We start from the raw sequence: 288,358 nt of genomic DNA, 5'->3' as shown, positions 1-288,358 counted from the left end.
ATCAATTTAAGAAACTTTTAGATCTCTATCTTGAATTTTGCAAAATAATAAAAAAAAAAAAAATTAATAATCTCCTAATTTTCCACAAAGAACAAGATTCATGCAGGTATGTCCCCAGGAGAAAATAAATGTTTAGAAAGTTTTCTCTTACTTTAATTGGTAAATGAAAGTATTAAAATTGCCCGGACTTTGAGGGGTTTAGGAGACACAATAGTGGCTAATAATTGTGACTTGCTGTTGAATGGTTGCATTTTTCCCTTATTGGATATTTAGTGTGGGTCTACTCACAGCTTAACCAAAAGAAATATAAAAGATCTATTTTCCAATACGTATTTATTTTTTTCCACTATTTTCCAGGAGGATTTGCAAAAAGAGACGCTACACCAGCAGTTTGTCCTGGTGAAGCAGCACACGAACACCAGCCACGTCATGCAGTACGGGAACCGGGTGAGTGACAGAAAACCTTCCCCAATAGGTGGGCGTCCAAAATATTTTATGCAACTTTTAAAAAAAAAAAAAAAAAAAAAGTTTCTAACAAGGCCGAGTGACTGCCAAGATGGGCGCCAGGTGTAACTTTGCAGGGATGATTACCCACTATTTTCAGGTCTTGGTATGTCAGCACATTTTCTGCTTTGGACTTGAATGGGCTGTCTGTACACTGCATCACCTGTTCATAAGATAAATGCCTGATCACTGGGTGTTCCACTCATAAGACCACCACCATTCATGAGAAATGGAGTCCTATTTTTCTTTTGTTTGAAATGGTCGCCACTATGATTGGTGAAGAGAGCATTTGTTCATTGCCGCTCCATTTGCATGGGACTTCTGGTGACTGGAGGGGGTCCCAGCAGTTGGACCCTCACTGATTATTATCCTCTGGACAGGTGACACATTTTGGACACAGGACAAGCCTTTAAGAAAAGCATCAAATCTGTTGGAGAAAACTGGGCTGACCTTTCCCCAAATAGATTGAAGTCCACAATTCAGACTCTGCAGAAGAGCTTGCAATCTCCACTCTGTGTTCTGACCTTTTTCCTCTTGTTTTACTCTTATGTTCAGACAATCGCTCACATGAAGGTGAAGCAATTTCAAGGCAGCGGTAAATCCGTGGCCCCTCGTCTCCGCTTACAGCCTGTGAAACAGATGGATCTTACCCCCAGTCCTGACGTTCCCATGGCCATCCTGAAAAGAAAATTTATGGCCACTAACGACCTGACAGCGGCTCGGGATATAGTGGCGAGAATCCAGTCTCTCCAGGAGGTAAGTGACAGCGGCACAAAGTCTGGCGCTCATTGAGTTTGACGTTCTCGCAACGGTTGACGTTGGGAGCATCTTATCTGATCTATAATTTTTTAAATTGCGTAATGAGCAAAAATAAAAAAACATATACATTGTATAGGTTTTTGCTCATTACTCTCAATTTGCGTAATTAACCCCTTTCCGACATGTGCCGTACATGTACAGCACATGTCGGGTCTCTCCTTTTGGCATGGGCAATGAGCCCGCACCTTTCCGTGGACATGACAGCTGATCTGTACAGCTAACAGCCGCGGATGGAATTATGATCCACCCGCGGCTGTCAACATTGTAAATGCCATTGTCCATCTCGGACAGCGGCATTTTAACATGGCTGCTCCGGAAGAACGTAATAAGTCCCGCCTATCGGCGCCCATGTCACATGACCGCGGGTCGCTGATGGGTTTGCATGACAACCTGGGGTCTTCAGGAGACCCCTGTGGTTGACAATGCCGGGATGCTATGAGCCCTGCCAAGCGGTTGGCGCTCATAGCAAGTGAGCATTTCTGCTGCTACACACAGGTGATCTGATCATCGCAGCATCTAGTCTCCCGTAGAGACTATTAAAGCATGTGAAAAGTAGAAAGAGAAGGGGGGAAAAAAATAAATAAAATAAATTAGTTTAAATCTTGCCTTTTCGTTCCCTTTTGCCCCATTCAAAGTAAAGTCATAACAAAAAATCAAATGGACACATTTGATATCGCCACGTTCAGAATCACCCGATCTTTCAATATATAAAAAGAATTAATCTGATCTGTAAATGGCGTAACGAGAAAAAAAGAAATCAAACTGCCAGAATTGCATTTTTTTTTTTTTTTTGGTCGCTGCAACATTTCAATAAAATGCCATAACGGGCGATCAAAACATTGTATGTACCACAAAATGGTATCAATAAAAACGTCAGCTCGGCGCGCAAAAAATAAGCCCTCATCCGGCCCCAGATCCTGAAAAATTGAGATGTTGCTCGTCTCAGAAAATGGCGGTTATTTATTTATTTTATTTTTTTTTTTAACTTTGGAATTTTTGTTTTCATCACTTCAAAAAAGAACCTATACATATTTGGTATCTACGGACTTGTAATGACCTGGAGAATCATAATCGCAGGTCAGTTTTACCATATTGTGAACGTGGTTAAAAAACAACAACTGGAATTGCACTTTTTTTGCAATTTCATTGCACTTAGGATTTTTTCCCCCATTTTCCAGTACACGATATGGTAAAAGCAATGGTGTCGTTCAAAAGTACAACTCGTCCCGCAAAGAAAAAACAGCCTTCACACGGCCATATTGACTGAAAAATAAAAAAGTTATGGGTCTGGGAAGAAGGGAAGCAAAAAAAAGTATCCAAAAAATTATGCTTAAAGGAAAGATGTCAACTTGCCGTCGTTGATATGGTGGAGGGGAGTGGATTTTTGATACTTGCTGTAAAATCCCTTTCTCGTAACCTTTATTGGGGGGACACAGCTAAACCATGGGTATATGCTGCTGCTATGGTTTCCTGCGTCCCAGCCCCCCAATGAAGCAACCGAGAAATAGGAGTAGGGTTCTTGGATGACTGAGAGGAGGGGGGGAATGTATATAACTTTTTAATTTTGCCTGGTCATTGGTTAGTCTCATCCCGAGTAGATCTGGTCTATGGTCCGGTGTCTTCTCTCAAAGCGTCATCATTGCTAAAGCTTCTGCAGAGTATTTTGCAATTATTAAAGGGAACCTGCCATATCCTATCTACTATGTAAACTGCCCCATTGCGCTGTTAGTGATGCAATGTGCATCACTAACAAGTTTTTTTTCATTTAAAATTGGTGCAAATATAAAGAGTATATAACAATTTATATACTTATACCCTACCTGCTCGTTCAGTCATAGAGGTGTGATCCTTGCATTCAGTCAGTGCTGGCGCCGACCGCGTATTTGAGTTTTGCTCCCGGCGAGCGCTGAAGTCAGTATGGGGCACCTGCACAGTATGACCTGTCCAGGCAGTAAAGCGTTCAGCGCTGAGAGCAGTGACTAGCGGCTCCCCGCGCATGCGCAGTGTAGTTCCCAGCTTCACAATGTGCTGCCGGCGCCGCTCGTCTCAGCGCTGAACGCTTTACTGCCTTGCCAGGTCATACTGTGCAGGCGCCCCATACTGACTTCAGCGCTCGCCGGGAGCAAAATTTAAATACGCGGGGGGCGGCGCCAGCCCTGACCGAACGCAAGGATCACACCCCTATGACTAAACGAGCAGGTAGTATATAAAATGTTATATACTCATTATATTTGCCAATTTTAATGAAAAAAGCGTGTTAGTGATGCAAACAGCGCTATGGGGGCAGTTTACATAATAGATAAGACATGACAGGTTCCCTTTTAATATTGCTTTTTCTTGTCCCTCGATTTTATATAAAAAAGGTGTCTCTGGGCGGAGAAGGGGGTCCATCGCATATAGAGGTGCTTAATAATAGTTTGAGTCTGTATTTCTCTAATAATCCTGCTGAGCGGGTTCTTCTGTGCACACGTCCCACCTGAGTCATTGTATGGTCTTTTGTGAGTTCCTCATTCTCTTGAATCCATATGAGGATGACGGAGATATAAATGCTGAGCCGGGGAAATCCACATCTGTGCCGAAGCGTCACATGAGAACCACATGGACCTTGTCACTTCTCTGCGGGTTGCACAATACCTACATAGAGGAAGAACTGTAGCTGGCGCTTTGGCGTGTGGTTCAGCAGCGGACGGTGAAGGGTCAGGGGGGGCTCTAGTTTATTATTGAGGTTCTAAAATGAGGGTAGAAAAGTGCACGGCCATCCAGCAAATATTGTCTGTGTTTAGCACACAGAGTTCCTGAACGGTGCCCGGTGTCTACACTGGTGGTCTTGGGTGACACTTCTTCTAACATTTTACTTGTTCTTTTTTTTTCACAGGCAAAATCATTGATCCAAGAATCAGTGAAGAAGATCATTTTACTGGTGACTGAATCAGACGAGCTGGCGACTGAAATCTTCAGTGATCAAATGATCATCAACGATATGTCCTGTTACCGCTCAGCGGCTGAAAACTTCAAGACGCGCTGCTTCAACTGGCACTTCCCACTGGTGAGACATTGAGGGGGGGGGGTCCGCGGCCATTGAGGGGGGTCCGCGGCAGCCCACCGGTCTGTACTGTGTATTAGTCGTTTGTTTCCCTTCCACCACGTGGCATCAGCCAAGCAGACGCGTCCCATATTAGTGAGCAGCCGAGTGCTGCTTTACATTCCACAGTCTGCTGCTCATCACTGGTTGTATCATTAGATTGATGTGGCCGATAGCTAGATAATATATTATAGAATTTTATTTTATTTTTTTTACTTAATTTTTTTGACGTCTTGTATTGGAAGCTGCCGTGATGTGAATGATATTAATACCTGCTGGTCCCAGTAATGTGTAAGCTTGTGCAGTAATATTTTTTCCTTTTTGTTCTTGCAGTATGAATATGCAATGAGGCAGCTGTACACGCTGGTGAATCTCTGTGAGGCCGGGTACCCCCTAGACAGGTAACACTGTGGATATTACATTCTGACTGTACAGAGAAGTGATCTTGGCCAACAGCCTGTTCCCTACTGGTCCGCCCAGTGCTCCTCAGCCAATTGTTTGGCCTCCCGACTTTATACACACATTATATATTTATTAGATATGTTAGGTCCACAAATATTTGGTCAGTGACACAAGTTTTGGCATTTTAGCTGCTAAGCAAAATCATAGCTCCCAATCATTCTGTATTTGGTGGCTCTGGCCCGCGCCTTTCGCGGCTCTGGCCCGCGCCTTTCGCGGCTCTGGCCCGCGCCTTTCGCGGCTCTGGCCCGCGCCTTTCGCGGCTCTGGCCCGCGCCTTTCGCGGCTCTGGCCCGCGCCTTACATTTATTCACCTCACTCTCTATCTGGTCTCCCGGGACTCAAACTCGTTCACAGGTGCGATCTCTTCCTTCTCAGGCAGCAGCTCTAGCAATGAGCCATAGCTCATAATGGGAGACATACAGGTGCATCTCACTAAATTAGAATATCATCAAAAAGTATATTTATTTCAGTTCTTCAATACAAAAAGTGAAACTCCTATATTATATAGTCATTACAGTGATCTATTTCAAGAGTTTATTTCTGTTAATGTTGCTGATTATGGCTTACAGCCAATGAAAACACAAGTTATTATCTCAGTAAATTAAAATAACAAAAAACACCTGCAAAGGCTTCCTAATTTTTTAAAAAGGTCCCTTAGTCTGTTTCAGTAGGCTCCACAATCATGGGGAAGACTGCTGACTTTACAGATGTCCAGAAGGCAGTCACTGACACACTCCACAAGGTCCCAGAGTCTGGAGGAAGAGTGGAGAGGCCACAATCCAAGCTGCTGGAGGTCTAGTGTGAAGTCTCCACAATCAGTGATGGTTTGTCATCTGCTGGTGGAGGTCCACTGTGTTTTATCAAGACCAAGGTCAGCGTCGCCGTCTACCAGGACATTTTACAGCCCTTCATGCTTCCCTCTACTGACGAGCTTTATGGAGATGGAAAGGTCATTCTCCAGCAGGACTTGGCCCCTGTCCACATGGCCAAAAGTACCAATACCTGGTTTACACACAACAGGATCACTGTGCTTGATTGGCAGCAAACTCGCCTGACCTTAACCCCATCGAGAATCTATTATAGAGAATCTATGGGGTATTGTCAGGAGGAAGATGAGAGACCCCAGACCCCACAATGCAGACGAGCTGAAGGCTGCTATCAAAGCCACCTGGGCTTCCATAACCCCTCAGCAGCCACAGGCTGATCCCTCCATGCCACAGGCTGATCGCCTCCATGCCACATTGCCGCATTGATGCAGTAATTGATGCACAAGGAGCCCGACCAAGTATTGAGGCATTTACTGAACAGACATTTCAGATTTTTAAAAAACAGTTTTCAAGCTGTTATAAAGTATTCTAATTTACTGAGATAATGACTTGTGTTTTCTCTAATAACCCCCCACGACAGCACACGGGAGGATGTAACCCCACCCTAATAGGGACAGGAAATACGAAGAGGTTTAAATAGCCCCTCCCACTTCCTCCCTTTAGTGTTATTTCCTGTCCCTATCAGGGATGAAGAGGTCATCCCCGGTGTGGTGGGCCGGTGATAGGCACTGGGGGAAAGCTACTAGCCAGGCAGCGGCGGATGGAGCGGTCTTTACCTCTTCTCCTCTGGGCGCTGCTCCTGTCTCCTCCAGATTCGGGACCCCCTCCTGCAGTCCGCACTCTCGGGCTAGGTCTGCAGCAGGATCTTCTGACCGGAGACCTCTCTAAGCTCTCCGGTCCATCTCCTCCTCCTCTCCCCCTCTGGATGTGTGGGCGATGCCGGCTCCCGGATGTGGAGTGCATTCCGCGGCGCTGGAAGTGACGCCGGGCGATGACGCCACTTCAGGCAGTTGCGTTCCACTGTGAACCGCATCAAAAAACTATGGGGGAAGAAGAGCGGAATGCTGCCGGTGATCAGAAATCTTCACCTGGACTCCGGGGGAGGAGCCCTCTAAACAGAGGGAGGCGCTGGTCCGGTCGCCCATAAAAGGAGCCCTGGACAGGAAGACATCTACAGGGAGGACAAAACCATGTCTGTTGCAGCGTCTCGCTCTGTATCTGTAGAGCCCAGCGCCGGTCCGGTCCCAGTAAGTATGGCACTGGTAGTCCATCTCCCAGATGCAGGAAATAGTGATTCTAGCTCTTCTCCCCTTCTCCCCTTGTAGGGGGACAAGGAACCTACATCTGGAGAAAAAGTTAAACCGTCACGCAGATGTCCCATCTGTACAAAAAAAACTATCGTCCTCCCATAGAAAGCCTCTATGCAAGGACTGTACGGAGAAGATTATCAGGCAGGAACAACCTTCCTTAATGGAGGAGATAAAGGGGATTGTACGTCTGGAGATCAAATCTTCCTTAGCCTCGGTCACTCTCCCTACCCCTCACCTAGTCAGGGTTCTACATCTACTCCCTCAGCAGCCAAAAAGAGGAAGATTAGCCCGCCAGAGGGAGGGGAGGAAGACTCCCAAGAGGAGATGTATATCTCAGTTCACCTTCCTCTGGAAGATCTTCCAAGTCCAACCCCTGATAACTCCCAATGAGAGAGATATTATTTTTCATCAGATAATTTGGAGGAACTCCTCCATGGCAGTAAGGAGAACTGTGGAGGTCGAGGAAGAAAAAGTGCCCCAAACAGTACAGGATCAGATGTTTGGGGGGCTACGTTTCAGGAAAAAAATTGGTGTTCCCTATACACCAGAGTATTAGGGACTTAGTCTTAGAGGAGTGGGAATCTCCAGAAAAGAGATTAAATACCCCTACAGAGTTAAGGGATAGATTTCCTGTGGACAATGAGACGGCAGAATGCTGGTCTGAAGTCCCAAGAGTGGATATCCAAATTGCACGAGTAGCAAAGAAAACCACACTGCCCTTTGAAGATTCCGCTCAATTAAAAGACCCCTTGGAACGCAAAATGGAGGGACTACTCAGGAAATCCTGGGAGACCTCGGCAACACTAAGCACCAACGCAGTCTCTACGGGCGTAGCTCGATCAATGGCTCGTTGGCTAGATCAACTGGAGGAACACCTAGTTTCAGGCACCCCCAGAGAAGACATCTTTGCATCCCTACCACTTCTACAGAAAGCTCCAGGGTTTTAAGCAGACGCCTCTGCAGAATCTGTGAGAGTGGTGGCAAGAGCATCTGGGCTATCAAACTCTGTAAGAAGGGCCCTATGGTTGAAATCCTGGAACGGCGACGTGGCATCAAAAATGAAGTTGTGTTCCATCCCCTTTAAGGGGAAATACATGTTCGGGCCATCCCTAGATGATCTTCTAGAGAAGGCCTCAGACAAGAAGTCCCTCCTGGAACCTATGAATGTGAGGAAGAGGCCTTTTCGTCCCTCCCAAGAGCAGACCCCCTCAATATAGGGGTAAAGGCAAAACCGGACGATGGAGCTACCCAAAAGGTAGAGGAGGCAAAAATCTCTTTCTCTCCCAAAACCAACGTCCGTACAGACCAAGACGTCAGGACAGTCGGGGGGCCGCATCTCTAATTTTCTCCCTCAGTGGAAAGAAATCTGCTCAGACCCATGGGTCCTGAGGGTTGTTGAGTTCGGAGTAAAAATAAAGTTCTCCTACTATCCTCCAGAGAGGATAAGGTTAACACCGCTCTCCTCTCAGTCATCTGGCCACCCTAATATCCGGTCTTACAGACCTATTTCCCTGGTTCCTACAAGAGAGATAGGCACAGGACATTATTCCAGACTCTTCCTAATAAAAAAATGTCTCCCACAGAGTTATCAGTCTAAGGCCACTGAATCCGTATATCTACTACCAACGATTCAAAATGGAATCCATAAGGTCGACTGTCCCCCTGATAGGACAGGACCATGTCATGGCCACAATCTACCTCCAGGATGCATATTACCACATCCCCATACATCCACTTCACAGGAGGTTCCCAAGATTCGCAGTGGCTCAAGGGGATCGAATAGTCCACTATCAATTCAATGTTCTCCCATTTGGAATTTCATCAGCCCTGCGAATATTTACAAAAGTCATGGCTTATATCGGGGGTCAGAACATTTCAATAGTACCATACCTCGACGACCTGTTATTAATCGGGCCCTCAGTACCTGTACTCCGAGAACATCTACAGTTGACCACTCAGATCCTATCGTCTCTGGGCTGGTTAGTGAACCAGGAAAAATCAGAGATGGTTCCCTCCATGACAAAAACATTTCTAGGAGTACTATTGGATTCCCACAGCCAGATGTCATTCCTGCCCAAACAAAAACGGGTCATGATAAAAGCAAAAATCAATGTCCTGAGGAGCAGAAGATCAGTATCATTAAGAAACGCCATGTCGGTCCTCGGGTCTATGACTTCCTGTATCCAGATGGTGGCCTGGGCTCAGTTGCACACCTGAACATTACAGACCCACATCCTTACGAATTGGGACGGATCTCCACGGTCTCTGAACAGGAGAATCCCTATACAATCACGAGTAAGGACCTCTCTATTCTGGTGGCTGAATGGAAAAAAACTGAACAGAGGAGGAGTACCATGGATCCAGAATCCGCTGGTAACCATAAAGGTGGATGCCGGCAAAAAGGGATGGGGAGCCATGGTCTCCCAAGAGCTATTCCAGGGTATATGGACCAAAGAGGTGAGCCAACGCTCATCTAATTTCAGAGAACTAAAGGCCGTAGAGGAAGTCCTCAGAGCAGCAGAGCCGCTGGTCCAGAAGTCTCACATTCAGATATTTTCAGAAAATATATCACCACGGTAGCCCACCTTTGTCATCAAGGGGGCACAAGATACGAAAGCTTAAAAGCAATCTCAGCAAGAATATTCTCCTGGGCCGAAGAACCTCTTCTATCCTTGTCGGCTCTTCGTATCAAAGGTTCAGTCAATATCCAGGCCGACTTCTTAAGCAGAAAAAAGATTCATCCAGGAGAGTGGAGCCTAAACCCAGACGTCTTCCAGATGTTAGTCGAGAGATGGGGCTATCCAGAGGTAGATCTCTTCGCCGGACACCAGAACGCGAAAGTACCTCAATATTTCACCCTGGATCCAAACGGCCCTTGCCTGGGCATGGACGCATTCGCTTACAAACAGGAATTCAAACTAGCGTATGCCTTTCCCCCACTACCTATCCGTTCAAAAACCTTACAGAAGATAAGGACCGAAGGGACCAGGGTAATCCTAGTGGCCCCTCGCTGGCCAAAAAGAAGTTGGTTCGGAACGTTAACCAGTCTGAGTGTGGAGAGCCCTCTAATCCTTCCTCTCATCAAGGATCTCCTTCTCCAGGGACCGATTCACCATCCGGATCTCGAGAGACTACACCTAACTGCCTGGCTTCTGAATTCCTGATATTAAAAACAAGAGGCCTCTCAGAGAAAGTCAACAAAACTCTCCAGAAGAGCAGGAAACCTGTAACAAACGCCATTTACCATAAGATCTGGAAAAGCTTCTTAAGGTGGTGTGCACCCACTCGCCCAGACCCTCATAGGGCTGATGTGGCTCAGATTCTAGACTTTTTACAAGAAGGCCTGGACAAAGGTTTCAGACCTAGTACTCTTAAGGTCCAGGTAGCAGCATTATGTTCTTACTTCGATCAAAGACTAGCGGAACATCAGTGGGTGAGAAGATTTAAGACAGCAGCCACCCGCATCCACCCTAGAGCAATAGACCTGGTTTCCCCCTGGGACCTTAACATTGTTCTGAAAGGGTTAACCCTTCCACCCTTTGAGCCCTTATCAACCATAAGACTGGACAGGCTGACCTGGAAAACTGCTTTCCTGGTGGCAATAACTACAGCCAGAAGAGTGTGTGAACTACAGGCCCTTTCGATCAACGAACCCTACCCGAGAATCCTGGAAGATCGTCTAATTTTTCAACTTGACCCTTCTTTTCTACCTAAGGTGGTCTCAAGTTTCCACAGATCTCAGGAGATAATCCTTCCATCTTTTTGTGACAACCCAAAAGACAAAGAGATGGAATTCCACACTCTGGACGGTCGTAGAATAGTACTACACTATCTTCAGGAAACAGAAGAAGGAAGGAAAGACAAGAACCTATTTGTCCATACACAAGGTCCAAACAGAGGAAAGAAAGCAGCAAGATCCACAGTAGCCAACTGGATTAAGAGGGCGATTACGGAGGCTTACCAGATCCAGGATCTACCTCCTCCAGCAAAGCTCAAGGCCCATTCTACGAGGGCGATATCTGTCTCCTGGGCTGAAAAAGCCAGCGCATCCATCGAACAGATTTGCAGAGCTGCCACATGGTCCTCAATTCATACTTTCTCCAAACATTACAGACTAGACCTAATGTCTGTTGGAGATTTAGCCTTTGGAAGGAAGGTCCTTCAGGCTATTGTCCCTCCCTAGTATATCTTTGGTATACCTCCTGTGTGCTGTCGTGGGGGGTTATTAGAGAAAATAGAATTAGACTTACCGGTTATTACCATGACAGCATGGGTAATTCCCACCCCATGTGACTTTGCACCACGGACTGTCCAGGAGTTGGCGGATGCTTTAGTCCAGGTTTGGGAGGAGATCCCACAGGAGACCATCCGCAGTCTCATCAGGAGCATGCCCAGGCGTTGTAGGGAGGTCATACAGGCACGTGGAGGCCACACACAATACTCAGCCTCATCAGGAGCATGCCCAGGCGTTGTAGGGAGGTCATACAGGCACGTGGAGGCCACACACAATACTCAGCCTCATCAGGAGCATGCCCAGGCATTGTAGGGAGGTCATACAGGCACGTGGAGGCCACACACAATACTCAGCCTCATCAGGAGCATGCCCAGGCGTTGTAGGGAGGTCATACAGGCACGTGGAGGCCACACACAATACTCAGCCTCATTGTGACTTGTTTTAAGGACATTACATCAAAGTTGGATCAGCCTGTAGTGGGTTTCCACTTTAATTTTGGGGGTGACTCCAAATCCAGGCCTCCATTGGTTAATAAATGTGATTTCCATTGATGATTTTTGTGTGATTTTGTTGTCGGCACATTCAGCTTTGTACAGAACAAAGTATTCAATGAGAAGATTTCATTCATTCAGATCTAGGATGGGTTATTTCACTGTTCCCTTTATTTTTTTGGGCAGTGTACTTGGGTACATCATTAGAATTCCTATGAGGAGTACTTATTGTGCCTCGAAAATGTCTGTTCTCCACCAATTGTCCAAATTTGGTTCCTTATGGCTTTAAACTCCATTGCGTTTGTTTCCTAACAGCAATATTAAATGTGATATGGAAACCGAATCTACTATTTGAGGGCAAGGGATCATCTGGGTTGCATCATTGGGGGAGGGAGGACATGGTGTCTGCCTCATGGCAGCAGCATCCATCCGATTCCTAAGACTTACGAGCTGAACAAAGCTGTCTCTACCCACCTACTGGCACATAGCTCCCCAGTTTAGCTTAGTGTCATGTAGGAGGCAGACGGGGGTCTGGAGCTTCAGGCTGATTATCTAAACAAGAAAAAAAAAACACCATAGGCAGAAAGAGGGGATAGGAAATTTTTAGTCCGGACTACATAGATGCCTGTGTTTGTTGGCTGTCCATCTTTTGAGAGGGGTAGAGTTCTGGCAGGGGTCGGGCCGTGTCTGCTGTTCCCTGAATGTGTCAGAAGTTCTGCCAATGAGCGTTCAGGTACTGGTGTGGAGGAACCTTGCTGTTGGTCTCCTGGCCCCCCATCTGCCAGAGCTTGGCACATTGCTTATCATTGAGGGTTTAGTTTGGTGTTCCAGCTCTTCAGAGAGGCAGCATCGTCCTCCCCCGCTTCATGTGTCCTCACTCGTAACCTTCATTGGGAGGGTTTATAGGACCTCCTGTAAAATCACTTTATCACACGGGAACGAAATGTTTAGAAAAGTGAAGAGACTTAAGAGCACCAGCAGAATTTGCTTATATACACAGGTCATAGAAGTGTTAATTTATAATACTTCGATGGTATTATGCTCCAGCACTACACTTAGAAGTCTGACTTTACATCCTATGTAATACTGATGAGAATGTGGCTTTTTTTTTTCCCCTGCAGAATCCTCCAGGCTATGGAGAACGTTTGCCAAGATCTGCACTGATGACGGCAATTCACACTGGCAGCTTCTATAGGGAAACTGATCACTGCCCTCCAGCTGCTCGGCCCCCCGTCCTGGTGTAGCAGACCCCCAGGATGGCTGCTCACACTAAAACCAAACTGGACAGTCCTGGGTTAATGATTAAGAATATAAGCGAGATGGTTTCCTGCGACCCTCAGTGATTGGGATGAGACTGCACCTGACAAGAGAAACCGGAGGTGACTGTCAGATTTGGTCACGTTCCCACCACCAGCTGGTGCCATGTGGAGACTTGGCAATGTCATAGTTACTACTTTTACCGCTCTTGATGTTAGGAGGTAAAATCATTTACTGCTGCTTGATTTTTGATCACTGCCTTTTAATGCAAAATTTAGAGTCTGCTTTTAAATGGCCTTCAAGAAAATTCATGTGTTTCACTGCTGGTAATTCTGCAGGACCTCACATCTTGCTGGTAAATATCTCCAGTGTCATACATTTATCAGAGACCAATGACCTACCGATAACAAAGTTCTTACAATATACAATAAAATGTGTAGCTCCAGAGCTGCACTCACAAATCTGCTGGTCATTATGCAGCCACTAAAGTATTTAGACAAATATGAAACCTTGTGTGTAAATTTTCAAGAGGACCAAAGTTAATCTGACTGCTCCTCTTTCCTGGTGCACCAAGTCATGGACCCTTTTGTTCTAGTGGTGGGTTGCTCTGTTAGCTTTCTATCTGCTGATGGAACCGGACTGATTTGAGTGGAAATTACAGCATATTTGTTTTTATCCATATAATGACTGTAAAAGAGGTTACAAATTCTGATTTTTTTTTTTTTTCCATGTTTGATACTTTAAATTAAAGTGTCACCCAATGCAGTCCTCTCTCGTCCATCATTGATGCTCAGTAATAATATCGGCAACGTGCTGATCTCTAGTGAATGTTGTTATAAGACGGTCACACACAAACCTGCACAAATGTGATCCGCATTTTCCTGCTGAAGTTAAGTCTGAAAAGTCACAAAATAGCATTAGCTTGCAATGCACATAGGACATCTGTGATATTAATTAGGATTTGGTATTTAATTACACATGGAGTCGCTATTCTCCACCATAGAACAGCTGTACAGGCAAATGTGGCCACATTACATTGCTCCTGGGGCCTTCTGCCAAACAGAAACCACAAATGCAAAAATGATAAATCAGTTAGATAACTAGCCAAAATCCTTACCTCATATTCAACAATTGTCAAGGTAATTTACCATATTTTTTAGACTATAAGACGCACTTTTTTTCCCCTCAAATTGTGGAGGGTGCGTCTTATAGTCCGAATTCTATATACCTGGCAATGCGTAGTGGTGGGTGCGGGGGATCAGCGTAGCACATGAGGCAGCAGCTTATGCTGTGCTCGCTACTAAAGAAAATGAATATTCCCTGCTCCCATGGGCATGAAGAGCAATAAACATTCATTTTTCTTAATAGCCAGCACACTGGAGCCGCAGAATGGCTTCTGCTGCGGTCTGTGTGCCCACTGTTAAAGCTCATGAATATTCACTACAACCTACTCCCATGGGTTGTAGTGAATATCCATGGTCTTTAACAGCAGGCACACTGACTGCAGAGTGGCAGCAGGAGCCGCGCTGCGGTACAGTGTGCCGGCTATTGAACAGACTGAATGGTCACTGCTTCCCACGCACAGAGTCCCAGCGTGGGGAGCAAAGACTATTTCAGCACAGCATCTCACACTGTGTGAGGGCGCACAGCAGGGATGCCATGCGCGACGTGCACACAGTGAGTGTCAGCAGCAGAGCGGGACAGCACTGGAGGAGAGAAGAGGTGAGTATGACTGTTTGTTATTTTTGTAGGCAGCTTGATGGGGGTTCAGAGGGGTGCCATGCATACCAGGATGGAGGATATTAACAGAGTTGTGGGACATTACTCCAATACCAGTGTCAGTACCCCCATAACAGGGCATCATGACCACATTTTTTGCTTAAGTTTTTTTTTTTCCCCCCCATTTTCCTCCTCTAAAACCTAGGTGCGTGTTATGGTCCGGTGCGTCTTATAGTCCGAAAAATACGGTAATCCATTGTGTGTTTGCAAATGTAGACATTTAGTTTATTTGACCAAGTATAATGGGGTGTGGGTGCACTGACCCAAAGTAAGAGGTCCTATATGTGGTGCGGTTGTGTTGCTGTAATTATCCAGCAGCAGGGGCTCTGGGTTGGTCCAGCCACCCCCCCCCTCCCCCACGGAATAGTCTTGCAGAATAAAGCTGTGACTCTGGCACTAGAGGAGGTTGACCTCGCCGAGCACCGCGTCCCGCCCTCTCCCAGAGGAGGTTGACCTCGCCGAGCACCGCGTCCCGCCCTCTCCCAGAGAAGTTTGAGCTCGCCGAGCACAGCGTCCCGTCCTCTCCCAGAGGAGGTTGAGCTCGCCGAGCACCGCGTCCCGCCCTCTCCCAGAGGAGGTTGAGCTCGCCGAGCACCGCGTCCCGCCCTCTCCCAGAGGAGGTTGAGCTCGCCGAGCACCGCGTCCCGCCCTCTCCCAGAGGAGGTTGAGCTCGCCGAGCACCACGTCCCGCCCTCTCCCAGAGAAGGTTGAGCTCGCCGAGCACCGCGTCCCGCCCTCTTCTAGAGGAGGTTGACCTCGCTGAGCACAGTGTCCTGCGTGCTCCGCTGTCTGTACACAAAGTGGAAGTCCGGCTTCTGCTCGTGCTTCAGCAGCTGGGATTTCACTTGCTGAGGGAAGGCGTCTTCGGACAGCCGGATGCAGCGCTCGTTCATCTGCACAAAGAGTCCATAATTCTCTGCTCTGGACACCTCAAACTTCTCGGCGCACTGTTTGGCCACCTCCGCCACGCTCATGTCTGGTTTTGTGGCCAAAGTTCTGGTTTGAGAGTTGAATTCCTCAAATGCGATGGTGATGAAATCCTGTGATGAGAAAGTGGGAAATGATTGAATGCTTCAGAGCTGGGGCCAAATATCCCCTCAAGAATAATGGAGGCAGATTCAGCATCACACAGCAGGAGGTAAGAAGAGCCTTCCTGAGGAGCTGGATTGCAGTAGCCTCCACCATAGGTGTGAATTGTCACCTTCATCTTGTCACACAAACCAGTTTCCAGCAATAGACAAATTTCCCATAGGAAGCATCTAATGACATTCACTACTTGGACACTTGTGGGGTCGTCCCATGAACAAGCTTGATCATTTCCACAATAGGTTGAGTATTTTTTTTAGGTGCCCCTGCTGTGTAAATAAGGTTTCTTTTCCCACCATGAACAAATTTTGGAATCTTTATCAATTTTAAACGCCTCTATAAGTTGATTTTACCGCTGCAGCTTAACCAGCATTTAATAAACTTACAGCCAGGGGGTCTTGGCTGTTTATTGGTTAACACACTGAGCGCCGGCTACACCAGGAGTGGCCATACTGACCACGGCAAGCAACCTGCTCCTGCCATCATCAGAGAAATACACTGGCTGTATTATTTTTGGGATTATGAAGTTCCATAGAGAAATATATCCATTGTTTTTAAAATTATTAAAATCATACAAAAAGGTGAATTCCAAGTTTACTCAGGACACACAAGTCTCTAAAACTCCCTTTACTGTTGGGGTAGAAACACCCTAAAAACCACTCAGGTCCCTCATGTGTTGATGGAAATCTATGGGGGTCCACAGTGCTGGCAGCATAAAGGCTCTGGAAAAGAGACCCAGCTCCCACAAACTAATCCCGCTCATTCTGCTCTCCAATATGGCGCGTCTTCCCTTCTGAGCTTTGCACGGTGCTCAAAAATAAGGAATTTGGTGTTGAATGCACCTGTGCCTACGTTTCCTAAGTGTACGGGCCTTTTTCTGCTGAAAGGAACATTCCTAACAAAGGGACGTTCCTAACAAAATGAAGCACCCAAGTGGAACCCAAAACTACCTGTTTTTTTTTTTTTTTTAGGAGGGGGGTGACCCAAAGTGGCAGGATCACAGAATAAGAGGAATTCACCAAAGTAGGATGCCAACAAATGTACCCCATAGTGGATACCACAGGCACACCCTCATCTCCCCAAAGTATAGTGGCCCCAACACAGCCCTCCCTGCAGTATGGGGCCATTATACAGCATGGTGAGGGGTGCGCCCATTACAGATAGAGACTAATGCACACAGTCCACCACTGCTTTGGGGCATATCACATACTCACACAGCTCTGCTGCCATAGTATACCACCTTCTGAAGGAGGCGTAGCATTACATAATGTCAGTGATCAGGGCACAGCATGGCGCTAATTACTCTGCTCTGAACACTGCAGTAATCAGCAGCCTGGATAAGTACTACTAATCCCAGGCTGCTGGTCACCCATTGCTACAGAGACTCACCCCGGACCTCCGCTCCCTGGCAGCTCCTGTCACCACACACTGAGCAGTGTAGGAAACTGAAACTCACAGTTTATCTGCGGGCTACAACAAAATGGCTGCCATCTCCTCCCACACCTGTGACATGGACAGGCCAAGGGGCGAGCACAGATCACAGCAGGAGGCAGCCACAGTGTTAGAGATGTGTCCAACCACAGACACGGGCTGTTGTATTTGAGGTGAGCAAATGAAAATGGCAGCCCCAGTGACTAAACTAAGGGAAAGTTGGGCTTTTTAATTTAGTTTTTTGTTTCAAAGTTTTAGGCCCTATAATTAATAATAATGGTTTGGTTTAATTCTATTATAAGCTCCACTGCCACCCCAAGATCATGATTGTGTGGTCCTGATGGTTGCTAATCTAGTGGTCTAGCGTGGGGGTCCCTCTTTAGTGTTCAGACTCTGTATAACACCCTAGATGCTGATGTCAAGTGACTACGGCATTTTGGTGGTTAACCGCCATGATCACTGCCAACACCAGTTGTGCCTAATGCAGCAGGTGTCTGCCATTGTGGACAGCCGACTGCTGCTGCATTGTCAGCGGAGTATTCACGTATTTTTATGACCTCTCAGTGACCACCAAAACATCTAAAGGGTTAATCTGTAGGCCCCACATTCTGCCCCTGGTTACCTGGATAGAGGAGCGAGACACCTTGGCTTTGTTGAGCGTTCGCCTCCGCTCCCAGCGGTGGATGGAGTCCTGAACCTCCAGACTCAGGTGCCTGGTGACCGTGATTTTATCATAGTTCTTGATATGTTCCAGCGCCCCGTACGTCGTGGTTAGATAATAGGAGCCTGGAGAACAATCAACAGAAACAATATGATTGATAGAAAACAACATCACACATGAGGATTTACATCAGCTGTGTGCAGTACTGCAGTGTGCCACAAGGGGACAGTAAAGAGCTGCAGATAACAGAAGAAGGTGACTGGTCCTGACTCTGGTCCTTGTACAACCCCTGGCAAAAATTTATGGAATCACCGGGCTCAGAGGATGTTCATTCAGTTATTTAAAAAAAGCAGATCACAGACATGGCACAAAACTAAAGTCATTTCAAATGGCAACTTTAGGGCTTTACGAAACACTAGAAGAAATCAAGATAAAAAATGTGGCACTCAGGGTAGTTTTTTTTTCAGACCAAGCAGAGGGAAAAAATTATGGAATCATGAAAAACAAACACACAAAAGAACACTCCAATACATCACTAGTATTTTGTTGCACCACCTCAGGCTTTAATAACAGCTTGCAGTCTCTGAGGCATGGACTTAATGAGTGATAAACAGTACTCTTCATCAATCTGACTCCAACTTTCTCTGATTGCTGTTGCCAGATCAGCTTTGCAGGTTGGAGCTTTGTCATGGACCATTTTCTTCAACTTCCACCAAAGATTTTCAATTGGATCGAGATCCGGACTATTTGCAGGCCATGACATTGACCTTATGTGTCTTCTTCCAAGGAACGTTTTCACAGTTTTTGCTCTATGGCAGGATGCATTATCATCTTGAAACATGATGTCATCATCCCCAAACATCCTTTCAATTGATGGGATAAGAAGACTGTCCAAAATATCAGTGTAAACTTGGGCATTTATTGAAGATGTAATGACAGCCATCTCCCCAGTGCCTTTACCTGACATGCAGCCCCATATCATCTATGACTGTGGAAATTTGCATGTTCTCTTCATGCAGTCATCTTTATAAATCTCATTGGAACGGCATCAAACAAAAGTTCCAACATCATCACCTTGCCCAATGCAGATTCACGATTCATCACTGAATATGACTTTCATCCAGTCATCCACAGTCCACGATTGCTTTTCCTTAGCCCATTGTCACCTTGTTTTTTTCTGTTTAGGTGTTAATGATGGCTTATGTTTAGCTTTTCTGTATGTAAATCCCATTTCCTTTAGGCGGTTTCTTACAGTTCGGTCACAGACATTGACTCCAGTTTCCTCCCATTCGTTCCTCATTTGTTTGTTCCTTGTTTTGGAGACATATTGCTTTAAGTTTCCGGTCTTGACGCTTTGATGTCTTCCTTGGTCTACCAGTATGTTTGCCTTTAACAACCTTCCCATGTTTGTATTTGGTTCAGATTTTAGACACAGCTGACTGTGAACAACCAACATCTTTTGCAACATTGCGTGATGATTTACCTTCTTTTAAGAGTTTGATAATCCTCTCCTTTGTTTCAATTGACATCTCTCGTGTTGGAGCCATGATTCATGTTAGTCCACTTGGTGCAACAGCTCTCCAAGGTGTGATAACTCCTTTTTAGATGCAGACTAATGAGCAGATCTAATTTGATGCAGGCGTTCGTTTTGGAAATGAAAATTTACAGGGTGATTCCATAATTTTTTTTCCTCAGAATTGAGTGATTCCATAATTTTTTCCCTCTGTTTGGTCTGAAAAAAAAATTACCCTTACTGAGTACCACATTTTTAATCTTGATTTTTTTTAGTGTTTCTTAAAGCCCTAAAGTTGCCATTTGAAATGACTTTAATTTTGTTGAAAAAAAGCCGATCACAGACATGGCACAAAACTAAACTGAATGAACATCCTCCGAGCCCGGTGATTCCATAATTTTTGCCAGGGGTTGTAGTTCAGACCTGACACCCTCCCCTGGTCCGCTCCATAGACCTGTAGAGTTGGGGGAGGGGGGACAGCCTGCAGCGTTGTACAGCTGTGGCGTCTTGATTAATACACCAGTTATCAGACGTTACCTTCTCCAAGCTGCAAAGCCGGATCCATCAGCTCCATCATGTACTCCACATCCAGGAGGAGAGACACAAGGTCACACTGCGCCAGAACGTACATGAGGACCGGCAGGAAGTCGTCCGCTCCATGGTGCTTCCCTACAAAAAAAAAAAAAAAAAATGGCTATTAACTTTTGGGGTGACATTTTTACATTTTTAGCCAAGTCATGAGAAGAACAAAATTACATAGGACTGCCAGTGACATGTGATGGGAACCAAGCACAGAACATAGTGCTATAACATAGGACTCCAGACTACTGCCATAATCCCGCTGCTATAACACATACACAAGTTGTCACCTCCCCCACACCAGGTACAGTTATGGCCTGGGGCATGGGGGGGGGGTATTATACGGTTATACAGACCTCAGGCCATATCTTTAAGCAGCTGATGTAGCCGGCACACATGTACTATTTAACGACTAGCGCAGCCCCTCATCACAGCCCCACTAGGGGAGCTCGCACAGGTGGGGGAGCGCACAGGTGGGGGGAGCGCACAGGTGGGGGTGCTACGGCTTCTACCTGGTGGAGAGGAGCCGTCAGTAAGTGGGAGCTCCGGCTAGAGATGGGGCTGGAGACCTCTTTGCACTGGAGCCGATGTGCTGTCAGATCTGCAGCAAGAGCCCCCCCTCTACCAGAGCGTGACCACAGACTATAGATCCTGCACCAGACTGGGCAACCCCAAGCCTGGTTACAGGACAGTATATATATCCAGGAGCCGGGTGTGATCAGTCCAATGCAGCTAACATAGTATTAATTTACACTGTACATGTACAGATATACAATTCCAGACACAGTGATACAGATATCAAATGTTATACAGTGTAAAAAATACTATTGGTGTGTGTCAGATATTATACAGTAGACACTCTCTACGTTCACCATCACAGATCTCTCCTGATAGGGAATGGATTCAGAGCCCAGATCAGCAGGTCAGTAATCTGTGGCCACTGAACAAATCCCGAAAACCACGACCCAACTGCATTCCCTCTTGTGATCTGCGCTCCTGCCACTTCAGCGTGACACATACATCACACTGGGTTACGAGCCAAAAGGGCCACCGACTACGTCGGCTTGTTGGAGGCTGTTCCCGGGGTCCCATCCAGCAGCTACAACTACTGACCTGCCGGCCGGACCAGGGTCCTGGGAATTAACTTGCTCATCTCTATATACTGATAGAGTATTATCCTGTATATGCCACAATGTTGGTGCACACAGTATACAGCTACGTAGTCTCCTGTATGTGTATATACTCTCACCTTTCATTGTGGGCAGTTCAGTTGGACATTGTCAAGATTCCTCTCTCCAGAAAGGTACCAATGTACAATAATGGTAGAGAAAATCGCTGCACTGCTGAACACTGGTGCTCGAGTAGGGGCCGAACCCTTAGGTTACTCTATAGCATAGGACGGGTTCAAGGTTACTCTATAGCAATGTACAATAATGCACAGACATGATTCCCCTGGATCCCCAGAGCGAGCGGTTGGCCAAATAATCACAATGCAATTCGCAGGCACATCCCAACTAGAGTCTTTCGCTTCTCTCAGTAGTACCTTCATAAAAGCAGATGAAAGTCTAGTTGGCATGTGACCACAACTCTGCTCATTACATACTTGTGGATCATGTCACCACCTGCTTGTGCTGGGAATACAGGAGAATTGTGACACAGATTCATTGGTAGTGTGCAAAAAACCCTTTAACCTTGTGTCTGGTACCATATTTGTGTAGTAGTCCTGCTTCTATGTAGCTAGCTCAGTTTTAGATGACCAGTCTTACTACACAGATACAGTACCAAAACCAAGATTCAATACATACTGCATATATATATGGTGCCAAGTCAGATGGGTTAAGTCCCTCAATGGTGGACAACTACTAAATTTCCATGTGGGATGCTGATGTTCCATAAAGGTTATTATATCATTGAATATTGCAAACCAGTCACCAAATTTCCCCAACATTAACTGGTCAATTACCACAGTCCATCAACCTGTATATGAGCCCACGACATAACTGTTATAAGTCCCCCACGTCCTCTTCTAATTGGCACGGTCCAGTCTGATGGGTGTCAGTGGTTTGGGACCTGCGCCTCCTGTCAGCAGAATCGCCATCCTCCAGCCCTGACAGCTTGCGTCATCCACATCAATGTCTTTCCCCGATCACTGTAGATCGTGCACCTTCTTCAATCCTACTAAGGACAGCACCGGCACATTATAGGACTTTGCGCTGACTTTTTTTTTTGGGGGGGGGGGATGTAGAGGGGGAGCAGGGGGCTTATATACAGGTTGATGGACTGCAGTAATAAAACAGTTACCAGGTTTTGCTAATAGAAACCACCTTTAAAGCCTCGTTCCCTTCATGAAGAAACTAGAAAGAAACACCGAGGCCCAGATTCATTCAAGTGTTTTCTGGCGTTAAACGCCTTCAAACGTCCTCAAATTATTGCTCAACTCTGAAGTCGAGTGAAAGTTGTGACTTGGTATTTTCACGCCGATCCCAGACAACTCCGCCAATATGGGCAGGATGGGACACGGTCAAGCCTGCCCGTCTGCTATACAAGTTGGCATAAATTTTCACAAGAAATGAACGTCGCTACCTCACCATCATACAATCCTGGTGGAGAGACCGCACTCCTAAGATGTGCCCAATTCATTAAGTGATGTGCACCTCTTACTCCAACACGCCAGTCATGGGCCACCGCTTTGTGCTTACCCCCAGGCCAACATTTGCCAGCCAGCCCCTGGGTTTGCTGTATCAGTAGTTACCTGGATTTCCTGCCGCCATGGAGTCATAGATCAGCTTGCACGCCTTCAGCAGGTAGGTGATCTTCTTCTCCGGGGAGTAAGTCTTGTGCATGGTGTCAAACTTGTGCAGGATTTTCTCCATGACGCTGCTGTCCGGCACGCTGGTGGTGACGCCCAGCTCGGTGGTGGTCGTCTCCTGGATGACCTGTTGGTTCTCCGTGAGCAGCCGCAGCGAGCCGTCCTTGTTATGGATCTCACGCAAATAACATTCAATGGGCGATTTCAGGGGCTTCAGGACGCACTTACACAGGGCGGCCTCCACTATGGCATCTGCCCAGGAAGGAAGAGGGGGGTTATAGTAAATAATAATAAGTTTGATGTGTCACATGACCCTCTTCCCATTGAAAAAAATAAAGTTGGATCCAAAATGGCTGCCATGGTCATCACCCATCTGGAAAAGATTTCCCCCTCCCATATACTAATGTGCCACAAACAGGAAGTGGATATCACCAACCATTCCCATTTAATTTAGGTGTATCCATATAAATGGCCCACCCTGTATAATATATATCCATATCCGGGTCTCATGGGATCACCCAAAGGACATCACTACAGACTCTCCACCTATTAGGGTGGGGTGGAGGCAAGGACCCCCAACAAGTACAAGTGCAGATACAACAACCACACTCCAGTTAGGACCACAGCCAACTAATCCGCCATTTGTCAGGAGATGAAGATCTGCCATGCGGTCGATGGTGAAGTCACACAAGATTATCTGCAGATGTGACTAATAAGCTGACGGCCAGGAATCTGCTGCTATCACATGACTATGGCCACCATTACACACGAGACATCACCACGGGACGTACGTGGTGGGCTTCTCTCTACAATGACATCCTGACCATGTTTGATTGCTAATTACTCATCAATATCCACTTATATAAAGAATTATGGCACTATCAAATCGAAACAACAAACTCGGACTAGATTAGAGTCAGCGTGCAGAGGAGATCCAGGATATAAAGACAATGTGTATTGAAATAATTAAAACAATGTCAGACAGGGGACGCTGGTGTGACCCATAGGCAAGTAATCTGTGCAAATCATGCTAAATAAATTATGCCAACTCCCCTAGTGAGATGAATAAATCAGGTGCTAGGACGCCCTATCCATGGAACAAGATATAGCCATAATTCACCAAAACATGTGGAGTTGGAGATGGTGTATAAACCAGAAATACAGTTTTAAGTACAAAAAAAAAATGTATAAAACCCACAGAGGTTATAGGTTACAGTAAAAAGTCCTTAAACTTGTAACAGGAAGATAGTGCTATTTGCATGTGCAATTGGTAGCAATAGACGATCATGGTAACAGGTATTTATATGCTCTGATACTCACTATCTTCCTGTTACAAGTTTAAGGACTTTTTACTGTAACCTATAACCTCTGTGGGTTTGATCAAATTTGTTTCATACTTAAACTCTTTGTTTTTATATCATGATCTCTTCTGCACTGACTCTAATCTAGTCCGAGTTTGTTGTTTCAATGTTTGCTTGCTGCAGATCTCATCACACGGTAGTCTTACCTATCTTGTCATCGGTGTGGAGGGTATAATCCACCATGGACTTCAGCTCGGTGCTCTGCACCAGGTAGCTCTTCAGTTGGGTCATCATGAGCCGGATCTCCTGGAGCATCTCGGTGCTGGAGCTCTGTTTGGCCATCATCTCCAGGCTGTAAGTTTTATAGTCCTGGACCAAGTTCCCGAAGTAGGAGGCTTTATCATGCGCCAATTCCGTGATCTTCTTCTGCAGCTTACGGTCTGCCGACAAGAAGGCAGAGAAGACATGGGTAATGGCCACAATGGACAGCCGGTTCTTGGCCCTGTCCAGCATGAAGGAATGTGACTTCTTGACTGAGGCGCCAGCAGGTGGCTCAGAGTCGTCATCCGCGCTGCTGGTAGAATAAGAGTCGGCCTCTGGGTTTGGCAATGACTGATCTGAGCCATGTGAAGGCAGAGGTGGATTGGAGGTCCTGGGCATCGGGGAGGACAACCTCTTATTCCGGGACATTTTGCCTTTAATCGCACTGAATTTGCTTTCAGAAGTTTTGGAAACTTTTTCCATCTCCAATACACTTTTACCATCAGCTTTGCCTTTATCTGGTGGCACCGAGGAGGACCTGCCGCTAAGTTTCTTCTTTCTTGGTGGTGGGACCGGACGAGTCTTCTTTCCATTTTCCACTAGAGCACTCGACTGCTCCGCCAATGTCCCAGATTTGCTTCCAAGAGTTGCAGATTTTGGAGTAACCAGCATTGGCCTTAGTCTTTCCTCAACTTCATCCTTTACTGCATTAATACTGGCCACATTCTCAAGAACCTTACTAGATTGCCGCCTTCTTGGCACCGCTGGGGGAACACGAACCGGAGACAACGTTTGGGGTCCTTGTTGTTGAGGGGAGTTATCAAACACGTTGATTTTCATGTTTTTCAAAGGTTCCTTAAGAAGGTCCACGTCAACAGAAGGAACTGGAGATTCCTTAATCTGGGGGACTTCTTTGTCTGTGGTCTGGGAAGTAAATGAGAGCAGGGTAGATTCTGACTGTGACGGAAGAGGAGACAAATCCAGGCTGGAATCAGTCAGAGAAAGAAGATCTGGTGAAGGTAACGGAGGAGGATCTGATGGAGGAGATCTAGTGGGTTGGCCAACGAGAGAAGAGCAGTCTAGTAGATCCACAAGGTTGGGTATGGAAGTCGTAGGTGGTGAACATAAGCTTCCAGATGGAGAAGGCTCAGGTGGGCAACCTGAAGCAGAGGTCTCAGGGGCAGCAGGCACAATAGGGGTCTCTGATAGAGGAGACTCAGCAAGGGTCCCAGTTGGAGACTTTCTTTCAGAGGTTGATGGTCTTGACCACGTCGGAGAGTTAAATGCATGTGAGGCAGAGTCTGGACAGATATAATTTGAGGGAGGAGCAGATGGAGGAACAGAGGGCAGCGGAGGCTTATGTAACGCAGGGGGAGGAGGAGGCGGTGGTGGCCTCCGATGCATGACTTTGGGCCGCTGAATTTCAGGCTTGGCAGTACAGTTAGCAAGAGGAAGTTTCTCAAAGGAGTTTGTGTTGCAACATTCTTCTATAAATATCGGACTGACAAACCACAGACGGTCGTTTCCTACAGAAATCTCAATCTCACACGTACAGTCACTAAATTCGCCTGAACCCTCTCGCAAACGCCCGATGTTGTTACTCCGGAGATTCCCAGGAGCTGTGGATTTCGCAGACTGAGAGGAGCTAGAAAGTCTGTCTCTTAGGGCAGAACTCCAGAATCCTGTGCAAGGAAAGAAAAATAAATAAAAAATATAATATATACACATATACAGTACAGACGAAAAGTTTGGACACACCTTCTCATTTAAAGATTTTTCTGTATTTTCCTGACTATGAAAATTGTACATTCACACTGAAGGCATCAAAACTATGAATTACCACATGTGGAATTATATACTTAACAAAAAAGTGTGAAACAACTGAAAATATGTCTTATATTCTAGGTTCTTCAAAGTAGCCACCTTTTGCTTTGATGACTGCTTTGCACACTCATGGCATTCTCTTGATGAGCTTCAAGAGGTAGTCACCGGAAATGGTCTTCACTTCACAGGTGTGCCCTGTCAGGTTTAATAAGTGGGATTTCTTGCCTTATAAATGGGGTTGGGACCATCAGTTGTGTTGTGCAGAAGTCTGGTGGATACACAGCTGATAGTCCTACTGAATAGACTGTTAGAATTTGTATTATGGCACGAAAAAAGCAGCTAAGTAAAGAAAAACGAGTGGCCATCATTACTTTAAGAAATGAAGGTCAGTCAGTCCAAAAAATTGGGCAAACTTTGAAAGTGTCCCCAAGTGCAGTTGCAAAAACCATCAAGCGCTACAAAGAAACTGGCTCCCATGAGGACCGCCCCAGGAAAGGAAGACCAAGAGTCACCTCTGCTTCTGAGGATAAGTTTATCCGAGTCACCAGCCTCAGAAATCGCAGGTTAACAGCAGCTCAGATTAGAGACCAGGTCAATGCCACACAGAGTTCTAGCAGCAGACACATCTCTACAACAACTGTTAAGAGGAGACTTTGTGCAGCAGGCCTTCATGGTAAAATAGCTGCTAGGAAACCACTGCTAAGGACAGGTAACAAGCAGAAGAGACTTGTTTGGGCTAAAGAACACAAGGAATGGACATTAGACCAGTGGAAATCTGTGCTTTGGTCTGATGAGTCCAAATTTGAGATCTTTGGTTCCAACCACCGTGTCTTTGTGCGACGCAGAAAAGGTGAACGGATGGACTCTACATGCCTGGTTCCCACCGTGAAGCATGGAGGAGGAGGTGTGATGGTGTGGGGGGGGCTTTGCTGGTGACACTGTTGGGGAATTATTTATTTTTCAACAGGACAATGACCCCAAACACACCTCCAGGCTGTGTAAGGGCTATTTGACCAATGAGGAGAGTGATGGGGGGCTACGCCAGATGACCTGGCCTCCACAGTCACCAGACCTGAACCCAATCCAGATGGTTTGGGGTGAGCTGGACCGCAGAGTGAAGGTAAAAGGGCCAACAAGTGCTAAGCATCTCTGGGAACTCCTTCAAGATTGTTGGAAGACCATTTCCGGTGACTACCTCTTGAAGCTCATCAAGAGAATGCCAAGAGTGTGCAAAGCAGTCATCAAAGCAAAAGGTGGCTACTGTGAAGAACCTAGAATATAAGACATATTTTCAGTTGTTTCTCACTTTTTTGTTAAGTATATAATTCCACATGTGGTAATTCATAGTTTTGATGCCTTCAGTGTGAATGTACAATTTTCATAGTCATGAAAATACAGAAAAATCTTTAAATGAGAAGCTGTGTCCAAACTTTTCGTCTGTACTGTATATATGCACATACACAGTATATTACACATACACGCACTTGACAAATATTAGATCAAGTGATGTAATAGCGTGGAGCAGATAGAAGTGCGCAGGCTGCCGGCGTCATTTCACACAAAGCTCCCTGATCGCATCAACGCTGCAGCTGTCCTGCGTAATCAGGAGCCGCACCGCGGATGGAGGACACGGCTATGGGGCTGCGCTAATGGCGGAAACCAGGGACAGGGGTGACCAGAGTCATCTCAGACTGCAGCGGATGTGCTTGGTGCATGCACAGCACAGGTCATGTACTGCACACGTGGCGCCCTCATATCCAGTACAACCCAAAGAGGCAGCAAGGGAATACAAACAGCAAGTGACTGACATAACAGTGATTAACGTATTAGGATGACATCCAAAAGCTACTTAATGGCTGTTATTCCTGTTCCTCAGCTAGTTTATTGCCAAATAAAATAAAAAAACAAACAAACACCACACTGCACCTTCATCACCCTCCCTGGGTCCAGCAGCGAGTCTCCATCACTGCTCCCAGTGTCTGTTATTGTCTGCAGACTATAACAAATAGCTCCTTGTGCGCAGGCGAGTCACTTTGCCTTCCTGGCGCCTGCGCACAACTCTCCTGCTGCAAAGACGGCCGGGATTACTGCGCGGGATCCGGCAGGGCCTGTGACATGCGGGGGGGTGGGGTGGGGGGGATATGGAAATTAAGTTAACAGGCAGGGATTTCTTTGTGTCCCCTGGACGCAAAGCTTGTCAATACTAATTTAATAAAAAGCAAGTAGACCTCTAATATGGAACATACAGGTAGGTATATTCACATTTCTATCACATGTATGCCCATATTAGAGGTCTGAAAAGTCCCAGGGGGGTAACAGATTCCCTTTAATGCCTGCAGTCACCACTAGGGGGAGCTCCCAGTATACAGAGATACATAAGATTCTGTCCGCAGCCTCCACTAGGGGGAGCTCCCTGTATACAGAGCTACATGATAAGATTCTGTCTGTATACAGAGAGCTCCCCCTAGTGGTAAAGGATTAAATATAGTGGATTCCTTGAAAGAAAAAGAAAAAAAAAAAAACACTTAAGTGCCTTAAATGTATGATTTTTTTAGAGGAAGGGTAAAGCAGCAGCTGTATATTAAGTAATGCTACTTTAAAAATGTAAATAAACCCTCCCCATCACGTGTCCTCGCCCTTTATTTGCACTCAAGTTTCCGGACTCCGGAGAGGATTGTACAATTCTCATATTTCAGGAAACTTCTGTGTAATTTGACTCAGCGACCGGCAGATTTTCTCAAGAAGTTTACAGGTCATTACTGGGAGCTTTGTGTTCAGCTGATGTTGGGAAATAACTCGCCGTTTTGGGTTTATGCTTAAAATTTGACAATGCATAAAAATGTGCAGTACTACAACTCCCAGCGTACCCTGAGGACATGCTGGGAATTATAGTATCACAGCAGGGGTGGGAGAAGAATACAGCGTCGTCACTCACCTGAGCCAAGGTTGGAAATCTCTTCCAGGTCTCGCAGGCTCTGGGCGCCGGATATCGCAGGCGGCAACTTCAGGACAGACGGTAAAATATCCCTGAGAAAGAGAACGGAGGATGATGGTAACGTCTGCAGAACGCCAAGTGCTTCACTCATCACCGAGTACAGAGGAAGTGTCCCAATTACAGGAAGAGCTGAAATCTCCAGGCCTCAGCTGATTGCAACGCAGGAGACCAGGGTCAGTGCCGCCACCCGAGCCGGGAGACCGGAGGCTTTACTAAGTGAACTTCATACTGCAAGATGGTGATTGGTAATCTCAAGGTCTGGGAGCTGCCGCACAAGTCGTCTGCCCTGCACTGGGGATGTGGTAGAGGGGGGCAGGACGACTGTGCAAACACGAGAGAAGCGATCATCACACCCAGGACTGAATTTATTTGCCCAAACATCTGCAAGGGGGGAGCAGGAGGCCATGATCAGATCCAATATGGAGATCATGGTCAAAAGTACTGATGCTCCTTAAGTATTATACTCCAGAGCTGCACTCACTATTCTGCTGGTGCAGTCACTGTGTACATACATTACATTACTGATCCTGAGTTACATCCTGTATTATACCCCAGAGCTGCACTCACTATTCTGCTGGTGCAGTCACTGTGTACATACATTACATTACTGATCCCGAGTTACATCCTGTATTATATTCCAGAGCTGCACTCACTATTCTGCTGGTGGAGTCACTGTGTACATACATTACATTACTGATCCTGAGTTACATCCTGTATTATACTCCAGAGCTGCACTCACTATTCTGCTGGTGCAGTCACTGTGTACATACATTACATTACTGATCCTGAGTTACATCCTGTATTATACTCCAGAGCTGCACTCACTATTCTGCTGGTGCAGTCACTGTGTACATACATTACATTACTGATCCTGAGTTACATCCTGTATTATACTCCAGAGCTGCACTCACTATTCTGCTGGTGCAGTCACTGTGTACATACATTACATTACTGATCCTGAGTTACATCCTGTATTATACTCCAGAGCTGCACTCACTATTCTGCTGGTGCAGTCACTGTGTACATACATTACATTACTGATCCTGAGTTACATCCTGTATTATACTCCAGAGCTGCACTCACTATTCTGCTGGTGCAGTCACTGTGTACATACATTACTGATCCTGAGTTACATCCTGTATTATCCTCCAGAGCTGCACTCACTATTCTGCTGTTTGAGGGGCATCTGAAAATGAGAATTTTTGGTACTCACCGGTAAATCTAATTAGCGCAGCCTTTATTGGAGGGCAGAGGAACCATGGGATATATGCTGCCATCTGGAGGCAGACACCAGGAATACATCTTAGAGAAAGTCGGCTCCTACCAAAATCAGTAGGAGGTGCAAAACCCAGGCTCCCACCAAACAAGGGTCCAGTGTCCCCCAATTAAGGTTATGGGAGATTTTATGCAGAGTATCAAAAATCCTCTTTTCTCAAATGCTTCATTGGGGCACACAAAAGCCATGGTACATTGTAGATCCATCCCTGTGGGGCTAAAAACTGATACAAGTATTGTCGGAGGAAGAATAGAAATTCCTCCGGTTACTGCCTGAGCAACTGGCACAACTTGCATCCATCGACACAAAGCCGAGAGCTCCGCACAGATGAGGCACCAAGCTAAACAGCAAAATAGATTTTTATGATGTATTCTGAGTGTCAGCCTCTAGAGGGCAGCATATACCCAATGGTTTCTGCGTCCCCCCCAAATGAATGTGAAGAGAAAGTTCCCATTAATAGGTCTGTTGAGTTTTCAACATGCGCTGATCGCATCCGCAGTGTGAACAGTGACGAGGCGCTCGTGGTGGAGATAAGTCGCTGTGCAGACACCACATTACGCAAGTTCCTTACCTGCTCACGCAGTAGAACGCCACCAGCTTAAAGATGTCCTGAAACACCAGCATGGAGCCGTCCAGGTACAACCCTGGGGGGAGACGAGAGAGACGTGACGTACAATGCACCGAGCAGCGACACAGTGCAGCAGCGTGACGCGGAGCATTTCATGACGAGAGTGCACTGCACACCAGGCTACTGAAATTACTGCTGGTGGTGCACTACAAGTCCCAGCATGCACTGTTACATCATATATGTGTTACATTGGACTGCAGGTAACGCAGCAATCTCATCATACACGGTGCCAAGTTACAACTTCAGCTCTGCTATACCTGCACGCACTTCCCTTACTGAGTAATAATCCGCGACCGCGCAGCGGGGCACCGCCGCTTCCGTATTCCCATATCCCTCCCCGAGCAGCGCACAAATCTACCAGTACAACCATGGATTTATCACCGGGGGCAGAGTCTCCAGGACCCTCCGGGGGGGGGCAGAGTCTCCAGGACCCTCCGGGGGGGGGGCAGAGTCTCCAGGACCCTCCAGGACCCTCCGGGGGGGGGGCAGAGTCTCCAGGACCCTCCGGGGGGGGGGGGGGGGGGCAGAGTCTCCAGGACCCTCCGGGGGGGGGGGGGGGGGGGGGGCAGAGTCTCCAGGACCCTCCGGGGGGGGGGGGGGGGGGGGGGCAGAGTCTCCAGGACCCTCCGGGGGGGGCAGAGTCTCCAGGACCCTCCGGGGGGGGCAGAGTCTCCAGGACCCTCCGGGGGGGGCAGAGTCTCCAGGACCCTCCGGGGGGGGCAGAGTCTCCAGGACCCTCCGGGGGGGGCAGAGTCTCCAGGACCCTCCGGGGGGGGCAGAGTCTCCAGGACCCTCCGGGGGGGGCAGAGTCCCAGTGTATAAAGTAATCATCATTTTCACCATCTCGTCTTGTCCAGACCTCACTCAGCTGAGACATTGTAACAAGATCAGGAAAGTGGAAGCGCAGTGTTACACTGTATCACCGTTGGATGGCACCAGACAGCAGCACAGAGTATTTAATGACTTACTGGTTTTCTCCTCTCTGATGTTGTAATGGAGAAGATCAGCGGCTTCTGAGGAGCGAACCCAGAGCACCATACAGCCGACGTCCACGTCCCGGGTCACCACGAAGACCTGCGACACCAAGACACCAGAGTCAACGCACAATCCCAGCTGTGTACCTAAGCCTGTGTGATACTGTATCTAATCCCATCACGTGTGATACAGGCAGCACTACTACCCCCACCATGTACCATTACAGTCTCCCCCGGGGACGCTGCGGTTATTACACACCCCGGTCCAGATGTGAAGAATAAAACTCCAGAAATATGACACAGAGACGTCTGCGGACCCCCACAGCGACTATTAAAGGGGAAGTTCCCCTATTGTGCTGCAGCCGACCTGGGTGTTAAAGAAATTGTGGGTGGGGGAGGGGGATCTATATAGAGAACATGTGCTGGCATGTCAAGCGTTAAACGGTCGGGTCAACAACTGGTTTGCACTTGCAACTGCATCACCTGCGTACACAGTGTGGCCACCAGGTGGCGCTGTATTTTTGGGAAACAGAAATCCTAGCCAGAACATTACCCATAATTCTCATATCCTACACCATACCGCAGCGCCTGACCCACACACCAGGGCAATGCTCTGCCCATATAATAGCGCTACAATCTGTAACCAACACTTATTTTGTGCCACCTAGTGATTAAATCCACCCAATTAAATAGGGACTTCAGCGATGTTCACACGTTGCATTTTTGCAGCTTTTTTTTTAACCCCCTTTAGGCAAAACCTACTTTTTTGGCAGTAATGAAGCGGCTTATAAATCTCAGCTTTGGCTGCGGATTAGGTGTCGTCATTGGTCTACATATTTAATAAGTCAATTCTATATTCAGCTGCCGCGCTCATTGCTTCTATGGGTGAAAAAATGCTGCAAAAAACCTGAAATAATGGACATTTGGCAGATTTTATAAAATGCTGCAGTTTTCCAGTTCAGTCAAGAAAAATAAACCCTTGAGAGATTACGGAGCTTGTTGCCTTTTCTTGTTCGGGAAAAAAAAAAGCAGCTTTTTAAAATTTCCATAATTGGCGCAGGAAAAAAAAAAAAAAAGTAATGTGTGAACATCGCCTTATAGTGGAAGAGCCTTTAATAAATGGTGTAAAATGACGTGAAGCCGAGTAGAAGGTTTCCATTTGCTGACAAGAAGCAAAAATTTCTAGTCTATATATAAGAATCTTTACAGACCGAACACTTCTCACAGCTGAGGGTTTGTTACAATAAGTCAGTGCAGACAACATGTGAGCTAAGCACATCAGCAGCACAAGTCTCGACTGAGATCCTGCACTGACACACTGTAACAAACCGCAGATGAACAGCTGTCCACATCAGGAGCCGACAAAAAAAAAAGAAAATAATGCAGAGATTTTGGGAGACTCACCCCTGCGGCCTCTCTGCAGAGCATCTCCACCACCTGCTGCGCTCCCATGCATAGCTGCAGCCAGACTGGGCAGGTTTTGATGAGTCGGTCCAATATGCTGATACCAGATAGTAATGGCTGACCGTTCTGTAATGGCTCGGGGATACGTGGCGCCTCCATGACTCTGGGATCTGTTGGACTTAAAGAAAATTATCTGTTATTACCGGGATCTGACATTGCCTTTAATTTGCAGCTCCTTTGTCTGATGTCATTGGACCTGGCACAATGTAACGCTGCTGCAGCTCTTCCACATCCCATCGATGCACCAGGGATTCCACAGATGTCTCATCCTAAAATAATCCCATTTACACAGAGCCAGAAAATGTGACAATAAAATGAAGCAGACGCCAAAATTTGGAACCAAAAGTGTGGAATTCATTACCCAGGAACGGAAAAGGGAAGGAAACGGCGCAAACGTCACAATTTCCAGCCGCTGCGATCCAGCGACGAGAGCAAGTGATGTCCTCAAAGGACTATGGAGGGCTCCACTCACTGTACTCAGTGACTGTACCAGCAGAATAGTGAGTGCAGCTCTGGAGTATAATACAGGATGTAACTCAGGATCAGTAATGTAATGTATGTACACAGTGACTGCACCAGCAGAATAGCGAGTGCAGCTCTGGAGTATAATACAGGATGTAACTCAGGGTCAGTAATGTAATGTATGTACACAGTGACTGCACCAGCAGAATAGTGAGTGCAGCTCTGGAGTATAATACAGGATGTAACTCAGGATCAGTAATGTAATGTATGTACACAGTGACTGCACTAGCAGAATAGTGAGTGCAGCTCTGGAGTATAATACAGGATGTAACTCAGGATCAGTAATGTAATGTATGTACACAGTGACTGCACCAGCAGAATAGTGAGTGCAGCTCTGGAGTATAGTACAGGATGTAACTCAGGATCAGTAATGTAATGTATGTACACAGTGACTGCACTAGCAGAATAGTGAGTGCAGCTCTGGAGTATAATACAGGATGTAACTCAGGGTCAGTAATGTAATGTATGTACACAGTGACTGCACCAGCAGAATAGTGAGTGCAGCTCTGGAGTATAATACAGGATGTAACTCAGGATCAGTAATGTAATGTATGTACACAGTGACTGCACTAGCAGAATAGTGAGTGCAGCTCTGGAGTATAATACAGGATGTAACTCAGGATCAGTAATGTAATGTATGTACACAGTGACTGCACCAGCAGAATAGTGAGTGCAGCTCTGGAGTATAGTACAGGATGTAACTCAGGATCAGTAATGTAATGTATGTACACAGTGACTGCACTAGCAGAATAGTGAGTGCAGCTCTGGAGTATAATGCAGGATGTAACTCAGGATCAGTAATGTAATGTATGTACACAGTGACTGCACCAGCAGAATAGTGAGTGCAGCTCTGGAGTATAATACAGGATGTAACTCAGGATCAGTAATGTAATGTAATGTATGTACACAGTGACTGCACCAGCAGAATAGTGAGTGCAGCTCTGGAGTATAGTACAGGATGTAACTCAGGATCAGTAATGTAATGTATGTACACAGTGACTGCACCAGCAGAATAGTGAGTGCAGCTCTGGGGTATAATGCAGGATGTAACTCAGGATCAGTAATGTAATGTATGTATACAGTGACTGCACCAGCAGAATAGTGAGTGCAGCTCTGGAGTATAATACAGGATGTAACTCAGGATCAGTAATGTAATGTATGTACACAGTGACTGCACCAGCAGAATAGTGAGTGCAGCTCTGGAGTATAATACAGGATGTAACTCAGGATCAGTAATGTAATGTATGTACACTGTGACTGCACCAGCAGAATAGCGAGTGCAGCTCTGGAGTAAAATACAGGATGTAACTCAGGATCAGTAATGTAATGTAATGTATGTACACAGTGACTGCACCAGCAGAATAGTGAGTGCAGCTCTGGAGTATAATGCAGGATGTAACTCAGGATCAGTAATGTAATGTATGTACACTGTGACTGCACCAGCAGAATAGTGAGTGCAGCTCTGGAGTATAATACAGGATGTAACTCAGGATCAGTAATGTAATGTATGTACACAGTGACTGCACCAGCAGAATAGTGAGTGCAGCTCTGGAGTATAATGCAGGATGTAATGTATGTACACAGTGACTGCACCAGCAGAATAGTGAGTGCAGCTCTGCCTTTTGTTGGACGGAAATGTTATAGGGTTGCTGAATGTCATTACTATCATGGTCGGCAGGGCTGTGGAGTCTTGAGTTCATATAAAATGGAACAACTCAGGCTCTAAAAATATACAGGGAGGTCCAAAAGTAGGTGGACAGAAAGTCTAACAAGGTTATGAAGGGGGAGATTTAACAAACATGGTGTAAAGTGAAAATGGCTCAGTTGCCCTCAGCAACCAATCAGATTCCACTTTTCATTCCTCACAGACTCTTTGAAAAGTGAAAGGTGGAATCTGATTGGTTGCTAAGGGCAACTGAGCCAGTTTCACAGATCTAGTTTTCACAGATGGATCTCCCCCAAATCTGTTCTCTTTTCAGATCATTCAGATAACACATAATGGCAAATAATTTAAACACAGATCAAAGAAAATGGATTTTAACAGAGTATTGGAAATCTCACAATGCTGAAACCGTTGGAGCGAAAAGAGGCGACTTCAAAGCTGTGCAAATTGTAATGGAAAACAGTGTGAGCCCCTGCGCTGATAACACTTAAGGGCTTTTGTATTATTGTTCAGAATAAAATGTAATTGTCAATGTTGTGCTTGTGTTAGTAAATATAATTTTATATATATAAATCAAAATAAATATTAATTTTCTGGCCACCTACTTTTGGACCACCCTGTATATTAAATTGAGTACAGTAGTTCAATGCAGGATGTGCTGTAAATGTTTTCATAAGAATTTAGGAAAGTTATGAAATGTTCTATAAATGTCTGTTCTGTTCCTGATCTAAGGGTCTCGGCTGCACTTTATGCTCAGTAGTGATCAGTGCGGTGGAGTCGGACGTCAGGGAAATGGAGGAGTCGGTGGTTTGGCGTACTGACTCCACAGCCCTGGTGGTCGGTGTAACGTGGGGTGACAGCATTATTCCGCGCTCTCATTCTGGTCCGTCACATCTGATCCAGTTTCCCTCATCTCACAATACGTTGTTTGGCTGGATTTCCGTTTCTACATCAGAAAACAGACAAAACTCCACGTTCTTGTTCTTATCTGTGTCCGGCCGGAGTCCCACCAGTACGCAGGGAATGTTGGAGCCTTTCCTGTACTGTACACAGCCCCTTCCGTTACAATGTGTCAGCCCTCGGGACAATCACCAGATAGGAGAGGTCACATCCACACATTAGTACAAGAATTAAAGAAATCCAAAAAAAGTTCTGAAACTTTCCATTTACTGATCTTCACAATTTGTTTTGACACTGAATATTTGATTTTGCACACTGAGTACATCAGACCCAATACTTTTGACAGCTGAAGATTTGTTACAATAGTATCCAGTTACACAAGTCACCTATAGGACAGATAGTCAACACCAGATATTCTGCACAGCAAGTTATAGTATCAGGATCCTGTGCAGGATGGAGCTTCGTCCTCCCTCCGGAGCAGCATTCAGGGGGTCAGGGTGGGGGAGGTGTATGGGGCCACTGTACTATATGGTATAACGGTACATTACACTACAGGGAGGTACGCAGCTCTCCTGCACAGCAAAGTGAGAAGACGACATTTTGCATATTGGGGGGGGGGGGGAATACTCATGTTAATTGAAATAAAAAAGGCAGGGGTCCACAAAATCCCCAAAAGACAAAAAGAAAGGAAGAAGGGAGGAGCGCCTTCCACTACAGACATTAGACAGAAGGGTCCCCCCACCCACATTACACAGAGGGGGGGTGCTTGTGTAGACCTTACAATGCTTTGCTCTCAGACACATTCATTCATTTCCTCTGGTTGGTACTAATAAACTACAAGCATCAGATGAAAATGTTCTCAGCTCGGAGGCGAGAAGTGATCTGACCAGAAATCAGCCCACACCGGGCCAGCTGGACCAATGCCTCATCCTGTGGTGCAGGAGCAGATACTGAGAAGAGGCCCCTATGTAAGAACGGTATATGGGCCCTCTGCAGCCCAAAGGCTCATAGTAACGCACCCCTCCATGCTTTGGAGGTAGATGTGGCCTCCTGACCTTTAGGGCCCCTGTGCGCCTACATGGGTTGCACCAATAGCAGGTCCTCCCCTGTCTGAGGTCATGAACAGTCCAACACAACCAGGACCATCACTGCACACAGCAGGGGTCCTATCCAGCTGCAGCAGCTGACAGAGCATGCTGGGAGTTGTAGTTTTGCAATAGCCGACAGGGCTGAAGAAACAAAATTCCCTAAAGCAGCCTGTACTCCTCTATGGCAGGTTTAATACTTCAGAGCTGCATTTATAATTCTGCTGATTGTGGTTGGATACAGTCAGCAAGTGGGATAGCAGATAGCGCCCCAATACAGAGGTGCACAACCTTTGTTTGGTCCAAGAGGAACATTGTTATAATGAAACAATCGGGTGGGGGGGTCGCACTAAGAATGAAAAGGATATTACCTTGGAGACATTAGTAGCATGGCGCGGGGCGGTAGTTGTGGGCGAGGTACTCGTCTCTTGTGCCGCGGCCCGTTACATGAAGGTGGTGGTCCCGGCTAGGTGTGTGGACTTGTGTTATGCGGGCGCTACACCCTTGTATGTAACCAGTGACAGTGATTGGCCAGGAGCAGATGTTACACAGGCCAATGAGCGAGGCCGCCAAAGAGCGAGGCCGCCAAAGAGCGAGGCCGCCAGTACAAAATACATTTTTTACTTGACGATCACTGGGAAGGATTATATACAGTAGATAGCGGGTATACAGCTTGATTAACATTTCCTCTACAATACGGAGCATTTTCCACACAGCATCAATTCCCTCCTCCCCTCCTCTTTTTTTCTCTTATCCTCCATCTTTAAAAACTTTCCTCTTTTCTTCACCACAGCCCAGCTCAGTATTACACCCAGTTGTATTCTCAATCCCCGATTCCACGTCCTTATCCCATTAGGGAAGCTACTTTACCAGTATGGCCGGTACTTTTCTCTTCTGTCTCCGACGCTCTAGTACTCCCGCCCGGGGCACCTTACATACTCTGAGTTATAATCTCGGGGCTGTACTGATAATTGGAGACGTGTCCAAGGTCAGTACTCCTATTGCTCACTTGTCTCTTACTCTCCACTAGGATCTCGCTATCCTCTGTCGGTCTCCTCAGGGACACGCATCATGCGGCAATGCTCACATCAGACCTTAGGTCTTTATCCGATGCACTCTGGGCCCTTTCTGACAGGAACGGTCTCTGTCTCTTCAGCCTCACCCCTCCCACTAGTCCCAACCATTAACTCTGCTTTACCTATGAACTACCTGTTGCTGGGCAGAATGCAAAAAACACATTGCACAGTTCACAAAAAGATTACAGAAAAATCAGTATCAAAAACTCACCAAATCCTCACGGTGGTAATGTCGCCACATGGTTTGTTCACGTGAATTTAGAGCATTCGATTCTGCTTCTAAATCCACATAAAAAGCAGCGTCCAAATCTCTAAATACGTTTCTGATCAGTTTTGATGGGAAAAGCTCCTGTCCTGCGCGAAAGGCTTTTTTTTTTTTTTTTTTTTCACATTCTGAACAATTTTCAGTAAAACTAACAAGAAGCTTATTCAGAGTATTAAAAGACGTCCTGATAGGGAATGTAGATGGGGACAGCGCCGATGAGGTCTGTAAATTGTCTGAATTGTAAAGCGCTGCGGAATATGTTGGCGCTATATAAATAAAAAGATTATTAAGATTTCTTACGTTTATTTGCAGTAAAATCCTCGGAAAAACTGAACGGGCCATAAAGAGGAAGAGGTGATTGGATGCCCCCGGCTCTACAATAGATCATGGGGGGGGTTTCTACGCACGGCCCAATGGTGCAGAATGCAAACATGGATGCGGAGGTCTCCCGTGTAATTCACATACTACTTTCTGCAGCCAAACGGGTTCCAAGACCCCCCATATCCTGATGCATGAGGCATCCAGGGATGTCCGCCGGGCACCATCACCACCTGCCAGTCCGGCTCCTCAGGTGCTGCCACTATTCTGTCTGTGGCTGCCCACATATAGTTAACCTGTCAGATAAGCATATGGTGGGGGCCGCACAGAATGGCATCACAGACCACATATTGCCCCCCCTGGCCGCAGGTTGTGCACCCCTGCCCCAATACATAATAGGACCATAATGTAACATGGCGTTCACATCATCCTGGTCTGGGTCCTTCTCCCCAAGGGGCCCCACTGTGCAAATGGTCCCTCATAGCGTGACTCCATGTCATCTGCACTTTATAGAGGAGACCCTCATTAATGCCAGTGGGGGTGTCTGCATACCTCAGTGTAGCAGCACCCCTAGTGGCCAGGGACCATGATGATGATGTGATATTTCTGTATACATTATCTTATTACTCTGCTGCCATATTCTTCAGTTCCATCAATCCCTGGGCCAGGGTGAAGTCTGTAGTTATTGTGCCCTGACATTTGTATGCACCCCCACCCTCATGTCCTCTGTCAAAAATCAGCATTTAAACTAAAGAAAACCTGGAAACCGTTCACTTACAGGAAACGCAGAGCTGACAGTGTACAGTGCACCAACGGCGGAAGCTGCTGACCCAGGAAACCTGCAGGCCGAGGTGAAGCCGCACGGCCGTATTTATAGCTCCTGCAGAAGGTGCAGCAATGAATAAAGCAACGGTGCGCAGCTCAGTGATGGGATTTCCCATTACATGCACCATCAGTGGGGTCTACCGGCTAGGACCCCACTAATCCGAGACGACACCGCATCTTGTTGGAGAACACAGCCCACATTCTAGTTAATCTAGGGGGGGGGGGGGGGGGGGGACGACGACACGACGACAAGAGTGAATTTACCATTGCAGAACAAAAAGGAGCAGACATTTTCCATTCCTCTCCATTATCAAGATCTCTGCTTGCTTTATGTGAATAAAAGCAGAAATCCAGAAGCCGATTCATGATGCCCAAACCACAGGCAGGATGAGGACCGGCCTCTTGGACTCAGACACACAAGCCCAGAGTCATCATTCGCTGTTCTTGCTTTATGGTTATGCTTTTGGGATTTTTTTTTTTGCACTAAATTCTTCAAAAATGCCCCACATTGAGTGATCCACAAAAGAAAAAAAACTCCCTCTATTTTTGTGACATTCTAGAATTAACGAGAATTTTTTTTTTTTTTTTTAAATGTTCCATCATTTGAAGAAATTTCAGACATCAATCTAATCACTGCAGAAAGACTGGAGAACATTTGCAACTTTTGCACCACACTCAGACAAACACATGAAATGGACTTGATGGTGCAAATAAGACCAGCACCTACGAACAGAATAAAGCAAGTGTGAACAGGTGCAAACTGTTGTGACTGCATCATATTCTAACAGCGTAGAGCAGCGATGAGACGTCGGCAAACATCGAATATATGAAATCTGAACTGCGTCACCGCAATATAGAATATACTTATAAAAAGGAAAGGACGTGGTGCACAAAGTCACCAGTTCATGAGAGCCACCAGGTGTAACTTTATTTGATGAGGTCATGACCAAATATTTATCAGACATTTCTCTCCTAATTTAAAGGGCAGGTAGGATCCAGCACTAAAAAATAAAAATGGTCAGCATTTTTTGCATTAGCATTTGTATGCCACAACCAGGAGTGGAAATTACAGACACAAACTATAATTGAAAGATTGACACCTGTCTGAGTTTTGGAGACACTCCTGGTTTTAGCATCCAAGTACTGCTGAAAATTATGAGGCCTTAGGGCAGTTTCACATGTCTGGATATTTCCAGTACCGGAGATATCTGTGTCCGTGTGTGCCTATGTGACACGCGTGTGCCACGTCAGGTTCACACGTGCTGGCGCCTGGGAATCAGCGGTACAGTTAGCGCTGTTCCCAAGCACCAGATGCTGAACGCTGCCCTCATCATCGTCCCCTGCTTGCGCTGCGATCAGCACCAGCAGGGGACAATGTTGAGAGTAGTATTCTGCTCCCACTGTCTCCAACTGTAAAAAGAATAAAATAAAAAAATTCTTTATACTCACCTGTCCCAAATGTCCCCCGCTGTAATCCATCTGACCGCTCAGCAGAGGAGCCGGGGAGAGTGACTTTCTGCAGCGAGCGGGGCCAGAGCTGTGCTCAGTGAGTGACACACGGTCCGTGGAAACACACTGACATGTGCACAGACCCATTCATTTGAATGTCTCTGCGTGTGTCAGTGTCTCCGGTACGTGTGGAAACTGTCACCACACCTACCGGACACACGGACGTGTAAAAGAGCCCTTAGACTGATCAGCCAAATAAGGAGGCAGCGAAAACCTCCATTAGAGGTGGTGACTGCCTCCATATTTGCTCATCTTACACCCCCCGCATCAGAAAAGACTAGCTTTGTTTTTTTTAATTAGTGCTTGATTCTACCGCCCTTTCAATTTGTTGACTTTTAGCCCAGAAGAGAAATGTCTGATAAATATTAGGTCAGGGTCCCATCAGATAAAGGTCACTTTGGCCAATTCATGAGAGCCCATTAGCCACGACAATTTGTGCCCCATATTATCAGTACGTTCTATACAGCAGTAATGCCATCCAAATGTCATATTTGGGCAGCTGTACCCTCACCCATCCCTTGTAGACTGAGCCCTCATGGGCAGGGTCCTCTCCTCCTGTACCAGTCACCATTGCGTTTTTTGTTCAAGATTATTGTACTTGTTTGCTATGTATACCGCCCCCCCACCTCCCCATGTAACACGCCATGGAACAAATGGCATAATAATAATATATTCAATGTTTTGCATTCATCTCAGCACTTAGAAGGCAGCTGAATTATTTTGTTTGCAAGTTAAAAAAAATAAGCCAAAACAAAAAATTTAGACAAAAAAAAAAGCCACAAATGCAAGAGTTAATTGGGACCATGATCAGTGTCTCAAAGTATATTTTAATCAAAACCCAGCAGCATCTCAGAGTAAGGCCTCATTCAGATGTCAGTTTTTACGTACGGTAAAAACAGACTAAGGTCTCTTTCACACGTCCGTGTTTCCACATGTACTGGAGACGCAGACACATTCAAATCTATGGGTCTGCGCACATGTCAGTGTGTCTCCAGCGTGTCTGTGTCCCGTGTGCTCCACGTGCTGACATGTCCGTTTTTTGGTGGATGCACGGTCCGCAAAAGTGTCTCATGCTGAACACACGTGGATGTCATCCGTGTGTCATCAGTGTGACATGTACCAGCGTTTGGGAATCAGTGGTACAGTTAGTGCTGTTCCCAAGCACTGAACACTGCCCTCCTCATGGTTCCTGCCAGTGTTGCGATCAGCACCAGCAGGGACAATGATGAGGGTAGTGGTGTCTGCTCCCGCAGTATCCCTGTGTAAAAATAAGATTAAAATAATAAAATCCTTATACTCACCTAAGTGTCCCCCGCTGTAATCCTCTGATCTCTGATGCTGAGGAGCCAGGGAGAAGGAGCCGCTGCAGCGAGAGAGCCCCAGAGCTGCGCTGAGCTCAGGAGCGGTGTTGTCACTCACTGAGCGCAGCTCCGAGCGGTTCATTCTCCCCGGTGTGAGCGGTCTCATGGATTACAGTGGGGGACATCTCCGGACAGGGAGTATAAGGATGTCATTATTTTACCTTCCCCCCCCCCCCACCCCACACGGACACTGCGGGAGCAGAAAACTACTACCCTCATCATTGTCCCTTCTGGTGCCGATCGCAGCGCCGACAGGAACCATGATGAGGGCAGCATTCAGCACCCGGTGCTTGGGAACAGCGCTAACTGTACACTGAAGAGTTGAAAAAAATAATAAAATCACATATTTGGTATCGCCGCGTTCAGAATCGCCCGATTTAAAAAAAAAAAAAAAGACTTAATTTGATCAGTAAACGGCGTAACGAAAAAAATAATAATTCAAAAATGCAATAATTACGTTTTTTTGATTGCCACTACATTGCAATAATGAGCGATCAAAACATTGGATCTACCCCAAAACAATATGAAAGAAAAAGTCAGCTCGGTGCGAAAAAAATAAGCCCTCACCCATCCCCAGATCCGGAAAAAAACGGAGATGCTACGGGTCTCGGAAAATAAAACCATTTTTATTTATTTTATTTTTTTTCACAAACTTTGGATATTTTTCACCGCTTAAATAAAAAATAACCTAGAAAATGTTTGGAATCTATGAACTCGTAATGACCTGGAGAATCATAATGGCTGGTCAGTTTTAGCATTTAGTGAACGTGGTTAAAAAAAAGACTGTGGAGTTGCACTTTTTTTTGCAATTTCACTGCACTTGGAACTTTTTTCTGTTTTCCAGTACACAAAATGGTAAACCCAATGGTGTAGGTCAACAGTACAGCTTGTCCCACAAAAGATAAGCCTTCACACGGCCATATTGACTGAAAAAAAAGTTATGGCTCTGGGAAGAAGGGAAGCAAAAAACCAAGACGTAAAAACGGAAAACGGCCGGATCATTAAGGGGTTAATAAACATTTAATGGTTTTACATTGGTTCAATATACATAATTTTTTTCCTTTTTGTCCTGGACACTGACCGAATTAAAAATCTTAATACTGAAAGGTCATTTTCAGGACGACAAAAATCTAGGAATGATGAGAATATTCAAGTCTTTGACAATAGGAATCAAAGTAACACCTGGATTTATGACTCCCTCCACCAGACTGACTCCCTCCACCAGACTGACTCCCTCCACCAGACTGACTCCCTCCACCAGACTGACTCCCTCCACCAGACTGACTCCCTCCACCAGACACTCCCACTCCATTTGTAACATTTTCCTTTGATTTCCTTGGCTGATCTCTAGGAGTCATCACCTGCGGCACAAGTGTCCTGCTGTAACATCTCCTCAACGTTGCGCTCTTGTTTCAGTCATTTATTTGTAAACCTGCCTGACGGTGCTCTGAAAGCTGCAAATATTTTTCTGTTAAGCCAATAAAAGAATATTTTTATCTATTTTGGGCATAGAAGTATTTACATTGAGTTTTGAGAATAAAAGATCAAGCTGGGAGGATTTACTTTTATGACTTTTTTTTGCGTTTGCGCCATTCTCGTTGTGTCAGATTCTCGCTGCCTGCCTTACGTGACATTTTTAGCGACTGAAGTCGTTACATTATTGCACGGCGCCAAAGATTAGAAAGCAAAATCTTATAGGGATTGTGCGCAATAACTAATTCAGTTTTTTTTTTTTTTTATGCGCATGGCAGAAATGGTTCTGTATGTCGGGCAATTATAATAATTCATAACGCAGCCTGATGGCTTTAGGGCATAAAACTAATGCAAAGAAAGAAAAGAAAGAAGTATCAGAAAGTTGCTGAAACTTCAAGGAGGCATTGTGCCTTGTTGCAGCAGAGAAGCGGCTTTACTGTATGTAGCATTGTGGTTACTTTACCTCCTCACGCCCCTGGCGGCTGCCCCAGACCCCCGGCGGCCCACGCCTGCCCTCCGGGCCCGTCCTGGGGGGCCCTTGTCCCTTTTCAGCCTCTCGCTCTCCATATAGCAGCAGGTTCCTGGGTTTGTCAGAGCTGCAGGACAAGCTGAGATGTGTTCAGGGTGGAGCGGGTGTGACCTGCAGAAGAACATTCCTCCTCCACCAGCAGAAAATTCCACATTTATCTCAAAGAACCCACTCCACACACAAAAATATGAGGGATTTCCAGGAAATTTCTGCGCCCCCACTTGACTATACAAACCAGCTTGTCAGTCTGAGGGCACTACAACTCCCAGCATTCTCAGACAGCCATTAAACTGGTTTCCAGCCTAGATCATACATATCTTTGTTCAACATTTTCAAGATCTCTGCTTGCTGTCAGGATTATGAACATTTTTTTTTTTTTTTTACCCAGAAGAGAATCTATACATAACCTGTATATAAAGATTAATCATTGCACAATGGAAAGTTTTACTGTTTCTAACAAACTTTGTTTCCACTCGTAAGATCTATGCTTGTTGTCAGTGAGCGAAACATCCACATGCTGAAGAATGATACAGTCCTAAATCTCACAAGTTAAAGGCCTTGCTCAGAAGTATCCAGTCCAAGCAAACCCCTGCGAGCCTAGAATCCAGACGGATCCATTGTAAGGTATGATCAGGACAGCGGGTTAAAGGCCATGGCCACACGGAGATAATCGGATCCATGATGCAAATGACGCCATCATCAGATTTTCTTGGATGACACATTATATCAGTGTGCGGAAATAAGATCGCACTCAGTTGTCATCAGAGTGCAGCCCGATGATTTCCAAGCACACATTGACTTACTTGTATAGCCAAGTGTGATCCGATAATCTGATCAAACTAGGACATGCTGCAATTTTTTCCTCAGACCGGCCAGAAGGATAAATAATAAATAAATAAACACACAGACCTGTGCACGGCCTATAGAATAACACTGTTGGAGTAGGATGCGAGCCCTGAGGATTATCTGCACTGGATACAATATAGCAAGGCCTTTATATGCCAGGATCATTAGCTCTGTATGACTGAAGCATCTGCAGGTTGTATCCCTTCACTGACAGCAAGCAGAGACCTTATAGTGAGAAAACAGACTGAAGGGAATAAAGAATCCAAGAGGCTTTAAAGTCACAGACCGAAGAGTTTACACATCTAAAAACCTTGTTAAATTGTATCCAGACCAGACAATCCTGTGTGAGGTAAAGCAAATCAGCAGCAGAAATCCCCCCTGCCCGAGGTTTGGTACAATGTCTGGACTGGATACAATTGTAACGAGCAGTTTATAGATCATTCCCTTTAGGCTATGTGCCCACAATGCAGAAAATTTCTGCAGCTTTTCTGCATGGTCTTGGCAGTCAAAAACGCTTGCGGATTTTACACGCGTTTTTTGCATGCAGATTTGACTTGCGTTTTTCAAGTCCATTGGGACCTCAAATCCGCATGCAGAAACGCACAGATAATGGACATGCTGCAGATTTTTCCGCAAGGAAAATCCGCTGCAGAAAAATCCACAGCATGGGCACAGAACATTCAGATTTTCATTGGGGATCATGGGGCAGGGATTACCAAGCATTTTTAAAGCGTTTCTGCTACGGAAATTCTGCATCAAAAACGCATAGTGGGAACACAGACTTACAGCCTGACGCTTTCTTGGGGTCTTTCCATCCAGTGCTGTGAAAATGACCCCTTAGTTTGTTACAATGTGTCAGTGCAGCTATCAGAGGATCGTCTGGACTGGATATAACCGACAAACCCTCAGCTGGGAAGATTCATATTTGTGAACAGATATGTAACATAAACAAAATGGAACAATTCACCGATCGCAATCAGAGATCATGAGAAGGTGGAAGAATTCAAAGAAAACATTAGAAATTGCTAATTTTTTCGATGATTTAGTAACGTTATTAGATGCACGGGCTACAGAGTTTAGGATTTGGCAGAGATCTCTGGGCCCCTCCGGGCACCGGGGCCCGTGTGCGCCTGCCGCCTCCGCCCGCCCTCCATGTCCACGATTTCTTGTGTGCACATACAAGGACAGGCAGCGCAGAATGAACAATCTTTGGCCTCCGGCCCCACAAGTTTTAGCGACATAAGAAAACTTTACGGCTGCCTGAGTTTCATCAACGGATGTGAGATCATCCAAACACAGGAGCGACCGCAGAGCTGCAGATCCGTAACAGTGTGTCGAAGCCAAATGGAAGGAAGAGGCCAGCTGAACCCAAACAGCAAACTACAGAAGAATGGGTGGAATTCACAAGGGGAAAAAAAAAGATCCACCATAGCTGTCAGTCCTATGTAAATCATGCTCAGAAGCTTTGTATTTCTGCCATAGGTACATTCTTGTTTACATCCAGAAGCTGAAAACCGGTCCTGACCACACAGCTGAGGGTTTGTTACACTGTACATGGAAACAATCCTCTGGGCAGCAGCAAAATGCCCAATATGATGGCTTGTTACAATGTGTCGGTGCAGGTAAGCACCATCAGATGCGTGAACAGGACCAGAGGAGGACAGCTGCTCAGCCTCACAATGTAAGCAAGGAAGGACGTACTAGTGATATTTATATGTTGTCCATCCAGGCAGTAATTTTCATAGATCCTTTAACTTACATGGGTTCTTCATTTAGCAATACGTGTCTCTTTTTGTCTTTTATGGCCATATTCACATATATACAAGACACATATTTGTCTGTTTCATTAATATTACATTTAATTGTATCCTGACCCATTCACCTTGGGATTGATTCACTGATTTGAACATGTACCCATTATATCTTTTTGTGAAAAACCATTACATGAATTTTCGATTGGAAATCGTAATTTTTGTATCTAAATAAATCGTTAGCGATACAGACTCTAGTCCTCCCCATTTCTCATACTGTGATGAGTCCCTAGTATATGGGTACAATATAAAACGTGGAAATGGCTCCTTTGTAAAATTACCTTCTACAAAGTTGCAGCATAGCCATCATCTTGTCTAGGTTATAACATCCACCGAGGATGCATCTATTGCTCCCTGTTGTCAGCCATTGAGTGACTGGCATCAGCCGCTTCTCTAACGCTCCTGTATTAGAAGCTGCACATTCTTGTAATCATTTAGAAACAAAAAACAAGACCCAGAATATAAAGAGAAAAAAAAAACAGGTAAATTTCTGCAGGAAGTGACAAGATGAGAATATCCCCTCAAAATAAAGACCCTCACCAAGAGCAGCCACACTGCAGCAAGCAAAGTGAATCTGAGCTATTACTCTCTGTTATCAGCCATTACTGTGGAGAGGTGACTATAATCTATTTCTCCCCTAGAGCTGTAGCTGGACGAAACATTTCCAATGACAGGAGTTACATGACTTCTATAAACCTCCCTGTACCCCATGATTGATACTTTGTATCACATAACTGCAGTGCTGTAATCCAGAGTCAGAATGGGGTCAGGGGCCCCCAGTAACATTCATTCAGGGGTCCACTCCACAGGGGAGGTGGCTGCATTTGCTGCGGTTTGACCACAAAATGTTGCAGGTTTCAGAGTCATTTTCCTGCACAAGGACTTCTCCACCTTTAGGAACAACACTTTTTTTTTCTACTTGTATTTAGGGCTAAATAAATAAAAAAAATAATAATAATTTTTGCTTTTGGATTTCATTACAAATTATGCTCAATTTTGCTTTTACAGCCTTTTTGTTTTGCTACACATTCAACTTTGATGTGGTCTTTGGCCACAAGTCTATTTATAGGAGTTCAGAAAAAGACAGATAAACGTTACAAAATACTCAATCATTAATATTTAATCTGAATAAGCTCACTGATGGATTCTCAGTTCACTCATTGTGCAACTAGCAGCTGAGTCTAACACAAAAGGTTACAGAAGGTAAGTTGGGCAACATTTTTAATTAAACCCAATTAAAAAAAAAAAAAAAAAAAAAAAGATTTGCGCTACCAAATGCATGCATTTAAAGGAAAAAATACTCTTAAGTGGAAAACCCATTTAACAATCAATTTGGGAACTGGCATTGTGCGGTAACAGTGCACATCAATGTGGTTTTTGTCCTTTGTAGAATGCAATCTGTCAAGTAAACTACAACTACCAACAGGATTGGATGTCTGCATCTGTCAGGGCATGCTGGGAGTTATAGTTCCGAATGAAGGGAAGAATGAGACCACCATTAAGCAGACTTCACTCGTCTACATTTCACTGTGTATTGACCCCCATTTTCCAGACCTCATATACGAGGGACCATTCTAGGTTTATGAGCCAAGGAGAGATTCCACATAGTCACTAGTTTAACAAACTGTCCAGTTTTTTTTTTTATTATTATTTGCCTTCTCTTTACGCAGTGCATAAAGTGTAGGGGGTCCCACACTGTCACAGGGGCCACGAAAGACTCTCTTTGGGCCAGTCTGAGCCTGGAGACAGATTCCATATAGTGCTCCAGCACGGTTATAAGCTGCAGATATTGCAGTACCGGCCCTTTAATAATGAGTTTTAGGCTATGTGCCCACGATGCAGAAATGCTTAGGATTTTTTCCATAAGGAATATGAAGGAAACAGCCGATCTTGGAGGAGGAGAAGTCAGAGGCCGCACATAGGTGTCCCCGACAACCGCAGACCTGACTCAGAAGTCTAGAACTTGGTATCTGAGGAGGCGGCTCCAGCACACGAGCAGTTAATGGGCGCACATATAAGCCCCTTGTTCTTCTGCGCCATTCTCCCCGGAGAGGAAAAAGCCTTTCATGTTATTTTTACAGAGTAATTCTGCAAAGAGATGAAAGAAGAAGAAAAAATCCCGAAAACGTCAACCAAATAACATAGATTAAAGGACCAGGAGAAACCAAGAGGGAGGCCGACCTCACCCAAACCTCCACGGAGGACAAGCGCTGCAGCTTCCTATGACTATGTTCCCACAGTGCAAACACTGCAGGTTTTGTTTTCTTTTATGGAGGGCAAAGAAAATCTGCTAAGAAAAGTGGATGCGATTTCATGAAAACTCCTGCCCCCCGTGCGTTTGATGAGCGTGTGATTTTTCTCTATAGGCCTCTATCTGGAGCCAGAAAAAAAGTCCATGAAAAAAACAAAAAAACAAAAACACATGCTTTTAAACGTGTGTGCATGAGGCTTCAGAAATCTCAGCTTTTGTTGATCATGAAAAACAGCTTATTTGCATAAAAAATGGTGTGAACAGTGCCCAAGAAACGCTGCTTCAAATCTGCACCAAAAAACAACAGTATTTTGGTGCAGAAAACATAAAGTAGTAGAAAAGATGCAGCATTTACACAAAGTACTCTGTGCAAAAGGGCAGCACGGTGGCTCAGGGGTTAGCACTGCAGCGCTGGGGTCCTGGGTTCAAATCCCATCAAGGACAACATCTGCAAGGAGTTTGTATGTTCTCCCCATGTTTCGTGGGTTTCCTCCGTGTTCTCCAGTTTCCTCCCACACTCCAAAGACATACTGGTAGGGAATGTAGATTGTGAGCCCCAGTGGGGACAGTGACAATAATGTCTGTAAATTGTGTGAATTCTAAAGCGCTGCGGAATATGTTGGCGCTATATATAAATAAAACTATTATTATTTATATTTATTAATTACTATTATATACGTCTCCTGAAACACTCTGTCCTGCTGTGACCACTGCTCCTCCCTTTTCTGCTACCATCACTCCCCCAATACCAGTCCATTTCTCCTCTCAACACGCTGTGAAAAAGGTTAAAGTCCTTTCAACATACAAATACCCAGTCTTGTCCTCCCCCATTAGTGCATTCTGTCCTGAAATACTCTGTGCTGCTGGAACTTTAAAAAAAAAAAAAAAAAAAAGCTGCACTTCTCCATTTATGTCAAATAGTTCAGTTTTATAAACAAATTATGAGATTGTTAACACAAAAAGCAGCAAATGAAACATTGTAAGAATAAACTCTTAGGAAAACATCCTGTATGTTACAGGCAGCAGCACTTAGCCATCCTGGCCAGAAACCTGTGCAGCCGCCCAGGAGCCAGATTCCAGCCTGTAATCACTGTCTGCACAGGCTGCTCTGCAATATACACACTGGACATAGGAATCGCTGATAGATTGTCAGCTCCGCTGCACAAATCACAGACACCCCCGACTTACAACCTGGACACCTGGCATGAGAACACTTTGAAGACATACTGATAGATAATGTAGATTGTGAGCCCCAATGGGGACAGTGCCCATAATGTCAGTAAATGGTCTGAATTGTAAAGCGCTGCAGAATATGTTGACACTATATAAATAGATAATATTATTGTAGACTGCTGGGACTTGTAGTCATATAATCACTGAGCCGACACCATTAAAAACATCCACAATTTACCACCCGGGCTACATCCAACTCTTGTTGGGGGGGGGGTTGTAATTCTGCCACAACTAGAATTAGAGAGTCACCCCACACAGCCCATAAAACACCAGAAGGTCAGAAAAGAGGAGGGTGGAGAGCTGGTACTTGTAGTTCTACAGCATTGACAGTTCTATATACAAAGGTTTAATCATAATTCAACCAGAATTTTACCCTTGACACAAGCAGTTTACAATCTACAGCAGCCCCTCGCCTCCCATACACACCCATGGGCAGTAAGGGTACTGAGGATTAAACAGTTAGAGGAGCCTGTAGCTGGAGATCTCCCCTGCTGGGGCCGCTGGGTTGTCCAATGCCCCTTTTTGGGAGTAGAGGGAACACAGAAGTGTCATTGTTCTTACCCTGAGTCTTGTGCTGATCCCTCCATCCCTCCTGCAGCAGCCTCTGAGCCAGGGAAGTTCACCAGGGGCCCCCAGCCATTCTGGCTGCTCCTGGAGCTTCTTGCACAAAGTTGCACATTCACAAGAGCAGAACTTCCTGTGTTGTGTTGTGTTGGGGGGATTCAGGAAGGGGCAGGACTATGGTCAGGTTATTAGTAGCTGCTGCTGGAGGAGGCAGGGGAAGCCCTTTAACCCTTTCAGTGCACCCTAAGGTATGTGCCACATCAATGCCCTAGCCTTCAGCAGTACATGCTGTAGAGCTGACAACAGGGGGCGCCACCTACATAAAGAGAAACACAATTCTTACACAATTCTGTGCCACAAAGTGTTAATCATAAATGAGGCTACTTATATCTGCCCTAAATCGCTGGTGGGCGCTGGGGATGCCGGTAGCTCACAAGGCTGGACAGTGGCCGCCGGATTGGGGTCCTGTAAATTGATTCACTCATCTCATATATATATATATATATATATATATATATATATATATATATATATATATATATATATATATATATATATACTTAAATTTGTGGTTAAAAATAAAAGTGAAGAAAAGTTTCAGAGCAGAGGCAGCAGGCTGTGCTGAGACTTGTAGTACAACCGTGGATCTCCCTTGCGCCCCCCCCATTGTATCAGGGGTATAGAGCAGAGTTTCCCGTATTCAGTCCTCGCGGCCCCCCGCAGACCCTACTTGCAGAATTTCCTTAGTATCGTAATAATTACTGAGGCATCAGAGATGGCCGTAGGTTTTCTTCCCAGCGCTATACCGAGGAAATCCTGAAAACAGGATCTGCCGGGGCCAAGAGGCCGGGATATGGGACACACTGGTGTAGAGGAGTGGGGGGCGCTGAAGAATTAACCCCCCACCTACCCAGCGTCTATGCGCCTAATCTTCTCATACTAATGTCTCCGGTCTCTGGAAACGCTCGGCCTCTCTGATTGCACAATCTGTCACATTTACCATCTTGTATCATTCAGGAAATGTAACGAGAACAGGATAAAGAATTGTGAAATAATGAAATTTATTAGATGACGCTCCACGTTGGGGACCTTAATGTAAGGTGAGCGGGTATTTGGGCTCCATACACACAGAGCGCTCCTATCCATGGCCTCATAGTCTGCGGCTGTTGGAGGTTTGGCTCGGCTCCGAGGCGCTTGGGCAAGTAACCGCTACATGGACTCTAGTAGTCAAGGGTGCAGGCGAGAAGAACAGCGGCACGAGGCCCATGTTCATCCATAGCGAGCAGAGACATTTCCAGCACCTCTAGATGATGATGATGATGATGATGATGATGTCTCTGCCCCATGAGGGACACAGTAACTGACAGGTTATGGTCACAGTGGAGCAGGTGCTCTATGCCCCAACTGTAATAAACAGAGCCAGAAAGTGTCAAAATTATGTTATATAGTGCTTAAATTATATAACCACATGTTCTTATACAACAGAACGATACAGTGTGTAAATAATCCCGCCACCTAGTATCCATATAACAGAGCTACAGTGTGTAAATCATACCGTCCCCTAGTATCCATATAACAGAGCTACAGTGTGTAAATAATACCGCCACCTAGTATCCATATAATAGTACTATGTGTGTAAATAATCCCGCCACCTAGTATCCATATAATAGTACTATGTGTGTAAATAATCCCGCCACCTAGTATCCATATAATAGTACTATGTGTGTAAATAATCCTGCCACCTAGTATCCATATAATAGTACTGTGTGTAAATAATACCACCACCTAGTATCCATATAATAGTACTATGTGTGTAAATAATACCACCACCTAGTATCCATATAATAGAACTATGTATGTAAATAATCCCGCCACCTAGTATCCATATAACAGAGCTACAGAATGTAAATAATACCACCACCTAGTATCCATATAATAGAACTATGTATGTAAATAATCCCGCCACCTAGCATCCATATAACAGAGCTACAGAATGTAAATAATACCGCCACTTAGTTTTCATATAACAGTGCTACACAGTGTGTAAATCATACCGTCACCTAGTATCCATATAATAGTACTATGTGTGTAAATCATACCGTCACCTAGTATCCATATAATAGTACTAGGTGTGTAAATAATACAGTCTCCTAGTATCGATATAATAGTACTGTGTGTAAATAATACCGCCAACTAGTATCCATATAATAGTACTATGTATGTAAATAATCCCGCCACCTAGTATCCATATAACAGAGCTACAGTGTGTAAATCATACCGTCACCTAGTATCCATATAAGAGTGCTGTACAGAGTGTAATCATACCGTCATCTAATATCCATATATCAGTGCTACACAGTGTGTAAATAATCCCGCCACCTAGTATCCATATAACAGAGCTACAGTGTGTAAATCATACCGTCCCCTAGTATCCATATAACAGAGCTACAGTGTGTAAATAATCCCACCACCTAGTATCCATATAACAGAGCTACAGAATGTAAATAATACCGCCACTTAGTTTTCATATAACAGTGCTACACAGTGTGTAAATCATACCGTCACCTAGTATCCATATAATAGTACTATGTGTGTAAATCATACCGTCACCTAGTATCCATATAATAGTACTAGGTGTGTAAATAATACAGTCTCCTAGTATCGATATAATAGTACTGTGTGTAAATAATACCGCCAACTAGTATCCATATAATAATACTATGTATGTAAATAATCCCGCCACCTAGTATCCATATAACAGAGCTACAGTGTGTAAATCATACCGTCACCTAGTATCCATATAAGAGTGCTGTACAGAGTGTAAATCATACCGTCATCTAATATCCATATATCAGTGCTACACAGTGTGTAAATAATACCGCCACCTAGTATCCATATAATAGTACTATGTGTGTAAATAATACCGCCACCTAGTATCCATATAATAGTACTATGTGTGTAAATAATACCGCCACCTAGTATCCATATAATAGTACTGTGTGTAAATAATACCAACTAGTATCCATATAATAGTACTATGTGTGTAAATAATACCGCCACCTAGTATCCATATAATAGAACTATGTATGTAAATAATCCCGCCACCTAGTATCCATATAATAGAACTATGTATGTAAATAATCCCGCCACCTAGTATCCATATAATAGTACTATGTGTGTAAATAATCCCGCCACCTAGTATCCATATAACAGAGCTACAGTGTGTAAATAATACCGCCACCTAGTATCCATATAATAGTACTATGTGTGTAAATAATACCGCCACCTAGTATCCATATAATAGTACTATGTGTGTAAATAATACCGCCACCTAGTATCCATATAATAGTACTGTGTGTAAATAATACCAACTAGTATCCATATAATAGTACTATGTGTGTAAATAATACCGCCACCTAGTATCCATATAATAGAACTATGTATGTAAATAATCCCGCCACCTAGTATCCATATAATAGAACTATGTATGTAAATAATCCCGCCACCTAGTATCCATATAATAGTACTATGTGTGTAAATAATCCCGCCACCTAGTATCCATATATCAGAGCTACAGTGTGTAAATCATACCGTCCCCTAGTATCCATATAACAGAGCTACAGTGTGTAAATCATACTGTCCCCTAGTATCCATATAAGAGTGCTGTACAGAGTGTAAATCATACCGTCACCTAATATCCATATATCAGTGCTACACAGTGTGTAAATAATACCGCCACCTAGTATCCATATAATAGTACTATGTGTGTAAATAATACCGCCACCTAGTATCCATATAATAGTACTATGTGTGTAAATAATACCGCCACCTAGTATCCATATAATAGTACTGTGTGTAAATAATACCAACTAGTATCCATATAATAGTACTATGTGTGTAAATAATACCGCCACCTAGTATCCATATAATAGAACTATGTATGTAAATAATCCCGCCACCTAGTATCCATATAATAGAACTATGTATGTAAATAATCCCGCCACCTAGTATCCATATAATAGTACTATGTGTGTAAATAATCCCGCCACCTAGTATCCATATAATAGTACTATGTGTGTAAATAATACCGCCAGCTAGTATCCATATAATAGTACTGTGTGTAAATAATACCACCACCTAGTATCCATATAATAGAACTATGTATGTAAATAATCCCGCCACCTAGCGTCCATATAACAGAGCTACAGAATGTAAATAATACCGCCACTTAGTTTTCATATAACAGTGCTACACAGTGTGTAAATCATACCGTCACCTAGTATCCATATAATAGTACTATGTGTGTAAATCATACCATCACCTAGTATCCATATAATAGTACTAGGTGTGTAAATAATACAGTCTCCTAGTATCGATATAATAGTACTGTGTGTAAATAATACCGCCAACTAGTATCCATATAATAGTACTATGTGTGTAAATAATACCGCCACCTAGTATCCATATAATAGTACTATGTATGTAAATAATCCCGCCACCTAGTATCCATATAACAGAGCTACAGTGTGTAAATAATACTGCCACTTAGTTTTCATATAACAGTGCTACACAGTGTCTAAATCATACCGTCAGCTAGTATCCATATAATAGTACTATGTGTGTAAATCCTGGTGCCGTGGATGGATTGTCTCTACTCCCACCTAGTCACCATTTCACAGTACTATAAAGTATGTACATACTAGTGCAACACAATAAGCACATGATACCACCATATAGTAACCAAATAGCACAACTACCACCTAGTCGTCATATAACAGTACTATACAGTGTCTAAATACTGGTATTATACAGTGACTAAGTAGCATTCCTATCACTTAGTCGCCATATAAGGAAACTACACAAAGGATAAATACAAGTGCAGCACAGTGGCCAAATAATCCCACAATATAGTGACTAAACGGCACTACTACTACCAGCAGGTGCAGGATGTTCTATATAGTGTCTAAATGTGATTGCTATTCAATGGCCAAATAATACTGCCATATAGTAACTAAGTGGCACTACTATCACTTAGCCTAATAGTGTCTACATAGTAGTGGAATACAGTGCAAATGAAATAAATATACAGTGCCTACAAGTAGTATTCAACCCCCTGCAGATTTAGCTGGTTTGATAAGATGCAAATAAGTTAGAGCCTTCAAACTGCAAACGAGAGTAGGTTTTATGAACAGAAGCATAAATCTTACAAACCAAAAAGTTATGTTGCTCAGTTGAATTTTATTAAATTTTAAACATAAAAGTGTGGGTCAATTATTATACAACCCCTATGTTTAATATTTTGTGGAATAACCCTTGTTTGCAATTACAGCTAATAATCGTCTTTTATAAGACCTGATCAGGCCGGCACAGGTCTGAGGAGTTATCTTGGCCCACTCCTCCATGCAGATCTTCTCCAAGTTATCTAGGTTCTTTGGGTGTCTCATGTGGACTTTATTCTTGAGCTCCTTCCACAAGTTTTCAATTGGGTTAAGGTCAGGAGACTGACTAGGCCACTCCAACACATTGACTTTTTCCCTCTTGAACCAGGCCTTGGTTTTCTTGGCTGTGTGCTTTGGGTCGTTGTCTTGTTGGAAGATGAAATTACGACCCATCTTAAGATCCTTGATGGAGGAGCGGAGGTTCTTGGCCAAAATCTCCAGGTAGGCCGTGCTATCCATCTTCCCATGGATGCGGACCAGATGGCCAGGCCCCTTGGCAGAGAAACAGCCCCACAGCATGATGCTGCCACCACCATGCTTGACTGTAGGGATGGTATTCTTGGGGTCGTATGCAGTGCCATCCAGTCTCCAAACGTCACGTGTGTGGTTGGCACCAAAGATCTCGATCTTGGTCTCATCAGACCATAGAACCTTGAACCAGTCTGTCTCAGAGTCCTCCAAGTGATCATGAGCAAACTGTAGACGAGCCTTGACATGACGCTTTGATAGTAAAGGTACCTTACGGGCTCGTCTGGAACGGAGACCATTGCGGTGGAGTACGTTACTTATGGTATTGACTGAAACCAATGTCCCCACTGCCATGAGATCTTCCCGGAGCTCCTTCCTTGTTGTCCTTGGGTTAGCCTTGACTCTTCGGACAAGCCTGGCCTCGGCACGGGAAGACACTTTCAAAGGCTGTCCTGGCCGTGGAAGGCTAACAGTAGTTCCATAAGCCTTCCACTTACGGATGATGCTCCCAACAGTGGAGACAGGTAGGCCCAACTCCTTGGAAAGGGTTTTGTACCCCTTGCCAGCCTTGTGATCATCCACGATCTTGTCTCTGATGGCCTTGGAATGCTCCTTTGTCTTTCCCATGTTGACCATGTCTGAGTGCTGTTCACAAGTTTGAGGAGGGTCTTAAATAGTCAGAAAAGGCTGGCAAAAGAGATCTTTAATCCACACATGTGAAGCTCATTATTCTTGGTGCCTGAACTACTTCTTAATACTTTAGGGGGACCAAACAAAATTCTTGTGGTTTGAGGGGTTGAATAATAAATGACTGAATTAACTTTTAACGTTTTTAAAAAAAAAAAAAAAATTTGCTGCAGTGCATTTCCCACTTCCAGGCTGATCTACAGTACAAATGTCACAATGCCAAGTTAATTCCGCATGTGTCAACCAGCTAAATCTGCAGGGGGTTGAATACTACTTGTAGGCACTGTATAGTGCTTAAATAATACCACCACATGAGCCATTATAGCACTACTATCACTTAGTAACCAGAGAACAGTACTATACAGTAATGCTAGCATTATATTGTTGCCCAATAATATATATAATACAGCGGCACAAAGGCGCTTCTATTAGCTGGTATCTATCTACTACTATACTGTTTGTAAATAGCAGAATGTAAATTCTAGAGCTATCCACTGACTGAATAGCACTACTGTACTGTGTCTATATAATACCACCATCTGGTACCCATATAACAGTACTATACAGTGCCTATGTAACTACGCCATGCAGTGGCCTAATACCAGTTCTTCACATTGCTACTTTCCTATTAGTCCTTTTCAATTCTTGAATAGTCCTAGATAATATCCATGAAATACCGCTATAAACAGCAAAAATAAACCCTCCATATAGTGCATGGCATGTATGGTGCGCAGGGTTATTGTGTTATTCCTAGGATGGATCCTCCTTATCTGTCGTGTGTCACAATGATGGATGAGCAGTAACCCGGCATATTGTGGCCACTGACTGGTATACGGCACATGGGTGCGACTACGGGGCGGGCGGACGATGCTAATTAGGAACCTCTCATTACATCCTTAGTCAGGGATTTCTTTTTCATCTCTTACGGAGCTAAAAATAATTGACTTTCCTTAGTAAAATAATAAATCAGACACTCCGCGTCCTCGTCCAAGTTATGGGCGGCTGAAATCCTGAGCGCAGAGGATCCTGTGATTGCGTTAATAAGGCGCCAGGAAGGCGTTATGTGGCAGTATTATTATTATTTGGGCGATGGTGCTGCTATAAGGGCACGTGTTTGTGGAGTATTGTATGGCTCTGATATTTGGCCACTATATATTGAGAATATGTAGACACTGTATAGTAGAGTTATGTGTACACTGTATGGCAGTATTATATAGGTAATCAGTGGCACTGTTATTTACATGTATAGAGCACAGTATAGCAGGGTTATACAGGTACTATATGCTTATACTATTCAGTAGTGTCATTTGTACACTATATGGCAGCATTACATGGATAATAATCATCTCTTTTCACAATGTCTTGAGCACAGTATAGCAGTTATTTGAGCACTATATGGTAACACTACTTAACCACTGGTTATAGAGCCATTAGCCCCCTATTTGGTCAGAATTAATAGTCAGCAGTAGCAATCACACTGCGGCGCTCCTACCTGAGGGGATACAAAGACCCTTGCGCCCCCTAACACGACCCCAGTGAGAGGTGGGGACCGAAGCCCCAATATGTCTTCACTCGTCGTCATACAGAGGAGAAATCTGCACGTGACACGGCCGCCCCAACACGTCCTGTGCAGGCAGCGCTGCCTTTAGGTTTAATAGTCAGTGAGGTTTATGGGTCACAGGTAAAATTTCCAGGAACGGCTCCTCGAATTATCTACAGCAAATATGTATAATCAGTGCTAAACATTCCAGCAAAACGCCGACCGAGGAGACGGCAGCGAAGGCAAGAAACCCTCCCCACCCAGAACCACCGGCAATCTATTACTCCCTGTTATCAGCCATCACTGGGGGAGGTGACTGTAGGACAGGAGACTACTGTACAAGCTATTACTCCCTGTTATCAGCCATTACTGGGGGAGGCGACTGTAGGACAGGAGACTACAAGCTATACTCCCTGTTATCAGCCATTACTGGGGGAGGAGACTGTAGTACAGGTGCCCACAATCAGTTTCTCCCTGCTGAGAGTAGCACCTGCCTCGTGAGCTCCAGGACTTCCAGGAGGAGGGTCGTCGTCTGCCTCTCTTCTCCCCAGGGAGAGGCAGGCTTACTGGGAGGCCGGCATGGCTTCCCAGCCTCCTATCCCCCGGTCTATGCCGGCGGGGGACAAGGAGCCACAACAACCGGCCCAGGAGGGAGTGAGGAGATCGGGTAGGGTGAAGAAAAACATACCCACCTACTCCAACCCCGAAACGATTCATCGCTCGTCCAGAGAGGGAGACCGGGGCAACCCAGGCCCCAGGAACAAGAGTCCAGCAAGATCCTGGGGGGAGATGAGCTCCAGCGAGTCCACAAGTTCCTTCTCCTCCCGAGTGGTCGCCATGCTACGAGAATACGAGGACGCCGGCAAAGCACTAACCCAGCTGAAAGAGGAGCTGCGGGAGGCCCGGATCCTGAACACCCGGGCGTCCAACAAGGAGAGACCCGCGACCTCCCAGAGGTTTAAAGCCCTCAGAGACGAGGTGGTCAGGTTAGTGCTCCTCCGGGAGGGGAATGAGAAAAGCGCAGGTTCCTTCCTGGAGAGGTTTAAGAACCAACGGCGGTTCTCCGAAATTAAGGGGTTAAACACCTCAGGAGAACCGCCAGCCGGCGTCCTTAGTGAAGAGGAGGAGGAGGATGAAGAGGTGACTGGAGTTCCAGGTGCTGGAGCCAGTGAGGGGCAGAGCCGGAGTTCCAGTGGTCTCCCTGCAGGGCAGAGGACTCCCAGAGCAGAGGCTGGAGTGTCGGTGGAGGAAGAGGAAGGAGGACTGCTGAGGGAAATCCGACTGCTGGAGTCTCCAGTGGACCTGACGCGGTTTTCCTTCGGGGAGGACGATCCAGTGGAGGAGAAAAAAAAGAGGAGAAAGAAGACCGGGGGAGCCGCACAGGAGGTGGTGAGTTACAAGTATGTACCAATGTCTGATGTTGCGCCTGCCACCTCCTGTGTAAACCCCACCAAACCTAAAGGCACGGGCTCTGCAGTGGGCTCGAGCCAGAGGCAAGGTGGGGAGAGGAGGAGGACGTCCGGCGATGCTGCCATCTGTGCGGGGAACAGTGCAGGGGGTGAGGCTGTGGAGGTACTCACAGCGCCGGACATAGGGAGTTCTGTGGAGTTTCCCTCCCTGCCCTCTGCGGCTAAGCCGGTTATCACCGGGGCCGGGAAGGCCGGGAGGGATGTGAAAAAAACATCCGCCAAGAATACTGGGCGCACTGCTGCGACAGGGGGCAGTGTGCCCCAGCGCCCAAAAAGGACAGTAAGGCCCCAAAATCTGTGGGTGCAGGGCGGGCAGCGGTGCCCAACAAACAGTCTGCCCAGCACAAGGAACAAAATGCTGCAGTAGGGGGGCGGAGCGCTCCAGGAGACGACCTGCAGAAAGCCAGCAGCAACCAAAAGAAAACGGGTGTGGTGCTGCAGGGAAAGGAGTCTCTGGGAGTGCTCCCCTCCCCCGGCCCAGCAGGTGTGAGTGCAGAGACACCAGACACAAGGGAGGAAGGAATGGAGGTGACTGTGGAAGGTGCAGAGAACAGCCGAGGTAATGGGGTGACAAGTAAAGGGAATGGAAGTAGTGGTGCAGTGAATGATGGGAGTAATGGTGCAGTGAATGATGGGAGTAATGGTGGAGCAGAGGGTGGGAGTAATGGTGGAGCAGATGGTGAGAGTAGTAGGAATGGTGGAAGTAGTGGTGCAGTGAATGATGATGCAGCAAATGGTGGGGGTAGTGGTGGTATGAATGGTGGGAGTAGTGGTGTAGCAAATGGTGGGGGTAGTGGTGGAATGAATGGTGGGAGTAATGGTGTAGCAAATGGTGGGAGAAGTAGTGGAGTGAATGATGGGAGTGGTGGTCCTGCGAATGGTGGCAGTAGTAGTGGAGTGAATGGTGGGAGCAGCATTGGTGTTGGTGGGGGGGAAGTAGACGATGGTCCCGCTGCCCCCCCAGCATTGGCTGGGGCTTCAGCCCAAAGCTATTCAGGAGCTGTCAGTGCTGGGGGCAGTAGTGCTGTTCTAGGTGTCCGAGAGGCCGTGGAGCAAGGCAGGGCAGGCCTTTGGAAGGGTTTCTTGCTGACCCCGGATCAGGCAAAAGCCTTTGATCGGGTTAACCACGAGTACCTCTGGTCCACTCTTTTGAGGTATGGTCTGCCTGGAGGGTTTGTGGACTGGCTTAAGACCTTGTATGCAGGGGCTGAGACTTTCCCTCTGGTGAATGGGTGGATTGGACGACCTTTCGGGGTAGGGTCCGGTGTCCGTCAGGGCTGTCCTCTTAGCCCTTTGCTTTACGCGTTTGCGATCGATCCCTTCCTCAGAAGGATCGATTGTGGACCGTTGGCGGGGGTGCGGATGGGCGGGGCGGCGCGGGAGGCTATCCTGAGGGTGGTGGCCTACGCGGACGATGTCACCATCTTTGTTTCTTCGCAAGAGGAGGCAGCGGCGGTGATGTCAGAAGTGGAGCGCTACTCGGAGGTATCCGGGTCCAAGGTCAACCAGGATAAGTGTGAGAGTCTCTGGCTGGGAGGCGGAGATCCCGGTTTTGATCTTCCGGACACCCTCCCCGAACCCCAAGAACATGCCAAAGTCCTGGGCATCGAATTCGGCCAGGGTGATTACCCCACGAAAAACTGGGAAGGCAGAATCAAAGGTGTCGCCCAAAGAGTGGACCAATGGAGGGGTTGGTCTTTGACCCTGAGGGAAAGGGTTGGCCTGTGCAAAGCTTTCCTGCTCCCCTTGCTAATCTACCTGGGCAGCGTCTGTGTCTTGCCAGAGCCTCTCTGGACACGGGTCTACAGTCTGTTCTTCCAGATGTTATGGGGGAACAGACTGAACCTAGTCAAGCGGGAGGTCACTTACCGCACGAGGAGACTAGGGGGTTTGAATATGGTGAACCCCGTGGTGTTCCTAGTGAACACCTTCTTGAAAGTGAACGTGGCAAACCTCTGGAAAGAGAGGGCTCCTCCGTGGGTATTCTCCTGCAAGGGATGGTTTCAGCCTTTCTTCCAGGAATGGGAGACAGGGGGAAGAGTGAAGGATCTTCGCACACCACACGGGCATCTCCCGGCTTACGTTACCCCGGTTCTGAAAATGATCCGCCGGTGGGGTCTGGGAATGTGGGAGGTGAGGTCCCTCCCGAGGAAACTCCTCGATATGAGGGTCTTGCTTTCTCATTTTCAGAGTCCATTGGCCCTCAAAGACTGCCCAAGTCGGGATCTGGAGGTTGGGTTGAGTTTGTTAAATTCTAGCAGGATCCCCAAGAAGTACTGGGACTTGACTTGGCGCTGCTTCCATGGTAAGCTGTATGTGAGGAACAATTTGAAGTACAGGAGCTCCGAGGACAGGAATTGCCCCCGTGAGGCTTGTGCTAACGTGCTGGAAAGCATGGAGCACTTCCTGCTTCATTGTCCCTTTAATACAGAGGTGTACAACAGGGTGGGGGCTTCCATTGGTTGGCCGCGGCTGGCTACTCTGCCCTACGCCGGGTGGGCCTATGGAGCGTTCGGAGACCTTGGGAGAAGGGACCGAGACACTTTATTCATAGTCAGCGCAGTGGTCAGGTATTTCACGTGGAACGCACGAGTTTTAGTTTCGACGCAGAGTAAAATCCTCCATGTAGATGAAGTCTGTAGGAACATCCTAGGTGACCTGGTGAAGGTACGTTCTCTGGAGTATGAAGGACTGGGTGCCCGGAGGGCGGCCCGTCTCTGGAGGGGCTTTTCCTTCAGGGTGCCTTAGTCCGGTAGTACTCCTATATCCTGGTGGTGGGCTGATGTCTTTCCACCCTAGATTTTTGTTTTGTATTTCTGTCTCCTGGATAGAAGGTTTGCCGGCATCGAACTTGAGCCTTGGATGGTGAGTGTGTAGGTTGTGTTCTGTATATATTGTATATAATGTATAATAGGGGTTTTTAGTTAGGTTGGGTGGGGGATTTGGGGGAGTTCTTCATCAGCGGTGATAAGAGGACTGATCTGGCCTGGTCCAGGACCCGCCTGGGGAAAAACTTTGGGGCCTGATCCTAGCTCGGAGTAATCCTGAACTTTGTGGCCAGAGCTGGATCAGGGGTGGCGGGATAGTTAGTATAGGTCTGTGTTTTATATATGTATTAAAAATTACAAAAAAAAAATATATAAAATATAAAAAAAAAAAAAAAAAAAAAATGGTTTAAAATTGTTCATGTCACTATTGTATATATTGTTATTTTTGGTTTTCTGTGGTGTGAATGAGGTGCGGTAAGGGGGTGACTGTAAGGTCAGGCAGTGGGACCAGTAGGTTAGTGTTAGTGTCCGGTTGTATATACGTTATATTAGGTTTAGTGTTTTATTGTATATAATCTTGTATATAGGACGGTGTTTTATGTGTATATAGGACGGTGTGAGCGTTGTGTGGGATTGTATATAGTAGTATGAATGAAGCTGGGCCGGAGGTTTTATAGGTTTTATAATAGTTATTTCTTCTCTATGTATATATTCCTGGGGTGATGGGGATTTTGTTCTTTCTCTGTAGGTCGGATCTTCTATTTTCTGTGATTTGTGTCGGGTGGTTTTTGTCGTCTTGTTCTGCAGTTTTGTTCTTATGTTTTGTGTCCTGTAATGTTTTCTTCTATAAATAAAAAAGACCTACCGTCTATTGCTCCCTGTTATCAGCCATTACTGGGCGAGGCGACTGTAGGACAGGAGACTGCAGTACAAGCTATTACTCCCTGTTATCAGCCATTAATGGAGGAGGAGACTGTAGGACAGGTGCCCACAATCAGTTTCTCCCTGCTGAGAGTAGCCCCTGCTTCGTGAGCTCCAGGACTTCCAGGAGGAGGGTCGTCGTCTGCCTCTCTTCTCCCCAGGGAGAGGCAGGCTTACTGGGAGGCCGGCATGGCTTCCCAGCCTCCTATCCCCCGGTCTATGCCGGCGGGGGACAAGGAGCCACAACAACCGGCCCAGGAGGGAGTGAGGAGATCGGGTAGGGTGAAGAAAAACATACCCACCTACTCCAACCCCAAGACGATTCATCGCTCGCCCAGAGAGGGAGACCGGGGCACCCCAGGCCCCAAGAACAAGAGTCCAGCAAGATCCTGGGGGGAGATGAGCTCCAGCGAGTCCACAAGTTCCTTCTCCTCCCGAGTGGTCGCCATGCTACGAGAATACGAGGACGCCGGCAAAGCACTAACCCAGCTGAAAGAGGAGCTGCGGGAGGCCCGGATCCTGAACACCCGGGCGTCCAACAAGGAGAGACCTGCGACCTCCCAGAGGTTTAAAGCCCTCAGAGACGAGGTGGTCAGGTCAGTGCTCCTCCGGGAGGGGATTGAGAAAAGCGCAGGTCCCTTCCTGGAGAGGTTTAAGAACCAGCGGCGGTTCTCAGAAATGAAGGGGTTAAACACCTCAGGAGAACCGCCAGCCGGCGTCCTTAGTGAAGAGGAGGGGGAAGATGAAGAGGTGACTGGAGTTCCAGGTGCTGGAGCAAGTGAGGGGCAGAGCCGGAGTTCCAGTGGTCTCCCTGCAGGGCAGAGGACTCCCACAGCAGAGGCTGGAGTGTCGGGGGAAGAGGAAGGAGGACTGCTGAGGGAAATCCGACTGCTGGAGTCTCCAGTGGACCTGACGCGGTTTTCCTTCGGGGAGGACGATCCAGTGGAGGAGAAAAAAAAGAGGAGGAAGAAGACCGGAGGAGCTGCACAGGAGGTGGTGAGTTACAAGTATGTACCAATGTCTGATGTTGCGCCTGCCACCTCCTGTGTAAACCCCACCAAACCTAAAGGCACGGGCTCTGCAGTGGGCTCGAGCCAGAGGCAAGGTGGGGAGAGGAGAAGGACGTCCAGCGATGCTGCCATCAGTGCGGGGAACAGTGCAGGGGGCGAGGCTGTGGAGGTACTCACAGCGCCGGACATAGGGAGTTCTGTGGAGTTTCCCTCCCAGCCCTCTGCGGCTAAGCCGGTTATCACCGGGGCCGGGGAGGCCGGGAGGGATGTGAAAAAAACATCCGCCAAGAATACTGGGCACACTGCTGCGACAGGGGGGCAGTGTGCCCCAGCGCCCAAAAAGGACAGTAAGGCCCCAAAATCTGTGGGTGCAGGGCGGGCAGCGGTGCCCAACAAACAGTCTGCCCAGCACAAGGAACAAAATGCTGCAGTAGGGGGGCGGAGCGCTCCAGGAGACGACCTGCAGAAAGCCAGCAGCAACCAAAAGAAAACGGGTGTGGTGCTGCAGGGAAATGAGTCTCTGGGAGTGCTCCCCTCCCCCGGCCCAGCAGGTGTGAGTGCAGAGACACCAGACACAAGGGAGGAAGGAATGGAGGTGACTGTGGAAGGTGCAGAGAACAGCCGAGGTAATGGGGTGACAAGTAAAGGGAATGGAAGTAGTGGTGCAGTGAATGATGGGAGTAATGGTGGAGCAGATGGCGGGAGTAATGGTGGAGCAGATGGTGAGAGTAGTAGGAATGGTGGAAGTAGTGGTGCAGTGAATGATGATGCAGCAAATGGTGGGGGTAGTGGTGCAGTGAATGATGATGCAGCAAATGGTGGGGGTAGTGGTGGAATGAATGGTGGGAGTAGTGGTGTAGCAAATGGTGGGGGTAGTGGTGGAATGAATGGCGGGAGTAATGGTTTAGCAAATGGTGGGAGAAGTAGTGGAGTGAATGATGGGAGTGGTGGTCCTGCGAATGGTGGCAGTAGTAGTGGAGTGAATGGTGGGAGCAGCATTGGTGTTGGTGGGGGGGAAGTAGGCGATGGTCCCGCTGCCCCCCCAGCATTGGCTGGGGCTTCAGCCCAAAGCTATTCAGGAGCTGTCAGTGCTGGGGGTAGTAGTGCGCCCTCGTCTGGTGGCCCTGGGGATGGTGACTTGCAACAGCAGCTCCTGGACGCCCTGAGGAGAGGGGAGAGCTCCATCACTGTAGAGGGGAGGGAGGTTGATCTGTCTTTCTGGATAGAGAGACATGGTCTTTCAGCCTTCCGAGATAGAGGGGCAGAGACTGTCTGGTCTCTGCCGACAACGGGGCAGAGGAGTAACCGTAGGAACGTGGTCCGTCTCCAGTGGGTAAGCAAGGATGCCTGTCCTGATAGGTCGAAGGTGGTTGAGCTCCTGCTGGGGATGGGCTTTGCGGCATATGACATCTTTGCCTTGATCCATCCCTACGGGACCTCCTACTTCGATGTCAGCTTCGTGAGACCGGAGGGCCTTGAGCTTTTCTGGTCTCGCCATGAGCTGGCTCGGAGTCGCCCCGAATGGCATGGTCTCTTTCCCCTGGCAATAACCCGCCAAGATTCAGTCAGGAAAGTGACCGTTTTGACTAGTAACGAGTCACTTTCCTGTATGGACATTACCACCTGGGTGAGTCGATACGGAGAGGTCACCAATATTCCCGAAAAGAATCTGGATGACCATGGTATCTTGTCAGGGGCCTGGACCTTCATGGTGAAATTGAAGGTTTCGGGAAACACTGTTACCCATATCCCCTCCTCAACCTTTTTGGGGAGGGATAGGATCTTGATTTTCTACCGGGGGCAGCCTAAGGTCTGTCACAGGTGCGGTAGCCCCACACACTTCAGTGCGCAGTGTACCACCCAGAAATGCGCACTGTGTGGGGACCTCGGTCATCTTGCTGCTGCCTGTCGCAGGATTAGGTGTAACTTGTGTGGTGACCTCGGTCACCCGTTCAGTCGCTGTCCGCGTTCCTTCGCCAATGCGGTCCTGAAAGCGGCGAGTGCGGGACAGGCGAAAGCCGGGACTAATCTTGCCGGTGAAGGGACCAGCAGAGGCGGGGGAGGCAGGGATCCGGTGAGGAGCAAGTTGCCGCCATCCAACATCAGGCGGCAGGAGCAGCGCCGTGGGGACAGGGGGCAGGGAGTAATGTCCCTAAACTCTGACCCAGGTACTTCACTTGCAGCTGAGGATCCTAAAGACAGCGAATTGAGCGAGGAGGTCAAGAGACTTGAAAGGGAAGAGCGAGAGGACACCACGTCTTCCCAGGAATCTTCATCCAGTGACAGTCTAGATGAGGGAGAGGGGGAGTGGTCACAGAAAAAGAAAAAGGGTAACAGGAAAACGGCCAGAGGTAGGAGGGGGACCAGGTCTCGAGCTGCCTCTTTGGAGCGCGACCCCTCTGACTCTCTGGCCGTGATCCAGGCGCCATTGGAGGGTTCAGCCGCCCCCCCTCTGGTGGATCTCTCCAACCGGTTCGGGGCCCTCCAGGACCTCCCTCTGGAGGGGGGAAATGGGGACCCGGGGCCGGAGGTTGCGGACAAGGTGGTTGGTGTAACGGGTCTGGGAGGCGGAACCTCTGAGCAACTATACAAGGGGGCGGTCCTTGTAAGGAAGTGGGTGGCTCCCAGGGAAGACGGGCAGGTAATCACGGCAAGTGACAGGGACAGTCTCTGGGTAGAAGGGCAGGTAGTCACGGCAAGTGACATGGACAGTCTCTGGGTAGAAGGGCAGGTAGTCACGGCAAGTGACAGGGACAGTCTCTGGGTAGAAGGGCAGGTAGTCACGGCAAGTGACAGGGACAGTCTCTGGGTAGAAGGACGGGTACTCACGGCAAGTGACAGGGACAGTCTCTGGACAGGCAGGTGGTCACGGCTAGTGACGGCAGAGCCTCCAGGTAGGCTAGCAAGCAGGTAGCAGGTGAGCGCTCCTAGGTGAGCAGGCGAGAGTCTCTGGACAGGCAGGTGGTCACGGCAAGTGACGGCGGAGCCTCCAGGTAGGCTAGCAGGCAGGTAGCAGATGAGCGCTCCCAGGTGAGCAGACACGAGTCTCTGGACAGGCAGGTGGTCACGGCAAGTGACGGCGGAGCCTCCAGGTAGGCTAGCAGGCAGGTAGCAGATGAGCGCTCCCAGGTGAGCAGACAGGAGTCTCTGGACAGGCAGGTGGTCACGGCAAGTGACGGCGGAGCCTCCAGGTAGGCTAGCAGGCAGGTAAACGGATATCTGGCAGGTATCAAGCAGGAATCTGGCAGGTGACTGGCAGGTAACAGGCAGGAATCTGGCAGGTGACTGGCAGGTAACAGGCAGGAATCTGTCAGGTGACTGGCAGGTAACAGGCAGGTGACTGGCAGGTAACAGGCAGGAATCTGGCAGGTGACTGGCAGGTAACTGGAAACAGGACCTGAGGGCTGAAGCAGAGTGAAGGCTTTGCAACAACATTGCTCGGGCACCTCCATTTTGGAGGAGGTGCCTTATATATGGTGAAGTCCTCCGGCCATTGGCCGGGGACTCCTTAGGACGGCGCGCGCGGCCCCTTTAAGAGAGGGGGAGCGCGCGCCCTAAGCACCGTGGCCGGGAAGCAGCGCGCGCTGCCAGCAGAGCGGGAGGAAGAAGCCGGGCACAGAGCGGAGAGGTGAGGGGAACAGCGTCCCTGCCTAGCAGGAGGCAGGGACGCCGACGCTACAGTACACCCCCCTTTAGGCCCCCCCTTTTTTAGGCCAGAGAGAAATTTATCAAGGATGAGAGGGGCATGGATGTTCTCCCGGGGCTCCCACGTTCTCTCCTCAGGACCAAACCCCCTCCAATCTACCAGAAAAAAGGTTTTTCCTCTTACCCTTTTGGTGGCCAGAATGTTCTCTACCTCAAACTCGTTCTCAGCGGAAACCGGAGCAGGAGGCGTACCTGTAGACTTGGAAAAAGAGTTAAGTACCACGGGTTTGAGGAGAGATACATGGAAGGAGTTAGGGATCCGTAAGTTGGCCGGGAGTTTTAATTTATAGGCCACCGGGTTGATCTGTTTGATAACTTCCAGTGGGCCGATGAACCGAGGCCCTAACTTGTAGGAGGGAATCTTGAGCCGGACATATTTGGGACTTTATCTCCAGGACGGAATTGTGGAGGATCCAGGCGTTTCTTGTCAGCGTGTTTTTTCATCCGTTCGGACGACTGAAGGAGTGCGGATCGGGTACTCTCCCAAATGGAGGAGAATTCGCGAACGAGAGATTCCGCAGCCGGATTGTCCACCGAGGTGGAGACGGGAAATGGGATCTGAGGATGCTGACCGAAGACTACAAAAAACGGGGATTTGGAGGAAGATTCGCTCTCGTGATTATTGTAAGAGAACTCGACCCATGGTAGGAGATCCACCCAGTCCGAATGGTGGGCATTAACGAAGTGCCGGAGGTAACTGGTCAGGTTCTGATTGATCCGCTCCACTTGACCATAGGACTGTGGATGGTAAGCGGAGGAGAAGTCCAGAGTGACGTAAAGCAGCTTACATGTGGCTCTCCAGAAGCGTGAGGTGAACTGAACCCCACGATCTGACACGATGTGGAGGGGCAGGCCATGGAGACGGAAGATGTGGCGGATAAAGTCTTTAGCCAGTTCGGGTGCAGACGGGAGACCCGGCAGGGGAATGAAGTGCGCCATCTTGGAGAAGCGATCAGCGACCACCCAAATGACCGTACAACCGGCAGAGACAGGAAGATCCGTTATAAAGTCCATAGCAATATGCTGCCACGGGGCAGCAGGTACTGGAAGAGGAAGAAGGCGACCGGCTGGCAGGTGTCTCGGAACTTTGTTGCGGGCGCAGGACACACAGGCAGAAACAAAGTCTATTACATCCTTGTTCAGGGTAGGCCACCAGTAATGCCGGGTAATGAGCTGAAGGGTCTTTTTCTGACCGGCGTGGCCAGCTAGCTTAGACGAATGACCCCAGTGTAGGACCTTCTTCCGATTAGGTACAGTTACAAACGTCTTACCGGGAGGGAGACGATTTAGATTCACGGGAGCCACTTGCATTACTCTGGCGGGATCAATGATGTGCTTAAGTTCCTCCTCTAGATCAGACACCAGGAAGGATCGGGACAAGGCGTCAGCTTTGATGTTTTTGTCTGCCGGGCAAAAATAAAGAACAAAATCAAAGCGGGCAAAAAACAAAGACCACCGGGCTTGGCGCGGGTTAAGTCTCTGGGCGCTCTGAAGGTAAGCCAAGTTCTTGTGGTCCGTGTAAATTATTAGCGGGTGAAGAGCCCCCTCGAGCAGGTAACGCCACTCCTCCAGTGCCAGCTTAATGGCTAACAATTCACGGTCTCCAATAGAATAGTTGCGCTCAGAAGAGGAGAAGAGTTTGGAGAAAAAACCGCAGGTTACCATTCTCCCGGAAGATGACTTTTGGGTAAGTACCGCCCCGGCTCCGGAGGAGGAAGCGTCAACTTCTAGGAAGAATTGTTTGTTGCCGTCCGGACGATGCAGCACCGGGGCGGAGGAGAAGGCCTGTTTTAAGGAAAGAAAGGCCTCCTCAGCTTCGGGCGGCCATCTTCTGGGATTAGTACCCTTACGGGTGAGCGCAGAGATAGGGGCAGTCCGGGAAGAGAAGTGCGGTATGAAGAGGCGGTAATAGTTGGCGAAGCCCAGGAACCGCTGAATAGCCTTCAACCCCTCTGGTCGGGGCCATTTCTGGATGGCAGACAGTTTCTCAGGATCCATTTGTAGGCCGGTCTGAGAGATTATGTAGCCAAGAAATGGAAGAGAGGTCTGCTCAAAGATGCACTTCTCATATTTAGCGTAGAGGTGGTTCTGCCTGAGCCTGAGCAGAACCTGACGAACATCCCTCCGGTGAGTAGGAAGGTCCGGAGAGAAGACCAAGATGTCGTCCAGGTACACCACCACGCAGGAGTAGAGAAGGTCACGGAAGATGTCATTGACCAACTCTTGAAAGACGGCAGGAGCGTTACAGAGACCGAAGGGCATTACAAGGTACTCATAGTGGCCGTCCCGGGTGTTGAATGCCGTCTTCCACTCATCCCCCTGAGGGATACGGACCAGGTTATACGCCCCACGGAGTTCCAGTTTGGTGAAGATTCTAGCCCCCCTCAGGCGGTCAAATAATTCAGGAATGAGCGGGAGGGGGTATTTATTCTTCACTGTAATCTGGTTAAAGCCTCTATAATCTATACATGGACGGAGTGAGCCGTCCTTCTTTTTGACGAAGAAGAAGCCTGCTCCCGCCGGTGTGGTAGATTTCCGGATAAATCCCCGGGCCAGATTCTCCTCAATATATTCTGACATGGACCGGGTCTCCGCTGCGGACAAAGGGTAGATACGCCCACGGGGAGGAGTAGAGCCGGGAATCAGGTCGATTGGACAATCGTATGGTCTATGAGGGGGTAATGTCTCTGCTTCTTTTTTATTGAAGACATCCACATAAGACCAATAGGGAACCGGTAGACTGACTGGGGTAGGAGAAGGACGAGCAGGATGAACGGGAACTAGACAAGTCCTATGGCAGTCCTGTCCCCAGCGAAGGACTTCTCCGGTCTGCCAGTCAAACACGGGTGCATGTTTCTGGAGCCAAGGTAGGCCTAACAAGAGTGCGTGAGAGAGTCCAGGCAGAACATGAAAGGAGATGCTCTCAGAATGCAGCATTCCCACCTGCAGAGTTATGGATTCGGTATTGAGTTGGATGGGATGTGGTAAGAGGCCCCCATCCACGGCGGCGACAGATAAAGGTACGGTCAGAGGTTTGGTGGGAATGCGGTATTTCTCTACCAGAGACTGAGAAATGAGATTTCCAGCAGCTCCGGAGTCAAGTTGAGCCAGTTCGAAATAGCGGTTCTCTCCGCAGGTGATAGAGACTGACAGCATCAGAGATGGAGAGGGTTTACTTTTGTCTAGGGCGACCTCTCTGAGCGATCCTAGACACAGGCGTTTCCCGACCTCTCTGGGCAGGAACGGATCCGGTGCTCCTTACTGCCACAGTAGAAGCAGCTCCCCTCGGCACGGCGTAAGTCTTGACGGGTTTTGACCATCTTGGCCTGGTCGACCTGCATAGGCTCAGGTGAGTGTGCCTGGGGAGTAACGGGGGGAGTGACGGGTTTCTGGAAGGTGGGGGCTAGACGTGGAAACCTCCTCTCACGGGTGACCTCTTTGGCGCGCTCCTGGAATCGGATGTCAATACAGGTGGCAAGTGTTATTAAGTCGTCGAGAGTGGTAGGAATGTCCCGACCGGCGAGTTCATCTTTAATACGGCCGGACAGACCCTCCCAGAAGACAGACACCAGAGCGTCGTTATCCCAGGCCAGCTCCGAAGCAAGGGTACGGAACCGTATGGCATATTAGCCCACGGTGAGATCTCCTTGACGGAGGCGTAGCAGAGACGATGCGGATGAGGTCTTCCGTCCGGGTTCGTCGAAGACTTTCCGGAAAGCCGTGAGAAAGGCAGGCAAGTCGGACACCAGGGGATCTCCTCTCTCCCACAGAGGATTTAGCCAAGCCAGAGCCTCCCCGTGAGGTGGGACATGATAAAGGCTACTTTGGACCGGTCGGAGATAAACTGGTGGGACAAGAGTTCAAAGTGCAGGGTGCACTGGTTTATGAAGCCCTGAGCTTGAGCGGAGTCACCTCCGAAACGAGGAAGTGCAGAAAACCAGGGTCGGGGACAGGATACCATGGTATTGGTGGGCAGCGGCGCTGCCGGGTTGCGAGTCATGACACTAGCGGTGGTTGCAGGTGGAGCAGACAGAGTGTCCAGGCGAGAGTTGACACTCCGCAGGTGACTCAGGATGGACTCCTGTTGGGACCTCTGACGGGACAGTTCATGACATAGGTCCGAGAGCGAGGGAGCTTGGGTGCCACCGGATTCCATGGCCCGAGCAAACTGTAACGGGTCTGGGAGGCGGAACCTCTGAGCAACTATACAAGGGGGCGGTCCTTGTAAGGAAGCGGGTGGCTCCCAGGGAAGACGGGCAGGTAATCACGGCAAGTGACAGGGACAGTCTCTGGGTAGAAGGGCAGGTAGTCACGGCAAGTGACAGGGACAGTCTCTGGGTAGAAGGGCAGGTAGTCACGGCAAGTGACAGGGACAGTCTCTGGGTAGAAGGGCAGGTAGTCACGGCAAGTGACAGGGACAGTCTCTGGACAGGCAGGTGGTCACGGCTAGTGACGGCGGAGCCTCCAGGTAGGCTAGCAGGCAGGTAGCAGATGAGCGCTCCCAGGTGAGCAGACAGGAGTCTCTGGACAGGCAGGTGGTCACGGCAAGTGACGGCGGAGCCTCCAGGTAGGCTAGCAGGCAGGTAGCAGATGAGCGCTCCCAGGTGAGCAGACAGGAGTCTCTGGACAGGCAGGTGGTCACGGCAAGTGACGGTGGAGCCTCCAGGTAGGCTAGCAGGCAGGTAAACGGATATCTGGCAGGTATCAAGCAGGAATCTGGCAGGTAACAGGCAGGAATCTGGCAGGTGACTGGCAGGTAACAGGCAGGAATCTGGCAGGTGACTGGCAGGTAACAGGCAGGAATCTGGCAGGTGACTGGCAGGTAACTGGAAACTGGACCTGAGGGCTGAAGCAGAGTGAAGGCTTTGCAACAACATTGCTCGGGCACCTCCATTTTGGAGGAGGTGCCTTATATATGGTGAAGTCCTCCGGCCATTGGCCGGGGACTCCTTAGGACGGCGCGCGCGGCCCCTTTAAGAGAGGGGGAGCGCGCGCGCGCCCTAAGCACCGTGGCCAGGAAGCAGCGAGCGCTGCCAGCAGAGCGGGAGGAAGACGCCGGGCACAGAGCGGAGAGGTGAGGGGAACAGCGTCCCTGCCTAGCAGGAGGCAGGGACGCCGACGCTACAGTTGGGGCTCAGGAGATGGCTGGGTCTTCCTCTCAGGGGGCAAATACAAAGCCCTCTGGGGGGACGACTAACCCAGGACCACCAGACAAGGGCAAGAATGTATGTAAGGAGAGAATGGACGAGTCTGTTTGTCTTAAGCGCACTAAAAACCCATCGTTATCGGAGGAATATGTTGGGACTGTCAGTGGTGGGAAGAAAAAGGCTATCTAATTCAATCAATCATGATGGCGGCACCCACCCCATTGACGCTGGCAACTATTAACGTTTGCAGCATAAAGTCAGATGCAGCAAGGTACACGGCCTTTCATTTTCTCGGCCAACTTGACGCCGACATTTTGTTTTTGCAGGAGACCAGGTTGACCGATATATCAACCTTGCATAAAGCAAGGCGGGAGTGGAGGCATGGACCCTCCTACTGGTCTCTTGCGGCCGAGCCGTATAGCGGGGTGGCGGTCCTTTTTAAGACCGCAGCGGTTGAATGCAGACGAGTGATCGAATTAGAAATGGGGAGATGCTTGATCCTAGATGTCTCCATGGGGGTACAAGAGCTTCGGCTCATTAACATCTACGGTCCCCAGTCCAAGTGGGACCGCAAATGTCTCTTCCTGAAGATCAAACCTTTTTTATTTTCGAGTCGGCAGGTGGTCTTCGGAGGGGATTTCAACAACGTCACGAGATCCTGTGATAGAGGAGGTTCCGGAGACCGGCTGGCTTATGACTGCGTCGCGTTAAACAGGATAGTGAGTGAGGCTCGCCTGGTGGATGTCCACATCCGGCACAACCCGGGCGACACGGGATTCACCTTTTTTAGAGGTAGTCAGTGCAGGTCTAGGCTAGACAGGTTTTATTTGAAGGAGGAGGCCGTCTCTTCACCGTTGTCGGTTGTGGAGGTGGAGTTCTCCGATCACTGTTTGATTATGTTTTCTCTGAACGTTACAGAGACTCCTCGGATGGGAAGAGGTTATTGGAAGCTGAATTCGTCACTCCTTGAGGAAGAAGCTGTAAGACGGTCTTTTGAGGAATTCCTTCAGAGCCAGGTACCATTGCTGGGCCTAAGTAACACTAAGTCGGAGTGGTGGGAGATGTTCAAACATCGGGTGGCGAGATTCTCCCGGCAGCTCTCGAACCTCAGAAGCCTGAACAGGGATCGCCTGTATCAGAGCCTGAGGAGGAAACTCGAGCATCTTGTCTCGACTGGAGGTAGCCGTGAGGAGATCTCCAGAGTGAAGTCCTTGCTGAAGAGGTGTCAGTATGATAGGCACGCATCTTTGGTTTTCGAGAGGGACTACGGGAAGTACTGCTCGCCCGACCCTTACAGAAACTGTAAGATGTCAGTGAATAGTAAGATAGTGACGGGGCTGGTGGACAGTACGGGGTCCCTGAGAAGGTCCAGATCAGGGATCTTGGAGGTCGTCAGTTCCTACTACTCACACCTCTTGGGAAGGAGGGAGCTGGATCGTGACGGGATGTCGGCTTTCCTGACTGAATCTGTTCCTGAGCCAGGGGCTGACCTCTCGCTGGGCGGTTTGGCAGAAGCGATCAAAGAAGAGGAAGTGAGACTGGCTATCGATGGGCTTAGGCCCAAAAAGTCGCCAGGTCCGGATGGCTTAACATCCGAGTTCTTTAGGACCTTTAGTGACTCTTTGGTCCCCCTCTTGACTCAGGTGTTTAACGAGTGTCTCTCCTCGGGCACTCTGCCGAGATCATTAAGGAGGTCAGCTTTGATCATTTTGTCAAAGGGTAAGGATCCGTCACGCATTGAGAACTGGCGTCCCATAACACTTCTCAATGTGGACAGGAAGATTTTGGCTAAGATACTTTTCAACAGGCTGGTGAAGTTTGCACCCCGGCTCCTTTCGGAGGTTCAGCACTGTTGCATTCCTGGCCGTAGCACTTTTAGTGCTGTTCTAGGTGTCCGAGAGGCCGTGGAGCAAGGCAGGGCGGGCCTTTGGAAGGGGTTCTTGCTGACCCTGGATCAGGCAAAAGCCTTTGATCGGGTTAACCACGAGTACCTCTGGTCCACTCTTTTGAGGTATGGTCTGCCTGGAGGGTTTGTGGACTGGCTTAAGACCTTGTATACAGGGGCTGAGACTTTCCCTCTGGTGAATGGGTGGATTAGACGACCTTTCGGGGTAGGGTCCGGTGTCCGTCAGGGCTGTCCTCTTAGCCCTTTGCTTTACGCGTTTGCGATCGATCCCTTCCTCAGAAGGATCGATTGTGGACCGTTGGCGGGGGTGCGGATGGGCGGGGTGGCGCGGGAGGCTATCCTGAGGGTGGTGGCCTACGCGGACGATGTCACCGTCTTTGTTTCTTCGCAAGAGGAGGCAGCGGCGGTGATGTAAGAAGTGGAGCGCTACTCGGAGGCATCCGGGTCCAAGGTCAACCAGGATAAGTGTGAGAGTCTCTGGCTGGGAGGCGGAGATCCCGGGTTTGATCTTCCGGACACCCTCCCCGAACCCCAAGAACATGCCAAAGTCCTGGGCATCGAATTCGGCCAGGGTGATTACCCCACGAAAAACTGGGAAGGCAGAATCAAAGGTGTCGCCCAAAGAGTGGACCAATGGAGGGGTTGGTCTTTGACCCTGAGGGAAAGGGTTGGCCTGTGCAAAGCTTTCCTGCTCCCCTTGCTAATCTACCTGGGCAGCGTCTGTGTCTTGCCAGAGCCTCTCTGGACACGGGTCTACAGTCTGTTCTTCCAGATGTTATGGGGGAACAGACTGAACCTAGTCAAGCGGGAGGTCACTTACCGCACGAGGAGACTAGGGGGTTTGAATATGGTGAACCCCGTGGTGTTCCTAGTGAACACCTTCTTGAAAGTGAACGTGGCAAACCTCTGGAAAGAGAGGGCTCCTCCGTGGGTATTCTCCTGCAAGGGATGGTTTCAGCCTTTCTTCCAGGAATGGGAGACAGGGGGAAGAGTGAAGGATCTCCGCACACCAGACGGGCATCTCCCGGCTTACGTTACCCCGGTTCTGAAAATGATCCGCCGGTGGGGTCTGGGAATGTGGGAGGTGAGGTCCCTCCCGAGGAAACTCCTCGATATGAGGGTCTTGCTTTCTCATTTTCAGAGTCCATTGGTCCTCAAAGACTGCCCAAGTCGGGATCTGGAGGTTGGGTTGAGTTTGTTAAATTCTAGCAGGATCCCCAAGAAGTACTGGGACTTGACTTGGCGCTGCTTCCATGGTAAGCTGTATGTGAGGGACAATTTGAAGTACAGGAGCTCCGAGGACAGGAATTGCCCCCGTGAGGCTTGTGCTAACGTGCTGGAAAGCATGGAGCACTTCCTGCTTCATTGTCCCTTTAATACAGAGGTGTACAACAGGGTGGGGGCTTCCATTGGTTGGCTGCGGCTGGCTACTCTGTCCTACGCCGGGTGGGCCTATGGAGCGTTCGGAGACCTTGGGAGAAGGGACCGAGACACTTTATTCATAGTCAGCGCAGTGGTCAGGTATTTCACGTGGAACGCACGAGTTTTAGTCTCGACGCAGAGTAAAATCCTCCATGTAGATGAAGTCTGTAGGAACATCCTAGGTGACCTGGTGAAGGTACTTTCTCTGGAGTATGAAAGACTGGGTGCCCGGAGGGCGGCCCGTCTCTGGAGGGGCTTTTCCTTCAGGGTGCCTTAGTCCGGTAGTACTCCTATATCCTGGTGGTGGGCTGATGTCTTTCCACCCTAGATTTTTGTTTTGTATTTCTGTCTCCTGGATAGAAGGTTTGCCGGCATCGAACTTGAGCCTTGGATGGTGAGTATGTAGGTTGTGTTCTGTATATATTGTATATAATGTATAATAGGGGGTTTTAGTTAGGTTGGGTGGGGGATTTGGGGGTTTTCATCAGCGCCGATAAGAGGACTGATCTGGCCTGGTCCTGGGGAAAAACTTTGGGGCCTGATCCTATCACGGAGTAATCCTGAACTTTGTGGCCAGAGCTGGATCAGGGGTGGCGGGATAGTTAGTACAGGTGTGTGTTTTTTGTATATATATTAAAAAATTACAAAAAAATATATATATAAAATATAAAAAAAAAAAAAAATTTGTTCATGTCACTATTGTATATATTGTTATTTTTGGTTTTCTGTGGTGTGAATGAGGAGCGGTAAGGGTGTGACTGTAAGGTCAGGCAGTGGGACCAGTAGGTAAGTGTTAGTGTCCGGTTGTATATACGTTATATTAGGTTTAGTGTTTTATTGTATATAATCTTGTATATAGGACGGTGTTTTATGTGTATATAGGACGGTGTGAGCGTTGTGTGGGGTTGTATATAGTAGTATGAATGAAGCTGGGCCGGAGGTTTTATAATAGTTATTTCTTCTCTATGTATATATTCCTGGGGGGATGGTGATTTTGTTCTTTCTCTGTAGGTCGGATCTTCTATTTTTTGTGATTTGTGTCGGGTTTTTTCGTCTTGTTCTGCAGTTTTGTTCTTATGTTTTGTGTCCTGTAATGTTTTCTTCTATAAATAAAAAAGACCTATAATCTATTACTCCCTGTTATCAGCCATTACTGGGGGAGGCGACTGGAGGACATAAGAATATTATCTATTACTCTCTGTTATCAGCTATTGCAGGCCGGTGAGAGGTGACTGTAGCGCTCAGTCACCATTGGGATGAGTCACATCTGTACGTATATATATATAACTAGCTCAGTCTCTACAAAAAAACAAGTTATGAACTCCTCATATCGAGGAGGAGTTTACCAGAGAAGTTTAACAAGCGCCTCAGGCCCGGGCAGAACTGTCACAGCTTCTGATTCTCACCAGCATTATACTGACTGCACCACAGTGCGAGGCACAGAATGGATTTTGGACGGTGACTCCTGAACCTCTGCCTCTGCTCAGACATAGCGAGATCGCTGCGGAGTCACAAGTTTTGTGACGCAGCAGCGACCTCAGCAGCGATCTCGCTATGTTTGGCACGTAGCAGCGACCAGGCCCCTGCTGTGAGATCGCTGGTCGTTTTGGAATGGTCTAGACATTTCTTTGATCGTTGGCATCCCGCTGGGTGGCATGCATCGGTGTGTTTGACACCTTACCAACGACCTCGTTGGCGACTCTGAGAACTGAGACACATAGGCGTGCATTTGCGTTGCATCGTTATACAGATCGTTACGGGTCGCCGCATCATTGCTGCGTCGTTGCGAAGATCTGACTGTTTGACATCTCACCAGCGACCACACAGCGACGATCCCTGCCAGGTCGTATCATTGTCGGGATCGCTGTAGCGTCGCCAAGTGTGACGGTACTTTTAAGGCCACATTAAAGCCTCTTCTCTTCTTATCTCCAAGCTCCATCTCTGCTTATATCAAGCTCTGCCTTTGCTAATCTACAAGCTCTGACTATTTTCGCCTCCAAACTCCATTTCTGTTTTATCTTCACGTTTCTGCTTTGCGCATCTCCGGTTCCCCCCCTGCTTATTTGAGGCTCCACCGATGTTCATCTACAAGCCCTCTTCTACGTATCTCCATGCTCCACCTCTGCTGACATTCAAGTTCTGACTCTGTTCATCTCCAAACTTTGTCTCTGTTTATTTCCAAGCTTCCCCTCTGTGCATCTCAAGCTTCACCCATGCTCACTTTCATCTCATGCCTCACCTCTGCTCATCTTAAGCCTTGCTTCAGTTCAGTCCAACCCTCACTCATGCTCATACTATGTCAGCGCTCTCCCCACCCCTGCTCACCTGAAGTTCGGCCTCTGCTCAGGTCTAAGCTCGGTCTATCTGAACCTTTCCACATCTCCAAGCTCATCCTACCTTGCTCGTCCCCACACATCGCTGCCGCTCCAGAGATGCAGAACATTCTGAAATAACCACAGATATTATATTTGGTATTTGTGCATATAAATAAACATTCCATTTTATAGACATATTTCCTTATCAAATATTGAGCACAATTACAAAGAAGTTCTCGGAAACATTCGTTAAAGTCTCCAAATGTGCATTTATGAAGTTTCCATTAACTTCCAGTCCAATTATAAAAAGAAAAAAGATAAAGAAAAAATAAATGTGCTTTCTCCTTGTGGACGGTTGTGACACTTCCGGTGAATTCACCGTATTACCGGATAACTGTGATTTCGTGTGAGCTCGCAGAAGTCATGGAGGTCCATTGGGTTTGCAATTGTGTAGAAAGTATCACATAAGAAAAAGATAATTCTGCATGCAATCCACCATGGCGCCGCCAGATACTTATCGGTAATAATACAGCATGGGCAAAGAGCGCGCCAATCATTGGAGGGAGAATCCGGTCTCGTCGTCTTCAAGCCGACCAGAAGGAAATGTCCTATTGACTTTTATAACATAGAAATCAGCAGCAATATACACTTCTTCGGAAGACGCAATCTCAGTCGGACACTTCGCAGCCGCCTATCTCAGCGCTGGGTAACTTCATCTTCCGGAACATTCTAGGAATCGCCTTTTCCTGGCCTCCGCGGCCTGGATAGGAATTTAGGTTTTTCCGTAGAAGAATCTCGGTCGTAAGGTCAGAAAGGAAGTCTTGTGATCTTTGGCCATCAGAAGTCATCCTGGCACATTGGCAAGTTGACGAAGGTGAAGACGTTGAATTCTATGAGTACTGAGAAACAGAGGAAGATGGCGTACAGGCAGAGGACGTAGTACCCAAGCTTCTTGTCAAGCTTCCAGTTATTCACATGTACTCCAATGACCTGCAACAGGACAAGGTCAGATCATCGCTCGTCACTGCTGGAGCCTTCCTGACCCCTACAATCCCAAGAGCACATTAAATAATGCCAAAAGGGGGCCTCTGAGACCGACAGAGAAGATAGGGATCTACCAATGACATCTCCCCAAAGAGGGCGGCGTACCCCAAATTCAGATCTCCCCTCTCACATTCCTGCTCTTGTACAATCACCAATAATAATTATTGACAAGTTTGGATCAGGTATGAATGCTGCAGTTTTAACATTGACCACTAGAGGCCATCACAGAGGGCTTCAATCAATGAAAAGATCTCATTTTACAGCCTACAGTAAAACTTTCTAATGATGGTCCCAATAACGGTAATAACACTCACAGTGAGGGCCACAGATCCCAGCAGCAGGATGACGGAGTAGACCAATCCTTTACTGCTAATTTTCACCTATAATAGAACAGACAGATGAATGATTGGCCTTCAGTGTCTCCAGCCAGTGTCAGATCCGTCCAGAACTGATGGACCCCCACATTGGTGTGGTGAACAGGGGGCACTATCTGACTACTTACTGTCGATCCGTAGTGAATGACCATTGTTTGCAGCCCCCAGGGCACCCCGAGTCCAACCAGGATGTCAAAGACATTGCTTCCTATGGTATTGGATACGGCCATATCTCCGAGACCTACAAAAGAAAAAAGTCAGACCCCCTAATAAACGGCCCGCACTCAGGATCCTCAGTATTCCTGATGCCCACAGTAGCTGAACCCCCTGTAATGAAGGGAGATAGAGGGGGCTGCGTACCTTGTCTGGCTACGATCAGGCTGGCCATACAGTCTGGTACGCTGGTGCCGGCTGCCAGGAAGGTTATGCCCATGATGACGTCGGGTATCCCCAGGGTGTATCCGATAACCGTCACCTGTGCAGATCAGGGGAGACGTAAACAATTTGGAATCCCCCCTATTGTATCCCTGCACGTGGTACCCACCATCCAAACCATGACGTAGGAGAAAATGGCGATCCAGACGGTGGAGAGGATGAAGGTCAGCATGAAGAAGTTCTCCCAGCGCGGCTTGCTGCAGTTCGGGACGGTGAAGTACAGCACAAGGATTAACGGCCAGGAAAACGCCCATTTAAACTGGTTGGTGCAGCCACCTGACGGGGAGAGTGCAAGCTCTTCAGTACACACATGGTCCAATCACAGTACGTCACCTACTAGTGCAGCACTTTATGCTCCAGAGCTGCTCTTCCTACTGAGTTACAACCAATATCAGCCATTCTGGAGGTCAGGGAAAGCCATCTGTACCATTATTCTAGGCCTTCCTACCTCCTACCCTCTACATGCTACCTCCATAGCCAAGGCTTACTCTTAATGGGGTCTTCTCTTAAAGGGCTACTCCCAGAATTGAAAGTTATTCCTTAAAGGATAGAGCACAACTTACTGATTGCTGGGACCATGAGAAGGACCTAAATATTACAGAAGACACTAGTCTATGGAGGTAGGAACGTCCACATGACAGTCCCCAAATGCATCTTACAGACACCGTTCATTTTACTTGGAAGGTGCAGTTATAGTAATGATGTAGGACATGATGAGAAGTGATTGGTAAAGCGTGGCTGAGCTCACTGGGTATGGAGAAGGGCACCAGATAAGTGGTGGCATCGTTGTCTTCTTGGTAATCGTCCTTGTCGCCATGTACGAGGCCGTTCTCCAGCAGCTGCTGCTTCCCGTCCAGCGTCAGCGAGCTCATCCCGTTAGCGGACTGCAGGAGTCGCTGCCTCTGAGGGAATATAAGGGGGTCACAAACTTACCAGCGGGAGTTGCCACAAGTTACTATACCACCTATACGTGTGAGAGGGTTTCCTTCTCAAAGCCTTCTGACCTCTGCTGAGCATCATGAGAGGACACTATATAGCAATTCAGGACAGAAGAAGCTTATATGGGGCTCTCCTTAAAGGGGGTGTCCACTTTTACAACCCCCACTAGTCTGGAGGAGCTGCTCCCCAGCCTTGATAACCGTGATCACCACCTACAGGCCAGACACAGTATGACGGTCTTTCAGGTTGTTGCAATGTTTGATACAATGTTTCCAACTAATTCCCTCAACGTTCTGTAGAAAAGTTACAAAGTTGTGGAACATTAAAGCAGAAATGAAACCATTTGATTCGGGGGGGATTTTATTTGTAAACCTGAATCTGTGATTATATAACCTGGTCACATACAGTGTATATAAAGGGAAAGTGAATCTTCTTGTAGTTATTGAGCAGACTGAAAGAGGAAGGGAAGTGAACGCTCGGGATTTTACAGTTTCTCCTGCTAATGAGGAAATTCCATCCAAAAAAATCTGGTCCCTGATCTTAAGGTCCCATCCAGAAACACATTCTTCCTGCACCCTCTGATCTTGTATCACCTTCCGGGAATAGAAGGGGCAGAGGAAGGGATGGATATTAGAAATGGCATTTGGTAAATGGGGGTCCTGTGAAATGTGCGGGGACTGGGAGGGACGGCCGGGAATAAATCTGTACAGTGATATAATAGAGAGATTATTACAGCTCTGATACAACCTGGTAAGGAAAACAATGCAGGACACTAAGAGTTAATAGCAGACAACGCTTCACACGTCTACACTACTACCCCATCATCTCCAAAGCTCAGGTATAAACTACGCACGGATACCTCATTAATTATGAGCCTGCTTGCCATCCGTAGTCTGGTCCTCGGCGGGAACTTGTTGGTGATCATGATGCGTAATCCGGCCTCCGGAAAGCGATACTTGGGGGGACTGGAGCAGATGATCTCGTCCACCATCACCACCGAATTCCTGCTGTGATACGGCTGCTCCACCCTCACTGTAAACGACAATGGCAGGGTTAAAGGGGTATTTCTTATCCGCTTACTGATCGGATGGCCGGCGATCCCAGGAACGTCCTGTCTAAATGATGCAGTGCCCCTCCGCTCCAGTCAGTCAGGGCTCTTCGGGCAGACCCCCAGTGATCACTAAATCACTCCTGCCTTATGGATAGAAAATCATTTTGAACTATAGGAGTACCCCTTTAAACTCTGTAAAAGTATCCTAGTTGGCAGAAGAGCTTGCAATCAATCATTGTTCCATATTTCAGGCACCTTTCATTTATTCTGGGTTTTCTGTACCTGACTGCAACATAACTGAGTATTGGCCATAAATGACAGGAGGAGATCACTGGGGTCTATCTAATAAAAGCTGCATGAGGGGTAAAATACAGCATGTCAATCTTCATGCTGCGGCTGCACAGATCAGCGATGGACGGCAGCCGCAGCTTCACACGGACCATGAATTTCATTTTCATGTTGTCAGATTGCAGAAGAGAACAAAGTTGTCAGATAATTGTGTGATTCTGTTATCTAACGGCTTAAAATACATAAAGAGCGTGTAGACGCCACCTTAAAGGGGAAAATCAATGATGCAGTTAGTGCGCCGGACATACAACGTGACACGGAGTAAAGAGCTCACCGGAGGAATAAGCAGACAGGAGACACCGTGCGACGGAGAGGATGGGGTTAGTGAAGACTTAAAGGGGAACACAAGTGCAAGAGAATTCCCACTTCGTTAGTTGTAATATTAATTAAATAAGAAAGTTCACATATAACGTCAAGGGTTAAATAGAAGACTCAGGTTAATAAGACACCTCAGTGTGGAGAGAGAGCAATGATAGAATTGAAGGGGGTTGTCCAATAAATATCATCTATCACTGTCTATCATATATATGATGAATGAATGAATGATCAATCCGGCTGCTGAAAAGATCCGTACAATGGGGGGTCATAGTCCCGTGTGCGAGTGGAATGGTAAGGAGCATGCTCGATTGCTGCTACATCCACAAGCCTTTCCATCAGCCCCATAGAAGTGAATGGAGTGCTGCTCGAGCAGGCTCACTACCACTCCAATACTGACACAGGGTCCCCCAGTCTTGTGATCAGCGAGGGTCTCGGCAGTCAGACTCCCTCCAATCATATACTGTGGAATGATGATTAAGGTTTATTGTCCCTTTAAATAGCAGCATGCTAGCTCATGTATATGACAGTCTAGCGCCCCCTGGTGTACATCACATGAACTGCATAGACGTTTCCCTAATTGGCGCTCACAGCGGATCCACTCGCACAGACCACCAGTGGAGATGCTGTACAGAAGGGGCTGCGGACGCCCACGCTCTACTGCAGCCGACATCAATGCGGACGTCTCCTCAAAGCCGGAGCTTCTAACTTTGTCCTCATTACTCACCGCCGTGTGACAGATCCACGCAAGTTCAGTTCCTTTTTCTTTCTATTTTTATGCCCGTTTCTGGGTGTTGGGAAATCAGACAGAACTTGCTGGATGTTAGTGGGAATGATGGGGACATGGTGTTAACCCCGTCAGTTTCACACCATCACAGTGACGTGCGGCGGAGGGCTTTCACAAGTAGGCATTGCCTCTCTTCTGTCCCATTTTCTCTTGTACATGGACAACCCCTTTTAAACAGATGTTTGTATCTGCTTTTAGCCATCACTAGGGGGCGCTCTCTACATACTGCGTCATTATTGGAGTCGACATCTTTTCGTTTCTCCGGTCTGCTTACCCTTACCTTTCCACAACAGGGGGACTGTGGGGTCATCACACAGCGGCTCACAATACACATTACCGTCTTGCAGTTCGCTCCCAATGGTGCAGCCGTTCCCTACGTTCTTGCGTTTCATGGTGAATAAGCGCTGCATTTTCATATTGTATCTGGCACAAAAAAAAAAAAGAAAGTTACCATCCCCGTACTGGAAACGGCCCCAGAACGACCTGGATATTACGCATCGTGAGGACTGATGGCCACTATCCATAGTGCGGTGTTACTTATCTACATACAAGATACATATCAGATGTCAGAGCTGCACTCACTATTCTGCTGATTAGCAATGGAACATTGGAGACAGTCAGCAAGCTGGTGGATAGAGAATAGCTGAGCTCCTGGAGGGGAAACATGAGACAACTGTACAGAGCCGGGGGGCAAATGTGACACTGGCCGGAATGGAAACCATAGATGGATAATTCTGCAGGACGGAGACTTTAGATTATATTACCTGAATGATCTTAATCTGTTACTCCTTGAATACAAAGTGTCTAATCTTCAGTAATAACCATGTGATCCCAAACGCAGGATTCTGATTGGCCGGCACGGATTATCAGTGATTATCCCCTCACACTTTCAGCATCCTCTCCTAATCAGCTGCTATTAACTCCTTCCTTGCCACTATAGTGCATGGCCCCGGAGCCCTGGGGGCCAGGAGTCTAGTGACCATGGTTAGTAGGGGCCACAGCCCTTTAGTCTGATGTGCATAATATGATACCCCGGCTCCATGACAAGGATTAAGGGGCCGTGACTATTACTGCCCACTGTACCCCCCCCCCCCCGTGAGCAGAACGGATACATTGTGATGTCCCTTTCACTCTGGGTCACACTGGAAAGCTGCTATTAACGGGTTATAGTGGGATCACAATGGCTTCACCATGTGTATCAATGCTATACAAAAGTTACAGTCCATGTTCTGGTACAGGATAATGAAGACCCCAAAAAAATGACGCTGCCCCTCGAAGGCGCCACATTGGATAAATTAAAGCTACAGACCTTCAAAAATTAGGGCATGTGAAAGATCAAAAATAGTGTTGACCAATGGGGTCACTTTATCTCCATATAGAAAGGTTCTCAGCCCTGAGGATGAGATATAAGGTAGTGACCATGGGGGCAGCGAGGTATCTAGACTTTATGTGTAGTGGCCCTTTAAATAGTAGATGAACTGCAGTGTATTGCTGGAGCAGCTCCCCCTGCTGTAGACACCGAGCATTACTGTGACCCTGAAAATCAGTGGTTGTATGGATGAGGTACCAACAATGGTCTCCCTGCTGCAATGTACCAGCCCTTGCAAAACTACAACTCCCAACGTGCTTAGATACCAGAGACGTCAAATATAGTGAAGAAAACGAGGCACTTACTTCATAATGAGAATGTAGATCATATACATGATGATGAGAATCAGACTCTCCCACCTGCAAAGCACAAAAGACAATTCATTACAAAATGTAATCAACTCATAGGGACTCAACGACACTGCTGGGACTGGTAGTGCTACACATCAGAAGGGGTTGCTTTTCTATAGCTGTGGTGTGCAACCGGTAGGACTTAAGCTGTTGAGAAACTTCAACTCCCAGCATGCTTTGGCAGCCACTAGGTATCAGAGCATGCTGGGAGTTATAGTTTCACAACAGCTGGAAAGAGAGTTGGAGACAAAATGTTTAAAGTCTGTAAGGTTTAGCACTTAAAAGGTTAAAAGGTAAATAAGACTATAGGGTTAAAATAAACTGAATGGTCCCACCTATCCCACCGTCCCCCAAAAAACAACAACCTGCGAAACCAAGTTTCCAAAGCTGCAGCAGAATGATAGCGTTGTTTTATATTTAGGTGGGTGGCGATATTTAATTGCAGATACAAGAACGCAAGGAGACGCTCCACCTAGAAGCATTTATATTAATGGGCAAATGTGTCAAATCTGGAACCTGTGAAATCTACGGGATTTTCTAACTTATAATTTATCAATTTATTTTTTATTGTAGAAAAACATTAACAAATAGCTCAATGTGTGTCTCTATTTAGTGCATAATACTGCAAAGATGAATAACTCCTGTGTCCTGTACTGATCCTGAGTTACATCCTGTATTATACTCCAGAGCTGCACTCACTATTCTGCTGGTGCAGTCACTGTGTACATTACTGATCCTGAGTTACATCCTGTATTATACTCCAGAGCTGCACTCACTATTCTGCTGGTGCAGTCACTGTGTACATACATTACATTACTGATCCTGAGTTACCTCCTGTATTATACTCCAGAGCTGCACTCACTATTCTGCTGGTGCAGTCACTGTGTACATACATTACATTACTGATCCTGAGTTACATCCTGTATTATACTCCAGAGCTGCACTCACTATTCTGCTGGTGCAGTCACTGTGTACACACATTACATTACTGATCCTGAGTTACCTCCTGTATTATACTCCAGAGCTGCACTCACTATTCTGCTGGTGCAGTCACTGTGTACATACATTACATTACTGATCCTGAGTTACCTCCTGTATTATACTCCAGAGCTGCACTCACTATTCTGCTGGTGCAGTCACTGTGTACAAACATTACATTACTGATCCTGAGTTACATCCTGTATTATACCCCAGAGCTGCACTCACTATTCTGCTGGTGCAGTTACTGTGTACATACATTACATTACTGATCCTGAGTTACATCCTGTATTATACTCCAGAGCTGCACTCACTATTCTGCTGGTGCAGTCACTGTGTACATACATTACACTACTGATCCTGAGTTACATCCTGTATTATACTCCAGAGCTGCACTCACTATTCTGCTGGTGCAGTCACTGTGTACATACATTACATCACTGATCCTGAGTTACATCCTGTATTATACTCCATAGCTGCACTCACTATTCTGCTGGTGCAGTCACTGTGTACATACATTACATTACTGATCCTGAGTTACATCCTGTATTATACTCCATAGCTGCACTCACTATTCTGCTGGTGCAGTCACTGTGTACACACATTACAGTACTGATCCTGTACTGATCCTGAGTTACATCCTGTATTATACTCCAGAGCTGCACTCACTATTCTGCTGGTGCAGTCACTGTGTACATACATTACACTACTGATCCTGAGTTACATCCTGTATTATACTCCAGAGCTGCACTCACTATTCTGCTGGTGCAGTCACTGTGTACATACATTACATTACTGATCCTGAGTTACATCCTGTATTATACTCCAGAGCTGCACTCACTATTCTGCTGGTGCAGTCACTGTGTACATACATTACATTACTGATCCTGAGTTACATCCTGTATTATGCTCCATAGCTGCACTCACTATTCTGCTGGTGCAGTCACTGTGTACACACATTACAGTACTGATCCTGTACTGATCCTGAGTTACATCCTGTATTATACTCCAGAGCTGCACTCACTATTCTGCTGGTGCAGTCACTGTGTACATACATTACATTACTGATCCTGAGTTACATCCTGTATTATACTCCAGAGCTGCACTCACTATTCTGCTGGTGCAGTCACTGTATACATACATTACATTACTGATCCTGAGTTACATCCTGTATTATACTCCAGAGCTGCACTCACTATTCTGCTGGTGCAGTCACTGTGTACATACATTACATTACTGATCCTGAGTTACATCCTGTATTATACTCCAGAGCTGCACTCACTATTCTGCTGGTGCAGTCACTGTGTACATACATTACATTACTGATCTTGAGTGCTATCCAGTATTATACCCCAGAGCTGCACTCACTATTCTGCTGGTGCAGTCACTGTGTACATACATTACATTACTGATCCTGAGTGCTATCCTGTATTATACCCCAGAGCTGCACTCACTATTCTGCTGGTGCAGTCACTGTGTACATACATTACATTACTGATCCTGAGTTACATCCTGTATTATACTCCAGAGCTGCACTCACTATTCTGCTGGTGCAGTCACCGTGTACATACATTACATTACTGATCCTGAGTTACATCCTGTATTATACTCCAGAGCTGCACTCACTATTCTGCTGGTGCAGTCACTGTGTACATACATTACATTACTGATCCTGAGTTACATCCTGTATTATACTCCAGTGCTGCACTCACTATTCTGCTGGTGCAGTCACCGTGTACATACATTACATTAATGATCCTGAGTTACATCCTGTATTATACTCCAGAGCTGCACTCACTATTCTGCTGGTGCAGTCACTGTGTACATACATTACATTACTGATCCTGAGTTACATCCTGTATTATACTCCAGAGCTGCACTCACTATTCTGCTGGTGCAGTCACTGTGTACATACATTACATTACTGATCCTGAGTGCTATCTTGTATTATACCCCAGAGCTGCACTCACTATTCTGCTGGTGTAGTCACTGTGTACATACATTACATTACTGATCCTGAGTTACATCCTGTATTATACTCCAGAGCTGCACTCACTATTCTGCTGGTGCAGTCACAGTGTACATACATTACATTACTGATCCTGAGTTACATCCTGTATTATACTCCAGAGCTGCACTCACTATTCTGCTGGTGCAGTCACTGTGTACATACATTACATTACTGATCCTGAGTTACATCCTGTATTATACTCCAGAGCTGCACTCACTATTCTGCTGGTGCAGTCACTGTGTACATACATTACATTACTGATCCTGAGTTACATCCTGTATTATACTCCAGAGCTGCACTCACTATTCTGCTGGTGCAGTCACTGTGTACATACATTACATTACTGATCCTGAGTAACATCCTGTATTATACTCCAGAGCTGCACTCACTATTCTGCTGGTGCAGTCACTGTGTACATACATTACATTACTGATCCTGAGTTACATCCTGTATTATACTCCAGAGCTGCACTCACTATTCTGCTGGTGCAGTCACAGTGTACATACATTACATTACTGATCCTGAGTTACATCCTGTATTATACTCCAGAGCTGCACTCACTATTCTGCTGGTGCAGTCACTGTGTACATACATTACATTACTGATCCTGAGTAACATCCTGTATTACACTCCAGAGCTGCACTCACTATTCTGCTGGTGCAGTCACTATGTACATACATTACATTACTGATCCTGAGTTACATCCTGTATTATACTCCAGAGCTGCACTCACTATTCTGCTGGTGCAGTCACTGTCTACATACATTACATTACTGATCCTGAGTTACATCCTGTATTATACTCCAGAGCTGCACTCACTATTCTGCTGGTGCAGTCACTGTGTACATACATTACATTACTGATCCTGAGTTACATCATGTATTATACTGCAGAGCTGCACTCACTATTCTGCTGGTGCAGTCACTGTGTACATACATTACATCACTGATCCTGTACTGATCCTGAGTTACATCCTGTATTATACTCCAGAGCTGCACTCACTATTCTGCTGGTGCAGTCACTGTGTACATACATTACATTACTGATCCTGAGTTACATCCTGTATTATACTCCAGAGCTGCACTCACTATTCTGCTGGTGCAGTCACTGTGTACATACATTACATTACTGATCCTGAGTTACATCCTGTATTACACTCCAGAGCTGCACTCACTATTCTGCTGGTGCAGACACTGTGTACATACATTACATTACTGATCCTGAGTTACATCCTGTATTATACTCCAGAGCTGCACTCACTATTCTGCTGGTGCAGTCACTGTGTATATACATTACATTACTGATCCTGAGTTACCTCCTGTATTATACTCCAGAGCTGCACTCACTATTCTGCTGGTGCAGTCACTGTGTACATACATTACATTACTGATCCTGAGTTACATCCTGTATTACACTCCAGAGCTGCACTCACTATTCTGCTGGTGCAGACACTGTGTACATACATTACATTACTGATCCTGAGTTACATCCTGTATTATACTCCAGAGCTGCACTCACTATTCTGCTGGTGCAGTCACTGTGTACATACATTACATTACTGATCCTGAGTTACATCCTGTATTATAATCCAGAGCTGCACTCACTATTCTGCTGGTGCAGTCACTGTGTACATACATTACATTACTGATCCTGAGTTACATCCTGTATTATACTCCAGAGCTGCACTCACTATTCTGCTGGTGCAGTCACTATGTACATACATTACATTACTGATCCTGAGTTACATCCTGTATTATACTCCAGAGCTGCACTCACTATTCTGCTGGTGCAGTCACTGTGTACATACATTACATTACTGATCCTGAGTTACATCCTGTATTATACTCCAGAGCTGCACTCACTATTCTGCTGGTGCAGTCACTGTGTACATACATTACATTACTGATCCTGAGTTACATCATGTATTATACTGCAGAGCTGCACTCACTATTCTGCTGGTGCAGTCACTGTGTACATACATTACATCACTGATCCTGTACTGATCCTGAGTTACATCCTGTATTATACTCCAGAGCTGTGCTCATTATTCTGCTGGTGCAGTCACTGTGTACATACATTACAGTACTGATCCTGTACTGATCCTGAGTTACATCCTGTATTATACTCCAGAGCTGCACTTACTATTCTGCTGGTGCAGTCACTGTGTACATACATTACATTACTGATCCTGAGTTACATCCTGTATTATACTCCAGAGCTGCACTCACTATTCTGCTGGTGCAGTCACTGTGTACATACATTACATTACTGATCCTGAGTTACATCCTGTATTATACTCCAGAGCTGCACTCATTATTCTGCTGGTGCAGACACTGTGTACATACATTACATTACTGATCCTGAGTTACATCCTGTATTATACTCCAGAGCTGCACTCACTATTCTGCTGGTGCAGTCACTGTGTACATACATTACATTACTGATCTTGAGTGCTATCCAGTATTATACCCCAGAGCTGCACTCACTATTCTGCTGGTGCAGTCACTGTGTACATACATCACATAACTGATCCTGAGTGCTATCCAGTATTATACCCCAGAGCTGCACTCACTATTCTGCTGGTGTAGTCACTGTGTACATACATTACATTACTGATCCTGAGTTACATCCTGTATTATACTCCAGAGCTGCACTCACTATTCTGCTGGTGCAGTCACTGTGTACATACATTACATTACTGATCCTGAGTTACATCCTGTATTATACTCCAGAGCTGCACTCACTATTCTGCTGGTGCAGTCACTATGTACATACATTACATTACTGATCCTGAGTTACATCCTGTATTATACTCCAGAGCTGCACTCACTATTCTGCTGGTGCAGTCACTGTGTACATACATTACATTACTGATCCTGAGTTACATCCTGTATTATACTCCAGAGCTGCACTCACTATTCTGCTGGTGCAGTCACTGTGTACATACATTACATTACTGATCCTGAGTTACATCATGTATTATACTGCAGAGCTGCACTCACTATTCTGCTGGTGCAGTCACTGTGTACATACATTACATCACTGATCCTGTACTGATCCTGAGTTACATCCTGTATTATACTCCAGAGCTGTGCTCATTATTCTGCTGGTGCAGTCACTGTGTACATACATTACAGTACTGATCCTGTACTGATCCTGAGTTACATCCTGTATTATACTCCAGAGCTGCACTTACTATTCTGCTGGTGCAGTCACTGTGTACATACATTACATTACTGATCCTGAGTTACATCCTGTATTATACTCCAGAGCTGCACTCACTATTCTGCTGGTGCAGTCACTGTGTACATACATTACATTACTGATCCTGAGTTACATCCTGTATTATACTCCAGAGCTGCACTCATTATTCTGCTGGTGCAGACACTGTGTACATACATTACATTACTGATCCTGAGTTACATCCTGTATTATACTCCAGAGCTGCACTCACTATTCTGCTGGTGCAGTCACTGTGTACATACATTACATTACTGATCTTGAGTGCTATCCAGTATTATACCCCAGAGCTGCACTCACTATTCTGCTGGTGCAGTCACTGTGTACATACATTACATAACTGATCCTGAGTGCTATCCAGTATTATACCCCAGAGCTGCACTCACTATTCTGCTGGTGTAGTCACTGTGTACATACATTACATTACTGATCCTGAGTTACATCCTGTATTATACTCCAGAGCTGCACTCACTATTCTGCTGGTGCAGTCACTGTGTACATACATTACATTACTGATCCTGAGTTACATCCTATATTATACCCCAGAGCTGCACTCACTATTCTGCTTGTGCAGTCACTGTGTACATACATTACATTGCTGATCCTGAGTGCTATCCTGTATTATACCCCAGAGCTGCACTCACTATTCTGCTTGTGCAGTCACTGTGTACATACATTACATTACTGATCCTGAGTTACATCCTATATTATACTCCAGAGCTGCACTCACTATTCTGCTGGTGCAGTCACTATGTACATACATTACATTACTGATCCTGAGTTACATCCTGTATTATACTCCAGAGCTGCACTCACTATTCTGCTGGTGCAGTCACTGTGTACATACATTACATTACTGATCCTGAGTTACATCCTGTATTATACTCCAGAGCTGCACTCACTATTCTGCTGGTGCAGTCACTGTGTACATACATTACATTACTGATCCTGAGTGCTATCCTGTATTATACCCCAGAGCTGCACTCACTATTCTGCTGGTGTAGTCACTGTGTACATACATTACATTACTGATCCTGAGTTACATCCTGTATTATACACCAGAGCTGCACTCACTATTCTGCTGGTGCAGTCACTGTGTACATACATTACATTACTGATCCCGAGTAACATCCTGTATTATACTCCAGAGCTGCACTCACTATTCAGCTGGTGCAGTCACTGTGTACATACATTACATTACTGATCCTGAGTTACCTCCTGTATTATACTCCAGAGCTGCGCTCACTAATCTGCTGGTGCAGTCACTGTGTACATACATTACATTACTGATCCTGAGTTACATCCTGTATTATACTCCAGAGCTGCACTCACTATTCTGCTGGTGCAGTCACTGTGTATATACATTACATTACTGATCCTGAGTTACCTCCTGTATTATACTCCAGAGCTGCACTCACTATTCTGCTGGTGCAGTCACTGTGTACATACATTACATTACTGATCCTGAGTTACATCCTGTATTACACTCCAGAGCTGCACTCACTATTCTGCTGGTGCAGACACTGTGTACATACATTACATTACTGATCCTGAGTTACATCCTGTATTATACTCCAGAGCTGCACTCACTATTCTGCTGGTGCAGTCACTGTGTACATACATTACATTACTGATCCTGAGTTACATCCTGTATTATACTCCAGAGCTGCACTCACTATTCTGCTGGTGCAGTCACTGTGTACATACATTACATTACTGATCCTGAGTTACATCATGTATTATACTGCAGAGCTGCACTCACTATTCTGCTGGTGCAGTCACTGTGTACATACATTACATCACTGATCCTGTACTGATCCTGATTTACATCCTGTATTATACTCCAGAGCTGCACTCACTATTCTGCTGGTGCAGTCACTGTGTACATACATTACATTACTGATCCTGAGTTACATCCTGTATTATACTCCAGAGCTGCACTCACTATTCTGCTGGTGCAGTCACTGTGTACATACATTACATTACTGATCCTGAGTTACATCCTGTATTACACTCCAGAGCTGCACTCACTATTCTGCTGGTGCAGACACTGTGTACATACATTACATTACTGATCCTGAGTTACATCCTGTATTATACTCCAGAGCTGCACTCACTATTCTGCTGGTGCAGTCACTGTGTATATACATTACATTACTGATCCTGAGTTACCTCCTGTATTATACTCCAGAGCTGCACTCACTATTCTGCTGGTGCAGTCACTGTGTACATACATTACATTACTGATCCTGAGTTACATCCTGTATTACACTCCAGAGCTGCACTCACTATTCTGCTGGTGCAGACACTGTGTACATACATTACATTACTGATCCTGAGTTACATCCTGTATTATACTCCAGAGCTGCACTCACTATTCTGCTGGTGCAGTCACTGTGTACATACATTACATTACTGATCCTGAGTTACATCCTGTATTATACTCCAGAGCTGCACTCACTATTCTGCTGGTGCAGTCACTGTGTACATACATTACATTACTGATCTTGAGTGCTATCCAGTATTATACCCCAGAGCTGCACTCACTATTCTGCTGGTGCAGTCACTGTGTACATACATTACATTACTGATCCTGAGTGCTATCCTGTATTATACCCCAGTGCTGCACTCACTATTCTGCTGGTGCAGTCACTGTGTACATACATTACATTACTGATCCTGAGTTACATCCTGTATTATAATCCAGAGCTGCACTCACTATTCTGCTGGTGCAGTCACTGTGTACATACATTACATTAATGATCCTGAGTTACATCCTGTATTATACTCCAGAGCTGCACTCACTATTCTGCTGGTGCAGTCACCGTGTACATACATTACATTAATGATCCTGAGTTACATCCTGTATTATACTCCAGAGCTGCACTCACTATTCTGCTGGTGCAGTCACTGTGTACATACATTACGTTACTGATCCTGAGTTACATCCTGTATTATAATCCAGAGCTGCACTCACTATTCTGCTGGTGCAGTCACTGTGTACATACATTACATTACTGATCCTGAGTTACATCCTGTATTATACTCCAGAGCTGCACTCACTATTCTGCTGGTGCAGTCACTATGTACATACATTACATTACTGATCCTGAGTTACATCCTGTATTATACTCCAGAGCTGCACTCACTATTCTGCTGGTGCAGTCACTGTGTACATACATTACATTACTGATCCTGAGTTACATCATGTATTATACTGCAGAGCTGCACTCACTATTCTGCTGGTGCAGTCACTGTGTACATACATTACATCACTGATCCTGTACTGATCCTGAGTTACATCCTGCATTATACTCCAGAGCTGTGCTCATTATTCTGCTGGTGCAGTCACTGTGTACATACATTACAGTACTGATCCTGTACTGATCCTGAGTTACATCCTGTATTATACTCCAGAGCTGCACTTACTATTCTGCTGGTGCAGTCACTGTGTACATACATTACATTACTGATCCTGAGTTACATCCTGTATTATACTCCAGAGCTGCACTCACTATTCTGCTGGTGCAGTCACTGTGTACATACATTACATTACTGATCCTGAGTTACATCCTGTATTATACTCCAGAGCTGCACTCATTATTCTGCTGGTGCAGACACTGTGTACATACATTACATTACTGATCCTGAGTTACATCCTGTATTATACTCCAGAGCTGCACTCACTATTCTGCTGGTGCAGTCACTGTGTACATACATTACATTACTGATCCTGAGTTACATCCTGTATTATACTCCAGAGCTGCACTCATTATTCTGCTGGTGCAGACACTGTGTACATACATTACATTACTGATCCTGAGTTACATCCTGTATTATACTCCAGAGCTGCACTCACTATTCTGCTGGTGCAGTCACTGTGTACATACATTACATTACTGATCTTGAGTGCTATCCAGTATTATACCCCAGAGCTGCACTCACTATTCTGCTGGTGCAGTCACTGTGTACATACATTACATTGCTGATCCTGAGTGCTATCCTGTATTATACCCCAGAGCTGCACTCACTATTCTGCTTGTGCAGTCACTGTGTACATACATTACATTACTGATCCTGAGTTACATCCTATATTATACTCCAGAGCTGCACTCACTATTCTGCTGGTGCAGTCACTATGTACATACATTACATTACTGATCCTGAGTTACATCCTGTATTATACTCCAGAGCTGCACTCACTATTCTGCTGGTGCAGTCACTGTGTACATACATTACATTACTGATCCTGAGTTACATCCTGTATTATACTCCAGAGCTGCACTCACTATTCTGCTGGTGCAGTCACTGTGTACATACATTACATTACTGATCCTGAGTGCTATCCTGTATTATACCCCAGAGCTGCACTCACTATTCTGCTGGTGTAGTCACTGTGTACATACATTACATTACTGATCCTGAGTTACATCCTGTATTATACTCCAGAGCTGCACTCACTATTCTGCTGGTGCAGTCACTGTGTACATACATTACATTACTGATCCGGAGTTACATCCTGTATTATACTCCAGAGCTGCACTCACTATTCTGCTGGTGCAGTCACTGTGTACATACATTACATTACTGATCCTGAGTTACATCCTGAATTATACTGCAGAGCTGCACTCACTATTCTGCTAGTGCAGTCACTGTATATATACATTACATTACTGATCCTGAGGTACATCCTGTATTATACTCCAGAGCTGCACTCACTATTCTACTGGAGCAGTCACTGTGTACATACATTACATTACTGATCCTGAGTTACATCCTGTATTATACTCCAGAGCTGGGCTCACTATTCTGCTGGTGCAGTCACTGTGTACATACATTATATTACTGATCCTGAGTTACATCCTGTATTATACTCCAGAGCTGCACTCACTATTCTGCTGGTGCAGTCACTGTGTACATACATTACTGATCCTGAGTTACATCCTGTATTATACCCCAGAGCTGCACTCACTATTCTGCTGGTGCAGTCACTGTATACATACATTACATTACTGATCCTGAGTAACATCCTGCATTATACTCCAGAGCTGCACTCACTATTCTGCTGGTGCAGTCACTGTGTACATACATTACATTACTGATCCTGAGTTACATCCTGCATTATACTCCAGAGCTGCACTCACTATTCTGCTGGTGCAGTCACTGCATACATACATTACATTACTGATCCTGAGTTACATCCTGTATTATACTCCAGAGCTGCACTAACTATTCTGCTGGTGCAGTCACTGTGTACATACATTACATTACTGATCCTGAGTTACATCCTGTATTATACTCCAGAGCTGCACTAACTATTCTGCTGGTGCAGTCACTGTGTACATACATTACATTACTGATCCTGAGTTACCTCCTGTATTATACTCCAGAGCTGCACTCACTATTCTGCTGGTGCAGTCACTGTGTACATACATTACATTACTGATCCTGAGTTACCTCCTGTATTATACTCCAGAGCTGCACTCACTATTCTGCTGGTGCAGTCACTGTGTACATACATTACATTACTGATCCTGAGTTACATCCTGTATTATACTCCAGAGCTGCACTCACTATTCTGCTGGTGTAGTCACTGTGTACATACATTACATTACTGATCCTGAGTTACCTCCTGTATTATACTCCAGAGCTGCACTCACTATTCTGCTGGTGCAGTCACTGTGTACATACATTACATTACTGATCCTGAGTTACATCCTGTATTATACTCCAGAGCTGCACTCACTATTCTGCTGGTGTAGTCACTGTGTACATACATTACATTACTGATCCTGAGTTACCTCCTGTATTATACTCCAGAGCTGCGCTCACTATTCTGCTGGTGCAGTCACTGTGTACATACATTACATTACTGATCCTGAGTTACATCCTGTATTATACTCCAGAGCTGCACTCACTATTCTGCTAGTGCAGTCACTGTATATATACATTACATTACTGATCCTGAGTTACATCCTGTATTATACTCCAGAGCTGCACTCACTATTCTACTGGTGCAGTCACTGTGTACATACATTACATTACTGATCCTGAGTTACATCCTGTATTATACTCCAGAGCTGCACTCACTATTCTGCTGGTGGAGTCACTGTGTACATACATTACATTACTGATCCTGAGTTACATCCTGTATTATACTCCAGAGCTGCACTCACTATTCTGCTGGTGCAGTCACTGTATACATACATTACATTACTGATCCTGAGTTACATCCTGTATTATACTCCAGAGCTGGGCTCACTATTCTGCTGGTGTAGTCACTGTGTACATACATTACATTACTGATCCTGAGTTACATCCTGTATTATACTCCAGAGCTGCACTCACTATTCTGCTGGTGCAGTCACTGTGTACATACATTACTGATCCTGAGTTACATCTGATCCTGAGTAACATCCTGCATTATACTCCAGAGCTGCACTCACTATTCTGCTGGTGCAGTCACTGTGTACATACATTACATTACTGATCCTGAGTTACATCCTGCATTATACTCCAGAGCTGCACTCACTATTCTGCTGGTGCAGTCACTGTGTACATACATTACATTACTGATCCTGAGTTACATCCTGCATTATACTCCAGAGCTGCACTCACTATTCTGCTGGTGCAGTCACTGTGTACATACATTACATTACTGACCCTGAGTTACATCCTGTATTATACTCCAGAGCTGCACTTACTATTCTGCTGGTGCAGTCACTGTGTACATTCATTACATTACTGATCCTGAGTTACCTCCTGTATTATACTCCAGAGCTGCACTCACTATTCTGCTGGTGCAGTCACTGTGTACATACATTACATTACTGATCCTGAGTTACATCCTGCATTATACTCCAGAGCTGCACTCACTATTCTGCTGGTGCAGTCACTGTGTACATACATTACATTACTGATCCTGAGTTACCTCCTGTATTATACTCCAGAGCTGCACTCACTATTCTGCTGGTGCAGTCACTGTGTACGTACATTACATTACTGATCCTGAGTTACATCCTGTATTATACTCCAGAGCTGCACTCACTATTCTGCTGGTGCAGTCACTGTGTACATACATTACATTACTGATCCTGAGTTACATCCTGTATTATACTCCAGAGCTGCACTCACTATTCTGCTGGTGCAGTCACTGTGTACATACATTACATTACTGATCCTGAGTTACATCCTGTATTATACTCCAGAGCAGCACTCACTATTCTGCTGGTGCAGTCACTGTGTACATACATTACATTACTGATCCTGAGTTACATCCTGTATTATACTCCAGAGCTGCACTCACTATTCTGCTGGTGCAGTCACTGTGTACATACATTACATTACTGATCCTGAGTTACATCCTGTATTATACTCCAGAGCTGCACTCACTATTCTGCTGGTGTAGTCACTGTGTACATACATTACATTACTGATCCTGAGTTACCTCCTGTATTATACTCCAGAGCTGCACTCACTATTCTGCTGGTGCAGTCACTGTGTACATACATTACATTACTGATCCTGAGTTACATCCTGTATTATACTCCAGAGCTGCACTCACTATTCTGCTGGTGCAGTCACTGTGTACATACATTACATTACTGATCCTGAGTTACCTCCTGTATTATACTCCAGAGCTGCACTCACTATTCTGCTGGTGCAGTCACTGTGTACATACATTACATTACTGATCCTGAGTTACATCCTGTATTATACTTCAGAGCTGCACTCACTATTCTGCTGGTGCAGTCACTGTGTACATACATTACATTACTGATCCTGAGTTACATCCTGTATTATACTCCAGAGCTGCACTCACTATTCTGCTGGTGCAGTCACTGTGTACATACATTACATTACTGATCCTGAGTTACATCCTGTATTATACTCCAGAGCTGCACTCACTATTCAGCTGGTGCAGTCACTGTGTACATACATTACATTACTGATCCTGAGTTACATCCTGTATTATACTCCAGAGCTGCACTCACTATTCTGCTGGTGCAGTCACTGTGTACATACATTACATTACTGATCCTGAGTTACATCCTGTATTATACTCCAGAGCTGGGCTCACTATTCTGCTGGTGCAGTCACTGTGTACATACATTATATTACTGATCCTGAGTTACATCCTGTATTATACTCCAGAGCTGCACTCACTATTCTGCTGGTGCAGTCACTGTGTACATACATTACATTACTGATCCTGAGTTACATCCTGTATTATACTCCAGAGCTGCACTCACTATTCAGCTGGTGCAGTCACTGTGTACATACATTACATTACTGATCCTGAGTTACATCCGGTATTATACTCCAGAGCTGCACTCACTATTCTGCTGGTGCAGTCACTGTGTACATACATTACATTACTGATCCTGAGTTACATCCTGTATTATACTCCAGAGCTGCACTCACTATTCTGCTGGTGCAGTCACTGTGTACATACATTACATTACTGATCCTGAGTTACATCCTGTATTATACTCCAGAGCTGCACTCACTATTCTGCTGGTGCAGTCACTGTGTACATACATTACATTACTGATCCTGAGTTACATCCTGTATTATACTCCAGAGCTGCACTCACTATTCAGCTGGTGCAGTCACTGTGTACATACATTACATTACTGATCCTGAGTTACATCCGGTATTATACTCCAGAGCTGCACTCACTATTCTGCTGGTGCAGTCACTGTGTACATACATTACATTACTGATCCTGAGTTACATCCTGTATTATACTCCAGAGCTGCACTCACTATTCTGCTGGTGCAGTCACTGTGTACATACATTACATTACTGATCCTGAGTTACATCCTGTATTATACTCCAGAGCTGCACTCACTATTCTGCTGGTGCAGTCACTGTGTACATACATTACATTACTGATCTACTCTGCTTGTTGATGGTTTCCACATAGCAAATTTTTATGCTGCCATAAAAGAAATAAGCAAAAACATCCAAATCAGTGTTAGGGGGTACAGTAGGTTTGGGATGGGTGTGTGGGGGGCAGATGCGCGTTTCTCTAGTAGCCAGATAAGTTTCGCTCTTTACTCACCAGACAATAACTTCGTCGTATATAAACTGGAAGAGATAAAACAAAAACAAATTATAACAAGACTCAATGGAAACAGAGAAGCGTCAGGAGCGGCTGCAACTGGGAGACAGCATCCTGGCAAATAAGGGGCCACAAGGAGCAGCCATGAGGTCGGGTTCATACAGGACCTTACTGGGATATCACTACAGGCTCATATTGAGGAGGAGGACGGGTCCTGAGTGTCCTCTTTCCTCTCAGTCTTCGGCGGAAATGATGGAATTGCTTAAATACTGTACCAATTCCTCAGTATTCAACTTTCTGATCTACTCCCTTTAGGATACAGTGAGGCTTTGTATTTTTCTCTGCTGATATAATATACCGTATATGGGTGGGATGGCTGAACCCAAATTTTCTGTTTATAGGGGAGCAATTAATTTTGGACATGTTCCTCCGCTGTGGTTGTTTGCAAGGAATGACGGCTGAATACTCCGGGAGGTTTAGATATTAATTATTCATGAGAAAGTGTCCTGGATAATATCAAATTCAGCACAACGCGTGTGACAAGCCACGGAAATATTCCCGAAAATGTGGAAAAAACGAGAAGAGACGTCACTTACGATTATTAACACTATTATTGCTAAGATGTAATACATGGAGTCCCGGAATAACGACCACCAGGTCAGGCGCACGACCTGCAGACAGGAGAGGGTTAACGAGAGATCGATCAATAGATAATAGATAAAATATAGATGATACATAGATGATAGATAGATAATAGATAATATATAAAATATACATAGATAATAGCTAGATAGGTAGATAAGAGATAGATAGAATAAATATAGATAATAGATAGATAATATATAATATATAAAATATACATAGATAATAGATAGATAATAAATAGAATAAAGATAGATAATAGATATTTCTTACTTGTCCAGCAAAAACTCCGCAGACTCCAATTATACATAAAATATTAAATACAGCTGAACCAACAATGGTCCCAACGCCGACATCACCGTGGGTGATAAAAACTCCTAAGAGACCAGAGAAATGAATAAAGTTATTTAATGGCAGTATTATCATAATGTGAACAAATCTGATAACAGAGAGCAGTAGCGGGACAAGATATAGATAAATATCCCATGTCCTGTATCAGATGTGACTTTTGCAGCCCGCCGCACTCTCTGGGTTATTCCCACCATCAGTTCACTGTCCTGACCAGAAGGGGGCGATCTGCTCCCTCCAGTATAACTTTGTGGCACAGAAAGTTCTCTCTGTGGATTATCTACAATGGATCGGTGTCGGCTCAGAGATGATTTTAAACAGTTTTCTCGCTTTCTCGGCTGAACGTTCTCGCTATTTTCTCACCCCCGTGGTCATTCTGGTAACACAAGGAAAGAATATTTTGGAAGGATCCCTTAGGGCGTTCAGCTCTGTCCTGTATAACTTAAGTACAGGAGAAATCCTTTAATCTGGCATTTGATGGATTTTCAAATATTTTGGGTTATTGGTGTTCATGGAATAACCTAACAAATACTGGATATTTTATGCTGGATTAATGGAATTTTACAATACCAGGATAAAATAGAATACATTTTCCGTACTACTGGATGCTGGATTAAAAATATTTTTAGGATTAGAAATTTCTAATTTTCCAAATTAAAGGATTTTCACAACGCTAATGTACAGAACCTTCAGGATTTGCCAGATTATTTGATTTTCAGAATTATTGGATGACGGATTAAAGGAATTTTATGGTGTAGATTTAATATTTTCTAATTATTCTTGTATAATAAATTGTCAGATTATGGGGATTACAGGGCACGGAGGGAAACGACCTCAGGAATGTGCCGGATTATTAGAATTAAACTATAGTATAGGATGTCAGATTAAAGGAATTTTACAGTGTAGGATAGGAGACTACTCACGGTTCTGGTTTTTATAAAATGCCAGATTGTGGGAATGCTTCTACGTGGATGAGAACCCACAGAATGTGCCAGATTATCAGAATGTAAAGGATGCTGGATTAAAGGAATGTCATAGTGCTGGTTCAGAGGCTATTCTGGCTTTATAAAATGCCAGGTTATGGGAATTTTACTGAACAGAGGTAAAGAAAACTCCAGAATGTGACAGAATATCAGAATATATTAACTAAAAAGTGCCGGATTAAAGGAATTTCACTATATACACTATACATAGAAACAGATTGGTGACTACTACCACCATCATCATCCTATTTAGTCAATTTGGAAACAATCAGGTCCATGGCAGAGGCATCTGGTAGCTGTGCACTTACCAATGACGGAGGCGAAGAGCTCTGGAGTGGAGCTGCCCGCCGCCATGAAGGTCGCCCCGGCCACGTCTTCGCTCAGGTGCAGCTTCTGTAAGAAAGATCTCATTAATCAGACACAATCTGGGCAGATCAGTCCCCTGATGTTCAGGCCGTGCCAGGCGCCAGCTGCTGAGCACAGGCTGCCAGTCACCGCTGGCAGAGGCACTGACTGACGTGGAGCCGGGCAGCAGCCGTATGTTCCTGGATGAGGCAGCAGCGATTCTGAGATTTCTGCCGAATTCCAAGATTGAATGTTCAAGATTCTGAACGAGATCCAAGAGCAAAAGTGATCTGCCAACTCCTGATACCCAATAGGTACCGCAGCCACGGTACCAGGGCTTAAAGGGACATTGCGCCTTGAAAATAATTAAAATCTGTAATTTTAGGTTTTCCGTAATTTCCTTCACGTTTCCTTTTTAAAATGAGTCCCATTACCGCTTTGCGATAAAACCATATTGTTTTGCATTAGACGTCTTTTCTCACTATTTTCAGTATCTCCGCTGCTTGTCAGTGAATGTCAGCATTCGTGTCTACATCCCCGTACACACCTGACGTTTCTCACAGCTGAGGGTTTTTTACATCTGCATTGAAACTGGACAATCCTCTGTGAGCTAAAAACCTCAACAACCCAGCAGCAGATACCTATCTCCCCTGCTTATGGTTTGTTACAATGTATCAGTGCAGATAAAACACCCAGAGCTGTTGGAGATGAATGGATACAAATGTAACAAACTCTGTAACATAAACCTCTGGGGGTCCCATTCACTGACAGCAAACAGGGGTGTCCACAGTGGATACGGAATTGAGGCAAAAGGGGGAAATTCAGCAGATTTCGGCCATAAAAAAGTCACAATGGCCATTTGCGCAACACTTTAGCAACTTTTGATACTGGGGCATGGACAGTCCGACACTGGGGTCGTTATTGAATTTGGCTCACCTTACTCTGTGGACTCTTCTTCAAGACTGGTGTAAGAAGCGCCAAATCTTAAAACATCTACTAGAAAGCGCAGAACTCAATCTCCAGCATTCTCACCTTCCTGTACATTCCATTGGACTTTTTCCAGCCGCGGAAGGGTTAACGCTCATTAAACTTTAATACCATTTCTACAACAACGTTTTCCCGCCTCCGGTTGTTCCTCCGCTCAGCGCCTTGGTTCGCGCTCGCCATTGTGCCCGCACACCTTTGTTCCTAGTTTTCACCGTCACCTCTCATTATCATGTGACGACGCTGAGATTCTGAGCGGCGGCGGCTAAATCTGCGAGACTTCAAACGCAGGAACTCGTCTCACGGGAAAATAATGAATGGGAAGCAGCGAGGAATTCTGCCACTATCCAGGAATGCTCATACCAGGTGCTGCCTCCTGTGGGTCCAGGGGTGAACTACAAGGACCAGACACTAGATTGATACATTGTAGCAATGCCCTAAGGAAGCTGAAGCTTCGATGTGTCAGTCATCACTGCAGCTGCGGCATTCTATTCATGCATCAGGAAGTACTGGATGAACAAAGCTTTGGATCCAGAGCAGGTGATCTGTATTGCAAGGATTTTGGGGGAGGATGCAATTGAGGATGGAGTTGATAAAATATGGGTGGATGGGGGTCTTAATGTCCTCTCACCTCACAGATCTTCTCCAGGGATGGGACGAAGTAGTCATCGCAGACGATCGCCAGGGCATAAAACATGTACAGGGCCTGCGAATAGAGAGAACACACATCAGATGCTTTATATTGAGGGGGATGAATCATTCGGGGGCTCATAGCGGAGACGGCTCGTCCCTAACACGATCACGGCCGCACACGGAAGGGAAATCAGAGCAAACGCATCTGAAGACGACATCTGATCCAGAGACTTTACCATCGATCTCCTGAGAGGAGCAGTAATGGCAGCCGGAGAGACGGCCAGAGGATGGCGCTGATTGTGTCACCAATGTAATAAATCAAGAGCCCAGAGACCTGCGACTGCTGCGCTCCAGACAGTACCCCAATCAGTACCCCCTGTCAGTACCCCAATCAGTACCCCCGTCAGTACCCCAATCAGTACCCCCTTCAGTATCCCAATCAGTACCCCCTGTCAGTACCCCAATCAGTACCCCAATCAGTACCCCCTGTCAGTACCCCAATCAGTACCCCCTGTCAGTACCCCAATCAGTACCCCCTTCAGTATAACAATCAGTACCCCCTGTCAGTACCCCCTTCAGTACCCCAATCAGTACCCCCTTCAGTACCCCAATCAGTACCCCAATCAGTACCCCGTCAGTACCCCAATCAGTACCCCGTCAGTACCCCAATCAGTACCCCCTTCAGTACCCCCATCAGCACCCCAATCAGTACCCCAATCAGTACCCCCGTCAGTACTCCCATCAGCACCCCAATTAGTACCCCCGACAGTACTCCCATCAGCACCCCAATTAGTACCCCCGTCAGTACCCCAGTCAGTACCCAATCAGTACCCCCGTCAGTACTTCCATCAGTACCCCGTCAGTACTTCCATCAGCACCCCAATTAGTACCCCCGTCAGTACCCCAGTCAGTACTTCCATCAGTACCCCAATAAGTACCCCGTCAGTACTTCCATCAGTACCCCCGTCATTACCCCCACCAGTACCCCAATCAGTACCCGCGTCAGTACTCCAATCAGTACCCCCGTCAGTACTCCAATCAGTACTTCCATCAGTACGCCAATCAGTACCCCTGTCATTACCCCTGTCAGTACTCCCATCAGTACCCCCGTCAGTATCCCAGTTGGTACCCCCATCAGTACCCCAGTCAATACCCCAGTCAGTACCCCAATCAGCACCCCCATCAGTACCCCCATCAGTACCCCAATCAGTACCCCCGTCAGTACTCCCATCAGCACCCCAATCAGTACACCAGTCAGTACTCCCATCAGCACCCCAATTAGTACCCCCGTCAGTACCCCAGTCAGTACCCAATCAGTATCCCCGTCAGTACTTCCATCAGTACCCCAATCAGTACCCCGTCAGTACTTCCATCAGTACCCCCGTCATTACCCCCATCAGTACTCCCACCAGTACCCCAATCAGTACCCACGTCAGTACTCCAATCAGTACCCCCGTCAGTACTCCAATCAGTACTTCCATCAGTACGCCAATCAGTACCCCTGTCATTACCCCTGTCAGTACTCCCATCAGTACCCCCGTCAGTATCCCAGTTGGTACCCCCGTCAGTACCCCAGTCAATACCCCAGTCAGTACCCCAATCAGCACCTCAATCAGTACCCCAATCAGTACCCCCATCATGGGGCAGACGAGGGGCGGCAAACACACGGCTCAGCAGACATTATCACACAGGATAGGATTAGATACACAGCTCAGCAGACAGAATCACACAGGACAGGATTAGATACACTGCTCAGCAGACAGTATCACACAGGAGAGGATTAGATACACAGCTCAGCAGATGGTATCACACAGGATAGGATTAGATACACGGCTCAGCAGACGGTATCACACAGGATAGGATTAGATACATGGCTCAGCAGACGATATCACACAGGATAGGATTAGATACACGGCTCAGCAGACAGTATCACACAGGATAGGATTAGATACACGGCTCAGCAGACAGTATCACACAGGATAGGATTAGATACACGGCTAAGCAGGCAGTATCACACAGGATAGGATCAGATATACGGCTCAGCAGACAGTATCACACAGGATAGGATTAGATACACGGCTCAGCAGACAGTATCACACAGGATAGGATTAGATACACGGCTCAGCAGACAGTATCACACAGGTTAGGATTAGATACACGGCTCAGCAGACAGTATCACACAATATAGGATTAGATACACGGCTCAGCAGACAGTATCACACAATATAGGATTAGATACACGGCTCAGCAGACAGTATCACACAGGTTAGGATTAGATACACGGCTCAGCAGACAGTATCACACATGATAGGGTTAGGTACACAGCTCAGCAGACAGTATCACACAGGATAGGATTAGATACACGGCTCAGAAGACAGGATCAAACAGGATAGGATTAGATACACGGCTCAGCAGAGAGTATCACACAGGAAAGGGTTAGATACACGGCTCAGCAGACAGTATCACACAGGAGAGGATTAGATACACGGCTCAGCAGAGAGTATCACACAGGATAGGATTAGATACATGGCTCTGCAGAGAGTATCACACAGGATAGGATTAGATACACGACTCAGCAGACAGTATCACAGAGGATAGGATTAGATACACGGCTCAGCAGACAGTATCACACAGGATAGGATTAGATACACGGCTCAGCAGAGAGTATCACACAGGATAGGATTAGATACATGGCTCTGCAGAGAGTATCACACAGGATAGGATTAGATACACGACTCAGCAGACAGTATCACAGAGGATAGGATTAGATACACGGCTCAGCAGACAGTATCACACAGGATAGGATTAGATACACGACTCAGCAGTCAGTAAAACACAGGAAAGGATTAGATACACGACTCAGCAGTCAGTAAAACACAGGAAAGGATTAGATACACGGCTCAGCAGACAGTATCACACAGGATAGGATTAGATACACGGCTCAGCAGACAGTATCACACAGAAGAGGATTAGATACACGGCTCAGCAGAGAGTATCATTCAGGATAGGATTAGATACACGGCTCAGTGGAAAGTATCACACAAAAGAGGATTAGATACAGCAGCTCAGCAGACAGTATGATACATGACAGGATTAGATACACGGCTCAGCAGACAGTATCCGCATGGTCAGATTAGATACAGGTGCTCAGCAGACAGGATATAATGTGACTGGCTTAGATACTCTGAAGTTGCAGACAGTATGGCACATGACAGGAGGCCCCTATATCAGCGACCATTGTATCACTGTGCAGCAGTCCCAGGAGCAGATTATTACTGAAGGATTTAGCTCATTGTCTCTGCAGGAGAAATAATCCTGTGAATTTCTGTGCCTGCTTGTTGTGAGAATTAACATGTAATCACCGATGACATCACACATCTATACATGACACCGGTGACATCACACATAAATAGAGGATACCAATGACATCACACATCTATACATGACACCGGTGACATCACACATAAATAGAGGATACCAATGACATCACACATCTATAGATAACACTGATGACATCACACATCTATAGATAACACTGATGACATCACACATCTATAGATGACACAGGTGACATCACACATCAATAGAGGATACTGATGAGATCACACATCTATAGATAACACTGATGACATCACAAATCTATAGATAACACAGATGACATCACACATCTATAGATAACACTGATGACATCACACATCAATAGAGATACCAATGACATCACACATCTATAGATAACACTGATGACATCACACATCTATAGATAACACTGATGACATCACACATCTATAGATAACACTGGTGACATCACACATCTATAGAAGACACTGATGACATCACACATCTATAGAAGACACTGATGACATCACACATCTATAGATAACACTGATGACATCACACATCTATAGATAACACTGGTGACATCACACATCTATAGAAGACACTGATGACATCACACATCTATAGATAACACTGATGACATCACACATCTATAGATAACACTGGTGACATCACACATCTATAGATAACACTGATGATATCACATCTGTAGATAACACTGATGACATCACACATCAATAGAGGATACCAATGACATCACACATCTGCAGACGATGATTTCCCCTGATTCCTGCGAGCAGCGCGGATTATAAATTGTCTGTAATGATATAAGAAGCAATTCATCTCGCTCCAGTCATTATTCTCGCGCAGTTTCTCTTTTCAGACTCGGCCGCATTCATCTAGAACATGGAGGCGACTCATGAGAATACCAATCGCTCATGATCAACTTTTCAGAGGAGCTGAGCCGTCACCGGGGATCTCGTCTGCATAACAAGTGCAGGTACCGCAATGTCACTCAGCTCTTAAAGTGACGGAACATTCAATGCATGGAGTTTCCTCTCCCTGAAAAGCTGGGTGACAAGACACACGGGTGCAGTAGACACACAGCTTCTGGTTCCTAGAAGATACGTCTTCCTGGTGCTGTCAGACACCCGCCATCCTCTACGACAAGGCAGAATTACCAGCAGGAGTCTGGAGAATGGGCTTCTTTACAGTCTGTTACCAGAATGAGGTTTCCTGCATTTTATAGACTAAAAACAATTGGAGCAAACACTCAGAATCTGCATTAGGTCAGGACGAGTGTCTCTCCATCCACTGACTGCAAGCAGAGATACAATGGTGGCACTACTGGACACAGATCTGGTGCAGCATCACCGTTCACATGCGTATTTAACCCTTAGGCCCCGGCCCCACTATCAGTATTTTTTCTCAGGAGTGGGAGCCAAAACCAGGTGAGGAACAATCAGAGAAAAGGTATAATAGAAACAAGTCACCAATTCTGCATTTATCACCCACTCCTGGTTTTGTCTCCCACTCCTGAGAAAAAATACTGACCGAATACTGAACAAATACTGATAGTGGGGCCGTGGCATTACTTTTATATCCAAGAAGAAAAACTTACGCAGAAGATGTGCAACAGGACGGCTCCTTTTTGACGTTCTTTGATGGTGAATAGATCATCCGGAAACTCATTAATTGCTGCCAAGCAAAAAAAAAATAATAATTAAAATAAAATTACTGATCTGCTGGATGTTAAAAAATGGAAAATAAGTAGAAGAGGATGAAAGGAAAAAACAGCAGCAAAATACAGAGGATACAATGTGCAACGAGACATAGAAAGTGTAACTGTTTTCAGTCTTCAGAGCTGAAATCTTACAGCATTCCTTAGCTTTTGCCTCTGGGAAGTGTATATTACACCAGAAGTCATCTGATTGAAGGAGAATTAACTGCCCCCGGAATTATAGTAGTTCATATAAACTGGGAGGTCAACAAGCTTGCTGACTGTTTCCAATAACAACCAGCATTAAAGTGAATACAGCTCTGGAGAATAATACATCTTGTATGATACAGTTTGCTGAGCTGATGGTATCTAAGCCTTCCTTGCATGATTCTGTCTGCTAAACTACGAATCTAAGCCAATCATATGTGGTACTGTCTCAGAGAACGATGCAGAACTACAATCCCCATCATGTATTGATTGATAATTGGAATAAATACTTTTCCTTCTGCATTCCCGCAGGTGGAGCGAACGAACATGGTGCAGGAGCCGTCTCTGCAGGAGGTACAGACAAGCAGAGAACTGCTGGAATTATATGTGTCAGATCTAAAAGGCTGCTGACGAGCTGGAGGGACCGAGCCTCATTACTACAGGAAGCAGCTGCAGAATGACAGATCACAGCAGGAACCACACAGAGCGCAGCTCCTGAGGGACAAGAAACATCCCAACATTACCTGAGTCCAAACAACCCGCAGACTTGATATATTATGTATAGGCTCATATATACTGTACTCCAAGTGTCAGCGTCATTCTCCTACACCCCAAGTGTCAGCGTCATTCTCCTACGCCCCAAGTGTCAGCGTCATTCTCCTACGACCCAAGTGTCAGCGTCATTCTCCTACGCCCCAAGTGTCAGCGTCATTCTCCTACGCCCCAAGTGTCTGCGTCATTCTCCTACGCCCCAAGTGTCAGCATCATTCTCCTACACCCCAAGTGTCAGCGTCATTCTCCTACACCCCAAGTGTCAGCGTCATTCTCCTACGCCCCAAGTGTCAGCGTCATTCTCCTACGCCCCAAGTGTCAGGGTCATTCTCCTACGACCCAAGTGTCAGAGTCATTCTCCTACGCCCCAAGTGTCAGCGTCATTCTCCTACGCCCCAAGTGTCAGCGTCATTCTCCTACGCCCCAAGTGTCAGCGTCATTCTCCTAGACCCCAAGTGTCAGCGTCATTCTCCTACGCCCCAAGTGTCAGCGTCATTCTCCTACGCCCCAAGTGTCAGCGTCATTCTCCTACGACCCAAGTGTCAGCGTCATTCTCCTACGCCCCAAGTGTCTGCGTCATTCTCCTACGCCCCAAGTGTCAGCGTCATTCTCCTACGCCCCAAGTGTCAGCGTCATTCTCCTACGCCCCAAGTGTCAGCGTCATTCTCCTACGCCCCAAGTGTCAGCGTCATTCTCCTACGCCCCAAGTGTCAGCGTCATTCTCCTACGCCCCAAGTGTCAGCGTCATTCTCCTACGCCCCAAGTGTCAGCGTCATTCTCCTACGCCCCAAGTGTCAGCGTCATTCTCCTACGCCCCAAGTGTCAGCGTCATTCTCCTACGCCCCAAGTGTCAGCGTCATTCTCCTACGCCCCAAGTGTCAGCGTCATTCTCCTACGCCCCAAGTGTCAGCGTCATTCTCCTACGTCCCCAAGTGTCAGCGTCATTCTCCTACGCCCCCAAGTGTCAGCGTCATTCTCCTACATCCCAAGTGTCAGCGTCATTCTCCTACATCCCAAGTGTCGGCGTCATTCTCCTACATCCCAAGTGTCGGCGTCATTCTCCTACGCCCCAAGTGTCAGCGTTATTCTCCTACGCCCCAAGGGTTAGAGTTATTCTCCTACGCCCCAAGTGTCAGCGTCATTCTCCTATGCCCCAAGTGTCAGCGTCATTCTCCTACGCCCCCAAGTGTCAGCGTCATTCTCCTACGCCCCCAAGTGTCAGCGTCATTCTCCTACGCCCCAAGTGTCAGCGTCATTCTCCTACGCCCCAAGTGTCAGCGTCATTCTCCTACGCCCCCAAGTGTCAGCGTCATTCTCCTACGCCCCAAGTGTCAGCATCATTCTCCTACGCCCCAAGTGTCAGCGTCATTCTCCTACGCCCCCAAGTGTCAGCGTCATTCTCCTACATCCCAAGTGTCAGCGTCATTCTCCTACATCCCAAGTGTCAGCGTCATTCTATTACATCCCAAGTGTCAGAGTCATTCTCCTACATCCCAAGTGTCAGAGTCATTCTCCTAGACCCCAAGTGTCAGCGTCATTCTCCTACACCCCAAGTGTCAGAGTCATTCTCCTAGACCCCAAGTGTCAGCGTCATTCTCCTACACCCCAAGTGTCAGCGTCATTCTCCTACGCCCCAAGTGTCAGCGTCATTCTCCTACGCCCCAAGTGTCAGCGTTATTCTCCTAAGCCCCAAGTGTCAGCGTTATTCTCCTACGCCCAAAGTGTTAGCGTTATTCTCCTACGCCCCAAGTGTCAGCGTCATTCTCCTACGACCCAAGTGTCAGCGTCATTCTCCTACGCCCCCAAGTGTCAGCGTCATTCTCCTACGCCCCAAGTGTCAGCGTCATTCTCCTACGCCCCAAGTGTCAGCGTCATTCTCCTACGCCCCAAGTGTCAGCGTCATTCTCCTACGCCCCAAGTATCAGCGTCATTCTCCTACGCCCCAAGTGTCAGCGTCATTCTCCTACGCCCCCAAGTGTCAGCGTCATTCTCCTACATCCCAAGTGTCAGCGTCATTCTCCTACATCCCAAGTGTCAGCGTCATTCACCTACATCCCAAGTGTCAGAGTCATTCTTCTAGACCCCAAGTGTCAGCGTCATTCTCCTACACTCCAAGTGTCAGCGTCATTCTCCTACACCCCAAGTGTCAGCGTCATTCTCCTACACCCCAAGTGTCAGCGTCATTCTCCTACGCCCCAAGTGTCAGCGTCATTCTCCTACGCCCCAAGTGTCAGCGTCATTCTCCTACGCCCCAAGTGTCAGCGTCATTCTCCTAGACCCCAAGTGTCAGCGTCATTCTCCTACGCCCCAAGTGTCAGCGTCATTCTCCTCGACCCCAAGTGTCAGCATCATTCTCCTACGCCCCAAGTGTCAGCGTCATTCTCCTAGACCCCAAGTGTCAGCGTCATTCTCCTACGCCCCATGTGTCAGTGTCATTCTCCTACGCCCCAAGTGTCAGCGTCATTCTCCTACATCCCAAGTGTCAGCGTCATTCTCCTACATCCCAAGTGTCGGCGTCATTCTCCTACATCCCAAGTGTCGGCGTCATTCTCCTACGCCCCAAGTGTCAGCGTTATTCTCCTACGCCCCAAGGGTTAGAGTTATTCTCCTACGCCCCAAGTGTCAGCGTCATTCTCCTATGCCCCAAGTGTCAGCGTCATTCTCCTACGCCCCCAAGTGTCAGCGTCATTCTCCTACGCCCCCAAGTGTCAGCGTCATTCTCCTACGCCCCAAGTGTCAGCGTCATTCTCCTACGCCCCCAAGTGTCAGCGTCATTCTCCTACGCCCCAAGTGTCAGCATCATTCTCCTACGCCCCAAGTGTCAGCGTCATTCTCCTACGCCCCCAAGTGTCAGCGTCATTCTCCTACATCCCAAGTGTCAGCGTCATTCTCCTACATCCCAAGTGTCAGCGTCATTCTCCTACATCCCAAGTGTCAGAGTCATTCTCCTACATCCCAAGTGTCAGAGTCATTCTCCTAGACCCCAAGTGTCAGCGTCATTCTCCTACACCCCAAGTGTCAGAGTCATTCTCCTAGACCCCAAGTGTCAGCGTCATTCTCCTACACCCCAAGTGTCAGCGTCATTCTCCTACGCCCCAAGTGTCAGCGTCATTCTCCTACGCCCCAAGTGTCAGCGTTATTCTCCTAAGCCCCAAGTGTCAGCGTTATTCTCCTACGCCCAAAGTGTTAGCGTTATTCTCCTACGCCCCAAGTGTCAGCGTCATTCTCCTACGACCCAAGTGTCAGCGTCATTCTCCTACGCCCCCAAGTGTCAGCGTCATTCTCCTACGCCCCAAGTGTCAGCGTCATTCTCCTACGCCCCAAGTGTCAGCGTCATTCTCCTACGCCCCAAGTGTCAGCGTCATTCTCCTACGCCCCAAGTATCAGCGTCATTCTCCTACGCCCCAAGTGTCAGCGTCATTCTCCTACGCCCCCAAGTGTCAGCGTCATTCTCCTACATCCCAAGTGTCAGCGTCATTCTCCTACATCCCAAGTGTCAGCGTCATTCACCTACATCCCAAGTGTCAGAGTCATTCTTCTATACCCCAAGTGTCAGCGTCATTCTCCTACACTCCAAGTGTCAGCGTCATTCTCCTACACCCCAAGTGTCAGCGTCATTCTCCTACACCCCAAGTGTCAGCGTCATTCTCCTACGCCCCAAGTGTCAGCGTCATTCTCCTACGCCCCAAGTGTCAGCGTCATTCTCCTACGCCCCAAGTGTCAGCGTCATTCTCCTAGACCCCAAGTGTCAGCGTCATTCTCCTACGCCCCAAGTGTCAGCGTCATTCTCCTCGACCCCAAGTGTCAGCATCATTCTCCTACGCCCCAAGTGTCAGCGTCATTCTCCTAGACCCCAAGTGTCAGCGTCATTCTCCTACGCCCCATGTGTCAGCGTCATTCTCCTACGCCCCAAGTGTCAGCGTCATTCTCCTACATCCCAAGTGTCAGCGTCATTCTCCTACATCCCAAGTGTCGGTGTCATTCTCCTACATCCCAAGTGTCGGCGTCATTCTCCTACGCCCCAAGTGTCAGCGTTATTCTCCTACGCCCCAAGGGTTAGAGTTATTCTCCTACGCCCCAAGTGTCAGCGTCATTCTCCTATGCCCCAAGTGTCAGCGTCATTCTCCTACGCCCCCAAGTGTCAGCGTCATTCTCCTACGCCCCCAAGTGTCAGCGTCATTCTCCTATGCCCCAAGTGTCAGCGTCATTCTCCTACGCCCCCAAGTGTCAGCGTCATTCTCCTACGCCCCAAGTGTCAGCGTCATTCTCCTACGCCCCAAGTGTCAGCGTCATTCTCCTACGCCCCCAAGTGTCAGCGTCATTCTCCTACATCCCAAGTGTCAGCGTCATTCTCCTACATCCCAAGTGTCAGCGTCATTCTCCTACATCCCAAGTGTCAGAGTCATTCTCCTACATCCCAAGTGTCAGAGTCATTCTCCTAGACCCCAAGTGTCAGCGTCATTCTCCTACACCCCAAGTGTCAGCGTCATTCTCCTAGACCCCAAGTGTCAGCGTCATTCTCCTACACCCCAAGTGTCAGCGTCATTCTCCTACGCCCCAAGTGTCAGCGTCATTCTCCTACGCCCCAAGTGTCAGCGTTATTCTCCTAAGCCCCAAGTGTCAGCGTTATTCTCCTACGCCCCAAGTGTCAGCGTCATTCTCCTACGACCCAAGTGTCAGCGTCATTCTCCTACGCCCCCAAGTGTCAGCGTCATTCTCCTACGCCCCAAGTGTCAGCGTCATTCTCCTACGCCCCAAGTGTCAGCGTCATTCTCCTACGCCCCAAGTGTCAGCGTCATTCTCCTACGCCCCAAGTGTCAGCGTCATTCTCCTACGCCCCAAGTGTCAGCGTCATTCTCCTACGCCCCCAACTGTCAGCGTCATTCTCCTACATCCCAAGTGTCAGCGTCATTCTCCTACATCCCAAGTGTCAGCGTCATTCACCTACATCCCAAGTGTCAGAGTCATTCTTCTAGACCCCAAGTGTCAGCGTCATTCTCCTACACTCCAAGTGTCAGCGTCATTCTCCTACACCCCAAGTGTCAGCGTCATTCTCCTACACCCCAAGTGTCAGCGTCATTCTCCTACGCCCCAAGTGTCAGCGTCATTCTCCTACGCCCCAAGTGTCAGCGTCATTCTCCTACGCCCCAAGTGTCAGCGTCATTCTCCTAGACCCCAAGTGTCAGCGTCATTCTCCTACGCCCCAAGTGTCAGCGTCATTCTCCTCGACCCCAAGTGTCAGCATCATTCTCCTACGCCCCAAGTGTCAGCGTCATTCTCCTACATCCCAAGTGTCGGCGTCATTCTCCTACGCCCCAAGTGTCAGCGTCATTCTCCTACGCCCCAAGTGTCAGCGTCATTCTCCTACGCCCCAAGTGTCAGCGTCATTCTCCTACGTCCCAAGTGTCAGCGTCATTCTCCTACGCCCCCAAGTGTCAGCGTCATTCTCCTACGCCCCAAATGTCAGCGTCATTCTCCTACGCCCCAAGTGTCAGCGTCATTCTCCTACATCCCAAGTGTCAGCGTCATTCTCCTACATCCCAAGTGTCAGCGTCATTCTCCTACATCCCAAGTGTCAGCGTCATTCTCCTACGCCCCAAGTGTCAGCGTCATTCTCCTACGCCCCAAGTGTCAGCGTAATTCTCCTACATCCCAAGTGTCAGCGTCATTCTCCTACACCCCAAGTGTCAGCGTCATTCTCCTACGCCCCAAGTGTCAGCGTCATTCTGCTACGCCCCAAGTGTCAGAGTCATTCTCCTACGCCCCAAGTGTCAGAGTCATTCTCCTACGCCCCAAGTGTCAGTGTCATTCTCCTACACCCCAAGTGTCAGTGTCATTCTCCTACGCCCCAAGTGTCAGCGTCATTCTCCTACGCCCCAAGTGTCAGCGTCATTCTCCTACGCCCCAAGTGTCAGCGTCATTCTCCTACGCCCCAAGTGTCAGCGTCATTCTCCTACGCCCCAAGTGTCAGAGTCATTCTCCTACGCCCCAAGTGTCAGTGTCATTCTCCTACACCCCAAGTGTCAGCGTCATTCTCCTACGCCCCAAGTGTCAGCGTCATTCTCCTACGCCCCAAGTGTCAGCGTCATTCTCCTACGCCCCAAGTGTCAGCGTCATTCTCCTACGCCCCAAGTGTCAGCGTCATTCTCCTACGCCCCAAGTGTCAGCGTCATTCTCCTACGCCCCAAGTGTCAGCGTCATTCTCCTACACCCAAGTGTCAGCGTCATTCTCCTACGCCCCAAGTGTCAGTGTCATTCTCCTACGCCCCAAGTGTCAGCGTCATTCTCCTACGCCCCAAGTGTCAGCGTCATTCTCCTACGCCCCAAGTGTCAGCATCATTCTCCTACGCCCCAAGTGTCAGCGTCATTCTCCTACGCCCCAAGTGTCAGCGTCATTCTCCTACGCCCCAAGTGTCAGTGTCATTCTCCTACGCCCCAAGTGTCAGCGTCATTCTCCTACGCCCCAAATGTCAGCGTCATTCTCCTACGCCCCAAGTGTCAGCGTCATTCTCCTACATCCCAAGTGTCAGCATCATTCTCCTATGCCCCAAGTGTCAGCGTCATTCTCCTAGACCCCAAGTGTCAGCGTCATTCTCCTACGCCCCAAGTGTCAGCGTCATTCTCCTACGCCCCAAGTGTCAGCGTCATTCTCCTACGCCCCAAGTGTCAGCGTCATTCTCCTATGCCCCCAAGTGTCAGCGTCATTCTCCTACATCCCAAGTGTCAGCGTCATTCTCCTACATCCCAAGTGTCAGCGTCATTCTCCTACATCCCAAGTGTCGGCGTCATTCTCCTACGCCCCAAGTGTCGGCGTCATTCTCCTACGCCCCAAGTGTCAGCGTTATTCTCCTACGCCCCAAGTGTCAGCGTTATTCTCCTACGCCCCAAGTGTCAGCGTCATTCTCCTACGCCCCAAGTGTCAGCGTCATTCTCCTACGCCCCCAAGTGTCAGCGTCATTCTCCTACGCCCCAAGTGTCAGCGTCATTCTCCTACGCGCCCAAGTGTCAGCGTCATTCTCCTACGCGCCCAAGTGTCAGCGTCATTCTCCTACGCCCCCAAGTGTCAGCATCATTCTCCTACATCCCAAGTGTCAGCGTCATTCTCCTACATCCCAAGTGTCAGCGTCATTCTCCTACATCCCAAGTGTCAGCGTCATTCTCCTACGCCCCAAGTGTCAGCGTCATTCTCCTACGCCCCAAGTGTCAGCGTCATTCTCCTACACCCCAAGTGTCAGCGTCATTCTCCTACACCCCAAGTGTCAGCGTCATTCTCCTACACCCCAAGTGTCAGCGTCATTCTCCTACGCCCCAAGTGTCAGCGTTATTCTCCTACGCCCCAAGTGTCAGCGTTATTCTCCTACGCCCCAAGTGTCAGCGTCATTCTCCTATGCCCCAAGTGTCAGCATCATTCTCCTACGCCCCCAAGTGTCAGCGTCATTCTCCTACGCCCCAAGTGTCAGCGTCATTCTCCTATGCCCCCAAGTGTCAGCGTCATTCTCCTACATCCCAAGTGTCAGCGTCATTCTCCTACATCCCAAGTGTCAGCGTCATTCTCCTACATCCCAAGTGTCGGCGTCATTCTCCTACGCCCCAAGTGTCGGCGTCATTCTCCTACGCCCCAAGTGTCAGCGTTATTCTCCTACGCCCCAAGTGTCAGCGTTATTCTCCTACGCCCCAAGTGTCAGCGTCATTCTCCTTTGCCCCAAGTGTCAGCGTCATTCTCCTACGCCCCCAAGTGTCAGCGTCATTCTCCTACGCCCCAAGTGTCAGCGTCATTCTCCTACGCGCCCAAGTGTCAGCGTCATTCTCCTACGCGCCCAAGTGTCAGCGTCATTCTCCTACGCCCCCAAGTGTCAGCATCATTCTCCTACATCCCAAGTGTCAGCGTCATTCTCCTACATCCCAAGTGTCAGCGTCATTCTCCTACATCCCAAGTGTCAGCGTCATTCTCCTACGCCCCAAGTGTCAGCGTCATTCTCCTACGCCCCAAGTGTCAGCGTCATTCTCCTACACCCCAAGTGTCAGCGTCATTCTCCTACACCCCAAGTGTCAGCGTCATTCTCCTACACCCCAAGTGTCAGCGTCATTCTCCTACGCCCCAAGTGTCAGCGTTATTCTCCTACGCCCCAAGTGTTAGCGTTATTCTCCTACGCCCCAAGTGTCAGCGTCATTCTCCTATGCCCCAAGTGTCAGCATCATTCTCCTACGCCCCCAAGTGTCAGCGTCATTCTCCTACGCCCCAAGTGTCAGCGTCATTCTCCTACGCCCCAAGTGTCAGCGTCATTCTCCTACGCCCCAAGTGTCAGCGTCATTCTCCTACGCCCCAAGTGTCAGCGTCATTCTCCTACGCCCCAAGTGTCAGCGTCATTCTCCTACGTCCCAAGTGTCAGCGTCATTCTCCTACGCCCCCAAGTGTCAGCGTCATTCTCCTACGCCCCAAATGTCAGCGTCATTCTCCTACGCCCCAAGTGTCAGCGTCATTCTCCTACATCCCAAGTGTCAGCGTCATTCTCCTACATCCCAAGTGTCAGCGTCATTCTCCTACATCCCAAGTGTCAGCGTCATTCTCCTACGCCCCAAGTGTCAGCGTCATTCTCCTACGCCCCAAGTGTCAGCGTAATTCTCCTACATCCCAAGTGTCAGCGTCATTCTCCTACACCCCAAGTGTCAGCGTCATTCTCCTACGCCCCAAGTGTCAGAGTCATTCTCCTACGCCCCAAGTGTCAGTGTCATTCTCCTACACCCCAAGTGTCAGTGTCATTCTCCTACGCCCCAAGTGTCAGTGTCATTCTCCTACGCCCCAAGTGTCAGCGTCATTCTCCTACGCCCCAAGTGTCAGCGTCATTCTCCTACGCCCCAAGTGTCAGCGTCATTCTCCTACGCCCCAAGTGTCAGCGTCATTCTCCTACGCCCCAAGTGTCAGCGTCATTCTCCTACGCCCCAAGTGTCAGCGTCATTCTCCTACACCCAAGTGTCAGCGTCATTCTCCTACACCCCAAGTGTCAGCGTCATTCTCCTATGCCCCAAGTGTCAGCGTCATTCTCCTACGCCCCAAGTGTCAGCGTCATTCTCCTACGCCCCAAGTGTCAGTGTCATTCTCCTACGCCCCAAGTGTCAGCGTCATTCTCCTACGCCCCAAGTGTCAGCGTCATTCTCCTACGCCCCAAGTGTCAGTGTCATTCTCCTACGCCCCAAGTGTCAGCGTCATTCTCCTACACCCCAAGTGTCAGCGTCATTCTCCTACGCCCCAAGTGTCAGCGTCATTCTCCTACGCCCCAAGTGTCAGCGTCATTCTCCTACGCCCCAAGTGTCAGCGTCATTCTCCTACGCCCCAAGTGTCAGCGTCATTCTCCTACGCCCCAAGTGTCAGCGTCATTCTCCTACGCCCCAAGTGTCAGCGTCATTCTCCTACGCCCCAAGTGTCAGCGTCATTCTCCTACGCCCCAAGTGTCAGCGTCATTCTCCTACGCCCCAAGTGTCAGCGTCATTCTCCTACGCCCCAAGTGTCAGCGTCATTCTCCTACGCCCCAAGTGTCAGCGTCATTCTCCTACGCCCCAAGTGTCAGCGTCATTCTCCTACGCCCCAAGTGTCAGCGTCATTCTCCTACGCCCCAAGTGTCAGCGTCATTCTCCTACGCCCCAAGTGTCAGCGTCATTCTCCTACGCCCCAAGTGTCAGCGTCATTCTCCTACGCCCCAAGTGTCAGCGTCATTCTCCTACGCCCCAAGTGTCAGCGTCATTCTCCTACGCCCCAAGTGTCAGCGTCATTCTCCTACGCCCCAAGTGTCAGCGTCATTCTCCTACGCCCCAAGTGTCAGCGTCATTCTCCTACGCCCCAAGTGTCAGCGTCATTCTCCTACGCCCCAAGTGTCAGCGTCATTCTCCTACGCCCCAAGTGTCAGTGTCATTCTCCTACACCCCAAGTGTCAGCGTCATTCTCCTACGCCCCAAGTGTCAGCGTCATTCTCCTACGCCCCAAGTGTCAGCGTCATTCTCCTACGCCCCAAGTGTCAGCGTCATTCTCCTACGCCCCAAGTGTCAGTGTCATTCTCCTACGCCCCAAGTGTGAGTGTCATTCTCCTACGCCCCAAGTGTCAGTGTCATTCTCCTACATCCCAAGTGTCAGTGTCATTCTCCTACGCCCCAAGTGTCACGTGTCAGTGTCATTCTCCTACGCCCCAAGTGTCAGTGTCATTCTCCTACATCCCAAGTGTCAGCGTCATTTTCCTACATCCCAAGTGTCAGCGTCATTCTCCTACATCCCAAGTGTCAGAGTCATTCTCCTACATCCCAAGTGTCAGAGTCATTCTCCTAGACCCCAAGTGTCAGCGTCATTCTCCTACACCCCAAGTGTCAGCGTCATTCTCCTAGACCCCAAGTGTCAGCGTCATTCTCCTACACCCCAAGTGTCAGCGTCATTCTCCTACGCCCCAAGTGTCAGCGTCATTCTCCTACACCCCAAGTGTCAGCGTTATTCTCCTAAGCCCCAAGTGTCAGCGTTATTCTCCTACGCCCAAAGTGTTAGCGTTATTCTCCTACGCCCCAAGTGTCAGCGTCATTCTCCTACGACCCAAGTGTCAGCGTCATTCTCCTTCGCCCCCAAGTGTCAGCGTCATTCTCCTACGTCCCAAGTGTCAGCGTCATTCTCCTACGCCCCAAGTGTCAGCGTCATTCTCCTACGCCCCAAGTGTCAGCGTCATTCTCCTACGCCCCCAAGTGTCAGCGTCATTCTCCTACATCCCAAGTGTCAGCGTCATTCTCCTACATCCCAAGTGTCAGCGTCATTCACCTACATCCCAAGTGTCAGAGTCATTCTTCTAGACCCCAAGTGTCAGCGTCATTCTCCTACACTCCAAGTGTCAGCGTCATTCTCCTACACCCCAAGAGTCAGCGTCATTCTCCTACACCCCAAGTGTCAGCGTCATTCTCCTACGCCCCAAGTGTCAGCGTCATTCTCCTACGCCCCAAGTGTCAGCGTCATTCTCCTACGCCCCAAGTGTCAGCGTCATTCTCCTAGACCCCAAGTGTCAGCGTCATTCTCCTACGCCCCAAGTGTCAGCGTCATTCTCCTCGACCCCAAGTGACAGCATCATTCTCCTACGCCCCAAGTGTCAGCGTCATTCTCCTAGACCCCAAGTGTCAGCGTCATTCTCCTACGCCCCAAGTGTCAGCGTCATTCTCCTACGCCCCAAGTGTCAGCGTCATTCTCCTACGCCCCAAGTGTCAGCGTCATTCTCCTATGCCCCCAAGTGTCAGCGTCATTCTCCTACATCCCAAGTGTCAGCGTCATTCTCCTACATCCCAAGTGTCAGCGTCATTCTCCTACATCCCAAGTGTCGGCGTCATTCTCCTACGCCCCAAGTGTCAGCGTCATTCTCCTACGCCCCAAGTGTCAGCGTTATTCTCCTACGCCCCAAGTGTCAGCGTTATTCTCCTACGCCCCAAGTGTCAGCGTCATTCTCCTACGCCCCAAGTGTCAGCTTCATTCTCCTACGCCCCCAAGTGTCAGCGTCATTCTCCTACGCCCCAAGTGTCAGCGTCATTCTCCTACGCGCCCAAGTGTCAGCGTCATTCTCCTACGCGCCCAAGTGTCAGCGTCATTCTCCTACGCCCCCAAGTGTCAGCGTCATTCTCCTACGCCCCCAAGTGTCAGCATCATTCTCCTACATCCCAAGTGTCAGCGTCATTCTCCTACATCCCAAGTGTCAGCGTCATTCTCCTACATCCCAAGTGTCAGCGTCATTCTCCTACGCCCCAAGTGTCAGCGTCATTCTCCTACGCCCCAAGTGTCAGCGTCATTCTCCTACACCCCAAGTGTCAGCGTCATTCTCCTACACCCCAAGTGTCAGCGTCATTCTCCTACACCCCAAGTGTCAGCGTCATTCTCCTACGCCCCAAGTGTCAGCGTTATTCTCCTACGCCCCAAGTGTTAGCGTTATTCTCCTACGCCCCAAGTGTCAGCGTCATTCTCCTACGCCCCAAGTGTCAGCATCATTCTCCTACGCCCCCAAGTGTCAGCGTCATTCTCCTACGCCCCAAGTGTCAGCGTCATTCTCCTACGCCCCAAGTGTCAGCGTCATTCTCCTACGCCCCAAGTGTCAGCGTCATTCTCCTACGCCCCAAGTGTCAGCGTCATTCTCCTACGTCCCAAGTGTCAGCGTCATTCTCCTACGCCCCAAATGTCAGCGTCATTCTCCTACGCCCCAAATGTCAGCGTCATTCTCCTACATCCCAAGTGTCAGCGTCATTCTCCTACATCCCAAGTGTCAGCGTCATTCTCCTACATCCCAAGTGTCAGCGTCATTCTCCTACGCCCCAAGTGTCAGCGTCATTCTCCTACGCCCCAAGTGTCAGCGTCATTCTCCTACGCCCCAAGTGTCAGCGTAATTCTCCTACATCCCAAGTGTCAGCGTCATTCTCCTACACCCCAAGTGTCAGCGTCATTCTCCTACGCCCCAAGTGTCAGAGTCATTCTCCTACGCCCCAAGTGTCAGCGTCATTCTCCTACATCCCAAGTGTCAGCGTCATTCTCCTACGCCCCAAGTGTCAGCATCATTCTCCTACATCCCAAGTGTCAGTGTCATTCTCCTACACCCCAAGTGTCAGCGTTATTCTCCTACATCCCAAGTGTCAGTGTCATTCTCCTACACCCCAAGTGTCAGCGTTATTCTCCTACACCCCAAGTGTCAGTGTCATTCTCCTACATCCCAAGTGTCAGCGTCATTCTCCTACACCCCAAGTGTCAGCGTCATTCTCCTACACCCCAAGTGTCAGCGTCATTCTCCTACACCCCAAGTGTCAGCGTCATTCTCCTACACCCCAAGTGTCAGCGTCATTCTCCTACACCCCAAGTGTCAGCGTCATTCTCCTACACCCCAAGTGTCAGCGTCATTCTCCTACACCCCAAGTGTCAGTGTCATTCTCCTACACCCCAAGTGTCAGCGTCATTCTCCTACGCCCCAAGTGTCAGCGTCATTCTCCTACGCCCCAAGTGTCAGCGTCATTCTCCTACGCCCCAAGTGTCAGCGTCATTCTCCTACGCCCCAAGTGTCAGCGTCATTCTCCTACGCCCCAAGTGTCACCGTCATTCTCCTACGCCCCAAGTGTCAGCGTCATTCTCCTACACCCAAGTGTCAGCGTCATTCTCCTACATCCCAAGTGTCAGCGTCATTCTCCTACGCCCCAAGTGTCAGCGTCATTCTCCTACGCCCCAAGTGTCAGTGTCATTCTCCTACATCCCAAGTGTCAGCGTCATTCTCCTACGCCCCAAGTGTCAGCGTCATTCTCCTACGCCCCAAGTGTCAGCGTCATTCTCCTACGCCCCAAGTGTCAGCGTCATTCTCCTACGCCCCAAGTGTCAGCGTCATTCTCCTACACCCAAGTGTCAGTGTCATTCTCCTACACCCCAAGTGTCAGCGTCATTCTCCTATGCCCCAAATGTCAGCGTCATTCTCCTACGCCCCAAGTGTCAGCGTCATTCTCCTACATCCCAAGTGTCAGCGTCATTCTCCTACATCCCAAGTGTCAGCGTCATTCTGCTACATCCCAAGTGTCAGCGTCATTCTCCTACGCCCCAAGTGTCAGCGTCATTCTCCTACGCCCCAAGTGTCAGCGTAATTCTCCTACATCCCAAGTGTCAGCGTCATTCTCCTACACCCCAAGTGTCAGCGTCATTCTCCTACGCCCCAAGTGTCAGAGTCATTCTCCTACGCCCCAAGTGTCAGCGTCATTCTCCTACATCCCAAGTGTCAGCGTCATTCTCCTACGCCCCAAGTGTCAGCATCATTCTCCTACATCCCAAGTGTCAGTGTCATTCTCCTACACCCCAAGTGTCAGCGTTATTCTCCTACATCCCAAGTGTCAGTGTCATTCTCCTACACCCCAAGTGTCAGCGTTATTCTCCTACACCCCAAGTGTCAGTGTCATTCTCCTACATCCCAAGTGTCAGCGTCATTCTCCTACACCCCAAGTGTCAGCGTCATTCTCCTACACCCCAAGTGTCAGCATCATTCTCCTACACCCCAAGTGTCAGCGTCATTCTCCTACACCCCAAGTGTCAGCATCATTCTCCTACACCCCAAGTGTCAGCGTCATTCTCCTACACCCCAAGTGTCAGCGTCATTCTCCTACACCCCAAGTGTCAGTGTCATTCTCCTACACCCCAAGTGTCAGCGTCATTCTCCTACGCCCCAAGTGTCAGCGTCATTCTCCTACGCCCCAAGTGTCAGCGTCATTCTCCTACGCCCCAAGTGTCAGCGTCATTCTCCTACGCCCCAAGTGTCAGCGTCATTCTCCTACGCCCCAAGTGTCACCGTCATTCTCCTACGCCCCAAGTGTCAGCGTCATTCTCCTACACCCAAGTGTCAGCGTCATTCTCCTACATCCCAAGTGTCAGCGTCATTCTCCTACGCCCCAAGTGTCAGCGTCATTCTCCTACGCCCCAAGTGTCAGTGTCATTCTCCTACATCCCAAGTGTCAGCGTCATTCTCCTACGCCCCAAGTGTCAGCGTCATTCTCCTACGCCCCAAGTGTCAGCGTCATTCTCCTACGCCCCAAGTGTCAGCGTCATTCTCCTACACCCAAGTGTCAGTGTCATTCTCCTACACCCCAAGTGTCAGCGTCATTCTCCTATGCCCCAAGTGTCAGCGTCATTCTCCTACGCCCCAAGTGTCAGCGTCATTCTCCTACGCCCCAAGTGTCAGTGTCATTCTCCTACGCCCCAAGTGTCAGCGTCATTCTCCTACGCCCCAAGTGTCAGCGTCATTCTCCTACGCCCCAAGTGTCAGTGTCATTCTCCTACGCCCCAAGTGTCAGCGTCATTCTCCTACGCCCCAAGTGTCAGTGTCATTCTCCTACGCCCCAAGTGTGAGTGTCATTCTCCTACGCCCCAAGTGTCAGTGTCATTCTCCTACATCCCAAGTGTCAGTGTCATTCTCCTACGCCCCAAGTGTCACGTGTCAGTGTCATTCTCCTACGCCCCAAGTGTCAGTGTCATTCTCCTACATCCCAAGTGTCAGCGTCATTCTCCTACGCCCCAAGTGTCAGCGTCATTCTCCTACGCCCCAAGTGTCAGTGTCATTCTCCTACGCCCCAAGTGTCAGTGTCATTCTCCTACGCCCCAAGTGTCAGTGTCATTCTCCTACGCCCCAAGTGTCAGTGTCATTGTCCTACACCCCAAGTGTCAGTGTCATTCTCCTACGTCCCAAGTGTCAGTGTCATTCTCCTACATCCCAAGTGTCAGCGTCATTCTCCTACGCCCCAAGTGTCAGTGTCATTCTCCTACACCCCAAGTGTCAGTGTCATTCTCCTACACCCCAAGTGTCAGTGTCATTCTCCTACGCCCCAAGTGTCAGTGTCATTCTCCTACATCCCAAGTGTCAGTGTCATTCTCCTACGCCCCAAGTGTCAGCGTCATTCTCCTACGCCCCAAGTGTCAGCGTCATTCTCCTACGCCCCAAGTGTCAGTGTCATTCTCCTACATCCCAAGTGTCAGTGTCATTCTCCTACGCCCCAAGTGTCAGCGTCATTCTCCTACGCCCCAAGTGTCAGCGTCATTCTCCTACACCCCAAGTGTCAGTGTCATTCTCCTACACCCCAAGTGTCAGCGTCATTCTCCTACGCCCCAAGTGTCAGCGTCATTCTCCTACGCCCCAAGTGTCAGCGTCATTCTCCTACGCCCCAAATGTCAGTGTCATTCTCCTACGCCCCAAGTGTCAGCGTCATTCTCCTACGCCCCAAGTGTCAGCGTCATTCTCCTACGCCCCAAATGTCAGTGTCATTCTCCTACGCCCCAAGTGTCAGCGTCATTCTCCTACGCCCCAAGTGTCAGTGTCATTCTCCTACATCCCAAGTGTCAGTGTCATTCTCCTACGCCCCAAGTGTCAGTGTCATTCTCCTACACCCCAAGTGTCAGTGTCATTCTCCTACGCCCCAAGTGTCAGTGTCATTCTCCTACATCCCAAGTGTCAGCGTCATTCTCCTACGCCCCAAGTGTCAGTGTCATTCTCCTATGTCCCAAGCGTCAGCGTCATTCTCCTACGCCCCAAGTGTCAGTGTCATTCTCCTACGCCCCAAGTGTCAGTGTCATTCTCCTACATCCCAAGTGTCAGTGTCATTCTCCTACGCCCCAAGTGTCAGTGTCATTCTCCTACACCCCAAGTGTCAGTGTCATTCTCCTACGCCCCAAGTGTCAGTGTCATTCTCCTACATCCCAAGTGTCAGCGTCATTCTCCTACACCCCAAGTGTCAGTGTCATTCTCCTACACCCCAAGTGTCAGTGTCATTCTCCTACACCCCAAGTGTCAGTGTCATTCTCCTACGCCCCAAGTGTCAGTGTCATTCTCCTACATCCCAAGTGTCAGCGTCATTCTCCTACGCCCCAAGTGTCAGTGTCATTCTCCTACACCCCAAGTGTCAGTGTCATTCTCCTACACCCCAAGTGTCAGTGTCATTCTCCTACACCCCAAGTGTCAGTGTCATTCTCCTACGCCCCAAGTGTCAGTGTCATTCTCCTACACCCCAAGTGTCAGTGTCATTCTCCTACACCCCAAGTGTCAGTGTCATTCTCCTACGCCCCAAGTGTCAGTGTCATTCTCCTACATCCCAAGTGTCAGTGTCATTCTCCTACACCCCAAGTGTCAGTGTCATTCTCCTACGCCCCAAGTGTCAGTGTCATTCTCCTACATCCCAAGTGTCAGTGTCATTCTCCTACGCCCCAAGTGTCAGTGTCATTCTCCTACACCCCAAGTGTCAGCGTCATTCTCCCACACCCCAAGTGTCAGCGTCATTCTCCTACGCCCCAAGTGTCAGTGTCATTCTCCTACACCCCAAGTGTCAGCGGCATTCTCCTACACCCCAAGTGTCAGCGGCATTCTCCTACGCCCCAAGTGTCAGCGTCATTCTCCTAAACCCCAAGTGTCAGCGTCATTCTCCTACACCCGAAGTGTCAGTGTCATTCTCCTACACCCCAAGTGTCAGCGTCATTCTCCTACACCCCAAGTGTCAGCGTCATTCTCCTACACCCCAAGTGTCAGCGTCATTCTCCTACACCCCAAGTGTCAGTGTGATTCTCCTACACCCCAAGTGTCAGTGTCATTCTCCTACACCCCAAGTGTCAGCGTCATTCTCCTACACCCCAAGTGTCAGCGTCATTCTCCTACACCCCAAGTGTCAGCGTCATTCTCCTACACCCCAAGTGTCAGTGTCATTCTCCTACGCCCCAAGTGTCAGTGTCATTCTCCTACGCCCCAAGTGTCAGTGTCATTCTCCTACGCCCCAAGTGTCAGCGTCATTCTCCTACACCCCAAGTGTCAGCGTCATTCTCCTACGCCCCAAGTGTCAGCGTCATTCTCCTACACCCCAAGTGTCAGTGTCATTCTCCTGTACCACAAGTAGAAGTTTAATTGATTATTATAGATTGAAACAAATATTCAGTTTCTGTTATTTTCCCTCCGGATTTGTTCCCAGGTATTGGGAAAATTGCATCTTCCGTAATACTCGTCTTTACTTCTGCCTTTTCATGTGTCGGTTGCTATAGGTAACAGCCCGCTTGTGTCAGCCGACACGGCACTATGAAATAATCCTATGTCTTCTCATTAGTGATGTGACAGTGGCACAGATCCCCCTCTACAGCGCTCTACATCTAAGCCGTTTGTCAGCACAGCGTGCACACCACACAGGACATGGCCGCGGCTCTCACTCTCTGATTTACTGCACCTGCCCTAGATTTTATCTGACAATGTTAGAGTAAAAAAGTTTCCTATAAGCAGCAGATCTAAAAGGAGGCATCATCTCCTGAGCCAAAATCTAGAAGACTGAAGTATAATTGTACAAGACAAATGTACAAGTACATTGTACAAGACGCTGTACAATGCGGACAGAGAAATATTCTCATAAAGTCAATATAATACAGAATTGCAATTTATGAAATTCACTAACGTAATAATTAAAGGCTATGGACAACTATTACTTCATTATTTTGCACTGATCCTGAGTGACATGCTGCATTATATTCCAGAGCTGCACTCACTATTCTGCTAGTGCAATCTCTGTGTACATACATTACATTACTGATCCTGAGTCACATCCTGTATTATACTCCAGAGCTGCACTCACTATTCTGCTGGTGCAGTCACTGTGTACATACATTACATTACTGATCCTGAGTTATATCCTGTATTATACTCCAGAGCTGCACTCACTATTTTGCTTGTGCAGTCACTGTGCACATACATTACATTACTGATCCTGAGTTACATCCTGTATTATACTCCAGAGCTGCACTCACTATTCTACTGGTGCAGTCACTGTGTACATACATTACATTACTGATCCTGAGTTACATCCTGTATTATACTCCAGAGCTGCACTCACTATTCTGCTGGTGCAGCCACTGTGTACATACATTACATTACTGATCCTGAGTTACATCCTGTATTATACTCCAGAGCTGCACTCACTATTCTACTGGTGCAGTCACTGTGTACATACATTACATTACTGATCCTGAGTTACATCCTGTATTATACTCCAGAGCTGCACTCACTATTCTGCTGGTGCAGCCACTGTGTACATACATTACATTACTGATCCTGAGTTACATCCTGTATTATACTCCAGAGCTGCACTCACTATTCTGCTGGTGCAGTCACTGTGTACATACATTACATTACTGATCCTGAGTTACATCCTGTATTATACTCCAGAGCTGCACTCACTATTCTGCTGGTGCAGTCACTGTGTACATACATTACATTACTGATCCTGAGTTACATCCTGTATTATACTCCAGAGCTGCACTCACTATTCTGCTGGTGCAGCCACTGTGTACATACATTAGATTACTGATCCTGAGTTACATCCTGTATTATACTCCAGAGCTGCACTCACAATTCTGCTGGTGCAGTCACTGTGTACATACATTACATTACTGATACTGAGTTACATCCAGTATTATACCCCAGAGCTGCACTCACTATTCTGCTGGTGCAGTCACTGTGTACATACATTACATTACTGATCCTGGGTTACATCCTGTATTATACTCCAGAGCTGCGCTCACTATTCTGCTGGTGCAGTCACTGTGTACATACATTACTGATCCTGAGTTACATCCTATGTTATACCCCAGAGCTGCACTCACTATTCTGCTGGTGCAGTCACTGTATACATACATTACATTACTGATCCTGAGTTACATCCTGTATTATACCCCAGAGCTGCACTCACTATTCTGCTGGTGCAGTCACTGTGTACATACATTACATTACTGATCCTGAGTTACATCCTGTATTATAGTCCAGAGCTGCACTCACTATTCTGCTGGTGCAGTCACTGTGTACATACATTACATTACTGATCCTGAGTTACATCCTGTATTATACTCCAGAGCTGCACTCACTATTCTGCTGTTGCAGTCACTGTGTACATACATTACATTACTGATCCTGAGTTACATCCTGTATTACACTCCAGAGCTGCACTCACTATTCTGCTGGTGCAGTCACTGTGTACATAGATTACATTACTGATCCTGAGTTACATCCTGTATTATACTCCAGAGCTGCACTCACTATTCTGCTGGTGCAGTCACTGTGTACATACATTACATTACTGATCCTGAGTTACATCCTGTATTATACTCCAGAGCTGCACTCACTATTCTGCTGATGCAGTCACTGCGCACATACATTACATTACTTATCCTGAGTTATATCCTGTATTATACTCCAGAGCTGCACTCACTATTCTGCTGGTGCAGTCACTGTGTACATACATTACATTACTGATCCTGAGTTACATCCTGTATTATACTCCAGAGCTGCACTCACTATTCTGCTGGTGCAGTCACTGTGTACATACATTACATTACTGATCCTGAGTTACATCCTGTATTATACTCCAGAGCTGCACTCACTATTCTGCTGGTGCAGTCACTGTGTACATACATTACATTACTGATCCTGAGTTACATCCTGTGTTATACCCCAGAGCTGCACTCACTATTCTGCTGGTGCAGTCACTGTATACATACATTACATTACTGATCCTGAGTTACATCCTGTATTATACTCCAGAGCTGCACTCACTATTCTGCTGGTGCAGTCACTGTGTACATACATTACATTACTGATCCTGAGTTACATACTGTATTATACTCCAGAGCTGCACTCACTATTCTGCTGGTGCAGTCACTGTGTACATACATTACATTACTGATCCTGAGTTACATACTGTATTATACCCCAGAGCTGCACTCACTATTCTGCTGGTGCAGTCACTGTGTACATACATTACATTACTGATCCTGAGTTACATCCTGTATTATACTCCAGAGCTGCACTCACTATTCTGCTGTTGCAGTCACTGTGTACATACATTACATTACTGATCCTGAGTTACATCCTGTGTTATACCCCAGAGCTGCACTCACTATTCTGCTGGTGCAGTCACTGTGTACATACATTACATTACTGATCCTGGGTTACATCCTGTATTATACTCCAGAGCTGCACTCACTATTCTGCTGTTGCAGTCACTGTGTACATAGATTACATTACTGATCCTGAGTTACATTCTGTATTACACTCCAGAGCTGCACTCACTATTCTGCTGGTGCAGTCACTGTGTACATAGATTACATTACTGATCCTGAGTTACATCCTGTATTATACTCCAGAACTGCACTCACTATTCTGCTGGTGCAGTCACTGTGTACATACATTACATTACTGATCCTGAGTTACATCCTGTATTATACTCCAGAGCTGCACTCACTATTCTGCTGATGCAGTCACTGCGCACATACATTACATTACTTATCCTGAGTTATATCCTGTATTATACTCCAGAGCTGCACTCACTATTCTGCTGGTGCAGTCACTGTGTACATACATTACATTACTGATCCTGAGTTACATCCTGTATTATACTCCAGAGCTGCACTCACTATTCTGCTGGTGCAGTCACTGTGTACATACATTACATTACTGATCCTGAGTTACATCCTGTATTATACTCCAGAGCTGCACTCACTATTCTGCTGGTGCAGTCACTGTGTACATACATTACATTACTGATCCTGAGTTACATCCTGTATTATACTCCAGAGCTGCACTCACTATTCTGCTGGTGCAGTCACTGTGTACATACATTACATTACTGATCCTGAGTTACATCCTGTATTATATCCCAGAGCTGCACTCACTATTCTGCTGGTGCAGTCACTGTGTACATACATTACATTACTGATCCTGAGTTACATCCTGTATTATACTCCAGAGCTGCACTCACTGTGTACATACATTACATTACTGATCCTGAGTTACATCCTGTATTATACTCCAGAGCTGCACTCACTATTCTGCTGATGCAGTCACTGCGCACATACATTACATTACTTATCCTGAGTTATATCCTGTATTATACTCCAGAGCTGCACTCACTATTCTGCTGGTGCAGTCACTGTGTACATACATTACATTACTGATCCTGAGTTACATCCTGTATTATACTCCAGAGCTGCACTCACTATTCTGCTGGTGCAGTCACTGTGTACATACATTACATTACTGATCCTGAGTTACATCCTGTATTATACTCCAGAGCTGCACTCACTATTCTGCTGGTGCAGTCACTGTGTACATACATTACATTACTGATCCTGAGTTACATCCTGTATTATACTCCAGAGCTGCACTCACTATTCTGCTGGTGCAGTCACTGTGTACATACATTACATTACTGATCCTGAGTTACATCCTGTATTATACTCCAGAGCTGCACTCACTATTCTGCTGATGCAGTCACTGCGCACATACATTACATTACTTATCCTGAGTTATATCCTGTATTATACTCCAGAGCTGCACTCACTATTCTGCTGGTGCAGTCACTGTGTACATACATTACATTACTGATCCTGAGTTACATCCTGTATTATACTCCAGAGCTGCACTCACTATTCTGCTGGTGCAGTCACTGTGTACATACATTACATTACTGATCCTGAGTTACATCCTGTATTATACTCCAGAGCTGCACTCACTATTCTGCTGGTGCAGTCACTGTGTACATACATTACATTACTGATCCTGAGTTACATCCTGTATTATACTCCAGAGCTGCACTCACTATTCTGCTGGTGCAGTCACTGTGTACATACATTACATTACTGATCCTGAGTTACATCCTGTATTATACTCCAGAGCTGCACTCACTACTCTGCTGGTGCAGTCACTGTGTACATACATTACATTACTGATCCTGAGTTACATCCTGTATTATACTCCAGAGCTGCACTCACTATTCTGCAGGTGCAGTCACTGTGTACATACATTACCTTACTGATCCTGAGTTACCTCCTGTATTATACTCCAGAGCTGCACTCACTATTCTGCTGGTGCGTCACTGTGTACATACATTACATTACTGATCCTGAGTTACCTCCTGTATTATACTCCAGAGCTGCACTCACTATTCTGCTGGTGCGTCACTGTGTACATACATTACATTACTGATCCTGAGTTACATCCTGTATTATACTCCAGAGCTGCACTCACTATTCTGCTGGTGCAGTCACTTTGCACATACATTACATTACTTATCCTGAACTCATCGCACGTTGACACTGAAGATTCAAATCATTCATGCAGCTTTACAAGTTTCAATTTTTTTTCCCCATTTTATGATCTTATAACTTTCTCAGAAATCTCTTTCATATTTTATAGAAGTTTCAGGAATGAAAGTCTTCAAGTAATTTCAAACTTTTTGTGTTTAGTTCCACTTCACAAATAGTTACTATACATGCAATATATACAATAGTATGCAAAACTATTAGGCAGGTGTGAAAAATTGCTGCAGAGTAAGTAGCTTTCAAATATAAATTAATTGATCATTTATTTTTATCATGTTATGCACGCAACTCACTTATACATGGGTAACGGGGGTAATAAAGTCTACAACACAGAGAAGCCGCACTACAGACAAGACAATCCCTAGCTGCACAACTAAAAAAATACCAGCATTGATCAGGCTCCCTAAAAGGCTGTCGAGGGGTTTCTCTTACCTCCTGAGAAACCAGAGGGGAGGCCACTGTGCACAGCTAACCAGGATAGGGAAAGTGTGCAGAGGAATACGAGGACCCTGGGTGAGAAAACTTAAAGCACGTTCACAAAGGGAAAATAAGGAGAATTAAGGGAAATAATAAAGGAAACAAGAATAATCTCCCACCAACTTAACTGAGGAGAAAGGAAAGGTGCAGGGAAGGCAGACAAATAAAAACACAGCAGAAACACAAACAATGTTTACCTAGCGTGGACAATCCCTTCGCTGAAGGGCTGGAACTCCTTAGCACTAATGCATTTAAAAGTATAGCCAGCAAGGAACTGTAGTGAAGGGAGAATATAGATAGTCCAACCCAGAATGTGATAGGGCAACTAAAACTAAACAATGGAAAACACCTGAAAAGGAGCAAACCCAGAAAGGAAAAATAAAGGAAATAGGCACCACCAGCATAAGCACAGGTAATAAAAGGGCAATAGCTCAGCAGACAGGAGAACTGACCACGGAACAAGAGGTCATCGGATTGAATACCCAAACTGGCTTCATGGAAGAATTGTGGGGAAAAACAGACCTTACACATGGAAACAAGGGCTGGCGACTCAACTATGCACGAAAAAATAGCAATTGGGGTGCAGAATATGACAGCAGGAGCTCTACGCTGATGAGTCATAATGTGGAATATTTGGCGGTAACAGAAGCAGATTGTTAACCAGAGACTGGAGAGCGGCACAATAATGAGGGTCTGCAGGAGCAGTGACGAACGGTGGAGAGTCCTGCTGTTTGAGGCTACATACGAGCAAATGGAGTTGGGGATTTGGTCCAGATTAATACAAAGTAACGTAGGTTGGATAAAGACCTAGGTCCATCCAGTTCAACCTTTCTCCCCCAATTGTACTCCCTACACTAACTCACTAACCAATTGGGACTAGGCCTCACAAATGTATTATTACCATTTTTATTATTGCTGCACTATTACAATTAAAAATGAACCTGTTTATGATTTTTTAATTAGTTTTATATTTTGTATTACTCTTGTGATTCTAGTAATGGTATTACTAAAATCCCTATGCCTAAATCTGTTGATCCAGAAGAAGGCAAAAACCCCAGGACACATTCAGCCATTTTGCAACACGGGGAAAAATTCCTTCTTGACCCCGAGAAAAGGCGATCAGTCCTAGAACCCTGGATCATCCTAATTATGATACTAGTTATGTAATTACTATTATCATATTAAATGTACTACTATAGGTGTAATGTTTCGTCTAATTTAACTGTAGCCCACAATGTTATGTGTATCGAGGAAATAGTCCAGCCCTTTTTAGAAAGCTGTTATAGTGTCAGCCATTACTACCTATTGTGGTAGGGAATTCCAGAGTCCAACTGCTCTGACTGTAAAGAACCCTTTCCTGTTTAGGTGTCCTGGAATCGCCTTTCTTCCAGCCATAATGAATGCCCCCTGGTCCTTAGTGTGGTCTTTGGAAGGAATAAGTCATGTGCAGTCCTTTGTACTGACCACACATATATTTATACATGAAAATTAGTTCTCCTCTGAGGCGTCGTTTTTCTAAGCTAAACAGACTCAACTTTTTCAACCTCTCATCATATGAAAGGCCTTCCATCCCTTGTAATAATCTACAGTACAGACCAAAAGTTTGGACACACCTTCTCATTTAAAGATTTTTCTGCATTTTCATGACTTTGAAAATTGTACATTCACACTGAAGGCATCAAAACTATGAATTACCACATGTGGAATTATATACTTAACAAAAAAGTGTGAAACAACTGAAAATATGTCTTATATTCTAGGTTCTTCAAAGTAGCCCCCTTTTGCTTTGATGACTGCTTTGCACACTCTTGGCATTCTCTTGATGAGCTTCAAGAGGTAGTCACCGGAAATGGTCTTCACTTCACAGGTGTGCCCTGTCAGGTTTAATAAGTGGGATTTCTTGCCTTATAAATGGGGTTGGGACCATCAGTTGTGTTGTGCAGAAGTCTGGTGGATACACAGCTGATAGTCCTACTGAATAGACCGTTAGAATTTGTATTATGGCAAGAAAGAAGCAGCTAAGTAAAGAAAAACGAGTGGCCATCATTACTTTAAGAAATGAAGGTCAGTCAGTGCGAAAAATTGGGAAAACTTTGAAAGTGTCCCCAAGTGCAGTTGCAAAAACCATCAAGCGCTACAACGAAACTGGCTCCCATAAGGACCGCCCCAGGAAAGAAAGACCAAGAGTCACCTCTGCTTCTGAGGATAAGTTTATCCGAGTCACCAGCCTCAGAAATCGCAGGTTAACAGCAGCTCAGATTAGAGACCAGATCAATGCCACATAGAGTTCTAGCAGCAGACACATCTCTACAACAACTGTTAAGAGGAGACTTTGTGCTGCAGGCCTTCATGGTAAAATAGCTGCTAGGAAACCACTGCTAAAGAACACAAGGAATGGACATTAGACCAGTGGAAATCTGTGCTTTGGTCTGATGAGTCCAAATTTGAGATCTTTGGTTTCAACCACAGTGTCTTTGTGCGACGTAGAAAAGGTGAACGGATGGACTCTACATGCCTGGTTCCCACCGTGAAGCATGGAGGAGGAGGTGTGATGGTGTGGGGGGGCTTTGCTGGTGACACTGTTGAGGATTTATTCAAAATTGAAGGCATACTGAACCAGCATGGCTACCACAGCATCTTGCAGCGGCATGCTATTCCATCCGGCTTGCGTTTAGTTGGACCATCATTTATTTTTCAACAGTACTATGACCCCAAACACACCTCCAGGCTGTGTAAGGGCTATTTGACCAAGAACGAGAGTGATGGGGGGCTACACCAGATGACCTGACCTCCACAGTAACTAGACCTGAACCCAATCGAGATGGTTTGGGGTGAGCTGGACCGCAGAGTGAAGGCAAAAGGGCCAACAAGTGCTAAGCATCTCTGGGAACTCCATCAAGATTGTTGGAAAACCATTTCCGGTGACTACCTCTTGAAGCTCATCAAGAGAATGCCAAGAGTGTGCAAAGCAGTCATCAAAGCAAAAGGTGGCTACTTTGAAGACCCTAGAATATAAGACATATTTTCAGTTGTTTCACACTTTTTTGTTAAGTATATAATTCCACATGTGTTAATTCATAGTTTTGATGCCTTTAGTGTGAATGTACAATTTTCAAAGTTATGAAAATACAGAAAAATCTTTAAATGAGAAGGTGTGTCCAAACTTTTCGTCTGTACTGTAGCTGCCACCTTTGAACTGACTCTAACTTCTGAATATCCTTTTTAAAATGTGAAGCCCAAAACTGGATCCCATATTCTAGATGTGGCCTCACCAGTGATTTATAAAGGGGTAACAGTATGTTGGGATCGCAGGATTTTATTTCTCTTTTTATACATCCTAAAATCTTGTTTGCTTCTACGGCTGCTGCCTGACATTGAGTTCTGATGCTCAGCTTACTTGTAACCAGAATCCCCTGTCCTTCTCCTGTTCTGTAGTCCTGAGTATACTCCCATTTAATATATATGCAGCAATAGGATTACTCCATCCTAGGTGCATTACTCTACTTTTATCTACATTAAACCTCAGCTGCCAAGTATTTACCCATTCAGTCTCTTATCCAGATCGTTCTGCAATATTGTAACGTCAAGATCAGATTTTAATATCCTACATAGTTTGGTGTCGTCAGCAAAAACTGACACTTTACTCTCAATCCCATCCCCAATGTCGTTAATAAAGAGGTTTAAAAGAATCGGTCCTAGCACAGATTCCTGCGGTCCCCAATGCTCCCGGCACAGATCCCTCCGGTCCCCACCGCTGCCAGTACAGATCCCTGCGGTCCCCACTGCTGACTATATCCCATTTAGAGAACATATCATTTATGACGACTCTTTGTTTCCTATCATTTAGCCAATTCCTTACCCATCTGCATATAGTTCCCCCAAGTCCTTGCTTCTGTAGCTTCAGTATAAGGCTGCTATGTAAAGTCCAGATAAATCACTTCTGCTGCATTACCAAAATCCAGATTTGCACTTACCTCCTCAATGCAGAGAAATCCATAGAGATACTTACCCATCATGTAATATCATCAGGAGGAGTCTGGCTCCAAATTTATTTAGCAGCCGGACAACAACCCCCAACATCCAGAGCCAGCATGGGTTTGTAGTAAACAAGTCATGGTAGACTAATCTAAGTTCCTTCTATGATGGAATCACTGACTGGGTGGATCAGGGAAATGCAGTAGATATAGTATATCTCGACTTGAGCAAAGAATTTGATAAACTATCTCATACCATTCTTATTGAAAAAATGACCAAGTATGGGATAGACAAGGCTACGGCTGGGTGGATTCATAACTGGCTCAGTAATCAGACTCAGAGTGGTAATAAATGGTGGCACATCCAATTGGAAGTGTGTTTCAAGTGGGGACCACAAGGCTCTGCCTGGCCCAGTGTTGTTCAGCATTTTTATAAATGATCTAGATAAGGGAACTGAAGGTAAACTAATCATATCTGCAGATGATGCAAAGTTGAGAGGGATAGCTTACACTAGAGAAGACAGATAAAGGATTCAGAAGGATCTAGGTAAGCTTGAACAATGGTCAGCAACTAATAGAATGGTGTTTAACAGAGAGAAATGCAAGATTCTACATCTGGGCAAGAAAAATGAAAATTACATCTACAGAATGGGAGGAATAGAACTAAGCAACAGCACGTGTGGAAAAGACTTGAATATACTAATAGATCATAGACTGCACATGAGTCAACAGTGTGATGCAGCAGAAAAAAAGGCAAACACAGTTCTGGGATGTATTAAGAGAAGCATAGAGTCTAGATCACGTGAAGTCATTATCCTCCTCTACTTCTCTATGGTCAGACCTCATCTGGATACTGTGTCCAGTTCTGGGCACCACGTTTTAAAAAAGACATTGAAAAACTGGAGCAGGTTCAGAGAAGCACTACCAGGATAGTGAGCGGACTGCAAACCATGTCCTACGAGGAACGGTTAAAGGAACTGGGAATGTTTAGCTTGCAAAAAAGAAGACTGAGAGGAGACTTAATAGCTGTCTACAAATATCTGAAGGGCTGTCACAGTGTAGAGGGATCAGCTTTATTCTCATTTGCACAAAGAAAGACTAGAAGCAATGGGATGAAACTGAATGGGAGAAGATACAGATTAGATATTAGAAAAAACGTATTGACAGTGAGGTGATCGATGGGTGGAACAGGCGGCCACGAGAGGTGGTGAGTTCTCCTTCAATGGACGTCTTCACACAGAGGCTGGACAGACATCTGTCTGAGATGGTTTAGTGAATCCTGCATTGAGCCGGGGGTTGGACACTAGGACCCTGGAGGTCCCCTCCAACGAGAACATTCTAGGATTCTATGATCCAGCCTATGTCATTAAGAACGAGGAGTCCTGATCTCACATCATCCAGTCTGTCTGGGATCATATGAAGAGACAGAGGGATCTGCATACACAGCCCCATATACAGAAGATCTGGGGTCAGTTCTCCAAGGTGTTTGCAGTAAATTCCCTGCAGAGTTTGTTCAATATCTGTAAAAGGTGTGCGCACATGACGTCATTTACATGTGGATTTTGCCTGCCTAAAATATCACTAAAAAAACTATTTTAAGCCGCCACTTTCTTACACATGAAATAAACAAAAAAAAGCTTTGCCACAAAAATAACCCAAGAGACGTCAAAGAAGAAACTTCAAGAAAAACACCGCTAGCATTTTCCTGAAGTGTCTTCTGCTTCATAAACGCTGTGTGCACGCCTGTGTCTAGAAGGGTAAGTGTATCTAGAAGAAATGATGGAGGCGACAGGCAGTCACCAGATACTGATGATGGAGGTGACGGGCGGTCACCAGATACTGATGATGGAGGTGACGGGCGGTCACCAGATACTGATGATGGAGGTGACGGGCAGTCACCAGATACTGATGATGGAGGTGACGGGCGGTCACCAGATACTGATGATGGAGGTGACGGGCGGTCACCAGATACTGATGATGGAGGTGTCGGGCAGTCACCAGATACTGATGATGGAGGTGACGGGCGGTCACCAGATACTGATGATGGAGGTGACGGGCGGTCACCAGATACTGATGATGGAGGTGACGTGCAGTCACCAGATACTGATGATGGAGGTGACGGGCGGTCAGCAGACACTGATGATGGAGGTGACGGGCGGTCACCAGATACTGATGATGGAGGTGACGGGCGGTCACCAGATACTGATGATAGAGGCGACAGGCGGTCACCAGATACTGATGATGGAGGCGACAGGCGGTCACCAGATACTGATGATGGAGGTGACGGGCGGTCACCAGATACTGATGATGGAGGTGACAGGCGGTCACCAGATACTGATGATGGAGGTGACGGGCAGTCACCAGATACTGATGATGGAGGTGACGGGCAGTCACCAGATACTGATGGAGGTGACGGGCAGTCACCAGATACTGATGATGGAGGTGACGGGCAGTCACCAGATACTGATGATGGAGGTGACGGGCGGTCACCAGATAGTGATGATGGAGGTGACGGGCGGTCATTAGATACTGATGATGGAGGCGACAGACGGTCACCAGATACTGATGATGGAAGCGACGGGCAGTCACCAGATAATGATGATGGAGGCGACGGGCAGTCACCAGATAATGATGATGGGGGCGATGGGCGGTCACCAGATACTGATGATGGAGGCAACGGGTGGTCACCAGATACTGATGATGGAGGAGACGGGCAGTCACCAGATACTGATGATGGAGGTGATGGGCGGTCACCAGATACTGATGATGGAGGTGACGGGCGGTCACCAGATACTGATGATGGAGGTGACGGGCAGTCACCAGATACTGATGATGGAGGTGACGGGCGGTCACCAGATACTGATGATGGAGGTGACGGGCGGTCACCAGATACTGATGATGGAGGTGACGGGCAGTCACCAGATACTGATGATGGAGGTGACGGGCGGTCAGCAGACACTGATGATGGAGGTGACGGGCGGTCACCAGATACTGATGATGGAGGTGACGGGCGGTCACCAGATACTGATGATAGAGGCGACAGGCGGTCACCAGATACTGATGATGGAGGCGACAGGCGGTCACCAGATACTGATGATGGAGGTGACGGGCGGTCACCAGATACTGATGATGGAGGTGACAGGCGGTCACCAGATACTGATGATGGAGGTGACGGGCAGTCACCAGATACTGATGATGGAGGTGACGGGCAGTCACCAGATACTAATGGAGGTGACGGGCAGTCACCAGATACTGATGATGGAGGTGACGGGCAGTCACCAGATACTGATGATGGAGGTGACGGGCGGTCACCAGATAGTGATGATGGAGGTGACGGGCGGTCATTAGATACTGATGATGGAGGCGACAGGCGGTCACCAGATACTGATGATGGAAGCGACGGGCAGTCACCAGATAATGATGATGGAGGCGACGGGCAGTCACCAGATAATGATGATGGGGGCGATGGGCGGTCACCAGATACTGATGATGGAGGCAACGGGTGGTCACCAGATACTGATGATGGAGGAGACGGGCAGTCACCAGATACTGATGATGGAGGTGATGGGCGGTCACCAGATACTGATGATGGAAGCGATGGGCGGTCACCAGATACTGATGATGGAGGCGACAGGCGGTCACCAGATACTGATGATGGAGGCGACGGGCAGTCACCAGATAATGATGATGGAGGCGATGGGCGGTCACCAGATACTGATGATGGAAGAGACGGGCGGTCACCAGATACTGATGATGGAGGCAACGGGCAGTCACCAGATACTGATGATGGAGGCGACAGGCGGTCACCAGATACTGATGATAGAGGCGACAGGAGGTCACCAGATACTGATGTTGGAGATGACCGGCGGTCACCAGATACTGATGATGGAGGTGACGGGCGGTCACCAGATAATGATGATGGAGTTGACGAGCAGTCACCAGATACTGATGATGGAGGTGACGGGTGGTCAGCAGACACTGATGATGGAGGTGACGGGCGGTCACCAGATACTGATGATGGAGGTGACGGGCGGTCACCAGATACTGATGATAGAGGCAACAGGCGGTCACCAGATACTGATGATGGAGGCGACAGGCGGTCACCAGATACTGATGATGGAGGTGACGGGCGGTCACCAGATACTGATGATGGAGGTGATGGGCGGTCACCAGATACTGATGATGGAGGTGACGGGCAGTCACCAGATACTGATGATGGAGGTGACGGGCAGTCACCAGATACTGATGATGGAGGTGACGGGCAGTCACCAGATACTGATGATGGAGGTGACGGGCGGTCACCAGATAGTGATGATGGAGGTGACGGGCGGTCATTAGATACTGATGATGGAGGCGACAGGTGGTCACCAGATACTGATGATGGAAGCGACGGGCAGTCACCAGATAATGATGATGGAGGCGACGGGCAGTCACCAGATAATGATGATGGGGGCGATGGGCGGTCACCAGATACTGATGATGGAGGCAACGGGCGGTCACCAGATACTGATGATAGAGGAGACGGGCAGTCACCAGATACTGATGATGGAGGTGATGGGCGGTCACCAGATACTGATGATGGAAGCGATGGGCGGTCACCAGATACTGATGATGGAGGCAACGGGCGGTCACCAGATACTGATGATGGAGGCGACAGGCGGTCACCAGATACTGATGATGGAGGCGACGGGCAGTCACCAGTTAATGATGATGGAGGCGATGGGCGGTCACCAGATACTGATGATGGAAGAGACGGGCGGTCACCAGATACTGATGATGGAGGCAACGGGCAGTCACCAGATACTGATGATGGAGGCGACAGGCGGTCACCAGATACTGATGATAGAGGTGACAGGAGGTCACCAGATACTGATGATGGAGGTGACGGGCGGTCACCAGATACTGATGATGGAGGTGACGGACGGTCACCAGATACTGATGATGGAGGTGACGAGCAGTCATCAGATACTGATGATGGAGGCGACGGGCAGTCACCAGATAATGATGATGGGGGCGATGGGCAGTCACCATTTACTGATGATGGAAGCGACGGGCGGTCACCAGATACTGATGATGGAGGCAACTGGCGGTCACCAGATACTGATGATTAAGGCGATGGACCGTCACCAGATAATGATTATGGAGGAGACGGGCGGTCACCAGATACTGATGGAGGCGACGGGCAATCAACAGATACTGATGACGAAGGCAATGGCCAGTCACCAGATACTGATGATGGAGGCGACAGGCGGTCACCAGATACTGATGATTGAGGCGACGGGCGGTCACCAGATAATGATGATGGAAGAGACGGGCAGTCACCAGATTCTGATGATTGAGGCGACGGGCGGTCACCAGATACTGATTATGGAGGGGACGGGTGGTCACCATATACTGATGATGGAGGAGACGAGCAGTCACCAGATACTGATGATGGAGGCAATGGGCAGTCACCAGATAATGATGATGGAGGAGACGGGCGGTCACCAGATACTGATGATGGAGGAGACGAGCAGTCACCAGATACTGATGATGGAGGCAACGGGCAGTCACCAGATAATGATGATGGAGGAGACGGGCGGTCACCAGATACTGATGGAGGCGACGGGCAATCAACAGATACTGATGACGAAGGCGACGGCCAGTCACCAGATAGTGATGATGGAGGCGATGGGCGATCACCAGATACTGATAGGATTTACATTTCTCTTTTCTTCATTCACTTTGCTTTGTGGTAATTGCTAAAAAAAATGACTATTTCTTTCTGTGACAGCTTCTTGCTCTGCAGAATTTTTCCACTCCTGCTTGTATATAACTAAATGTATAATATACAAATTCAATTACCAGAAAATGAAAAGTTCTGCAACTTTCTAATAGAATTTGCATTTCAATTCTTTTTTTTAATATCTCTTGGTGTCAGCGAATAAGACAGTCTGAAAACCTGTCCTTACCTCATACTTCACAAAGCTGAGGATCTGTTACAATTGCAGACAATTCTCTTAAGAACTAAATATACCATCATCACAGGACAGTTTCTGGAGATTGGTACAATGTATCAGTCTGGACTCCAGGATCTTTATTTCAGAGCGGATTGCCTGTTTGTACATATGTAAACCAGAATGTTTCCGTTCACTAACAGAAAGGAAAGATCTGTAAAGTAGTGGAAAATACAAAATCTTTTAGAAAGTTGCAGTTTCTTTTTTTCTGAACCAATGAGGAACTTTTTTTAAGAAAAAGAAAGCAATAGATTTTGTGGCAATATTTTATTTAATTTTCACTGACCGCCTTATAATCCAGAATCACTTAATCTTCTGCCTATCAAGACCCATTGATGCTGGACTAAAGACATTTTGCTGTAATCGTGCTGGATTATTGGAGGTCGCTCCGGGGTTATGTTCACCACAGGTTGCTTTGATGTTTCCGATAAGATCTAAGATGTCCCACCTAAGATTCTGTCCTTCCTTTGTTCCCTTCACCTGCATCATTCATTTGGATGATATTTATCGTTAGTTCCGCAGGGTGATACATTGTATTAATATTTAAAAAAATCAAACGAGAGAGGGGGCAATACACACTGGTGCTATACAAAGGAAAGGGACCCTAAGGAAGCTGCTGGTAGTTTGGCGGGTCCTGTGTGAGAGCCTGCAAAAAAATGCCATTTATGTTTTATTTTCTTACCTGGCTTAATTTTTGTGCAAGGCAGCATGTTTTGGGCATCATAGGAATCCCCACACCCTCACCCATAGAGAGTGTTTTACCAGCCCAATAGTATTTGGCAATATATAAAAAATACTATTAATGAAATGTAAACACAAAGAAGTAATTAAAGGGGCAGCCCAGCAGCAGCAAGTCTCTAAGGAAGAGCAGTAATTAGAGAGATGGATGTGGTTCATGATCAAAGCTCCTTATTCTGGAACATATGAGACATCACAGACCGGTGCGGGAGGAGCCTGCCCTCCTTCATCCTCCCAATATCCATCCACCTCTTTTTTACTTGGATATTTGGGCCTTTCAGGTTAACGATTAGACTCCATTTTCATTGTCTACTGTGAAATGTGACATCATATTGAGAATGATGGAAAACTCCCACTGTAGCCTCTTCACAAACACAATGACTCTCATCATTCCCAGAATTCAGTCCCTGTCGCTTTATGGTGATGTGTCCAGACAATCCTGCCTGTAATCTGTAATGAGGAATTCTGGACTATCAGTCCTGTGATTTATCAACCTCCCTTCCCTATATTCTGTGCATATCTCACAAAGGTATCACTCCCATCATCCTTGTCCCCAGGCCTCATAGTCTAGTCTCCATATCTAAAACAATGTAGTACTCCTTGTTTCCAAAATCTAACATTCTTATTTCTCAATGGAACATGATATATTACTTCCATTGTTATTAGATGTTCTCTATGAATCACTCCCATCATCCCTGAACCCAGAGACTCATAATGCAAACTCTATATCTAATACAATGTATCACTCCCATCATCCCTCACATTCTTATTTGCCCAACCCACACAATATACTACAGACAGTGGCTACATACCATTGGTACAACCAGGGGCCCCAGAGGTACGGGGGCCCGCTTACACCTCCAAAGCAACAAGCAGCAGCTCCTGTCACAGACGCATAAAGCGGAGCATTATTGAACTGCAAATATACTGTTCTTGTACAGGACTGTGTCGCCCCTGATTACTCCCATCATTCTGGTTACTAGGCTCTTATAATGTAATCTTGCTATCAGTGTATCACTCCCATCATTCTAATCCCCAGGAGCTCACAATGTAATCTCCATATCTAATACATTATATCACTACTACCATCCCTGTAGCCAAGACAATTCTTATTTCCCTATCCCACTCAAACTACTCCCATCATTCTTGTTACTAGGTTCTTACAATGTAATCTCCATATCTTTCACACAATGTATCACTCCTATCATCCCTTTCATCAAGAACTCAGGGCCATTGGGTTATGACGCCCTTGGACTTGGCTGTAAGAGTCATGGTGGGGGTCACTCTATTGCGGTATAGTGGGGTGGCGTACACTTTCCTTGCTGTTGGGTTCTGTTCACATTTGTGCCTATATTTGGTGTATATCCTGCATTCACCTGACGGAGGCCAGAAGCTGTGACCAAATATGACATCTGCTCTTCTGATTAATATCAAGAATATTTGGGGCTTTTGGTTACGGTTTTCCCACCCACATCATGCAGCGTATTGTGGCAGAGACTCTACCACTGAATGTAACATCACCTCAATACGAGCCGCTGAACCGAGGGAGAATGATCATGTTCTCCACTTAACGGCCCCGGGTCCCAGCGCATGTAAAATTCATGAAGGTCTCACCAGGGGAAAGTCTTAACTAAGGATTCAAGGTTGCAAACGTAGCACGGCAGACAGTGGCAAGGCGGCAAAGAAAGGCGAAACGCGCTGCACACGCCAGCAGCTCATTAAAGAAAGAAACCCTCCACCGAGCAGGAACGTTCTCATCTACTCCCCCAAACACAAAAACGAATGATGCCGGATACCGCGAGAAGGTTACATGGAATGTACAGATTATCTGACAGTGCAACATATGACGGACGGAAGGGGAGGAAAGGAAAGAAGGAAAGGAAGGAAAGAAAAGGGGAAGAGAAGGAAGGTTAGAGAGAGTAAAGAAAGGAGCGAAAGGGAAGAAGGAAAGGAAAGAAAATAAAGAACAGAAAGAAGGAACGAAAGTAGATAGACCTGAGAGATATATAGAATCCTAGAATGTTCTCTTTGGAGGGGACCCCCGGGGTCATCGTGTCCAACTCCCGGCTCAACGCAGGAGTCACTGAACCATCTAACATACTGTATCTATGATTGATATGAGATTGTTTTGGGACTGACAAATTAATCACTGAATTCGGATTCTCATGCACCCCATTGCCTCTGGTGTATAAGGCCTCATTCAGACGTCACTTTTTCTCATACGGTTAGAACTCCTACCTATTGTAGTCTATGGAGTTGTTCACATGTCTACGCCCATTTATCTCTGGCTGTTTGATAGGAGAAGCTTCAGAAACTGCCATCAGATGGAGAAAATCTGATACAAAACCTTGATAAAACTTGGTACATTTTTTGCATATGTGAAAAGTCACTAAGGTCTTAATGAGCCCTAACATTCGACCACCCCCCCCCCTATATAACATTTGTCTCTATTGTTCCCTGATGTATAACATCTGACCCTTCACCACCCAGTGTATAATATTCAGCTCCATTGCCTCTGTTTATATCATCCAGCCCCTCGCTCCTCTGTGTATAACATCCAGCCCCTCCCCCATGGTGTATAACCACCGGCCCCCCATGAAGTCTTCCTTTACTTCCATGTGACAGAGCGGCTGGTGGTACAGAGCTCACTGATACCAGCGCGGTCCTGTAACAGGAGCCAACGGGGTAACAAGTCTGTCCATGACATTTCTTCCCCTGGATCTTCCTCCATCACCTGTGAGTGATATTATTGAAAAGTGGCAGGAGCCACAGCAACTCAGCCACAAAGTGGAGACCCCGTAACATTACAGAGCGGGGTCACCGAGTGCTGAGGAGCAGAAAAGTCCCCACCGCTCCGCTGACCTCATAACTGCAGAGTCCAGACCTCCTCTGGTATCAGCACAAACACTGCGCCCCCGCCGGGAGCTTCATGGCCGAGCAGCTGCATGCAGCCGTACATCACCAAGCACAATGCCGAGCGTTGGATGGAGTGATATAAAGCCGACAGCACTGCTGGACTCTGGAGGAGACGTGATCTGTGCAGTGACGGATCACACTTCTCTGTCTGGGTCTGATGGAGGAGTCCTGGTATCAAAGTGAATAAAGCAAAATCCATAAAGATATGGATAGGGGAGTTTGCTGGAAGAAAATGAGCGGCTGCACAGAGCCTAAACCCCATCTTATAAAGGAGATTGTGAGCCCGGCCTCTCCCCAACATCAGGGTCTGACCCCACAAATACTCTTCTGGATGAAGGGGCAAAAATTCCCACAGACGCCTCCAAAATCTTGGAGAAATCCTTCACAGAGGACAACTCCATATTAATGTCTATGGATGTAGATGAGGACAGAAAACATATTCAAACAGAAATGTGGATAGATAGATAGATAATAGAAAGATAGATAATATATAGATAGATAATAGAAAGATATACAATAGATAAATAGATAATAGATAGATAGATAGATATAGATAGATAATAGATAAATAGATAATATATAGATAGATAATAGAAAGATAGATAGATAGATAGATAATAGATAGATAGATAAATAGATAATAGAAAGATAGATAATATATATAGATAGATAATAGATAGATAGATAAATAGATAATATATAGATAAATAGATAAATAGAAAGATAGGTAAATAGATAATAGATAGATAAAAAGTCAAGATAATGAGCAGCACCAGCCACATAAATGGTGCAAAGCCTCCCATGCCTGATGGGCCACTAAAAAACGTATTCATTTTTCACCTGACAAGCGTGCTGTCTCCATGATTTTTTGATAGATAGATAATAGATAGATAATAGATAGATAGATAATAGATAGATAGATGATAGATAGATAATAGATAGATAGATAATAGATAGATAGATGATAGATAGATGATAGATAGATGATAGATAGATAATAGATATATAATAAATAGATAATAGATAGATAATAGATAGATAATAGATAGATAGATAGATAATAGATAGATAGATAATAGATAATAGATAGATAGATAATAGATAGATAATAGATAGATGATAGATAATAGATAGATGATAGATAATAGATAGATAGATAATAGATAGATAGATAGATAGATAATAGATAGATAATAGATAGATAGATGATAGATAATAGATAGATAGATAGATAGATAGATAATAGATAGATAGATGATAGATAATAGATAAATAGATAGATAGATAGATAGATAGATAGATAGATAGATAGATAGATAGATAGATAGATAGATAGAGGGATAGATCAGCATCTTTGTGGTCCAGACATGAGGAGGTGGATGATGGATCTATCGGTAGATTTCCGGCATTGAGGCTACGGGCAGCTGTGTATCGGTGCCCTGTTCTCTGTGGCAGCATCTTGTACGGTTCGGGGGTGATAGATTATTTTTATCACTACTTTCCGCCCCATTAGAGGAGGATTAGAGTATAACGGAGCTTTCAGGTCTTACAAGGATAAACCGCTGATATTTGCTCCACATAAAACACATAAGAACATATATAAATAGATGAGACGCAGCCATATTTCACAGTCTGGAGCAGCCATAACATTAGTGGCCCTAACAGGCACCAGGGGAGTAATGGTGCTGATCCAGCAAACCGAAGGTCCAGTAACAAAGGGATAAGTGAAATGTGAGCTATCATGTGGTTGTTCTTAAATTTAGGATCTAAAGGCCCCGTCACACATAACGAGATCGCTAGCGAGATCGCTGATGAGTCACGGTTTGGTGACGCAATAGCGATCTCGTTATGTCTGACAGGTAGCAACGATCAGGCCCCTGCTGTGAGATCGCTGATCGTTACAAAGCTTCCTGGACCATTCCTGGGTCGTTGCGCTCCCGCTGGGCAGGGTGCATCGCTGTATTTGACACCTTGTCAACGACCTCGCTAGCGATTCAGAACTGAGACACGTCGAGGTGCATAAATTGGACTTTTCTGCGTTCATCGTCCCCGATTGGTGGTCGCTACTGCGTCCTTGTTTTTTCAGATCCCACCAGCGTTCTCCGGCTGTGACTCCACTTTGAACAAATCAGACATCTTTAGTGAAGTAGGTATTGTTTGGGGTCTCAAATGAGTTTCCATTTTTAATTCATTTATAGGACATCTACCAATTATCTGCTATCATTGCTCTTCAGGGAGGGAGGGCTTGGCTTCTATCTGTATATATATGCTTTTGCATGGGCAGATATTTTAGGGGTCTCGTGCACACACACCCACACAGCACGTTTTCTGACACGCTGTCGTGGCCAACCGCTTCATAGTTTTTCATACGCCAATTAACATGAAGCTTAAATCAATAGACTCTGTTCTTTTGGCCTGTTGCACGCTTCAAAACTTTCTTCGTCGACGTGATGCAATTACGTACTGTCCGCCTGGCTTTGTGGACTCTGTGGACCGAGCCAATGGGGAAGTGGAGCTCGGTGAATAGCGTGCAAATGATCCTGCAATTGCAGGCCTTCAACCAGTGGGACATGGCAGAAACACCCATGATGCGAAGACCTGCCGCGACAACTGCTGCCAGTATTTTAACGGTCCTGGTGCCCCGTCACACATAACGAGATCGCTAACGAGATCGCTATTGAAGCCAAGCCCTCCCTCCCTGAAGAGCAATGATAGCAGATAATTGGTAGATGTCCTATAAATGAATTAAAAATGGAAACTCATTTGAGACCTCAAACAATACCTACTTCACTAAAGATGTCTGATTTGTTCAAAGTGGAGTCACAGCCGGAGAACGCTGGTGGGATCTGAAAAAACAAGGACGCAGTAGCGACCACCAATCGGGGACGATGAACGCAGAAAAGTCCAATTTATGCACCTCGACGTGTCTCAGTTCTGAATCGCTAGCGAGGTCGTTAACAAGGTGTCAAATACAGTGATGCACCCTGCCCAGCGGGAGCGCAACGACCCAGGAATGGTCCAGGAAGCTTTGTAACGATCAGCGATCTCACAGCAGGGGCCTGATCGTTGCTACCTGTCAGACATAACGAGATCGCTAGCGAGATCGCTATTGCGTCACCAAACCGTGACTCATCAGCGATCTCGCTAGCGATCTCGTTATGTGTGACGGGGCCTTAAAGCCTGGAGAATATACTAGGGAGGGACAAAGCAGCAAACACAAGAATGATCCGATAAATGGGGAGAAGAGAGCCGCTGACAGTCTGAGTGACCGGTGACCGCTCTCCACAGCCGACTATGGCGGTAACTTCCTCCCATGGTTATAGTCGATGTACCCTGCTGCTTGTACTGTGTCACTGCACGAGCCCACCACATACACTAGGTCCCTGAATCATCATTATCATTGTGACATTTTTCTGGAGTAAATATACTACTAATATGGACTTTATTTGTGCCTTATCTGGGATTGAATTTGTGCCTTTTTTTTTTTACTTTGTTTTGTTTTTTTCTCAGTATCATGGCCGCAGTTTTCCTGCCTTACTACTGTTAAGTGTCCTATTATATTTTTTATAGTTGAGGACTAACCTGCAACAGTTCAAATGATTCTGCAACTTTTTGCACTAAAAAGGCACAAAAAAGGGATAAAAGAAAAAAAAAAAGCATCTTTGATTTTACACAAATTCATCAATCCCATCAAGCACCATTTTGAAAAATTTGCTGCAAAAACAGCAACAAATACCACGAGATGGAAAAGAAAAGCCACTTAAAATAAAAGAAGTGATGAATCAGGGCCCGTATATAAGTCCCAGTAGTCGGTGACAGTGGCAGGATCCATCAGAGATCCGCATTCACTGATCCCGAGATCCCTCTGCCCAGTATATGATAACACCACTACATGCTGAACAGCTTGTGCTGGAGATAATGTGCTGTCAAATAGAAGCACATCCACACCACGAGTGCTGGAGACCGCCCAACCGGACCCCAGCCAAAACCAGCCATCAAAAGAAAGGCACAGAACGCAAGCTGGAGAGAAGGAAGCATCAGAAACCAGCAGCTACAGAGATAGCGGACATAGCGATAGATATTGTTGTGGAGGCCCAACCAATAAGCTGAAATTAAAACTGATCAATATTAATATTAACTTATTAATTACAATATTAATTGAATAATTATATCACGTAATATTGAGCAGGATTAAGTATCCCCACATCCCCCCAAATAGCCACCTATACAGTGCTGCTCACCATTATTGGCACCCCTTCATTTTTTTCATAGACTGTACAATATGTTCAGAAATAAATGGAAATGTAACAAAGTTATATCCTCAGGATTTTTTAATTAGTGCTCCAAAGTAATGCAACAATAAAACATTGTTTTTCCAACTTCCATGTTGCAATTTCAAAGAAGAAACAGAATAAACAGCATGTGCAGCAATAAAGGCCCCCCTAATTAATACTTGGTTGCCCCCCTAATTAATACTTGGTTGCACACCCTTTTGCCTTGCTGACGGCCTCCACACGTTTCTTGTAGCCATCTATAATCTTCTTGCACTTCTCAGGTGGAGTTTCCTCCCATCTTCCTTTGCGGTTTGTTCGAGCTCTTGAATGTTTGCAGGTTCTTTTTCCCAAAGGCAAATTTCAGCTCACCGCAAACATTTTCAATGTCTACTTTTGGATGTGTGCTTTGGGTCATTGCCTTGCTGGAGGGACCCATGATCTTCGACTCAAACCAAGTTTTCTTACACTGGGTAGGACATTTCGCTCTAAAATCTCTTGATAATTCTCTTATTTCATGAATCCTGTGATACAGTCAAGGCCTCCAGTACCAGATGCAGCAAAACAACCCCACAGCATTATGGATCCTCCACCATGCTTAACTGTTTGTAAGGTGTTCTTTTCCTTATAAGCTTCATTGTGCCGTCTGAAAACAAACTGTTGCTTTGCATTGGCAAAAAAAGCTCTATTTTTGTTTCTTCTGTCCACAGAATATTTTCCCAGAAGGATTGTGGTTTGTCAAGGTACTCTTCAGCCAAAGATCAGTCATTCCTTTGTATGTCTTTTCTTCAGCAATGGCTTCTTCCTTGGCCTTCGCCCATAAAGCTCTTTTCGGGTTAGTGTGCAGTATATGGTACTTGTTGAAACCATGACCCCAGACTGTTCCAGGTTGGCCTTCAGGCCTTTGGATGTTTGACTTGGTGTTTTTCCCACCATTCGCACCAACCTTCAAAGATATTTCTTATCAATTTTTCTCTTTCCCCTATGTCCAGGGAAGTTGTTGACGGTTCCATGCTTGCAAACCTCTTAAGAACATTGCGCATTGTTGAAACTGGGATACCAAGGTCTTTGGAGATGGCCTTATACCCTTTGGAAGTCTTGTGTTTGCTAATAATAGCAGTTGTGATGTCCTCAGACAGCTCCTTTGTCTTCACCATTGTGACAAAGGAACAGGGTCTACCATGTGGCTTTTTAAAACACTGAAGTGTTCATTGGCTAATTCATGTCACATGGGCACCGACAATTAATCACAGGTGAAGATTTGCTTTTGTGATTACCACAGGCGAGTCAAAATGTGTTTCCATACTAAATTAATGTAAAGGTGCCAATACCAGTGAGACAGCAAGCTTTAGGTTTTTCTAATTTTCCCTCCCATTGTTTTAGGTTTTAAATTATTGTTTATCATTTGCTCTATTGTATTTAACACGAGTCTCTATACAAAAAACTATTTCACTTGATTCAATTTTTTTTCAGGAGATACTTAAACTTCATGGGTGCCAATAACGATGAGCAGGACTATATATAGCATGAGACCTTCACATAGCCTCTTGTATACAGTGTGAGCCCCCACATAGCTCCCTATATACAGTCCACCACCAGGAGCAGATTAAGAGAAGCCATGGCCCCGGGCAGTTTAGAAGGTGTGATCCCCCCATGGTACCTCATGTATTATGAGACATTATCAAGAGGCTCTTGATAAAGCTCTAAGACCGCATAGCGAAACGTACGTTGAGGCAATTTTTACCGCCATCCCTCTTACTACTTCTATCTGCAGTGCTCCAGGACCCTCTCTTTCTTTGGCCTGACTTGGTTAAGACTTCAGGGGCCTATAGGTGACTCACTATCCCACTTGGATGTATTCTTATACTTTGGTGTCTAGCATGTGACCCCTGTGTTTATATTCCATATGAACTGATTGCCATTATGGTGTACAAAATTTCAGGTCTGTGTCCGGTTGCCTTGCCTGCTCTGGTCTTTTCACTTCATTTGTCTGTATTTATGATGTTATTTAATGATTTGTGAATGTTATTCTACTTATTAATAAAATTGTTTTCATATGCAAGTTATACTCTTGTTCTCTCTTTTTCTCATGTCTTTTGAGTTGGCGTTTCTATGTGTAGGTGCCCGGCACCTTTGAGTGTTATTATGTATTGGGACGTTTCTTTTTCATAACTCCCTATATGCAGTATGAGCCCCCACATAGCCTACCTATATGAAGTATGAGCCCGGACATAGCTCCCTAGATACAGTATGAGCCCTCACATAGCCTACCTATACGAAGTATGAGCCCGGACATAGCTCCCTAGATACAGCATGAGCCCCCACATAGCCTACCTATATGAAGTATGAGCCCGGACATAGCTCCCTAGATACAGTATGAGCCCCCACATAGTCTACCTATATGAAGTATGAGCCCGGACATAGCTCCCTAGATACAGTATGAGCCCCCACATAGCCTACCTATACGAAGTATGAGCCCGGACATAGCTCCCTAGATACAGCATGAGCCCCCACATAGCCTACCTATATGAAGTATGAGCCCGGACATAGCTCCCTAGATACAGTATGAGCCCCCACATAGCCTACCTATATGAAGTATGAGCCCGGACATAGCTCCCTAGATACAGCATGAGCCCCCACATAGCCTACCTATATGAAGTATGAGCCCGGACATAGCTCCCTAGATACAGTATGAGCCCCCACATAGCCTACCTATATGAAGTATGAGCCCTGACATAGCTCCCTAGATACAGTATGAGCCCCCACATAGCCTACCTATACGAAGTATGAGCCCGGACATAGCTCCCTAGATACAGTATGAGCCCCCACATAGCCTACCTATATGAAGTATGAGCCCTGACATAGCTCCCTAGATACAGTATGAGCCCCCACATAGCCTACCTATATGAAGTATGAGCCCGGACATAGCTCCCTAGATACAGTATGAGCCCCCACATAGCCTACCTATACGAAGTATGAGCCCGGACATAGCTCCCTAGATACAGCATGAGCCCCCACATAGCCTACCTATACGAAGTATGAGCCCGGACATAGCTCCCTAGATACAGCATGAGCCCCCACATAGCCTACCTATATGAAGTATGAGCCCGGACATAGCTCCCTAGATACAGTATGAGCCCCCACATAGTCTACCTATATGAAGTATGAGCCCGGACATAGCTCCCTAGATACAGTATGAGCCCCCACATAGCCTACCTATACGAAGTATGAGCCCGGACATAGCTCCCTAGATACAGCATGAGCCCCCACATAGCCTACCTATATGAAGTATGAGCCCGGACATAGCTCCCTAGATACAGCATGAGCCCCCACATAGCCTACCTATATGAAGTATGAGCCCGGACATAGCTCCCTAGATACAGTATGAGCCCCCACATAGCCTACCTATATGAAGTATGAGCCCTGACATAGCTCCCTAGATACAGTATGAGCCCCCACATAGCCTACCTATACGAAGTATGAGCCCGGACATAGCTCCCTAGATACAGTATGAGCCCCCACATAGCCTACCTATATGAAGTATGAGCCCTGACATAGCTCCCTAGATACAGTATGAGCCCCCACATAGCCTACCTATATGAAGTATGAGCCCGGACATAGCTCCCTAGATACAGTATGAGCCCCCACATAGCCTACCTATATGAAGTATGAGCCCTGACATAGCTCCCTAGATACAGTATGAGCCCCCACATAGCCTACCTATATGAAGTATGAGCCCGGACATAGCTCCCTAGATACAGTATGAGCCCCCACATAGCCTACCTATATGAAGTATGAGCCCGGACATAGCTCCCTAGATACAGCATGAGCCCCCACATAGCCTACCTATATGAAGTATGAGCCCGGACATAGCTCCCTAGATACAGTATGAGCCCCCACATAGCCTACCTATATGAAGTATGAGCCCTGACATAGCTCCCTAGATACAGTATGAGCCCCCACATAGCCTACCTATACGAAGTATGAGCCCGGACATAGCTCCCTAGATACAGTATGAGCCCCCACATAGCCTACCTATATGAAGTATGAGCCCTGACATAGCTCCCTAGATACAGTATGAGCCCCCACATAGCCTACCTATATGAAGTATGAGCCCAGACATAGCTCCCTAGATACAGTATGAGCCCCCACATAGCCTACCTATACGAAGTATGAGCCCGGACATAGCTCCCTAGATACAGTATGAGCCCCCACATAGTCTACCTATATGAAGTATGAGCCCTGACATAGCTCCCTAGATACAGTATGAGCCCCCACATAGCCTACCTATATGAAGTATGAGCCCTGACATAGCTCCCTAGATACAGCATGAGCCCCCACATAGCCTACCTATATGAAGTATGAGCCCGGACATAGCTCCCTAGATACAGTATGAGCCCCCACATAGTCTACCTATATGAAGTATGAGCCCGGACATAGCTCCCTAGATACAGTATGAGCCCCCACATAGCCTACCTATACGAAGTATGAGCCCGGACATAGCTCCCTAGATACAGCATGAGCCCCCACATAGCCTACCTATATGAAGTATGAGCCCGGACATAGCTCCCTAGATACAGTATGAGCCCCCACATAGCCTACCTATATGAAGTATGAGCCCGGACATATCTCCCTAGATACAGCATGAGCCCCCACATAGCCTACCTATATGAAGTATGAGCCCGGACATAGCTCCCTAGATACAGTATGAGCCCCCACATAGCCTACCTATATGAAGTATGAACCCTGACATAGCTCCCTAGATACAGTATGAGCCCCCACATAGCCTACCTATACGAAGTATGAGCCCGGACATAGCTCCCTAGATACAGTATGAGCCCCCACATAGCCTACCTATATGAAGTATGAGCCCTGACATAGCTCCCTAGATACAGTATGAGCCCCCACATAGCCTACCTATATGAAGTATGAGCCCGGACATAGCTCCCTAGATACAGTATGAGCCCCCACATAGCCTACCTATACGAAGTATGAGCCCGGACATAGCTCCCTAGATATAGCATGAGCCCCCACATAGCCTACCTATACGAAGTATGAGCCCGGACATAGCTCCCTAGATACAGCATGAGCCCCCACATAGCCTACCTATATGAAGTATGAGCCCGGACATAGCTCCCTAGATACAGTATGAGCCCCCACATAGTCTACCTATATGAAGTATGAGCCCGGACATAGCTCCCTAGATACAGTATGAGCCCCCACATAGCCTACCTATACGAAGTATGAGCCCGGACATAGCTCCCTAGATACAGCATGAGCCCCCACATAGCCTACCTATATGAAGTATGAGCCCGGACATAGCTCCCTAGATACAGTATGAGCCCCCACATAGCCTACCTATATGAAGTATGAGCCCGGACATAGCTCCCTAGATACAGTATGAGCCCCCACATAGCCTACCTATATGAAGTATGAGCCCTGACATAGCTCCCTAGATACAGTATGAGCCCCCACATAGTCTACCTATATGAAGTATGAGCCCGGACATAGCTCCCTAGATACAGTATGAGCCCCCACATAGCCTACCTATATGAAGTATGAGCCCTGACATAGCTCCCTAGATACAGTATGAGCCCCCACATAGTCTACCTATATGAAGTATGAGCCCGGACATAGCTCCCTAGATACAGTATGAGCCCCCACATAGCCTACCTATATGAAGTATGAGCCCTGACATAGCTCCCTAGATACAGTATGAGCCCCCACATAGCCTACCTATACGAAGTATGAGCCCGGACATAGCTCCCTAGATACAGTATGAGCCCCCACATAGCCTACCTATATGAAGTATGAGCCCTGACATAGCTCCCTAGATACAGTATGAGCCCCCACATAGCCTACCTATATGAAGTATGAGCCCGGACATAGCTCCCTAGATACAGTATGAGCCCCCACATAGTCTACCTATATGAAGTATGAGCCCGGACATAGCTCCCTAGATACAGTATGAGCCCCCACATAGTCTACCTATATGAAGTATGAGCCCGGACATAGCTCCCTAGATACAGTATGAGCCCCCACATAGCCTACCTATATGAAGTATGAGCCCGGACATAGCTCCCTAGATACAGTATGAGCCCCCACATAGTCTACCTATATGAAGTATGAGCCCTGACATAGCTCCCTAGATACAGTATGAGCCCCCACATAGTCTACCTATATGAAGTATGAGCCCGGACATAGCTCCCTAGATACAGCATGAGCCCCCACATAGACTCCTGTAGATAGATAGATCGATCTAGGTGTGCTGTACAAGGTTTTCATGGATCCACATACATTGTTGAGTTTGATCAGTGAATCAGATCAATATAAAAAAAATACAAAAAAACTCAGATGTGTGAACTGAACACGTTTTATGGCAAATGTGGGACAAATTTGAAAAATAAATAAATGTGATTTGCAGCTGAATTTTGGACTTTTTTTTTTACTCCAGCAAACATCTGCATTAGTAATCCCCTCCTCTCCAGGTCTGGTTACCCGGAGTCGTACACTCGGGTGTTGCGTAGTCAGATCACAGAATGTATCGCCATTAGGGGAAGGGGCTGCTTTCTCTATGGTCGCGGATTCTCAGCCTCCGCAGTTCACGAAGGATGAATCTCACTGTATTGTGTTATGTCGCCACCAAACTCCAGGGAATGAATCAATTACCTGCCCTCATGCTGGCGCCATTCACACGTCTCCTCTCTCTGGATTATCAAATTATTATCTACAGTATACCTTGCCAATCTGATTCCTGCCAGTGATTAAAGTAGCGGCGGCATCCTAATGAGCCGCCACTGATACATTAACCAATGGCGGCCAGGAGTTATTAAATAGATTCTCTGGTTTTATGTAAAGGAAGACTAATACTTGTGTAATGAGATGTTCGGCGACGTCTCACAACTGAGGGTTTGGTACAATTGCATCCAGTCCTCTTGTCAGCTAAACACATCAGCAGCACATTCTCTCTCTTGTGCTGACAGTTTGATACAATGTATCAGTCTGGAGTCGCATGTAATATTTACTTTGTAACTAAGGACAAGCTACTGCTCTATGTTATCAGTCATTTTAGGTTGAGAATGCTTAACATATGGAATCACATATATAATCCCTACAGCCGATGTCTATGCAGATACAAAAATGCCAGCAATACATTGGCGAAAGCAGCGATGGCCGTGGCACATGCTTGGGCACGGGGGCGGCATCTAAGCTGGAAGCAAGTGGTAGTGCAACGCTGGCTAATCCTATAATTGTACATGGCATTATCCATGTCACACGAGCCCAGCTAAGCTGAGGGATTCCTGGTTGACATTTTATCTCAGGAGATGAGACACCAAGAGACAGTAAAAAATAAAGATAAGTGGCGGCGTGGGCATCCCTGAGCGCGGGAGGCGGGGTCTTCTGAAGACTCCTCTAAAGCTTTTAGCATCCGAGTAAGATCAATAGAGGCGGCCATATAAAATAAAGTGAGGGTGAAGGGGACAGATCAGCAGAAAGCTTGAGCCACTCTGTCTCTGCCAAGCTTGCCATTTTTGGAGGCTGCATTACAATGTACATTGCATTAAAGGGCCAGTCCAGGGTTATCTAACTAACGTCTAATAAAAAGCTCTACAACTTTCCGATATACTTCAACTTTTCACCATTTTTAAGATCTCTGCTGGCTGTGCAGATCTAATATCTTGACCATCTGATTATGTGTTAGTTACAACTAAATAATCCTCAGTGAACAAAACACATCAGTGGCACAAATCTCTCTGCTTTCCTGATGGTTTGTTATAATGTTTCAGTGCAGATAAAATGTATCTATCTGGTCAATCTGGATTCCAGGCTAATTAAAAGGTGCAGAAGTCTCTTTTGAAGGTTTTACGACAATGTATCAGTGCAGGTAATATGTATCCATCTAGATTCTAGGCTAATTAAGGTGCAGAAGTCTCTTTTGAAGGTTTTGTGACAATGTATCAGTGCAGGTAATATGTATCCATCTAGATTCCAGGCTAATTAGGCTAATTAAGGTGCAGAAGTCTTTTTTAGGGTTTTGTGACAATGTATCAGTGCAAGTAATATGTATCAATCTAGATTCCATGCTTCAGGTGCAGAAGTATTTTTTTAGGGTTTTGTGACAATGTATCAGTGCAAGTAATATGTATCAATCTGGATTCCATGCTTAAGGTGCAGAAGTCTTTTTTGAGGGTTTTAAAAGTAAAATGTTGAGCTCAGGCTGCAGAAGTCTCTCCAGTCTTGAGGATTTGTTACAATGTATCAGTTCAGGTTTTAATATAACAGGCATAATAATAGCAGAACTATCCTTCTGGCACTGTAGATGCCACATTGGGGCTGGCATGGCTAGTGTCTAGTAGTCAGCCTTATGTAGAGTATCTTAAATGATGATGTTGAGAGTTATAATCAAAGGTAACTGAATTCAACAGGCTTGAAAACGGACTACAATAACAACCCAATAAGCCATAGATTCCTGGCATACCTCTGCTTGCTGCCAGTGAATAGCAACATTCTGGATTACATGTTGTTTATATGACAGGTGCAGTTTGCTCAAATGCATCAGATTGTTCTTTTGGTGTAAAATAATATAGCGCTCCTCACAGGAGTGACAGGTAGTGCCCCTTGAGCTCTGACAGTGGCTGACTATAAGTAAGTACATCTCCTATGTACAATACCAACACCGCCAGACTCCCCACATCCCACATCCAGAGGATTCACGGTGGCTTTTGCGGGATAAGTGTGAAATCTGTGTGGAATCTGAGACATTACAGAGTCATTAGGACATGAAGGCACAGCGCGCGCAGCACATTACTGCGTGACGGGGAGGGGGATGTTTATATTCACTGGATACATTGTAGAAAATTGGAAAATTTCATGACAAGAAGAAACAAACTGAAAAAAATAAAAATAAAACAATAATCTAATTGTCCAATTTCTTAGCAACAAAAGGCGTGGGCGCGGAGTGGGAGTGGGCGGTGAGGGGGCAGGATAATGAGGGACGGAAATACCAGACACTAATGTCCTAGAATATGTATATTAATGAGAAGATGGACGAGATGGGAAATCGCAGGAAGCGTTCAGATGTGGCGACCGCACGGCGCATGAAGAGCAATTACCCAACGTTAACGGGAGCTTTCACACAGCGTTCTGTGTCCCTGTCGGCACATACGTCCTAAAATTCCCTGCAAAACGGGGTCCGGACGTATGCTGTGACGGGGGCCATGGACCGCAATGGTGATGGCAGAGCGAACGTGCGCTCTGCCGTGCACTTTGTTTGGGAGTGTACTCCCCACAGGAGGCGGACACCGTTTTGCAAAGAATTTTAGGACGTATGCCCCGACGGGGACACAGAACGCAATGTGACAGCAAGACGTAAGAAGTGAATCCATTATGGGGTCAAAGAACCACAGTCAGGACTCCGAGTTATACCAGTCATAGTCAGTGCCCCCATAACTCTCCCTATAACAGTCATAGTCAGTGCCCCCATAACTCTCCCTATAACAGTAATAGTCAGTGCCCCATAACTCTCCCTGTACCAGTCATAGTCAGTGCCCCCATAACTCTCCCTATACCAGTCATAGTCAGTGCCCCCATAACTCTCCCTATACCAGTCATAGTCAGTGCCCCCATAACTCTTCCTGTACCAGTCATAGTCAGTGCCCCCATAACTCTCCCTATACCAGTCATAGTCAGTGCCCCCATAACTCTCCCTATAACAGTCATAGTCAGTGCCCCCATAACTCTCCCTATAACAGTAATAGCCAATGCCCCATAACTCTCCCTATACCAGTCATAGTCAGTGCCCCCATAACTCTTCCTGTACCAGTCATAGTCAGTGCCCCCATAACTCTCCCTATACCAGTCATAGTCAGTGTCCCCATAACTCTCCCTATACCAGTCATAGTCAGTGCCCCCATAACTCTCCCTATAACAGTCATAGTCAGTGCCCCCATAACTCTCCCTATAACAGTAATAGTCAGTGCCCCATAACTCTCCCTATACCAGTCATAGTCAGTGCCCCCATAACTCTTCCTGTACCAGTCATAGTCAGTGCCCCCATAACTCTCCCTGTACCAGTCATAGTCAGTGCCCCCATAACTCTCCATATACCAGTCAGTCAGTGCCCCCATAACTCTCCGTATACCAGTCATAGTCAGTTCCCCCTTAACTCTCCCTATACCAGTCATAGTCAGTGCCCCCATAACTCTCCCTATACCAGTCATAGTTAGTGCCCCCATAACTCTCCCTATACCAGTCAGTCAGTGCCCCCATAACTCTCCCTTCTCCAGTCATAGTCAGCACCCCCATAACTCTCCGTACACCAGTCTAAGTCAGTGCCCCCTTAACTCTCCCTATACCAGTCATAGTCAATGCCTCCATAACTCTCCCTATACCAGTCATAGTCAGTGCCCCCATAACTCTCCCTGTACCAGTCATAGTCAGTGTCCCCATAACTCTCCCTGTACCAGTCATAGTCAGTGACCCCATAACTCTCCCTGTACCAGTCACAGTCAGTGCCCCCATAACTCTCCGTGTACCAGTCACAGTCAGTGCCCCATAACTCTCTCTATACCAGTCATAGTCAGTGCCCCCATAACTCTTCCTATACCAGTCATAGTCAGTGCCCCCATAACTCCCCCTGTACCAGTCAGTCAGTACCCCATAACACTCTCTATACCAATCATAGTCAGTGCCTCCATAACTCTCCCTGTACCAGTCATAGTCATTCCCCCATAACTCTCCCTATACCAGTCATTGTCAGTGTCCCCATAACTCTCACTGTACCAGTCATAGTCAGTGACCCCATAACTCTCCCTGCACCAGTCATAGTCAGTGCCCCCATAACTCTCCTGTACCAGTCATAGTCAGTGCCCCCATAACTCTCCCTGTATCAGTCATAGTCAGTGCCCCCATAACTCTCCCTATACCAGTCAGGCAGTGCCCCCATAACTCTCCCTGTACCAGTCATAGTCCGTGCCCCCATAACTCTCCCTGTACCAGTGATAGTCAGTGCTCCCATAACGCTCTCTGTACCAGTCATAGTCAGTGCCCCCATAACTCCCCCTGTACCAGTCAGTCAGTACCCCATAACACTCTCTATACCAATCATAGTCAGTGCCTCCATAACTCTCCCTGTACCAGTCATAGTCATTCCCCCATAACTCTCCCTATACCAATCATTGTCAGTGTCCCCATAACTCTCCCTGCACCAGTCATAGTCAGTGCCCCCTTAACTCTCCTGTACCAGTCATAGTCAATTCCCCCCATAACTCTCCCTGTATCAGTCATAGTCAGTGCCCCCATAACTCTCCCTATACCAGTCAGGCAGTGCCCCCATAACTCTCCCTGAACCAGTCATAGTCCGTGCCCCCATAACTCTCCCTATACCAGTGATAGTCAGTGCTCCCATAACTCTCCCTGTACCAGTGATAGTCAGTGCTCCCATAACTCTCCCTATACCAGTCAGTCAGTGCCCCAATAACTTTCCCTATACCAGTCATAGTCAGTGCCCCCATAACATGTCAGCCACAGTCAGTGCCCCCATAACATGTCAGCTACAGTCAGTGCTCCATAACATGTCAGCCACAGTCAGTGTTCCCATAACATGTCAGCCACAGTCAGTGCTCCCATAACATGTCAGCCACAGTCAGTGCCCCCATAACATGTCAGCCACAGTCAGTGCCCCCATAACATGTCAGCCACAGTCAGTGCTCCCATAACATGTCAGCCACAGTCAGTGCCCCCATAACATGTCAGCCACAGTCAGTGCCCCCATAACATGTCAGCCACAGTCAGTGTCTCCACAACAATGCCAGTAGAGACGATTGAATCTCCCAGAATTCAGTTTGGGCAGATTCACTTGACTTTGCAGTGAGATGGACTGATACTGCCTGATTGGCACAATGTTACACGCACCTTCCTCATCTGATCTTTCACCGCTGTTGCAGCTGCTCAGTCTTCCTTTCTTTCTCAGTTCTATTCCGGCACTAAGGCCAATCACAGACCTCAGACTGAGCTCGTGGTCACCGCACAACTTGACACATGTTGCCCCCCACCTGACTGCACAGGGACAATCACAAACCTCAGATTGGCCTTGGCTCGAGATTGGAGCAATGGATGATTGTGGAGCTGCAGAGACGGTGTAGTAAGAGGTGATGATGTGGCGCCCCTGAGGGTTCGACCGCCACAGGGATGCTGCACTTCTCCAATGGAGTGTAGTGTTCCTCCTCTGAGGTAAGAACAGTGCGATGGTCAGGACCCTACCTCCACATCCAACACCACACTTCTCCCACCAGAGGGGGCTAGAATGCACTAAGTGCTGCCCTCCTGGTTACCAGGAGACTGGGAACACAAAAGTGATAGGAACCAGTTAGTGGGTGAGGGTGGAGGATTCACATGATAGTGACACCTTTAATTTCATATTTAATACCCTGCCATCTTGGCTCTTGGTTCTCAACTGTTCTCTGACAGTTCTCGGCTGTACTATGACTGTGCTCTGACTGGTGTCAGATCGTGGTCTCCCTCCCTGAGTGTGGATCCTGTGTGGACCTGCAGAGGATGGAGACACGGCCCTCGTCCCCTGGCCTTGGGACGATGGGCAGGCGGGAGATAAGGAATATCTCAGCCCGGTCGAGGACCATGACCAAGAAGGCCCGGAGCTCTAGAGTGTGGCTCCATCGCAAATGGGTCCCGGGGAGGATGCAGACGGAGCGGTGTACGCCACCTGTCCTCGCCAACCTGATCTATTCAGAGGGATTCCGGCTGCAAGAGGGGTACCGGCCCCCGACACCTGACCTTGCACTCTATGTCCTGGTCAGGGAAGCCCGGTAGGCCCTGAGGATCCCACCGGGAACGGGAAGGATGGCGCTGCCACCCGTACCCTTGTTCTGAGAGAAGTTCAGAGGGAGACCCGGCCTATTCACACCCACACGGACAGGAAAGGATTAGGTCCATTGTCTAGCAACACTCTGGTGCAGGGTCCTGATGTAACACTGGACTTACTCGGAGGTTGTCGGACCCCCGCGTCTCTGGTGACCGCAAAACTCCGCAGGAGCAGGGAGTCGCCTTCCTACTGCCATCTCCATCGTGAGTAAAGCCTTGCAAGTTCACCGCTATGGCCTCCGGACTCGTTATTCTGCACCACACCGTTCTACGTAGCATCAGACCTCCTGGACATATACACCTTCCTCCCTGCCCCGCTGCCCTGAGGCCTTGCTCCGCCTGTGGGGAGTAGTAAGAGCTATGGCCGCCATAACACCATGCCTCGGTGGACGGCAGCGGCGCTGGTGGCCTTCACCAGGTGCCACAGGTGGAATAGTCGCAATCAGCCACTCAACCCGGACAAGCCCACACCATCATTTTCAATGTGACGGCCCTGGGCACGGAGCGGGTCCGGGCCATGGCTGCACCCCCCATCTACAACATCGGGACCCGTCTCCGAGTCCCCATCTCCCAGGGCGAGGGCTTTGAGGCGTCACAATGAAAGGTGTGTGTGAATGCTACTCAGACAACACAGGGTAATGGTAAAACAGTGAGGCAACACTTTATTGAACCACCAAATGGACAATAAACACAGAGAACAGTCCCAGCAAATACCCAAGATGGTACAACATTACACAGTCTCACCCTTCAGCTGGCCCACCTGGGATAGAACAGCTGTGACTTTGGGACTTCCAGGGCCAACTACCTCAACCAGTGGCCCCCCCGCTTTTGGCAGGCCCTCACAGAGAGAAGGTAGTGGCAAGCTTAGGAAGCTGACACTCCATCGAGGTACAAGGCCAGGAGACCCGAGGGTCCAACCCTGGCCTCTCCGAGAGTTTCCATGGGGCCAGATGACCGGCTGGTCCCAATCTGGCTTCTAAGCATGTCTCCATGGGTTCCAGGCGACCGGTTGGTCCCACCTGGCAACCCCAAACAACATATCCTTGGTGCCAGGTGACTTCATCGTCCAACCTGGTCTTCTCAAATGTATCCATGGGCACTCTGATGGTCAATGGAGCAGATCCGTATCTTTCCAGTCAGGGCCTTGTACCCTTAGGCTGAAATCATGTAGCATCCAAATCTGTGTCTCTTTGGATAAAGCCATGCTACCAAGCTAAAGGTCTGAAGAGAGTCTGATCTTTGATTCTCCTAGTAAAGTCTCTTTAAATTCTCTTTCAAATCAGCCTGCTACAGAGGCATATGTTCCTTAAATAGTTCACATTTTTTTCTTTCAAGTACACATCCACAGGGCAAGGGTTAGGGAGGGTATTGCTTCACAGGGCTCAGGTATCATTTTTTGAGTCTTTAATCAATTTACATAGTTAGTATAGCAGGCGGCTCTTTAAATCAACATCTCACTGGCTTTAGTACAATATGCAATTAGCATAGTAACAAACATCATTGTTTCACAACCAAGAGAAGTAAACATTCATGATTATACAAATACTGGTCTGTCCTTCCTGACCCACCAAAGAAACCCATACATTCACAAGTCAACACAAACACAATAGTGTATTTCTCTTGGCTTAACAAATCTAGACGTCTGGCTGATTAACATAAGAAGCTGTTTCGTCACAATGAGTATAAGGGTTTATTATTTTATTTCAATCTCTTTCTGGCTTTCAAAAGTATCCTGAAAAATAACGACTCGCTGGCCACCGTTTTTCTGGATTCGTGAAAATAAAATCTCATAAAAATTTGTATTCTGGCAAATTTCGTGAAAATCGATTAGTTAATAATTAATTACTAGCTACTGACAGCGTCTCCACAACATTGTCAGCCATAATCAAAGCATTCATAACACCTCCAGCCAAAGTCAGTGAGCACAAAGCCCCAATCCAGAGCCTGCCACAGAGCCTCCATCCAGAGCTCGCCACAGAGCCCCCATCCAGAGCCCGCCACAGTTCCCATCCAGAGCCCGCCACACAGCTCCCATCCAGAGCCCGACACACAGCTCCCATCCAGAGCCCGCCACACAGCTCCCACCCAGAGCCCGCCACACAGCTCCCATCCAGAGCCCGCCACACAGCTCCCATCCAGAGCCCACCACACAGCTCCCATCCAGATCCCACCAGGGCCTGCCATTTCAGAGCCTCCATCCAGAGCTCGCCACAGAGCACCCATCCAGAGCCCGCCACAGTTCCCATCCAGAGCCCGCCACACAGCTCCCATCCAGAACCCGCCACACAGCTCCAATCCAGAGCCCGCCACGCAGCTCCCATCCAGAGCCCGCCACACAGCTCCCATCCAGAGCCCGCCACAAAGCTCCCATCCAGAGCCCGCCACACAGCTCCCATCCAGAGCCCGCCACACAGCTCCCATCCAGAGCCCGCCACGCAGCTCCCATCCAGAGCCCGCCACGCAGCTCCCATCCAGAGCCCGCCACACAGCTCCCATCCAGAGCCCGCCACACAGCTCCCATCCAGAGCCCACCACACAGCTCCCATCCAGATCCCACCAGGGCCTGCCATTTCAGAGCCTCCATCCAGAGCCTGCCACACAGCTCCCATCCAGATCCCACCAGAGCCTGCCACAGAGCCTCCACCCAGAGCCTGCCACAGAGCACCCATCCAGAGCCCGCCACAGAGCCTCCACCCAGAGCCTGCCACAGGGCACCCATCCAGAGCCCGCCACAGAGCACCCATCCAGAGCCCGCCACAGAGCACCCATCCAGAGCCTGCCAGAGCCCCCATCCAGAGCTCACCACAGAGCCCCCATCCAGAGCCTGCCAGAGCCCCCATCCAGAGCTCACCACAGAACCCCCATCCAGAGCCTGCCACAGAGCACCCATCCAGAGCCCGCCACAGAGCCTCCACCCAGAGCCCGCCACAGAGCACCCATCCAGAGCCCGCCACAGAGCCTCCACCCAGAGCCTGCCACAGGGCACCCATCCAGAGCCCGCCACAGAGCACCCATCCAGAGCCCGCCACAGAGCACCCATCCAGAGCCCGCCACAGAGCACCCATCTAGAGCCCACCACAGAACCCCCATCCAGAGCCTGCCAGAGCCCCCATCCAGAGCTCACCACAGAGCCCCCATCCAGAGCCTGCCACAGAGCCCCCATCCAGAGATCACCACAGAGCCCCCATCCAGAGCTCACCACAGAGCCCCCATCCAGAGCCTGCCACAGAGCCCCCATCCAGAGCTCACCACAGAGCCCCCATCCAGAGCCCGCCACAGAGCACCCATCCAGAGCCCGCCACAGAGCCTCCACCCAGAGCCTGCCACAGGGCACCCATCCAGAGCCCGCCACAGAGCACCCATCCAGAGCCCGCCACAGAGCACCCATCCAGAGCCCGCCACAGAGCACCCATCTAGAGCCCACCACAGAGCACCCATCCAGAGCCCGCCACAGAGCACCCATCCAGAGCCCGCCACAGAGCACCCATCTAGAGCCCACCACAGAGCCCCAAATCCAGACCCCATCATAGAGTCCCTATCTGGCGCTAGCCACAAAGCCCCTACTCAGAGCCCACTACAGAGCCCCCATCCAGGGTCAATCACAAACCTCTCCACAGAGCCACCATCCAGTGCCTGTCCCTTGTTTTCTCTCCTGCACCACCCCTGCCAGCCCCCATTCACCGCAGTAATGCCTGGACTCATGGACACGTCTCAATGTTCACATGACCACAGATGGAGCTGCAGTTATAAGAGCTATTTCTCTCTGCACCTTGTGATTCAGTCAGAGCTGTGAATTCTTTGTCCCTGGGCAGGAATCGTTCTTTGCTGGATCTCGCAGTGCAGGAACATGCAGACTATCTGAGAGGACAGCAGCATGATTTATAGATTTATTCCTGTGCAATGTATATTTTATGACCCCACTCTTCACTGGTAGCTCAAGGGAGATTGCATAACTCCGCTGCTGGCATCTAGCATTTAAAGGAGATTTCCACTTTAATATACTTATACTCCGGTCCCATCCAAAACAAATTCTGCAGTTTTTCATGCGTCAGTAGTTAATCTGCAGCTTTGTGATCATATGATCGCCACTACTTGAATTTCGAATGCAGCTTTGGATGTGACTGGAGTACTCAGTTATTATTTATGTATCTGTTATAAATAATTTGACTATTATCTTGCAATTACCTGGCTCGGTGCAGTTCTTTTCAACAGTTGCGTTGCCTGACGCCATAAGTTTACGATTCCTCCACGTAATAGCGTTCCCCGTTGTACGATCTCTTGAAGACTTTCCCCGTCCTGCATTGAGAAGAGAAATCTTATGAAAGTCTCGCCTTATTTATGCTACCTTTTGTATATAACATCAAAATTGTGAAATCATCCAAATCCAGTTCATAAAGAGGAACTTTCACCCCCTCTATCCTCAACCCAAAAACACGCTGCGTTATGTAAAAGTACATTAGTGTTTCTATTAAAGGCTGTTAATCTGGCACTTATATAATGAGGGTTAATGAGATGGTGTTGGCAGACCCAGAATATGTTACTGCAGGGGCGCAGCTCCAGATTTTTTTTTGTTTTTTAGGAAAAAATTAGGATTTAAGGATTAGGGGGGATTAGCTTGTTCACAATGTCACTGACTCTGAGGAATAGGAAACTGTGCTAATTCTTGGAGTCAGCTGTTTCCAGCTTTGTGAGCAGCCGCTTGTGGTACTTTTAATGCCTCGCAGTTAATCTGCAGTTTATCGGTTGGTATCGCTGGCGATTTCTTTTTATTCTGGGATATGTGTAGCACATTATAGTTCTGCCTTCCCAGACGCAGTATCATTCATGAGAGAGGGTCAGCATGCCATTAACAAGTTTACTGTATCACTGGTGCTTTGATATAACCCTCAAAATCAGAGGAACCTAGTGTGTCTTGACCAGTCTGAACTTTCCTGCACTGATACATTGTTACAAACCTTTAAAATTAGTAAATTGTGTGAGTTAAAGAACCTGATGACTGATTAATCATTTGAGATTCATTGAATTCACTTTTCAGTTCCTTTCCCTTGTTGCATTCACTTTTTTGCGTTAAATTCTTCAAAAAAGTTTATGTATTTGGCGCAAAATAAAAAAAAATTGCTCTTTATTTTTGCCTTAATGAGTTTTTGCAACGTTTTAGCACTAATAGTTGCAAATCCTTTAAAAAGTCGTACGCTTGTTTAAAAATGTGACAATTTTAAAATTCCGCCCAGATACTTACTCCAGTGAGAAGAAGACACGGCACTTCCGGTGAGTGGTGCCCAAATAGGATCCAATCTCATCAACACATATAAAAAAAACTTTGCACTTGAATGGGATAAATAGAGATGAAATTTTATTTGTGGTATAACCCAGACAATAAAGAGACATTTTGGTCTACAACTTGACCTTCATGAGTCCACTGGATTGAGGGATAACTGCTTGCACAGTGCCAGGCAGAGCTATGCGGTATCCACCGCTATGCAGCGCTCTCCTGCGCTCCGCCTCACGCTGTCCAAGCAATTATCTCTCAATCCAACGGACTGATGAAGGTCAAGTTGTAGACCGAAACGTCTCTTTCTTGACTGGGTTACACCACAAATAAAATTTAATCTCTATTGATCCCATTCGAGTGCCAAGTTTTCTTAGATTCTTACTCCATGCAGGGACTGGAGTGAGATGTGCCAAAAAAAGTGACATTTGGTAAAAGTCGCATGACACAGCCCCAGTTGGACAGACCATCAGCAAATTTGGCTTTCAGTACCATCTTCATGCTGATGACACACAACTATACACCTCACCCCCTGACCTTACCCCCACTGTACTACAGAACACCAGTGACTGTCTGGCCACAGTTTCCAACATCATGTCCGCTCTCTATCTGAAACGCAACCTTTCCAAAACTGAACTTCTTCTGATCCCGCTGTCTACTCACCTCCCTAAATCTGACATCTCCCTCTTTGTGGCACCACAATAACACTGAGCCAGCAGGCGCGTTGTCTGGGCGTTGTGTTTGACACCAATCATTCCTTCACCTCCCACATACAATTTCTTGCACCTGAAGAACCTCTCTAGAATCCACTCCTTTCTCACCATGGAAACAACAATATAACTCACTGTTGCCCTGATCCACTCCCGCCTTGACTACTGTAACTCTCTATTAATTAGCCTCCCCCTCACTCGACTTTCCCCCCTCCAGTCCATCCTTAATGCTGCAGCCAGGGTCATCTATCTGGCTGATCGTTACTCAGACTCCTCCGCTCTGTGCCAGTCATTGCACTGGCTGCCCATGAATTATAGGATCCAATTTAAATTGCTTGTTCTCACCCACAAAGCTCTCCACAGTGCGGCACCCCCCCCACATCTCCTCCCTCATTTCTGTTTATCGGCCTACCCATCCTCTACGCTCCGCAAGCGACTTTCGACTAACATCTGCACTAATCCGTACCTCCCACTCCCGACTCCAAGACTTCTCCAGAGCTGCACCTATTCTTTGGAATGCTCTACCCCAAGAAATTAGGACGAACCACAACTAACACTGTTTTAGGGCGCCCTATCCCGTTCCCTAATCGAAGTCCTTTTTATATATTTATAGCCCATTCACTAGTTCTCTGAACATAATTCTGCATCAAACTCCACCGCACCCAAAAGCTACAGATACTGGCTAGTGACTGGTCATGCAGCCTTCATCTATCCCTCATCATCTCAAGATGGCCGGACCATCATTGTAAATAAGCCTCTGTACTTTGTGTCACCCCCACCTCATTGTAGATTGTAAGCTCTCACCAGCAGGGTCGTCCTTTTTTTGGGCTTTAATTATTGTATTTTCTTTAATTACGCTACTTATGACTGTTGTATATGAACCTCTGGATTGTAAAGCGCTGCGGAATATGTTGGCGCTATATAATTATTATTATCTTGTCTGAAACATCTGGTAAACAAAGTTGTTGAAGAAAAATTAAAAAAAAAGATGTAAAAAGGAAAGACCGCTTTAAAAGTGGCTCAACACATAGAGAGAATAAGGAGCAAATACTTAAGCCACTAGAAAAGAGCAAATTACTCCAGAAAGGTGAAGACAGAGCTATTATGAATGGAAGCCCTTGTGTCCAAGCTGATTAGTAACATTGATACATTGTTACACACTTTCAGGTCTGGATTCTAACCCATCAAGACTCCAGGATAATTCATTTTATCTGTGCAGATACAATGTATCAAACTATTAGGGAAAGGTAATTCTTTGGACTCCAGACTGATGCATTTTACCTGCACTGATATATTGTTTCATAGCTGTAAGGTTGAAAGAAGACGCAAGACCATGTAGCTCAACCTATAACCTAACATGCTGATCCAGAGGAAGGAGAACACCTCATCTGGGGGATACTAATTAGCAACTCCACATCCAGCAGTCAGACCAGTCCCCTTGATCAGCAAGGTCTGCAGATGTCTTTATCTTGTAGAGCAGTGGTGTAACTTGAAGCTCATGGGCCCCAATGCAAAAGCTCTAACGGGGCCCCCAATTATTTCAAGTCTACAACAGTATTGGTCTTTTCATATAGGCCTAAGAGACTTTTGGGGCCCCTTAGGCTCCAGGGCCTGGGGGCGATTGCAACCCCTGCACCCATTGTAGTTAGGCCTGTTTCAGAGGATTACCTGTGCTTTTACTTTGCAACAACCTCTCAACTATGTGAAGCAGAACTAGGCCAAGACTGATTGCAGTCACTGACAGTAAGCATAGTTGTTGAAAATAGACTTTATGACCTAGTTACTCACTATTAGAAGGTTGCAGAACGTTTCATTACGTAAGGAAAGTGTGATTTTTTTTTTACACAAGACTGGACTAGCTCTTTAAGCCATGATTCAATTTATTCTTAACAAGAACTGCGCCAAGAAGTCATGTGTCCCCCCCCACGCCATGAAACGCGTCACTCGGCCTCCTCATAACGCATAGTGCTGAGTCACATGACATTTACCAATTTTTAATTAAGAGAAATGAACACATGGTTCTTAATTAAAAAAAAATCTCAAAGGGATGAGAAGAAAAACGAACGGCCGCCGCTGCTCCACCATTAAGCTCACTGATCTGTGACTGAGAAAGCGTGGTTACATTATGGCCACTGTGGCAACTATCATGTGTTTGTCACCCATCTTTCCCAGACACCTGGACAGCAAACCTGCCTTGCGACAGAGTAACATATCGCTTACAGTAGGGGCTCGTGCACATGATCGATTTTCTTGGACGAGTGCTTTCCATGGTTTTCACAGATAGCACTCATACCTATGATATTCTGTGGGGCAATTCACATGTCCGATTTTTTTTCCTCAAACCGAGTTGTCCACAAGGAAAAATCAGAGACATGTTCAATTTTGATCCAAGTGTTGGATCAATATCAGCGATGCAAGTCTATGGGCCCGTGAAAAAAATCGGACTGCACTTGGTTGACATTCGAGCGCGGTCCGATTTTCACAGACAGAGAATGGAGAAGGTGGAGAAACTTTTTTTTCTCTCCACATCACTCTGATCAAACTCTGATCAGAGTAGTCGGACTGTTTTTCTCTGATGTCGAGAAAATGGCAGTGTGACTTTACCCTCGGTCAGATTAAAAGGTCAGGTGTTTGGGAAGGCAGGGTGGTAACTTTTTTTGACCTTTTCCACAGGGACGCACACAGACAGAAGATGGCCCCTGTGCAAGAATAGTACACGGGCCCTTTGTCTGCTACAGAAGTTATTTGCTGGTTTGGAGGTGGAAGTCGGCCCCCTCATCCTTGGGCCCCTGTGAGACAACGCAGGTTACACCAATCGTATGCCGTCCCTGCTTTCTCAGATATAACTAAGGAATTGCTAAGGAACAGTTAGAGAATATTGCCAGTCTATTTAGCCTTTTTCTAAAATATCCGTTTTTACGAAAGCTGAATGACGGAATCCATAATGGCAAAACCTCTGACTTTTGCATTGTTATGTTACTAGTTTATTTGCTTAGTTTGCTTTTCAGACAGATGGGAAAGCTGAGTAATAACCAACTGAACTTCTTCAAAGCCAAAAGCTACAATGTAAATACATCAGAATTAAATATAGAACCCAATCAAGGTGTTATAAATGACTCGGAACATAAGACATTACCGAGGAAGGAGGTATGCTGCATCTCCGATAACTTTTAAATCAGTCACAAATTAAAGCTGAAAATTGTAAAATCCGTTTTGTGCTATAAGTGAATGCGCCATTAGTCCCGTAAGCATCCACTATCTTGGAAGAAATGGCGGCCTCCTCCTCAGGTTGATTCAGATTGCTACAAATTGATTCTTCTTTGAGTTTATTTTTGAAACAAAGCCTCAAGGTTAATCCTGCCTTGTGTGGGGCGGGAGGGCCGAGCCGTGACTTTAAACGTAGCATTACTCAGATGACAATCTCCTTTACGTAACCCAAAGGTCAAACGGCAGCCATTATACGGCGACCTCTGATGACTGAAAATCATTTGACATGTGACAATGTAACAAACTTCAAACTTCCAATAACTTCAGACATTTCGCCTCTCGGAAATCTGGTTGGCAAACTAATATGGCCACTATTTTAATTTCCAAAAAGTTTGTCAATCGGGTTTCCAAAAATCGGGTTTCCTGCTTTGAGCAGGGGGTTGGACCAGATGACCCAGGAGGTCCCTTCCAACTCTACCATTCTATGATTCTATGAAATGTAGGAAAACTGCGTGGCCAGGTCACATCAAAGTGGCTAACTTTTACATGTCAAATGTAACTTAGAAGGTGACTCAAGGATTTCTATTAATTTATTTATTTGTATTTTTTTCTATTTATTTTTTCGTTGGGGCATCGCTTAGCAACAGAGGCTGGGGTTGGTGGGTGACAACTGTCACCCACATTCAGATGAAGGGTACGTTGGCACTATTTACGTCCTTTCTGCCCAAAAAAAAATGACCATAAAGACCAGAACACAGAGCAGGATCATAGAAAACTGGGGGCAGTTTCCAAATTCATCTGCCTGCACCAAATCCAGGATTCCCCCATAGACCGAATTCTATTAAAATGACTGAAAGCAGTTTGGAATGAGTCACAATGATGAAAAAAAGTAAGACAAAATTGGATATATCTGTGATCTTGACATAATTAAAGGTTCTCTAGAGAGATCAGATCCCTTTGCGGATTCCCAGAGATTTCTGTTATTGGAAATCTGACACTACATTGTCAGATCACCGAAATCTCTGCGTGGCACCAAAGGGCCCTATCTCTAGAGAAACCTTTCCTTCAAGATCACAGACTCTGCTGTTCTGATCTTTCTCACATTCTTATCATCACAGACTTCAACAATTGTCCCAATCCTTATCTGGCTGATGATATCTCACCAATCTGGAAGAATTGACTACTAATTGACTGGATATTACTCATGCAAACCATTCAGTCACTCATATAAATTCTAATAAAATGAAGGTCCGGAAGATGAACTGTTATGTGCCTGATGGGGGTGGTAGTCTCTGACACCTATCCCACCATCTGTCACCAGACTCCAGCACAGGACACAGAGTTCCCAGCCCTTCTGCTGCTGAGTAAATCCCTCACTCTCAGCAGAACACAGCGATCCCCATCTTATACAATCAGATCTGTCGGATATTGATCCTTCGTGTTTACAGTTAGTAGCAAACAAAAGCAAAACAACCTGCACAATATTGCTACAATGTAGCTCCAGCAGCTGTAGGTGCGCAGCTGCCGGTACTTGGAGGGGGAGACCCAGGGCATGCATTTTTTCCCACAGGTGCCATCCCCTGTGGACCCCCACACAAGACACTCACCTGGTCCTTGCAGAATGCCCGCCAGGCACCACACAGAGAACAGGAGGCAGCAGATGAAGGCGCCTTGCTGGAGCATCCTCTCCCTCCTCTTCCTCTTGCCCATTCTCAGGAGCTGGGTCCCGGCTTGGCTGCATGTCCACCCTCCCCACCCTGTCATGTCCCCGGCTGCTGCTGCAGGGTATGGGGGGCACAGTGTGGATGAGACCCCCTAAGGCTGCTGGGCGCTGGGTAATGATGGGCACAAGGTGCAGCACAGGGTCCCACACAGCATGGCAGCCCAGCACAGGGGACTGACTGCTCCTCAGCCTGCTCTCCTGCACACACTGATCCCAGGCTGGGAGGGAGCCCTCTCCTCCTCCTCCTCCTCCTCCTCACCCATCCTCCCTGCCAGTCACTGGAGGAAACTTACCTTGCCACCCTGCAGTCACATGGAGCACAGCACCCCCTACCTGCTGCCCCACAGCAATGCCCTGACCTGGAGAGCTGCAGTGGGGAAGGGGTTAAGGGCTACATTAAATAACAGAGACCCTGTCAGCAGCTGATGGATGGATATGATAACTTTTATTTATTTTACTCACTTATATAGCGCCATTAATTCCACCGCGCTTTACAGACATTATGTACAGATCTGATGTGCCAGTGAGAAATCCTGCAAAGAGCACTGGGGGTGTGTCAGTACTGTATAGCCACGCCCCCAGTGCACTTCCAGTCTGATTTGCATAGATTTCTCTTGAGTGGGTACATAGGATCTATAGAATATAATTTTATTGGGGGACAGGCGCCTTTATGTAAAAATGTGCTGACAGGTACCTTTGAAAAAAACAGTGTATGTATGTGGCCCCTCATATTCACGGAGGCCCTGATAACAGGGGTAGCTGGAAAACGATTCAGTTTGCTGCTATAACCCTGGATGTAAGAAGAATTTGGGGCCTTATTTGAGGTTACTCCTAGATATAATCCTTCATAGCCTAAGCCAATATTAGGGGGTACAGACCCCAGACATTGCTACATGAGGGTCCACATGGGAGGACTGCATTACTATACATCCGATGAATAGGAGTGGGACCATAGTACGGCCGCCCACTATGGAAGAACCCCCCGAGCAGAAAATATATTAGCATTTAGTTTTAAAGGGGTGCACTGCTTTCCTGAAGACCCTTCTCCAGGACTAGCATTGGTCACTGGTACTGGTTGCCAAAGTCCAAGTGTAGAAATGACCAGAATGTTCTCCTTGAGTCCAAGGAGCTCCAGGGTGCAGAGGGGAGAGGATGGGCCGCCTCCTGGACACCTTCAGATATTGTTAAGCTCCGCCCTTGTGGAGATTATTGGCGGAGGGGAGGAGTTCTGATTTTTAGCCAATCAAATTAAAGACTTGTTTACTTGCTCTATGATTGGCTAAAATTCCCCAGCATCGTTGATATCAAACTGATCCTCACCGGTGAAGGAATGATAAAAGGAGAACGAGGGGTCACAGAACTGAATCTATTAATGTACCGTATCCCTGCTAATGGTGTGATTATATACCGCAGGCAATCTAAACGAAAAATCAGAGCTGTAGTGTAAAGCATTGGGGACACACAGAGCGGCCGGAGGCTATAATGAGACAAAGGAGGATATAAAGGGGTGGTCCGGAGAAAAAAATACATTACCTATTCACCTGTGGCGACACAGAAAAGGGAAAAGAAAAGTGTATCAGCTGCATTGGAGCTGGATGTGGCCCCTCACGTCTTGGGCCCCTGTGCGACTGGTTACACCAATGATATGTCCGTCCCTGGTATCCACCTACTATGCCAATAACTTGTAGTGTCTAAGCTAAAAAGCAGCTGAGCACGCAGATTAGGGCTCCTTTCTCTACTTACCTGTATGTGAATTCCAAACCGATATCTACTACATTATCTGTACTCAGAGAGTGATCACTGTGTTATCTGTGGTGTTACATAGGACTGCAGGTGACATCTACTACATTATCTGTACTCAGAGAGTTATCACTGTGTTATCTGTGGTGTTACATAGGACTGCAGGTGACATCTACTACATTATCTGTACTCAGAGAGTTATCACTGTGTTCTCTGTGGTGTTACATAGGACTGCAGGTGACATCTACTACATTATCTGTACTCAGAGAGTTATCACTGTGTTATCTGTGGTGTTACATAGGACTGCAGGTGACATCTACTACATTATCTGTACTCAGAGAGTTATCACTGTGTTATCTGTGGTGTTACATAGGACTGCGGGTGACATCTACTACATTATCTGTACTCAGAGAGTTATCACTGTGTTCTCTGTGGTGTTACATAGGACTGCAGGTGACATCTATTACATTATCTGTACTCAGAGAGTTATCACTGTATTATCTGTGTTGTTACATAGGACTGCAGGTGACATCTACTACATTATCTGTACTCAGAGAGTTATCACTGTGTTATCTGTGGTGTTACATAGGACTGCAGGTGACATCTACTACATTATCTGTACTCAGAGAGTTATCACTGTATTATCTGTGTTGTTACATAGGACTGCAGGTGACATCTACTACATTATCTGTACTCAGAGAGTTATCACTGTGTTCTCTGTGGTGTTACATAGGACTGCAGGTGACATCTACTACATTATCTGTACTCAGAGAGTTATCACTGTGTTATCTGTGGTGTTACATAGGACTGCAGGTGACATCTACTACATTATCTGTACTCAGAGAGTCATCACTGTGTTATCTGTGGTGTTACATAGGACTGCAGGTGACATCTACTACATTATCTGTACTCAGAGAGTTATCACTGTGTTATCTGTGGTGTTACATAGGACTGCAGGTGACATCTACTACATTATCTGTACTCAGAGAGTTATCACTGTGTTATCTGTGTTGTTACATAGGACTGCAGGTGACATCTACTACATTATCTGTACTCAGAGAGTTATCACTGTGTTCTCTGTGGTGTTACATAGGACTGCAGGTGACATCTATTACATTATCTGTACTCAGAGAGTTATCACTGTATTATCTGTGTTGTTACATAGGACTGCAGGTGACATCTACTACATTATCTGTACTCAGAGAGTTATCACTGTGTTATCTGTGGTGTTACATAGGACTGCAGGTGACATCTACTACATTATCTGTACTCAGAGAGTTATCACTGTATTATCTGTGTTGTTACATAGGACTGCAGGTGACATCTACTACATTATCTGTACTCAGAGAGTTATCACTGTGTTCTCTGTGGTGTTACATAGGACTGCAGGTGACATCTACTACATTATCTGTACTCAGAGAGTTATCACTGTGTTATCTGTGGTGTTACATAGGACTGCAGGTGACATCTACTACATTATCTGTACTCAGAGAGTCATCACTGTGTTATCTGTGGTGTTACATAGGACTGCAGGTGACATCTACTACATTATCTGTACTCAGAGAGTTATCACTGTGTTATCTGTGGTGTTACATAGGACTGCAGGTGACATCTACTACATTATCTGTACTCAGATAGTTATCACTGTGTTATCTGTGGTGTTACATAGGACTGCAGGTGACATCTACTACATTATCTGTACTCAGAGAGTTATCACTGTGTTCTCTGTGGTGTTACATAGGACTGCAGGTGACATCTACTACATTATCTGTACTCAGAGAGTAATCACTGTGTTATCTGTGGTGTTACATAGGACTGCAGGTGACATCTACTACATTATCTGTACTCAGCGTTATCACTGTGTTATCTGTGGTGTTACATAGGACTGCAGGTGACATCTACTACATTATCTGTACTCAGGGAGTTATCACTGTGTTATCTGTGGTGTTACATAGGACTGCAGGTGACATCTACTACATTATCTGTACTCAGAGAGTTATCACTGTGTTATCTGTGGTGTTACATAGGACTGCAGGTGACATCTACTACATTATCTGTACTCAGAGAGTTATCACTGTGTTATCTGTGGTGTTACATAGGACTGCAGGTGACATCTACTACATTATCTGTACTCAGAGAGTTATCACTGTGTTCTCTGTGGTGTTACATAGGACTGCAGGTGACATCTACTACATTATCTGTACTCAGATAGTTATCACTGTGTTATCTGTGGTGTTACATAGGACTGCAGGTGACATCTACTACATTATCTGTACTCAGAGAGTTATCACTGTGTTCTCTGTGGTGTTACATAGGACTGCAGGTGACATCTACTACATTATCTGTACTCAGATAGTTATCACTGTGTTATCTGTGGTGTTACATAGGACTGCAGGTGACATCTACTACATTATCTGTGCTCAGAGAGTTATCACTGTGTTCTCTGTGGTGTTACATAGGACTGCAGGTGACATCTACATTATCTGTACTCAGATAGTTATCACTGTGTTATCTGTGGTGTTACATAGGACTGCAGGTGACATCTACTACATTATCTGTACTCAGAGAGTTATCACTGTGTTATCTGTGGTGTTACATAGGACTGCAGGTGACATCTGCTACATTATCTGTACTCAGAGAGTAATCACTGTGTTATCTGTGGTGTTACATAGGACTGCAGGTGACATCTACTACATTATCTGTACTCAGAGAGTAATCACTGTGTTATCTGTGGTGTTACATAGGACTGCAGGTGACATCTACTACATTATCTGTACTCAGCGTTATCACTGTGTTATCTGTGGTGTTACATAGGACTGCAGGTGACATCTACTACATTATCTGTACTCAGCGTTATCACTGTGTTATCTGTGGTGTTACATAGGACTGCAGGTGACATCTACTACATTATCTGTACTCAGCGTTATCACTGTGTTATCTGTGGTGTTACATAGGACTGCAGGTGACATCTACTACATTATCTGTACTCAGCGTTATCACTGTGTTATCTGTGGTGTTACATAGGACTGCAGGTGACATCTACTACATTATCTGTACTCAGAGAGTTATCACTGTGTTATCTGTGGTGTTACATAGGACTGCAGGTGACATCTACTACATTATCTGTACTCAGCGTTATCACTGTGTTATCTGTGGTGTTACATAGGACTGCAGGTGACATCTACTACATTATCTGTACTCAGCGTTATCACTGTGTTATCTGTGGTGTTACATAGGACTGCAGGTGACATCTACTACATTATCTGTACTCAGCGTTATCACTGTGTTATCTGTGGTGTTACATAGGACTGCAGGTGACATCTACTACATTATCTGTACTCAGCGTTATCACTGTGTTATCTGTGGTGTTACATAGGACTGCAGGTGACATCTACTACATTATCTGTACTCAGAGAGTTATCACTGTGTTATCTGTGGTGTTACATAGGACTGCAGGTGACATCTACTACATTATCTGTACTCAGCGTTATCACTGTGTTATCTGTGGTGTTACATAGGACTGCAGGTGACATCTACTACATTATCTGTACTCAGCGTTATCACTGTGTTATCTGTGGTGTTACATAGGACTGCAGGTGACATCTACTACATTATCTGTACTCAGAGAGTCATCACTGTGTTATCTGTGGTGTTACATAGGACTGCAGGTGACATCTACGACATTATCTGTACTCAGATAGTTATCACTGTGTTGTCTGTGGTGTTACATAGGACTGCAGGTGACATCTAGTACATTATCTGTACTCAGAGAGTTATCACTGTGTTATCTGTGGTGTTACATAGAACTGCAGGTGAAGTCTACTACATTATCTGTACTCAGAGAGTTATCACTGTGTTATCTGTGGTGTTACATAGGACTGCAGGTGACATCTACTACATTATCTGTACCCAGAGAGTTATCACTGTGTTATCTGTGGTGTTACATAGGACTGCATGTGACGTCTACTACATTATCTGTAGTCAGAGAGTTATCACTGTGTTATCTGTGGTGTTACATAGGACTGCAGGTGACATTTACTACATTATATGTACTCAGAGTTATCACTGTGTTATCTGTGGTGTTACATAGGACTGCAGGTGACATTTACTACATTATATGTACTCAGAGTTATCACTGTGTTATCTGTGGTGTTACATAGGACTGCAGGTGACATCTACTACATTATCTGTACTCAGAGAGTTATCACTGTGTTATCTGTGGTGTTACATAGGACTGCAGGTGACATCTACTACATTATCTGTACTCAGATAGTTATCACTGTGTTGTCTGTGGTGTTACATAGGACTGCAGGTGACATCTACTACATTATCTGTACTCAGAGAGTCATCACTGTGTTATTTGTGGTGTTACATAGGACTGCAGGTGACATCTACTACATTATCTGTACTCAGATAGTTATCAATGTGTTGTCTGTGGTGTTACATAGGACTGCAGGTGACATCTACTACATTATCTGTACTCAGAGAGTTATCACTGTGTTATCTGTGGTGTTACATAGGACTGCAGGTGACATCTACTACATTATCTGTACTCAGATAGTTATCACTGTGTTGTCTGTGGTGTTACATAGGACTGCAGGTGACATCTACTACATTATCTGTACTCAGATAGTTATCACTGTGTTATCTGTGGTGTTACATAGGACTGCAGGTGACATCTACTACATTATCTGTACTCAGAGAGTTATCACTGTGTTCTCTGTGGTGTTACATAGGACTGCAGGTGACATCTACTACATTATCTGTACTCAGATAGTTATCACTGTGTTATCTGTGGTGTTACATAGGACTGCAGGTGACATCTACTACATTATCTGTGCTCAGAGAGTTATCACTGTGTTCTCTGTGGTGTTACATAGGACTGCAGGTGACATCTACATTATCTGTACTCAGATAGTTATCACTGTGTTATCTGTGGTGTTACATAGGACTGCAGGTGACATCTACTACATTATCTGTACTCAGAGAGTTATCACTGTGTTATCTGTGGTGTTACATAGGACTGCAGGTGACATCTGCTACATTATCTGTACTCAGAGAGTAATCACTGTGTTATCTGTGGTGTTACATAGGACTGCAGGTGACATCTACTACATTATCTGTACTCAGAGAGTAATCACTGTGTTATCTGTGGTGTTACATAGGACTGCAGGTGACATCTACTACATTATCTGTACTCAGCGTTATCACTGTGTTATCTGTGGTGTTACATAGGACTGCAGGTGACATCTACTACATTATCTGTACTCAGCGTTATCACTGTGTTATCTGTGGTGTTACATAGGACTACAGGTGACATCTACTACATTATCTGTACTCAGAGAGTTATCACTGTGTTATCTGTGGTGTTACATAGGACTGCAGGTGACATCTACTACATTATCTGTACTCAGAGAGTGATCACTGTGTTATCTGTGGTGTTACATAGGACTGCAGGTGACATCTACTACATTATCTGTACTCAGCGTTATCACTGTGCTATCTGTGGTGTTACATAGGACTGCAGGTGACATCTACTACATTATCTGTACTCAGCGTTATCACTGTGTTATCTGTGGTGTTACATAGGACTGCAGGTGACATCTACTACATTATCTGTACTCAGCGTTATCACTGTGTTATCTGTGGTGTTACATAGGACTGCAGGTGACATCTACTACATTATCTGTACTCAGCGTTATCACTGTGTTATCTGTGGTGTTACATAGGACTGCAGGTGACATCTACTACATTATCTGTACTCAGCGTTATCACTGTGTTATCTGTGGTGTTACATAGGACTGCAGGTGACATCTACTACATTATCTGTACTCAGAGAGTTATCACTGTGTTATCTGTGGTGTTACATAGGACTGCAGGTGACATCTACTACATTATCTGTACTCAGCGTTATCACTGTGTTATCTGTGGTGTTACATAGGACTGCAGGTGACATCTACTACATTATCTGTACTCAGCGTTATCACTGTGTTATCTGTGGTGTTACATAGGACTGCAGGTGACATCTACTACATTATCTGTACTCAGCGTTATCACTGTGTTATCTGTGGTGTTACATAGGACTGCAGGTGACATCTACTACATTATCTGTACTCAGCGTTATCACTGTGTTATCTGTGGTGTTACATAGGACTGCAGGTGACATCTACTACATTATCTGTACTCAGAGAGTTATCACTGTGTTATCTGTGGTGTTACATAGGACTGCAGGTGACATCTACTACATTATCTGTACTCAGCGTTATCACTGTGTTATCTGTGGTGTTACATAGGACTGCAGGTGACATCTACTACATTATCCGTACTCAGCGTTATCACTGTGTTATCTGTGGTGTTACATAGGACTGCAGGTGACATCTACTACATTATCTGTACTCAGAGAGTTATCACTGTGTTATCTGTGGTGTTACATAGGACTGCAGGTGACATCTACTACATTATCTGTACTCAGCGTTATCACTGTGTTATCTGTGGTGTTACATAGGACTGCAGGTGACATCTACTACATTATCTGTACTCAGCGTTATCACTGTGTTATCTGTGGTGTTACATAGGACTGCAGGTGACATCTACTACATTATCTGTACTCAGCGTTATCACTGTGTTATCTGTGGTGTTACATAGGACTGCAGGTGACATCTACTACATTATCTGTACTCAGCGTTATCACTGTGTTATCTGTGGTGTTACATAGGACTGCAGGTGACATCTACTACATTATCTGTACTCAGAGAGTTATCACTGTGTTATCTGTGGTGTTACATAGGACTGCAGGTGACATCTACTACATTATCTGTACTCAGAGAGTTATCACTGTGTTATCTGTGGTGTTACATGGGACTGCAGGTGACATCTACTACATTATCTGTACTCAGCGTTATCACTGTGTTATCTGTGGTGTTACATAGGACTGCAGGTGACATCTACTACATTATCTGTACTCAGAGAGTCATCACTGTGTTATCTGTGGTGTTACATAGGACTGCAGGTGACATCTAGTACATTATCTGTACTCAGAGAGTTATCACTGTGTTATCTGTGGTGTTACATAGGACTGCAGGTGAAGTCTACTACATTATCTGTACTCAGAGAGTTATCACTGTGTTATCTGTGGTGTTACATAGGACTGCAGGTGACATCAACTACATTATCTGTACCCAGAGAGTTATCACTGTGTTATCTGTGGTGTTACATAGGACTGCATGTGACGTCTACTACATTATCTGTAGTCAGAGAGTTATCACTGTGTTATCTGTGGTGTTACATAGGACTGCAGGTGACATTTACTACATTATATGTACTCAGAGTTATCACTGTGTTATCTGTGGTGTTACATAGGACTGCAGGTGACATTTACTACATTATATGTACTCAGAGTTATCACTGTGTTATCTGTGGTGTTACATAGGACTGCAGGTGACATCTACTACATTATCTGTACTCAGAGAGTTATCACTGTGTTATCTGTGGTGTTACATAGGACTGCAGGTGACATCTACTACATTATCTGTACTCAGATAGTTATCACTGTGTTGTCTGTGGTGTTACATAGGACTGCAGGTGACATCTACTACATTATCTGTACTCAGAGAGTCATCACTGTGTTATTTGTGGTGTTACATAGGACTGCAGGTGACATCTACTACATTATCTGTACTCAGATAGTTATCACTGTGTTGTCTGTGGTGTTACATAGGACTGCAGGTGACATCTACTACATTATCTGTACTCAGAGAGTTATCACTGTGTTATCTGTGGTGTTACATAGGACTGCAGGTGACATCTACTACATTATCTGTACTCAGATAGTTATCACTGTGTTGTCTGTGGTGTTACATAGGACTGCAGGTGACATCTACTACATTATCTGTACTCAGATAGTTATCACTGTGTTATCTGTGGTGTTACATAGGACTGCAGGTGACATCTACTACATTATCTGTACTCAGAGAGTTATCACTGTGTTCTCTGTGGTGTTACATAGGACTGCAGGTGACATCTACTACATTATCTGTACTCAGATAGTTATCACTGTGTTATCTGTGGTGTTACATAGGACTGCAGGTGACATCTACTACATTATCTGTGCTCAGAGAGTTATCACTGTGTTCTCTGTGGTGTTACATAGGACTGCAGGTGACATCTACATTATCTGTACTCAGAGAGCTATCACTGTGTTATCTGTGGTGTTACATAGGACTGCAGGTGACATCTGCTACATTATCTGTACTCAGAGAGTAATCACTGTGTTATCTGTGGTGTTACATAGGACTGCAGGTGACATCTGCTACATTATCTGTACTCAGAGAGTAATCACTGTGTTATCTGTGGTGTTACATAGGACTGCAGGTGACATCTACTACATTATCTGTACTCAGAGAGTAATCACTGTGTTATCTGTGGTGTTACATAGGACTGCAGGTGACATCTACTACATTATCTGTACTCAGCGTTATCACTGTGTTATCTGTGGTGTTACATAGGACTGCAGGTGACATCTACTACATTATCTGTACTCAGCGTTATCACTGTGTTATCTGTGGTGTTACATAGGACTGCAGGTGACATCTACTACATTATCTGTACTCAGAGAGTTATCACTGTGTTATCTGTGGTGTTACATAGGACTGCAGGTGACATCTACTACATTATCTGTACTCAGAGAGTGATCACTGTGTTATCTGTGGTGTTACATAGGACTGCAGGTGACATCTACTACATTATCTGTACTCAGCGTTATCACTGTGCTATCTGTGGTGTTACATAGGACTGCAGGTGACATCTACTACATTATCTGTACTCAGCGTTATCACTGTGTTATCTGTGGTGTTACATAGGACTGCAGGTGACATCTACTACATTATCTGTACTCAGCGTTATCACTGTGTTATCTGTGGTGTTACATAGGACTGCAGGTGACATCTACTACATTATCTGTACTCAGCGTTATCACTGTGTTATCTGTGGTGTTACATAGGACTGCAGGTGACATCTACTACATTATCTGTACTCAGCGTTATCACTGTGTTATCTGTGGTGTTACATAGGACTGCAGGTGACATCTACTACATTATCTGTACTCAGAGAGTTATCACTGTGTTATCTGTGGTGTTACATAGGACTGCAGGTGACATCTACTACATTATCTGTACTCAGCGTTATCACTGTGTTATCTGTGGTGTTACATAGGACTGCAGGTGACATCTACTACATTATCTGTACTCAGAGAGTTATCACTGTGTTATCTGTGGTGTTACATAGGACTGCAGGTGACATCTACTACATTATCTGTACTCAGAGAGTTATCACTGTGTTATCTGTGGTGTTACATAGGACTGCAGGTGACATCTACTACATTATCTGTACTCAGCGTTATCACTGTGTTATCTGTGGTGTTACATAGGACTGCAGGTGACATCTACTACATTATCTGTACTCAGAGAGTCATCACTGTGTTATCTGTGGTGTTACATAGGACTGCAGGTGACATCTAGTACATTATCTGTACTCAGAGAGTTATCACTGTGTTATCTGTGGTGTTACATAGGACTGCAGGTGAAGTCTACTACATTATCTGTACTCAGAGAGTTATCACTGTGTTATCTGTGGTGTTACATAGGACTGCAGGTGACATCAACTACATTATCTGTACCCAGAGAGTTATCACTGTGTTATCTGTGGTGTTACATAGGACTGCATGTGACGTCTACTACATTATCTGTAGTCAGAGAGTTATCACTGTGTTATCTGTGGTGTTACATAGGACTGCAGGTGACATTTACTACATTATATGTACTCAGAGTTATCACTGTGTTATCTGTGGTGTTACATAGGACTGCAGGTGACATTTACTACATTATATGTACTCAGAGTTATCACTGTGTTATCTGTGGTGTTACATAGGACTGCAGGTGACATCTACTACATTATCTGTACTCAGAGAGTTATCACTGTGTTATCTGTGGTGTTACATAGGACTGCAGGTGACATCTACTACATTATCTGTACTCAGATAGTTATCACTGTGTTGTCTGTGGTGTTACATAGGACTGCAGGTGACATCTACTACATTATCTGTACTCAGAGAGTCATCACTGTGTTATTTGTGGTGTTACATAGGACTGCAGGTGACATCTACTACATTATCTGTACTCAGATAGTTATCACTGTGTTGTCTGTGGTGTTACATAGGACTGCAGGTGACATCTACTACATTATCTGTACTCAGAGAGTTATCACTGTGTTATCTGTGGTGTTACATAGGACTGCAGGTGACATCTACTACATTATCTGTACTCAGATAGTTATCACTGTGTTGTCTGTGGTGTTACATAGGACTGCAGGTGACATCTACTACATTATCTGTACTCAGATAGTTATCACTGTGTTATCTGTGGTGTTACATAGGACTGCAGGTGACATCTACTACATTATCTGTACTCAGAGAGTTATCACTGTGTTCTCTGTGGTGTTACATAGGACTGCAGGTGACATCTACTACATTATCTGTACTCAGATAGTTATCACTGTGTTATCTGTGGTGTTACATAGGACTGCAGGTGACATCTACTACATTATCTGTGCTCAGAGAGTTATCACTGTGTTCTCTGTGGTGTTACATAGGACTGCAGGTGACATCTACATTATCTGTACTCAGAGAGCTATCACTGTGTTATCTGTGGTGTTACATAGGACTGCAGGTGACATCTGCTACATTATCTGTACTCAGAGAGTAATCACTGTGTTATCTGTGGTGTTACATAGGACTGCAGGTGACATCTGCTACATTATCTGTACTCAGAGAGTAATCACTGTGTTATCTGTGGTGTTACATAGGACTGCAGGTGACATCTACTACATTATCTGTACTCAGAGAGTAATCACTGTGTTATCTGTGGTGTTACATAGGACTGCAGGTGACATCTACTACATTATCTGTACTCAGCGTTATCACTGTGTTATCTGTGGTGTTACATAGGACTGCAGGTGACATCTACTACATTATCTGTACTCAGCGTTATCACTGTGTTATCTGTGGTGTTACATAGGACTGCAGGTGACATCTACTACATTATCTGTACTCAGAGAGTTATCACTGTGTTATCTGTGGTGTTACATAGGACTGCAGGTGACATCTACTACATTATCTGTACTCAGAGAGTGATCACTGTGTTATCTGTGGTGTTACATAGGACTGCAGGTGACATCTACTACATTATCTGTACTCAGCGTTATCACTGTGCTATCTGTGGTGTTACATAGGACTGCAGGTGACATCTACTACATTATCTGTACTCAGCGTTATCACTGTGTTATCTGTGGTGTTACATAGGACTGCAGGTGACATCTACTACATTATCTGTACTCAGCGTTATCACTGTGTTATCTGTGGTGTTACATAGGACTGCAGGTGACATCTACTACATTATCTGTACTCAGCGTTATCACTGTGTTATCTGTGGTGTTACATAGGACTGCAGGTGACATCTACTACATTATCTGTACTCAGCGTTATCACTGTGTTATCTGTGGTGTTACATAGGACTGCAGGTGACATCTACTACATTATCTGTACTCAGAGAGTTATCACTGTGTTATCTGTGGTGTTACATAGGACTGCAGGTGACATCTACTACATTATCTGTACTCAGCGTTATCACTGTGTTATCTGTGGTGTTACATAGGACTGCAGGTGACATCTACTACATTATCTGTACTCAGCGTTATCACTGTGTTATCTGTGGTGTTACATAGGACTGCAGGTGACATCTACTACATTATCTGTACTCAGCGTTATCACTGTGTTATCTGTGGTGTTACATAGGACTGCAGGTGACATCTACTACATTATCTGTACTCAGCGTTATCACTGTGTTATCTGTGGTGTTACATAGGACTGCAGGTGACATCTACTACATTATCTGTACTCAGAGAGTTATCACTGTGTTATCTGTGGTGTTACATAGGACTGCAGGTGACATCTACTACATTATCTGTACTCAGCGTTATCACTGTGTTATCTGTGGTGTTACATAGGACTGCAGGTGACATCTACTACATTATCTGTACTCAGCGTTATCACTGTGTTATCTGTGGTGTTACATAGGACTGCAGGTGACATCTACTACATTATCTGTACTCAGAGAGTCATCACTGTGTTATCTGTGGTGTTACATAGGACTGCAGGTGACATCTACGACATTATCTGTACTCAGATAGTTATCACTGTGTTGTCTGTGGTGTTACATAGGACTGCAGGTGACATCTAGTACATTATCTGTACTCAGAGAGTTATCACTGTGTTATCTGTGGTGTTACATAGGACTGCAGGTGAAGTCTACTACATTATCTGTACTCAGAGAGTTATCACTGTGTTATCTGTGGTGTTACATAGGACTGCAGGTGACATCTACTACATTATCTGTACCCAGAGAGTTATCACTGTGTTATCTGTGGTGTTACATAGGACTGCATGTGACGTCTACTACATTATCTGTAGTCAGAGAGTTATCACTGTGTTATCTGTGGTGTTACATAGGACTGCAGGTGACATTTACTACATTATATGTACTCAGAGTTATCACTGTGTTATCTGTGGTGTTACATAGGACTGCAGGTGACATTTACTACATTATATGTACTCAGAGTTATCACTGTGTTATCTGTGGTGTTACATAGGACTGCAGGTGACATCTACTACATTATCTGTACTCAGAGAGTTATCACTGTGTTATCTGTGGTGTTACATAGGACTGCAGGTGACATCTACTACATTATCTGTACTCAGATAGTTATCACTGTGTTGTCTGTGGTGTTACATAGGACTGCAGGTGACATCTACTACATTATCTGTACTCAGAGAGTCATCACTGTGTTATTTGTGGTGTTACATAGGACTGCAGGTGACATCTACTACATTATCTGTACTCAGATAGTTATCACTGTGTTGTCTGTGGTGTTACATAGGACTGCAGGTGACATCTACTACATTATCTGTACTCAGAGAGTTATCACTGTGTTATCTGTGGTGTTACATAGGACTGCAGGTGACATCTACTACATTATCTGTACTCAGAGAGTCATCACTGTGTTATCTGTGGTGTTACATAGGACTGCAGGTGACATCTACGACATTATCTGTACTCAGATAGTTATCACTGTGTTGTCTGTGGTGTTACATAGGACTGCAGGTGACATTTACGACATTATCTGTACTCAGATAGTTATCACTGCGTTATCTGTGGTGTTACATAGGACTGCAGGTGATATCTACTACATTATCTGTACTCAGAGAGTTATCACTGTGTTATCTGTGGTGTTACATAGGACTGCAGGTGACATCTACTACATTATCTGTACTCAGAGAGTTATCACTGTGTTGTTACATAGGACTGCAGGTCACATCCACTATAGAGAGTAAACACTGTGTTATGGTGTTACATAGGGCTGGATGTAACATCCATTATAGAGAGTTATCACTGTATTATTACATAGGACTGCAGGTAACTTATGGGACATACTGTAATGGGAAACGTTTAATGACACATTTAGCTCTGCTACATCGGTTGATAATGTTACACATCGGCTATCGCAGGGTGACGCCGTCTTCTTTTCTTTGTTTTCTCAGAGGTTTTTTTTCTTTAATACTTTCCTTGTGATTTCCACAAGACGATGGAATGAGTGGAAACTGTTCACATGCTGCCGGAGAGGCCAAGACATCGTCACGTCCAACAACCGGCTGATTGTTCGCCCCATCCGGGCTCGGGCATATAATGGTCACTCGTCTTATTTACTCCAACCTACACTGCATCACGTACGGAGGATGGGGGGTCTACCCTGCAGCAGAGGTGTGCCCCCCCCCTTCCTTGGAGAGGGCACCAGCACTGCCCTCTACCTCCTGACCGATACATATTCTGCAGATCATTGCACCACTGACCCCTGTAGAGACGTGCAGAAGATTGGGCTGACGTATACGTAATGATATTTTCTGCAGATCATTACACCACTGATTTCTCTACAGATCTATTGGTCATTGTTTGCTACCTCTCTATGTGTTAGTACATTCTGCAGACTATCGCACTGCAGCGTTTTGCAGAACATTGCTGGTTCTCTCTCCCGCCCCTGATAGATATGTTTCAGCAGACGCTTTCTTCCGCCCACCCCCTGCCAGCTGTATTAATAAATTGTGAATATAATTATTGATTGCCGTAGCGCTCTGCAGAGCGTCGCTCTGAACCTTATCACCTGCGGATATTTATAAATCCCCATACCAGCCAATTACCGTGCTCCATTAATAGTAACATGGATCGTTCCGCTCCATTCACTTATAAATCATAGACCCCTAAAACGGAAAAAAAAAAAAAAAAAAAAATGGAAATATTAACTCCTGCATGACTGAGGCAGCCATAAACCTAGAAAGGTGCGATCATCTGCAGAGTCACATTCCCTCAGTCTGAACAGGATTTCTATTCGAGAATCAGGATGGAAAAATCTCTGAAAGTCGGCGCTGCGGAGCGAGAGACACAAAGTAGCGAATAATATGATATATTTTCCCTGAGTCGTGCTCGCGGGGATCTCGGATATAACAAGATTTTACGTTTTTTTTAATTTTAATCACAAAAAAAAAAAAAAATCTCCTGTTCGCTGTGTAAAGTCGCCGTCTTGTGTTTATCGACAAGATTATGTTTATGTGGATCGTTTCCATGAGAACATATTACTAGCCGCCACCGCCGAACGTGTAATGTAAACATGCTGGGCTGGGAAGAGCGAGACAGCTAACGGAGGGTTAAAGAGTTATTCCCATCTGCATAGATGGATTTGGTCAGCGCTCGTTTATACTTTTGCAATTTACGGTTTATTAAAATTTGCAGCTGTTCTTGAGATAGTTATAGTTTTGTTTACAGTTCGTTGCCTAGGCGACCGACCACCGCCGCGGTTTAGCTCTTAAGCACTGCACCGAGGCTGGCCGGGATAAGGAGGCAACAGTGCGATCCTGCCAGCTTCAATACACAAGAACCTGGAAGCACTGAGCATGTTCTGCCGTCTAGCAGCGGTGGTCGGTCTCCGAGGTAACGAGCTGTAAATAATATTGTTACTATCTCAAGAACGGCTGAAAACAATATGCAGCACATTGTTTGTACAAGCACTACCCGACAATACCTTATTTATGATGATGCCGGCAAAAAACCCTTTAAAGCAGCCAAACCCGCAGCCGTGTGAGCAAGGAGTTTAGGATGTTAACCAGAATGATCCTATTCACTGACAGCAAGGAGAAATCTTACAAAAAGATAAGGAATTATAATACAAAGTCTATTACAAACTTGCAGGACTTCACATTATAGACAGCATCGGCTTCATTTACATAGGACTGCTGCTTTAATATTGGTCATATGTAACTGCTCTTTCTTGGGGCTGCCAGCCTTGTTACCCCGGCTGCACCGAGCTCTGCATAAGCTGCAGCCTTTTACCGGCATCTGGATCAGCGAGAGGAGACCCCCAGTGACCCCAGTAATCTTCTAAGTGGTCGTCTCATCGCTAGTGGATATTAAGAGCTTTACGTCTCTGCGTGGTTTAACCCTCACACCACTGCAGAAGCAACTGCTCCGGCAGCCACCAGGGGCCCCAAGTGTCTGCAAGGGGCCCACTAGGATCACATCAGAGAGGTATGATGATAGGATCATCCCAGATGGGGGGGACAATTAACACTACTAGGGCTCATACCCATATGTGTGAAGAAAAACGTTCCGTTTTCTGGACCGAAAAAATGGCCGAGTGTCATGCGAGTGCTATGCGATTTTCATGCACCGTCTCTTTAAAAGCCGGCAATTCATCAGCCGCGTACAGCTACAACACAGCGGTACCCGACAATTTAGAATAGAAAGAATAGATCTACACACATAGGATAGAAAGATGTCAGTCACATATATCATTAGTACAGTGATTGTGCTGGTTACTGTACTTGTCATTTATTGTTAAATTAAAGATTTTATTTAAAAAAAAAAAAATTGTGGGTCCCCCGTAATTTTACACTCTAGCGGAGGTTAAGCAGACGGCTGGGGCAGATGTTTGTAGCCTGGGAAGGGGGTAATACCCACGGAGCTTCCCAGGCTACTAATATCAGCCCCCAGCTGAATACCTAGCCTTTACTAGCTATTAAAATGGGGGATCCGCCAAAAAAATAACATGGGGTCCCCCTATTTTAACAGCTAGCAAAGGCTATGCAGACAGCTGGGGAATTAAATTAATAGCCTAGAAAGGGGTCATGAATATTGGCCCCCTCCCAGGCTAGAAACAGCCCTGAAAATGGCATATCCATAGGATGCGCCAATTCTGGCACTTAGCCTCGCTCTGCCCATTGCCCTGTGGTGGTGGCAAGTGGGGTTATAGGGCTGGGGTTGATGTCAGCTTATAATGTGAACTGACATCAAGCCCAGGTTAGTAATGGAGAGGTGTCTATAAGACACCCCCATTACTAACTCCATAGTGGAAGTGATATGTGAAAAAAAGACACCCACACCGAGAAAAAAATATTTTATTTGAAATAATCACAGACACCCTTTAATATTCTAAATTAAACTCTACTTACCATCACGCCCATCCACCTGAATCCCATGTCTCCTGTAATAAAAGTAAAATAATAAACCAACCCCATCCTCACCTTTCCAACGTGAAGAACAGAATCCAAGTGTCTAGTAACGGCTCCAGCTCTGTTACATCTGGATGGCAGGCTGCATAGTAGCTTGACTCGACTATCCAGCCTGCCATCCTGCAGAGACACTGAGGAGCGCAAGCATGAGCTCGTCAGCATAGGCGGATTATAATGAGGGCAATCCGGGCTACTGCCCGGGGCCCCGAGCCTGCAGGGGGCCCGCGGCTCCGGGCAGGGTGTCTAATGCCGGATTGCCCTCATTATATGTGCGGGCCGCCGCGGCACATACCGGTAGCAGTGGCAGGAGGGGGGGCCCCGGACCGCTCCCCCAGCAGTGGCCGCAGCTACTTCTTCATCGGCCGGGCCAGCACTGCAGCAGTTAACTTCCCTGTGCTGGCCCGGCCGCGTCACTGCTAGGAGACACGGCCCTGTGCGCGGCCGTGTCTCCTAGCTGTGACGTCACGCAGTGCGCGCCCGGCCTGCACTGCTGCAACGGAGAAGTCAGAGCAGGCAGGAGGAATGGAGCCAGGGGATGGTGAGTCTGTGTGTGTATGTGTATGTGTGTGTATGTGTGTGTGTGAGTGTGTGCAGGCAGATATCAATGTCTGTTTATATGTATTTTTTTGTTTCAAATGTGTTTATGCGTGTATGTATATGTCTGTATATGTTTGTGTGTGTGCGTGACTGCATGCGTGACTGCATGCGGCCTCCTGCTTAGTATAGTCGGCGCCGTGCGGCCTCCTGCTGTCTCTGGGGGGGGGCGTGCGGCCTCCCACTATGTATAGATGGCGCTGTGCGTCCCCCTGCTGTGTATAGATGGCGCCGCGCGGCCCCCTGCTGTGTATAGATGGCGCCGTGCGGCCCCCTGCTGTCTATAGATGGCGCCGTGCGGCCCCCTGCTGTCTATAGATGGCGCCGTGCGGTCCCCTGCTGTCTATAGATGGCGCCGTGCGGCCCCCTGCTGTCTCTGGGGGGGGGCGTGCGGCCTCCCACTATGTATAGATGGCGCTGTGCGGCCCCCTGCTGTGTATAGATGGCGCCGTGCGGCCCCCTGCTGTGTATAGATGGCGCCGTGCGGCCTCCTGCTGTCTCTGGGGGGGGGGGCGTGCGGCCTCCCACTATGTATAGATGGCGCTGTGCGGCCCCCTGCTGTGTATAGATAGCGCCGTGCGGCCCCCTGCTGTGTATAGATGGCGCCGTGCGGCCCCCTGCTGTGTATAGATGGCGCCGTGCGGCCCCCTGCTGTGTATAGATGGCGCCGTGCTGCCTCCTGCTGTGTATAGATGGCGCCGTGCGGCCTCCTGCTGTGTATAGATGGCGCCGTGCGGCCTCCTGCTGTGTATAGTTGGCGCCGTGCGGCAAATGTGTTTATGCTTGTATGTATATGTCTGTATGTTTGTGTGTGTGACTGCATGCGTGACTGCGTGCGGCCTCCTGCTGAGTATAGTTGGCGCCGTGCGGCTTCCTGCTGTCTCTGGGGGGGCGCCGTGCGGCCTCCCACTATGTATAGATGGCGCTGTGCGGCCCCCTGCTGTGTATAGATGGCGCCGTGCGGCCTCCCGCTGTGTATAGATGGCACCGTGCAGCCTCCCACTGTGTATAGATGGCTCAATATTGAGTCATACAATTAATGTAAAGCTATGTGCCCACGATACAGAAATGTTCCGGATTTTTTTTGAGCGTTTCTGCATCTCCCTGGCAGAAAAAACGCATGCGGATTTTACATGCGGATTGTACATGCGTTTTTCCTGCCAGGGACTTGCGGATGTGAAGCGTTCTTCACTTGCATTTCCGCATGCGGGTTGACAAGCGATTTTAGCATCACTTGGAAAAGTACTTGACAACTTAGTTACACTATATAAATCCATGCAACCGGCATGGATTTATATAGTGTGACAGTAAAAGAATGGTAAAAAATAAAAAATATATAATTACCTTCTGATGGCCTGCCGACGTCAGCGGTCGCGTGACCCGTCACATGACTAAATTACGTCACCGCAGGTCCTTTTCAGACCATCGTGAGCTGCCGGCAAACCAGGACGCATCGGATAAAGACACCGGAGGCCATCAGAAGGCGAGTATAATATTTATTTTTTATTTTATTCTTTTTTTACAGGTTCTATGGTACCCGGGTCCGGGGGAGAGTCTCCTGTCCTCCACACCCAGGTACCATCCGCACATTGAAACGCATGGATTCCGCATGTACAGATGCTGGGATGCGTAATCCATACGGTCTAATGCAAGTCAATGGCGGCGAAAACGCCGCGCTTCCGCAAAATAATTGGTAATGCTGCGGATTTTTCCGCAATGATAATCCGCAGCGGAAATTTCCGCAGCATGTACACAGCACATGCGGATTATCATTGGGGAACATGGCAGGCCTTCTACCAAGCGTTTTTTAAGCGTTTCTGCAGCGGAATTGCCGCTGCGGAAACGCTTAAAAAACGCATAGTGGGCACACAGCCTAAAAAAAAATATTATAATTAATATTGTGCCAAATTAATTTCACGTGAACTATCACATGATCTATCACAGGGGATCATGTGACATGTCACGTGATACATCAGGTGTGTGTGTGTGTGGGGGGGGGGTGGGGGCCGCGCCTTCTAAACTGCCCGGGGCCCTTGCTACTCTTAATCCACCCCTGCTCGTCAGTGACTCGCTGTGACGGCATCAAGATGAACGGGGTTCATGTCAAATGAGCTCAGTTCACCTCATTGACGTCAGAGTGAAAGTGGGAAAGTGGGAAAGTGGGAAAGTTCTCACCGCGCATGCGCTGACGTCATTTGCTGGCACGGCGAGCGTGAGAACTTTCCCACCCTCACGGTGACGTCAATGAGGTGAACGGAGTTCATTTGACATGAACACCGCTCATCTTGATGCCGTCATAGCGAGACACTGAGGAGCACAAGCATGCGTGCACTCCTCAGTATCTCTGCAGGATGGCAGGCTGATGGTCGCATCCAGCTACGATCCAGCCTGCCATCTAGATGCAGCAGAGCTGGAGCCGTTACGGGACACTTGGATTCTGTTCTTCACGTCGGAAAGGTTAGGATGAGGTTGGTTAATTATTTTACTTTTATTACAGGAGACATGGGATTCAGATGGAATGAACGTGATGGTAAGTAGAGTTTAATTTAGAATATTAAAGGGTGTCTGTGTTTATTTCAAATAAAATATTTTATTCTCGGTGTGGGTGTCTTCTTTTCACATATGACTTCCACTATGGGGTTTGTAATGGGGGCGTCTTATAGATGTCTCTCCATTACTAACCTGGGCTATCTTTCTATCTATTCTATGTGTGTAGATCTATTCTTACTATTCTAAGTTGTTGGGTACCGATGTATTGTAACTGTATGCGGCTGATGAATTGACGGCTTTTTTAAAGAGACGGGTGCGTGAAAATCGGACGGCACTCACATAGTCCGAGTGCCGTGTAATTTTTTTCACGCACCCATTGACTTGCATTGGCAAGTCTCGTCCGAGATACGCGGCAATACGCAGCATGCTGTGATTTTTTTTCTCAGTCCGATTTAAGCTGATGTCACTCATAGAATAACATTGGTCCGAGCGCAATCTGATGTTTTATCGGACTGCACTCGTCCGTTTTACTCGCAAGTGAGTGTGAGCCCTAAGAGAAAACCACATCCTGCTGTCATGACATGAGGCGCACAAGACATCGCTGGCGGAAAGGTGGCACCAGATAAAGAGTCCACCGGAAGATTTAAGGAAGTTTTCCAAAAACACAAAGTAGAATTATAACCCAATAATTCCAAGAATTGGACATTCCCAGCAATACAGGCACTACATGTGCTTATAATAGCGCTGGAGCGTAATAAGAGGATTGTGATCACCTGTCCTACAATCGCCTCTCCTCAGTAATGGCTGATAACAGGGAGCAATAGATTGTAGGTCTTTTTTATTTATAGAAGAATACACTACAGGACACAAAACATAAGAACAAAACTGCAGAACAAGACGACAAAAACCCGACACAAATCACAGAAAATAGAAGATCCGACCTACAGAGAAAGAACAAAATAAATCCCCCCAGGAATATATACATAGAGAAGAAATAAATATTATAAAACCTATAAAACCCCCGGTCCAGCTTCATTCATACTACTATATACAATCCCACACAACGCTCACACCGTCCTATATACACATAAAACACCGTCCTATATACAAGATTATATACAATAAAACACTAAACCTAATATAACGTATATACAACCGGACACTAACACTTACCTACTGGTCCCACTGCCTGACCTTAGTCACCCCCTTACCGCACCTCATTCACACCACAGAAAACCAAAAATAACAATATATACAATAGTGACATGGACAATTTTTTTTTTTTTTTTTACTTTTTTTTTAATTTTATTTATTTATTTATTTTTAATATTTTTTTTTATATTTTATATTTTTTTGTAATTTTTTAATATATATACATAAAACACAGACCTACACTAACTATTCCACCACCCCTGATCCAGCTCTGGCCACAAAGTTCAGGATTACTCCGAGCTAGGATCAGGCCCCAAAGTTTTTCCCCTGGCGGGGCCTGGACCAGGCCAGATCAGTCCTCTTATCACCGCTGATGAAGAACCCCCCCAAATCCCCCACCCAACCTAACTAAAACCCCCTATTATACATTATATACAATATATACAGAACACAACCTACACACTCACCATCCAAGGCTCAAGTTCGATGCCGGCAAACCTTCTATCCAGGAGACAGAAATACAAAACAAAAATCTAGGGTGGAAAGACATCAGCCCACCACCAGGATATAGGAGTACTACCGGACTAAGGCACCCTGAAGGAAAAGCCCCTCCAGAAACGGGCCGCCCTCCGGGCACCCAGTCTTTCATACTCCAGAGAACGTACCTTCACCAGGTCACCTAGGATGTTCCTACAGACTTCATCTACATGGAGGATTTTACTCTGCGTCGAGACTAAAACTCGTGCGTTCCACGTGAAATACCTGACTTACTATGAATAAAGTGTCTCGGTCCCTTCTCCCAAGGTCTCCGAACGCTCCATAGGCCCACCCGGAATAGGACAGAGTAGCCAGCCACGGCCAACCAATGGAAGCCCCCACCCTGTTGTACACCTCTGTATTAAAGGGACAATGAAGCAGGAAGTGCTCCATGCTTTCCAGCACGGTAGCACAAGCCTCACGGGGGCAATTCCTGTCCTCGGAGCTCCTGTACTTCAAATTATCCCTCACAAACAGCTTACCATGGAAGCAGCGCCAAGTCAAGTCCCAGTACTTCTTGGGGATCCTGCTAGAATTTAACAATCTCAACCCAACCTCCAGATCCCGACTTGGGCAGTCTTTGAGGACCAATGGACTCTGAAAATGAGAAAGCAAGACCTTCATATCGAGGAGTTTCCTCGGGAGGGACCTCACCTCCCACATTCCCAGACCCCACCGGCGGATCATTTTCAGAACCGGGGTAACGTAAGCCGGGAGATGCCCGTGTGGTGTGCGAAGATCCTTCACTCTTCCCCCTGTCTCCCATTCCTGGAAGAAAGGCTGAAACCATCCCTTGCAGGAGAATACCCACGGAGGAGCCCTCTCTTTCCAGAGGTTTGCCACGTTCACTTTCAAGAAGGTGTTCACTAGGAACAGCACGGGGTTCACCATATTCAAACCACCTAGTCTCCTTGTGCGGTAAGTGACCTCCCGTTTGACTAGGTTCAGTCTGTTCCCCCATAACATCTGGAAGAACAGACTGTAGACCCGTGTCCAGAGAGGCTCTGGCAAGACACAGACGCTGCCCAGGTAGATTAGCAAGGGGAGCAGGAAAGCTTTGCACAGGCCAACCCTTTCCTTCAGGGTCAAAGACCAACCCCTCCATTGGTCCACTCTTTGGGCGACACCTTTGATTCTGCCTTCCCAGTTTTTCGTGGGGTAATCACCCTGGCCGAATTCGATGCCCAGGACTTTGGCATGTTCTTGGGGTTCGGGGAGGGTGTCCGGAAGATCAAACCCGGGATCTCCGCCTCCCAGCCAGAGACTCTCACACTTATCCTGGTTGACCTTGGACCCGGATGCCTCCGAGTAGCGCTCCACTTCTGACATCACCGCCGCTGCCTCCTCTTGCGAAGAAACAAAGACGGTAACATTGTACGCGTAGGCCACCACCCTCAGGATAGCCTCCGGCGCCGCCCCGCCCATCCGCACCCCCGCCAACGGTCCACAATCGATCCTTCTAAGGAAGGGATAGATCGCAAACGCGTAAAGCAAAGGGCTAAGAGGACAGCCCTGACGGACACCGGATCCTACCCCGAAAGGTCGTGCAATCCACCCATTCACCAGAGGGAAAGTCTCAGCCCCTGCATACAAGGTCTTAAGCCAGTCCACAAACCCTCCAGGCAGACCATACCTCAAAAGAGGGGACCAGAGGTACTCGTGGTTAACCCGATCAAAGGCTTTTGCCTCATCCAGGGTCAGCAAGAACCCCTTCCAAAGGCTCGCCCCCTGCCTTGCTCCACGGACTCTCGGACACCTAGAACAGCACTAAAAGTGCTACGGCCAGGAACGCAACAGTGCTGAACCTCCGAAAGGAGCCGGGGTGCAAACTTCACCAGCCTGTTGAAAAGTATCTTAGCCAAAATCTTCCTGTCCACATTGAGAAGTGCTATGGGACGCCAGTTCTCAATGCGTGACGGATCCTTACCCTTTGACAAAATGATCAAAGCTGACCTCCTTAATGATCTCGGCAGAGTGCCCGAGGAGAGACACTCGTTAAACACCTGAGTCAAGAGGGGGACCAAAGAGTCCCTAAAGGTCCTAAAGAACTCGGATGTTAAGCCATCCGGACCTGGCGACTTTTTGGGCCTAAGCCCATCGATCGCCAGTCTCACTTCCTCTTCTTTGATCGCTTCTGCCAAACCGCCCAGCGAGAGGTCAGCCCCTGACTCAGGAACAGATTCAGCCAGGAAAACCGACATCCCGTCACGATCCAGCTCCCTCCTTCCCAAGAGGTGCGAGTAGTAGGAACTGACGACCTCCAAGATCCCTGATCTGGACCTTCTCAGGGACCCCGTACTGTCCACCAGCCCCGTCACTATCTTACTATTCACTGACATCTTACAGTTTCTGTAAGGGTCGGGCGAGCAGTACTTCCCGTAGTCCCTCTCGAAAACCAAAGATGCGTGCCTATCGTACTGACACCTCTTCAGCAAGGACTTCACACTGGAGATCTCCTCACGGCTACCTCCAGTCGAGACAAGATGCTCGAGTTTCCTCCTCAGGCTCTGATACAGGCGATCCCTGTTCAGGCTTCTGAGGTTCGAGAGCTGCCGGAAGAATCTCGCCACCCGATGTTTGAACATCTCCCACCACTCCGACTTAGTGTTACTTAGGCCCAGCAATGGTACCTGGCTCTGAAGGAATTCCTCAAAAAACCGTCTTACAGCTTCTTCCTCAAGGAGTGACGAATTCAGCTTCCAATAACCTCTTCCCATCTGAGGAGTCTGTGTAACGTTCAGAGAAAACATAATCAAACAGTGATCGGAGAACTCCACCTCCACAACCGACAACGGTGAAGAGACGGCCTCCTCCTTCAAATAAAACCTGTCTAGCCTAGACCTGCACTGACTACCTCTAAAAAAGGTGAATCCCGTGTCGCCCGGGTTGTGCCGTACGTGGACATCCACCAGGCGAGCTTCACTTACTATACTGTTTAACGCGACGCAGTCATAAGCCAGCTGGTCTCCGGAACCTCCTCTATCACAGGATCTCGTGACGTTGTTGAAATCCCCTCCGAAGACCACCTGCCGACTCGAAAATAAAAAAGGTTTGATCTTCAGGAAGAGACATTTGCGGTCCCACTTGGACTGGGGACCGTAGATGTTAATGAGCCGAAGCTCTTGTCCCCCCATGGAGACATCTAGGATCAAGCATCTCCCCATTTCTAATTCGATCACTCGTCTGCATTCAACCGCTGCGGTCTTAAAAAGGACCGCCACCCCGCTATACGGCTCGGCCGCAAGAGACCAGTAGGAGGGTCCATGCCTCCACTCCCGCCTTGCTTTATGCAAGGTTGATATATCGGTCAACCTGGTCTCTTGCAAAAACAAAATGTCGGCGTCAAGTTGGCCGAGAAAATGAAAGGCCGTGTACCTTGCCGCATCTGACTTTATGCTGCAAACGTTAATAGTTGCCAGCGTCAACGGGGTGGGTGCCGCCATCATGATTGATTGAATTAGATAGCCTTTTTCTTCCCACCACTGACAGTCCCAACCTCTTCCTCCGATAACGACGGGTTTTTAGTGAGCTTAAGACAAACAGACTCGTCCATTCTCTCCTTACATACATTCTTGCCCTTGTCTGGTGGTCCTGGGTTAGTCGTCCCCCCAGAGGGCTTTGTATTTGCCCCCCGAGAGGAAGACCCAGCCATCTCCTGAGCCCCAACCACCTTGTCCGCAACCTCCGGCCCCGGGTCCCCACTTCCCCCCTCCAGACGGAGGTCCTGGAGAGCCCCGAACCGGTTGGAGAGATCCACCAGAGGGGGGGCGGCTGAACCCTCCAATGGCGCCTGGATCACGGCCAGAGAGTCAGAGGGGTCGCACTCCAAAGAGGCAGCTCGAGACCTGGTCCCCCTCCTACCTCTGGCCGTTTTCCTGTTACCCTTTTTCTTTTTCTGTGACCACTCCCCCTCTCCCTCATCAAGACTGTCACCAGAAGAGGGTTCCTGGGAAGACGTGGCGTCCTCTCGCTCTTCCCTTTCAAGTCTCTTGACCTCCTCGCTCAATTCACTGTCTTTAGGATCCTCAGCTGCAAGTGAAGTACCTGGGTCAGAGTTTAGGGACATTACTTCCTGCCCCCTGTCCCCACGGGCCTGCATCTGCCGCCTGATGGCGGCAGCTTGCTCCTCACCGGTTCCCTGCCTCCCCCGCCTCTGCTGGTCCCTTCACCGGCAAGATTAGTCCCGGCTTTCGCCTGTCCCGCACTCGCCGCTTTCAGAACCGCATTGGCGAAGGAACGCGGACAGCGACTGAACGGGTGACCGAGGTCACCACACAAGTTACACCTAATCCTGCGACAGGCAGCAGCAAGATGACCGAGGTCCCCACACAGTGCGCATTTCTGGGTGGTACACTGCGCACTGAAGTGTGTGGGGCTACCGCACCTGTGACAGACCTTAGGCTGCCCCCGGTAGAAAATCAAGATCCTATCCCTGCCCAAAAAGGTTGAGGAGGGGATATGGGTAACAGTGTTTCCCGAAACCTTCAATTTCACCATGAAGGTCCAGGCCCCTGACCAGATACCATGGTCATCCAGATTCTTTTCGGGAATATTGGTGACCTCTCCGTATCGACTCACCCAGGTGGTAATGTCCATACAGGAAAGTGACTCGTTACTAGTCAAAACGGTCACTTTCCTGACTGAATCTTGGCGGGTTATTGCCAGGGCAAAGAGACCATGCCATTCGGGGCGACTCCGAGCCAGCTCATGGCGAGACCAGAAAAGCTCAAGGCCCTCCGGTCTCACGAAGCTGACATCGAAGTAGGAGGTCCCGTAGGGATGGATCAAGGCAAAGATGTCATATGCCGCAAAGCCCATCCCCAGCAGGAGCTCAACCACCTTCGACCTATCAGGACAGGCATCCTTGCTTACCCACTGGAGACGGACCACGTTCCTACGGTTACTCCTCTGCCCCGTTGTCGGCAGAGACCAGACAGTCTCTGCCCCTCTATCTCGGAAGGCTGAAAGACCATGTCTCTCTATCCAGAAAGACAGATCAACCTCCCTCCCCTCTACAGTGATGGAGCTCTCCCCTCTCCTCAGGGCGTCCAGGAGCTGCTGTTGCAAGTCACCATCCCCAGGGCCACCAGACGAGGGCGCACTACTACCCCCAGCACTGACAGCTCCTGAATAGCTTTGGGCTGAAGCCCCAGCCAATGCTGGGGGGGCAGCGGGACCATCGCCTACTTCCCCCCCACCAACACCAATGCTGCTCCCACCATTCACTCCACTACTACTGCCACCATTCGCAGGCCCACCACTCCCATCATTCACTCCACTACTTCTCCCACCATTTGCTACACCACTACTCCCACCATTCATTCCACCACTACCCCCACCATTTGCTACACCACCACTACCCCCACCATTTGCTGCATCATCATTCACTGCACCACTATCCCCACCATTTGCTGCATCATCATTCACTGCACCACTACTTCCACCATTCCTACTACTCTCACCATCTGCTCCACCATTACTCCCATCATTCACTGCACCACTACTTCCATTCCCTTTACTTGTCACCCCATTACCTCGGATGTTCTCTGCACCTTCCACAGTCACCTCCATTCCTTCCTCCCTTGTGTCTGGTGTCTCTGCACTCACACCTGCTGGGCCGGGGGAGGGGAGCACTCCCAGAGACTCCTTTCCCTGCAGCACCACACCCGTTTTCTTTTGGTTGCTGCTGGCTTTCTGCAGGTCGTCTCCTGGAGCGCCCCACCCCCCTACTGCAGCATTTTGTTCCTTGTGCTGGGCAGACTGTTTGTTGGGCACCGCTGCCCGCCCTGCACCCACAGATTTTGGGGCCTTACTGTCCTTTTTGGGCGCTGGGGCACACTGCCCCCCTGTCGCAGCAGTGTGCCCAGTGTTCCTCGCAGATGTTTTTTTCACATCCCTCCCTGCCCCCCCAGCACCGGTGATAACCGGCTTAGCCGCAGAGGGCAGGGTGGGAAACTCCACAGAACTTCCTATGTCCGGCGCTGTGAGTACCTCCACAGCCTCGCCCCCTGCACTGTTCCCCGCACAGATGGCAGCATCGCCGGACGTCCTTCTCCTCTCCCCACCTTGCCTCTGGCTCGAGCCCACTGCAGAGCCCGTGCCTTTAGGTTTGGTGGGGTTTACACAGGAGGTGGCAGGCACAACATCAGACATTGGTACATACTTGTAACTCACCACCTCCTGTGCGGCTCCTCCGGTCTTCTTTCTCCTCTTTTTTTTCTCCTCCACTGGATCGTCCTCCCCGAAGGAAAACCGTGTCAGGTCCACTGGAGACTCCAGCAGTCGGATTTCCCTCAGCAGTCCTCCTTCCTCTTCCTCCACCGACACTCCAGCCTCTGCTGTCGGAGTCCTCTGCCCTGCAGGGAGACCACTGGAACTCCGGCTCTGCCCCTCACTGGCTCCAGCAACTGAGACTCCAGTCACCTCTTCATCCTCCTCCTCCTCTTCACTAAGGACGCCGGCTGGCGGTTCTCCTGAGGTGTTTAACCCCTTCATTTCGGAGAACCGCCGCTGGTTCTTAAACCTCTCCAGGAAGGGACCTGCGCTTTTCTCAATCCCCTCCCGGAGGAGCACTAACCTGACCACCTCGTCTCTGAGGGCTTTAAACCTCTGGGAGGTCGCGGGTCTCTCCTTGTTGGACGCCCGGGTGTTCAGGATCCGGGCCTCCCGCAGCTCCTCTTTCAGCTGGGTTAGTGCTTTGCCGGCGTCCTCGTATTCTCGTAGCATGGCGACCACTCGGGAGGAGAAGGAACTTGTGGACTCGCTGGAGCTCATCTCCCCCCAGGATCTTGCTGGACTCTTGTTCCTGGGGTCTGGGATGCCCCGGTCTCCCTCTCTGGGCGAGCGATGAATCGTCTTGGGGTTGGAGTAGGTGGGTATGTTTTTCTTCACCCTACCCGATCTCCTCACTCCCTCCTGGACCGGTTGTTGTGGCTCCTTGTCCCCCGCCGGCATAGACCGGGGGATAGGAGGCTGGGAAGCCATGCCGGCCTCCCAGTAAGCCTGCCTCTACCTGGGGAGAAGAGAGGCAGACGACGACCCTCCTCCTGGAAGTCCTGGAGCTCACGAAGCAGGTGCTACTCTCAGCAGGGAGAAACTGATTGTGGGCACCTGTCCTACAGTCTCCTCCCCCAGTAATGGCTGATAACAGAGAGTAATAGACTGTGTATTATCTATAGGAAAGGCCCGGAGGTCAGAGTGTTATACGTCCAGCCATAGTGGAAAATACGGCCGAGCAACCTGTGAAATTCTACAAGCTTCTCGAGAATGAGTAATGAGGCCCAAGAGTCACTGACCAGAACATCAGGGGCAAAGACACAATATACACCATGTACTGTTCTATGTAGTCCCATCCTATGTGATACTGTCTGCTGAGCCGTGTATCTAATCCTATCCTGTGTGATACTTTCTGCTGAGCCGTGTATCTAATCCTATCCTGTGTGATACTGTCTGCTGAGCCGTGTATCTAATCCTGTCCTGTGTGATACTGTCTGCTGAGCCGTGTATCTAATCCTATCCTGTGATACTGTCTGCAGAGCCGTGTATCTAACCCTATCCTGTGTGATACTGTCTGCTGAGCCATGTATCTAATCCTATCCTGTGTGATACTGTCTGCTGAGCCGTGTATCTAATCCCATCCTATGTGATACAGTCTGCTGAGACGTGTATCTAATCCTATCCTGTGTGATACTTTCTGCTGAGCCGTGTATCTAATCCTATCCTGTGTGATACTGTCTGCTGAGCCATGTATCTAATCCTATCCTGTGTGATACTTTCTGCTGAGCCGTGTATCTAATCCTATCCTGTGTGATACTTTCTGCTGAGCCGTGTATCTAATCCCATCCTATGTGATACAGTCTGCTGAGCCGTGTATCTAATCCTATCCTGTGTGATACTTTCTGCTGAGCCGTGTATCTAATCCTATCCTGTGTGATACTTTCTGCTGAGCCGTGTATCTAATCCTGTCCTGTGTGATACTGTCTGCTGAGCCGTGTATCTAATCCTATCCTGTGTGATACTGTCTGCTGAGCCGTGTATCTAATCCTATCCTGTGTGATACTTTCTGCTGAGCCGTGTATCTAATCCTATCCTGTGTGATACTGTCTGGTGAGCCGTGTATCTAATCCTGTCCTGTGTGATACTGTCTGCTGAGCCGTGTATCTAATCCTATCCTGTGATACTGTCTGCTGAGCCGTGTATCTAACCCTATCCTGTGTGATACTGTCTGCTGAGCCGTGTATCTAATCCTATCCTGTGTGATACTGTCTGCTGAGCCGTGTATCTAATCCCATCCTATGTGATACAGTCTGCTGAGCCGTCTATCTAATCCTATCCTGTGTGATACTGTCTGCTGAGCCGTGTATCTAATCCTCTCCTGTGTGATACTGTCTGCTGAGCCGTGTATCTAATCCTATGCTGTGTGATACTGTCTGTTGAGCCATGTATCTAATCCTATCCTGTGAGATACTGTCTGCTGAGCCATGTATCTAATCCTATCATGTGTGATACTGTCTGCTGAGCCATGTATCTAACCCTATCCTGTATGACACTGTCTGCTGAGCCGTGTATCTAATCCTATCCTGTGTGATACTGTCTGAAGAGCTGTGTATCTAATCCTCTCCTGTGTGATACTGTCTGCTGAGCCATGTATCTAACCCTATCCTGTATGACACTGTCTGCTGAGCCGTGTATCTAATCCTATCCTGTGTGATACTGTCTGCTAAGCTGTGTATCTAATCCTATCCCGTGTGATACTGTCTGCTGAGCCCTGTATCTAATTCTATCCTGTGATACTGTCTGCTGAGCCGCGTATCTAATCCTATCCTGTGTGATACTGTCTGCTGAGCCGTGTATCTAATCCTCTCCTGTGTGATACTGTCTGCTGAGCCGTGTATCTAATCCTCTCCTGTATGATACTGTCTGCTGAGCCGTGTATCTAATCCTATCCTGTGTGATACTGTCTGCTGAGCCCTGTATCTAATTCTATCCTGTGATACTGTCTGCTGAGCCGCGTATCTAATCCTATCCTGTGTGATACTGTCTGCTGAGCCGTGTATCTAATCCTCTCCTGTGTGATACTGTCTGCTGAGCCGTGTATCTAATCCTCTCCTGTATGATACTGTCTGCTGAGCAGTGTATCTAATCCTATCCTGTGATACTGTCTGCTGAGCTGCGTATCTAATCCTATCCTGTGTGATACTGTCTGTTGAGCCGTGTATCTAATCCTATACTGTATAATACTGTCAGCTAAGCCGTGTATCTAATCCTATCCTGTGTGATACTGTCTGCTGAGCCGTGTATCTAATCATAGCCTGTGTGATGCTATCTGCTGAGCCGCGTATCTAATCCTATCCTGTGTGATACTGTCTGCTGAGCCGTGTATCTAATCCTATCCTGTGTGATACTGTCAGCTGAGCCGTGTATCTAATCCTATCCTGTGTGATACTGTCTGCTGAGGTGTGTATCTAATCCTCTCCTGTGTGATACTGGCTGCTGAGGTGTGTATCTAATCCTATCCTGTGTGATACTGTCTGTTGAGTTGTATCTAATACTATAATGTGATGTCTGCTGAGCCGTGTATCTAATCCTATCATGTGTGATACTGTATGCTGAGCTGTGTATCTAACTCTATCCTGTGTGATACTGTCTGCTGAGCCGTGTATCTAATCCTATCATGTGTGATACTGTATGCTGAGCTGTGTATCTAACTCTATCCTGTGTGATACTGTCTGCTGAGCCGTGTATCTAATCCTATCCTGTGTGATACTGCCTGCTGAGCCGTGTATCTAATCCTATCCTGTGTGATACTGTCTGCTGAGCTGTGTATCTAATCCTACAGCATGTGATACTGTCTGCTGAGCTGTGTATCTAATCCTATGTGATACTGTCTGCTGAGCCATGTATCTAATCCTATCCTGTGTGATACTGTCTGCTGAGCCATGTATCTAATCCTATCCTCTGTGATACTGTCCGCTGAGCTGTGTATCTAACCCTATCCTGTGTGATACTGTCTGCTGAGCCGTGTATCTAATCCTCTCCTGTGTGATACTGTGTGCTGATCTGTATGTAATCCTATCCTGTGTGATACTGTCTGCTGAGCCGTGTATCTAATCCTATCCTGTGTGATACTGTCTGCTGAGCTGTATCTAACCCTATCCTATGTGATACTGTCTGCTGAGCCGTGTATCTAATCCTATCCTGTGTGATACTGTCTGCTGAGCCGTGTATCTACTCCTATCCTGTGTGATACTGTCTGCTGAGCCGTGTATCTAATCCTATCCTGTGTGATACTGTCTGCTGATCTGTATGTAATCCTATCCTGTGTGATACTGTCTGCTGAGCCGTGTATCTAATCCTATCCTGTGTGATACTGTCTGCTGATCTGTATGTAATCCTATCCTGTGTGATACTATCTGCTGAGCTGTATCTAACCCTATCCTGTGTGATACTGTCTCCTGAGCTGTGTATCTACTCCTATCCTGTGTGATACTGTCTGCTGAGCTGTGTATCTAATCCTCTCCTGTGTGATACTGTCTGCTGAGCCGTGTATCTAATCCTATCCTGTGTGATACTGTGAGCTGAGCTGTATCTAACCCTATCCTGTGTGATACTGTCTGCTGAGCCGTGTATCTAATCCTCTCCTGTGTGATACTATCTACTGAGCTGTGTATCTAACCCTATCCTGTGTGATACTTTGTGCTGATCTGTATCTAATCCTATCCTGTGTGATACTGTCTGCTGAGCCGTGTATCTAATCCTCTCCTGTGTGATACTGTCTGCTGAGCCGTGTATCTAATCCTCTCCTGTGTGATACTGTCTGCTGAGCCGTGTATCTAATCCTCTCCTGTGTGATACTGTCTGCTGAGCCGTGTATCTAATCCTCTCCTGTGTGATACTGTCTGCTGAGCCGTGTATCTAATCCTATTCTGTGTGATACTGTCTGCTGAGCCGTGTATCTAACCCTATCCTGTGTGATACTGTCTGCTGAGCCGTGTATCTAACCCTATCCTGTGTGATACTGTGTGCTGATCTGTATCTAATCCTATCCTGTGTGATACTGTCTGCTGAGCCGTGTATCTAATCCTATCCTGTGTGATACTATCTGCTGAGCCGTGTATCTAATCCTATCCTGTGTGATACTGTCTGCTGAGCCGTGTATCTAATCCTATCCTGTGTGATACTATCTGCTGAGCCGTGTATCTAATCCTATTCTGTGTGATACTGTCTGCTGAGCCGTGTATCTAATCCTATCCTGTGTGATACTATCTGCTGAGCCGTGTATCTAACCCTATCCTGTGTGATACTGTCTGCTGAGCCGTGTATCCAATCCTATTCTGTGTGATACTGTCTGCAGAGCCGTGTATCTAATCCTATCCTGTGTGATACTGTGTGCTGATCTGTATCTAATCCTATCCTGTGTGATACTGTCTGCTGAGCTGTATCTAACCCTATCCTGTGTGATACTGTCTGCTGAGCTGTATCTAATCCTATCCTGTGTGATACTGTCTGCTGAGCCGTGTATCTAATCCTCTCCTGTGTGATACTGTCTGCTGAGCAGTGTATCTAATCCTATCCTGTGTGATACTGTCTGCTGAGCAGTGTATCTAACCCTATCCTGTGTGATACTGTCTGCTGAGCCGTGTATCTAATCCTCTCCTGTGTGATACTGTCTGCTGAGCTGTGTATCTAATCCTATCCTGTGTGATACTGTCTGCTGAGCCGTGTATCTAATTATATCCTGTGTGATGCTATCTGCTGAGCCGTGTATCTAATCCTCCCCTGTGTGATACTGTCTGCTGAGCCGTGTATCTAATCCTCTCCTGTGTGATACTGTCTGCTGAGGTGTGTATCTAATCCTATCCTGTGTGATACTGTCTGCTGTGCTGTGTATCTAATCCTCTCCTGTGTGATACTGTCTGCTGTGCTGTGTATCTAACCCTATCCTGTGTGATACTGTCTGCTGAGCCGTGTATCTAATCCTATGTGATACTGTCTTCTGAGCCGTGTATCTAAACCTATCCTGTGTGATACTGTCTGCTGAGCCATGTATCTAATCCTATCCTCTATGATACTGTCTGCTGAGCTGTGTATCTAATCCTATGTGATACTGTCTGCTGAGCCGTGTATCTAATCCTATCCTGTGTGATACTGTCTGCTGAGCCGTGTATCTAATCCTCTCCTGTATGATACTGTCTGCTGAGTCGTGTATCTAATCCTATCCTGTGTGATACTGTCTGCTGAGCCGTGTATCTAATCCTATCCTGTGTGATACTGTGTGCTGAGACGTGTATCTAATCCTATCCTGTGTGATACTGTGTGCTGAGCCGTGTATCTAATCCTCTCCTATGTGATACTGTCTGCTGAGGTGTGTATCTAATCCTATCCTGTGTGATACTGTGTGCTGAGCCGTGTATCTAATCCTCTCCTATGTGATACTGTCTGCTGAGGTGTGTATCTAATCCTATCCTGTGTGATACTGTCTGCTGTGCTGTGTATCTAACCCTATTCTGTGTGATACTGTCTGCTGAGCTGTGTATCTAATCCTATCCTGTGTGATACTGTCTGCTGAGCTGTGTATCTAATCCTATCCTGTGTGATACTGTCTGCTGAGCCGTGTATCTAATCCTATCCTGTGTGATACTGTCTGCCGAGCCGTGTATCTAATCCTCTCCTGTGTGATACTGTCTGCTGAGCTGTGTATCTAATCCTGTGTGATACTGTGTGCTGAGCCGTGTATCTAATCCTATCCTGTGTGATACTGTCTGCTGAGCCGTGTATCTAATCCTCTCATGTGTGATACTGTCTGCTGAGCCGTGTATCTAATCCTCTCCTATGTGATACTGTCTGCTGAGCCGTGTATCTAATCCTATCCTGTGTGATACTGTCCGCTGAGCTGTGTATCTAACCCTATCCTGTGTGATACTGTCTGCTGAGCCGTGTATCTAATCCTATCCTGTGTGATACTGTGTGCTGATCTGTATGTAATCCTATCCTGTGTGATACTGTCTGCTGAGCCGTGTATCTAATCCTATCCTGTGTGATACTGTCTGCTGAGCTGTATCTAACCCTATCCTATGTGATACTGTCTGCTGAGCTGTGTATCTAATCCTATCCTGTGTGATACTGTCTGCTGAGCCGTGTATCTAATCCTATCCTGTGTGATACTGTCTGCTGAGCCGTGTATCTAATCCTATCCTGTGTGATACTGTCTGCTGAGCTGTATCTAACCCTATCCTGTGTGATACTGTCTGCTGAGCTGTATCTAACCCTATCCTGTGTGATACTGTCTCCTGAGCTGTGTATCTACTCCTATCCTGTGTGATACTGTCTGCTGAGCCGTGTATCTAATCCTATCCTGTGTGATACTGTGAGCTGAGCTGTATCTAACCCTATCCTGTGTGATACTGTCTGCTGAGCCGTGTATCTAATCCTCTCCTGTGTGATACTGTCTGCTGAGCCGTGTATCTAATCCTATCCTGTGTGATACTGTGAGCTGAGCTGTATCTAACCCTATCCTGTGTGATACTGTCTGCTGAGCCGTGTATCTAATCCTCTCCTGTGTGATACTATCTACTGAGCTGTGTATCTAACCCTATCCTGTGTGATACTTTGTGCTGATCTGTATCTAATCCTCTCCTGTGTGATACTGTCTGCTGAGCCGTGTATCTAATCCTCTCCTGTGTGATACTGTCTGCTGAGCCGTGTATCTAATCCTCTCCTGTGTGATACTGTCTGCTGAGCCGTGTATCTAATCCTCTCCTGTGTGATACTGTCTGCTGAGCCGTGTATCTAATCCTATTCTGTGTGATACTGTCTGCTGAGCCGTGTATCTAACCCTATCCTGTGTGATACTGTCTGCTGAGCCGTGTATCTAACCCTATCCTGTGTGATACTGTGTGCTGATCTGTATCTAATCCTATCCTGTGTGATACTGTCTGCTGAGCCGTGTATCTAATCCTATCCTGTGTGATACTATCTGCTGAGCCGTGTATCTAATCCTATCCTGTGTGATACTGTCTGCTGAGCCGTGTATCTAATCCTATCCTGTGTGATACTATCTGCTGAGCCGTGTATCTAATCCTATTCTGTGTGATACTGTCTGCTGAGCCGTGTATCTAATCCTATCCTGTGTGATACTATCTGCTGAGCCGTGTATCTAACCCTATCCTGTGTGATACTGTCTGCTGAGCCGTGTATCCAATCCTATTCTGTGTGATACTGTCTGCAGAGCCGTGTATCTAATCCTATCCTGTGTGATACTGTGTGCTGATCTGTATCTAATCCTATCCTGTGTGATACTGTCTGCTGAGCTGTATCTAACCCTATCCTGTGTGATACTGTCTGCTGAGCTGTATCTAATCCTATCCTGTGTGATACTGTCTGCTGAGCCGTGTATCTAATCCTCTCCTGTGTGATACTGTCTGCTGAGCAGTGTATCTAATCCTATCCTGTGTGATACTGTCTGCTGAGCAGTGTATCTAACCCTATCCTGTGTGATACTGTCTGCTGAGCCGTGTATCTAATCCTCTCCTGTGTGATACTGTCTGCTGAGCTGTGTATCTAATCCTATCCTGTGTGATACTGTCTGCTGAGCCGTGTATCTAATTATATCCTGTGTGATGCTATCTGCTGAGCCGTGTATCTAATCCTCCCCTGTGTGATACTGTCTGCTGAGCCGTGTATCTAATCCTCTCCTGTGTGATACTGTCTGCTGAGGTGTGTATCTAATCCTATCCTGTGTGATACTGTCTGCTGTGCTGTGTATCTAATCCTCTCCTGTGTGATACTGTCTGCTGTGCTGTGTATCTAATCCTATCCTGTGTGATACTGTCTGCTGAGCCGTGTATCTAATCCTATCCTGTGTGATACTGTCTGCTGAGCCGTGTATCTAATCCTATCCTGTGTGATACTGTCTGCTGAGCCGTGTATCTAATCCTCTCCTGTGTGATACTGTCTGCTGAGCCGTGTATCTAATCCTATGCTGTGTGATACTGTGTGTTGAGCCATGTATCTAATCCTATCCTGTGAGATACTGTCTGCTGAGCCATGTATCTAATCCTATCATGTGTGATACTGTCTGCTGAGCCGTGTATCTAATCCTATCCTGTGTGATACTGTCTGCTGAGCTGTGTATCTAACCCTTTCCTGTATGACACTGTCTGCTGAGCCGTGTATCTAATCCTATCCTCTGTGATACTGTCTGCTGAGCTGTGTATCTAACCCTTTCCTGTATGACACTGTCTGCTGAGCCGTGTATCTAATCCTATCCTGTGTGATACTGTCTGCTGAGCCGTGTATCTAATCCTATCCTGTGATACTGTCTGCTGAGCCGCGTATCTAATCCTATCCTGTGTGATACTGTCTGCTGAGCTGTGTATCTAATCCTCTCCTGTGTGATACTGTCTGCTGAGCCGTGTATCTAATCCTATCCTGTGATACTGTCTGCTGAGCCGTGTATCTAATCCTATCCTCTGTGATACTGTCTGCTGAGCTGTGTATCTAACCCTATCCTGTATGACACTGTCTGCTGAGCCGTGTATCTAATCCTATCCTGTGTGATACTGTCTGCTGAGCCGTGTATCTAATCCTATCCTGTGATACTGTCTGCTGAGCCGCGTATCTAATCCTATCCTGTGTGATACTGTCTGTTGAGCCGTGTATCTAATCCTATACTGTATAATACTGTCAGCTAAGCCGTGTATCTAATCCTATCCTGTGTGATACTGTCTGCTGAGCTGTGTATCTAATCATATCCTGTGTGATGCTATCTGCTGAGCCGCGTATCTAATCCTATCCTGTGTGATACTGTCTGCTGAACCGTGTATCTAATCCTATCCTGTGTGATACTGTCTGCTGAGCCGTGTATCTAATCCTATCCTCTGTGATACTGTCTGTTGAGCCGTGTATCTAATCCTCTCCTGTGTGATACTGTCTGCTGAGCCGTGTATCTAATCCTCTCCTGTGTGATACTGTCTGCTGAGCCGTGTATCTAATCCTCTCCTGTGTGATACTGTCTGCTGAGGTGTGTATCTAATCCTATCCTGTGTGATACTGTCTGCTGAGGTGTGTATCTAACCCTATCCTGTGTGATACTGTGTGTTGATCTGTATATAATCCTATCCTGTGTGATACTGTGTGCTGATCTGTATCTAATCCTATCCTGTGTGATACTGTGTGCTGATCTGTATCTAATCCTATCCTGTGTGATACTGTCTACTGAGGTGTGTATCTAATCCTATCCTGTGTGATACTGTCTGCTGAGCTGTGTATCTAATCCTATCCTGTGTGATACTGTCTGCTGAGCCGTGTATCTAATCCTATCATGTGTGATACTGTCTGCTGAGCCGTGTATCTAATCCTATCATGTGTGATACTGTCTGCTGAGCTGTATCTAATCCTATCCTGTGTGATACTGTCTGCTGATCTGTATCTAATCCTATCCTGTGTGAAACTGTCTGCTGAGCTGTGTATCTAATCCTATCCTGTGTGATACTGTCTGCTGAGCAGTGTATCTAATCCTATCCTGTGTGAAACTGTCTGCTGAGCTGTGTATCTAATCCTATCCTGTGTGATACTGTCTGCTGAGCTGTGTATCTAATCCTATCCTGTGTGATACTGTCTGCTGAGCAGTGTATCTAATCCTCTCCTGTGTGATACTGTCTGCTGAGCTGTGTATCTAATCCTATCCTTTGTGAAACTGTCTGCTGAGCTGTGTATCTAATCCTATCCTGTGTGATACTGTCTGCTGAGCCGTGTATCTAATCCTATCCTGTGTGATACTGTCAGCTGAGCCGTGTATCTAATCCTATCCTGTGTGATACTGTCTGCTGAGCCGTGTATCTAATCCTATCCTGTGTGATACTGTCTGCTGAGCGTGTATCTGATCCTCTCCTGTGTGATACTGTCTGCTGAGCCGTGTATCTAATCCTATCCTCTGTGATACTGTCTGTTGAGCCGTGTATCTAATCATATCCTGTGTGATGCTATCTGCTGAGCTGTATCTAATCCTCTCCTGTGTGATACTGTCTGCTGAGCCGTGTATCTAATCCTCTCCTGTGTGATACTGTCTGCTGAGGTGTGTATCTAACCCTATCCTGTGTGATACTGTGTGCTGATCTGTATCTAATCCTATCCTGTGTGACACTGTCTGCTGAGCCGTGTATCTAATCCTATCCTGTGTGATACTGTCTGCTGAGGTGTGTATCTAATCCTATCCTGTGTGATACTGTCTGCTGAGCTGTATCTAATCCTATCCTGTGTGATACTGTGTGCTGAGCTGTATCTAACCCTGTCCTGTGTGATACTGTCTGCTGAGCCGTGTATCTAATCCTCTCCTGTGTTATACTGTCTGCTGAGCCGTGTATCTAATCCTATCCTATGTGATACTGTCTGCTGAGCCGTGTATCTAATCCTATCCTGTGTGATACTGTCTGCTAAGCCGTGTATCTAATACTCTCCTGTGTTATACTGTCTGCTGAGCCGTGTATCTAATCCTATCCTGTGTGATACTGTCTGCTGAGCCGTGTATCTAATCCTATCCTGTGTGATACTGTCTGCTGAGCTGTGTATCTAAGCCTATCCTGTGTGATACTGTCTGCTGAGCGTGTATCTGATCCTATCCTCTGTGATACTGTCTGTTGAGCCGTGTATCTGATCATATCCTGTGTGATACTGTCTGCTGAGCCGTGTATCTAATCCTCTCCTGTGTGATACTGTCTGCTGAGCCGTGTATCTAATCCTCTCCTGTGTGATACGGTCTGCTGAGCTATGTATCTAATCCTATCCTCTGTGATACTGTCTGCTGAGCCGTGTATCTGATCCTATCCTGTGTGATACTGGCTGCTGAGGTGTGTATCTAATCCTATCCTGTGTGATACTGTCTGCTGAGCCATGTATCTAATCCTATCCTGTGTGATACTATCTGCTGAGCTGTGTATCTAACCCTATCCTGTGTGATACTGTCTGCTGAGCCATGTATCTAATCCTATCCTGTGTGATACTGTCTGCTGAGGTGTGTATCTAATCCTATCCTGTGTGATACTGTGTGCTGATCTGTATCTAATCCTATCCTGTGTGATACTGTGTGCTGAGCCGTGTATCTAATCCTATCCTGTGTGATACTGTCTGCTGAGGTGTGTATCTAATCCTATCCTGTGTGATACTGTCTGCTGATCTGTATCTAATCCTATCCTGTGTGAAACTGTCTGCTGAGCTGTGTATCTAATCCTATCCTGTGTGATACTGTCTGCTGAGCCGTGTATCTAATCCTATCCTGTGTGATACTGTCAGCTGAGCCGTGTATCTAATCCTATCCTGTTTGATACTGTCTGCTGAGCCGTGTATCTAATCCTATCCTGTGTGATGCTGTCTGCTGAGCCGTGTATCTAATCCTATCCTGTGTGATACTGTCTGCTGAGCCGTGTATCTAATCCTATCCTGTTTGATACTGTCTGCTGAGCCGTGTATCTAATCCTATCCTGTGTGATGCTGTCTGCTGAGCCGTGTATCTAATCCTCTCCTGTGTGATACTGTCTGCTGAGCCGTGTATCTATTCCTCTCCTGTGTGATACTGTCTGTTGAGCCGTGTATCTAATCATATCCTGTGTGATGCTATCTGCTGAGCTGTATCTAATCATCTCCTGTGTGATACTGTCTGCTGAGCCGTGTATCTAATCCTATCCTGTGTGATACTATCTGCTGAGCTGTGTATCTAACCCTATCCTGTGTGATACTGTGTGCTGATCTGTATCTAATCCTATCCTGTGTGATACTGTGTGCTGAGCCGTGTATCTAATCCTCTCCTGTGTGATACTGTGTGCTGAGCTGTATCTAACCCTATCCTGTGTGATACTGTCTGCTGAGCCGTGTATCTAATCCTATCCTGTGTGATACTGTCAGCTGAGCCGTGTACCTAATCCTCTCCTGTGTTATACTGTCTGCTGAGCCGTGTATCTAACCCTATCCTGTGTGATACTGTCTGCTAAGCCGTGTATCTAATACTCTCCCGTGTGATACTGTCTGCTGAGGTGTGTATCTAATCCTATCCTGTGTGATACTGTCTCCTGAGCTGTGTATCTAAGCCTATCCTGTGTGATACTGTCTGCTGAGCGTGTATCTGATCCTATCCTCTGTGATACTGTCTGTTGAGCCGTGTATCTAATACTATCCTGTGTGATACTGTCTGCTGAGCGTGTATCTGATCCTCTCCTGTGTGATACTGTCTGCTGAGCCGTGTATCTAATCCTATCCTGTGTGATACTGTCTGCTGAGCCGTGTATCTAATCCTCTCCTGTGTGATACTGGCTGCTGAGGTGTGTATCTAATCCTATCCTGTGTGATACTGTCTGCTGAGCTGTGTATCTAATCCTATGTGATACTGTGTGCTGATCTGTATCTAATCCTATGTGATACTGTCTGCTGAGCTGTGTATCTAATCCTATCCTGTGTGATACTGTCTGCTGAGCCGTGTATCTAATCCTATCCTGTGTGATACTATCTGCTGAGCCGTGTATCTACTCCTATCCTGTGTGATACTGTCTGCTGAGCCGTGTATCTAATCCTCTCCTGTGTGATACTGTCTGCTGAGCTGTATCTAACCCTATCCAATGTGATACTGTCTGCTGAGGTGTGTATCTAATCCTATCCTGTGTGATACTGTCTGCTGAGCAGTGTATCTAATCCTCTCCTGTGTGATACTGTCTGCTGAGCCGTGTATCTAATCCTCTCCTGTGTGATACTGTCTGCTGAGCTGTATCTAACCCTATCCTGTGTGATGCTGTCTGCTGAGGTGTGTATCTAATCCTCTCCTGTGTGATACTGTCTGCTGAGCTGTATCTAATCCTATCATGTGTGATACTGTGTGCTGAGCTGTATCTAACCCTATCCTGTGTGATACTGTCTGCTGAGCCGTGTATCTAATCCTCTCCTGTGTGATACTGTCTGCTGAGCCGTGTATCTACTCCTATCCTCTGTGATACTGTCTGCTGAGCCGTGTATCTAATCCTCTCCTGTGTAATACTGTCTGCTGAGCTGTGTATCTAATCCTCTCCTGTGTTATACTGTCTGCTGAGCCGTGTATCTAACCCTATTCTGTGTGATACTGTCTGCTGAGCCGTGTACCTAATCCTCTCCTGTCTGATACTGTCTGCTGAGCTGTGTATCTAATCCTATCCTGTGTGATACTGTGTGCTGATCTGTATCTAATCCTATCCTGTGTGATACTGTCTGCTGAGGTGTGTATCTAATCCTATCCTGTGTGATACTGTCTGCTGAGCGTGTATCTGATCCTATCCTCTGTGATACTGTCTGTTGAGCCGTGTATCTAATCATATCCTGTGTGATACTGTCTGCTGAGCCGTGTATCTAATCCTGTCCTGTGTGATACTGTCTGCTGAGCTGTGTATCTAATCCTCTCCTGTGTGATACTGGCTGCTGAGGTGTGTATCTAATCCTATCCTGTGTGATGCTATCTGCTGATCTGTATCTAATCCTATCCTGTGTGATACTGTTTGCTGAGCCGTGTATCTAATCCTATCCTGTGTGATGAGCTGAATCTAACCCTATCCTGTGTGATATTGTCTGCTGAGCGGTGTATCTAATCCTACAGCATGTGATACTGTCTGCTGAGCTGTGTATCTAATCCTATGTGATACTGTCTGCTGAGCCGTGTATCTAATCCTATCCTGTGTGATACTGTCTGCTGAGCCATGTATCTAATCCTATCCTCTGTGATACTGTCTGCTGAGCCGTGTATCTAATCCTATCCTGTGTGATACTGTCTGCTGAGCCGTGTATCTAATCCTCTCCTGTGTGATACTGTCTGCTGAGCCCTGTATCTAATCCTATCCTGTGTGATACTGTCTGCTGAGCCGTGTATCTAATCCTCTCCTGTGTGATACTGTCTGCTGAGCCCTGTATCTAATCCTATCCTGTGTGATACTGTCTGCTGAGCCGTGTATCTAATCCTATCCTCTGTGATACTGCCTGCTGAGCCGTGTATCTAATCCTATCCTGTGTGATACTGTCTGCTGAGCCGTGTATCTAATCCTATCCTGTGTGATACTGGCTGCTGAGCTGTGTATCTAATCCTCTCCTGTGTGATAATGTCTGCTGAGGTGTGTATCTAAACCTATCCTGTGTGATACTGGCTGCTGAGCCGTGTATCTAATCCTATCCTGTGTGATACTGTCTGTTGAGTTGTATCTAATCCTATAATGTGATGTCTGCTGAGCTGTATCTAACTCTATCCTGTGTGATACTGTCTGCTGAGCTGTGTATCTAATCCTATGTGATACTGTGTGCTGATCTTTATCTGATCCTATCCTGTGTGATACTGTCTGCTGAGCCGTGTATCTAATCCTATCCTGTGTGATACTGCCTGCTGAGCCGTGTATCTAATCCTATCCTGTGATACTATCTGCTGAGCCGTGTATCTAATCCTATCCTGTGTGATGAGCTGTGTCTAACCCTATCCTGTGTGACATTGTCTGCTGAGCTGTGTATCTAATCCTACAGCATGTGATACTGTCTGCTGAGCTGTGTATCTAATCCTATGTGATACTGTCTGCTGAGCCATGTATCTAATCCTATCCTGTGTGATACTGTCTGCTGAGCCATGTATCTAATCCTATCCTCTGTGATACTGTCTGCTGAGCCGTGTATCTAATCCTATCCTGTGTGATACTGTGTGCTGAGCCGTGTATCTAATCCTCTCCTGTGTGATACTGTCTGCTGAGCTGTGTATCTAATCCTCTCCTGTGTGATACTGGCTGCTGAGGTGTGTATCTAATCCTATCCTGTGTGATACTGTCTGTTGAGTTGTATCTAATCCTATAATGTGATGTCTGCTGAGCTGTATCTAACTCTATCCTGTGTGATACTGTCTGCTGAGCTGTGTATCTAATCCTATGTGATACTGTGTGCTGATCTGTATCTAATCCTATCCTGTGTGATACTGCCTGCTGAGCCGTGTATCTAATCCTATCCTGTGTCATACTGTCTGCTGAGCCGTGTATCTAACCCTATCCTGTGTGATACTGTCTGCTGAGCTGTGTATCTAATCCTATCCTGTGTGATATTGTCTGCTGAGCTGTGTATCTAATCCTATGTGATACTGTCTGCTGAGCCATGTATCTAATCCTATCCTGTGTGATACTGTCTGCTGAGCTGTATCTAATCCTATCCTGTGTGATACTGTCTGTTGAGTTGTATCTAATCCTATAATGTGATGTCTGCTGAGCTGTATCTAACTCTATCCTGTGTGATACTGTCTGCTGAGCTGTGTATCTAATCCTATGTGATACTGTGTGCTGATCTGTATCTAATCCTATCCTGTGTGATACTGCCTGCTGAGCCGTGTATCTAATCCTATCCTGTGTGATATTGTCTGCTGAGCTGTGTATCTAATCCTATGTGATACTGTCTGCTGAGCCGTGTATCTAATCCTATCCTGTGTGATACTGTCTGCTGAGCCATGTATCTAATCCTATCCTCTGTGATACTGTCTGCTGAGCTGTATCTAACTCTATCCTGTGTGATACTGTCTGCTGAGCCGTGTATCTAATCCTCTCCTGTGTGATACTGTCTACTGAGCCGTGTATCTAATCCTATCCTGTGTGATACTGTGTGCTGATCTGTATCTAATCCTATCCTGTGTGATACTGTGAGCTGAGCTGTATCTAACCCTATCCTGTGTGATACTATCTGCTGAGCTGTGTATCTAACCCTATCCTGTGTGATACTGTGTGCTGATCTGTATCTAATCCTATCCTGTGTGATACTGTCTCCTGAGCTGTGTATCTAATCCTATCCCGTGTGATACTGTCTGCTGAGCCGTGTATCTAATCCTCTCCTGTGTGATACTGTCTGCTGAGCTGTGTATCTAATCCTGTGTGATACTGTCTGTTGAGTTGTATCTAATCCTATAATGTGATGTCTGCTGAGCTGTATCTAACTCTATCCTGTGTGATACTGTCTGCTGAGCTGTGTATCTAATCCTATGTGATACTGTGTGCTGATCTGTATCTAATCCTATCCTGTGTGATATTGTCTGCTGAGCTGTGTATCTAATCCTATGTGATACTGTCTGCTGAGCCGTGTATCTAATCCTATCCTGTGTGATACTGTCTGCTGAGCCATGTATCTAATCCTATCCTCTGTGATACTGTGTGCTGATCTGTATCTAATCCTATCCTGTGTGATACTGTCTCCTGAGCTGTGTATCTAATCCTATCCTGTGTGATACTGTCTGCTGAGCTGTATCTAATCCTATCCTCTGTGTTACTGTCTGCTGAGCCGTGTATCTAATCCTATCCTGTGTGATACTGTGTGCTGAGCCGTGTATCTAATCCTATCCTGTGTGATACTGTCTGCTGAGCTGTGTATCTAATCCTATCCTCTGTGTTACTGTCTGCTGAGCCGTGTATCTAATCCTATCCTGTGTGATACTGTGTGCTGAGCCGTGTATCTAATCCTCTCCTGTGTGATACTGTCTGCTGAGCTGTGTATCTAATCCTCTCCTGTGTGATACTGGCTGCTGAGGTGTGTATCTAATCCTATCCTGTGTGATACTGTCTGTTGAGTTGTATCTAATCCTCTCCTGTGTGATACTGGCTGCTGAGGTGTGTATCTAATCCTATCCTGTGTGATACTGTCTGCTGAGCTGTATCTAACTCTATCCTGTGTGATACTGTCTGCTGAGCTGTGTATCTAATCCTATGTGATACTGTGTGCTGATCTGTATCTAATCCTATCCTGTGTGATACTGCCTGCTGAGCTGTGTATCTAATCCTATGTGATACTGTCTGCTGAGCCATGTATCTAATCCTATCCTGTGTGATACTGTCTGCTGAGCCATGTATCTAATCCTATCCTCTGTGATACTGTCTGCTGAGCTGTGTATCTAACTCTATCCTGTGTGATACTGTGTGCTGATCTGTATCTAATCCTATCCTGTGTGATACTGTGAGCTGAGCTGTATCTAACCCTATCCTGTGTGATACTATCTGCTGAGCCGTGTATCTAATCCTATCCTGTGTGATACTGTGTGCTGATCTGTATCTAATCCTATCCTGTGTGATACTGTCTCCTGAGCTGTGTATCTAATCCTATCCTGTGTGATACTGTCTGCTGAGCCGTGTATCTAATCCTCTCCTGTGTGATACTGTCTGCTGAGCTGTGTATCTAATCCTATGTGATACTGTCTGCTGAGCCGTGTATCTAATCCTATCCTGTGTGATACTGTCTGCTGAGCCGTGTATCTAATCCTCTCCTGTGTGATACTGTCTGCTGAGCCGTGTATCTAATCCTCTCCTATGTGATACTGTCTGCTGAGGTGTGTATCTAATCCTATCCTGTGTGATACTGTGTGCTGATCTGTATGTAATCCTATCCTGTGTGATACTGTCTGCTGAGCCGTGTATCTAATCCTATCCTGTGTGATACTGTCTGCTGAGCTGTATCTAACCCTATCCTGTGTGATACTGTCTCCTGAGCTGTGTATCTAATCCTATCCTGTGTGATACTGTCTGCTGAGCCGTGTATCTAATCCTATCCTGTGTGATACTGTCTGCTGAGCCGTGTATCTAATCCTATCCTGTGTGATACTGTCTGCTGAGCCGTGTATCTAATTCTATCCTGTGTGATACTGTCTGCTGAGCAGTGTATCTAATCCTATCCTGTGTGATACTGTCTGCTGATCTGTATGTAACCCTATCCTGTGTGATACTGTCTGCTGAGCTGTATCTAACCCTATCCTGTGTGATACTGTCTCCTGAGCTGTGTATCTAATCCTATCCTATGTGATACTGTCTGCTGAGCCGTGTATCTAACCCTATCCTGTGTGATACTGTCTCCTGAGCTGTGTATCTAATCCTCTCCTGTGTGATAGTGTCTGCTGAGCTGTGTATCTAATCCTATGTGATACTGTCTGCTGAGCCGTGTATCTAATCCTATCCTGTGTGATACTGTCTGCTGAGCCGTGTATCTAATCCTCTCCTGTGTGATACTGTCTGCTGAGCCGTGTATCTAATCCTCTCCTATGTGATACTGTCTGCTGAGGTGTGTATCTAATCCTATCCTGTGTGATACTGTCTGCTGAGCCGTGTATCTAATCCTCTCCTATGTGATACTGTCTGCTGAGGTGTGTATCTAATCCTATCCTGTGTGATACTGTGTGCTGATCTGTATCTAATCCTATCCTGTGTGATACTGTCTGCTGAGCTGTGTATCTAATCCTATCCTGTGTGATACTATCTGCTGAGCCGTGTATCTAAGCCTATCCTGTGTGATACTGTCTGCTGAGCCGTGTATCTAATCCTCTCCTGTGTGATACTGTCTGCTGAGCCGTGTATCTAATCCTCTCCTGTGTGATACTGTCTGCTGAGCCGTGTATCTAATCCTCTCCTGTGTGATACTGTATGCTGAGCCGTGTATCTAATCCTCTCCTGTGTGATACTGTCTGCTGAGCCGTGTATCTAATCCTATTCTGTGTGATACTGTCTGCTGAGCCGTGTATCTAACCCTATCCTGTGTGATACTGTGTGCTGATCTGTATCTAATCCTATCCTGTGTGATACTGTCTGCTGAGCCGTGTATCTAATAATATCCTGTGTGATATTATCTGCTGAGCCGTGTATCTAATCCTATCCTGTGTGATACTGTCTGCTGAGCCGTGTATCTCATCCTATCCTGTGTGATACTATCTGCTGAGCCGTGTATCTAACCCTATCCTGTGTGATACTGTGTGCTGATCTGTATCTAATCCTATCCTGTGTGATACTGTCTGCTGAGCAGTGTATCTAATCCTCTCCTGTGTGATACTGTCTGCTGAGGTGTGTATCTAATCCTCTCCTGTGTGATACTGTCTGCTGAGGTGTGTATCTAATCCTATCCTGTGTGATACTGTGTGCTGATCCGTGTATCTAATCCTCTCCTGTGTGATACTGTCTGCTGAGCCGTGTATCTAATCCTATCCTGTGTGATACTCTCTGCTGAGCCGTGTATCTAATCCTATCCTGTGTGATTCTGTCTGCTGAGCTGTATCTAATCCTCTCCTGTGTGATACTGTCTGCTGAGCTGTGTATCTAATCCTATCCTGTGTGATACGGTCTGCTGAGCCGTGTATCTAATCCTATCCTGTGATACTGTCTGCTGAGCTGTGTATCTAATCCTATGTGATACTGTCTGCTGAGCTGTGTATCTAATCCTATGTGATACTGTCTGCTGAGCCGTGTATCTAATCCTATGTGATACTGTCTGCTGAGCCATGTATCTAATCCTATGTGATACTGTCTGCTGAGCTGTGTATCTAATCCTATGTGATACTGTCTGCTGAGGTGTGTATCTAATCCTATCCTGTGTGATACTGTCTGCTGAGCCGTGTATCTAATTCTATCCTGTGTGATACTGTCTGCTGAGCCGTGTATCTAATCCTATCCTGTGTGATACTATCTGCTGAGCCGTGTACCTAATCCTATCCTGTGTGATACTGTCTGCTGAGCCGTGTATCTAATCCTATCCTGTGTGATACTATCTGCTGAGCCGTGTATCTAATCCTATCCTGTGTGATACTGTCTGCTGAGCCGTGTATCTAATCCTATCCTGTGTGATACTGTCTGCTGAGCCGTGTATCTCAGCCTCTCCTGTGTGATACTGTCTGCTGAGGTGTGTATCTAAACCTATCCTGTGTGATACTGGCTGCTGAGCCGTGTATCTAACTCTATCCTGTGTGATACTGTCTGCTGAGCTGTGTATCTAATCCTATGTGATACTGCGTGCTGATCTGTATCTAATCCTATCCTGTGTGATGAGCTGTATCTAACCCTATCCTGTGTGACATTGTCTGCTGAGCCGTGTATCTAATCCTACAGCATGTGATACTGTCTGCTGAGCTGTGTATCTAATCCTATGTGATACTGTCTGCTGAGCCATGTATCTAATCCTATCCTGTGTGATACTGTCTGCTGAGCCATGTATCTAATCCTATCCTCTGTGATACTGTCTGCTGAGCCGTGTATCTAATCCTATCCTGTGTGATACTGTCTGCTGAGCTGTGTATCTAATCCTATACTGTGTGATACTGTCTGTTGAGTTGTATCTAATCCTATAATGTGATGTCTGCTGAGCTGTATCTAACTCTATCCTGTGTGATACTGTCTGCTGAGCTGTGTATCTAATCCTATGTGATACTGTGTGCTGATCTGTATCTAATCCTATCCTGTGTGATATTGTCTGCTGAGCTGTGTATCTAATCCTATGTGATACTGTCTGCTGAGCCGTGTATCTAATCCTATCCTGTGTGATACTGTCTGTTGAGTTGTATCTAATCCTATAATGTGATGTCTGCTGAGCTGTATCTAACTCTATCCTGTGTGATACTGCCTGCTGAGCTGTGTATCTAATCCTATCCTGTGTGATATTGTCTGCTGAGCTGTGTATCTAATCCTATGTGATACTGTCTGCTGAGCCGTGTATCTAATCCTATCCTGTGTGATACTGTCTGTTGAGTTGTATCTAATCCTATAATGTGATGTCTGCTGAGCTGTATCTAACTCTATCCTGTGTGATACTGTCTGCTGAGCTGTGTATCTAATCCTATGTGATACTGTGTGCTGATCTGTATCTAATCCTATCCTGTGTGATACTGCCTGCTGAGCTGTGTATCTAATCCTATCCTGTGTGATATTGTCTGCTGAGCTGTGTATCTAATCCTATGTGATACTGTCTGCTGAGCCATGTATCTAATCCTATCCTGTGTGATACTGTCTGATGAGCCATGTATCTAATCCTATCCTCTGTGATACTGTCTGCTGAGCTGTATCTAACCCTATCCTGTGTGATACTGTCTGCTGAGCTGTGTATCTAATCCTATCCTGTGTGATACTGTCTGCTGAGCCGTGTATCTAATCCTCTCCTGTGTGATACTGTCTACTGAGCCGTGTATCTAATCCTATCCTGTGTGATACTATCTGCTGAGCTGTGTATCTAACCCTATCCTGTGTGATACTGTGAGCTGAGCTGTATCTAACCCTATCCTGTGTGATACTATCTGCTGAGCTGTGTATCTAACCCTATCCTGTGTGATACTGTGTGCTGAACTGTATCTAATCCTATCCTGTGTAATACTGTCTCCTGAGCTGTGTATCTAATCCTATCCTGTGTGATACTGTCTGCTGAGCCGTGTATCTAATCCTCTCCTGTGTGATACTGTCTGCTGAGCTGTGTATCTAATCCTATGTGATACTGTCTGCTGAGCCGTGTATCTAATCCTATCCTGTGTGATACTGTCTGCTGAGCCGTGTATCTAATCCTCTCCTGTGTGATACTGTCTGCTGAGCCGTGTATCTAATCCTCGCCTATGTGATACTGTCTGCTGAGTCGTGTATCTAATCCTATCCTGTGTGATACTGTGTGCTGATCTGTATGTAATCCTATCCTGTGTGATACTGTCTGCTGAGCCGTGTATCTAATCCTATCCTGTGTGATACTGTCTGCTGAGCTGTATCTAACCCTATCCTGTGTGATACTGTCTCCTGAGTGTGTATCTAATCCTATCCTGTGTGATACTGTCTGCTGAGCCGTGTATCTAATCCTATCCTGTGTGATACTGTCTGCTGAGCCGTGTATCTAATCCTATCCTGTGTGATACTGTGTGCTGATCTGTATGTAATCCTATCCTGTGTGATACTGTCTGCTGAGCTGTATCTAACCCTATCCTGTGTGATACTGTCTGCTGAGCTGTATCTAACCCATCCTGTGTGATACTGTCTCCTGAGCTGTGTATCTAATCCTATCCTATGTGATACTGTCTTCTGAGCCGTGTATCTAATCCTATCCTGTGTGATACTGTCTGCTGAGCTGTGTATCTAATCCTCTCCTGTGTGATACTGTCTGCTGAGCCGTGTATCTAATCCTATCCTGTGTGATACTGTGAGCTGAGCTGTATCTAACCCTATCCTGTGTGATACTGTGTGCTGAGCCGTGTATCTAATCCTCTCCTGTGTGATACTATCTACTGAGCCGTGTATCTAACCCTATCCTGTGTGATACTGTGTGCTGATCTGTATCTAATCCTATCCTGTGTGATACTGTCTGCTGAGCTGTGTATATAATCCTATCCTGTGTGATACTGTCTGCTGAGCCGTGTATCTAATCCTCTCCTGTGTGATACTGTCTGCTGAGCCGTGTATCTAATCCTATCATGTGTGATACTGTCTGCTGAGCCGTGTATCTAATCCTCTCCTGTGTGATACTGTCTGCTGAGCCGTGTATCTAATCCTCTCCTGTGTGATACTGTCTGCTGAGCCGTGTATCTAATCCTCTCCTGTGTGATACTGTCTGCTGAGCCGTGTATCTAATCCTCTCCTGTGTGATACTGTCTGCTGAGCCGTGTATCTAATCCTATCCTGTGTGATATTGTCTGCTGAGCTGTGTATCTAATCCTATGTGATACTGTCTGCTGAGCCATGTATCTAATCCTCTCCTGTGTGATACTGTCTGCTGAGCCATGTATCTAATCCTATCCTCTGTGATACTGTCTGCTGAGCTGTATCTAACTCTATCCTGTGTGATACTGTCTGCTGAGCCGTGTATCTAATTCTCTCCTGTGTGATACTGTCTACTGAGCCGTGTGTCTAACCCTATCCTGTGTGATACTGTGTGCTGATCTGTATCTAATCCTATCCTGTGTGATACTGTGAGCTGAGCTGTATCTAACCCTATCCTGTGTGATACTATCTGCTGAGCTGTGTATCTAACCCTATCCTGTGTGATACTGTGTGCTGATCTGTATCTAATCCTATCCTGTGTGATACTGTCTCCTGAGCTGTGTATCTAATCCTATCCTGTGTGATACTGTCTGCTGAGCCGTGTATCTAATCCTCTCCTGTGTGATACTGTCTGCTGAGCTGTGTATCTAATCCTGTGTGATACTGTCTGTTGAGTTGTATCTAATCCTATAATGTGATGTCTGCTGAGCTGTATCTAACTCTATCCTGTGTGATACTGTCTGCTGAGCTGTGTATCTAATCCTATGTGATACTGTGTGCTGATCTGTATCTAATCCTATCCTGTGTGATACTGCCTGCTGAGCTGTGTATCTAATGCTATCCTGTGTGATATTGTCTGCTGAGCTGTGTATCTAATCCTATGTGATACTGTCTGCTGAGCCGTGTATCTAATCCTATCCTGTGTGATACTGTCTGTTGAGTTGTATCTAATCCTATGTGATACTGTGTGCTGAGCTGTATCTAACTCTATCCTGTGTGATACTGTCTGCTGAGCTGTGTATCTAATCCTATCCTGTGTGATACTGTCTGCTGAGCCATGTATCTAATCCTATCCTCTGTGATACTGTGTGCTGATCTGTATCTAATCCTATCCTGTGTGATACTGTCTCCTGAGCTGTGTATCTAATCCTATCCTGTGTGATACTGTCTGCTGAGCTGTATCTAATCCTATCCTCTGTGTTAATGTCTGCTGAGCCGTGTATCTAATCCTATCCTGTGTGATACTGTGTGCTGAGCCGTGTATCTAATCCTATCCTGTGTGATACTGTCTGCTGAGGCATGTATCTAATCCTATCCTCTGTGTTACTGTCTGCTGAGCCGTGTATCTAATCCTATCCTGTGTGATACTGTGTGCTGAGCCGTGTATCTAATCCTCTCCTGTGTGATACTGTCTGCTGAGCTGTGTATCTAATCCTCTCCTGTGTGATACTGGCTGCTGAGGTGTGTATCTAATCCTATCCTGTGTGATACTGTCTGTTGAGTTGTATCTAATCCTCTCCTGTGTGATACTGGCTGCTGAGGTGTGTATCTAATCCTATCCTGTGTGATACTGTCTGCTGAGCTGTATCTAACTCTATCCTGTGTGATACTGTCTGCTGAGCTGTGTATCTAATCCTATGTGATACTGTGTGCTGATCTGTATCTAATCCTATCCTGTGTGATACTGCCTGCTGAGCCGTGTATCTAATCCTATCATGTGTGATATTGTCTGCTGAGCTGTGTATCTAATCCTATGTGATACTGTCTGCTGAGCCATGTATCTAATCCTATCCTGTGTGATACTGTCTGCTGAGCCATGTATCTAATCCTATCCTCTGTGATACTGTCTGCTGAGCTGTGTATCTAACCCTATCCTGTGTGATACTGTGTGCTGATCTGTATCTAATCCTATCCTGTGTGATACTGTGAGCTGAGCTGTATCTAACCCTATCCTGTGTGATACTATCTGCTGAGCCGTGTATCTAATCCTATCCTGTGTGATACTGTGTGCTGATCTGTATCTAATCCTATCCTGTGTGATACTGTCTCCTGAGCTGTGTATCTAATCCTATCCTGTGTGATACTGTCTGCTGAGCCGTGTATCTAATCCTCTCCTGTGTGATACTGTCTGCTGAGCTGTGTATCTAATCCTATGTGATACTGTCTGCTGAGCCGTGTATCTAATCCTATCCTGTGTGATACTGTCTGCTGAGCCGTGTATCTAATCCTCTCCTGTGTGATACTGTCTGCTGAGCCGTGTATCTAATCCTCTCCTATGTGATACTGTCTGCTGAGGTGTGTATCTAATCCTATCCTGTGTGATACTGTGTGCTGATCTGTATGTAATCCTATCCTGTGTGATACTGTCTGCTGAGCCGTGTATCTAATCCTATCCTGTGTGATACTGTCTGCTGAGCTGTATCTAACCCTATCCTGTGTGATACTGTCTGCTGAGCCGTGTATCTAATCCTATCCTGTGTGATACTGTCTGCTGAGCCGTGTATCTAATCCTATCCTGTGTGATACTGTCTGCTGAGCTGTATCTAACCCTATCCTGTGTGATACTGTCTCCTGAGCTGTGTATCTAATCCTATCCTGTGTGATACTGTCTGCTGAGCCGTGTATCTAATCCTATCCTGTGTGATACTGTCTGCTGAGCCGTGTATCTAATCCTATCCTGTGTGATACTGTCTGCTGAGCAGTGTATCTAATCCTATCCTGTGTGATACTGTCTGCTGATCTGTATGTAACCCTATCCTGTGTGATACTGTCTGCTGAGCTGTATCTAACCCTATCCTGTGTGATACTGTCTCCTGAGCTGTGTATCTAATCCTATCCTATGTGATACTGTCTGCTGAGCCGTGTATCTAACCCCATCCTGTGTGATACTGTCTCCTGAGCTGTGTATCTAATCCTCTCCTGTGTGATACTGTCTGCTGAGCTGTGTATCTAATCCTCTCCTGTGTGATACTGTCTGCTGAGCTGTGTATCTAATCCTATGTGATACTGTCTGCTGAGCCGTGTATCTAATCCTATCCTGTGTGATACTGTCTGCTGAGCCGTGTATCTAATCCTCTCCTGTGTGATACTGTCTGCTGAGCCGTGTATCTAATCCTCTCCTATGTGATACTGTCTGCTGAGGTGTGTATCTAATCCTATCCTGTGTGATACTGTCTGCTGAGCCGTGTATCTAATCCTATCCTGTGTGATACTGTCTGCTGATCTGTATCTAATCCTATCCTGTGTGATACTGTCTGCTGAGCTGTGTATCTAATCCTATCCTGTGTGATACTATCTGCTGAGCCGTGTATCTAAGCCTATCCTGTGTGATACTGTCTGCTGAGCCGTGTATCTAATCCTCTCCTGTGTGATACTGTCTGCTGAGCCGTGTATCTAATCCTCTCCTGTGTGATACTGTCTGCTGAGCCGTGTATCTAATCCTCTCCTGTGTGATACTGTATGCTGAGCCGTGTATCTAATCCTCTCCTGTGTGATACTGTCTGCTGAGCCGTGTATCTAATCCTATCCTGTGTGATACTGTCTGCTGAGCCGTGTATCTCATCCTATCCTGTGTGATACTATCTGCTGAGCCGTGTATCTAACCCTATCCTGTGTGATACTGTCTGCTGAGCAGTGTATCTAATCCTCTCCTGTGTGATACTGTCTGCTGAGGTGTGTATCTAATCCTCTCCTGTGTGATACTGTCTGCTGAGGTGTGTATCTAATCCTATCCTGTGTGATACTGTGTGCTGATCCGTGTATCTAATCCTCTCCTGTGTGATACTGTCTGCTGAGCCGTGTATCTAATCCTATCCTGTGTGATTCTGTCTGCTGAACTGTATCTAATCCTCTCCTGTGTGATACTGTCTGCTGAGCTGTGTATCTAATCCTATCCTGTGTGATACGGTCTGCTGAGCCGTGTATCTAATCCTATCCTGTGATACTGTCTGCTGAGCTGTGTATCTAATCCTATGTGATACTGTCTGCTGAGCTGTGTATCTAATCCTATGTGATACTGTCTGCTGAGCCGTGTATCTAACCCCATCATGTGATACTGTCTGCTGAGCCGTGTATCTAATCCTATGTGATACTGTCTGCTGAGCCATGTATCTAATCCTATGTGATACTGTCTGCTGAGCTGTGTATCTAATCCTATGTGATACTGTCTGCTGAGGTGTGTATCTAATCCTATCCTGTGTGATACTGTGAGCTGAGCTGTATCTCACCCTATCCTGTGTGATACTGTCTGCTGAGCCGTGTATCTAATCCTCTCCTGTGTGATACTGTCTGCTGAGCCGTGTATCTAATCCCATCATGTGTGATACTGTCTGCTGAGCCGTGTATCTAATCCTATCCTGTGTGATACTGTCTGCTGAGCTGTGTACCTAATCCTCTCCTGTGTTATACTGTCTGCTGAGCCATGTATCTAATCCTCTCCTGTGTGATACTGTCTGCTGAGCCGTGTATCTAATCCTCTCCTGTGTGATACTGTCTGCTGAGCCGTGTATCTAATCCTCTCCTGTGTGATACTGTCTGCTGAGGTGTGTATCTAATCCTATCCTGTGTGATACTGTGTGCTGAGCTGTATCTAACCCTATCCTGTGTGATACTGTCTGCTGAGGTGTGTATCCAATCCTATCCTGTGTGATACTCTCTGCTGAGCCGTGTATCTAATCCTATCCTGTGTGATTCTGTCTGCTGAGCTGTATCTAATCCTCTCCTGTGTGATACTGTCTGCTGAGCTGTGTATCTAATCCTATCCTGTGTGATACGGTCTGCTGAGCCGTGTATCTAATCCTATCCTGTGATACTGTCTGCTGAGCTGTGTATCTAATCCTATGTGATACTGTCTGCTGAGCCGTGTATCTACCCCCATCATGTGATACTGTCTGCTGAGCCGTGTATCTAATCCTATGTGATACTGTCTGCTGAGCCGTGTATCTAATCCTATGTGATACTGTCTGCTGAGCCGTGTATCTAACCCTATCCTGTGTGATACTGTCTGCTGAGCCGTGTATCTAATCCTCTCCTGTGTGATACTATCTACTGAGCTGTGTATCTAATCCTATCCTGTGTGATACTGTCTGCTGAGCTGTGTATCTAATCCTATCCTGTGTGATACTGTGTGCTGATCTGTATCTAATCCTATCCTGTGTGATACTGTCTGCTGAGGTGTGTATCTAATCCTATCCTGTGTGATACTGTCTGCTGAGCTGTATCTAATCCTCTCCTGTGTGATACTGTCTGCTGAGCTGTGTATCTAATCCTATCCTGTGTGATACGGTCTGCTGAGCCATGTATCTAATACTATCCTGTGATATTGTCTGCTGAGCCGTGTATCCAATCCTATGTGATACTGTCTGCTGAGCTGTGTATCTAATCCTATGTGATACTGTCTGCTGAGCTGTGTATCTAATCCTATGTGATACTGTCTGCTGAGCCGTATATCTAATCCTATCCTGTGTGATACGGTCTGCTGAGCCATGTATCTAATACTATCCTGTGATATTGTCTGCTGAGCTGTGTATCTAATCCTATGTGATACTGTCTGCTGAGCTGTGTATCTAATCCTATGTGATACGGTCTGCTGAGCCATGTATCTAATACTATCCTGTGATATTGTCTGCTGAGCTGTGTATCTAACCCCATCATGTGATACTGTCTGCTGAGCTGTGTATCTAATCCTATGTGATACTGTCTGCTGAGCCGTGTATCTAACCCCATCATGTGATACTGTCTGCTGAGCTGTGTATCTAATCCTATGTGATACTGTCTGCTGAGCTGTGTATCTAATCCTATGTGATACTGTCTGCTGAGCTGTGTATCTAATCCTATATGATACTGTCTACTGAGCCGTGTATCTAACCCTATCCTGTGTGATACTGTCTGCTGAGCTGTGTATCTAATCCTATCCTATGTGATACTGTCTGCTGAGCCGTGTATCTAACCCTATCCTGTGTGATACTGTCTGCTGAGGTGTGTATCTAATCCTATCCTGTGTGATACTGTCTGCTGAGCTGTATCTAATCCTCTCCTGTGTGATACTGTCTGCTGATCTGTGTATCTAATCCTATCCTGTGTGATACGGTCTGCTGAGCCATGTATCTAATACTATCCTGTGATATTGTCTGCTGAGCTGTGTATCTAATCCTATGTGATACTGTCTGCTGAGCTGTGTATCTAATCCTATGTGATACTGTCTGCTGAGCCGTGTATCTAATCCTATCCTGTGTGATACGGTCTGCTGAGCCATGTATCTAATACTATCCTGTGATATTGTCTGCTGAGCTGTGTATCTAATCCTATGTGATACTGTCTGCTGAGCTGTGTATCTAATCCTATGTGATACGGTCTGCTGAGCCATGTATCTAATACTATCCTGTGATATTGTCTGCTGAGCTGTGTATCTAACCCCATCATGTGATACTGTCTGCTGAGCTGTGTATCTAATCCTATGTGATACTGTCTGCTGAGCTGTGTATCTAATCCTATGTGATACTGTCTGCTGAGCTGTGTATCTAATCCTATATGATACTGTCTGCTGAGCCGTGTATCTAACCCTATCCTGTGTGATACTGTCTGCTGAGCTGTGTATCTAATCCTCTCCTGTGTGATACTGTCTGCTGAGCCGTGTATCTAATCCTATCCTGTGTGATACTGTGTGCTGATCTGTATCTAATCCTATCCTGTGTGATACTGTCTGCTGAGCCGTGTATCTAATCCTATCCTGTGTGATACTGTCTGCTGAGCCGTGTATCTAATCCTATCCTGTGTGATACTGTCTGCCGAGCTGTGTATCTAATCCTATCCTGTGTGATACTGTCTGCTGAGCCGTGTATCTAATTCTATCCTGTGTGATACTGTCTGCTGAGCCGTGTATCTAATCCTATCCTGTGTGATACTATCTGCTGAGCCGTGTACCTAATCCTATCCTGTGTGATACTGTCTGCTGAGCCGTGTATCTAATCCTATCCTGTGTGATACTATCTGCTGAGCCGTGTATCTAATCCTATCCTGTGTGATACTGTCTGCTGAGCCGTGTATCTAATCCTATCCTGTGTGATACTGTCTGCTGAGCCGTGTATCTCAGCCTCTCCTGTGTGATACTGTCTGCTGAGGTGTGTATCTAAACCTATCCTGTGTGATACTGGCTGCTGAGCCGTGTATCTAATCCTATCCTGTGTGATACTGTCTGCTGAGCTGTATCTAACTCTATCCTGTGTGATACTGTCTGCTGAGCTGTGTATCTAATCCTATGTGATACTGTGTGCTGATCTGTATCTAATCCTATCCTGTGTGATACTGCCTGCTGAGCTGTGTATCTAATCCTATCCTGTGTGATATTGTCTGCTGAGCTGTGTATCTAATCCTATGTGATACTGTCTGCTGAGCCATGTATCTAATCCTATCCTGTGTGATACTGTCTGCTGAGCCATGTATCTAATCCTATCCTCTGTGATACTGTCTGCTGAGCTGTATCTAACCCTATCCTGTGTGATACTGTCTGCTGAGCCGTGTATCTAATCCTCTCCTGTGTGATACTGTCTACTGAGCCGTGTATCTAATCCTATCCTGTGTGATACTATCTGCTGAGCTGTGTATCTAACCCTATCCTGTGTGATACTGTGAGCTGAGCTGTATCTAACCCTATCCTGTGTGATACTACCTGCTGAGCTGTGTATCTAACCCTATCCTGTGTGATACTGTGTGCTGAACTGTATCTAATCCTATCCTGTGTAATACTGTCTCCTGAGCTGTGTATCTAATCCTATCCTGTGTGATACTGTCTGCTGAGCCGTGTATCTAATCCTCTCCTGTGTGATACTGTCTGCTGAGCTGTGTATCTAATCCTATGTGATACTGTCTGCTGAGCCGTGTATCTAATCCTATCCTGTGTGATACTGTCTGCTGAGCCGTGTATCTAATCCTCTCCTGTGTGATACTGTCTGCTGAGCCGTGTATCTAATCCTCTCCTATGTGATACTGTCTGCTGAGTCGTGTATCTAATCCTATCCTGTGTGATACTGTGTGCTGATCTGTATGTAATCCTATCCTGTGTGATACTGTCTGCTGAGCCGTGTATCTAATCCTATCCTGTGTGATACTGTCTGCTGAGCTGTATCTAACCCTATCCTGTGTGATACTGTCTCCTGAGTGTGTATCTAATCCTATCCTGTGTGATACTGTCTGCTGAGCCGTGTATCTAATCCTATCCTGTGTGATACTGTCTGCTGAGCCGTGTATCTAATCCTATCCTGTGTGATACTGTGTGCTGATCTGTATGTAATCCTATCCTGTGTGATACTGTCTGCTGAGCTGTATCTAACCCTATCCTGTGTGATACTGTCTGCTGAGCTGTATCTAACCCATCCTGTGTGATACTGTCTCCTGAGCTGTGTATCTAATCCTATCTTATGTGATACTGTCTTCTGAGCCGTGTATCTAATCCTATCCTGTGTGATACTGTCTGCTGAGCTGTGTATCTAATCCTCTCCTGTGTGATACTGTCTGCTGAGCCGTGTATCTAATCCTATCCTGTGTGATACTGTGAGCTGAGCTGTATCTAACCCTATCCTGTGTGATACTGTCTGCTGAGCCGTGTATCTAATCCTCTCCTGTGTGATACTATCTACTGAGCTGTGTATCTAACCCTATCCTGTGTGATACTGTGTGCTGATCTGTATCTAATCCTATCCTGTGTGATACTGTCTGCTGAGCTGTGTATATAATCCTATCCTGTGTGATACTGTCTGCTGAGCCGTGTATCTAATCCTATCCTGTGTGATACTGTCTGCTGAGCCGTGTATCTAATCCTCTCCTGTGTGATACTGTCTGCTGAGCTGTGTATATAATCCTATCCTGTGTGATACTGTCTGCTGAGCCGTGTATCTAATCCTCTCCTGTGTGATACTGTCTGCTGAGCCGTGTATCTAATCCTCTCCTGTGTGATACTGTCTGCTGAGCCGTGTATCTAATCCTCTCCTGTGTGATACTGTCTGCTGAGCCGTGTATCTAATCCTATTCTGTGTGATACTGTCTGCTGAGCCGTGTATCTAATCCTATCCTGTGTGATACTGTCTGCTGAGCCGTGTATCTAACCCTATCCTGTGTGATATTATCTGCTGAGCCGTGTATCTAATCCTATCCTGTGTGATACTGTCTGCTGAGCCGTGTATCTAATCCTATCCTGTGTGATACTGTGTGCTGATCTGTATCTAATCCTATCCTGTGTGATACTGTCTGCTGAGCCGTGTATCTAATCCTATCCTGTGTGATATTATCTGCTGAGCCGTGTATCTAATCCTATCCTGTGTGATACTGTCTGCTGAGCCGTGTATCTAATCCTATCCTGTGTGATACTATCTGCTGAGCCGTGTATCTAATCCTATCCTGTGTGATACTGTCTGCTGAGCCGTGTATCTAATCCTATCCTGTGTGATACTGTCTGCTGAGCCGTGTATCTAATCCTATCCTGTGTGATACTGTCTGCTGAGCCGTGTATCTAATCCTATCCTGTGTGATACTATCTGCTGAGCCGTGTATCTAACCCTATCCTGTGTGATACTGTGTGCTGATCTGTATCTAATCCTATCCTGTGTGATACTGTCTGCTGAGGTGTGTATCTAATCCTATCCTGTGTGATACTGTCTGCTGAGCCGTGTATCTAATCCTCTCCTGTGTGATACTGTCTGCTGAGCCGTGTATCTAATCCTCTCCTGTGTGATACTGTCTGCTGAGGTGTGTATCTAATCCTATCCTGTGTGATACTGTGTGCTGAGCTGTATCTAACCCTATCCTGTATGATACTGTCTGCTGAGGTGTGTATCTCATCCTATCCTGTGTGATACTCTCTGCTGAGCCGTGTATCTAATCCTATCCTGTGTGATTCTGTCTGCTGAGCTGTATCTAATCCTCTCCTGTGTGATACTGTCTGCTGAGCTGTGTATCTAATTCTATCCTGTGTGATACGGTCTGCTGAGCCGTGTATCTAATCCTATCGTGTGATACTGTCTGCTGAGCTGTGTATCTAATCCTATGTGATACTGTCTGCTGAGCTGTGTATCTAATCCTATGTGATACTGTCTGCTGAGCCGTGTATCTAACCCCATCATGTGATACTGACTGCTGAGCCGTGTATCTAATCCTATGTGATACTGTCTGCTGAGCCGTGTATCTAATCCTATGTGATACTGTCTGCTGAGCTGTGTATCTAATCCTATGTGATACTGTCTGCTGAGGTGTGTATCTAATCCTATCCTGTGTGATACTGTGAGCTGAGCTGTATCTAACCCTATCCTGTGTGATACTGTCTGCTGAGCCGTGTATCTAATCCTCTCCTGTGTGATACTGTCTGCTGAGCCGTGTATCTAATCCTATCCTGTGTGATACTGTCTGCTGAGCCGTGTATCTAATCCTATCCTGTGTGATATTATCTGCTGAGCCGTGTATCTAATCCTATCCTGTGTGATACTGTCTGCTGAGCCGTGTATCTAATCCTATCCTGTGTGATACTATCTGCTGAGCCGTGTATGTAATCCTATTCTGTGTGATACTGTCTGCTGAGCCGTGTATCTAATCCTATCCTGTGTGATACTGTCTGCTGAGCAGTGTATTTAATCCTATCCTGTGTGATACTGTCTGCTGAGCCGTGTATCTAATCCTATCCTGTGTGATACTGTCTGCTGAGCCGTGTATCTAATCCTCTCCTGTGTGATACTGTCTGCTGAGGTGTGTATCTAATCCTATCCTGTGTGATACTGTGTGCTGAGCTGTATCTAACCCTATCCTGTATGATACTGTCTGCTGAGCCGTGTATCTAATCCTATCCTGTGTGATACTCTCTGCTGAGCCGTGTATCTAATCCTATCCTGTGTGATTCTGTCTGCTGAGCTGTATCTAATCCTCTCCTGTGTGATACTGTCTGCTGAGCTGTGTATCTAATCCTATCCTGTGTGATACGGTCTGCTGAGCCGTGTATCTAATCCTATCCTGTGATACTGTCTGCTGAGCTGTGTATCTAATCCTATGTGATACTGTCTGCTGAGCTGTGTATCTAATCCTATGTGATACTGTCTGCTGAGCCGTGTATCTAATCCTATGTGATACTGTCTGCTGAGCCGTGTATCTAATCCTATGTGATACTGTCTGCTGAGCTGTGTATCTAATCCTATGTGATACTGTCTGCTGAGGTGTGTATCTAATCCTATCCTGTGTGATACTGTGAGCTGAGCTGTATCTAACCCTATCCTGTGTGATACTGTCTGCTGAGCCGTGTATCTAATCCTCTCCTGTGTGATACTGTCTTCTGAGCCGTGTATCTAATCCTCTCCTGTGTGATACTGTCTGCTGAGCCGTGTATCTAACCCTATCCTGTGTGATACTGTCTGCTGAGCCGTGTATCTAATCCTCTCCTGTGTGATACTGTCTGCTGAGCCGTGTATCTAATCCTATCCTGTGTGATACTGTCTGCTGAGCTGTGTATCTAATCCTATCCTGTGTGATTCTGTCTGCTGAGCTGTATCTAATCCTCTCCTGTGTGATACTGTCTGCTGAGCTGTGTATCTAATCCTATCCTGTGTGATACGGTCTGCTGAGCCGTGTATCTAATCCTATCCTGTGATACTGTCTGCTGAGCTGTGTATCTAATCCTATGTGATACTGTCTGCTGAGCTGTGTATCTAATCCTATGTGATACTGTCTGCTCAGCCGTGTATCTAACCCCATCATGTGATACTGTCTGCTGAGCCGTGTATCTAATCCTATGTGATACTGTCTGCTGAGCCGTGTATCTAATCCTATGTGATACTGTCTGCTGAGCTGTGTATCTAACCTATGTGATACTGTCTGCTGAGGTGTGTTTCTAACCCTATCCTGTGTGATACTGTCTGCTGAGCCGTGTATCTAATCCTCTCCTGTGTGATACTATCTACTGAGCTGTGTATCTAATCCTATCCTGTGTGATACTGTCTGCTGAGCTGTGTATCTAATCCTATCCTGTGTGATACTGTGTGCTGATCTGTATCTAATCCTATCCTGTGTGATACTGTCTGCTGAGCTGTGTATCTAATCCTATCCTGTGTGATACTGTCTACTGAGGTGTGTATCTAATCCTATCCTGTGTGATACTGTCTGCTGAGCTGTATCTAATCCTCTCCTGTGTGATACTGTCTGCTGAGCTGTGTATCTAATCCTATCCTGTGTGATACGGTCTGCTGAGCCATGTATCTAATCTTATCCTGTGATATTGTCTGCTGAGCTGTGTATCTAATCCTATGTGATACTGTCTGCTGAGCTGTGTATCTAACCTCATCATGTGATACTGTCTGCTGAGCTGTGTATCTAATCCTATGTGATACTGTCTGCTGAGCCGTGTATCTAACCCCATCATGTGATACTGTCTGCTGAGCTGTGTATCTAATCCTATGTGATACTGTCTGCTGAGCCGTGTATCTAATCCTATGTGATACTGTCTGCTGAGCTGTGTATCTAATCCTATGTGATACTGTCTGCTGAGCTGTGTATCTAATCCTATCCTATGTGATACTGTCTGCTGAGCTGTGTATCTAACCCTATCCTGTGTGATACTGTGTGCTGATCTATATCTAATCCTATCCTGTATGATACTGTCTGCTGAGCCGTGTATCTAATCCTATCCTGTGTGATACTGTCTGCTGAGCTGTGTATCTAATCCTATCCTGTGTGATACTATCTGCTGAGCTGTGTATCTAACCCTATCCTGTGTGATACTGTGTGCTGATCTGTATCTAATCCTATCCTGTGTGATACTGTCTGCTGAGCCGTGTATCTAATCCTATCCTGTGTGATACTGTCTGCTGAGCCGTGTATCTAATCCTATCCTGTGTGATACGGTCTGCTGAGCTGTGTATCTAATCCTATCCTGTGTGATACTGTCTGCTGAGCCGTGTATCTAATTCTATCCTGTGTGATACTGTCTGCTGAGCCGTGTATCTAATCCTATCCTGTGTGATACTGTCTGCTGAGCCGTGTATCTAATCCTTTCCTGTGTGATACTATCTGCTGAGCCGTGTATCTAATCCTATCCTGTGTGATACTGTCTGCTGAGCCGTGTATCTAATCCTATCCTGTGTGATACTGTCTGCTGAGCAGTGTATCTCAGCCTCTCCTGTGTGATACTGTCTGCTGAGCCGTGTATCTAATCCTGTCTTGTGTGATACTGTCTGCTGAGCCGTGTATCTAACCCTATCCTGTGTGATACTGTGTGCTGATCTGTATCTAATCCTATCCTGTGTGATACTGTCTGCTGAGCTGTATCTAACCCTATCCTGTGTGACACTGTCTGCTGAGCCGTGTATCTAATCCTCTCCTGTGTGATACTATCTGCTGAGCCGTGTATCTTATCCTATCCTGTGTGATACTGTCTGCTGAGCCGTGTATCTAATCCTATCCTGTGTGATACTGTCTGCTGAGCCGTGTATCTAATCCTATCCTGTGTGATACTGTCTGCTGAGCAGTGTATCTCAGCCTCTCCTGTGTGATACTGTCTGCTGAGCCGTGTATCTAATCCTGTCTTGTGTGATACTGTCTGCTGAGCCGTGTATCTAACCCTATCCTGTGTGATACTGTGTGCTGATCTGTATCTAATCCTATCCTGTGTGATACTGTCTGCTGAGCTGTATCTAACCCTATCCTGTGTGACACTGTCTGCTGAGCCGTGTATCTAATCCTCTCCTGTGTGATACTGTCTGCTGAGCTGTATCTAATCCTATCCTGTGTGATACTGTCTGCTGAGCCGTGTATCTAATCCTCTCCTGTGTGATACTGTCTGCTGAGCTGTGTATCTAACCCTATCCTGTGTGATACTGTCTGCTGAGCCGTGTATCTAATCCTCTCCTGTGTTATACTGTCTGCTGAGCCGTGTATCTAACCCTATCCTGTGTGATACTGTCTGCTGAGCCGTGTATCTAATCCTATCCTCTGTGATACTGTCTGCTGAGCCGTGTATCTAATCCTATCCTGTGTGATACTGTCTGCTGAGCTGTGTATCTAATCCTATCCTGTGTGATACGGTCTGCTGAGCCATGTATCTAATCCTATCCTGTGATATTGTCTGCTGAGCTGTGTATCTAATCCTATGTGATACTGTCTGCTGAGCTGTGTATCTAATCCTATGTGATACTGTCTGCTGAGCTGTGTATCTAATCCTATGTGATACTGTCTGCTGAGCCGTGTATCTAACCCCATCATGTGATACTGTCTGCTGAGCTGTGTATCTAATCCTATGTGATACTGTCTGCTGAGCTGTGTATCTAATCCTATGTGATACTGTCTGCTGAGCTGTGTATCTAATCCTATATGATACTGTCTGCTGAGGTGTGTATCTAACCCTATCCTGTGTGATACTGTCTGCTGATCTGTATCTAATCCTACAGCATGTGATACTGTCTGCTGAGCCGTGTATCTAATCCTATCCTGTGTGATACTGTCTGCTGAGCTGTGTATCTAATCCTATCCTGTGTGATACTGTGTGCTGATCTATATCTAACCCTATCCTGTGTGATACTGTCTGCTGAGCCGTGTATCTAATCCTATCCTGTGTGATACTGTCTGCTGAGCTGTGTATCTAATCCTATCCTGTGTGATACTATCTGCTGAGCCGTGTATCTAATCCTATCCTGTGTGATACTATCTGCTGAGCCGTGTATCTAATCCTATCCTGTGTGATACTGTCTGCTGAGCCGTGTATCTAATCCTATCCTGTGTGATACTGTCTGCTGAGCCGTGTATCTAATCCTATCCTGTGTGATACTGTCTGCTGAGCCGTGTATCTAATCCTCTCCTGTGTGATACTGTCTGCTGAGCCGTGTATCTAATCCTATCCTGTGTGATACTGTCTGCTGAGCCATGTATCTAATCCTATCCTGTGTGATACTGTCTGCTGAGCCGTGTATCTAATTCTATCCTGTGTGATACTGTCTGCTGAGCCGTGTATCTAATCCTATCCTGTGTGATACTATCTGCTGAGCCGTGTATCTAATCCTATCCTGTGTGATACTGTCTGCTGAGCCGTGTATCTAATCCTATCCTGTGTGATACTATCTGCTGAGCCGTGTATCTAATCCTATCCTGTGTGATACTGTCTGCTGAGCCGTGTATCTAATCCTATCCTGTGTGATACTATCTGCTGAGCCGTGTATCTAATCCTATCCTGTGTGATACTGTCTGCTGAGCCGTGTATCTAATCCTATCCTGTGTGATACTATCTGCTGAGCCGTGTATCTAATCCTATCCTGTGTGATACTGTCTGCTGGGCTGTGTATCTAATCCTATCCTGTGTGATACTGTCTGCTGAGCCGTGTATCTAATCCTATCCTGTGTGATACTGTCTGCTGAGCCGTGTATCTCAGCCTCTCCTGTGTGATACTGTCTGCTGAGGTGTGTATCTAAACCTATCCTGTGTGATACTGGCTGCTGAGCCGTGTATCTAATCCTATCCTGTGTGATACTGTCTGTTGAGTTGTATCTAATCCTATAATGTGATGTCTGCTGAGCTGTATCTAACTCTATCCTGTGTGATACTGTCTGCTGAGCTGTGTATCTAATCCTATGTGATACTGTGTGCTGATCTGTATCTGATCCTATCCTGTGTGATACTGTCTGCTGAGCCGTGTATCTAATCCTATCCTGTGTGATACTGCCTGCTGAGCCGTGTATCTAATCCTATCCTGTGTGACATTGTCTGCTGAGCTGTGTATCTAATCCTACAGCATGTGATACTGTCTGCTGAGCTGTGTATCTAATCCTATGTGATACTGTCTGCTGAGCCATGTATCTAATCCTATCCTGTGTGATACTGTCTGCTGAGCCATGTATCTAATCCTATCCTCTGTGATACTGTCTGCTGAGCCGTGTATCTAATCCTATCCTGTGTGATACTGTCTGCTGAGCTGTGTATCTAATCCTCTCCTGTGTGATACTGGCTGCTGAGGTGTGTATCTAATCCTATCCTGTGTGATACTGTCTGTTGAGTTGTATCTAATCCTATAATGTGATGTCTGCTGAGCTGTATCTAACTCTATCCTGTGTGATACTGTCTGCTGAGCTGTGTATCTAATCATATGTGATACTGTGTGCTGATCTGTATCTAATCCTATCCTGTGTGATACTGCCTGCTGAGCTGTGTATCTAATCCTATCCTGTGTGATATTGTCTGCTGAGCTGTGTATCTAATCCTATGTGATACTGTCTGCTGAGCCATGTATCTAATCCTATCCTGTGTGATACTGTCTGTTGAGTTGTATCTAATCCTATAATGTGATGTCTGCTGAGCTGTATCTAACTCTATCCTGTGTGATACTGTCTGCTGAGCTGTGTATCTAATCCTATGTGATACTGTGTGTTGATCTGTATCTAATCCTATCCTGTGTGATACTGCCTGCTGAGCTGTGTATCTAATCCTATCCTGTGTGATATTGTCTGCTGAGCTGTGTATCTAATCCTATGTGATACTGTCTGCTGAGCCGTGTATCTAATCCTATCCTGTGTGATACTGTCTGTTGAGTTGTATCTAATCCTATAATGTGATGTCTGCTGAGCTGTATCTAACTCTATCCTGTGTGATACTGTCTGCTGAGCTGTGTATCTAATCCTATGTGATACTGTGTGCTGATCTGTATCTAATCCTATCCTGTGTGATACTGCCTGCTGAGCTGTGTATCTAATCCTATCCTGTGTGATATTGTCTGCTGAGCTGTGTATCTAATCCTATGTGATACTGTCTGCTGAGCCATGTATCTAATCCTATCCTGTGTGATACTGTCTGCTGAGCCATGTATCTAATCCTATCCTCTGTGATACTGTCTGCTGAGCTGTATCTAACCCTATCCTGTGTGATACTGTCTGCTGAGCCGTGTATCTAATCCTCTCCTGTGTGATACTGTCTACTGAGCCGTGTATCTAATCCTATCCTGTGTGATACTATCTGCTGAGCTGTGTATCTAACCCTATCCTGTGTGATACTGTGTGCTGATCTGTATCTAATCCTATCCTGTGTGATACTGTCTCCTGAGCTGTGTATCTAATCTTATCCTGTGTGATACTGTCTGCTGAGCCGTGTATCTAATCCTCTCCTGTGTGATACTGTCTGCTGAGCCGTGTATCTATTCCTATCGTGTGTGATACTGTCTGCTGAGCCATGTATCTAATCCTATGTGATACTGTCTGCTGAGCCGTGTATCTAATCCTATCCTGTGTGATACTGTCTGCTGAGCCGTGTATCTAATCCTCTCCTGTGTGATACTGTCTGCTGAGCCGTGTATCTAATCCTCTCCTAAGTGATACAGTCTGCTGAGTCGTGTATCTAATCCTATCCTGTGTGATACTGTGTGCTGAGCCGTGTATCTATTCCTATCCTGTGTGATACTGTCTGCTGAGCCGTGTATCTAATCCTATCCTGTGTGATACTGTCTGCTGAGCTGTATCTAACCCTATCCTGTGTGATACTGTCTCCTGAGCTGTGTATCTAATCCTATCCTGTGTGATACTGTCTCCTGAGCTGTGTATCTAATCCTATCCTATGTGATACTGTCTGCTGAGCCGTGTATCTAATCCTATCCTGTGTGATACTGTCTGCTGAGCTGTGTATCTAATCCTCTCCTGTGTGATACTGTCTGCTGAGCCGTGTATCTAATCCTATCCTGTGTGATACTGTGAGCTGAGCTGTATCTAACCCTATCCTGTGTGATACTGTCTGCTGAGCCGTGTATCTAATCCTCTCCTGTGTGATACTATCTACTGAGCTGTGTATCTAACCCTATCCTGTGTGATACTGTGTGCTGATCTGTATCTAATCCTATCCTGTGTGATACTGTCTGCTGAGCTGTGTATATAATCCTATCCTGTGTGATACTGTCTGCTGAGCCGTGTATCTAATCCTCTCCTGTGTGATACTGTCTGCTGAGCCGTGTATCTAATCCTCTCCTGTGTGATACTGTCTGCTGAGCCGTGTATCTAATCCTCTCCTGTGTGATACTGTCTGCTGAGCCGTGTATCTAATCCTCTCCTGTGTGATACTGTCTGCTGAGCCATGTATCTAATCCTATTCTGTGTGATACTGTCTGCTGAGCCGTGTATCTAATCCTATCCTGTGTGATACTGTCTGCTGAGCCGTGTATCTAACCCTATCCTGTGTGATACTGTCTGCTGAGCCGTGTATCTAACCCTATCCTGTGTGATACTGTGTGCTGATCTGTATCTAATCCTATCCTGTGTGATACTGTCTGCTGAGCCGTGTATCTAATCCTATCCTGTGTGATATTATCTGCTGAGCCATGTATCTAATCCTATCCTGTGTGATACTATCTGCTGAGCCGTGTATCTAACCCTATCATGTGTGATACTGTGTGCTGATCTGTATCTAATCCTATCCTGTGTGATACTGTCTGCTGAGCCGTGTATCTAATCCTATCCTGTGTGATACTATCTGCTGAGCCGTGTATCTAACCCTATCCTGTGTGATACTGTGTGCTGATCTGTATCTAACCCTATCCTGTGTGATACTGTCTGCTGAGCGTGTATTTAATCCTCTCCTGTGTTATACTGTGTGCTGAGCCGTGTATCTAATCCTATCCTGTGTGATACTATCTGCTGAGCCGTGTATCTAACCCTATCCTGTGTGATACTGTGTGCTGATCTGTATCTAACCCTATCCTGTGTGATACTGTGTGCTGATCTGTATCTAATCCTCTCCTGTGTGATACTGTCTGCTGAGCGTGTATTTAATCCTCTCCTGTGTTATACTGTCTGCTGAGCCGTGTATCTAACCCTATCCTGTGTGATACTGTCTGCTGAGCCGTGTATCTAATCCTCTCCTGTGTGATACTGTCTGCTGAGGTGTGTATCTAATCCTATCCTGTGTGATACTGTCTGCTGAGCCGTGTATCTAACCCTATCCTGTGTGATACTGTCTGCTGAGCCGTGTATCTAATCCTCTCCTGTGTGATACTGTCTGCTGAGCCGTGTATCTAATCCTATCCTGTGTGATACTGTGAGCTGAGCTGTATCTAACCCTATCCTGTGTGATACTGTCTGCTGAGCCGTGTATCTAATCCTCTCCTGTGTGATACTATCTACTGAGCTGTGTATCTAACCCTATCCTGTGTGATACTGTGTGCTGATCTGTATCTAATCCTATCCTGTGTGATACTGTCTGCTGAGCTGTGTATATAATCCTATCCTGTGTGATACTGTCTGCTGAGCCGTGTATCTAATCCTCTCCTGTGTGATACTGTCTGCTGAGCCGTGTATCTAATCCTCTCCTGTGTGATACTGTCTGCTGAGCCGTGTATCTAATCCTCTCCTGTGTGATACTGTCTGCTGAGCCGTGTATCTAATCCTCTCCTGTGTGATACTGTCTGCTGAGCCATGTATCTAATCCTATTCTGTGTGATACTGTCTGCTGAGCCGTGTATCTAATCCTATCCTGTGTGATACTGTCTGCTGAGCCGTGTATCTAACCCTATCCTGTGTGATACTGTCTGCTGAGCCGTGTATCTAACCCTATCCTGTGTGATACTGTGTGCTGATCTGTATCTAATCCTATCCTGTGTGATACTGTCTGCTGAGCCGTGTATCTAATCCTATCCTGTGTGATATTATCTGCTGAGCCGTGTATCTAATCCTATCCTGTGTGATACTATCTGCTGAGCCGTGTATCTAACCCTATCCTGTGTGATACTGTGTGCTGATCTGTATCTAATCCTATCCTGTGTGATACTGTCTGCTGAGCCGTGTATCTAATCCTATCCTGTGTGATACTATCTGCTGAGCCGTGTATCTAACCCTATCCTGTGTGATACTGTGTGCTGATCTGTATCTAACCCTATCCTGTGTGATACTGTCTGCTGAGGTGTGTATCTAATCCTCTCCTGTGTGATACTGTCTGCTGAGCGTGTATTTAATCCTCTCCTGTGTTATACTGTCTGCTGAGCCGTGTATCTAACCCTATCCCGTGTGATACTGTCTGCTGAGCCGTGTATCTAATCCTCTCCTGTGTGATACTGTCTGCTGAGGTGTGTATCTAATCCTATCCTGTGTGATACTGTGTGCTGAGCTGTATCTAACCCTATCCTGTATGATACTGTCTGCTGAGCCGTGTATCTAATCCTCTCCTGTGTGATACTGTCTGCTGAGCCGTGTATCTAATCCTCTCCTGTGTGATACTGTCTGCTGAGGTGTGTATCTCATCCTATCCTGTGTGATACTCTCTGCTGAGCCGTGTATCTAATCCTATCCTGTGTGATTCTGTCTGCTGAGCTGTATCTAATCCTCTCCTGTGTGATACTGTCTGCTGAGCTGTGTATCTAATCCTATCCTGTGTGATACGGTCTGCTGAGCCGTGTATCTAATCCTATCCTGTGATACTGTCTGCTGAGCTGTGTATCTAATCCTATGTGATACTGTCTGCTGAGCCGTGTATCTAATCCTATGTGATACTGTCTGCTGAGCCGTGTATCTAATCCTATGTGATACTGTCTGCTGAGCTGTGTATCTAATCCTATGTGATACTGTCTGCTGAGCTGTGTATCTAATCCTATCCTGTGTGATACTGTGAGCTGAGCTGTATCTAACCCTATCCTGTGTGATACTGTCTGCTGAGCCGTGTATCTAATCCTCTCCTGTGTGATACTGTCTGCTGAGCCGTGTATCTAATCCTATCCTGTGTGATACTGTCTGCTGAGCTGTGTACCTAATCCACTCCTGTGTTATACTGTCTTCTGAGCCGTGTATCTAATCCTCTCCTGTGTGATACTGTCTGCTGAGCCGTGTATCTAACCCTATCCTGTGTGATACTGTCTGCTGAGCCGTGTATCTAATCCTCTCCTGTGTGATACTGTGTGCTGAGCTGTGTATCTAATCCTATCCTGTGTGATACTGTCTGCTGAGGTGTGTATCTAATCCTATCCTGTGTGATACTGTGTGCTGAGCTGTATCTAACCCTATCCTGTGTGATACTGTCTGCTGAGGTGTGTATCTAATCCTATCCTGTGTGATACTCTCTGCTGAGCCGTGTATCTAATCCTATCCTGTGTGATTCTGTCTGCTGAGCTGTATCTAATCCTCTCCTGTGTGATACTGTCTGCTGAGCTGTGTATCTAATCCTATCCTGTGTGATACGGTCTGCTGAGCCGTGTATCTAATCCTATCCTGTGATACTGTCTGCTGAGCTGTGTATCTAATCCTATGTGATACTGTCTGCTGAGCTGTGTATCTAATCCTATGTGATACTGTCTGCTGAGCCGTGTATCTAACCCCATCATGTGATACTGTCTGCTGAGCCGTGTATCTAATCCTATGTGATACTGTCTGCTGAGCCGTGTATCTAATCCTATGTGATACTGTCTGCTGAGCTGTGTATCTAATCCTATGTGATACTGTCTGCTGAGGTGTGTATCTAACCCTATCCTGTGTGATACTGTCTGCTGAGCCGTGTATCTAATCCTCTCCTGTGTGATACTGTCTGCTGAGCTGTGTATCTAATCCTATCCTGTGTGATACTGTGTGCTGATCTGTATCTAATCCTCTCCTGTGTGATACTGTCTGCTGAGCTGTGTATCTAATCCTATCCTGTGTGATACTGTCTACTGAGGTGTGTATCTAATCCTATCCTGTGTGATACTGTCTGCTGAGCTGTATCTAATCCTCTCCTGTGTGATACTGTCTGCTGAGCTGTGTATCTAATCCTATCCTGTGTGATACGGTCTGCTGAGCCATGTATCTAATCTTATCCTGTGATATTGTCTGCTGAGCTGTGTATCTAATCCTATGTGATACTGTCTGCTGAGCTGTGTATCTAATCCTATGTGATACTGTCTGCTGAGCTGTGTATCTAACCCCATCATGTGATACTGTCTGCTGAGCTGTGTATCTAATCCTATGTGATACTGTCTGCTGAGCCGTGTATCTAACCCCATCATGTGATACTGTCTGCTGAGCTGTGTATCTAATCCTATGTGATACTGTCTGCTGAGCCGTGTATCTAATCCTATGTGATACTGTCTGCTGAGCTGTGTATCTAATCCTATGTGATACTGTCTGCTGAGCCGTGTATCTAATCCTATGTGATACTGTCTGCTGAGCTGTGTATCTAATCCTATGTGATACTGTCTGCTGAGCCGTGTATCTAATCCTATCCTGTATGATACTGTCTGCTGAGCCGTGTATCTAATCCTATCCTGTGTGATACTGTCTGCTGAGCTGTGTATCTAATCCTATCCTGTGTGATACTATCTGCTGAGCTGTGTATCTAACCCTATCCTGTGTGATACTGTGTGCTGATCTGTATCTAATCCTATCCTGTGTGATACTGTCTGCTGAGCCGTGTATCTAATCCTATCCTGTGTGATACTGTCTGCTGAGCCGTGTATCTAATCCTATCCTGTGTGATACTGTCTGCTGAGCTGTGTATCTAATCCTATCCTGTGTGATACTGTCTGCTGAGCCGTGTATCTAATTCTATCCTGTGTGATACTGTCTGCTGAGCCGTGTATCTAATCCTATCCTGTGTGATACTATCTGCTGAGCCGTGTATCTAATCCTATCCTGTGTGATACTGTCTGCTGAGCCGTGTATCTAATCCTATCCTGTGTGATACTATCTGCTGAGCCGTGTATCTAATCCTATCCTGTGTGATACTGTCTGCTGAGCCGTGTATCTAATCCTATCCTGTGTGATACTGTCTGCTGAGCAGTGTATCTCAGCCTCTCCTGTGTGATACTGTCTGCTGAGCCGTGTATCTAATCCTGTCTTGTGTGATACTGTATGCTGAGCCGTGTATCTAACCCTATCCTGTGTGATACTGTGTGCTGATCTGTATCTAATCCTATCCTCTGTGACACTGTCTGCTGAGCCATGTATCTAATCCTCTCCTGTGTGATACTGTCTGCTGAGCTGTATCTAATCCTATCCTGTGTGATACTGTCTGCTGAGCCGTGTATCTAATCCTCTCCTGTGTGATACTGTCTGCTGAGCTGTGTATCTAACCCTATCCTGTGTGATACTGTCTGCTGAGCCGTGTATCTAATCCTCTCCTGTGTTATACTGTCTGCTGAGCCGTGTATCTAACCCTATCCTGTGTGATACTGTCTGCTGAGCCGTGTATCTAATCCTATCCTCTGTGATACTGTCTGCTGAGGTGTGTATCTAATCCTATCCTGTGTGATACTGTCTGCTGAGCCGTGTATCTAATCCTCTCCTGTGTGATACTGTCTGCTGAGCCGTGTATCTAATCCTCTCCTGTGTTATACTGTCTGCTGAGCCGTGTATCTAACCCTATCCTGTGTGATACTGTCTGCTGAGCCGTGTGTCTAATCCTCTCCTGTGTTATACTGTCTGCTGAGCCGTGTATCTAACCCTATCCTGTGTGATACTGTCTGCTGAGCCGTGTATCTAATCCTCTCCTGTGTGATACTGTCTGCTGAGCCGTGTATCTAACCCTATCCTGTGTGATACTGTCTGCTGAGCCGTGTATCTAATCCTATCCTCTGTGATACTGTCTGCTGAGCCGTGTATCTAATCCTATCCTGTGTGATACTGTCTGCTGAGGTGTGTATCTAATCCTATCCTGTGTGATACTGTGTGCTGAGCTGTATCTAACCTTATCCTGTGTGATACTGTCTGCTGAGCTGTATCTAACCCTATCCTGTGTGATACTGTGTGCTGATCTATATCTAATCCTATCCTGTGTGATACTGTCTGCTGAGCCGTGTATCTAATCCTCTCCTGTGTGATACTGTCTGCTGAGCCGTGTATCTAATCCTCTCCTGTGTGATACTGTCTGCTGAGCCGTGTATCTAATCCTATCCTGTGTGATACTATCTGCTGAGCTGTGTATCTAACCCTATCCTGTGTGATACTGTGTGCTGATCTGTATCTAATCCTATCCTGTGTGATACTGTCTGCTGAGCCGTGTATCTAATCCTATCCTGTGTGATACTGTCTGCTGAGCCGTGTATCTAATCCTATCCTGTGTGATACTGTCTGCTGAGCTGTGTATCTAATCCTATCCTGTGTGATACTGTCTGCTGAGCCGTGTATCTAATTCTATCCTGTGTGATACTGTCTGCTGAGTCGTGTATCTAATCCTATCCTGTGTGATACTATCTGCTGAGCCGTGTATCTAATCCTATCCTGTGTGATACTATCTGCTGATCTGTATCTAATCCTCTCCTGTGTAATACTGTCTGCTGAGCCGTGTATCTAATCCTATCCTGTGTGATACTATCTGCTGATCTGTATCTAATCCTCTCCTGTGTAATACTGTCTGCTGAGCCGTGTATCTAATCCTGTGTTGTGTGATACTGTCTGCTGAGCCGTGTATCTAACCCTATCCTGTGTGATACTGTCTGCTGAGCCGTGTATCTAATCCTGTGTTGTGTGATACTGTCTGCTGAGCCGTGTATCTAACCCTATCCTGTGTGATACTGTCTGCTGATCTGTATCTAATCCTATCCTGTGTGATATTGTCTGCTGAGCTGTATCTAACCCTATCCTGTGTGACACTGTCTGCTGAGGTGTGTATCTAATCCTATCCTGTGTGATACTGTCTGCTGAGCTGTATCTAATCCTATCCTGTGTGATACTGTCTGCTGAGCCGTGTATCTAACCCTATCCTGTGTGATACTGTCTGCTGAGCCGTGTATCTAATCCTCTCCTGTGTGATACTGTCTGCTGAGGTGTGTATCTAATCCTATCCTGTGTGATACTGTGTGCTGAGCTGTATCTAACCTTATCCTGTGTGATACTGTCTGCTGAGGTGTGTATCTAATCCTATCCTGTGTGATACTCTCTGCTGAGCCATGTATCTAATCCTCTCCTGTGTGATACTGTCTGCTGAGCTGTGTATCTAATCCTATCCTGTGTGATACTGTCTGCTGAGCCGTGTATCTAATCCTATGTGATACTGTCTGCTGAGCTGTGTATCTAATCCTCTCCTGTGTGATACTGTCTGCTCAGCCGTGTATCTAATCCTCTCCTGTGTGATACTGTGTGCTGAGCTGTATCTAACCCTATTCTGTGTGATACTGTGTGCTGATCTGTATCTAATCCTATCCTGTGTGATACTGTCTGCTGAGCTGTATCTAACCCTATCCTGTGTGATACTGTCTGCTGAGACGTGTATCTAATCCTATCCTGTGTGATACTGTCTGCTGAGCCGTGTATCTAGTCCTATCCTGTGATACTGTCTGCTGAGCCGTGTATCTAATCCTGTCCTGTGTGACACTGTCTGCTGAGCCGTGTATCTAATCCTATCCTGTGTGATACTGTGTGCTGAGCCGTGTATCTAATCCTCTCCTGTGTGATACTGTCTGCTCAGCCGTGTATCTAATCCTCTCCTGTGTGATACTGTGTGCTGAGCTGTATCTAACCCTATTCTGTGTGATACTGTGTGCTGATCTGTATCTAATCCTATCCTGTGTGATACTGTCTGCTGAGCTGTATCTAACCCTATCCTGTGTGATACTGTCTGCTGAGACGTGTATCTAATCCTATCCTGTGTGATACTGTCTGCTGAGCCGTGTATCTAGTCCTATCCTGTGATACTGTCTGCTGAGCCGTGTATCTAATCCTGTCCTGTGTGACACTGTCTGCTAAGCTGTGTATCTAATCCTATCCTGTGTGATACTGTGTGCTGATCTGTATCTAATCCTATCCTGTGTGATACTGTCTGCTGAGCTGTGTATCTAATCCTATCCTGTGTGATACTGTGTGCTGAGCCGTGTATCTAATCCTCTCCTGTGTGATACTGACTGCTGAGTCGTGTATCTAACCCTATCCTGTGTGATACTGTCTGCTGAGCCGTGTATCTGATCCTCTTCTGTGTGATACTGTCTGCTGAGGTGTGTATCTAATCCTCTCCTGTGATACTGTCTGCTGAGCCGTGTATCTAATCCTATCCTGTGTGATACTGTCTGCTGAGCCGTGTATCTAATCCTATCCTGTGTGATACTGTCTGCTGAGGTGTGTATCTAATCCTCTCCTGTGATACTGTCTGCTGAGCCGTGTATCTAATCCTATCCTGTGTGATACTGTGTGCTGATCTGTATCTAATCCTATCCTGTGTGATACTGTCTGCTGAGCCGTGTATCTAATCCTATCCTGTGTGATACTGTCTGCTGAGCTGTATCTAATCCTATCCTGTGTGATACTGTCTGCTGAGCTGTATCTAATCCTCTCCTGTGTGATACTGTCTGCTGAGGTGTGTATCTAATCCTCTCCTGTGTGATACTGTCTGCTGAGCCGTGTATCTAATCCTATCCTGTGTGATACTGTCTGCTGAGCCGTGTATCTAATCCTCTCCTGTGTGATACTGTCTGCTGAGCCATGTATCTAATCCTATCTATTGTGATACTGTCTGCTGAGCCGTGTATCTAATCCTATCCTGTGTGATACTGTCTGCTGAGCCGTGTATCTAATCCTATCATGTGTGATACTGTCTGCTGAGCCGTGTATCTAATCCTATCATGTGTGATACTGTCTGCTGAGCCGTGTATCTAATCCTATCCTGTGTGATACTGTCTGCTGAGCCGTGTATCTAATCCTATCCTGTGTGATACTGTCTGCTGAGCCGTGTATCTAACCGCATCATGTGATACGCCTCCTGAGCGGCTGTGCCCCCTGGGATGCTGCGCAGTTGCAGCCGCCGCTGGTAGAACGTGGAGGCTGCGGCAGCTGAAGCTTATGTTGCTCCATATGGCGGCTGCGGTCTATGGAAGCGTTTGGAATCTCCGTGCAGTTTTTCTGTGGAAGTGGTCGGTGCCCGGTGGGAATATCGGGACCTGAATCTGCCAGGTAGGCGGCTCGTCACTAATAATTTATGCGCATACAGACGGGTCTGATCTAATGTGCCGAGGGGCGAGCTGGGGGTCCTGGAGTAAGAAGAGATATTTGGGGGCAGGGATGCACCTCTATAATAACTCATCACTGTATTGATTTCTTGTTTTGGCCGTTACTCTTCAGGTGATGGCGACTTCACGTGTCTTTGTAATGTTCCCTTCTTCAGGAGCGCCCCCGCTCCTCTGCCACCTGTTTGCCGGGGGTGATGCGCTCCTGATGACCGGCATTTCGGGCCGATCGGTGCAGAGACCGCTTTACCTCTGCAGCATCGGAGGAGCGCGGTGGGACTGAAGCCGGCCGGATCCAGCCATCTCGACAGCAGAAGAACAACACTAAGAAACAGACCACCCGCAATAGACTGCAGAGGTGGCTGGTAACCTAGGCAACAAGCAGTTAAAACTATACAAATTGGAAATCCACTCATTCTTGAGAACAGAGAGGATTATTACTAAGAGGTATATTACAAGGTTGATCCCTTTAAAGGTGCTGTACCACATCAGAAAAAAACAGCGCCACCCTAGTCAACATGTCTTTCTGGGAATTTGCAGCTTAACCCCATTCACATCAATAGAGCTAAATTTGTAATACCAGTCACAACCTCTGCATAGGGGTGGCGCTGTTATTGGAAGAAAGCAGCCATGTTTTTCTAACCGTGTACCGCTCCTTTAAGAGTTTTTTTGTTTTTCATGATTACTTTACTGTACTGACGGGACTTGGGGTCTTTTCTCGGTCCCTGTCACTGGGAGACCCTTTGACCTGACAGAAGAGGTCCTGTTTATTATGGTGTGGTCACTCATGACAGTGGCGATTGATGGGTTAAATGACCAGGATCGGTGGTGATATTAGTGGTGTAACCACTCCAGGGCGGCACAAGACCCCCATGCTACACTGTACATGGCCAATTATAGAAAGGACAAAGTTATGTGACAACAGAGCGGACGCTTTACTGTATGCTGCGCTCTAGCGCCCCCCCAGGATCGGTTAATAAGCATTTAATGAGGCGCCACTGATCGCATCGCTCCAAAGCTTCATTTACTTTACCTTGTGGAAGAATTACCAGGCCCGGAGGGCTTTGTATACCTTGCACTTTGGAGGTCTGGCGAGGAGGACTGGGGGGCTGACAGTACCTCCGAGCAGATGCTGGAGGAGGTGGGAGACACGTAGCCCCCAGTACAAGGCTGCTGATGAATCAGTTAACCTCAGCGCCGGATCTGTATCTCACTTATGTCGAGTCCCTCTGAAACCAATTACTCATCGCCCCCTGCCGCCAGCGCCTTCTCCGCACTTTATTTTGTTAATTGGATCCGAAAAGTATCAAATGCGTTTGTCAGAATCGGACCCGATATTCGCCATTTCCCTCGGATCTGCTGGGATGGGGGGAGCAGGGAAGACCCATTATGGTAACGACAAAAAAAAAAGAAGAAGAGGTGGGGGGCAAAGAAACGGGGCTGCTGCACTGCAGAACGAGACTGGAGCAAGGCTTACAGATGGAGCAGACTTTACAACAGGGAATGATGGATGAAACGGAAAAAACGGAAGCCCACCGCCAGTCGCATCAATGTCCGATCAGGCAGAGCGCGTAAATATCGCATCAATGTCCGATCAGGCAGAGCGCGTGAATATCGCATCAATGTCCGATCAGGCAGAGCGCGTAAATATCGCATCAATGTCCGATCAGGCAGAGCGCGTAAATATCGCATCAATGTCCGATCAGGCAGAGCGCGTGAATATCGCATCAATGTCCGATCAGGCAGAGCGCGTAAATATCGCATCAATGTCCGATCAGGCAGAGCGCGTAAATATGACACCTACTGGCTGTGAGCAAAACACACATTCAGCCAACATCTACCTCCTCTGACACCCCCCCAAACACTACACCCACCTCAACCACATTCATGTTCTCTGCTGGGAGAGAATAAGCTTCTGGCAGACCCCTCTGTCACCCTCCTCTGCTCCATCCTCCAGACCCCCACTAAAGATTAAGGGCTATTCCCATCTCCAACATCCTATCCCAATATGTAGTTGGTGTAATAATAATATTAGTAAATACCTCCAATTAGAAATGTAGTATAGTTCTTCTGATTCGCTAGGTCTCTTTCCTGATGTGCAGGCATTGCAGGACCTTAGGTATCCATGGTTATGACCACTAATGAGCTAACTGTCACTATATCAGTGGACGTAACCATGGATACCTAAGGTCCTGCAATCTCTGCACATGAGGAAAGAGACATAGCGAATCAGAAAACTATACTACATTTCTAATTGGAGGTATTTGCTAATATTATTACTACACAGACTGCATATTGGGATAGGATCTTGGAGATGGGAATACCCCTTTAAGCAAACAGATTTGCAGCACCCTTGTCCTGAGGTGCACAGTAGTCCGTGGTTGCCGGCCTGGAGACCTGTGAGCCTCCTCTTACTTGCCAGCATACCTGGTGCCTCTTCTAATAAATAGTTGTGTTGGCAGATAGGAGAAGGTTTTGCAGGGCTCGGGGCCGGCAGCCGCGGATTACTGAAGTGACCACTGGACTAGGGTCCTGCGAGCCTGTTTGCTTAACTCTACTGTAGACCCCCTCCATCTCACCCTTCCCTTGCAGACCCCTCTGTTCTTGTCCCTACAATTTAATTACAACCCCTCTGCTCTTCCCTTTTCAGATACCTCTATTCATCCCTTTGCAAAACCCTGTCCCCTCCCTCCCTAGTGACCCCCCCCCCACAGAAACCTCTGTTCATCCCCTTGTGGACCCCTCAGTTCACCCCTCTGCCGACCCCTCAGCTCATCCCCCTGCGGACCCCTCTCTTCTCCCCGCAGACCCCTCTGACATTTCATCCAATCAGACCGATCCTTCTCTCCTTGTTATCGTCTGTCAGGGGAAAGTTGAGAGACCCCTATATACATCAGCTGGTTGCCTGGTCCCAGTGATATGGGGGTCCTATGGCAGTTTCCCCACGACTATGCACAACATCCTAAACTATGCACCTCCTGTAGGGGCCCATGAGAGCCGGTGATATTAAGGGGCGCATATTACGGACCCTACGGACAGATAAAATCTGTAATCATTTTGGATGCGGTGATTCAGCCCCCCCATAGACCCAGTGGTAAAAAATCTGGGGGAAGGAGTGTGCACAACCTGGGTGAAGGTCTGATAAAACGTGTAGCATTGATCATCCGGTTCCTCCTGGTTCATGAATTAAATACCGGACCCTCTAGAGCCAGTAAGACGCTGGATGATGACCTCTACTGCTGCTGCGCTCCCTGCATATGAGAATCTACACACGTGCCATAAAAGGTCCGATATTTCCAGCAGCTCGCCCATTATCCGCGTTCAGTCCCTTTAAGAAGCTGTTACTAGTTTTGCTGTAGAAAGAGACATAAAGAAATAAAACGGAAACTTCTGATAAAAGAAAAAAAGAAATTGTGTTATATGTTTTTTTTATATATAGAAATATTCTTTTTCCTAAAAGAGAAGAGCGCTCCAACCGCCTGCCCGCCGCCCCCTCGCCGCTCTGACCCTGCAGAAACGAATTGTCACATTGACAGCTTCTGGATAATTGAAAAGGAAAGTTGAAGTGTGCGGAGTCGGCGTCTGCGCCTCATAAAGCTGCCGGAATATCAGCGTGTGGTCTGCGGATCAGGCACGGACGGCCGTCTGCCGGGCCACCAGGGACCTGGCGCAGATGGAGGTGACTCAGCCGCTACGAGAACATGATTAGCGCCAGCGGCCGGGGGCAGGATCTCAAGGAGGAGCCGTCTGGATACAACGCAAAAGACCGGCCGTGTGAGACGACCGTCCACAATAAAGACAAATCCCAGATAGCTGGTTACTGGGAAAGCTGGGTGACCATTTATACAGTGGCTACGGAAAGTATTCAGACCCCTTTACATTTTTCACTCTTTGTTTCATTGCAGCCATCTGGTAAATTCTTTTTTTTTCTCATTACAGTGCACTCTGCACCCCATCTGGACTGAAAAAAACAAATGTAGAAATTTTGCAAATTTATTAAAAAAGAAAAACTGAAATCTCACATGGTCATAAGTATTCAGCCCCTTTGCTCAGTATAGAGTAGAAGCCCCCTTTTGAGCGAGTACAGCCATGAGTCTTCTTGGGAATGATGCAACAAGTTTCTCACACCTGGATTTGGGGATCCTCGGCCATTCTTCCTTGCAGATCCTCTCCAGTTCCGTCAGGTTGGATGGTGAACGTTGGTGGACAGCCATTTTCAGGTCTCTCCAGAGATGCTCAATTGGGTTTAGGTCAGGGCTCTGGCTGGGCCAATCAAGAATGGTCACAGAGTTGTTCTGAAGCCACTCCTGTTATTTTAGCTGTGTGCTTAGGGTCATTGTCTTGTTGGAAGGTGAACCTTCGGCCAAGTCTGAGGTCCAGAGCACTCTGGAAGAGGTTTTCATCCAGGATATCTCTGTACTTGGCCGCATTCATGTTTCCTTCAATTGCAACCAGTCGTCCTGTCCATGCAGCTGAAAAACACCCCCATAGCATGATGCTGCCACCACCATGTTTCACTGTTGGGATTGTATTGGGCAGGTGATGAGCAGTGCCTGGTTTTCTCCACACATACCGCTTAAAATTATCACCAAAAAGTTCTGTCTTCGTCTCAGACCAGAGAATCTTATTTCTCATAGTCTGGGAGTCCTTCATGTGTTTTTGAGCAAACTCTATGCGGGCTTTCATATTTCTTGCACTCAGGAGAGGCTTCCATCGGGCCACTCTGCCATAAAGGCCTGACTGGTGGAGGGCTGCAGTGATAGGTCCACAAAGTTAACTTTCTCCCATCTCCCTACTGCATCTCTGGAGCTCAGCCACAGTGATCTTGGGGTTCTTCTTTACCTCTCTCACCAAAGCTCTTCTCCCAGGATTGCTCAGTTTGGCTGGACGGCCAGGTCTAGAAAGACTTCTGGTGGTCCCAAACTTCTTCCATTTAAGGATTATGGAGGCCACTGTGCTGTTAGGTACCTTGAGCAATGCAGAAATTCTTTTGTAACCTTGGCCAGATCTGTGTCTTGCCACAATTCTGTCTCTGAGCTCCTTGGGCAGTTCCTTTGAGCTCATGATTATCATTTGGTCTGACATGCACTGTGAGGTCTTATATAGACAGGATTTGATTTGGAAAGGCACACATCTATCAGTTTAATTAAACACAGCTGGACTCCAATGAAGGAGTAAAACCATCTCAAGGAGGATCACAAGGAAATGGACAGCATGTGACTTAAATATGAGTGTCTGAGCAAAGGGTCTGAATACTCATGACCGTGTGATATTTCAGCTTTTCTTTTTTAATAAATTAGGAAAAATTTTTACATGTCTGTTTTTTTTCAGTCAAGATGGGGTGCAGAGTGCACTTTAATGAGGAAAAAAATGAACTTTTTAGGATTTACCAAATGACTGCAATGAAACAAAGAGTGAAAAATTGAAAGGGGTCTGAATACTTTCCGTACCCACTGTATGTCTGCACCGTTAAGCCCCATACAGGTGGTCGTAAGACCCAACAGGACCCGGAGCTGGGTTACACGATCCACGAAGGTGTCTGGGCCTGCAGCAGTCACCCAGCTTTCCTAAAAACCTGAAAGTCAAATCTGCCTAATTATGCAACATGACCCCCTGCTGCTCTTGCTGTCAGTGGATGAAAACATCTCACAGCTGAGGGTTTGCTACAATTGCCTCCAGACTCCGTGCACATCTCTCTCCCTATGGCCGGTTTCACATATCTGGCACTCGGTGTATGGACCGACAACAGGTCTCCGGATCCTCCCAAACGGTCCATATCTAGACCGTGAACAATGAACAAGTGCAACCGGCCTCATCCAAATACTGGATAGAAAAGTCGCAAAGCCTCAATTTATATGCATTTGTTGTTGTGCGGCTTTCAGCTCTGGCTGTAGTGAATTCTGCTCCTGGGTTGTGGGAGGATCTGAGCCTGGTGCTGACAGTGAATGCTGCAGGGGGGTCTTCACCTCTCCAGTAGAGGCACAGGAGAACATTAAAGAGAAGCATTGGAGCAGCGCTCGTCCTCACTAGATATATCGCATTTTTCCGAACCGCCGGCACTAATAATCTTCGCTCGGCTGTCGAGGATGCGGCGGCATCATCATCTGCTGTGATTTCATTATACAAAACGTCTCTCCTGACAATGTCCAGCATCAGAGGGGAAATATCTGTGATGGGAAGAGAAAGCTGCAGCATGTGGCACAACAGCCCCCGCTGTAATCAAAGCTCCAAAATAATCCCCTGAATCTTCCCCATCACCTGTGAATGATACTACTGAGAAGTGGAAGGAAAAGCAGCAGCTCAGCCAAGAAGTGGAGACCCCGTAACATTACAGAGCGGGGTGCCGAGAGCTGAGAAGCAGAAAAGTCCCCAACGCTCCACTGACCCCATAACTGTAGAGTCCAGCACAAACACTGCGCCCCTGCCGGGAGCTTCATGGCTGAGCAGCTGCATGCAGCCGTACATCACCAAGCACAATGCCGAGCGTAGGATGGAGTGGTGTAAAGCCGACAGCACTGGACTCTGGAGGAGACGTGATCTGTGCAGTGACGGATCGCACTTCTCTATCTGCGTCTGATGGAGAAATCTGGGTTTGGTGATTCCAGGAGGACGTTCCCCTATCTGTACAGCGGCACAATGCAGTCAGGGGGTAGGAGGATGATGCCATGGGCTGTTATCAGGGGGCGACCTTGGACCCTCAGCTCCAGGGAAGGGAAATATTAAATCTTCAGCAGAAGACATAGTCGACACTTGTAGCTTCAGCTTTGTGGGAACAGTTTGGGGACGGGCCTTATCTATTCCCCATGACTGTGCCCAGAGCACAAGCTCCATACAGACATGGAGGAGAACATGAGGGGCCGCACAGAGCCCCATACAGACATGGAGGAGAACATGAGCGGCCGCACAGAGCCCCATACAGACATGGAGGAGAACATGAGGGGCCGCACAGAGCCCCATACAGACATGGAGGAGAACATGAGGGGCCGCACAGAGCCCCATACAGACATGGAGGAGAACATGAGAGGCCGCACAGAGCCCCATACAGACATGGAGGAGAACATGAGGGGCCGCACAGAGCTCCATACAGACATGGAGGAGAACATGAGGGGCCGCACAGAGCCCCATACAGACATGGAGGAGAACATGAGAGGCCGCACAGAGCCCCATACAGACATGGAGGAGAACATGAGGGGCCGCACAGAGCCCCATACAGACGTGGAGGAGAACATGAGGGGCCGCACAGAGTCTCATACAGACATGGAGGAGAACATGAGAGGCCGCACAGAGCCCCATACAGACATGGAGGAGAGAACATGAGCGGCCGCACAGAGCCCCATACAGACATGGAGGAGAACATGAGCGGCCGCACAGAGCCCCATACAGACATGGAGGAGAGAACATGAGCGGCCGCACAGAGCCCCATACAGACATGGAGGAGAACATGAGAGGCCGCACAGAGCCCCATACAGACATGGAGGAGAGAACATGAGCGGCCGCACAGAGCCCCATACAGACATGGGGAGGGAGAACATGAGGGGCCGCACAGAGCTCCATACAGACATGGGGGGGGGGGGGGGGAGGGGGGATACATGAGCGGCGCACAGAGCCCAGACCTCAGTCCCATCCTATAAAGGAGATTGTGAGCCCGGAATACCCCCAAAATAAGGGTCAAACCCCACAAATGCTCATCTGGATGAAGAGGCAAAAATTTCCACAGACGCTTCCAAAATCTAGTATAAATCCTTCCCAGAACAGCGGAGCCGTTATATCTGCAGAAAAGCGACTCCATATTAATGTCTATGGATGTAGATGAGGACAGAGAAGCCCCTGAAGGCTGATGTGGGGGGCACATACTTTTTTTTCAAATAGTGCATGATAGTTATTCCTCTTATAACGCTCCAGGACAAATAAAATCTGGATATGGAAACAAACAAGTGCCCCCCGGTGTTAACCTATTGCTATGAAACAATCAGAAACAAAGGTTTGATTTTTATTTTATTTCAGGAAATCCATCAATACAGAATGACATGTTTTAATTTATTATCACTTGCAGTAAAGACGACTCCCTGTGAACGCAGCCGCAACAGTAGTCGTAATTTACACATCAACTAACGTCGGATACGGCAAAAGCAACTAACCACCTCAGATAACAGAGGCATCGAACGTGTCACACTGCCGAGGCAGCCGAGCCCGAAAGTAAAAGGACAAAACTAGGAAATCAGCACTTGTGGCGATCTGCCGGCGTATCGCTACTGCCCCCTGTCTGCCCAGAGGGGAACGATTAAAACAGAACTCAAAATAAAACTAAAGAAATGTTATGTCTCTACACAAAAATCATAATTAGTTCTCCAAAAAAACAAAAACTAATTTCATATATTCACATCTGATCACATGCAGAAATAATCTCCATTATATCCTGTATTATACTCCAGAGCTGCACTCACTATTCTGCAGGTGCAGTCACTGTGTACATACATTACTGATCCTGAATTACATCCTGTATTATATTCCATTGCTGCACTTACTACTATCCCCCAGGACCAGCAGAATAATGAGTGCAGCTCTGGAGTATAATACAGGATGTAACTCAGGATCAGTAATGTAATGTATGTACACAGTGACTGCACCAGCAGAATAGGGAGTGCAGCTCTGGAGTATAATACAGGATATAATTCCACATCAGTAATGTATGTACACAGTGACTCTGCTCTTATGTAGATTATATCTGTTCATAAATTGGTTAAAAAGGAGCCTTTACCCTTCAGATGAATAAAGATCCCCTAATTTTGATGAGGATATCTGGTGCTAGTAGAAAATATCATTCCTCCAAGAACTCTGGTCGTCCCCAAACACAGGGAAGCAGCAAACCTGTACAATTCGGACACCTCACAATCCACTTCTCAGATGTTCATGATAAAAAAAAAAATAGATATAAAAATAATTTATAAAATGAAAAACAAAGTTAACAATGAAGTTTTTATTTTGCTGTAGCTCTCGGGTGAGAGGTAAAGTCCAGTAACCTCCGCTCATACAATGGCGTACTGTGCGTATAAAAGCGCTCTTATTTTATAAAAGTCCTCGCAGATGCAGCCCTCTAATCCGATACGCCCCGTCTCCGTCTGCAAACACAGAGAAACCTCAGGGTCAAACAAATCCACCTTGTGGTGCAAATGCCTCACCTGAACCCTTCTTATGTCAGTGTATGTAATGAAGACCACCTTACTTATACAGAAGGATGCTGCGTTCAGTGAGAATATTATCAGAGACATGAACCTTTTCTAAGAATTTTCTACTTACCCTGCGAACTGCGACCATATTGTTACAGACGAGGACGCCCCCCACAAACTCTGCCTGGATCCCCTCACGTAGAAGGACTTGCTTGAAATCAGACAACCTGGGCTCGTTCATAAAGACAGACTGATGTCCAGGAACCTGGGAAATAAAGTGACACATGAGCATCAAGAAAACACAAGATAAATTAATAAAAAAAAATTTAAAAAAGGGGCAAAGGTGAGTACATGTGATAAAATAGTTAAAGGCGCCGTACTTTAATCACCCACCGTGGTAGCGGCATCACTGATGCTTGCTTTACCTGACTGCAGTGATGAGGTGCCACCTACACACGTCACTGCTGCAGCCAATCTCTGGTCTTGTGCTGTATACCGCTAAGACCAGTGATTGGATGCAGCGTTCCTGAATGTGAACGGCAAGTAAACAGTGAAGGGCAAGGAGCACCGGAGCAGTCACTAGTATGATTAATTCCCGTCCTCTCTCCTGGGATTTACATAATCAACATGATTAACAGGGGTACCTGGGCATCTCATAACTGAAGGTTTGCTACAAAAGTATCTAGAGACAATCCTCTGCTAAACTGTTTAGACCCCGGCCCCATATAAATCTATCAATGCAGGTTAAAAAGTATCTAAGAGAGATGTGCACTGCTGGTGTGTTTGCTTTAACATGACAACTGTAGCAAACTCTCCTCTGTGAGAAGTATTAGGCCCTCGTCACAAGTAAAGGAGATGAGGACTTTGCAGATTTGATGATTTTTACAACAAACATTACGCCAGCAGCCCATGTACGGATGCTACACCACGTACCTCATTACTCGGCAGCGGTTCCAGAGTCGGGATGACCTCGCTTTCCTCTGAAAACTCCTTCTCATCATCTCCAAACAGACTCTTGATGACTTTCTGCTGAGCAATGGTGCTGGCGTCGATGGCAGGAGTATCCACTTGCATTTCCGAGTCTTCAACTTCGTCTTTTAACTCCCCGTCTTCCAAGATGACTCCTGTGTCCACCTTTGACACCCGCATATCCAGCACGCCGTCAATCCAGGCTAGCTCCGTGTCCTTTGCTTTGCAGAACTTGAGGGAGCTTACGAGGGAGTCTTTTAATCTTACCTGTGTGAATACAGACAGGTCAGTCTATACTAAATAAGTGGCAATTAAGGAAACAAAACCCCTCTATAGATGACCAATCAAAACTACAAAGAAGTTGTCCACTCTCAGAAAACTTTCTGCTATAAAAAGGTGAGGTAGTTTCTAAAAAAAAAAAAATTAAAAATTTTTACAACGGTGTATTATTCACCCTTCACCGGTCCGATGCAGTCTCTGTGCTGTCTGTCCGCAGTGCTGATGTCAGGCTGACAACGCTTCTGCTTTTTTTCCCCATCTATCTCCACCCTTCTCTGGCTCTATGAAGCCAGAGCGGTCAATCAAGGAGGGTGGTAAGGTGCACTTATATGTTTGGTGGTGCCATGATGCACTGAGCGCCTGTGCTTGGTTTGAACAGTCATTCCGTGCTGACAGAGTCCCTTTTAAAAAAAATAAAATAAAAAATAACCCAACACTTTACCTGATAAATGTGAGTTTCGCTTGTTGCATCCACCGTCTCATGAAGTTTTGGGGTATAAACTTTAATATCTTTGCCTCCAAAAGCTCGGCAGGCCTCGGCAAGGTCCTGGCTGGCTTTGGGTGGCCCGTGGATAATTACTAACTGACGTGGCTTCATCTGGTTGATGATCTTTTTGATTGAGTCACCATCAGACCGACCTTCATAATCAATGTACGTGACCCTTGCTCTGGAGGTAAATATAAAAGATATTTAGGGTATATCAACCATTGCAACCATTTCTGATGCTACAATGCACAAAATATAGATACTGAACCAACTTTTGCAAAAGGTCTAGGATTTAAACCCCTTCCATTTGATGCACACAGCTCTTATGCAGAGTCATATGAAGCAGGTTAAGGTAGATGGTTATTTAGGAGTCCTGCATATCCCTGAGCAGCACTTTTCCCCTGGAAATTATGGCCATGTCTGTGTGAGAAGGAAGGTGAAAGGGAACAGCCACTGAACACTGAAGATGTAGCTCCCGCAGCTATATGAGAACAAGGTGAACATATTCACTAAGTGTAGACTTCCCTCTCAAGTCTACAGATGGTTAACAGTGGTGACAGTAATAGTTGTTTCCGCATAGGTTTTCTACACAAGTATTGGAGCAGCAGCCAACAAACCACCACTGCAGATTCACTCACTTGATCTCCATTGCCTCCGTCGCAGAAACACATTTCGTTGGGACGTCTGATAAATCTTGGTCCATTGGTTCCTCCCCGTTGGTCAGTCCAGATTCCAGCTTGTTTTTTTCCTCTTCTGTTGCTTGAAGTTCAGGAACCAAGAAGTCTTCGGGCCTTCATTAGAACGTGGACATCATAAACGTGACGACATATAAATCAGTAAGATCGCATAAGGAATGGTCACTCACTTTATGATTTCACCATACTCGTCCCATTTGATTCGTTCTTCAGGGGCAGGGAACATGGGATGAGACTTTTTCGCCTGCTTGAAGAAGCTGCCTTTCCTGCTGCCCTCGTTCTTCATCATCAGGTCGTGTTTGGTCTTGTGGGCCATGGGCTGGTCGATGTCTTCTTCTGTGTCGCTCTCATCGCTGGAGTCAATGTCAGCCCTAGATAATGAAGGAGGAGGAAGAGGGACATTAAAGAGGTGAAGAAGATGAAGCCTGAGAAGATCTGCAAACACCACACTTGGCACCTACTCCTTAGACTGTTCCAGTTTTTTTGCTGCCTCCTTCTTCAGCTTTTCTTTTTCCAGATATTCCTCCAGTTCTTTTCCTTCCAACTTCACTCGCTTTCTTAGCTGAAAGAAAGTGAACGGTACATGTTCGGATATATTGTTTTTTACTTAGCTAGTTTATCAGACAGAGCAGCGCAAAGAACAGGGGGACCGGAAAAAAACAAAACTCAGTGGTTCCTCTCGCTGGTGCCTGCCATGATAACCCCATGGTGACAGGAGGGTCAGCACATCAGTCCTTGATCCTTTAGCTTTGCTGCCATTGTGGAGAGAAGAAACCCACAATGACTTTAGAGACGGGCCAGCTTTCTTCTAGTCTAGCATGCCCTCGATATAATTTAAGAGGCTGTCCCTATGTCAGTAAATGATGGCATCGCACTGGGATATGGCACCACTTAATTGCTGGGGGTGCAGCCTCTCCGTCAGCCACCATTCCTGAAAATGAAGCGCTGTCACCAGCATAGATTTTTCTTTGCATAGTGAACAAATGCACTTCCCCACTGGGCCAATGTACAGGACACACTATTGATGACAGTGCTGTCCTGCATTGTTAGGATCACTTGGGGTCCCAGAGAGCAGACCCTCAGTGATCATTAAATGAAGGCATATTCCTACGTTATTAGGCTAAGGAGACCCCTTTAACAGCTTTGTAGCCACGCGGGGCAATGCCTGACTGCACCTCAAATAAAACCACATCAGCCTTTAACGTGCAGGCTCAGGATTACCTCTATGTCTATGATTTTTTCTGTAGGGTTGTCTATCAGGAAGCGGGAGAGAGTCCCAGGGGTGGTCCTGTATGTGAGGATGACAGAGTTTTTGGGGTCTTGGCACCACTGGATAAACAGCTCTCTGGAAAATCCACACTCAAGGTCAGGTTGGCTAGCGAGTACGACCTTAGGACTAGGCACACGAGCGAGATCAGCAAAGCCGTGACACAGGGACAGGTGACGGAACTGGAAGGGGTTGTTTCTCTTGTCTTCAAAACATCTCATGAGCTTGTCGCTCATCCACTCCACCTGCAAGGAGAGGAGCCGTTACCGCAAGGAAGAAAAAAGTAACCGCGGAGGAAAAACTTATTGTGTGTTATGTGCAATCACTGAGGGGCGCGTACGTTCAGCTTCTGAACCCAAACATCGCCATGGATCAGAACCTCGCAGCTTCAGGCTGTGACTTACCTGAGACTTTGAGAACTCCACCACGTTGTAGCTGACGTTATTGAGCAGAGCTAGGGAATACACCCCGAGGCCGGCATCTTTGGTTCTCCAAATCTGGTCAAGAAGCTGCGCAAGTTCCAAGACTCTGCCGGCGGTATCAACAGCGATTAACACATTGCCGTCTCCTCGCAAGGTCTCCAGTACATTCGCTGTAAAGAAAAAAAGACAACATGGCGCTGTGTAGTACAGATATTGATTTTATATGCTACTGATCACATGTATCTAGCAAATAAAACAAAAAACACTATTAAAAGGATTATTCCCAAAGTAACAACTTATAAAGGCGATCCAGAGAACGGAGTTCTGCAGCCCCTCATGAATATAGTGGAGGTATACACACTCAACCTCTACTCCAATCTTTCTTGGCGGGACTGCTGGAAATAGGTGGACGCTATAATGTTTTCTCCGGCAAACCCATTGACTATGAATGGAGCGGAGTCCACGCATGTTCAAGAATGGAATCAAAAGCCTAGATCTCAGGATCATTGGGGTTCGAGAAGAAGAACAACCCCAAGTGATCAGCAAGTTATCTCATATCTTGTGAACAACCTCTTAATGACTGTCCAAGAATAAAGCAGAGAAAAAAACAAAACTGTTTACATTTCACACAAAATAATTGGTTGAATGAATTACTACATCTAGTATGTGTATATAACACTTACAGTCACAATCCATATATCAAAGCCCCACAGATATATGTTGTTTGTGAGCACTTCATCGCCCCGGGTGAAGCATTTCTTGCGAAACGCATGTCAGGACTTGTACTTTATTAAATGCTTTTTGGACATTCCCAGTAGTGGAGTGTTGCATTATGGCTACATTTTGATGTAGTCCATTTACTGCTGCTTTAATTGGGTGGCGTATTTGGTTCCTTATCACCTCTAGTTTGTGGATGTTTCCCGCCAAATGTCCTTTAACTTTATGGGACGATTCTAGTTGCCATCCCACTTTACTTGCAATTTTGGCATATTGCGATTTACGTGGCATACTTTATTACTTTTTTCTTCCCCATAAAGTTTTGATGTGATATATTTTTTAATATGTTGTCCCCCAAAGGGATCATGAAAGATATCTGGGGGGCAATTTTTTTCTTTATTGTTAATTTTCCCACTTTAACTAGGGCATCCACAGGAGGCCCAATACAGTGACAAGTCAATGGCAGAGCTGATCGGGGTCTGCTAGGTCCCTGCGGCTTTGCTATGTTGGGCAGACAACCGTAGATCACCACATCCTACAGGAGCATCGTCTGCACATCGCTCACTAAATTCCAGCGTATAACAAAAAAGAGAATAGAAAAGCAGTAATATACTGGTCTGTCTGATCAGTCCCTGGTTGTGTCTGACAGCCGATGACCCGACCAGTTACGTTGCAGAAGCTTTAACCCCACGCTGCAGATCTCCATTAGTGCTGGAGTATAGCTCACAACAAAGTGCGGTAAATTAAAGGTGCTTCACCGATATCAGGTTAAAAGGAACGCAGAACACCGAGGTATTCAATGTTTACCCACAGACTTCAATATGAGAGGCACTGACCTATCAGAAGCACAGGTTCCCCTAGCTTAGAAGGTGATTTTTGGGAGTTGCAGACACTAAACTTTTAGCACTTAGTGGTCGGCCTGGAAAGCTGCAGCACTAATAATGCATTTTTCAATAGTGGATTTAAAGAAGTTGCTGTAAGAAGTGCAGTAAGTTGCATAAAGCTGTAAACTCCCAGCACAAAAATTTAGGACCAAATTAGGTTCACAACATATTTGTGGGACCACAAGGAGTTTCCAACACGCAGGACAGTATGAGACAGTCATGAAAAAGGTTAAAACGCACTGAGCAGCTGTTCATCCCGTTGTTTTCTCCGGGGTTGGACGTAAGTGGCGTTGAAGCTGTCAGTGATGAGCAGCGATGGCCGACTGATCATCTCCAAAGAGCAACCGTTCAAGTGTCTGAGGAAGAAATAAGACATGAAAAGCTTTATATTCCATGGTGCTAGACCGAGAGGAGATACAGCAGGATCCCCGTCATACTACAACCCTCATCAGTGCCCGGCTTACATCTCCCTCTTGTGATTAAAGTCCACGGCGTACACAATCTCTTCCTCTCCGTCCTTGACGATTTTCCATATGGTACCCCCGATCATGTGACCAGCCGGTAGCGGAGTGATGGACAATCCATGGCCTTTACCTGCAGAAAAAAAAATAAAATGTTCACTGAACAACCTCCTCAAAAGGAGCTCTAAACCTACCTAACTGATGCCAGCAGTGTAAAGAATGGAGGCTTTACTCTGCTTGCAATGTCCACACAACAGCACATTTTGATCTATTATGTTTCTTATAGTATTACAATAATAAAAAAAAAAAAATAGATGACAATTAAACTTAACTTATATATTAATATGGCAGCCACAATCAAAGCCACCAGTCTCTACAACTTATCTGAATGCAGCCTGAAGTGTAACCACTACAAAAAAAGTGTTTATATTACGAATTCATTTCAAGGGATAAATCTTTTATTCCTTAACAGTTTAGACCCCACTTTAATAACATAATGATGTGACATTAGATGTTCTCAGGGGAAGCTCTTTATTCTGGCTCTAAGAGGGTCCTGAGTAGAGAACCCCCCATCCTATGATTTTCATGTGACCTAATACAGAATATGACATATAGAGGCAGCCTTGGCTGCAATTTGTCTTAAAAAAAACAAACAAACTGTGGTTTCCTCACCCTCCCGGGGCAGCACCGCTGCTGCCGGTTATTGTCTGCAGTGCGGATGTCATGTCGACAGCCAATAGCTGAGCCCAGGGGTTCTGAGCGGCTCACGCAGTCTACAAACACACAGGCACTGAGCTCACTGATTGGCTGCAGCGCTGTCGACGTGACATCAGCACAGCAGGAAACAAAAGAAAAGCAAATTATTCTTTTTTTTTTTTTACAGCATACTGAAGTCAGGTTTACTGAAACCAGAAAACCCCTATAAAAGCATAGTCCATCTTGGATTAGACATCAATCTACAGGGGCCGTATTTATCTTGACATCTGGGGTCTCTGGACACAAACTTGCAGCAGCTATGAACGGAGGGAGGGGGCGCTCTTTTCTTACAGTCCTTTTATGGAAGATGCAAACTTGGGCCGCTCTTCTGAATGAATAAATGGACATCTGGTGCGTCCATCCACAACGGGTCCCAGAAGTGTGAATACACCATGAATGTTTGAGTTGAAAATATCCCATTAGGATATCCACAATCCCCTTTCTACACACAGATGTCGCCAGTGCTAATCGGCAGGATACGACACCGCTTCTCTCAGAGATCTCATTTATATGTACATGTGTCGTCAGCAGGGCTGTGGAGTCGGTGCCCATTTTGGTGGAGTCGGAATCGGTATAAAATGGACCGACTCCAACTCCTAAAATATATAATAAATTGGGTACAGAAATTCAATGCAGTTTTTAGGGGAATATTTTTTTCATAAGAATTTGGGAAAGTTATGAAGTGTCCTATAAATGTCTGTCCTATTCCTGATCTAAGGGTCTGGACTTTTAGCGGAGATGAATCTGTGCTACAGTAAATTTATCACTTAAACATGAGCCGTGTATGAGGGAGTCGGAGTCATTGAAATTGAGGAGTCGGAGGTTTGGCTTAACGACTTCACAGCCCTGGCGGTCAGTACAAAGGACTGGCACATGACTTAATTCTTCCAATGACCATACATACTAAGGACCAGGGGGCACTCACTACAGGGGGAAGAAAGGCGGGAGCTAAACAGGAAAGGGTTCTTTACAGTCAGACTGTGGAATACCGACCACAAGAGCCGACACTTTAACAGCTTTATACAAGGGCTGGATGATTTAGATAATAGTGACAAAAATGTACAACTGGGGGAGGAAGGTTGAAATTGATGGACCGAAGTCTTTATTCAAGATAGATAGATGACAGAAGGTGAACCTGTGCTCTACCTTTCAGGTGTACAATCTGGGAAAACTTCAGTTGTTGTATTTTATCGAATGCAGAGTCCACGTCATCCAGAGTGTAAAGGTTGAAATCCTCCGTGTTGTGCCGAGACTGGAAGGAGAAAATGCAGTTTTTATCTTGTGGATGAAACCGAAATAAGTCATCAAAATGCTGAGACAAATCACAGAAACCTCACAGACCTGGTACAGATCGTACATGAACATCTGGCCCATCTTGTACACAGGGATGGTGGCGTAAATAGCACAGTTTAACCCCAATTTACCAACAGCATAGGGAAGCGCTCCAAGGTGAAGGGGGTCCGGATGAGACAGGAGAACAGCGTCTACTTGATGGACGTATCTAGGAAGAAAGGGGACAAAAAATATACTGCTCTTAATGAAGGGGGCATTGTACTACAGACTCTGCCTATGGGGGGGGGGGGATAGTACTACAGACTGCCTATGGGAGGCATTATATTATATACTCTTACAGCAAGGAAAGTGAAAAACCTGAACCACATGCAAGCAGCTGCAATAGTCAGTGCAAAGCTGAACATGTACAATGCAGACACCTAAATAGGACTTTTTAACATTTCAGGTGCAAAAGCTCATAAAAAATGTTTTAACAGTCCAAAATAACCGAAGAAAGAAAACCTGTAGAAAGCGTCTTCACGCGAAACAGCTGTTGTCTGCTTTTTTTCTTCCCCGCTCTCCCTGCTTGCTGGACTTTTTATCCTCATGGAATAAAGATACTACTTTTAAAGGACTGGTGAGTGCAGCTCATTTTTTCTTTCTTATGGTTATATTATATACTCTGCCTATGGGGGTGCATTATACTATATAGAGGACCATCTGGTGCACTATACTATATGTAGGCTATTTATACAGTGTGGGGATTACAGTTAGGGTCATACAGTGTGGGAGATAATGTGGGGTCTTTGCACAGTGTGGGGGCCATCATACAGTGTGGGAGATAATGTGGGGTCTTTGCACAGCGTGGGGGCCATCATACAGTGTTGGAACCATCAGTTTGGAGGCTACTAAGGGGTCAGTATACTGTGTGGGGAGTACTATACAGTGAGGGGGCATTATACTGTGTATAAGAGAGCATCATACTATGTAGAGGGGACCTGAACATGGGGGGAGACTGAAGACATTAATAAATCTTAAGTGAACACTTATCGTTATAGGGGAACTCAGGTTATTGTGACTGTCAAAGGGGCACACAGAGGGCATTATTACTTTATATGGGGCACAATGTGGGTTCTGTTTTCTAGGACACTTACACACGGCATTACCATATTCTAGAGGTTTGTTTTACCATCTAGAGGGCACACAATAGGTGCAGTAATAGGGACACACACAGAAACAGCGGCTCAGTATTGGGGTATCAGCAGGATGAGGTGTTTGTGCAGGTTAGAAATAGATGGGGATGGGGCCTGAAATGTAAGGAGTCAAATGTGTCTTTGTTGTGATCTCTGCAGACCTGAGATTCTGAGTCCTGGCTGGAGGAGTTGTCATGTCGGTCTGAGCCAGATGGAAAAGTGAACAATTTAATCAGAAAGAACGTCAGTTGTAAGTTACTATATATAACTGAGCTGTGATCTCTTATATGTTCTGCAGGACTGGCATCTATCGATATATGGTCACCATATGACGGTAATATCAGTGCTGGTCTTTATATAAAGATTATTTTCAGTAACAGCGCGGTCATCTGCTGAGATTCTCCTACATCCACTATCTGGGTGCGTCACCATAGCTGTAATCAGGGTTACCTGGTTAGGGGCCCACTCAGAAGTTTCGCCCCCACCCTCCCCCCGAACCAAAACCCTAGCTACGCCTCTGGCTCAGGGACATACTTTTTGATTGATTCTATAATTTCCATGGAGAAGTTTTCATCCCAGCCACAATCCAGGAGGAAGCGGAACTCGTCCACTTGCAGCAGGTAGCAGAGCGCGGACTCCTCCTGGGCGCCGGACAGCGTCGTCAGTTTGATGATGGACGTCATCCTTCCAAATCTTAAAGAATCTAAAATAATTAAGAACTGATGTAAAACTTCACGGCGGCGGTTTTCTCGGTGCAGCGGAGATGGTGGGAATGCGGAGCTGTGAAAGGGGGAGGAGGATGAGGACCCCATTACCGGCTATATGGGGGGGCACAGGGATGAGTTACAGGACAGCATTGTCCCCATGTACTGACAGGAGGCAGCAGCTGCCAGGTGATGATCTGCAGCGCACACTATCAGACGCCATTATACAGGGCTACATTAACCCCTGATCGCCCAGCTCTATGAAAAGTCCTCCGACCACGTTACCATAGCGACCGTACTATATTTAACCTTACAAGGGCCCCGGGGCCACACACCGAACAACGACCTACCGGTCACAACGATAAGAATCACTCCTCTCCCGATACCGCAGCCTTCAGCGCCCCATACAGTGATATCACAGCCTCCGGCCCGGCACACCGGCTCCCGCCAGCCCCCAAACCTCAGTGCGCATGATCGGAACTAGCCCCGCACAGTCCATCTTACAAGAACTGGGAAAAGCGAATTACATTAACAAAAGCCGTACAAACACGTCCGCCCTGTCCGTTATTCATCCGTATTTAGCTTCTCCTACAAACAGTTCACCCTGGCCTTATACTGAGGGGGTGAGCGGCGGTGTTATACCGGAAAGTCCCCTCCCAGGGCTGTCAGTGGTCTCGTCCAGTGTCCTCTGTCTTCAGCGCACGGGCCGTGACTGGTGAGGACGGCCTGAACCACCGGGCGGAGAACAGGGGGGAGGGCAAAGCCTCTGGGTAAGAGGGGTCCCGGGAGTGCAGGGGGAACCTGAAGAAATGTACCGGGGTCCCAGAGACCCTGAGTGAGAGAAGGGACATAGTGGGGGTCTCTGGGATTCCAGTGATTGTGGTTGAGTCACCAGTTGGGGGCCCCAGGGGGGGAGATGGAGGCACCAGCTGGGGGTCCCTGGGGGGGATGATTGAGGCACCGGTTGGTGGTCCCTTTGGTGGGGGGGTGATTGAGGCACCAGTTTGGGAACCCCGGGGGGGATGGAGGCACCAGCTGCGGGTCCCTGGGGGGGATGATTGAAGCACCAGTTGGGGGTCCCTTTGGTGGGGGGTGATTGAGGCACCAGTGGGGGGTGATTGAGGCACCAGTTGGGGGTCCCTTTGGTGGGGGGTGATTGAGGCACCAGTTTGGGGACCAGGGGGGGGGGGATTGAGGCACCGGTTGGGGAACCCTTGGGTGGGGGTGATTTGAGGCACCAGTTGGGGGACCCTGGGGGGATGGAGGCACCAGCTGGGGGTCCCTGGGGGGGATGATTGAAGCAGTTGGTGGTCCATTTGGTGGGGGGGTGATTGCGGCACCAGTTGGGGGTCCCTTTGGTGGGGGGGTGATTGAGGCACCAGTTTGGGGACCTGGGGGGGGCCATTGAGGCACCGGTTGGGGAACCCTTGGGTGGGGGTGATTTGAGGCACCAGTTGGGGGACCCGGGGGGGGATGGAGGCACCAGCTGGGGGTCCCTGGGGGGATGGAGGCACCAGCTGGGGGTCCCTGGGGGGGATGATTGAAGCACCAGTTGGTGGTCCCTTTGGTGGGGGGGGGGTGATTGCGGCACCAGTTGGGGGTCCCTTTGGTGGGGGGGGGTGATTGAGGCACCAGTTGGGGGACCCGGGGGGGGGGGATTGAGGCTGCAGTTGGGGGTCCTTGGGGGGGGAGTTGAAGCACAAATTGGGGGTCCCTAATATTGAATGGGGTCCTTGGCAGTTGATTATCTGTATTACTGTCTTGATGTTGTGGACATTTCCCAATGTTGCGTTTCTAGGTGGCGCTGTTTTCTTCGGGGGGTGTGGAGTTCAGATCCCGCCTTTGCTATTTCTCACCCGAGCAGTGCTGGGGTGGGAGTAGGGGCACAGTTTTGGGATAAGCTTGAAACAACTCCTTCTTTTTGTCACAGCCGCCATGGTGAATATTGTAGCGTTTATCCGGGAGTCGTGGACGTACGCGCTGCTGCCGGTTGGAGTCGTCGTTGGATATTATCTGGACAAGTGGAATGAATCCAAGATGACTCTTTTCAAGAATAAAAGCCGCCTCTTCCAGAGGTGAGAGGATTCCTGTCCTGCCAGCTCCTCTGGGGTTGCTCAGATTTAGGCTGTCGGCTCAATGGGGTCATGGGTCCTGTATGTAACCGTGGCTCTCAGCCATAACAGCCGTATCACATGACAAAACAGCCTCCGGGAGACCCCCTAGACTCATGAGTCCCTCTTTTCCTCTTTTGATACATTGTAACAAACTGTCGGAACAGGAGAGGGTTGGGTGTTGCTGTTTTTTTTTCTCTCACCTGCTTCCAGCCTTTATTTTGTTATTCTTCATCCTCTTCCTCGTTGGCGCTTTAAGATTCATGTATTTATTTATTTATTTTTTTGCTTTCTGCAGGGAACTGAAACCCAATGAAGAGGCATGGAAGTAAAGAGAGAGCCGGAGAAGTTCTCTTTTTTTGTTTCTTTTAAATTTGCTTTGTTGTAAACTGTGGAACACGTTCTAGGTGGAATAAATAATATTTAGATTAAATTATATTCCCAGCTAAGTGTCTGGAATTTCTTGTAAAAGTGTAAACCTATAACGCCCTAGGTCAGTGCTGGCGAACCTATGGCATGTGTGCTAGAGGGGGCACGCAAAGCCCTCCCTGAGGGCACGTGCACCATCGCCGCAGCACTAGCGCTCCTGGACCTGGACCGGGCCGGCGGGTGAGGACTCTGAGCTCGCCGAAGCTGGCCCCTACTTCAGCTAGATGTGCGTTCTCGGACACACATGTAGCTGAAGTGTATTGCAGCGCACAAACTTGCCAAACCCATGCGCTGCAATACACGCTGCTGGCCAATCAGAGGCCAGCAGCTGACATCAGCGTACACGCGACTGGGCACATGGCAGTGACGTCATGCGCCCCCGTCGCTAGAACGCTGGAGTCAGCTGCGGGAGAGGGAAGGTGAGTAGGAGTGTTTATTATGTTATTTTATTTTTTTATATGCGATGAACAGGAACAGCAGCAGAGGCGGGGGTATGTGTGGAGGCAGCATATATACATGGATGGGGGCAGCATATATGCAAGGATTGGGGGAGGGCAGAATATATACATGGATGCATTCTTTATTTCTGCAGTCTCATACCCCTGCTCCTTTCTGTGGCTGCTCTATGCTGCCCCCTCCTGCTCTCTGCCCTGACCCCCACCACCCTCTGTATGAGTTGTATTTTTTAAACTAAAACCTCAGTATTTAGGTTAATTTGCCGTGTTGGCACTTGGCGATAAATAAGTGGGTTTGGGGTTGCAGTTTGGGCACTCGGTCTCTAAAAGGTTCGCCATCACTGCCCTAGGTAGTACATAAAGAACCCCTACAAAAAAAAGGACATCCAGCGGCAATAGAGATTGAATGAATATATTTTATTAGCATGATAAAGGATAAAATGCAGAGATGCCAAAAACACTGAACGAGACTGGGTCTGAGATGCAATCTGTATGGACCCTACCACGCACTGATACAGAACAAGTGTCTGATGTGATGAATAGATTTTTACCGCAATCATAAGCAGCTGATAATATAAAGTGCATGTATCAGGATCATGAGGTAGATATATAAGAAGGTGCAATGTGCAATTCAAAAATAAATCCTAATGCTGGCCGGTGTTAGGGCACCACCCAGGTGTCTGTATAGACCCTGTGATACCACAGACAGCTGATCATAAAGAGGTTTAGGGTACATTGAGAATGGGTGCCAAGGAAAGCAATTATAATCAATAATAATAAGGGGTGACAGTGACGCGACCAAAGGTCTGGGAAACTATACTTACTATTTGCCCATATGCCTTGCACTGTATGGCTGGGATTATAATTGCTTTACTTGACACCCATTCTTAATATACCCTAAACCTCTTTCTAAACAGCGGTCTGTGGTATCATAGGGGCTATACAGACACAGGGTGGTGCCCGAACACCTGCCAGTATTAGGATTTATTTTTGAATTGCACCTTGAGAATTGCAACCTTCTGGTATAGCTACCTCATGATCCTGATACATGCACTTTATATTATCTGTTGCCTATGATTGCAGCAAAAATCTATTTAGCACATTAGACAGTTGTTCTGTATCAGTGCGTGGTAGGGTCCATACAGATTGCATCCCAGACACTGTCTCGTTCAGTGTTTTTGGCATCTCTGCATTTTTGTATTTTATCCTTTGTCATGCTAAGAAAATGTATTCATTTAATCTCTATTGCTGCTGGAGGTCGTTTTCTTTGCAGGTTTTCTTCTTGTCAAAGTGTCCTGAGGTGGTTGAAAGCGTAAAAATGTTTTATTTAAAAAAAAATCATATTAAAAGAGTGTTCCAATATAAATCAAAATCTCTTTTGGGTAAGGAGTCTCAGTCCTGGGATGTCATTACTGCCAGTGTGTACAAGGCCTGAGAAAGAGCAGGAACTTAGTTCATTTGCAATCACCATTCTACTGAGCAGCACCGAGAAAGCAAGGAGTGCCAATGCAAGACCCCGCGGACCAATTAGGGGAGGTGGCTAGAAGAAGTTTCCCATGCATGATGGTAGTTTTAGGTAAGAATAGCCAGGCACGAGCACTAGAGGACGAGTGACAAAATGGACATACAGTGCTGAATGAAAACTGTAAACCATAATAATATGCTACGATAATGATGTTCTAAGCGCAGGCACATAGACCCCATAACGATCGCTGCTCTCTCCAGCAGCTGCCGACATCAATGCTGTAGTGCAGTGTATTGTTATGCAGAGACCGGTTCTCTGCACAGCAATACCAGTGGCAGCCGCCGGCCTATCAGAGGCCAGCAGCTGACATCTGCGTCCCAGCACAGCGGCGTATGACGTCACTGCCATGCGCAGATGTCAGCTGCTGGCCTCTGATAGGCCGGCGGCTGACACTGGTATTGCTGTGCAGAGAGCCGGTCTCTGCATAACAATACACTGCACTACAGCGCTGATGTCGGCGGCTGCTGGAGAGAGCTGCGATCGTTATGGGGTCTATGTGCCTGCGGGCCACAGGTGCAGAAAGGACGCCGAGGGAATGGAGGACAGGTGAGAATCTTTTTTTTTTTCTCTGTCATGTGAAATACAGCACAGGGGGGGGACTGTGCGCAGTATGGGGGGATGGGGACCCTGAGCGCAGTATGGGGGGATGGGGACCCTGAGCGCAGTATGGGGGGATGGGGACCCTGAGCGCAATATGAGGGGATGGGGACCCTGAGGGAAGCATGGAGGGGGGGCCCATGCGCAGTATGGGGGGACGGGGACCCTGTGCGCAGTATGGGGGGGGCCTGTGCGCAGTATGGGGGGGGGCTCTGTGCGCTGTATGGGGATGGACATACCCCGTGCGCAGTATGGGGGGGGGGCGACCCTGTGCGCAGTATGGAGGGGGGACCTGGATGGGGGACATGTCTGCAAGATAAGGACCAGGATGGGGGACCATAACCATCATACGTCACAACACTACTTAAAGTCACTCCACATTGCACATAACAACACACCTACCCCCTTATAGGCAACATTAAGGAGTATATTGGAGTTTAGACACAAAAGAAAGTTTAAAATTCTTATATGCTTTATTAAGTCATAATTTAAAACAATCACAACAATTAAAATTTAAGCAGGAAAGCCAACTATCAGCACACAGGGTTATACATGTGGGTCTCAGGTAACGGCTGCATTTAATATTTTAACCTAATCACAAATTAATGCAAATTATCCATTGAATTTGTAGTTTCCTCATCAGTCTAAGGTGTCCGTTATCGTAAAATGACACTATCAGTGATATAAGCAAAGCACAATTTATGTGCTCTAAAAAGTGACCATGCAAGCAGCAACAATTCATAGTCAAGTTGATGTCTACATTGATCAGAGGTGGTAGGATTGAAAAGTGACAGTGCTAGCAGCATAAATTGCAAGTAGATAAATACCAACCTAGAAAATATAAACCAATTTATAGAATTTTTTACGGTGACAGTGCTAACGGCCCCCAAATATGGTCAACTGCAGACCCAAATAATGTCCAGTATTAGATTGTTGCGTGACACACAGTTGGTAATGACTACATACTAGTTCACACACAATGTCAACTGTATAATTGGGTTAATATCTCAGTAGTCAGTAAAGGTTGGAAAAAAGGTGACAGTGCTAGCAGCAATAAAATTAAAAGTAGATTAATACCAGCTCAGAAGATGGAAAATCAGACTATAAACTTTTAAAGTGACAGTGCTAGCGGCAACAAAATGTGGTTAAATTGATGCCCAGGTAACGCCCAATAATAGGCTATTGCATAACACATAAGCCCTGACTAAACGCTGGTACACACAAATGTCAATCCAAGACAGACCTAAGATATAGACAAAGACAGTGGGATAAACTACTTACAGCCAGATAGCCTGAGACGGAGTAGCCCACGATCCCTGGTGCTGCACCCCCAATATGGGGGACCATGTCTGCAATATGGGGGACCTGGATGGGGGACCATGTCTGCAATATGGGGGACCTGGATGGGAGACCATGTCTGCAATATGGGGACCATGTCTGCAATATGGGGGACCTGGATGGGAGACCATGTCTGCAATATGGGGACCATGTCTGCAATATGGGGGACCATGTTTGCAATATGGGGACCGTGTCTGCAATATGGGGGACCTGGATGGGAGACCATGTCTGCAATATGGGGGACCTGGATGGGAGACCATGTCTGCAATATGGGGGACCTGAATGGGAGACCATGTCTGCAATATGGGGGACCTGGATGGGAGACCATGTTTGCAATATGGGGGACCTGGATGGGAAACCATGTCTGCAATATGGGGGACCTGGATGGGAAACCATGTCTGCCATATGGGGGACCTGGATGGGAAACCATGTCTGCAATATGGGGACCTGGATGGGGGACCATGTCTGCAATATGGGGGACCTGGATGGGAGACCATGTCTGCAATATGGCGAATCTGGATGGGAGACCATGTCTGCAAGATGAGGACCAGTTCAAAAGGTGTATAGAAAATAAAATGGTATCACTAAAAATGTCACTTTGTCATGCAAATAATGCGGCCCCCCAAATTAAATGGTTTTTTTCCGTGTGTGGCCCATATGCCCAGCTGAGTTTGAGACCCCTGTTCTAAGCTATTTAAAAGGAGGAAATATTTTTATTTGATTAAAAGGGGAAGTACAATATCTACAGTATGTTATCCCTTTATTGTTAAGATTGGGGATAATTTAAAGGGGATGTTCGGGCCAATGAAAAATGGACTGTAGATTGTGAAATCACAAAGGCATGCAGTGCGCACACTGTCAGGATTCCCCAATATTGTCGGTGCAAACTGGTGGGCTCGTGACTCCCCATGTATATGATTTTTATATTTGTGGTCCTGTGCTCACTAAATACTCTCATTTCGTGTTTAGACGGCAGTAAGTATGAGGTTATGTAACCAACCACTTGCATCAACAATACCAGGGAATTGTGACAATATGCACATCGTACACGATCTGCAGTCACAGAGTCACTGCAGGTTGTTGTCGCAACCCTGGAAATGGCTTTAATGATTGCTGGGGATCAAATAACTGGGGCCTAAACCAATCCTGAGAACGGATCTCTACAGATCCCAGTCTGAATGGAGGTCCATTCGTTCTCCTTTAGAGAAGTAAAGAAGCGGGGGAGCACGTGCTGAACCTGCAGTCCCAGCTGTGGGACCCCCAGCGATCAGTAAGTTTTCCCCTTTCCTATTAGTAGGAGACAACGTTCATACTTGGTACAACCCTTTTAGTGGCATAAGGCGCACAGGTGTCTTTTGTTGAAAATTTGCGGGAAATCTGTAAAATCTATTCGTAGAAGTGGGTAAAATCAGCTGAAAAATGTAAACAGGGCTGTGGATGTTACAAGAATTCCACAGAGGTAAGTGCAGCTCTGAAGCACAAACTGCAGCACTAGAATCCTAGAATGTTCTCGTTGGAGGGGGCCTCCAGGGTCCTCACGTTCAACCCCCGGCTCAATGCAGGAGCCACTAAACCCTCTCAGACAGATGTCTGTCCAGCCGCTGTGTGAAGACGTCCATTGAAGGGGAACTCACCACCTCTCGTGGCCGCCTGTTCCTCTCATTGATCACCTCACTGTCAAAAAGCTTTTTCTAATATCTAATCTGTATCCTCTCCCTTAGTTTCATCCCATTGCTTCTAGTCTTTCTATGTGCAAATGAGAATAAAGATGATCCCTCCACAGTGTGACGGCCCTTCAGATATTTGTAGACAGCTATAAGTCTCCTCTCAGTGCCCGCCCGGACAGGTTTGCAGGAGGTAGAGACAAGTTTTTTGTGTTTAAAGAAGCCTGTAAGTTGTATTTTAAGCTTCGTCCTTACTCCTCTGGAGATGAGGAGCAGTGAGTGGGGATTGTGATCTCACTATTGAAAGGAGATCCTCAATCCTGGGCTTTCTCTTTGCCACAGGGCACTGCTTGCCTCCGATCGGTTGAAGGATTTTTCGGGGCTCTGGCCCTCATCTATGATGATCCTGACCGTATCTCTTTGGCTGAATCCAGTCTGCGTCACCTTCAGCAGGGGAATCGGTCAGTGGAGAGTTATACTTCCGAATTCCGTAGATGGGCAACCGATACCAAATGGAATGACCTGGCTCTTAGAAGCCAATTTTGTTAGGGTCTTTCAGAAAGGTTGAAGGATGGCTTGGCAGTTTACGAAACCCCGGGGTCCTTGGAGTCTGTCATGTCATTGGCTATACGTGTGGATAGATGCCTTCGGAATAGGTGGGTGAGACCAACTTCTCCTGAGCCCCTTTTCGGGGCGACACCTCTTTGCCGAGGGGGCAGTCTGGGGGTGAACCTGTACTTATGGAGTTGAAGGAACCCATGCAGTTAGGGGGAGCTACTGCATCGCATATTTCCCCTGAAATCTGCAAGAGAAGGGGAGGGGGGGTTTGTGGTAAAAATGAACATTTTATTGGGGCCTGTCCCTTGGTTCATAAGCAAAAGGAAACTCGATTAACCTTTGGTAGTGTGGAGTTGGATAATAAGGGGGTGTGTTTGTCTTCAACATGCAGTTCTCGGTTTGTCCTGACGGAAGAGGTGGTGCTAGAGAGCAGGACTGAGAAAATTTTGGTATTTGTGGACAGTGGAGCTGGGGTCAGTATGGTTGATGCTGGTTCTGTGAGAACTAATGGGCTTACTTGCTCTACGTTAACCCTAGAACGCATGACCATAAAAATCTACACTTTCACATACCTGGGGCCTTTTAGGCCCGTGTGCAAATAATAAATAAATGACCAACTGGAAATGACAAACAACTATATACCTGAGGAATACCTAGAGTTTCAAAATCCTAACTAAAGAAATCTTGCAGAAAATAGAAAACAATTAACAGGGCAGGCCTGCGAGGCCCCAGGTATGTGTCTAGGGTTAACTAAGCCCATTCTTATCTATGCCATCGACTATGCACAGAGATTTCTGACTCAGATTGTACATAATATAAGACTGAGGGTGGGGTCTGTTCATTATGAAGTAATTCCTTGTTATGTCCTGGGTGGCCTTCCCACTCCAATTGTACTGGGTCTACCCTGGTTGGTGAAACATAATCCGATAGTGGATTGTCAATCCAAGGAAATTGTGGAATGGGAAGATTACTGTCATGAAAACTGTTTAAACATTTCCCTTTCTGCGGTTTTTATGGAGACCTTACCTGCGTTTTTGTCTGGTTTTGAGGATGTTTTTTCTGAGAGGGGTGTCAGGATTTGCCTCCTCATCGTGCTTATGACTGTCCTATAAACCTGACCCCCGGAGCTAAACTACCGAAGTCCAGACTATATAATCTTTCTGTCCCTGAGAGACAAGGCATGAAGGATTTCATTGCGGAAAGTCTGGAGAAGGGACATATCAAACCCTCATCTTCGCCTGTGGTGGCAGGGTTATACTTTGTTAAGAAGATGGGAGTCTCCATCCCTGTTTAGATTTCCAGGAATTTAATCAAATTAGCATCAGAGAGCCTTATCCTCTTCCTCTGATTCCAGATTTATTCAACCAGGTTGTAGGAGCTAAGGTATTCTCCAAGTTGGATTAAGGGGAGCCTACAATCTGGTTAGAATCAGAGAAGGGGATGAATGGAAAACGGCGTTCAATACCCCTGAGGGGCATTTTGAGAGTCTGGTTATGCCTTTCGGTCTGACCAATGCACCTGCGGTATTTCAGCATTACATAAACAATATTTTCCATAATTTAGGGGCAGGTTTCTGGTGGTCTATCTGGATGATATTTTGGTTTACTCATCTGATTTTGAGAAGCATCAGGGTCATGTTAAACAGGTACTACAGGTATTAAAAGATAAACTATAAGCCAAACTAGAGAAATGTGTTTTCGCTGTCCAGGAGGTGCAATTTTTGGGGTACCTGTTGTCATCATCGGGTTTTCGGATGGATCCGGAGAAGAATTACTGTGCCAGAAAGTAGGGAACATCACAACTCTGTGCTTGCTTGTCATCCAGGTGGTAAGTAGGAGGATTGGGCATCTTACTTACCGTTTTACCGTTGGCCGAGATTGCTATTAATAATCATCACCAAGAGTTTACTGGCAGGTCACCTTTCTTTAGTGCATAGGGTTTTCATCCACAGTTTGTTACCTTTAGTTGGGGGGGCTTTGGGAGTTCCTGAGGGGGAACGTTTTGCTTTGTCGCTCTTTTCTGTGTAGTGAGGGTGAGGGGGGGGGGGTTCAGAATAATTTGAAGATCATGGGAGACAGGTACAAACGTATGGCTGACAGGAAACGCTCGCCAGATCCGGACCTAAGAGTGAATGACTTTGTGTGGTTGTCTTCCAGGAATATCAAGTTGAAAGTTCTTTCCTGGAAGCTGGGACCTAGATTTATTGGTCCCTATAAAATAACCACCGTCATTAAAGGGGTTAGTCTGCAGTCAAAAGTGATAAAGTCTGAAGTCACTCTGTGTGAATGCAGATTTATGAATCCCCCCCAGCGCAGGCAGTGTGTGCTGCGGGGATTCGAAGTGTATGAGTCTCGGTAACGGAGGGTATGTATGTGTTATACATACCCCGGACAGTTATACATACCCCCGACTTGTATTGAGCGATGCCACACCTTCTGGTCGGATGCGCCCACTGGCAATCCACGTCACTAGATGGGACGTGGCCTCGCTCAATACAAGTGGGTGGAACGAGGCGGCGCTGAATGGCCGGGGGTATGTATAAAGTATACATGGCCTCCGGTCCCGGGTCTCATACCGGCGAACCCCCGCAGCGCACAGTGCCTGCACTGGGGGGATTCATAAGTCTGCAGTCACACAGAGTGACTGCAGACTTATCACTTTTGAACGATCAACCCCTTTAATCCAGCAGTGTTTCGTCTTGAGTTACCTCAGGCTCTTAGGATCCACAATGTGTTTCACAGGTCTCAGTTCAAGAAATATCTGGTACCTTTTGAGCCCCCCCCCCCATGCTGCCGCCCCAAATCATGGTTGATGGCAATTTGGAATTCCAAATTTCGAAGTTTGTGGATTCTCGTCTTCAACGTCGTTCTTTCAGTACTTGGTGCACTTCAGGGGTTATGATCCAGAGGAAAGGATGTGGTTTTCAACATTGGAGGTGAATGCGCCTAGGTTGGTTGGTGGTTTCCATGCCTCTCATCCAGAGAAACCTGGTCTCTCGTAGAAGGGGGGGTACTGTCACAGGTGTATCATATTTGAAAGATAGTCATTCTGGATCCGGCGGTAGAAGGTCGCCTCACTTGGCCTTGCAGAAACCTTCTTGATTCATTCATCAACCCTCCCTCTCTAGGACCCAGTGGAGATCTCCTCCTTTTGCTGCTAATTAACACACCCTTGCTGGATCTTTAATTACACTCAGTTTCTATAGAGAGTTGCTGGTGATAGAGATAATTCCTCTGTTCAGGTCTGGAATTGTAGCAGTCGGCTAGATTGCCCTTGGAGTTCCTTTGCAGATTGTAGTCGTGATCTCTCTGGTGTCTTCTCAAAGCTAAGTGTATCCCCTTGTCTATTTCCATGGTTTGTTTTTAGTTGCAGTGGGGCTGACTAGGGCTCACCCCTCCCCCTCCCTACCTAGGGCCTTGCTCTAGGGTCAGCCAGGGCTAAGGTTTCCTGCTTGGCGATAAGTGGAGAACCTAGTTAGGGATGATAGGGGAGTCAGGGTGTTGTCTTTTCTGCTTAGGGGTCTCCACACCCCCTTTCCCTAGTTGATGGGCTCTCCCCTTTTTCCTGTCGTCGTACGCTGGGTTCTTCCCATACCTAGCATGACAACTGTTGACTCATGTGCAGTCTGTGATCTATTAGTCTACCCAAGTCTTTTCCACACGTACTGTTGCTTAGCTCTATTCCTCCCATTCTGTATATGCTTCTTTAATTTTTCTTGCTCAGATATAGGACTTTGCATTTCTCCGTTATAAACCATTCTGTTGGTTGCTGCCCACAGTTCCAGTTTGTTTAGATCCTTCTGAATCCTCTATCTCTTCTCTAGTATTAGCTATCCCTCTTAGCTTTGTGTCATCAGTAAAT

At 46.5% G+C, this 288,358-nt stretch overlaps 6 protein-coding genes and 1 long non-coding RNA gene across 13 annotated transcripts in view; 4 read left to right on the top strand and 3 right to left on the bottom strand.

The window, feature by feature from the left end:
- The window catches only part of LGMN (legumain), a 17,887-nt gene extending 4,137 nt beyond the window's left edge, over positions 1-13,750 (top strand). Inside the window, exons 4-8 of the mRNA XM_073638279.1 lie at positions 358-447; positions 1,060-1,260; positions 4,199-4,369; positions 4,739-4,806; positions 12,850-13,750. Coding sequence (XP_073494380.1) covers positions 358-447; positions 1,060-1,260; positions 4,199-4,369; positions 4,739-4,806; positions 12,850-12,892 — 573 coding nt within the window. The 3' untranslated portion in view covers positions 12,893-13,750. The remainder of the gene's footprint in view (positions 1-357; positions 448-1,059; positions 1,261-4,198; positions 4,370-4,738; positions 4,807-12,849) is intronic.
- RIN3 (Ras and Rab interactor 3) lies at positions 13,617-51,958 on the bottom strand. 4 transcript variants are annotated; one of them, XM_073638271.1, is made up of 10 exons: positions 51,795-51,958; positions 33,507-33,684; positions 32,097-32,202; positions 31,072-31,144; positions 29,165-29,256; positions 24,351-26,087; positions 22,787-23,095; positions 19,993-20,124; positions 17,904-18,067; positions 13,617-15,804 (listed from the first exon to the last, which is right to left on the bottom strand). In XM_073638271.1, the coding sequence occupies exons 1-10, from the start codon at positions 51,818-51,820 to the stop codon at positions 15,505-15,507; spliced, it is 3,117 nt and encodes a 1,038-aa protein (XP_073494372.1). In that variant the 5' UTR covers positions 51,821-51,958; the 3' UTR covers positions 13,617-15,504. The 4 variants fall into 4 exon arrangements, with proteins under 4 accessions (XP_073494372.1, XP_073494373.1, XP_073494371.1 ...); XM_073638272.1 differs by having other exon boundaries at positions 33,507-33,676; positions 51,795-51,931; XM_073638270.1 differs by lacking the exon at positions 51,795-51,958 and adding an exon at positions 45,027-45,200.
- An 8,253-nt stretch (positions 51,959-60,211) lies between these two features.
- On the top strand, positions 60,212-112,627 carry LOC141153468 (uncharacterized). The gene is made up of 2 exons (XM_073638278.1): positions 60,212-61,100; positions 112,193-112,627. The coding sequence occupies exons 1-2, from the start codon at positions 60,291-60,293 to the stop codon at positions 112,289-112,291; spliced, it is 909 nt and encodes a 302-aa protein (XP_073494379.1). The 5' UTR covers positions 60,212-60,290; the 3' UTR covers positions 112,292-112,627.
- On the bottom strand, positions 80,537-177,476 carry SLC24A4 (solute carrier family 24 member 4). 3 transcript variants are annotated; one of them, XM_073638274.1, is made up of 17 exons: positions 177,110-177,476; positions 170,502-170,612; positions 111,575-111,651; positions 106,616-106,690; positions 104,964-105,048; positions 103,598-103,701; positions 103,279-103,353; positions 102,683-102,708; positions 87,342-87,395; positions 85,942-86,090; positions 84,026-84,198; positions 82,976-83,129; positions 82,337-82,503; positions 82,153-82,267; positions 81,921-82,033; positions 81,733-81,798; positions 80,537-81,364 (listed from the first exon to the last, which is right to left on the bottom strand). In XM_073638274.1, the coding sequence occupies exons 1-17, from the start codon at positions 177,264-177,266 to the stop codon at positions 81,212-81,214; spliced, it is 1,854 nt and encodes a 617-aa protein (XP_073494375.1). In that variant the 5' UTR covers positions 177,267-177,476; the 3' UTR covers positions 80,537-81,211. The 3 variants fall into 3 exon arrangements, with proteins under 3 accessions (XP_073494375.1, XP_073494376.1, XP_073494377.1); XM_073638275.1 differs by having other exon boundaries at positions 80,538-81,364; positions 85,948-86,090; positions 177,110-177,475; XM_073638276.1 differs by having other exon boundaries at positions 80,538-81,364; positions 86,005-86,090; positions 177,110-177,475.
- A 78,845-nt stretch (positions 177,477-256,321) lies between these two features.
- LOC141153465 (uncharacterized) lies at positions 256,322-275,397 on the top strand. Its single transcript, XR_012247311.1, has 3 exons — positions 256,322-256,494; positions 274,390-274,560; positions 275,276-275,397. It is a non-coding gene; the product is annotated as an uncharacterized lncRNA (long non-coding RNA).
- CPSF2 (cleavage and polyadenylation specific factor 2) lies at positions 264,526-276,326 on the bottom strand. Its single transcript, XM_073638266.1, has 15 exons — positions 276,171-276,326; positions 275,651-275,819; positions 273,993-274,152; positions 273,798-273,903; positions 271,899-272,028; positions 271,675-271,790; positions 269,816-270,003; positions 269,366-269,656; positions 268,606-268,706; positions 268,315-268,515; positions 268,088-268,240; positions 267,405-267,630; positions 266,648-266,950; positions 265,845-265,979; positions 264,526-265,666 (listed from the first exon to the last, which is right to left on the bottom strand). The coding sequence occupies exons 2-15, from the start codon at positions 275,797-275,799 to the stop codon at positions 265,574-265,576; spliced, it is 2,352 nt and encodes a 783-aa protein (XP_073494367.1). The 5' UTR covers positions 275,800-275,819; positions 276,171-276,326; the 3' UTR covers positions 264,526-265,573.
- Positions 276,283-278,369, top strand: NDUFB1 (NADH:ubiquinone oxidoreductase subunit B1). 2 transcript variants are annotated; one of them, XM_073638269.1, is made up of 3 exons: positions 276,283-276,535; positions 277,751-277,895; positions 278,230-278,369. In XM_073638269.1, exons 2-3 carry the CDS (start codon positions 277,756-277,758, stop codon positions 278,261-278,263), a joined length of 174 nt encoding a protein of 57 aa, XP_073494370.1. In that variant the 5' UTR covers positions 276,283-276,535; positions 277,751-277,755; the 3' UTR covers positions 278,264-278,369. The 2 variants fall into 2 exon arrangements, with proteins under 2 accessions (XP_073494370.1, XP_073494368.1); XM_073638267.1 differs by having other exon boundaries at positions 276,284-276,590.
- Positions 278,370-288,358: the final 9,989 nt, after the last annotated feature.

This window comes from Phyllobates terribilis, unplaced genomic scaffold (assembly GCF_046119375.1).
Source record: "Phyllobates terribilis strain yellow unplaced genomic scaffold, ASM4611937v1 Scaffold_7__3_contigs__length_470593459, whole genome shotgun sequence".
NCBI classification, from domain to species: domain Eukaryota; kingdom Metazoa; phylum Chordata; class Amphibia; order Anura; family Dendrobatidae; genus Phyllobates; species Phyllobates terribilis.
The sequence above is the reverse complement of the archived record's forward strand: the minus strand, read 5'-3'. Positions and strand labels throughout refer to the sequence as shown.

Coding starts and splice junctions, on each gene's coding strand:
- RIN3 (XM_073638270.1), bottom strand. CDS start 45,130: ATGGAGAGCGAGAGGCTGAAAAGGGACAAGGGCCCCCCAGGACGGGCC. Junction 32,203..33,506: donor TCTGCAGAGAGGCCGCAGGG/GTGAGTCTCCCA, acceptor TTGGTGTCGCAG/GTCTTCGTGGTGACCCGGGA. Junction 20,125..22,786: donor CATGGCGGCAGGAAATCCAG/GTAACTACTGAT, acceptor TTTTTTTTGTAG/GGAAGCACCATGGAGCGGAC.
- LOC141153468 (XM_073638278.1), top strand. CDS start 60,291: ATGGCTTCCCAGCCTCCTATCCCCCGGTCTATGCCGGCGGGGGACAAG. Junction 61,101..112,192: donor GGGGAGCCGCACAGGAGGTG/GTGAGTTACAAG, acceptor GCATTCCCGCAG/GTGGAGCGAACGAACATGGT.
- SLC24A4 (XM_073638274.1), bottom strand. CDS start 177,266: ATGACAGGGTGGGGAGGGTGGACATGCAGCCAAGCCGGGACCCAGCTC. Junction 86,091..87,341: donor ATCTACATTCTCATTATGAA/GTAAGTGCCTCG, acceptor TTTTTGTGCCAG/ATACAATATGAAAATGCAGC. Junction 84,199..85,941: donor CCTGTTGTGGAAAGGTAAGG/GTAAGCAGACCG, acceptor TGTCGTTTACAG/TGAGGGTGGAGCAGCCGTAT.
- CPSF2 (XM_073638266.1), bottom strand. CDS start 275,799: ATGACGTCCATCATCAAACTGACGACGCTGTCCGGCGCCCAGGAGGAG. Junction 270,004..271,674: donor ACGGGATGAACAGCTGCTCA/GTGCGTTTTAAC, acceptor TTTTCTTTACAG/CGAATGTACTGGAGACCTTG. Junction 267,631..268,087: donor ACGGAGGCAATGGAGATCAA/GTGAGTGAATCT, acceptor ATTTACCTCCAG/AGCAAGGGTCACGTACATTG.
- NDUFB1 (XM_073638269.1), top strand. CDS start 277,756: ATGGTGAATATTGTAGCGTTTATCCGGGAGTCGTGGACGTACGCGCTG. Junction 277,896..278,229: donor AAAAGCCGCCTCTTCCAGAG/GTGAGAGGATTC, acceptor TGCTTTCTGCAG/GGAACTGAAACCCAATGAAG.